This window comes from Myotis myotis, unplaced genomic scaffold (assembly GCF_014108235.1).
Source record: "Myotis myotis isolate mMyoMyo1 unplaced genomic scaffold, mMyoMyo1.p scaffold_m19_p_1, whole genome shotgun sequence".
NCBI lineage: Eukaryota > Metazoa > Chordata > Mammalia > Chiroptera > Vespertilionidae > Myotis > Myotis myotis.
In genome coordinates, this window is record NW_023416313.1 from 196,115,498 (window position 1) to 196,323,484 (window position 207,987).

At 46.0% G+C, this 207,987-nt stretch overlaps 5 protein-coding genes across 19 annotated transcripts; 2 read left to right on the forward strand and 3 right to left on the reverse strand.

The window, feature by feature from the left end:
• The first annotated feature begins 24,856 nt into the window (after positions 1-24,856).
• CHURC1 (churchill domain containing 1) lies at positions 24,857-51,479 on the forward strand. Of its 3 annotated transcripts, none has more exons than XM_036310013.1 (4): positions 24,857-24,982; positions 31,322-31,457; positions 33,726-33,796; positions 39,059-39,589. In XM_036310013.1, exons 1-4 carry the CDS (start codon positions 24,944-24,946, stop codon positions 39,149-39,151), a joined length of 339 nt encoding a protein of 112 aa, XP_036165906.1. In that variant the 5' UTR covers positions 24,857-24,943; the 3' UTR covers positions 39,152-39,589. The 3 variants fall into 3 exon arrangements, with proteins under 3 accessions (XP_036165906.1, XP_036165910.1, XP_036165902.1); XM_036310009.1 differs by lacking the exon at positions 39,059-39,589 and adding an exon at positions 51,364-51,479 and having other exon boundaries at positions 24,902-24,982; XM_036310017.1 differs by lacking the exon at positions 33,726-33,796.
• On the reverse strand, positions 45,320-49,105 carry GPX2 (glutathione peroxidase 2). Its single transcript, XM_036309979.1, has 2 exons — positions 48,790-49,105; positions 45,320-46,003 (listed from the first exon to the last, which is right to left on the reverse strand). Exons 1-2 carry the CDS (start codon positions 49,009-49,011, stop codon positions 45,653-45,655), a joined length of 573 nt encoding a protein of 190 aa, XP_036165872.1. The 5' UTR covers positions 49,012-49,105; the 3' UTR covers positions 45,320-45,652.
• A 1,024-nt stretch (positions 51,480-52,503) lies between the features above and the next one.
• RAB15 (RAB15, member RAS oncogene family) lies at positions 52,504-74,463 on the reverse strand. 6 transcript variants are annotated; one of them, XM_036309933.1, is made up of 7 exons: positions 74,208-74,463; positions 58,643-58,703; positions 57,795-57,855; positions 57,245-57,322; positions 56,478-56,567; positions 55,163-55,228; positions 52,504-54,987 (listed from the first exon to the last, which is right to left on the reverse strand). In XM_036309933.1, exons 1-7 carry the CDS (start codon positions 74,329-74,331, stop codon positions 54,829-54,831), a joined length of 639 nt encoding a protein of 212 aa, XP_036165826.1. In that variant the 5' UTR covers positions 74,332-74,463; the 3' UTR covers positions 52,504-54,828. The 6 variants fall into 6 exon arrangements, with proteins under 6 accessions (XP_036165826.1, XP_036165846.1, XP_036165815.1 ...); XM_036309953.1 differs by having other exon boundaries at positions 57,795-57,940; positions 74,208-74,344; XM_036309922.1 differs by lacking the exon at positions 74,208-74,463 and adding an exon at positions 60,187-61,499 and having other exon boundaries at positions 57,795-57,962.
• A 15,916-nt stretch (positions 74,464-90,379) lies between these two features.
• On the forward strand, positions 90,380-149,723 carry FNTB (farnesyltransferase, CAAX box, beta). The gene is made up of 12 exons (XM_036309908.1): positions 90,380-90,627; positions 107,997-108,061; positions 112,570-112,642; positions 114,816-114,907; positions 122,261-122,407; positions 122,503-122,586; positions 126,612-126,698; positions 130,345-130,474; positions 133,454-133,586; positions 140,860-140,971; positions 141,867-141,981; positions 148,318-149,723. Exons 1-12 carry the CDS (start codon positions 90,484-90,486, stop codon positions 148,447-148,449), a joined length of 1,314 nt encoding a protein of 437 aa, XP_036165801.1. The 5' UTR covers positions 90,380-90,483; the 3' UTR covers positions 148,450-149,723.
• Positions 149,724-161,549: 11,826 nt separating this feature from the next.
• MAX (MYC associated factor X) lies at positions 161,550-185,454 on the reverse strand. 8 transcript variants are annotated; one of them, XM_036309995.1, is made up of 5 exons: positions 185,160-185,454; positions 184,406-184,432; positions 176,956-177,063; positions 163,679-163,763; positions 161,550-163,009 (listed from the first exon to the last, which is right to left on the reverse strand). In XM_036309995.1, exons 1-5 carry the CDS (start codon positions 185,193-185,195, stop codon positions 162,822-162,824), a joined length of 444 nt encoding a protein of 147 aa, XP_036165888.1. In that variant the 5' UTR covers positions 185,196-185,454; the 3' UTR covers positions 161,550-162,821. The 8 variants fall into 8 exon arrangements, with proteins under 8 accessions (XP_036165888.1, XP_036165875.1, XP_036165878.1 ...); XM_036309982.1 differs by lacking the exon at positions 163,679-163,763 and adding an exon at positions 164,223-164,352 and having other exon boundaries at positions 185,160-185,447; XM_036309985.1 differs by lacking the exon at positions 163,679-163,763 and adding an exon at positions 164,223-164,346 and having other exon boundaries at positions 185,160-185,444.
• Positions 185,455-207,987: the final 22,533 nt, after the last annotated feature.

Sequence of the window (207,987 nt, forward strand, 5' to 3'; positions counted from 1 at the left end):
TATGGACCATAGAGTTGACTTGGAAAACATTGAAAAAAAGCGATTAGAGACAGGAGTACCAGAGAGAAGTGTTGAAAACTAACTATTGAGGACTTGGAATGCCATTCCAGAAAATTTTTTCTGTTTAAAAAACTTTGCAACAGCATTACTCTCCATGTTTTCATTCACATATGCTTGTGAATCTTTGTTCTCAATGATGACTTTTGTTAAGTCTCGTAATAGGAGTAGCCCAACGGATGAAAGTAGTAGCTCGTGCATATCTCTGAAGGTCACGGAATATAAACCTGATGTAAAATCTCTGTCATCAGTGATGCAGCAGCAAAAGTCCCACTGATAATATCAAACGGAGTCATAAAGTTTTCTGTCGGACTATCAGTGTACATGTATACATTAAAAAATAAATGTATTTTTCATCATCATATGCTGTGTTTTTGTCGCTTGAATGAATTTTATTATTCAAGGTTCTTCACATACGTACACCTTAAGAGATATCACGTAGGCGTAACATGTTCTCAAAAAATTAGGGTTGGCGCGCAGAAGAATTTTGAGTCAGAGATTTTGCTGGTTTTGGCACGCACTCACAAAAAGGTTGCCCACCCCTGGCCTAGAGCTTAAAACACATTAGTTCCCTCTTTTTACCCTTTCAAGCATCAAGAGATGCTTTTCATGAAACTAAGCTGAAATTTCCATTCCCTTTCTGGAAATATTTAAGGAACCATGCTCTCCATATGAAGACAAAGAAGCAGCAGGACCAGTCAGAGAAAGACAAGTATCACATGATCTCACTCATATGTGGAACCTAATGAACAAAATAAACTGATGAACAAAAATAGATGCAGAGACATAGAAGCATGGAACCTCAGAGGGAAGGCAGGGGAGGGTGGGTGGGTGGGAAGAGATTAACCAATGAAGTTGTACGCATATATGCATAACCCATGGATACAGACAATAGGGTGGTGAAGGCCTGGGGTGTGGGGAGGGGGCAGGCTAGAAGAGGTCAGTGGGGGAAAAAGAGGGACGTATGTAATACTTTCAACAGTAAAAATGAAGGAGGAGAAGGAGAAGGAGGAGGAAGATGAGGTAGAAGAGGAGTAGAAGGACAAGGACAAGGAGAAGAAGAACCACCACCAATCAGAATAGCCCACCATTTACAATATAGAGGAGCCAAGGATGAAGGACCAAACCTCCCCTTCAGATGCCTCAAACAGAATGGTCACTGGAATGAACTGAAAGCCTGCACAAGTGTGCAAGTACCAAACTGACACCCTCTGAAGGAGCAGGTGACACCAATTTCAAACTTCCCTCCATCAGTAATGGAAAGAGGCGGAACGAGGCTTACACCTGCCATCCACCACTCCAGGGAGCACTGGCCAGGTTTTGGAATGGATGAGCATCTTTCCTTAGATAGCTCTTCCTCCCTTTGCAGGCCTAGATTTTCTGTTACCTGAGGGATGCGAGCTTGTATAGGTGTAGTAGCAGGCTGGTGGGTGTGCTGATGAGCTGTGCCTGAAGGTGCTGATCTCCTGCAGTTGCCTTGTTCAGGCTGTTTTAATTCATGAGGGCCATGATGACAAATACCACAGACTGGGTGGCTTAAACAATGGCAGGATTGTTGCTTCTGAGGCCTCTCTCCTTGATTTGTAGATGGCTGTCTTCTCCCTGTGTGTCTTTCCTCTGTGTATCTGTGTCCTAATTTCCTCTCTTCTTGTAAAGACACTAGTCCTAGTGGATTAGGCCCATCCACATGACCTCATTTTACTTTAATTACCTCTATAAAGGCCCTATATATTGTCACTTTCTGAAGTAGGGGTGGGTGGTTAGGATTTCAACATATGAATTTGTTTGGGGGGTGTACAATTCAGCCCATACCTAGGCCTCATCTTTTCTCACGTGCATTGCTTCTGTGAGCCTCCTGACTGCTCTCCTATCCTCCAGTTGCACTCTCCTTCCATTCCTTTTCCACATAGTAGCCAAAGTACAGTTAATTAAAAGGAAATTTGATCATGGCACTCTCTGTCTTAAGTCAGCCAGTGGCTTCCCATTGCTTTCACGATATAGATTTAAGTTTCCCAGCACTTAGCACAGTCCTAACACAGAAGATGTGCTTTAATAAAGGCAGAAAGGCCTGCTAAGTGAATGAGTGAATAAATGAATTAATGAACAAACAAATAATGGAAGCTAAAAGAGGGTTGCAATCTTGGAGATCAACAAAGAAGGTCGGCCGATGTGGCTCAATTGATTGAGTATCATCCCATGAACAAGGAGGTCACAGTTCAATTCCCAGTCAGGGAACATGCCCAGGGTTGTGGGCTAGGTCCCCAATAGGAAGCGTGCAGAAGGCAGCTGATGGATGTTTCTCTCTCATCATTGTTCCATCTCTCTCTGCCTCTCCCTTCCTCTCTCTGAAATCAATAAAAACATATCTAAAACAACAATAACAAAGAAGTAAGTAATCCAAAGTCATTCCTATTAGCTTAAATATATATATTTGTGATTTTTTTCACGAAACTCACTTTCCTATTTTTGTTTGAGTAAAGTTATTTAAATGAATTCACATTCTCTGAGACATAATTGACATTCACATTCCCTCAGACATATTTGTGCCTGAATTTCACCAACTCCTTAGCCACCATGGCACATTCATACCTAACTTACTGTCTGTGGGTGAGAAATGGAGTAATTAAATGTTATATTCACACCTACCACCAAGTTCACCTATGGGAGCTGGAGCCTAGTGCCTTCCAGTGTCTCATTTATAATGCGGTGTAGCAAATACAATAGTGATGGCTCAGCTATGTGCACGTTTGTCTGTCTGCTTCACCCTCTCAGTGCCATTTCAGACCTCGTCCTCGGGCAGTGACCCTGCTGCAATCCCCATACTCCAATGTGCCAAAGTCTTGACGCACAGGATTAAGAACATAGAAAGTGAATAAAAAAGCATTATAAGCAGCAAGTTGATGCGGTTTGACATTACACTCTATCTTGAGTATTCCACAAAGTGGAGAATCTGTATGTGAATAATCGAGAGTACCTAAACCTGAAGACTTCGGTCTCTTGCTTTTTGAGTACTTATCAAACCAGCAAGTCAAATTAAGAGGAGAAAATATAGTTTCAGAATCAAGTTTGTTAATAAGGAATGACAGCTAGAGTTCTAACAATTCAACCAATTAAACAATTTTGTTTTTTAGAATGATCATTATTGCCAGCATAAATAGTCTTGTTGCCTTTATTTGTTCATAAGCAGTTTCCAAATTCACTAATATTTTGTTGTTGTTGTCAGTCCTGTTGTTGTTGTCAAGGATATTTATCCATTGATTTTTAGAGAGAGTGGAAAGGGAGGGGGAGAGACAGAGAGAGAAAAAGTGATGTGATAGAGACACATCAATTGGTTACCTCCTTCACATTCCCGAAACAGGGCCAGGGATTGAGCCTGCAACTGAGTTACGTGCCCTTGACTGGAATTGAACCCAGAACCCTTCAATCTGTGGGCTAATGCTCTTTCCACTGAGCCAAACCAGCTAGGACCACAAATTTTAAAAAATATATATCTTTATTGATTTCAGAGAGGAAGGGAGAGGGAGAAAGAGATAGAAACATCAATGATGAGACAGAATTATGTGATTGGCTAGCTCCTACATGGCCCCCACTGGGGATGGAGCCTGCAATCCAGGGCTTGTACCCTGATCAGGAATTGAACTGTGACCTCCTGGTTCATAGGTCGATGCTCAACCACTGAGCCATGCTGTCTGGCACAATTTTTAAAAAAAATAATATCAACCAAGCTCTTTGTGTAAATTTCAATAAAGTTTGGAAAAATACTGCAATAAAAAATTCCACTACCTCCATAAATTCATCTCATTTTCTAGTCTACAGGATATTTCTGCAGCTGCTCAACTTCTGTTTGAATATCTCTTCAGTGCTTTGAAGTCCACAAGAAACTATGGTTCAACTCGAACGTGATTTATTTTGTAGAATAACCAGTACTTATAAAACACATAACTTTTTCTTGGTTTTCTTTGTGTACGGCTAATTCTATTTTTAAAAGATTATTTACCCATTTCTTTTTGCCAAATGCAATATAATTATTTCTATTCAATTTCATGAAGTAAATTGCTATCATTATCCTTATTGCTAGATAAAGAAACCAAGAAACTCAGAATTTAAGTAATTTTCCAAAAATCACATAAAATTCCAAATCCTTTGCTTATTAAAGAGTTCTTTATCTAGGAAGCAGAGTCCCATGGTGTTTAAATTAACTAAAAGATTCACATGATATTTAATGTAGATAATTTGTAGTATAGCCTAATATTTTAAGTCAGATGTGGGGAATGTCCGGCCTGCAGACTGTGCTAGTATAAGGCCCGAAAAATCATTTGATCTGGCCAGTATGTCAATGCATTAGGGGTGAGTTAATTAAATGTTTGATCAAATATAGCAGGCTACTTTTTAATTTGATAATTTTGTATGGCCCCTGATGATGTTATAAATATGCAAATGGCCCTTGGCAGAAAAAAAGTTTCCCCACCCCTGTTTTAAGTCAATAATTAAGAATTTAGCCCCAAATTATACTGAGCATGGAGAAGTAACAACTCTATGCTAATTGTTCTATTACCTATCATCTTAAACTTCAAAATACACTTAATTAAGCATCCACCTCTGGACCTGCCATAGTAGAAACTGAAAGAAGTGAGAGCATTAAAATCCAAATGACCCTGGGAAGAGTTAGCTGTAAAATTTTTTTAAATTTATTTATTGATTTTTAGAGAGAGAGAAATCATGATTTGTTTTTCCACTTACTTATGTATTCACTGGTTGATTCTTGTATTTGCCCTGACCAGGGACCAAACCCACAACTTTGGGGTCTCGGGACAACGCTCTAACCAACTGTGCTACCTGGGCATGGCCTAAGAGCTCTTAAGGTAAGGCCTTTAACTATTAGAGTTAACAAAAAGCCAGTGCCACTTAGTGTCATTTTAATAATCAAGCAATTTTTTAAAAAGAGGGTAGCAGGGTGGATTGGAAAGATCAGTCAACATACAGTCAAAATAACTGCATCCTAACCCCCCTTAAACCTTTCTGTGCCTCAATTTTCCTCCTGCAAAATGATGGCATTAAACTAGCTAGTCTCTAAGGACTCTTTTAGCTCTACCTATCTATATCTTACATTTATAGTAAGGAACATACTAGATATCTATCTATCTATATAAAAGCCTAAGTGACTGGCAGACTGGCCAATAGCTATGACATGCAATGACCACCAGGGGCAGACACTCTGATGAGGAGCTATGATGCACACTGGCCACCAGGAGGCAGATGCTCAACACAAGAGCTGCTGAGCTGCGGTGACTTGGCAGCTGCGGTTCTCTGGTGATGCACCTGGAACCAGAGAGGAGGGAGCCCAATTCTAAGGTGTGTCAGCCGAGAACTGCCCTTTCTCAATCCGGGATCCCTCAGGGGATGTCGGAGAGATGGTTCTGGCCCTATCCCCGCAGGCCAGGCCAAGGGACTCCACCAGTGCATGAACCTGTGCACTGGGCCTCGAGTACATTATAATGTTCATTAAAATGGAAATTGTAGCTAGTTAAGTGATAATGGGGTTTTATATTTATTGCTGGAGAAAGATGTCATGACATACTGTGGGATTTTTTAAAGTAGGCTTCAAATAATTTCTATTTGCCAAAGAAATAAAGTATTTTATATCAGAAAATATTCTCCTAAAAATCTTGTTATTTCTAGATGATAGGATTAAAAGTATTACTTCTTGTCTGTTTTTCTACAATGTTTGGGTATTTTATAGGCATAGTATATTTTTATAATAAACAAGAAAGTTATTTTTAATTTGGGGAAAATATAGTAAAATGTACATAACAAATATTAGATCCTTTCCTATGAGCCAGTTTGGATAGAGAAGAAGGCCAGGGCAAGAACAAAACAGCAGTGAACTAAAGGAAAACAATGTCTGAATATTTTCATTAATAACGCAGATAATGAAGTAAATGTGTACCAAGAAGGTAAAGAACTGTCTTGTTACACAAACTGGGCAGAGCTGATCTGTTTTCCTCAGCCATTTATCATCACCAGTGATGGGAGATGGACCGGCCTGACCGGTGCTCACTGTCTCACCAGTCCATCCCCTGCACCATGGGAATATCTGTCACGCCGTCAGACTGGCCATTGGATCCAATCCAAGGCTAACCATCTTATGACAGGATTAATCCCATCACACTGTTTCTTTTATTACTATGCTTTAATTATTTTAGAGTTTCCTAAAGTTGCCTAGTCAATCTTGATAATTATACTTATCACTCAAAACAAATTTGAAAGAAAAAAAAGCCACCAGAACTAATTACTAGAAGATCCATTAGATCAAATAGAGAGAGATTCATGCATGATAAGTTAGCAAAGGAGGAAGAGTAAGCTTCCTAAATACAAAATGGTGAATGATAGTTTTGACTCAAGTTGAAAATTGATAGGAAAACAAAATCTTGTGGAAGATCATACATTAAATACAGTTCAATACTACAGTTATCATTCAAATAGTGTGGGGCGTGGCTACAACCCCCAGCAGGTTTTCCACCGTGGAGGGGCTTGCCACTCCGAACCCTTGCTTTGTTCAAGGGCAATTGCTTGTCACCCATTACATCAGGCCTTTGATGCTAAAATTAAATTCCTTGCATTAAGTCGGGGGTCAATGGCTAGTATATAGGTTGACAGTCCAGGAGCTAGAGAGGGCCACTGCGAGAGGAGCTATGCCCACAACGAAGAGAATTTCTGTTTCAGACCTGGAGCAGCGCAGGGAGTCAACTGATCTTTGGTTGCTGGAAGTGCTGGCAGTTGAAAGGACCATGGTGGAATCACTTTAAGTCAAGGGCAGCCTGCATATAATGAAGGTAATATTATTTTATGTATGTACTTATTACTTATTTGATCATATTCTGCTTCCTGAAAGGATTTTAAAAAAAATATTTTATTGATTGATTTTTAGAGACACAGAGAGAAACATCAATTTGTCGTCCCACTTATTTACACATGCACTGGTTGCTTCTTGTATGTGTCCTGACTGGTGATCGAACCTGCAACCTTGGCGTATCAGGATGATGCTCTAACTGTCTGAGCTACCTGACCAGAGCAGTTTCATGTATTAGCCTTCTATTCCCAACTAGGTTGTATATAATGCCCAATACTTAAAAGCACGTCTTTAGTTTTTCTTCTGTTATCCAATAATGCTGAACAGTGATAGGTGGGCTTACATAAAAATATACTGAAGACTTTAGTAATCAGCATATGTACATAGTAGCCACTGGTTGCTTTAATTAGCAAAGCCATGTTACAGAGCCTGGCTCTCCTCCTGGACCCCACAGAAGACATGGTGACCACAGGGTGACCTTATGTCCCAGTTTACTTTAGACAATCCCCTGGTATACACCTTTCATCCTGGCAGAATCATTGATAGTGTTCCCTCGTGCTCTCAAAAGTGTACAAATTATGAAATGACCCTATTGGCCAGGCATCACTAAGGGGCTTCCCAGTAAATTCCAATATACACAAAGTAAATGAAAATTCTGTGGCAAAAGACGACCACAAAGTACAACGTTAAGATTACATTAACTACTTGCTATTTCCTAAGACAGTTATCTCTATATAAATTTAAGTCAACTCTGCCCTCTACTGTCTTATGACAGTATTATGACATCATGAAGATCGCCCTGTTTGGCTGCATTGAAGCAGGTTGCATTAGTCCTGTTGATTACTTTAAGAGGGCTGGTCCTCAATCCTTGCCTACTGCTCTCCTAGCTTTTAAAAACTCCCACTACCTGTGCCACACCCCCAACCAATTAAATCAGAGTCTCTGGGAATGAGACCCAAGTGTCAATTTTTGTTAAAGCTCCCCAGTTGCTACCAATGTACAGTAAAGGCTGAGAACCACTGCTTAGAGCAGGGGTGGGGAACCTTTTTTTCCTGCCAAAAGCCATTTGGATATTTATAACATCATTCGCGGGTCATACAAAATTATCAAGTTAAAAAATTAGTCTGCTATATTTGGTCAAACACTTAATTAACTCGCCCCTAAGGCCTTGGCAGGGCCAGATGTTCCCCCACCCCTGGCTTAGAGTGTCCGATCCAATAATCTGTTGTGGTTCATGTAGTTTTTGATTCATAGCCCAGACTATACATCCATACTCCTAATAATATCTGGAGAAGCCTTAGAGATTGGAAGAAAAAAATGAATGCATCAGGACAAATCTACATCACTACCAGGGGTGGAGGGCGGATGGCATTTAAAAACATTCTAAGGAATAGTATCTTCCTTGGGTATATATATATTTTTTAATTCATAGTGATGATATAGATAGTACCTACTTGGAAGTGAATATGTTGTTGAACCATCAGCTTTGATGCCACAATCAGCCTTAATTCTATGTTGATGGAATTATCTGCTGAAGAAGTTCCAGGAGAGCCAGGAAAGTTGGACCAGAAGACAGGGTCAAATGAGGTAGAGCCCATTGCATTAGAGACTGCTTCCTTCCCCTTGGATGTTCAGAGACTTGTTAATGGGGTTCATCATAAGGGAAAGCACTGATGTGAAAGCCCAGGAAATCTGCCGGAGTAGAAGTTGCACTAATGAGAGCATTACCTAAATTAAGTCTCTGGGGGGAAGGGAATCCCAAGGGAAATAAGAGAAGAAAGAGAAAGATACAGAAAAATCATCAATGATCAGCAAGAGGGAGACAGCTTTTGCAAAAAATTAACCAATACGTAGGTTTTTAATGATAAGCCCCAAATTTATTTCCCACTCCCTTTTTCTAAAGTTCACGAGAAAAAGCTAATGGATCTAGTGTCTGAGACTGACCCTGATAGAAGAGATTTTTTTTTCTCTCTTAAAAGAAACTCTTAACCAAAAAAGTTAAGACTCAGACAGAGTGTAGGCATAAGACAGAAGGGGTCAGTTGGGAATTTCGACAGTGAGCATCAGGGTAAAAATCCCCTATGAAACAGCAGGGACCTCCTAATACTAAAAGGATGGGCCTTGGCTGAGTAGTTCAGTTGGTTAGAGCATTGTCCCAATATGCCAAGGGTTTGGGTTCGATCCCTGGTCAAGGCACATACGAGAAGCAACCAATGAATGCATGAATGCATAAATAAGTGGAACAACAAATCAATGTTTCTCATTCTCTCTCTCCCCTCCCCCTCCTCCCTTCCTCTTTCTCTAAAATCAATTAAAAAAATAAAAATAAAAGGATGGCAGAGGAAGATGTACATGACAGATGGTGAGGTTCTTCCACAATGTGCATGAGATTGCATTATTCAGTTCTTCCATCCTGCCGAAGGCAAGAGTTAGCGTTAGTGGGGACAGAGTAGAGGTCTGAAAGCGGCATCAGGAATTATTCTAAATGATTCTCACTGTGCTGGTTCTATGTCTATGGAATAACTACTTTTTAAAGGATAATTTTTAAAATTCCTTTGCAAGAAGTGGAGACAAAGTAAAAATGTTTCCACAGATGTATTGATTCGTAAGAATAGTTCTTACCCTTTTCCGAGTCACAGAGCCCTCTGAGTATCTGATTAAAGCCATGGACCTTCTCTACTGAGAAAATTTGACATTTTTCATATATAATTCTACATATAGGTTCATCTTACTTTAAGAATTCTTTTTTTTTTTTTAAATATATTTTATTGATTTTTTACAGAGAGAAAGGGAGAGAGATAGAGAGTTAGAAACATCGATGAGAGAGAAACATCGATCAGCTGCCTCCTGCACATCTCCCACTGGGGATATGCCCGCAACCCAGGTACATGCCCTTGACCAGAATCGAACCTGGGACCCTTCAGTCCGCAGGCCGACGCTCTATCCACTGAGCCAAACCGGTTTCGGCAAGAATTCTTGATTTGTAAAATAACTTTCTGCAAATGGATTTATTAAAATTATTATAGCCCTGGCCAGTGTAGCTCAGTTAGTTGGGCATTGGTCATCCTGTGCACAAAAGAGTTGCTGGTTCAATTCCCGGTCAGGGTACATGCCCGGGTTGTGGGCTTGGTCCCAATAGGGGACGTGCAAGAAGCAGCCAATGGATGTCTTGCTCTCATATTGACGTTTCTCCCTCTCTCTCTCTAAAAAAATTATTATAATAAAATATTAAGAGCTTATGCACAAATCTTTAAATTGAGCATTCCATACATGCTAGGTTACACCATAAAAAGTCCTTGTCCTCTATCTACTTATAATCCAACATATAACGCCGTAAAGCCACATAGAGGACATGCAGTTGCTACACTGAAAAAGAAAAACATTTGCATCTTCATAAGAAGCGGAAGTGACATGTTGAGAGGTGATGGGCAACAGCAGAGTTATCTAAGGGCCCATAACTTCTTCTTAATATAATCAGGTAATTTAAAAAAAAAAAAAAAAAAAGGATTGAATGCCCCCAGTGCAAGGTATAAGGCTAGACCATGGAGGGGATCAAAGATGAGGATCCTATGGTCTTGTCTTCAAGTTGCATTTACTCTACAAGGCAGAGACAGGAAAAGCACACACAGTACTCTGATAGAAGGTAGAATTTACTAAATGCCATGTAAAATTTATAAGCAAAATATCTTGGGGGAGGGTTCAGACAGCAAGATCACATTTTACAGGACGTGAAAAATGACCTCCACACCATCTTCTACTTTCTTTCTGGGTGAATCCCTTGTTGTTTTCACGGGGGAATTTCACACTGACCACTTGAGAGAGAAAGCCCAAGTGACCCATTCTTTTTCATGCCTATAGATCAGTGTGACTATAGGAGAGAAAAGGTAAACCAAAGCCGTATTATGACTGGCTTTAAAAGCTGGGGTGAGGCGCCTGACCCTAAATCAGGTGACAATGGGAATTTGTTGAAGGCTTTTAAGCAAGGCACAGATAGGATCAGAACTGTGCTTTAGGAAAATTACCCCGGCAGCTGTGTGTAGGAGAGCTGGAGTGGGGAGAGACAGAAGACAGGCTATTACAGTAGGCAAGGTGAGGAGTAACAGGGGGCCTGAACTAGGATGGGGGCTGAGGAACTAAAAAGCAGGATGGATGCCAGGCTGGGAAATGTGTGAGCCACTGAGGGTTTTTTAAACTGGGCGGTTGATTGAGGGATTTAGAGAACCCTTCAAAAAATTCCTTAGCATTTTAGAGATGTCCTCTCCTAACCTAAATGTCTGCTCCTGCTATAGACACACACAGTTTCTGTCTGAATAGAAAGGGGCCCAGCTACATGGAGAAGATTAGGTCCACTTTAATCACCTGTGGATGACTAACTGTTGAATCCTTTATCAGTTCTTTTCCTATCTGTATTTTCTGCCTCCCTTGCTCTATAAGCTTCTTGCTTCAAATTCAGAGGAAGAAAGGCATTGTGAGCAATTTCAAAATTCAGAATTCATTCTAAGCAAATAAAATGCCATCTATAGCCCTGACCGGTTTGGCTCAGCGGATGGAGAGTTGGCCTGCGGACTGAAGGGTCCCAGGTTCGATTCCGGTCAAGGGCATGTACCTGGGTTGCGGGCACATCCCCAGTGGGAGATGTGTAGGAGGCAGCTGATCGATGTTTCTCTCTCATCGATGTTTCTAACTCTCTATTCCTCTCCCTTCCTCTCTGTAAAAAATCAATAAAATATATATATATATATTTTTTTTTTCAGATCTTTTTTTTTTTTTTTTTTTTTTACAGAGAGGAAGGGAGAGAGATAGAGAGTTAGAAACATCGATGAGAGAGAAACATCGATCAGCTGCCTCCTGCACATCTCCTACTGGGGATGTGCCTGCAACCCAGGTACATGCCCTTGACCGGAATCGAACCTGGGACCTTTCAGTCCGCAGGCCAACGCTCTATCCACTGAGCCAAACCGGTTTCGGCAATAAAATATATTTTTTAAAAAATGCTATCTATAATCCAACACAGAATATAAATTCCTTATCATGTCACTTTAAAAGCCCTTCCTTAATCCTGGCTATTTCTTGAACTTTCACTATATTTTTTTTCTCCCTTTACTACCAAATTTATCACAAGTTCAGCCTTCCTTCACATATTTCTTGAATCACCATCATTCTTCCTTTAACCCATAAAACAATGGGACCCACCTCTACAACTACAGTAAGATAGCACCCCCTCCAAAGACCCATGGCATCCTCACCACCAAACGCTATGAATGTTCTCATAGTCCTCCTTGCCTCTTTCCAACATTTGGCTCTGCAGATCCTCTCAAGCTTGAAACTTTCTTTTCCTTTGGGCCTCTGGACGACACACCATCCTGTTTCCTTCCACCTCTGGGATCTCTCTCCTGCTTTCTCTGCACACTGCATTCCTTCCTACTCTACAAAATATAATTGCAACCCAAGGGGTAATCTTGGACCATCTACTATTTATGATCTTGAAGGGGAAAACTTTTAAATTCAATTTCAACACTCTACAGCAGGGGTCGTCAAACTACGGCCCACGGGCCACATGCAAATACAAATATTGTATTTGTTCCCGTTTTGTTTTTTAACCTCAAAATAAGATATGTGCAGTGTGCATAGGAATTTGTTTGCTGGGGTCCAACCCCAGCGGGTCCAGGGGTTCCCAGAGGCGTAGACGGAGTCGGCGAAGAAGGAAGGACACGGAGACAGTGTTCAGTTGATCAGCAGCCTAGCCAGGATCTCCAGCCAAGTTCTGGTCTGGATCTCCAGCGAAGTTCTGGTTCGGATCTCCAGCCAGGTTCTGTGTCCATGTTCTCTTGCTAGGTTCTCCAGCCAGGTTCTGTAGCCATGTTCCCTCGCTAGGTTCTCCAGCCAGGTTCTGTCCAGGTTCTCCAGCCAGGTTCAGTCACCAGGTTCTAGTCAGGTTCTCTTGCCAATTTCTGTAGTCAGGTTCAGTCCAGGATCTTTTGCCATGTTCTTTCCAGTGAAGTTCTTCTGTCTCTAGAGAACGTTCTGTGTAGGTTCTGTGCCTAGGTTCTGTCTCTCTTGGTTCCGTATTCTAAGTTCTGTGTTCTAAGTTCTGTGTGTTGCTGTCTTGTTACATCTGTATTTATACCAGTTGATTCAATCCTATCAATCTCTATTTCAAAGGTTAGAGCGTTTCTTATCTCCATTCCAGGGAGTAAAGATTATGTAGCTTAAGCATGATTGTTCGTAGTTAAAGTGATTAATTACCCGCCTGGCACTTAGTTAAGAGGTTTTATTCCCTCCCTAATTTCAGGGGGAAATCCCTACCTGGGGAAACAACCTTTCTCAGAGACCTTGGTTAAAACACATAGTGCCAAGAAGGTGAGCAAACATATTAAGAACAGTATGCCATATATGCCAGGTCCCTTGAAACAGCAAGCATGGACCGGCTCCCGGCATTTGTTCATAGTTTTTTTTTTTTTAACTATAGTCCGGCCCTCCAACGGTCTGAGGGACAGTGAACTGGCCCCCTGTTTAAAAAGTTTGAGGACCCCTGCTCTACAGAATCTCTAAATCTACACCTCGAGCCATCACCACCTGTTTCAGCTCCAGGCTACTATTTCCTCAGCTCCAGGTGGACATTTCCCCATGGATGTCTCACACTCATCATGTCTGAAGGGGAGCTCATTGATTCCCCCCAAAAAAACTAACTTCTTTTTTTTTTCAATTTATAAGTTGTCCTTTTATTATTTTTTTAATTTTTTTTATTGTTTTATTGCTTAAAGTATTACAAAGGGTATTACATATGTCTCCTTTTTTTCCCCTGCCCTTGACAATACCCTGGCCTCTCCTACCGCCCCCCCCCCCCCGTGTCTTATGTCCATTGGTTATGCTTATATGCATGCATACAAGTCCTTCGGTTGATCTTTTACCCCCCACCCCTCCCCAGCCTTCCCGCTGTAGTTGAACAGTTTGTTCGAGGCAGCTCTGACTCTGTATCTATTTTTGTTCATAAGTTTATAATGGTCTTTATTATCCATAAATGAGTGAGATCATGTGGTATTTTTCCTTCATTGACTGGCTTATTTCACTTAGCATAATGCTCTCCAGAGCCATCCATGCTGTTGCAAATGGTAAGAGTTCCTTCTTTTTTACAGCAGCATGGTATTCCATCGTGTAGATGTACCACAGTTTTCTAATCCATTCATCTACTGATGGGCACTTAGGCTGTTTCCAGATCTTAGCTATGGTGAATTGTGCTGCTATGAACATAGGGGTGCATATATCCTTTCTGATTGGTGTTTCTGGTTTCTTGGGATATATTCCTAGAAGTGGGATCACAGGGTCAAATGGGAGTTCCATTTTCAGTTTTTTGAGGAAACTCCATACTGTCTTCCATAGTGGCTGCACCAGTCTGCATTCCCACCAGCAGTGCATGAGTGTTCTTTTTTCTCCACATCCTCTCCAGCACTTGTCGTTTGTTGATTTGTTGATGATAGCCATTCTGACAGGTGTGAGATGGTACCTCATTGTTGTTTTGATTTGCATCTCTCAGATGATTAGTGACTTTGAGCATGTTTTCATATGTCTCTTGGCTTTCTGAATGTCCTCTTTTGAAAGGTGTCTATTTAGGTCCTTTGCCCATTTTTTGATTGGATTTTTTATCTTCCTTTTTTTAAAAAATATATTTTATTGATTTTTTTGTTACAGAGAGGAAGGGAGAGAGATATAGAGAGATAGAAACATCGATGAGAGAGAAACATCGATCAGCTGCCTCCTGCACACCTCCTACTGGGGATGTGCCCACAACCAAGGTACATGACCTTGACCAGAATCGAACCTGGGACCCTTCAGTCCCTAGGCTGACGCTCTATCCACTGAGCCAAACTGGCTAGGGCTGTTTATCTTCCTTTTGTTAAGTTGTATGAGTTCCCTATAAATGTTGGAGATTAAACCCTTATAGGTGATAACATTGGCAAATATGTTCTCCCATGCAGTGGGCTTTCTTGTTGTTTTGTTGATGGTTTCTTTTGCTGTGCAGAAGCTTTTTATTTTGATGTAGTCCCATTTGTTTATTTTCTCTTTAGTTTACAATGCCTTAGGAGCTGGATCAGTGAAAAACTAACTTCTCTTAACTCCCCCACATTTACCAACGATACCATCATTTTCTCAACACTCGGGTTCTAAATCTTGAGTCATTCTTGATTGTTCCCTCTCCTTACATAGATAACCAGTTACTCTACTCCATCAATCCTGCTTTGAAAACTCTCTCGAGTCTATCTCCTCCTATCCCTTTCTCCTGCCCTTTCCATTGCTCTGTCATGATGCCTCACAGAGGAAAGCTGACAGCCCCAACCAGAGACTTACGTAACACATCAGAATAAAACTGCATCTAAGAAAACGCTGCTGTGGCTGACTGACCTGAAACCAAATATTTGGAAGTTTTGATCTGCTTGACTTATTTTGCTTAATTAACATCTGGCCCCAGTTCAGCATTATCTCTGCTAACCTACCAGTATGCAAAGGACGAGAAGGAAGCAGACCTAACAACTGAAAAAGACAGCATGCACTCATGGCAGCTCAGGCTCCAAAAGTAAACCCGAACAGGAACTGAAAAATGAAAGACACGTGGGAAAGAGAGAATTAGGACAGAATCATCTCCGAGTAAATACCGAACAGAGAGCAATGTTACCAAAGAGCATCAAGTCAAAATCCAATGGGGTGTGAGTGGAAGTGGGAAAGCTCCTGAGAGGCAGACCATTTTGTTCACACTCTGATGGTTGAGACCTTACGAACAACCCCTCCTGCCAAGCAGGCGACTTGCAGTAGGCAGCACTCATCTATTTTTCACACGGAATCGTATCAGGAAGTTTGCCTTTGATTACTCCTAAAAGTGGGTTCTCACAGAGATTTCACCTTAAAGCTTTGGCCTCTACCAAGCAGCAATCTCTGAGCCCCTCCAGAGATTCTCATATTCTCCAGAATTTGATGAAGAGCTCCCAAACATTCCCAGAGATGTCCTTCTTCCTTCTACTCAGGATTTTTTAAAAATATAATTTTTTATTGATTTTAGAGAGGAAGAGAGAGGGAGAGGAGATGGAAATATCAATGATGAGAGAGAATCATTATCAGCTGCCTCCTGCACACCCCCTACTGGGGATTGAGCCCACAACCCTGGGCATGTGCCCTTGACCGGAATCGAACCTGGGACCCTTTAGTCCGCAGGCCAATGCTCTATCCACTGAGCCAAACCAGCTAGGGCAGGATTTTTTTAAATCTTCACTGAGGATATTCTTTCCACTGACATATTTTAGAAAGAATGAAAGGGAGGGAGGAGGAAAGAGGGAGAGAGAGAGAGAAACATGGATGTGAGAGAGACACATCAATTAGTTGCCTTCTGCCCTCACCCCAACCTGGGCCAGGGATCAAACCTGAAACTGAGGTTTGTGCCCTTGACCGGGAATCAAACCCTCGATCCTTTGGTCTACGGGCCAACGCTCTAACCACTGAGAAAACTGGCCAGGGCTATGTAGGATTTTTTATACCTAGACCTCTCTGGAAATATTGAATATATGACCTCTTGGAGTTCCCAAACCTTTCATTTGGTTCTTTATCTCAAATAAGGTCATAGTCTGCTTTGGAAGTTTTAAGCCCAGAATAAACAATTAATAATAGCAAATGTGCTGCTATAGTATATTTCCTTTTTGTAAAATCCTCACCCAAGGATATTTCTCCATTGATCTTTTAGGTAGAGTGGAAGAGAGAGGGAAAGACAGTGAGAAACATCGATGTGAGAGAAACCCATCGATTGGTTGCCTCCAGCATGCACCTGACCAGGGTCCGGGCCTGGGAGAAGCCTGCAAAAAAGGTACATGCCCCCAACTGGAATCGAACCCGGGACCCTTTGGTCCACAGGCCAATGCTCTATCCACTGAGCAAAACCAGTTAGAGCTGTAATGTATTTCCTATCCCCTTTGATCATTCTGTTGCCTTTTCTTCTTATTTTTCATTCCTTTCCTTCTGCTTTATTTTATTTCATTCTCTCCCTCACCCCATCTTTCCTCAGATACATTTAGGGCCCTTGGTTGCAGGCAGGGCCAATACTATAGATTTTTTAAATATATTGTTTTTGATAGTATTACAGATATCTCCCATTCCTCGCCATCAGCACCCCTCCTCCCAGCCTCTATCCTACCCCCCAGGTCTTCACTGCCCTATTGCCCATGTCCATGGGCTATGCATATAAGTATATAAGTTATTTAGTTTATCTCTTCTCATCCCCCAACCCCACATTGAGGTATGTCAGTCTGTTAATACTGTAGATTTAAGCACTGATCTTCTTAGATGCAGAGGAGTATATTAGAAAACTTCTTGAGAGTTCTCCCACCTCTGGGATTCTCTGGGGCTACAGTTAATAACCATCCCTTGATTATCAACCACTCTTTATATCTTTATTAGATTCTCTGGACTCCTGTTCATCAACACAGCTAACATTTATGAAATACTTAATACATATATCAGACCCTGTGTAATTCTCACAGCAACTTGATGAGGTAGGTGTACTCCCATTTTGCAAATGAGGAAGAAGGCACAGAGGAGTACCTTGCCCAATATGTCACAGCTAAGTGATGGAGCTGGGATGTGAACGCACATCAGTATGTCTCCACAAAACCACTTGGCAGAAAATGTGATGCTGATATATATTAGGAAGAAGCCTGAGCAATGTTAAAATTCATTACATGGTAACACCCATCAGGGCTGTGTTAGGCATCATTATGAAGTCACTCCTGACTTAGGGTCGAAACATTATCCTTCACATGAAAAGATTGAACGCTACTTAGATCTAAGCCACCTACTCTAGGCTCCAGCCTTCCAAACTTGCTGCTTTCCCATGCCTCTGTACTTTTGCACATGTTGTTCCCCCTGTCTAGGGAATACCCTGTCCAACATCCTCTAATGTCCCAAAGTCTGCTGAAATATCAACTCTTTTTTTAAAAATTATATTTTTATTGATTTCAGAGAGGAAGGGAGAGGAAGAGAGAGATAGAAACATCAATGATGAGAGGGAATCATTGATTGGCTGCCTTCTGCACGCCCCCTACTGGGGATCAAGCCCGCAACCTGGGCATATGCCCTTGACTGGAATCAAACCTGGGACCCTTGAGTCTGCAGACCGACGCTCTATCCACTGAGCCAAACCACCTAGGGCTGAAATATCGACTCTTTTGAAAAATCTTTACTGACACCGCGTGCCTCCTCTGCCCAACCTCTCCCAGGCTGAGATGCCTGCCCTTTCTCTGGGCCCTGCTAGCATCCCTAAGAGCAGTTATTACACTATATTGTGATCACTGGTTTGTTTTTTTCTCCCTCCCCTCCTCCATAAGCTACTTGAAGGCAGGCATAAAGTAGGTATTCCAAACATAGCATGAATTGAATCAAGTTGAATTCCTGAGCTTTAACATTATCATATTACTTCTTCCAGGAATATTAACACTCTGAGCACTATTTTAAATTTTGTAATGAAAGGCTCTCTGATGTAGGCATCTCAAGTATTAACTGAATTGGTGAGAGAAGACCAAGAAACCACACTGGTAGAAGAGTGGCATACCCTCCTTCAACTGAAAGCAATAAACCATTATGAATCCAATCCTATATAATAAAGAGGGAATATGCAAATTGACCATCACACCCTCACTCAAGATGGCCACCCCCATGTGGTCAAAGATGGCCACCACAAGATGGCCAGCAGGGGAGGGCAGTTGGGGGGACTAAGCCTGCAGGGGAGGGCAGTTGAGGGGGGCCAGGCCTACAGGGGAGGGCAATAGGGGGGGGCCAGGCCTGCAGGGGAGGGCAGTTGGGGGCAGCCAAGCTGGCAGGGCAGGGCAATTGGGGGTGACCGGGCCATCAGGGGAGCAGTTAGACATTGATCAGGCTGGCAGGGGAGTGGTTAGGGGGTGATCAGGCTGGCAGGCAGAAGCAGTTAGGGGCAATCAGGCAGGCAGGCAGGCGAGCGGTTGGGAGCCAGCAGTCCCAGATTGGAGAGGCTGCAGGCTGGGCTGAGGGACAACCTCCCCCCCCCCCACCAGTGCACAAATTTCATGCACCAGGCCTCTAGTTATCTATAAAAGAAAAAGACAAAATTGTGTATAGAGCCAATTAAAATTAGGAAGATGTTGCTAAACTTCCAGGAATGAGGTGACAAACTGAACTCTAAGTTTACAGATCATTTCCTAGAGAGCAATGAGGTGTTAAATGGAATAATATTAGGGTACAGTGTTCTCCTGTTGAGTCATCCAGGCCCTCGGCAGAATCATGCTGGTGGGCACAGCATGAAGACATGACTTAGCAATATATTCTTGCTGAGTAGTTGGTGAGTATTGGGCTTAAAACAATTTTTAAACCCAAACTCCTTCTCCTAAAAAAATGTTTGTTTCCTTTTTCAAATGTTAAAAGCTTTGAAAGCAATGACCTGGAGTTAATAGAATGAAGTCTAAATGAGATGGGCAGAATGATGGCTGCTTTCGGCCATGGAATTTGGGGTAAGGTGGTGGCCTGGGTGAAACTGTGTGTTCAGTTTTTTAAATCAATCAGTAAACATTACTGAGAGCCCATTATGTGTCAGGCATAAAATGCTAAAAGCTGGGAAACATGCATCATTCCCAAGGAGTCCCAGTCAAGTGGTGCATTCCATAATAGGGGAGTGAATAAAGTGTGGTTATAGGAGTTTAGAATAGGAAACTAATATCTGGTCTTCATGGAAGAGGTGAAGGTTGAATTATGTCTGGGAGACTAAATAGGACTTCAACAGGGAGCGAAAGGGCCATTCTGGGCAGAGGGAAAGCACACAAGAAGCTAGAAAGAAATACTTGAAAGACGTTGTTGTGCTTAAGGCCATGAGAAGTTTGGTGAGACTACAAATAGGTGATGTGTGAGGACAAGGATAGGAGAGCAGGAGAGGTGGGGAGCAGCAGGACGTGAGGAGAGAGAAGTCGACTGGGGCCAAATTTTACAAAGTTTTGAATGCAGTGGGGGAATCAAGGGGCTTTTAAAGCAGTGGCATAATAAGATTCAGTATAACTTGCATTCCGGGCACTGTCTTCTGTAGATGCTTAATAACATGGCTCCGCTCTCTCAAACCTTGGTATGTACTTTCACAGTAGCTCCCAAAGAAGATTTTGTGAAGAGCAAGAAGTACAAGGAACCAGAAGTGGGGTTGGAAATCTGTGATTAGGGCTCCCTGCCTCTTTGGATCTTCGGGTAACTTTCCAAGTCTGCTTCCCGGAGGAGCCTGGCTTGTCGCTTTCTCTCGATCATCTGTGGTTTCCCTCCCTAACACCACTCTTTCCCAGTGTCCTCTCCAACACAACATGCACACTCAGTCTTTTCAAGTGCACACAAACTGCCTTGTACACATTAAAGTACACAGTCTCATATTACCCAATGCAGCTACGCATTGAGCAGGCTGTTAGTCATTCATGACCATCCCCCCTTTCCTCATTCATGATCCTCCCTTATACTTCAGATCTCACGCTTATGGTGGAAGTTATTTTTCTTAACACGCTTGAATCTTGTGTATCATTTTATAAAACAACCATGGGAAGTGGATATATTAATTACTGTCACTATTTTACAGATGAGAAAATTGAAGTCCAGCCAATAAGCAACTTGCTTAAGGTCCTACTATTATTAAGATAAAACTTAAGACCAGAATCTAAAATCTTAGCTTTAAATTACCAGGCTATTCCCCAAATATTCCTTGCGGGGCCCTTCAGTCCGCAGGCAGATGCTCTATCCACTGAGCCAAACCGTCGAGGGCTCCCTTGCTTTTAAATGCCATGTGCTTGAAAGCTGGAGCTTATACTCTGAATAGCTATGAGAACCACAAAAGGAAGAAAAAAAGTCCAACTTGGCCACTAAACTAAAAAGAAAAAAGGCTGGTCTTGATCCTTTCGGCCAGGCTCACCTGTGTTCACAGTGTTGGCCTGGAATTGCTGCTAATTCATTCATGCCAGGCAGATGATACTGGATAAAGACAACTGCTCCTATTTCACACTTCCCTTGAGACAATGGAAAGAATGACACATACCTTCACCAGTTGAACTCCTGCTTGGGGATGAGCTTCCTTCCACCTCTGAAACTGGTCTGACAGTGGTACCATAAAAGCTGTGGGGCGCTTCCTCACCCCTTTAAATGGAAGGTGAAGAGGATAGGTATACTCAGCACCAGCATCCTTCCAGCCTCTTGGCTTCAGGTGTCATAAAAGGCTAAAGAAAAGAAGTGCTAGAAAGAGGATGTTGGGAGATTCAAACTGAACTCTTATGGGAAAATTTTAATCTTGTCCCGGGGGAAAGTTTAGCATATGCAATTGAATAATTTTAACATTCAGAGCTACCTAAATGGATTCATTTACCAAGAGGTAATTTCATGCATTAACTGCAATCCATGAGTATATTTGATGTATGTTATTGACATCGCAATATTAAAGAGAACATTCTATTAGAAGGTAATCCTTAAATATTTCCTATAAATTTTGCTTTAACATAATTACCTAGAAGAGAAAATAGATTTTTGGGGTAAACTTTTTCAAACTTATTTTACACCACTACTTGATCATTCCTTTCTAGTGCTAATTTCCTTCTGCTTTGTAGTCTGTTTTCCTGTCTTCCACCTGTCAACCTCACAGACTTTCATATGCCTATTGCCATAATCACACTTTAATTTCTGGTCCTGTCCACCTTCTCTTGCCAGGCTCATTTGCTGACTCTCTTCCCTGAGCATGGTTATATTTGAATAGGGAACTTCATTGGGTGGATAGCCATTAGCTCTTGACATTTTGTGCCTCTGAATAAGATGACCTTTTTATTCACTTGCGCATTTTAATAACAAGGTACCATATCACTCTGAAAGGTAAACACGTTAGTAAATCTGTAGACTGATTTTCATGCCTCAGAACCTCAAATCAGTTCACACCAAAGAACTTAATCACTGCGATCTTGGCAGGGTGATTTTTAATTTTTTAAAAAAATCATGAACATTCTCTATTAGGGATGAGGCAGGAAGCTATACATCTCCCCCTTGTGGTTCATGAGTGTGTTTGCCTTTTGCATATCCAATTACTTCCAGTTTCCATCAGTCCCAATAAAATGCTGCTAAGATAATCTCCCTAACCCACAACTCTGCTATCTCTCTCCTGCTCAAACTTCCAGCGGCTCCCTATCACCTACATGATAAAATCCAAACTCTTTGGTATGGTCCACCTGAAATTCCTATAGGAAACTCTCTGCTTTTTGAAACCCTCTACATTCTTCAAGACCCAAATCCCTCTTTTGCAATCCCCCATCTGCCAGAAGTCTCTCCATTTGGTGGTCTAAAACCACAAGCTTCCAGTAATTATAGGCATTTGTGCTCATTTCATCTCTCAGATTCTATTGTGAATCTCTGGAGACTAGGACAATGTCTTTTTCATCTTCCCGTTGTCCGCACGGTTCCTTGCACAGAGATGGCACTCAACAAATGTCTATAGAATTGAATAAAAGAGATACAGTGGTTAGTAATGTTAAATGTCACCATTAAGCTTTAAAAATAGAGGATGCATTTAAAAATCAATCAAGAAAGAGAATTGTTTAGACCAGCCTTGTGTAGTACAAATATAATTTAAGCTACATTTGTAATTTTAAATTTTCTGGTAGCCAGATTAAAAAAAGAAACAGGTGAAATTGATTTTAATAATTAGCCCAATTATTTCAATATCAATATAAAAATTACTAATGAAATATTTTACTTTTTTTCATACTAAGTTTTCTAAATCTAGAGTCGAAGATGTACTTACAAGTCATTTCAGTTCATATTTGTCACATTAAAAGTCCTTTATAGCCACATGTGGCAATGAGCCACTGTATTAAAAAGAAGTTGAGCCCAGCCCTGGCTAGTGTGGCTCAGTTGGTTGGAGTGTGGACCCACATACTGAAAGGTTTTGGATTCAATTCCTGGTCTGGGTACATACCTAGGTTGCAGGTTCAGTCCCTAGTTGGGTTAAGTACGGAAGGCAACCACTCAATGTTCTGATGCTTCTCTCTTTCATCTTTCCCTCTCTCTAAAGTCAATAAACATATCCTCGGTTGAGCCCAGGGTCAGGACTGTGTCCTAATCCTGGCAGATTACTGACTAGTTTTGTTACCATAGACAAGACCCTTAACCACTTACTTTCTTGGTTTCCTTATCTGAAAAGGGAAGATGACTTTTCTCACTGTCAACAACAGTTCTCAGTTTGAGTGTGGAGGAGAGGCTTTATTCCTGTGCACAATTTGCAACCAGGAAAACACAGTCTCTGATGAAAAACAAAAGTGTGCTCCACTGAGGCTAAGGGGAGGCCACCTTTTATAGAGAAACTCCCTGCCCTGTTTCCTGATTGGTCCATTTTTATGCAAGCGAGAAATCCAGAAGCACGGTTCTGAATGGTCCAAATGCACTATTCTGATTGGTTGGAACTCTGCATTCTGATTGGTCTCGTTAGAGAACAGCTCTGATTGGCCAACATAGATGCAAATGAGTATATAGCTCTAAAGTTCCCATTGGTGCGGGCAGGTCTCGCTGCATGGTTGGAACTCCCTCATAGGAGTTGACTCAGGTGGCTGGAGCACACAGTGCAGGAAGCTGACAGCTCAGTTCCCTGACTTTTCCCTGAACGGCAGTGTGTGTGAGAGGCCTGTCAGCAATGGCTGCGAGACTCTAAGTATGAATTTGGGCCCAGTTAACCATGCGGAGTCCTTCTTGGCAGATGTATTTCTTCTGGGGGTTCACATTACTAATCTTACAGGGTCTAAAAGCATAAAATTAGAAAGTGAAATGTTGAAAATGTACACAAATGGAAGAAGGCATAATTATTCCAAGAATAGAGTGAACTCGGATGCACTAGTTCCTGCAGTACTTCTTAGCACACCTGCGACTTTTAGTAACTGTTGCAGATCCCTAAATACCAAAGGTTACTATTTCAACACTCCATTGGATATCCAGTTCCCATATTAGCAAGCCCCGTTAAACTGCTTGCTTTAAAAAGGTTATTAAAAAAGAACCAGGGCAGCAATCACAAGCATTTTGAGCTGCACAGAATTGGGAAATGAGGCAGAGATCACTGACCTGGCCATTTTCTATTTATATAGTGTTTGCCTGCCACTGAGGTGCTTCTGTGACACACAGAGGACTCCAGGAATGTCATTTACTATTAACATTTTACATGTTCTTTTTAGGAGAGTCTCTGCAAAGCTTTATTTATTTTTAAATTCTTTATTGATTAAGTTATTACATATGTGTCCTTATCCCCACATTCACCTCCTTATCCCCCCCCCCCACTCATGCCCTCCTCCCACCCCACCTCCTTGTCTGTGTCTATTGGTTAGACTTATATGCATGCATATAAGTCCTTTGGTTGATCTCTCCCCCTTACCCCACCCTCCCCTACCTTCCCTTTGAGGTTTGACGGTCTGATCGTTGTTTTTCTGTCTCTGGATCTGTTTTTGTTCATCAGATTATGTTGTTCATTTCTGCAAAGCTTTGAGTGCCTCTTCCCAAACACTTCAGTTATTGCTTGTTCATCTGCCGAGATCTGATCTATCATTCTCACTGCCCTAAGAAATGGTTAAGGAAAAATACTTAAATTATAATTTCAGCTTTATATATGGAGTAAACCAAGGCAGCTGAAAGGTTGAAAGTAAGCAGAACGTGAGAAACAATTACTTTTTTTGTGTGTTGTTAACTGGCAGCCTAGACTCAGGAAGGCGCCTATTGGAACTTGGGTCGGCCCAAGATCCCTTTCCCCTTCCCGCCACTTGGCGCTCGTTCTCGCGCCGCTTCAGAAGGCCGAGCGGTTGCTCTCGGTTGTTGCGTAAGAGACCCCGCCGTGCCCTGACAACAGTTGCTAAGGGGCGGGGACTTCGACTCCGTTCCCTGACTAAATCCTCCAGGGGCGAGGACTTAGGGCGCATGCGGCAATCTCTCAGCTCTCGCGAGGTTTAGCCTTCCCGGAAGTACTGGAGCACCTTCCCTGTTAGCGGCGTCGCTATGTGCGGGGACTGTGTGGAGAAGGAATATCCCAATCGGGTGAGCGAGTGAGCGCCGAGAGCTTCCCGCTCCTTCGGCCCGAGCCCGGCCCCTGGGGCTTCTCATGCCGGCGGCTGGCCGTCCCCGTGAGGCCGGGCGCGGGGCGGGCTCGGCGGCTCTGCTGTTCCCGTGCCGGGCACTTGACGGCTGTGGCGGCCCTTCCCTCCGTCCCCGCCCTGTGGGTGACATCAGCCGTCACCCCGCTTCTCTTTAGCTGCAGGGGACAGCAAAGGACACCCCACCGCCCTCAACCCAGTCGGCAGCAGACACCCCGTCCCTCCCCTGGTCTCGCCCGCAGGCTTCATGGGATGAAGTTCCATTCTTACAGAATTCTAGTTCTGGAAGGGGCCTCTGAGGTCATCTCTTCCCACCCCACTTTGTAGATGAGAAAACACATGCCCCGGAAAGGGGAAGCCACTTGCCCAGGTTCATGTTGTAGTGAGTATGAGAGCCAAGACTAGAATTTAGGTTTCACGGCTGTTAACCTTGTAAATCTCTGTTCCTCTCACGCTCAGGGGCGTGCAGACTCGTTTACTCTCATTCCACATTCATGGTGTACGTACTGAACTTCTGTGTGTGCGTGGCCAGATTACAGGCGGGTAGCGGAGAAGGAATAAGAGGCAGCCTCATTGCAGCCTATGTGATTAACAAGAATTGAGTAGTCCCGTCCATAAATGCTGTTCAAGTTTAGAGAAAGGAGAGAGCAATAGGGGATTACATTGCTATCCTCCCCCCTCCCCCCAAAGGACTTAAGTTGGGACTTGAAAGTTCGTTGTGACTAGGGTAGAAAAGAAGGAAGGGGGAAATAGCAAAACAAGGATTCTTGTATTGGGTGAGAGGTAGGAAATCTCTATAGTTTCTTCAGTCTCTTAATATTTTGAGTAATATTAATTCTTTTTATATAACAACATGGAAACTCATATGGGACAACCCCTTTGAACAGAGGTTTAGCGTTGTCAAGTAAAGCTAAAGATGTGCCTACTGAATGACCCAGCAGTTGCCATCCTACAGAAACAAAGGCATGTGCGCATGGTCCTGGACTTGTATAAGATGTGGGTAACAGCATTGTTTGTAGGAGTAGCCGGGCAAAGGGCGGTGGAGTCATAGGATGGAACACGGTGAGTGAGCAGTGAAAGTGAACCAATTAGAGCAGTGGTTCTCAATGAGGAGTAATTTTCCCTCCCAACTGACATTTGGCAATATCTGGAGACATTTTTGGTTGTCACATCTGGGAGTACTACTGACACCTAATAGGTAGAGGCATTATGGTGTACATTTACGTTTCACATACTTTTCTGTACCGTATTCTATTTCATATATACTTCTAAAGTTTAAAAAGAGACTTTTATGAATCCAATAATGAACACTGCACGTTACAGAGACCATGAGGGAGATACATTAAAGAGATTAGGTTGGATTCTTAAGAGTTGAGCTGAAGACTTAAAAATTATATTGAGACTTCAAAGACTTAAAAATTATTTTGAGAAGTTTAGATTTTATACTTTAGGCATTGGACAACCATCAGACAAAATTGAACAGGGACATTCTTCTGAAATCTGTTGCTTAGGAAAAGGAATCTTATAGCTGTATATTGAAATAATGGGATGGGGAAAATGTAAAAGGAGAGTCCCATAAAACATTTGGGGAGCCATGACAACAGTAGTGTAGGCATGAAATAATGAAGACCGCATTTCAAAGAAAGCATTAACAGGACTCAACCAATTTAATGTAGGAGGGGAGAAGGAAAGAGCTATAGATGATCTCAGGGTTTTCAATCTAGGCAACCGGGAAAATTGGAATTATGATTATCAAAATTGAGGAGCAAATGGTCAGATTATTTTAATCATGTCTTATTCAAGGTTGAGAATGTAAAATCCAAGCAATCAAGTGAAAATATAAAGATTGCAGTTTGGGTGCAAGATTCAAACAGATGAGTCAGCCAAATTTGTCAAATGGAAAAGATTTGTTCTCTTAAAGAAAGACTGTATAGAATCAAAGATTGAGCTTCAAGGAATAAATTAACTTAGAGAGTGAAAATAGAATACAGTAGAGGAAGAAGAGCGGAAAAAGAATTGAGGTAATTGGAAAACTTAGGAAAGTGCCTTTCATAAGCACTTTTCTCCAATTTTATTGTGCTCCAAAATAATTAAAGGGTTGTCATGAGGAAGAATTAAACTTTTCTTTGGAATTTCAGAAGGCAGAATTAGAAATAATTAGTGGGTGGGTGTTAAGGGATCGTAGGCTTTGAATCAGAATAAAGAACTTGAACAGATTTTTAAAATGGAATAGGTAACCTTTAGAACAGGGGTTCTCAACCTGTGGGTCGCGACCACTTTGGCAGTCGAATGACCCTTTCACAGGGGTTGCCTAAGACCATCCTGCATATCAGATATTTACATTACGATTCATAACAGTAGCAACATTACAGTTAGGAAGTAGCAACGAAAATAATTTTATGGTTGGGTCACAACATGAACTGTATTTAAAGGGCAGAAGGTTGAGAACCACTGCCTTAGAAGAATTGAACTCTCTTCCTCATGTTCAGTAAGTCTAATTGACCATTGGAAATCTCAAGCATCTTTCCTTGAGATTTTATTGAGTCATAGATATTTTTAAGGGCAGTAAGAGCAGAGCCACTTTGCTTGAGCTTAGCAAGGGAAAGAATAATAAGATGGTGGTAATATGTATAGTCAAAAAATTTGGCAGAAAAAAATAATGGATTAGCATATTGGAAGTTCTAAGTGTAGAATGAGTAGATAATAAATATCTAATTATTTATCTTTGTTTTCATAAAATTTTCTGGAGTTTTGTGATAGGTGTTTTTCGTAGACTAGAGATACATGGTAATGAATTTTTAACAGCTCTGGCCTACTTGCTTGTGATGTTACACTGAGAACTTGAACTTTCCGATTTGATTTATACTGTCAGTGTTTAGAGTTTACATTCTGCATACTTACAAGGTCAGATTACATGGTTTAGCCACTTTGTATACAAGGTGCCCGTATTTATGGGTGCAGTCCTGTTCAGAGTCCTATTTACTTGAAATTGGTATTTAGAGCTTTATTCTCTTAAGACTGTTTCTAATTCCTTAATTTCTTGGAGTCCTTAACAGTCAGATTTTATAGATTCAAGGCAGTCCTGATTTAAATCCAATCAGGACTACCTGATTTTAAAGACTACACTAATCAAAAGAGTGTGATAGTAGTGCATAGATAGACATATAAATCAAGGGAACAGAATAGTCAAAAGTAGACCCGCATATGTGTAGTCATTTGAGTTTTCCGACAAGGTGCCAATGTTACTCAATGTGGAAAGGATAGTCTTTTTAATAAATGTTGCTGGAACAACTGAATATTCATAAGGAAATAAATGAAACTTGATTATTCATATCATATATAAAAATTATTTCAATAGGATTGTAAACCTAAACCAGCAAGCTAAAACTATAGCATTTCTAGAAGAAAACATAGGAGAAAATCTTTGCAATCTTGGGTAAACAAATATGTCTTAGAAGACAAGCACAAAAATAAGGGAAGAAACAGTTTGATAAATTGGACTTCAAAAAATCAAAACTGCTCTTCAAAAGACACCATAAAAATGGCAAGCCAATGACAGGGAGAAAATATTTGTAATATGTGTCTGAGAAAGGATTTGTATCTAAGAGATATAAAGAAATCTTATAGCTCAATAGCTTATAACTCAATAAGATAAACAACCTAACTTTAAAAAAATGGGCCTGCCCTGACCTGTTGACTGAAGGGTTCCAGGTTCGATTCCAGTTAAGGGCATGTACCTTGGTTGTGGGCACATCCCCAGTAGGGGGTGTTCAGGAGGCAGCTGATCGATGTTTCTCTCTCATTGATGTTTCTAACTCTCTATCCCTCTCCTTCTCCCTTTCTGTAAAAAAATCAATAAAAAAAATATATATTTTTATGAATAGACACCATGAAAAGATTCTCATCTTCATTATTCACTAGAGGCCTGGTGCATGAAATTCTTGCACAGGTAGGGTCCCTAGGTCTGGCCAGCGATCAGGGCTGATCTGTGGGGCAACCGGCGGGGCCATTCCCCCCCACTCCCCCTACTGGCACCCGCCTTGGCTGACCTAGGACCTGTGGGCTGGGGACAGCTCCTGCATTGAGCGTCTTCCCCTTGGTGGTCAGTGCACATCATAGCAACCAGTTGTTTTGCTGTTCGGTTGATAGGCATATTAGGCTTTTATTATATAGGATAAGAGAAATGCTAATTAAAGCTACAATGAGATAACACTTTACATCATTAGAATGGCTAAAATTAAATATAAAAATTTTACAATACCTAGTGTTGGTGAGAAGGTGGAGCAACTGGAACTCACACATTGCTGGTGGAAATAGAAAATGGAAAACCTGGAAACCATGTGGCAGTTTATTATAATGTTTATATATATATTATATTCTTACTGTATGATTTGATTCAGCAATTCCACTTCTAGTGACTTACCCAAGAGAAAGGTGTATGTCCACACAAGACATATATGAATCTTCATTGCTGCTCTATTCATAATAGCCAAAACCTAAAAAGAGCCCAAATGTCTGTCAACAGATAAATCCATGCAATGGTATACTACTTGGCAATAAAAAGCAGCAAACTACCAATCCATATAACAACAGAGGTGATTAACATGGATATTATGCTGAGCACAAGAATCTGAATGCCAATGAGTATACTACATGATTTTGTTTATATAAAATTTCAGGAGAGGCATAATAATCTCTAGAGATAGAAATCAGATCAGTGGGTGCCTGAGATGAGAGAGGTTAGAGATAAACTGCAAAGCATAAAGGAACTTCCTGGGAAGGCAGACATTTTTATATCTTGATTGGTGTAGTGTTTGCATTGGCATGCATGTTTATTAAAAGTTATTTACCAATACTGTTACAATATGCAGATTTTATTGTATGTAAGTTAGAGTTGTGTGTTTTTAAAAAAATATTTTTATTGATTTCAGAGAGGAAGAGAAAGATAGAAACAGCAATGATGAGAGAGAATCATTGATTGGCTGCCTCCTGCATGCCCCTACTGGGGATCCAGCCCGCAACCCGTAACAGGTCATGTGCCCTGACCATGCCCTGAGCCGTAATTGAACCATGACCCTCTGGTTCATAGGTCTATACTCAACCACTGAGTCATGCCGGCTTGTTTTTTTAATCAAAGCAAAACACTTGTTCTTAATAGCTGGAAATTTATACTTTAATCTCAAGGCTTTTCCCTTCTTTAGTAGGTGAGTCCATGTGCCTATGATTTAATGTCTTCAAACTACATAGTTAGCTTGATTTCCCCCCATCAGGGTTAATCTCTTCCTTAATGCATAGCACCGAGGAGCCACTCATAAAGAAGAGGTTAATTGTCCAGGGAATCCAGGATAGCTTCGCTGTGACATCACTTCACTGGGCCTTAATTCCCTGATCCTTCATACGCTCTTTGAGAGAAGAAACACGTGACTCATCCTTAACTTCTCCACTATGGTATGCACAGTATCAGGCATGCAGCTACATTGGAGAAATGTTTATTTGAATGTTTTTTAGTCACATTAACTATTAAAAATACTCTTAAGTTTGCTGGTCAGAAATGAGATTGAAGTAGGTTATTTATGAAATGACTCTTAGTTGTGAACAATTATTAGTAAGCCTTGAACAGAGACTTCCCCTGAGCCAGGAGCATAAATTGTTAGTTTCTTGGTGATGAAGCAGACCTCTTTCTCTTTGAATTGCCATGGTGTTAGTCTGATGAATTGCAGAGTGTATCTCCTCTGCCTAAATCACATATATTCTTTAGGACTGACCTCTATAGAGCTAAGAGTCTATTTTGTTTGTTTATGTTACGGTATTTTTAAGGCTTCAGAAAATGGTGTTTCAACAATCAACTGAGCATTGCAGTGTATAAGATCATTTTTCTTATTGGCTCAGTGTTTCCATTTTGATTGAATTTTAATTCTAGTTTTATGATAAGATACCTCATTTAATATTGTTTGCTATTATGTTTCTTTACTTTTTTCTTTTCATATTTTATATTATTAAAGCTTCATTAATTGTTTCTGAATATCCATTTGCATTTATTTCTCTTAAACATAGTTGCATATTTCAGAGACTTACAGCTCTAACACCATTTCAGTTTTATTTACCATGAATAGCACATCTAGAGGAAAAAATAATAATTTCAAAAATTAATTGGTTTTGCCTTCAAGCAAGTAAATCTTGGTGCTTTTTTTTTTTTTGCCTTTAGAGATTTTAAATCTATTAATCATTTTCACCAAGGATTTTGAAATATAAGAAAATTAAATTGCTATTTTTATTATTTTAGGGTAACATTTGCCTGGAGAATGGATCTTTCTTGCTGAACTTTACTGGCTGTGCAGTGTGTGGTAAGCGGGATTTTATGCTGATCACAAACAAATCCTTGAAAGAGGAAGATGGAGAAGAAATAGTTACCTATGATCGTAAGTAGACCTTTTTTTTGTTTGTTTTGTTAATCCTCATCTGAGGATATTTTTCCATCGATTTTCTATTGGTTGCCTCCTGTACCTGCCCCCACTGTGGCCGGGGATTGAACCTACAACCCGGGTACATGCCCTTGACTGGGAATAGAACCCGTGACCCTTTGGTGCAAAGGCCGGCGCTCTAACCACTTAGCAACACAGGCCAGGGCAGTGGCCCTTTCTTTTCACGCAAGTCTGTTAGCAGGTATTGGCTTTTGGAAGTTGGTATGTTGTGTGAAGTATGATGAGGCATATTTTAATATATTACAACAAATAATTACTAGTTAGTTAGGTTTTTAAGAGAAAATTATAAGTAGCACCTCATTTATCTAGCATCAGATATTCTACTTAAATGACTTTTGGAGATTATTGAAGCTTATGATTCAGGCACCATTTTTGTTTGTTTATTTTTAAAGCCTTTATGCCTTCTGAAACAAGGGTCATAACCTTAGGGTCATCCATGTGTTCATTTTCCACTATATGTAGTATAATACAGTGATGTCCTCCTATAGCTATTAAAGTGTTTAGGGTTGCTTGCTTCTGTTTTACACTTTATCTTAGCCAAAAGGCCGAGAAGCCATGTTTGCCCCTATTTTAAATGTCTCTGAGTTCTATGGTCCTGTTTCTCCTTTTAAAGAAAGCTTTTTTTGGTCTCCTATCTCACTATCAGTCTTCTATGTCTTTTTTTTTTTTTTAAACTTAGGAGCCACGCTTTTTTAAAAAAAACATGTTTTTATTAATTGTAGAGAGAGAGAGGAAAGGGGACTGGGAGAGAGAGAGAAACATTGATTTGAGAGAAACATCTATCTGTTGCCTCCCACCAGGGGTCAAACCCACAACCTGGGCATGTGTCCTTACCAAAATTGAACCAGTGATCTTTTGGTGCATGGGACGAATCTCAGACAACTGAGCCACACAGGCCAGGGCCAGTCTGTTGTTTCTTTTGCTGCTGTAAATATGCTCCCTGTATATGCTGCTCCTCATCCTCAATAATGGGAAACCAAACAAACAAACTATGGATAATAAAAATAAATCAATTCTGAGATTGGCTCTACAAAGTTCTGTGAATAAATTAAGTATATGTACACTTTAGTGCCCAGATATGTTAGCAAGTAGTTACATTGTTCAGATCTCCTTTTGGCTTGTGTCCTAGTTCTTTGATATGTTCTGAATATATAAGGAATAAATGTACAACTAATGATATTTTGCAAGAGGGGTATAAAAACAGTAAGCCTTTAGAATAGAGTCAGACTATCAAAAAAATTTTTCTAAATTAGAAGAATCTTTTTCTTTCTTATAGATATAATGTTTTAAACTCAATTTCCTTTCAGGTAGTAAGTCATAGTGGTTAAGAGCAAGGGTTCTGGAGCCAGAATGCTTGGTGTTGAGTTCTGTTTCCAATACTTGCTAACTCAGTAGTCTTCCTAGTTATATAACTACAGTATGCGTTTGTTTCCTTATCCCTAAAAATTGTATCTACCTCTTTGAGTTTTTGAGAAGATTAAATGGATAAACGGATACAACATATTTAAAACATCTGGCACACTGTAAACACTCAATAAATCATAGTTATTATTATCATATTGTTTTGTTCTGTTAATCCTCAGCTGAGGATATTTTTTCCATTGATTTTTTTAGAGAGAGTGGGAAGGAGGAGAGAGAGAGAAACATTTACGTAAGAGAGACACATTGATTGGTTACCCCCCGCTTGAGCCCTGGCCAGGACCAGGGATCAAGTCTGCAACCGAGGTACATGCCCTTGACCAGAATCAAAACCAGGACCCTTCAGTCCATGGGCCCATGCTCTATCTACCGAGCCAAACTGGCTAGGGCTATCATATTGTTTTCACTAGAGTATTTTTTTTATCGCTAGATTTATTTTAATGTCTAGCATTAGTTGTTTATTTATGATTGGTTGTCATAGCACAATTTCTATCATTCCAGAGAATAAAAGCTTTTATATAGTTAGATAGGTCTAAATGGTTTAAAAAGCAGCCTTACATATCTGTTTACTGATTACCTTAGAGAGCATTCAATGGGAATTAATATGTGCACATTGAGTGTCTGAACTTAGGCTCTTAATTATGTAGTGTTGCTATGTCTCGAATTCTGGATTTCTTTTCAAGGTAGATGTTTTAAAGCAATACCATTGCTGAGAATAGAAATTCTACTGCCTTAAGACACCTTCCAGGACTTATTTAATATTTAAGTCTCTCTCTGTTTTGGCAGATCTATGTCAGAATTGTCATCACGTAGTAGCCAGACATGAATATACATTCAGTATCATGGATGAATTTCAGGTAAATGTATAACTATGGGTATGTTATTGGTGGGGGAAGATAAAAGAATCTTGAAAATCTGGATATAGTTTTCATAAATGAAGTACTAGCGAATATTAGAAGAGACCATCCCTCTCTTGTACCTGTGTAGCTTGAGAGAGAAACTTTAGATGTGGGTGGATCTGCTCAAACCTGTCTTCACAAGAATCAGAAATCAGAGTGTGTATTTTACAGATGATTTCTCAGTCCTGTCATTTTATGAAGAACATTCCTATGAGGTTACTATTGTGTATCTTTTTTCTATGTAGTTATATGATTGCACAGTTTTTGGCTTTGAGTGTTGGCCCACCCACTGCCATCATACTTGCTGGGCATGGAAATTGATAAGGAGGTTTTCCCTAATAGGCATGTAGAGTTGAGCAATTCTGTAGTCTCCATTGCAGTAAGACATTTTAATATTATTTGGTAGGTAAAATAACAAAATGGACGTACCAAGGTTGGAGGAGAGACGTTGAACCACTCTTAGGACAGAGAATAGGGATTTACAGAGAATAAGGCTTAGTCCTTAGACAATTGTCAGAGCATGCGAAGAATGCAACAGAATTCTACGGGTTCGTGTAGGCCTGAAGTAGGTCTAAAGGTCAGGAAGGAAAGCTGGACCGTGCAGGAGAGCCAAGGGCACACTTTAACCGTGAGGACACGCTGCAGCCTGCGTCTGTCCCTCACTGTCTCCATTTTCAAGCCTTCAATTTGAGTTACTTATTTAGTGTGAACTAAATGTTCATCCACAGGATATAAGTATTAGGTTAGCGCTTTTAACAGGCCAAGGAATTTTTTTAAATCCTCCAGATTTGGGTAATAGTATAATTAGGAAAAAAATAAAAAATCTTTAATAATAGAATATTATAGAATAGTATAACCACTCGCATTCTTATTTTAGTGTGCAAGAAAACACTTAGTCACCTGTCATAATATGGTCTAATATATTATGCTTATAAATAAATAGCATCTTGACTGCATCTCCTCAATATCCAAAAATTATACCTCAAAAAGTATTTATAGCCCTAGCTGGTTTGGCTCAATGGATAGAGCGGCGGCCTGCAGACTGAGGGGTCCTGAGGGATTCCAGCCAAGGGCACATGCCTGGGTTGCGGGCTCGATCCCCAGTGGGGGGGCGTGCAGGAGGCAGCCAATCAATGATTCTCTCTCATCATTGATGTTTCTCTCTCCCCCGCTCCTTTCCTCTCTAAAATCAATAAAATATATTTAAAAAAATATTTATATGATATATGTAACCGAGGCCGAAATCAAGATTTCAGTGAATGAGCAGTGGCCAGATAGGGGAACAAGCATGCCATGAGCTTAAAGGAGCAGCTCCATCCTTTCATGGGAGGAAAGGAATGCTTGTAGCTATTTTCCAGAAGCTTCTGAAGGACCTGAGAGCTTTTTAGAGTTCCTAAATGGATATTGAGATTGCTTGTTCATGCCCTAATTGAGCCATTGTATATTGCTGCCACGAGACCAAACTCAGGCTGATTTTCCTTTATGACTAAATGCAGCCATGTTCAAAGCTGCCCTAGAAATTACTCTGTGAAAGAAGGATGGTTTACTGTCACAATGCCCAGATAGTGTGAAGTTCTCTTGGAAAAAAATCTCTTAGACTGGACTCTTGATCTCCAGTGTTCTCTCTCCCAGCATCCACCTTCTCCCTCTCATATGTGAAATTCTGCCATCAGACTACCTCGATGGCCCTTCGTAGCTCACCTTTAGCTACAGTAAATGTCCAGACTCCTCTTTCCAGCGTTCTTGCTGGGCGGTGGCTTCACTTTCCCTAGTTTCCCACTGCTCTCCTCATGTGCACCCCACATAGCACCGACCTTAGACTTCTTCCTGCCCTCCTGTGACAGCGGAGAGCTTCATTTCCTCTGACGCTTACCCCTGCCATTTCTTCAGGAGTCTCCTGTTACCTTCTCTCTTTAGCAAACTCTTTTTTTCCATGGGACTTAACATTGTCTACATTCAATATACTCTGTCCTTTATTTGTTAAAAATAAACTAAACTTTTTATTTTACTTAGCCCCTCTTTGATGCATCCTCTCATCATCTGCCTTCCTTTTGCTTTATTACTTGAATAGGTTTATATCCTGCTTCCCTTATTTCTCTATGTTCCTCTTAACCACTACAAACTGGTTTTCATTTTCACTTTTCTAAAACTCTTCTCTCATAGGTTTCCCAGAATAGTTCTTACCTCTTTTAGTATCTCTTCTGATTCTGGTTTTGTTAACCATTGTTGTCTTTTTAAAGCATTGCTTCACTTAGGTCCATAGTGCTAGACTATTTTATATTTCTTTTAAATCATTTAGCTGCTCATTTGCTTTTTCTCTGGTTTCCTTTCCTGTTTTCCCTCCTTTCCCCCTAAGCTTTGGTATCTGGCTAGGACCTTCTCTATACTCCATCAAATAGTGAGCACACTCCGTCTCATTTAAAACCTATCAGATATCTTCCAAATCTCCTTCTCTAAGCCTAATATCTTAACCTGCCCTCTTTTTTCCTCTATTTCTCTTATTTTTGCTCCATTGCCAAACCTTGTGTCAAGGACAATAGCCACTCAAACCAAATTACTGCAGCAGCCCCCAAACTGTAGTTCTGCACTCTGCCCTCAGTTAATCTTCCTTAAGCATATCACCCTGTCACTCCTCTGCTACTTCATAGGATATGCTGCCCTTTTTCATATCACTGTCCTTATTCGGACTTTTTCCTTGACTGGTCCCTTTCTCTATCTTCAAGCCAACTAAATCTTACCTCTTTAAACTGAGTTTAAATTTTATCCCCTTGCTCTTGACAGTTCAGCCCATACTTCTTTCTCCTTTTCTGAGCACTTCTTGTACCTATAGCAGGCCCTGTAGGTCTTCATTCTCAGCTGCTGTGACTCAGTTTTCTCTTCCCCACCTTATTCAGCCTCATCTTATTCCGGCAGTGGTTCAGGTTTAAAGTGCAATTCCCACCATTGATAATGTATTGTTTTGTTTTAAATGTCTTATAGGAATTTTAAACATAATAAAAAATAGGCAGAATAGAGTATTAACCTCCATTACCCAGCTTTAATTGTACCTCACCATTCCCTTGTCTCCTCACAGGATAATTTTGAAACAAATGCCAAATGTATCACTACTTCTACAAATATGTCAGTATGTATCCCTGTTTATAAAGCAACCACAATGCCATTGTTAAACAAAGAAGATTTTCTGATGGCAAGAATAGAGGGGAAAGTAGAGATAGAAGTACAGAGTTGGTGGAAAATACATTATGAATGATTACAGATATTCTTTATTCTTTATATCACCCTAAACGCCATTAAAATGACTATGTGTTTGCCCCAGGAAACAAGAGGGGACTGTGAGATTGCTTTCTGTTCCTCTTTGGACCAGGGAGGAAGAGGCCTTAGAGCCAGAATTAATATATAGTGATAGAGAAAAGGACTTCTGTGATCTAGCCATGGGACCTCAGAATAAGCCAGAGGATCTGGTCTCACCCAAAGGTGATTCCACCCACTCCACCCTTCCTTCCAAATCTGTGCCCTTTGGCTTTGCCCAGGTGGAGCCTTTGAGGGTCTCCATGAATAACTGGGAGGAATTCTTATTCTCCCAAGTTGGCTAGTTTTGGTAAAAGGTTTCCCAATCCCACCACATTCCTGGCAGCACATGGAGATATGTTTCTGGCACTCCAAGGTAGAATTCTAGACATATTTTCCCACAGAAGTGCTGCTATATATGGTTAGAATCTATAGTGCTTGTACAATATAAATTTAAAAGACTCCCTGGAGTTCCTGGGAATCTGTCGGGTACAACTACTTCTGTGGGAAACTGCTTTTGAATTCCTAACAGTTGACCTACAATGAAATTTGGAATACAGACTGCCTCTAATCAATCTTTACAAATTATACCATATGTTAGGTGTGTGTTTGTTTTTTCTCCCAAATTAGGTTGTAAGTTTTGTACGGTCAGTTTTGTCCTTGCCTTCTTTCATGTCTACCAGTGTTTCTTGCACTAAATAAAAACTTGACAATGGATAGATTGGTTGAAAACTCAGACATTTATCTAGCTTCACAAATAGTCCCATTTGACTTTATTACCTTTTTCGTCTTCATTTCAGTGGGAGGCTGACATCCTACTGGTAATGTCCAATGGGTGAAAGCAGAAGTATTTGAAGGCAGTAAAAGACCTTGGAGAGACTGGATTTTTATTTTATTTTTAATTCATAGGACTTTCATTTGTTTGCTGAGGTCTAGCCTCTATTTATTTCTACAGTGTGTGTGGAGTAGACTTTAAAATTACGTGTAGTCTTTAAGAAACAGTCCACTGCACAGTTAAGCTCCCTGCCGAACTCACTCGAAGGAAATGGAAAGGCAGTTGCCTGATTCTGAGTCTTCGTGCTGTAGCCGTTGTTTATCTCTGTGGCCCTCTCTCTAGTGACTCTCCACTAACTGCCTTGACTGATCAGTTGCCAGACAGCTAGCATCTCAGTGTCAGGTGCAGAAATACGTATCGATTTGACATAGATTTTGTTTTCCTAAAGAAGATAAAGGTTTTTAAGCAAAAGGTTTAAAAGAAATGTTTCTATAGTTTATGCACATATTAAATATTCTAGAAAGGGACCTCTATTAGAACAGGACTTTGCCCTGAGGATTTTTGCTTGAAACAGAATCCCTTCTGTCACTAGTCTGAACATTGGTTAAACCCAAGAAACATAAAACTCTAAATAGATCAAATTCCAGATAACTGACTATCTAAATATGAGTCATGCTTGACGGACTCGTGGATTTAATATAATTTTTTATTTTCTTGGGGTAGGTTAAGTAGCTTTTTGGGCTTAGGAATTTTCTCCCTTGTTTATTCTTTTAAAAATCATTTCTATTGCACATCAGTGCTAAATCTCCTAGAAAGGAACAGCTCTATGACCAGGAATTTGTCCTTAGGGCCCACACTCAAATAGCAGCCCTAACCAAGCCCAATATGTGTGTTTTTTAAGTCCAAGAAATGGCCATGCATTTCCAAGATGGCATTCTTGTATTCATAGTAAATAGAGCATCAGCGTGTATTCAGTTTATATAAACAAAAGGCTATGGGATACACAGAATAAACCTAAGACATTGTTTATAGGTGTTGAAATTGACTTAACTTACAGGAAGAATATCCACGGCGATGTAGAGAACAGCACCTGAGTAAGTCAGGAAGCATCTTCCTCCCTGTCCCTCACAGTAATGATGCACTTTATCTTGTTCTAGGAGTACACCATGCTGTGTTTGTTATGTGGCAAAGCTGAAGATACTATCAGCATTCTCCCTGATGACCCCCGACAAATGACTCTGTTATTCTAAGGACCCTTCTGCAGTGCTGTAGAACTAGGTTGTGTTGGTTACAATACTGCAAACCTGATGGTTTGTCTTAGTTTATAATGGAAATTATTTGCTTATTTGTTTCTGCTTAGACTTACCTATTCTTTGAAAGAAAAGAAGTAATTTGGGGGATTACTGTTCTCTAGAGCTGAGGCTCTTCTGCCAAAGTTCCCAATTCACATTGGTGCAGCCAGAATGAAGCATCTTTGTTAGTGCTATGTGGCTAAAAATAATTAGAATGGGAGAACCTAGTGCCCAGATCTTGGTTCCAGTAAAAGGAAGCAGGGCTCCTTGGAGAAATGACTTACTCTAGGATTAGGGCTATAAATACTCAAGATGAGCCTGGAGCATCTTGTGCCACAAAAAAAAAAAAAAAGAAAGTGCTCAGAAAAAAATCACAATGGTGGGGGATGTCCGAAGGACAGAAGAGCCAAGTGAAGGAGCTCCCAGTAACCAAAGCTGGAACAATTGGAGTAAAAAGTTAAGTAGCATTGGATTATAACCCAAACTATAAAATAAATATTCATGAATCCATACTGACATAAATAAATGATTGAATAAGTAAATATATACATTACAATAGCAAATCTCCCATGCAAAAGATTTTCAAATAATGTATGTAGATATTCCCCACTCCTTAAGTGTGAGTGTGTGTGTTGACTTCCCTCCAGAGGATAGTATTGAAAGGGGACAAACACTAGCCCGGATCAAGGTTAACATCATTGATGAAAGGCCATGTGATAGCATGATGTGATGAGAATGTCACTCTACCTTTGTAGTATCCTCCCCAAAAACCGTAACTCCAGTCTCATCATTAGAAAAACATCAAACAAATCCCAGTTCAGGGACATTCTACAAAATACCTGACCAGTGCTCCTCACAACTGTCAGGTCATCAAAGATAAGGACATCTGAGAAACTGATTTACTCAAAGTAAGTAAGTAAACAACTACTGAATGCAATGTCATATCCTGAATGGGCTCTTACACCAGAAAAAGGACATTTGGGGAAATCTGAATAAAGTGTGGACTTTTGTTAATATAAATAGAATGGTTTCTTTTGCTCCAAAGGAATCTAGACTATCTTAACTTCCATAGTTGAATGAATACTGGGTGTTCTAAACTCTGGCATTTAGGCCCCTTGCCATTTGGTAGCAGCACAACCATTAAGCAAAGCATTACTCTATTTTTTTGTCCCCCTTTTAAAAAATTGGTCTAATAAGAATTGATATTATATATCCTGCACAGTATTATTGAGAGATCCAAATAAATAATGAATGTAAAATGCTCTGGAAAGCATAGAAAGAACTAGATACAAATGAGATGGCTTCAGTTAGTTCTCATTGTGAGACCAAACTTAAAAGGGTTAGGCATTAGAAACGAAGTTGTTTCCTCTTCAGATCTAAGAGACTTAGGCATTCTGGACTAAGGCTTTGCTTATAAGGAAAAAAAGTGAGCAAAGTGATCATTATTGATACCAGGGAAAAGCTTTGTTATATAACGGGGATAATAAAGGCTGAGGTTTCTTGAGTCCTTACTTTGTGGCAAGGCCTTTTTAAAAAGCACTGATTTAATGCTCGTTCACAGCTCCATGAGGTATGTACTATTATTAATCCGGTTTTAGAGCCAAAGAAACTAAGCACCAGAAGTTGAGTAGCTCACTCAGGGCCACACAGCCAGTGGTCACTCCCTCTCAGGAGCGTTCAGTGCACATGCAGTAGAGGGCCTGGCAAGGTCAGGGAGAGTCTGAGAATATCGGTGACCGCCCTCTGAGAAACTAAGGCGTGTCAGACCAAAATTTATGATTTGGAAAAGCTCAGTTAGCTGCTCCTTAGGAATCAGTTGTTTTATTCCTGGAAAATATTTTCCACTTACTGCAAATCTATATCTGACCTGCTGAGGAAATCATTTGGTGAAATGAATCCAGAAAGTAGAGAAAGTGCTTCATTACTTTAAATAGCACTAAGCCCGTTACAGCCTCTGAATCGTCCCTTTTTGGGGTTTGAATGCTTCCAATTTAGTCATTTGGAGCTCAAGAGGACAATTTCACATGCCTCCACTGATATCTTCATCTATTGCAAGATGTCCAATTATTATCTATTTTGAGCTAAATATACTACAAAAATTTAAAACATAAAATCCTATCCATATATTTTATTATTTTACCAACATCATGCTATGTTTTGTGATACTTTCTTTTTCATCTTCTAAAATTTTTCTCTGGATCTAAAAGAATAAAGACCTTTTGAACCCAATTCTACTGAGTCTATTTTTCTGTTTAAATAAAGAGGAACCAGGCAAAAAGCATCAGTCTTTTTTTACCTTCCTATCCTGAGATACAAGAAGGACAAGGCTTCACCTATAGGTGTAATTGGGGGTGTGGGCATGTCCTGACACCTCATTCTTTCTCTGTTTGCCCCATGAGGTACTGATCTGGGTCTGCCAAGTTCAGATCTTGGAGTTCAAAGCTCAGTATGTTTATTGTGTTGATTTAGCTAGCTCTGTCTTTCTCAAGTTGTTCTGGGTTCTCCCAATACTAATTAATGGATACATTATATAGTCTGGGCACAACCAGATATGGTTTGTTACTTGTAAGTTATCACTAAAAATATATATGTTCACTGTTCTTTATTTCAGTGTATCAGCAATCCTTTCCGTCTTATTCTTTTGTGAGCAAGGTTAAGTTATTGACTTAATTTGAGGCTCTCAGCTTTAACATGTGTATTTCTTGGCTGTAAAACAAGTCTCTATTGTGAGACACACTATGGATGGGGAGAAAGGAAATCAAGTACCTGGGTCTAGAATTAGCTTTGCCACATGCTCATGGTGGGAGGTTAGACAAGTCTTATATTCTATCTGTACCTTGGTTTCTTTAATGAAAGAATAGAAATAATCATGCTTCCTTTGTGAAGTTTTTAAATCAAATGATATAAGTGAAAGGTTTTTAGGTTGTACAGTGTGGGGTGGATAGGCAGCTGTCAGTGGTCTTTATGAAGAAACTGAGATAGAAGGAAGCAGTGGTGTCGTGGTTAAGAGTAGGGGCTTTGGAGTCAGGCTGACCTGGGTTTAACTTTCAATTCTGCTACTCTATAGTCCTTTGTCCTTGGCAGGTGTCTTACTCAATTACCATTTATTTATATTGTTGACACTATTACTTTCCTTCTCTTTAAATAGAGATAAAAATTCCTTGCAGGGTCAATATGAGGATTAATTAGCCTAACCCCGTGGTCAGCAAACTGCGGCTCTTTGGCCCCTTTAGTGTGGCTCTTCCACAAAATACCATGTGCGGGGGCGCTCGTACAGTGCGATTCAAACTTCGTGGCCCATGCGCAGAAGTCGGTATTTTGTGGAAGAGCCACACTCAAGGGGCCAAAGAACTGCATGTGGCTCATGAGCCGCGGTTTGCCGAGCCGCAGTTTGCCGACCACTGGCCTAACCTATTTAAAGTACTTAGTGTAGCCCTAGCCAGTGTGGCTCAGTTGAGCATTGTCCTGTGCACCAGGAGGATGTGGGTTCAGCCCTGACCAGTTTGGAGCAGTGGTTAGAGTGTCAACCCTCGGACCAAAGGTTGTGAGTTTGATTCCCTGTCAAGGGCACGTACCTTGGTTGCAGGTTCCCTAGCCCAGTAGGGGCATGTGCAGGAGGCAGCCAGTCGTGTCTTGTTCATGTCAGTGTTTCTCTCTCTCTCTCTGTCTCTCTCTCCCCCTCCTCCCTCCCTTGCATCTCTCTCTAGAAATCAATGGAGAAAATATCCTTGGGTGAGGATAAAAAGAAAAGAAGGTTGTGGGTTCGATTCCTGGTCAGGGTACATACCTAGGTTGCAGGTTCGATCCCCAATTGGTGCACATACAGGTGGCAACAGATCAATGTATCTCTCTCACATCGATGTTTCTCTTCCTCCCTTCCTCCCTCTCTTTAAAAAAAATAAATAAATAAAGTACTCAGTGCAGTATATGAGTATACTAAATGGTAGTTTGGATGATGATTGTGATAGTGATTATAAGAAATCACCAATTAGAGGTTGGCTAGCTTTCTTAAACTAAGGACAAATAGCTATGGGAACATGGTTATGGAAATAATCATCAGTTTCATTTCGTACCTTGATCCTCTGAAATCAGTTATTTGAAGCCAGTGGCTGTATTTTTGGAAGAGCCCTCAGAGAAACGATGATCTCTGTCCCTCTAAATGGAGCAGCATTACCTCAGCACTTGTGGGGAAGCTTGTTGATGAGCCTTCTCCCTGCTTCCTGAGTGCCCCTCTGGAAATTTGATTAAAAGATTTTGTTGATCTAGGAAAATGGGTGATTATATAAAGCTTTGCTTTGTCATTAAGTTTATGACCATAAGTGGATACTATTGAGGATGTACAAGGGCGACGAACAAGATGAGGACTTAAGGAAACAGTTTCTTATTTGATTTTAACAACAGCACAAGTAATGATATAGTAAAACAAAGCACCCTTGTAAAAAACGTTCCTCCAGCCCTGCCGCCCTGTTCCTTCCTGAGCCAAACTGGTCAGGTCCCTTCTGAAGCAAATAGCATTTCCCCTGCACAAAGGAGGGGCCCTCTTCCTAGCATTAGGGTCCTTTCTGACTCTCCCTGCAAAACCACTTATAATTCCCATTCCTTTGGGATCTCTAAATAATTCAACTCGAGCCTCATGGGAAAGACCCAACACATTGTACTGGCATGTCAGGCCCTAAATTGCCTGTAGCATAATGCCGACATCCAGGATAGCTGCCTCTGTTACTAGACCTAACACAGGCTATAACACTATCAAGATGATGAACAAGTCATTCTAGCATCCAACATGAATTCTGTATTTCATTTCAGGGAAGCAATTTGTCTCTGCAGTTATTGCTCTAAAATCAGTGGTTGGTCCTACTCCCTCCCCCCCCCCCCCAACTCCATACCCCAATGTTTGCTTTAAGAGCAGGAATCTTAAAAGGTTTGAGTTTGCAAGTCAAGGGCAACCTTAATTTAGCAGAAGGCCCGGCAGAAGGGTGCCAGGGGATTCCCACTATAAGGCTCAGATTACCCTTTCGAAAGAAAGCACAGTCGATGACATAGTTTTAGTTGAAGCTCAGACCATGGGATCCTTAACCTCTGTTCCACATTTGCTTCTCAGAAGATGCAAGTGCTTAGAAAATAGTCTGGGGAGCCTTGCAGGAAAAGCCTTTCCCCTCAGCACTGGCGTTCTCAAGCAGTGTGTTCAGTCTGGAGAACTGTCCCTTCAGAGCTTCACTAAAGAGAAGTGAAATATCCCATCTAGTGGTCAGAGAAGGAAAGGTGCAATGAGAAGTTTCTAGGAGAGGTTTGTGGGGCGGAGTGACAGGGCAGGGGCCTTTCAGCAGGTCCTTTCCAGAGCATGATCAGGGCTGGCCTTGGCGGTGGCGTGTTTTGGGAGTGTGCCTGGACGAGATGAGGACCCTGGACACCGTCCTCACAATGCCATTGGGCAGAACTCTGCTGTCACAGAGAACAGCTGTCATGTTGGCAGTCTGGGAAGGGAGGCCCTGGCCCATCCCCACCCTTGTGGGAGAAACGAAGCCGATTGTTCACGCCTAAACTTGTTTGTCTTGTGCCTGAACTTGTGAATCTGCGAGGCTGAGAAAGACAAGGGTGCAATGTGAACGTTATAAAGGAGGGAGAGTCAGTCTAGCACAAGATCAGAAACAAGTGCGCTCAGCAAGGTTTCCAGGAAACCGATGAAGTGCCCTTTTGTACCAGTAACTGCACCCTCCCCACCCTGCTGCTAGTGAAAGTCCACCGAATTGACTTCCCAGGAAACCCTCAAGGGGCAGGTAATATTTAATTGGCCCAGTACCCATCGCGATAGCCTCGATAACCTCGACTTCTGGGAATCCTCTAACCCCCTAGTACCCCAACCAAAGGGCCCATTGTCTTGCCCTCCTCTTTCCCCCCTCTTTCCCACAGTTCTGGAGAAGAGCCATAAAATAATAAAACAATTTACTTTCCTGCCACTCCACCTGCCTCGAAGAACTTGACCAGGGCCTGCTTTCCAGGCAGCAGTTAGGGGGTCCCCTTGATCAGAGCCTCCCTCTCCCAAGCCTTGGTGTGCTGCCAGCTCCTCTGGCCCCCTGCAGTTTGCACCATCCCTCCACCCTGTCAAGGAAGAAGACACAGAGCGTCTGGCCATTTCCACACCTGCCATTTATTGGACTCGGCTAGCAGGCTGGCACGGGCTCTTCACATGTCTCAGACCCCGCCCATACAGGTTGAGGACGGTGCCATCATTCTGTGAAGGCCCAGAGCTCGCCTACGTCTTGGAGGCCAAGTTGAATCACCAACCAGAAGGTTGGGAGAGAAACAGGCTGATAGGAAAGGCAAGGCTCTTTGAGGAAGGAGAACGATCTCAGGGGGCAGCTCAGGTCCAGCAGTGTCTCCCGAGGACACTCTGAATCCTAAGGAGAGATACTCAGGGGCTGGATGGAGTAGGAGATCTGTGTGCTGAGCAGCCCGCGTCTATATGGCAACTTTGAGGAGACGCTTGATGTCCGGCTCGATGTTGACGGTTTGGAAGGTGCGGCTGTAGCGCCGGAAAGGCTCCCCCTCCGGCCCGATAAGGAACTTCTCAAAGTTCCAGGACACATCTGAGCGGCGCACTGGGCTCCAAATGATGTACTTGGGATCGGTCATGAGAGAAAATGGGTCATCATAGGGGTAGGGGAGCTTGTCCTTCAGGTAGGCGAAGACAGGATGCTCATTCTGACCATTCACATCACACTTCTGGGCAAGGGTGAAGGTGGGCTGGAATCCACCCCCAGGGCGGACGTACTTGAGACTGTTCAGGATCTCCTCATTCTGACAGTTCTCCTGGGGGAGGAAAAAGACCAAGAGCGTGGAAAAAGGCAGGGGGAATGAAGGGTCCACAAAGCAAACCTTTCACCTTCTAGACTCCTCCCCAGGATCATTCTTTTCTGTGTTACTTTTTTCTTCCCTTCTTCTTTTGCTCTGCCCTACCCTTGACTTGGTGTTTTCCCTCTCACAGCTAGTATGTCTTGCTAGGCCATTTCTGAAAGTTTTTGCAGTTCCCATCTTGGCTGTTCTTCTACTGAGAGACTTAGCATTTTTGAACTATTGTTTCTCTCTCCAATCTACCCTGAGCAGTTCTTAGTGTATCTGTCTGAATCTCAAGGAACCTTAAGTTCAGGGCAATAGAAAGGGAAAGGAGGCTCAGGCCGTACTGCCAAGAACTCTCCTACTTACCTGCCCACACATGCCGACACACGCATCCTGCGACCACCTTGCCCTGCCTGTGCCCTGGCTTTGCCTCTGTTGCTTCTGATTACATGTGAATGTTGAGGCCTTTGCCTTTGCCCTACTCAGCTCCTCAAGCCAAGGGTGAAATTGAGGCCGAGGGGAATGGGTTTGCGCTTCTTGCTTTCATCTGCTTTGTCCTACATCTGAAGTGCAAGTAGGAGGGAGCTTTGCTGAAGGAAGAGTCCCATCCAAGGAAGTCTCGTTTTCAGGTGCCACAAGGCAAAGTGCCTTAGAGACATCAGTGAATGTATTCTAAATGTAACTACTTAGTGACTAACAGGGATGAATTAATAGGATGGAGGGGTTTGTGGGTTAGAGGGTTTAGGGTTCTGGAATAGGCCAGGGGAAGAGGGAGTTAAGGAAATTAAGTGCTTGAGGGCTAAAGGTTGTGAATATGTAACTATCATTCCTTTCATTTCTGGACTGCTATCCCAAGACTCCTGCCCCTCACACTCAGTCTGCTCAGCTGTGAATGCTTTAGCCTGAACCTGTTACTTGTCTTTCCCTCCTGCTGCCATCACCGATCTGTCCCCACTCAGCATTCCCCACCCATGATGTGCCCAAACGACCTAAGGAAACCCTTATTTTCCTCCCCCCTCCAAGTCTAGTAAGAGTCGGGTATCTCCCTCTGGGAGAAAGTCCCTGCTTCTGACCCACTAGGACCAATTAGTACAGTCAGTTCTAGGCCTTCATGACATCTTGAGCCTAGAATCCATCTCTATTAGGCTTCTCCTCTCTAATGCAAATGGCTGTCTGGCTACTGGTAGGTTGTGGACTCCCTCCAGCAACTAGCTAGCTGGGAGTGATGGTGTGAGTCTGGAAGCACCTCCAGGCCAGAGAGACACCTCTGAAGAAATTTGCTTTAGTCCAGCTGGCATGGCTCAGTGGTTGAGCATTGACCTATGAAGCAGGAGGTCACGGGTTTTGTTTGTTTGTTTTTAATATATTTTTATTGATTTCAGAGATGAAGCGAGAGGGAGAGAGAGATAGAAACATCAATGATGAGAGAGAATCATTGATCGGCTGCCTCCTGCATGCCCCCCACTGGGGATCAAGTCGGAAACCTAGGCATGTGCCCTTGACCAGAATCGAACCTGGGATCCTTCAGTCCACAGGCTGACACTCTATCCACTGAGCCAAACCAGCTAGGGTGTGGTCACAGTTTGATTCCTGGTCAGGGCACGTGCCCTAGTTGAGGGCTAGTTCCCCATTGTGAGGCATGCAGGAGGCAGCCAATCAATGACTCTCTCTCATCATAGATGTTTCCATCTCTTTCTCCCTCTCCCTTCCTCTCTGAAATCAATAAAAATATTTTAAAAATAAATAAAATAAAATGAAGAGGTTTTGCCCTTTCTATCTCTCCTGCTTTGGCCAAGCCTAGAAACAGACCGAGACATTTAAGGAACAGTCAGAGCAGTAATGGTGTGGGCTCAGGTTTGTCACAGCCAATGACATTTGTCTTCCTGCATATATCTCTGCTAATCTCTTCCTTCTCTTCATGCCACTATGAATTGAGCTAAGGGGATTATAATGAGAGGGTTCAGTTGAGGACATTCTGCCTGCTTGTGCAGTTAAAACAATACGTGAAAATAGAAGAACCCCTAAAAGATAACTTGAGGTGTGTGGGCTGAAGCTCTGTAACAACTTGACCCATTAATCAGAGACAAAGAGGTGCCTGTGATGCCCGGAGGAGACATAACACCCTTAGCTTTCCCTCAAATTCACTCTCTACTTGGCTGATTTCAAACAAGCAAATAAAAGTCTTCAATCTAAACAGTTAAGTTGCTTGCATTTGCATATTACTTTTGTATACCTTATCCTCGAAGCCTCTCAATAATCCTATGAGATACGTGGTATTTTCCCCAGTTTAGAGATGAGGAAACTAAAACAGAAAGAGTGACTCTTCCTAGGGCACAGAGCCATTAAGTAGCAGAACCAACGCCAGCTAGAACGAAGGTCTCCTGAGTCAGTTCAGTCCTCCTGTGATTTTGATCTTTTTATTTCTCCATTCATTCACTTAGCAAATATTTAATGAGTATCTTCTATATCTGAGGCACTGATAATTCAATAGAGAGAGAAACAGACCTGGTACCAGCCCTCACTGAGCATAGTGGGAAGACAATAAGCAATAAAAAAAATAAAAAAAAATCCACACCCTCGGTCTTTAATCACAGACAGAATCATATGTAAACTTCCCCTTGGTAGTCACATGTACTAAAGACCTACATTGACAAAACATGCTCCCGATTCCAGACACTCCAACACACACAGTCTTTCTCCCCTCCCCTTAGCCTACTAGACAACCCAACCCCTTGTGTGTAATACAAGGGACCCCTCACCTGATGTCCAAATTGATTGCAAGGGAAGCCAAGAACCACCAGGCGCCTGGGAAAGCGGCATTGCAGCTCGTTGAGCTGGGTGTAGTCCCGAGTGGTTGTGCCTCAGAGCGATGCTACGTTCTCAATCAGCACTGCCCTGCCTCGGAATGTATTGAAATCTATCTTCTCCCCATCCAGGCTGATAGCACTGAGGTCGTAGAACGACTTGGCAATGAACGCCATGGTGAAGGTGCAGGGTGAGCCTGGCAGGTGGCGGGAGCCCACTTAAGGATCTATTAAAGGGGTGGGGAGGAGGAGGAGCCTGGAAGGGCAGGAAGGCTCTCACAATGGGGCTTTGAGCATCCTCAGGATGACTTAGCAAAAACCGTCACCCACCTGCAAGGGCTGTTTGAACAAGGAGGTTGCGCCTCCTATTTACAGACTAAACAAAGCCACCTCCCTGCCCTACCCTGCTGGCAACCTGGGAGGGCCAACTTGATATCTATGAACAGACATGAATAATTCACTACTTGCAGGAAACCAGAGCCCCAAAGGTCGCCTTGGAGGAAAAAAGGGAGGGAGGGACCCAGGATTGACTCCTACTTGCCCCAGCAAGTTGTTTCACTGGCGCATACATTTATTGAGGGCCTGCTGAGGGCCAAGTTCTGAACCCTGCAATGGAGAAGTCAGGGTCTGCTGAGATCTGAAATGGGAGGGAGAGAATCGGGGTGCATGTCCCCTTGACTCAGACTAAAGCTGAAATATACATATTACTGTTCAGTTTTCTCTTTGGCTGTTGCTTTCCACTATATCAAAGGAGACCTTGGGGCACAGTGTATGATTTTTATGAAATAACTAGAGACCCTGTGCACTGGTGGGGGGTCCTTTCAGCCCCGCCTGTGCTCCCGCCACTGCTGCTGCACTCGCCAGCCATCAGCTGGCTTGTGGCTGAGCAGCACTCCCCCTGTGGGAGCATCTGCCCCTTGGTGGTGAATGTGTGTCATAGCGACTGGTCATTTCACCATTCAGTCGATTTGCATATTATGCTTTTATTATATAGGATGGCTTTCGGTGCCTCGGCTTGTACCAGGCTGAAGAGATGAAGTTGTGTTTGTCTTGTACAGTCTTCCCGTGAGTGAGGTCACCTGCTCTCAAGAACGTCTGCCCCTGCACTGTGCCATCTCCTACCCTGACTCAGAAAGTCTGGAGGCCTTGCTAGAAATAACTCAGAGATTTATTCCAGGATCTTGGAGTTTGCAAACTGGGAACAGAGCTGGACAAAACCCCAGAAGTGTTCCGAAGAAGAAAGAAAACTTAAACATTCTTATAGTAAAAAGTACATTCTTGAGAAATATCAGTCCTGCTTGCTTAGCCCTAGGATTGGCCCAGAATGTTGTCAGTCAGATGCCAGGCAGTCAGGATGAAGGCTGCCAGGCTGTCAGAAAGATGGGACCAGGAGGTCAGGTCAAGTCCTGGTGGTCTGGATAATGAATGTCAGGTGGATGTATAGGTGGGTCTTTCAGGGGATAATTAGAGGGTCATCTGGAGGCCCAGATGTATATCGAGGCATTGATGCAGGACTAAATAGTTCAAAAAGTGTAAGTTAATGATGCCAGGCTCATTAGAATAAGAATGGAGTATTTCCTCATGCCTCAATTTCCTTAACTTAATAATTTTAGCAGCTTGGTTAAAATGACTTCATTTTATACATTCCCTATCTTTTCTCTTTCTTCACCCCACATCCTGCCCCCATGGGGTTGTGAGGATGCAATCAGCTGTGGCCAGGTAAGGGTGACAGGAGTTGCATAGCAGGTGGGGAAACTCAGAAGGGATGAGCTACACTTACCTCTTCTCAGACCAAGGCTCTGTCCCAAAGACTTTCCCAAGGGCTGTGCTGGTCCCACCCCACCAGAAGGGGAGTCAGGCTGCTGCGGTTCTAGACCCAGCAAGGCCTCCCATGACATTTGCAGCACCAGCCATGTCGGGTATTGCAGGCCACCTGGGGACCTGCTAAGGCTTGTCATGGTGTAAGCACACCCCTGGGAGCCCACAGGAATTAGAAACACCTAACGCTCCACTTCATTCCCCCAAGCACCCACCAACTCAACAAATCACCTGCTTTTTTGATGCCTGGATTTCTCCAGCGGTAAAACTGGCAATTAGGCTTTACCTGGCTTGGGGAGTTTAGAGAGAGATTTCAATAACAATGCAAATGTTTACTAGAGACAGTTTTCTCAGGGACAGGTCCACTGGGAACTGTCTCCTAAGACAAATAAGCGAGGCTGGCAGCAGCCAGGCTTGAGAATCTGATCTGTGAAGATGGAGAATTACTCCGCAGAGGGTGCCCGACTGGTCTGTCTTTTGTAGCCTGTCCCATGGCTGCCGATAGCACGTGGAAACCCACACATCTCAACGGGCTGCTCCCTAGGAACAAGCCTCCATTACCTAAGTGGGCATGGAATCTGGCCAGCAGAAGAGGTAGCAGGAGAGGCTGGGTGGAGTTCCCAGAAGCAGCCCATAAATGTCTCTAGCAAGCCACTGAGTCAGAAGGACTTGGCCTTGACCGTGGGCTAAACTTTAACGTGAACTTGGCAGATTTACGTGCATGCCGAGAGTTCTCCAGTACTCGGGGCTTCCCGACACCTCCTGTGGGCTGCCCTCCTGTGACCTCTCCAGGAAGGCCCGGAAGTTCCTGAGCTGAGGAGTGGTGGCTCCCTCTCCCTCAGGTACAAGCCATTTTTCTCTCTAGGTACAGCTGTTGTGTCACCCAGGTTCTGACCGTTGACAACTGGATTATATTGATAAGGCTCTCCTAAAATTCCTCTTTGTCCAACTTTACCTCAAACCAGCCCGCTTCCCAGAAGCTGGTATCTTTGTGACATACTGAGTGTGCGATTCTCACAGCTTTCCACAGGGACAGCAGTGGTTCTGGTAACTGCGCTGGCGTAGCAGGCAGAAAGCTTAGGCCAGTGGTTCTCAACTCTGGCTGCAAATGAGAATTGCTTATGAAGATTTTTCTAAATAGAGAGGACAAAGCTTTCCCTTCCCGAGATTTCAATTCCATTGTCCCTAGCCACGACTCTGCCACTGTTACTTGGGGCCCCTAGACATCTGTTTCCTTATCTGTTGAACCAGGAAAATCACCCAACTTATCTCACCAGATACGATCAAGTATTACAAGCGCTCTCTCAACTGGAAAGTGCAGGGTAAGATCTTAGACTCTTGCCCTGCCTTGTTTTACTCCTTCCTTCTTCAATTGATCCTCACCCCCATTCTCTGCTTCTTCCATCAACTCTGTACCCCAAAGTATAGGATTCAACAGCCACCACCTCCCAGACCTTCAGGATTCCAGTCTGCCTTGCTCTCCGGGAGTACTCAGTCACAGGGCTAGGATGAACATCTGAAAGATGACTTCGCCCCTCCTCATGCCTTCAGGAAAGCCTGTTCTCATCTGACAGCTGAGAACCTTCTTGGCTTTAAAGACTCCCTCAATGATTCTGCGCAGTCTTACTTCTGCAGTAGAAGCCCATCGCCTGGCAATGGGGACTTTGCTCGGGGCTCCCCTGCAGGTGGCATCAGGAAAGGGGGAGCATGGAAGATGCTGGCCACTCCCATGGTCCTCCTACTGCCATTGTTCTAGGGTTCTGGAGCTTCTCCCACCAGCCCTGCCTCTCCCCTTCACTGCTGGGGGCTGAGCGAGACCTATTCCCAGAAACGCATACAGGCATCCACACCTGTGGTTTGAAATAGTCTTTATTTTGTAAACATCTGTGTTTAAAATAGATGAACCCTGCTCACAATTCATATACTGGACCCGAGACACAGCACACAGAGTTCACCCGTCACAGGGAGATGGGGGTTTAGGAGCAGGTGGAGGGCCAGGGCCGGGGCTGGGCTGAGCCTCAGGACAGCAGGTGCAGAGGTGGGAGGTGTAAGCAGGCAGGAGTGCCTGCCTGTTCAACAGTCTGGGCCTAATGCCAGACCCCAGGCCACCTCCTGGGTTGGAGTAGTGTAGGGGTGGGAGGCCACCTCTGGAACCTGATGAATGTAATGCACCCTAACATCCCAACCGTCCCCCAGCTGTGGCCCTAGAATGGGGCTAATCAGTCCTAGAATCTTGCCTCCTGCTTCCCCTCCCAGAACCCCTGGGGCACAGTTAAAACAACAGTTCCCGTGTCCCAAGGTGCTCAGCCTGTCCCCAGGGAGACCTGCAATACTGGCCCCGGGTTGGAGCCAAGGCGAGTATGACCTCCCCTCTCTGAAGTCTGGGCTGAGGGCACTCTGAGAGCGGACTCTCAGGGCTGAGGTGACCGCCCTCCCACCCCCAGGCGATGCTGCTGGTGTCCTGACACCCGAGGAGCCAGTCTCAGGAAGCATCCCCAGCCAGCTCTCTATTCATTCACTTGCCAACCACTGGCTGCTCCTGCCCTCCTTTCCTTCCACTCTGCTAACCCGTCCCCCTCCCTGCGTCCTGAGTCACCCTGACCTGATACGCCTGGAAGCAAGGGCTAGTGATTTCATGCCCACACCCCATTTTTGGAGTAAGGAAGCGGGGCTCTTAATCCTTCCCGTGGGTGTGCCCTGGATTTTGGGCTTAGTTGGTGAATGCTCAATGCCCAGTTGTTCCTTTTAGCTCCAGGCCCAGCCATGCAATGCAGCTAATGAGTACCTTAGGGATGACTGTGGAAGGGGGGCAGGAGCCCTGGTGCGGCTGGTCACTGACTTGTCCCTTCCTCCAAGGGCCTTCTTCGGGACACTCCTGGGCCATATGGGGTTAAACACCTTCTTCCTGAACTAAGAGCCCTGCAGGAGTCCTGTTCCCGCCACCTGCAGCCACAGTGAGGCTGGCAAACCGCAAGCCTTGCCCTCGGGAGCCAGGGGGGCAAAATGAGCACTTTGTCTGGAAGAAGGAAGAGAACAGCACCGAGCACTTCCTCAGGGCCTGCCTCCCTTCTTCCCATGAAGTCCCCGCTCCTCTCCCACAAACTCTGGGTCTCGTGAAAACCTTGAGCTGAAGGCTGGGGTCAGTGAAGGCCCGCCTCTCACCTGCCAGGGGGTTGTGGGAAATGCTTTCCTCCCACAAGAACTGAAGGGCCCAGGGAGTCCATATTCCCCCCTGGCCTGCTCTCCCTTGCTTGTAACCTGATATATAGGAACTAGCCCTTCAGTTCCCAACGCTCCTCTTTCTGGCTTGTCAATCACTGCCCCGGCTCTCCTCGCCCCTGCAGTGCCCTCAGGCTTTGGTTCAGGTCTTTATCCAGGAGCCCAGGTGGGAGGAATTGTGTACGTGCAGCACGGGAGGTAGAGAACGGAGGTGACGTTTTCTCCCTGCCACTCCTCGTCATTTATTTTCTCCTCTGAAGCACCTGCCTCTGAGCCCAGTTCCCCAAGAGGCAGGCGGGCAGGCAGCCAAGCAAGGCCCAAGCTGGGAGAGGTAGGGCAGCCCCAGGCTGAGGACCAGGTTCCTCCCCACCCGATGTTTCATGTTCCCAGGTCAGTGGTGAGGAGGGCCCGTGGCCCAGGGAGGATGTGGGGAGGGGAGGCGGGAAAGAAGCTCCCCACCTTTGACCCACCCACAGAGCAGGGTGGGGGTTCTCCCAGGAGCTGGAGTCCATCCCCCTGGACAGGGTTAGGAAGAAAGGAAAGAAAGGAGCTGCACCAGCAGCCACAAAGCAGGACGCACAGGGCTCAGGGCGTGGGGGGACAGAGAGAGAAGTGGGAAGAAGAGAGAAAAGCGGACAGGAGACAAGACGCACTGAGAAGGAGCCTCAAAGTGGCCTCAGCCCCAGACGCCGCTGTCTGGGGAGCTGGGGAGCTCGGCGGTGAGCGTGCTCCAGCACATCGGGGCTCATAGCAGGCTGCGGCGGGAACCGGGGGAGAGGCTGGGGCCGCTCAGAGGTGACAGCGGAGCCACCCTCAAGGCCAGGCTGGGGGAGTAGCAGCTACTGATGTTCCACGGGGTCACCCCGATGAGAGGAGAAGCAGGGCAAAGCCCGGGCTCCCTGTCTGCGCAGGCCTCCTGAGGGGAGGGGGGACTTGTGGGTGCTCCATGCAGGGCCCTCAGCACCAGCAGGTTTTTGAAGAGTTCACTGGGCCCTCAGGTCTGCTCTCATCCTCCTCGAGCTCTGCCAATGCCAACTCTTTGCTGGCACGCGTCCGGACACCGTCCAGCTCCTTCCTGTGGGCCTGCAGCACCAGCTCCGTCAGACGTGTGAAAGACTGGGGAAAACCAAGGGGCGCGGGTTAGTCCAATGTTCCGTCCCCTTCTTCCTGCAGCCCTGTAACTGCCTAAGGGGTGAGGCCTCATCTGGTGGCTTCTGTCTGCCACCTTCTCCTCTGGCTTCCCCACTGCAGACTCAGCCAGGGACCGGCAGCTGGGCCTGGGAGTCCTCACCTCTTTAATGTTGAGGTTGGTGCAGGCACTTGTTTCGTAGAAGTCCATGCCGTACTCCTTGGCCAGCTGCAAGAGAGGACATTCCTGAGAGGGAGTCAGGGAGGGAAGAAAGGCGCCCACAGCACCTGCAGGTACTTCTGCCATTGCCCTCACAACCCATCCTGAGTTGTGACAATTTCTCAGAGGAGGGGACTTCTCAGATGAGGCTAAGAGCTCCTTCTAAGACCCAGGCTAGCACCGACACAGATGCACCCAACAGATGCCAAAATGTTGTGGCAGTACAGCACATAATGAACAACATGGGCTTTGGAGGCAAAGGGACCTAAACTTGAATATCAGTGCTGCCACTTAACAGCTGTATGCCCTTATTCAGCTGTATGACAAGATACTTATTCTCTCTCAGCCCCAGCTCTGCCATCTGTTAAAGGGCGATGGATGACAGTGTCTGTTAACCAAGGTTGTGGAATGATTAAATGAGGTCATGCATCTCCAAGCACTTGCTTAGCATATGCAGGGCTCAATAAATACTATTATTCCAGCAGGGTCTGCTTCTACTTTCAGATTCTTCAATAACTAGGCATTATTATTATTTTTTAAATATATTTTTATCAATTTTAGAGAGGAGGGAGAGAGAGAAACATCAGTGATGAGAGAATCGTTAATCGACTGCCTCCTGCACGCCCCACACTGGGGATTGAGCCCGCAACCCAGGCATGTGTCCTTGACCGGAATCAAACCTGGGACCCTTCAGTCCACAGACTGACGCTCAGTGGATGGGTGACTTGTCTCAGTGGCATCTGTCTGTCTTTCTGTCCTCTGTGTGCTTGGGCATCCCCTCAGCACCATCCTCCTACCCTCCTTGCCCCCAGGGCCTCTCTGACTATGGGCCCTTCATTCCACATGTCCCTTCCTACCTCCTTCCAGTGTAAGGGTAGGGAGGGGGTGAGGAGGGGTGGAGGACTGAAGACGGCAGCTATGCCTGGTGCTGTTAGAGAACAAGCCATCACCTTGAGGTCCTTCCTCACCACTAGCACTGGAATGAGGTCTTCAGCAGAGGTCATCTTACTCTGGGGGACTTGGAGTTGGGAGAGTTGCTTCCCAATAGGTCTTTGCATCAGGGTGGACCCCAAATCACTGTCCCGAAGGGCAGAAAGCCAGCTCTCAAGGATGGCCGCTCACCCAGAGCCTTGGCCTATCGTGGGAGGTATGAGGTGCCTGATGGGGGTGACAGAATCCTGGGTCACAGCTCTCAGGACTGGCCTGGAAGGTAGCAGAGAACCCCAGGGATGGATGCAGCCAGCTCACTGCCACATACCTGCTGCCCTTGCTCTCTTCCCACCTGCCGCTTCTGCTCTTCATCGGCCTTATTCCCTATAAGGATCTTCTGGACACCTTCGGGCGCGTACTAGGGACAGAGGACAGGCAGGGCCTCCAGTGAGTGTGCCTCCCTCCCACCTCCCCACACACGTCTACACCGGCCTCCACAGCAGCACCAAACTTCAGAGCCCTGGGACAGAGTGGCCGACTGGGTGCAGCTGCCGGGCTCCCCCAAGAACCATGGGTGACCACGGTGTCCTGGGGACAGTCTGAATAGGAAACATGGGCTGATTCTGAGGGGCTCTCACCCCCGCCCCAGCCTAAATGAGGGAGTGCTTCCTTAGACTGCACAACTGGTACCTAAGTTGGAAAGGACACTGGACGTAAGCCCAACCCCTCCTTCTACAGATAAGGAACTGTGGACGCAAGAAAGTTCAAATGGCTTGCCCAAGGCCCCACAGCTACCATGGCAGAGCCAGGACTAGAATCCGCCCTGGCCCTGAGATTCCAGGGAAGAAGCTGTTCACAGGGTAACTCACTTCTGGGCAGCCTGGCAGGGTACAGAGCACGGAGGGCATGGCAGCTTGGGCTTCTCCCTATAGAGGACTTACCCAGAGGTCTTCATCCCGGGCTGTGGAGGGCAAGCTTTCCTGGCAGCGTTTGCTCGCCAACCCCGAGAGCTTCGGCCTTTCCCATCTGGCCCTCCCTTCGCCTTCCCCTCTGAGGTGCCCTCCCCTACTCCAGTGGTGAGGTGGCATCTCCTACCTCATCCACATCACTGACCCACTTCATGATGTGCTGGTAAGAGCGCTCGCTGCTAATGTCGTAGACTAAAAATATTCCCTGGGGGAGAGAGCAACAGAGAGGGGGGGAGGGGGGTGTGCACAGGCATGGGGCCAGAAGCCGTGTGGTGCCTTAAATGCTGGGTCCCACTCTCCCTGCTCTCTGCTTAGCATAATAAGGACCCCTTAGCACCCAGATATATCTTCTTCTGTCTCAGACCCCCAAAGCTATTGCTTCCTAGGCCCACCACAAAACTCTCTGAGGTAGAAAGCCACCAAACACTTGGACCTGGGTCTTTAGCCCAGGATGGATGGAGGGTGAGTGTGGGGGACCTGCCTATAGTGAGTGCTCAGAGAATCACTGATGAATGAACGGTCCATGAACAATTCAAAGACCACCTAGGGGCTCCCCTCCCCAGCAGGCAATCCAAGGGCCCTATTTTGGGGGCGAGTGGCACAGATATCTCAAGTACCCAGAGCCGGGAGTGTGGGTGGCAGCATCCCACCTCTGAACCCTAAAAATGGTGGCTCACCTGGGCCCGTCGATAGTACTGCTTTGTGATGGTCTGATATCTCTCCTGCCCCGCTGTGTCCCTGCAGTAGAAAGCCAGTCCCTCAGAAGAGCGGGGACCGTAGAAGCAGGAGAGAAGGGAGGAGCAGGAGCTGAGAGACCCTGTGCCTATGAAGGAAAGACTGGGGAGCTGTAGGGTGAAAATTAATGGGGCTCTGGTCCCTCAGGGGATCTGAGCATACCTGAGTCTGCAGGAGAGGTGCCTGGCCATCTGGTGCTGACAGGGGTAGTGGGCCTTGTTCACTACATCTGCACCAGAAGCCACAACAATTCTCTCTAGAACTTGGTCACTGTGGCCGGACTGGATGGACTGCTCCACCTCCAGATCCTCTGAAGGCAATGCCCAAACCACTCCGAGTTGGGAGGCAGCTGGCAAAGGCAGTGAGTGTGGCCAGGAGTGGAGGCCAGAGCCACAGCGGCCCCCTGTGGCTACTTGTGGGAACTGCACCACGCTGCACTGAGGCCCTCTCACCAGCATCCCACCCTACTAGGCGGGGTATAGCCCTTCCTCCTACCAATTCTACCATGAGGTGGCACAGCCCAAGGACAAAGCCTTATTCTCAGGCAAACCCACAGTGGTTAACTTGTCAATTACTCTAATTTCTGCCTTTTGGTGACTTGTGGTCAATCCCATAGTTTCTTCAGGATGAGATCAAAGATTAAGGCTCCTGGGAGCAGGAGATGGGCTTTGAGACTTCCGTTTCTCTCCAGGGAACAGTGGCCAGTTGACCCAGATGAAGCCTCAGGATTTTGTGTGTGGCAGTGGCAGCTCAGGAGCAGCCCGAGGTCCTCTCCTCCCACCCAACTCACCAAATCTGTATGCGCACTTTGATGCCATCCACCTCTATGGTCTTCATCTTGAAGTCGACACCTGGGGAGAGGAAGAGAGCGAGAGGTAGGAAATGAGAGCCCACCTCGACCTGAACGGGAAGGCCGGGTGCTCGCACTTGAAGGGAGCTCCTTTGGTTTAACTTGGCAGAAAGATGGCATGATGTGAGGGCCTTCTATAGATATAACTGATTTCAGAGACAGAATCATTGATAGGCTGCCTCCTGCACACCCCCTACTGGGGACTGAGCCCACAACCTGAGCATGTGCCCTGACTGGGAATCAAACCATAACTTCCTGGTTCATAGGTCGATGCTCAACCACTGAGCCACACCGGCCCAGGCAGTAAGGGCCTTCTTGAACCAAAAACTGACCCCAAGGAAGTTTCCTGTGCTCTGAATGGTGCTCTCCTTCCTCCTTGAGCTGAAAGTTGTCAGCAGTAAAGAGCCTGAGGTACAGGAAGTGAATGAAGGATCAGAGGGGGATCCACTCCATCGCTGCCTCGGCCCCAAACGTGTCTCACTCACTCATGTGTGACGTCTGGGAAGGCTACTTCCTACAAACAGCGATCCACCTCATGGGCCTGGGTTTTTCTCTCTCTGCCTTATTAACAATCGGGAGGGGCTATGGTGCCGTCCTGAACGTGGGGAAGGTGCATGGAGCCCGGAGAGAGGACTGCTTCCCACCACGGTGTGTATGAAGCCCTTGGCACCCAGCAAAGGGCCACCAAGGAGAAGGCCTGGGGAACCTGCTGTTGACTAACTGGCTTGCTGTGGGAGGTGCTGTGGTTTGCTGGGAGCCTGGGCGTTGACGTCTGGCCTGAGCTTGAATTCTGACTCTGGCCACTAAATTCATAGCCAGGACTCTGGGCACCTTGCTTCTCTGAGCCTCCATTTCCTCATCTGTAAAATGGGGCTATTACCAGTCATTCCAGTGGGTCCCTGAAGAGAACAAGTGACACAGAGTCCCAGGCACCTGGTGGCTAGTCAGCCGCCTGCAGCGATCACCATGCCCTAGTACGGTCCTGGTCACAGTGGGGGCCCGGGAGTGGCTGCCAAGGACCGGATGAAGAGGCAGTGGCACAGCGTCTCGTTGGGGCGGGAGAGGAAGACAAACGGGTCTCGGGCTGGAGGGGCTAAGCTGCCACAGGACACGGGACACGCAGTGATCTGGCGAACCAGCCCAGGGCAGAAACGTATTTCAGGGAATTTGCAGCAAGAGAAGTCAGCACCACCAGCAGCACAGGGGCTTGAATCTGAGTGATGACAGGGAGATGAGCCGATAGGTTTTTATCACGGCGCCTCTCCCAGCTCTGACTGTGCCCAGTGAGTCAAAACTGTGTCTAGTAGGTTAATTAAGCTTAAGTCTCCATGTACTCCCTGGAGACAAGTCAGGAATGGGCATCGTTAACGAGTTTGCAGGTGGAGAGCATGGGAAAGGCAGAGTTCTGGACCGTAGTCCCCAGGCTGCACAGCACAGCACAGCACAGCCCCGAGCTAGAACTCCCCACATGGCTGCCAACCCACCTGGGCATCAGTTCCTTGCCAACCGGAATACTTCTGCCCTTAGCCATCCTGTCCCCAGCTTTCCACAAATTCAGACAGATGAAGTTCAGGCTCTTCCCTCTCACCACCGAGACGAGTAATCATTTAATGAGAGGGAGAAAGGGTTCAGAACGAACAACCTGAACTGAATAGAATTGGTCAGACGTGAATCATTTTGCCTGCCCACGCCGATGCCTATCTATGGAGCTGTACTTTTCCAATGGACAGTGCCTGCAGCCATTCTTCCGGGTGTGCGGAGAGGTGAAGAGAGGAGGGCGAAATGGGGAGGGGGCACCTGGCCTTGGTGGGGGCAGGAGTATGCTCACGCCCTCCCTAGACAAACAGCTGTCAAGAATTTGCCTCTCCCCAGTACCTGGCATAGCAGGGAATAAAGAAGTTCTTGTTTTTCTTCATGCTACAGTGCCTTCTTCCCGGGGGAGGAGGGGACCAGCAATTTTGTTCACATTATAGTAAACCCAGCTCATCCTCATACTGGCCGAGCAAGTCTAGTGCAGCGTCTCGTGCAAAGTGGTCACAAGGGGGCTGCAAAGCGCAGCTCCAAAGACCCCGAAGGTGCGGGCCGGGGTAGAAGGTTCTACATCCTTTATTCCACAAACTCTATGGGAACTGACTGTGTACCCTGCATGGTGTTCAGTGCAGAGTGGCAAAAACGACACATGCTCCCTGCCCTCTCAGAGCTTAGTGGGAAGGAAGCAAAGGCCCCGGGGGTGAGCTAACAGCCCAAGGACAGCACAGCCAGGGCAGAGCCTGCCGAGGCCCACAGCCCATGCACCACGTGCCTTGAAGGAATGATGGAGAGTTGTATGCTAAGTAGGCATAGAGGCCTTCGCCACACTTGGTGTCCCTGTTTCTCGGAAGGTCCTTGAGAAGGGCTGAGCTGGGCGAGGAGATCCCAGCACCAGGGGACCCCCCTGAGGACAAGCGCAGGCTGTTGGAAGAGGCAGGGAGGACGAGAAAGTGCCCGGCTACCCTGGGAGTGAGCGCTGGGCTTGGACTCCCTGGCCCCTCTTCCCTCCCTTCTTAGCTGTGTGGCCAGGAACTCTAGGGCTCATAGCACCCCACCACTTGTGACCTTGGCCCTCCTGACCACCCAATAAACTTTGTTTTAACGTCTCAGAGAAGCCAAATGCTTCCGTTCTGTCTCTTCATAAGCACTAAGGGAGAAACACAGAAAGCCTATGCCTTCGGTGGGGGGGATTTTCCTCTCCCCACCCACGCCTCTCTTTTCATAAATTTAAAGATGAACAGCCCACGATCCTCAGGGGAATCTGTTCCTTCTACTCTACTCCCCCACACCCCGCACCTTCCGCTGGGTCCACCTGCCAGCCAACCCCTGGCCCTCCACGACCTGTGCCCAGCCATGGCCCCTGCCGTCTCCTTGAGTGGCTGCTGGCTTTTTCCATTGCTGAGCACGGCGGGCAGTCAAAACACTGGCCTTGTTTAGTCGCCTGCAGACTCATGCTTTGTCACCTCAGCTGGGCCCTCGCGGCTGCTCAGCAAACTGTTTAATCGATGTGTGTTCACCGCTCACATTCCTCACAGCCACTGTCCTCCCCGATGAAGGCTTCCGTCCCGTGCGTCCCCTCCCCTCCGCTGAAGGCCTTCCAGAGAATACCGGGGCCTGTCCGAGGGCAAAGCGACGCTGCCTGAGGGCGCCTTGGCTCTGAGGCCCACCTCCCTCCGAATTTCCTCTTTTCTCCACCCTCCCTGGGGGAGCCCTCTCTCCTTCCCACGTTTCCCCCGCAGCTGTCCGCGCCAGCCCCCTCTGGGTCATACCCTAACAGGTTCGCCCCTCTCAGCTGCATCCTCAGAATCTACACCCACCCACCCCCATGGGTTCTCATCCTGGCTCCCCGAGGCAGCACTTCTCAGACTTCCAGGGGCACGCAGGCCCGGGGGAGACGCAGACTCGGATCCGGTAGGTGGTAGATGAGGCCCGAGATGCTGCATCGAGGCTCCAGGGGAGGGTGACGCTGCTGGTCCATGGATCACACGTCTGACAGCAGCTTTGGGGACAGCGGTTCTGCAAACGTGGACCCCGGACCTGCAGCCTCAGCATCAGGCAGCACACGAAGTTTGAGAAGCACCGTCTCGCCCATCTCTAGGCAGAAGCACAGCCCAGGCTCGTTACCCGTACTTACAACGACAGCACACCCCCTGGCGAGGGGATCCAGAACCCTCAGTTCTTCCGCCAGCCCCAGGAGGCAGGTGGGGGTGGAGATAATCATCGTGAGACACGGAGAGGCCGAGTAACTGACTCACTCATGTTCCCACATCATATGGCTGAGCCAGAACTGGACGCCTGTCTCTCTAAAACCTACCCGGGGTACTCCTCACCCGACCAGTGGCTTCCCGACTCGACTCTCCGAGGCTGTGGAGCCTTTGCTGCCACGCCCCAGGGCCCCGCACCTGCTCTGGTGTTACGAGGCGTCTGGAAGTGAAGCAGTGGGCGCACAGGGGCAAGCCCGCCACAGCCTGCTTTCAGGGAACCCTTGCTCCTTGAGAGTGCATGACCCCACCACGCCAGGAGCATCACCTGGACAGGGCCACCTCGGTGCCCCTACAGAGCGCCTGTTTCCTGCCCAGGGACGGGGACGGGACGGCTCAGGTGCGAAGAAACTAGCAAACCACCCGGCACAGCTCCCGCAGAGGTTCCTAGAAACCCTGGAGCTCGGGGAGGAGAGTCAGGAAGATGGAGCCCCTCCCAGCCACATGCCGAGGGCATGGCGAGCAGCTCACCGTTCTGCCCGCACTCAGATATGTTAACTGTGGTGTCTGCCCCACCCAGTGCCCTTTTCTGGCTGGAACTGCCCAGCCCACGGCCTCTGCTCAGCGTGTTCTTTGCAGAAAAGCAGCTCCTGACTGGACCAGGGTGGATATCTGACCAAAAGGAGGCCCATCGATGGGCTTGCTGGTGACCTCCGAGGTGACCTGGTGGAGAGGGACCAGGGGAGCTAGCTAAGCCGATCAAACAGCTCCCTCCAGACGGTGCAGAGGGGACTGGCCAGTGGTAACGAGAGGAGCATGGGGCAGACAGATGGGCAGAGAGGCCGATGCCTAAGGCAGGAGTGTGCTGGCCGGAGTGAGGCTCAGGGCGCTATGTCCCACCACAGCCGCCAGGCCACGCCAGACCCCACCTTCCAGCCTCATAACGCACCCCATTTTCTTAGCACCTCAGGATACCTCAAGAGTCACAGCCTGTGACTGTCCGCTGCTACCTAATGGCCCCCCTACCCCCCTTCACCACTCCCCCCCGGCTGGCAGGTAGACATTGCAAGTGAGGGGCTGGGAGAAGACTTCTAAGACGGTGTGACCTGCTCCCTGCTGCCTCCAATGTTTGTGTCTTCTAGCCCCAACTAGCGCCTAAGGGGCAGATAATATACTTTGTATTTGACAGAGGTTTTTGTTTGTTTTTAAAACCTCTGCCCCCATGCAGTGCGGGGCATCGAGTAGTGTAAGGAGGGACGGGTGTCCATGGCTCAAGAGCAGGGGCGTGTGTCCTGCCCTCTGAACGCTTCACAGACACTAGCAAGAAAAACCCAGTTAAGGATAGTGCCAGGCCCTGACGCACCGTCGCCTCCGGCTCTTCCTGCTGTGTCCCTGGCTGCGAGGCCTCTGCCCCTCCAGCAACCCCAGCAGCTGCCAGGCCATAGCCGGAGGCCTGGAGCAGTGAGAGCTACTGTTGGAGAGCTGGGGGGACAGGTGAGGCCCTCCTCAGGCCCAGGGGGCGGGTCAGGTCAGTGGGACAGGGCAGGGGATAGGCACAGCGCTCACTTGGCTCCTAAGATAGAGCAGTAAACCAAGGCTGAGCTTACTGCCTCCCCAGTCCGGCAGAGGAGACTGTGGAGAGAAGGGGACAGGGCACCCCCAGGGGGAAGGACACGCCCCACCATCACTGTCTCTCTCCACGGACAGCCCTGAAGCATGGAGGCAGTCTGGCTGGAAAACCGCACGGTGTGGGCACTCAGAACCCAGGTGTGAGGCCAGAGTTTGCTTCCAAACCTGCCCTTACCTGTGTGGTGTTGGGAAAGCTACAGAACCTCTTTGGTTCCGTTTCCTCACCTACAACATGGGGTGACAACCCCTGATGTGGGAGTTTTTGTGAGGATTAGGAGATAAGGAGTAGCACCCGTCACGTGGGGTGAGCACACGGAGCTTTGTTAAATGTTAGCTGAAGAAGCTACCAGCTCCCTCGGGGGATGAGACTTGGGAGCCCAGGGGACTGGGAAGAGCTCTGGGAAGCAGGAGGGCTCACGCTGGGCAGCAGAGGCAGAGAGGCGAGGGGAAGAGCCAGCACTGAGCTGGAGCGGTTTCACAAAAAGAAAATGCCACTCACCGTGGAGCCCGAGGGCCCCCAGAACCCGGCTGCGACCTGACATCTGGAAAAGCGGGGGGTGCCTGTTGGTGGGCCAGCACCTCACGGGTTAATGTCAGGTGCCAGCCTGCCTGCTGCCAAGTGCCACATGCTTCAAGTGGAAACGGGGCTCTTCGGGGTGCCAAATGTTATCACCGTGATCAACCGCAGCCCAAAGGACCAGCAGCGTGACCTGAGCCTTTTCAGGAGCAATGAGACGCCACAGCAGGAACAACTTAATACCCCTGAAACCCAAGGCCGACACCCAATCCCTGGAGCCGTGTTGGCTCCAGTTACCAAGCCCAGGTCCCAGGAAGGCCCCCAAACCAGCATGCGCTGGACAAGAGGGGTTCACGTGGGTGTGACAGGAGGTCTCCGAAGAGCAACCCCAAGACAAATGTAGGGATGGGCAGACGCTGACTTTGCCACCCCAGACAAAGCATCGGAGTAATCCCCACTTCAGAACCCCCTTCTCTCAGCCAGAGAGACCAATGGCACTCGGAGACCCATGTCGCCATTTCCCCCAAGGAGGTAAAGAGCGGGAGAGCTAAGAGCTAAGACTCAAGAGAAGATTTAAGACAAAGGCTCCTGGCACACCACCGTCCCTCATACCATTAGGTGGGGGGCTAAGGGAGAGCGTCTTTGCCCCGGACCTGCCACTTGCTGTATCCTCTTCCTTCCTTCTCTCTGGGGACCTTAGCCTCAGTGTCCAGGGACTACATGCCCACTGACCTCCTCCTCTTACCCATTTGCAGACTGACGACCCCTCATGGCGGCCTCCTCCCTGCTCTGAGCACATGCCCAGCCAGCCTTCACCCCATCTTGCTCTGGGAGTGATGGGAAGCAGAAACCAAGAGGCCCTGGTCTTTGGCAGACAGACTCCTGATCTTCTAATGCTAAGGCCATGTTTTAACCTCCAGGGCACTGGGGTCAATGGTCTGATGAGGACGCCCACCCACGAGAAAGACTGGAGATTTCAGAAGAATACTCGTCCTTTTGTCAACATACACCCTCACAACCTCAACAGGGAAGGTGGTTTGGAGTCTAGGACAACTCTAGAGGCTACCACCTTCACATCAATCGTCACAGGCCAGTCTTTAGAATCCCAGGAACCCAGGGTTGTTGTGGGGTTTTTTTGTTTTTGTTTTTTGTTTTTTTTTCATCAGGCAGAAGGGTTTCCCAAACAAGCTCAGACTCCCAAGATGCTGGGAGGAACACATTTCCCCAGAACCTGAGCCCTAGGAGCTCCCTACTCCAGAGCCCCAGCCATGAGGTGGTCCTGAGAGATCACTCCAGCAGCCTGGTGAGTGGATGGGCTTCATCTGACACCAGCAGTGACCCTGAGCGACAGGCAAAACTGACCTTAGTCTAAGATACAACCCCTCCTCTCTTCACACACCTATGAGGACCCCCTCATATAGGGATTGCGGGAGCATGTTCTTGCTCCTTCCTACACCTGAGCTGCTCCTAGGACGTGTATCTGAGCAGAAGAGCTATAAGCTACTGGAAACAGTTCACCCCTACAGTACTCCACCCACCTCCCACACACACCCCCGCTCTCCCCACAGTCTCAAACACGTGTAGCAGAGTGAGTCTCTTAACTGTCTTAAGAGTCCCAATTAACCAATGCTGTTTGAGACTTCCTTCAGGGAAGAGCAAAAGTCCTCTAAGAAAACTCATTTATTTATTCATTCGAACAAACTGCTACTGAGCACCTACGATGTGCCCAAAACTAAGCTCAGAAGACACAACAGTGAATAATACAGGAAGATCCTTGTCCTCAGAGAGCTTCTATTTGTGTGAGGAAGACAGATAATACATAAGTAAACTAACACATCATTTCAGGGAATGGTGTGTTCAGAGGCAAAAGCAGAATCATGGAGTAGACAGTGAAGAGATCTGTGTGCAAGCTGCTTCCGACTAGCTGGTCAGAGAAGACCTTTGAAAGCAGGTGACATTTGAGCTAAGAGCTGAATGGCAGGAAGGTGCCAGCAGGGAGACGATCTAAAGCAACGGTCACCAACCTTTCAGACCTCGTGGACCACCAGTGGTGCGGAGACCACCGGTTGGCGACTGCTGATCTAAAGAATCAGGGTCCCATTCAGGGGAAGCAGCAAATACCCATCAGACAGGCACACATGTCAGTCAAACTTACAGCTCCTCAGGGAGGAAAGGAAGAGGGACCAACATGATTCCCTCCATTGTTATAAAAAGAAAAAGACACGGCAAAGCCTCCCTTCCCTTGGGTCTTGTGGGGACCCACCCTCACATGTGCACACATGTGCACCCCCACACACATGCATGTAAACTTGTGTGCAGGGTCTAACCTGAAAAATATACCAAGAAACTTTTCAAGCACTAACAAGGCCAAGTTGAGGGCTCCGCACCCCCCTTTTACATCTCTACACCGAATGCACATGTGTGCAAAGCACACTATTTCTGTGTGTGTAGCAGGTACACAAAGTGGGTGTTTAGGGAACATGGGTTCCTTTACCCTCGCCCTTTGCACTGCCGTGTGCACAGCCCTCCATGGGGGCTCTGCGACATGTGCCGTGTGCTCCAGCTAACCCTGCCGCACTCCCGTCCGGCAGACCCCTGATCTGGGCCTGGCCTTACAGTGGGCCCTGACCCCTCATTCGTCCACCCTCCTCCTGAGCCTCTTCCCAGGCAGGGCTGCAACTGACAGGCAGCAGAAGGTTCTGGAAGGAAGACACGGGCTGGGAGCCTCAGAAGCAGACACATGGGGTCGGGGAACAGGACCTTCAGATGCATCTACCTTCACACAGAGCCCAGCAAGGATTGAAGTGAACGTATGCTGGTCTGACCAGGACTGGCCACTGCTCACTGGCCCAGCCAGGCCAATACTGCACCTCCTCCCCCACCCCCTGAGCCCCTGGGGAAGCCTTGTTAGCCTTCAAGGCCCCACTCAAATGTCACTTCCTCTGTGATGCTTTCTCCAAGCTCCCCAGGAGGAATTAGTCACTCCTCTGTGACTCCAGAGCGTTTGCATCCTATTCCGGTTGTCTGTTTGGAAGCCTGACTCCCCAACTGCTCTGTAAGCTCCCAGAGGGCAAAACAGCATCCTGTTCATTTCATCTTGTCATCGCCGGTAGAAGGTAGATACTCATGACATATTATTCAACAAATTGAATAAAAGAAAGAAAAACATGAACGAGTGAGCGAGTGAGTACATAAATGGAGTCAGTACGTGCCAGGAGAAAAGGTGCCAAGAGAAACTCGAATCGGGAAGAGCGATCAGGAAGGACCCACATTATGAAGCCAACTGTCCTCTCTGTAGATCCCGGTGCCCTGGTCACAGAGTTCTCAGGAAATAGAGGACCGAAACAGTAACATGAGGGCAACACTCAGATCTCACCCTCAAAGGTCCCAGCCGGACTCCTCAGTCATACCCCGACCTCCCCCCCCATACCCCGCCTGTCCTCCAAGGGACACACCACTGTCCCACGTCCCAGAGCCCTCAGATGGGTGGGGAGCCACATGTCCTCTTCCCTTTGGCTCACAGGACGTTTTGCTTGGCAACCTGTGGAAGGACCTTTCTGGATGAGCAAGGGCATGAACAAAGCCCGACTGGAGAACTGGGGGAGGGGAGAAGGCTCCAGTTTGGGCCACCTGCCTGCAAGATGTGAGTCATCACTTATCTCAGGACCTCACATTTCCCAGTTATAAAACAGGGCTGATGATTAGCCCTGTCCTCGTCAGTGGGCGGAATTAAATGTCTGTGGTCCTTGACAAAGCACGCTGCCCAGGCAGAATAGCCAAGGAGAGGTCAGAGGCCTACGCAGAGAATTGGCAGTTTTGCAGGGAAACAGGCACAAATATTAGATTACAGACGAAGGCACTCTGAGAAGAGCTGGCAATCGGGGTAGAAGGGTAATGCCAAATATCGACTTTCATGTTAGAAAGCTCATCACCATGCTGTCTGTGGAGCAGGAGGCTGGGAGGAGCAGGAAGGAGCAGGAACGAGGGCGCCCAAAGCCGTGGGTGAATCTGCAGAGCTGTGAGGGTGTCACAGGTGCACAGAGCAGCAGAAATGAAATCCTTGGAGGGCTTCCGAGCCATTATCGGGGAACATGACCTTGGGGAAGGGGGTGGGCAGAACGTGGCCTGAGGCAGAGTGGCACCTGATAGAGCCCTGAGGCAACCCCTCTCCCTACTCCTTCACGCCTCCTCACCGACTCTTCCTTCTCAGCCCCGGGCACAGCCAGGGCAAGTGGAAAACTGGCACAGGCTCCGGAATGAGCCTACTCCTGTGCTCCCTGGAGAGTGAGATGATGGGCCCCTGACTCCTGTCTGTGCTGTTCATTGCTCCGTCCCCGGCTCTTCACGCCCACCTGACACAGAGTGGGTGTCCAGTAAGCAGTGCCCACTTGACGACTGTGCCTGGCCTGACATAGTTCATGCCTCTCTACAACTTTCTTATGAGCTAGGAGTAACAATGACGATACAATGACAGCAGCGACCATTTTTGGAGGGTTCTGCAGGTGCCTCCTATTCCTTAGCCTCTCATCGTCACAGTGACCCTCAAGAAAGATTCTGCTATTATCTTCCATTTACAGATGTGAAACCCAAGCAGAGATGTTAAATAAATGTGGGAAGGTCCTGGAGCCAGGGAGGCCATGGGAATTCCACCCAGGTTGTCTGCGCTCTTTTCTTTCTTTCTCTTTTTAACTTGTTTTTTATTGACATAGTTGAACTTTACAAGTGCCATAAAATACTGTGTAAACAGAGTATTCAGACAGAAAAAAAGAGCAAACTTAAATATATTAACCAGATTAAAGCATGCAAAAGACCCAATGATACTTACATTAAAGAATAATATGCTAATGGCATCTAATTTACCCACTTTATATCGTCATAAAAATGTTAGCAAAATTCAACTTGAAATTTGGTGGACTTGATTCTCTATTTATGTATAAGATACGCTACACCCTTTGCATGTATATGGTTAACTTTACTAGTTGTGTTACAGTACATTTAGAGAAGTTTGGTATCGGTATATATTTACTAACCATAGTGCGGTAAATAATGGTTAGAAATGCATTCTCCTAATTTTCTCTATGAATTCAGGGAGCACTAATGAACTAACCACATGAGTCACCAAGTGACCAAAATTCCTTACTATTCACATTCACATCTGTGCTCTTTTCACTCTACTCACAGCATCTCACCTTCCCTGCCTTTCTGGGGGCGCTTTGGGAACAGGGTGGGAAGAGACCTGTCTCAGGCCATCCGAGCGCATGGGCCCAGCCCCAGCCCAGCCCCTCTCACAGTGTCACACGCAGGTGCACAGCGCCTCACGGTCTGGGTCCCACAGACCCAGTGCTCAAGCACCGGCCTGAAGTTTGTTAGAATCAGCTCTCCTCTGGCCCTCCTCCAGCCCTCTCCCTCCCCTTCAGTCACCCACAAGTCCTTGCCCCGGGCCCTCAGTTCAAACAGAACTTCCTGAGAAAGGTGATACTACAGCACAAACCCAGCCTGAGAAAGCAGCCCTGAAGCCACAGTGGTTCAACCAGCCAAACTGGAAAATCACGGCGGCCCGTGGCCTCCTCAGAACCCAGAGGGGTGCAGCGGAGGGAGGGAGGTGGGCTTTAAAACAAAAGGTCTAGAGACCAGGGACAAACCAATGATGAGCAGGAGAAAATCAACTCATGGATGATCCCTTCATCTTGCATTTGTGGCTTATATGTCACCCCTGGCTGCCATGCAGAATGGAAACCAAGTCCCTGCATGCAGCTGTCCACGTAGAATAACACATGGTCTCCTTGCCTGGGCAGACAGCTCAGGTCATATGAGGCCATTTCAGAAGTTGCCAGGTTGATGGGTGGGAACCAAGAACAGGTGATGGTGTGGAGTCTGGTTTTGGTGCCACAGGAGGGGGTAAGAGGGGGGAGAGAATGGGCTGAGAGGTTCCTTTGTGCCCAGACACTACCGTAGCCCTGACTGGTCTACTGCTGCAAGTCTTAACCCCTCTCGCAGCCAACACCCCAAGTGCCATTTCCACCACGTCATTCCCCTGCTCAGAAACTTCCTACACTATTGTGCAGGCTCAAGTTCCACCCCTTCAGCCAGACCCTCAATGCCCTCTGCCCCCATGCATTCAATATTTATTGAGATTGTGGCTGGCCCTGTACTAGGACGATGAAAACAACGAGGAATAACATTTGGACTCTCCTTGAAGACACTTAAAAGTACAGTTTGGGAGACAAGGAGGTAAAACAGAGGAATGTTTTCACTCTTCCCCTAAGAACCCCCTTCTCTTCCAGCCAGACTGCCCAGAGTCCCATGAACACCTACTCAATTCCCACCTCTGTTGTCTGTGCTCCCATTTCACCATCTGCTCCTTCCCCTACAGGAACTGAAAAGCAGCCCCCATTGCGAGGCCTGGCTTCGGCGTCCCCTCCTCCTTGAGCCTTCCCTGTGGTTTCTGGTCCACCGGGCGGGCCCCTCTCCTTCTCCGACGTCCTCTAGCACTAGGTTGTAGCAATGGCACTCACGGTCCCCTCACCATCCCCTGGCTGCCTCGTGCACAATCTTACATCATGGTTCAGCTGCTGATAATGTCTGTAAGACCTTTATTAACAGTGATGATCACGACCATCATGGATCTCTACAGTTGAAGAACGCTTCACCAAGTGCTCACAGATACATTACCTTGTGGTGGCCAAGGCTCTTTTGGCCTGTCTCGCTTGCCAACTAAATTACAGGCTTCTGGAAAGGTGGGCAGGAAAAGGTGGACTGCAGCACATCTCTTAATGCCTGTCACAGTGTTTTGTAGTGAATGCTCAATTAATTTAACAGATAGGACAGTCTTGTCAGGAAAGAGCAGAGAACCTTAAGGCAGCAGCTGCCCACCTTTGCACGGCATCCGGGTCAGCACGGCTGCATAGGAAAGGCATGTCAGTGGCACAGGACCCAGCGGCAGGGCCAGTGCCCACTGGCTGACTAGTAAGCAGAGGGTGGTCAGTGCCTACATGGGAGGTCTCCTCACTGCTCCCCGGCAGGCTGGTCTCTGAATGCCACAGGCTCTTACAGGATCTGGCATAAACAGTAAATCACAAAAGTGCCAGCCTAGGTGATATCAACATGGTCCGAGCTCTGTGGTGAGTTGCCTCATTTTCCCCATTCACAAAAGGCGCCTCGATCAGTGCCCAGCGAGGGAAAAGAATGTGCCTTAGCCCTAGCCAGTGCGGCTCAGTGGATAGAGCGTCGGCCTGCGGACTAAAGGGTCCCAGGTTCGATTCTGGCCAAGGGCACATGCCCAGTTTGTGCGCTCAATCCCCAGTAGGGGGCGTGCAGAAGGCAGCCAATCAATGATTCTCTCTCATCACTGATGTTTCTATCTCTCTCCCTTCCTCTCTGAAATCAATAAAAATATATTTTAAAAGAAGAAGAAGCAGAGAAAAAAAGGAGGAGAACTGCCTTCAGGTTTTAGGTGAATATACCAAGAGCCTGTGGGGACAGGAGGGCTAGGGTGCTGTGGAGACACCTCTGCCCAGCTCACTGACTCACCTCTGCCCACACAGTGGTGGCCCCGGAGGGATTCTGAGCAGTCCCCGCCACTCGGGAGGGAAAACTGCCCACTCACCTGTCTGGCTGGAAGAAATGTCTAAGATGGGAGAAGACCAGGCAGAAGAGACATTAAGGAGAAGGGCTGGTGATTAGCGATGTGGGGGACAGGGACTTAAGGAAAGCTTTTCACAAGCTTCAGAAGGATCGAGTTGGTATTTCAGATACAACAGTCCTTCATTGGTCTGTGGGGCAGGGGGACGTGTCTCCTAGGGGGCCCCACAACACAGAGCAGGAGCCCGAGAGCTCCTGAAGTGAGGTGGGTGAGTAACGCTCTCCAAGGAGAAGCTCTGGTCACCCCCAGGACGTGAAATGTGGTCAGGATGCCAGAGTGCAGACTACTGCTCTTCACGCAAGAGCCAGGGTCCCCAGGCAGCCCACCGCCCTCTGCGATCGCTCAGCAGCTCCTGGCGCCAGGCCCATCCCCAACATAACCACCGCCAGTTTCTTTAAGTCCCAAGCTGCTGCCCTCTGTCCCCACACCCGCACTGCCCGCATGTCCCACCTGGCTCCTCCCAGGCCTTCCTCTCACGCCTCCTCTTTCCTCTGAGCCTTCCCCAGAGGCAGGCGGGCTCCTGGCCTCTGCGCCTTCCCTTCCCTCCGAGATGTCTCTCCTCCAAGCGCCTGGACCTCCTAGGAGCCTGCCTTAGAGCTTCTCTGGGAAAAACGAAAGCATCTGTTCCCTGACCTTACTAAGCCCCTTGAAGATAATGAAGCAAAGAGAGACTGAGCCCCTAGGGCAGTGGTTCTCAACCTTGGCTGCACATGAGAATCACCTGGGAGTCTTTTTAAAATCCTGATTTCTGGGCCTCATCCCGGAATTCCCAGGTGATTCTCATGTGCAGCCAAGGTTGAGAACCACTGCCCTAGGAGGTCAATGATGATCACAGTAACCACACCAGCATCACTCAGTTTCCCACGTGTGTGCACTTGTGCTAAGTGCTTTTACTAGCATTATCTCATTTATGCCTCACAACACCGTGGTGGGCAGGTACTGTTTGTTATTATTCCCATTCTACAGAGGGGAAACTAAAGGTCAGAAGCTTACGTGATATGCAAGGTCATGTGGCCCCAAAGTGAAGTCTCCAGGTCTGTCTGGCAACAAAGACCGTGTCTTAACCACAGGCCCTGTTCCTCGGGGCTCCCTCTCCTCTCATGGCAAGAAGTGTGTGTTGGGAGGGAGGGCGGAAGCTTCAAGTGCCAGGGCCCTGTCTGACCGGGAGGGGCGCCTGGGCAGTGCTGAGGCTGCTCCAGGCACCAGCCAGGGGACCTGTTAGATGTGGGTGTAAGTCCCTCAACTCACACCATGAGGCCACCATGCCCTGCCAGGCAGGTGATCTCATCCCTGTCCTGTCTGGGATGCCACCAGCCTGTCCCTCTAAGCCCAGGCCCCAGCATTGCCAGATCAGGGATGTATTCCAAGGCGGTCCTGCCTGCCTCTGCCCCCCTGTCTGGACAGGTAGTGCTGCTGTTCCTCAGCCTCCTTCCATGCAGCCACTGCTCTCCCAGAACTGGCTCTAAGGGCCCCTTTCACACCTTACCTGAGCCCTCCTCTGTGCCCCACCTGGTGGCTTACCTCCACAGCGGTGCCCTGGAAGCCCAGTCCCGTTGGCCCCTCCCTCCCTCCTTTCTTCCCCTCCAGGCTCCACAGTGGGTCGCCCCTGAACTTAGTGACTTGGCTCCCGACCCTGAACCCCTCTTCTGAGCAAAGGCTTTAATCCTCCCCCTCCACCGGGGGTGTTGGGGCGTCCTTTCAGTGACTAAGATCCCGGCCGCCCCAGCTCAGGGCACCCAGGCCTACACCCGCCGGGTTCTCTCGGCCCGCAGAACCCATCTCCAGTCACGGGCAGCAGCAGGGACCCCTGGCCTCCAGAAGCCGAGGCTCGCGACCCCCGCCGGTGGCCCCGCACCCCGGGATGTCTGCCCTCGCCTAGCCGCTCAGATCCCCGCCTTCAGTCCCTCCCGGGCAGGGCTGGAAGGGGCAGGGGCGCCGGGCAGGTGGCGGCGGGGAGGGTGGGGCGCCCCGGCCACCGCCCCTTACCGATGGTGGAGATGTGCGAGGAATGGAACTCGTTGTCTGTGAAGCGGCACAGCAGGCAGGTCTTGCCCACCCCGGAGTCCCCGATCAGCAGCAGCCGGAACAGCACGTCGTACTGCTTCGCCATGGCGGGGGCGAGGAGCCGGGGCTGCGGCGCGCGGCGGGCTCAGCCCCGCTCGGCCGCTGCCATCGCGGCGCGCGCCTGCCGGGGACGCCGCGGGCGAGGAGGAAGGCGGGCCGGCCCCGCGCCAGCCCCGCTCGCCGGGTGCCGGGAAGCGCCGTGCGGCGGGAGCGCGGTGGGAGGAGAGAGCCGAGGCCCCCGCCCGCCCCTGCCCCTGCGCCGCCGCGGGGAGACGGGGCGGGGAGCGCGCGGAGAGCGGCGACCCCGCGGCGGGGGCGAGGCCGGTGCGCGCTCCCCTCCCGCGGGGTGCGGGGTGCGCGGCCCGGATGGGGCCCCACTCCCTCACCCCCTCCCACCCCCTTTGTGCCGGGAGCTAGACCCCCGGGGAAACATTTTTGTGTTCTGCGGACATTCTGCAGGCGTGCGTTGGAGGGAGCGCCCATCCAGCCCGCCTCTACCAAACTCGGCTTTTGGGTCTCCTCTTGTTTCCCCAAATCACACCCCGAACCTGGCCCTGCCAACCTGCCAACTCCGCCTTCCGCCCAGCCCCGCTTCCCGCCCCTGCAGAAGCCTGGTGATGGTGGTGTGTGTGTGGTGGTGGTGGTGGTGGGGGGGGGGGGCGTAGGGAGAGCCCAGCCAGTGGTTGGTCCTCACCTGGGTTCATCTCGGTCGGAAGGCCCAGGGTCTGGATTCAAACACTTGAAGCTGGGATCTCAGAACACTGGACAGTGCTGCTGGAATCCTCCCTGGCGGCCATGCGGCTTGCCCATAACCCTGTGTGATCGTGTCTGCCCTCCGTTGTACCCCCCCACCCCCACCCCCATCCCAGTTTTCCTGTAAACAGGGAACATTGCTGACCTCCTGCACCAGGCCGAAAAGACAGATGATCATAAAAACGTTCCCAAAAGCAAAATCCTTTGGAAGCGCTGTGCAGGCAAAAGTCTCTGTTTTGGGTCTAAGCTGCTCAGGGTAGGGGCTCAGAATGCCAATACATTATTTCAAACCACTAAGTATTTCGGCTAGCGTACATAATGGCACCAAGGAATGAATGGGCCTCTTTCAAGATCTAATTTACTGCCGCTGAATGTGTTAGCACTGGAGGGACGCAAATAAATGTTCTCTGGAGTCTAGAAAATTGCCTATTCCTGAGAATGAGTGTTAGGGGAGTCTGGCCCATTCGATCTTGAAAAAGTGATGAAAAAGTGTGTGTGAGTGTGTGTGTGACTTTTCAGGCCGAGTATTGGACGGAGAATGTGTTTTTCAGGAGTAGGTCATGGAAAGCAGTAAGTCCATTTACTTGAAGAGTTCTATTTCAGGCAAAGTGTCAAAATTTATAATAAAAAGGGGGAAAAAATCCTGAATTTGAAAGCTGTTTTAATTACATTAAAACCTAAGGAAACGGATTCTGTGGATTCCATTAAGATTCCCAGTGTGTTCTCTTCTCTGGACGTACACGGGGTTTTCCGTGCATGCGGAGGGCTCTGCTGCTGGGCATCCTTGGCTTTTGCCCAAGCTCCTCCATTCACCAGTTATGCAACCTTGAGCATGTTACTGAACCCCTGTGCCTCAGTTTCCCCATCTGTAAAATAGGACATCCTCACAGGATTTTTGGAAAGATAAAATAATTTGTGGAAGGAACTTAGCATAGTATTTGACAAGAAATGCCAAGAGGAAAACACATCCTGTAATGTTTTCCCTGTGCATGTGCGGGTGGTAAATATGTCCCCCAGCTGGCCAGGGATGTTTCCCAGACTCAGGCCTGTCCTGCTGTGATTTTTCTCACAGGCCCATACACAGCACTGAGTGCAGGTTCAACTCAGCCTGACCCCGCCTGGGCCTGCAGAGGCCTTCCCATTGATCGGCCCTGTAACGGTCAATGCTCTCCACAGGATGCATACTGGGACCATTAGTGACTCTCTGCTTGCCTCTGTCTGGGGAAACAGGAAAGAAGTTGCCAACGGAGGTGAGTTCTTAGTCCAAGAAAGAAACTTTACTTTGAAGGAAATGGCTTTCCCTAGGCAAGACAGGAAAGGAAGTGAAATTTCCTGATAAATCCAGGGAAACCAATGCCCAGACTCATAAAAAAAAAAAAAAAGGATTTTTCATAATGCTCGGCTCACCTCAAATTCAGTAGCTTACATTGCTTAAGAAGGGGACGGGGGGTGGGGGGGGCCCTAGGAGAGAGCATGGCGGCTCCACACCCTTTCCCCACACCTTGCCCCAGTGCATGTCTGTCCGGCTGTTCCTGAGTTGTATCCTTTTATAATAAACCGGTGATCTAGAACATATGTAAAGGAACAGTCTAGAAGTCCAAGCCTCTAGATTTTCCATTTTCATCCTGGCTCAGCTACCTGAAAGATGGTTCTGAAGAGCCATCATACAGAGATTTCTCTCTCTTTCTCTTTCTCGTGTGTGTGCATGTGTGCACATATGTACACACGCTGTGAGATGTTGGAACTGAGATCGTAGGATACTGTTAACAAAAGAACCACGCACACTTACTGGAGACAACAAAGCTTGTTTTAACCAGGGTGTTTGCAAGTGAAATACCCAATTGCATCATCCCCTTACCTCAGTCACTCAGTGGGACATTTTGGCGTCCTCCCCAGTTGAGGTCAACTTGGACTGGGGCAGATGTTAGTAGAACGGGGAGACATGTAAGGAATGGTTGCTGGATGTCTCTCCCACAAGAAGCCTCCAAGAATCAGCCTCCCAGTTACCTTATTCTGATTATTTCACCAGGGAGAGAAGTGCCTGCCCCTGCTCCCTGCCACCGCCAGCCCAGCCACACTGAGCATGCTCCCAGCAAGAGCACCACTGTGGGATCTACCATAGCAACAGCTGAATAACTGGAGAGATGAACCGGTAGGCAGCTCACTGCCGAGACTGAGCATAGTCAGACCCTGGGGCTCCTCATTAGCAAAACCCTGTGCCTCTTCTAGACTCATTCCCGTGCTTCCTCCTCCGAGGGGCTGTAAGCGATGTCCTCACCCGGCAGAAGGGTTTCCACCTTATCTTGGGATTGGGAGAAACAGGCAGACCCCCTGCACCATCTTCTCAGTACCGTCCTCCATTCACACCCTTTTTCTTTTCTATCTCTGGTATATAGAGAAAGGGGGGAAGAGACTCTGAAATGACAAGGAAAGAGGGCAGAGGGCAAGTTGTCAGAGACCTGTGTAAATTGGGATTGGGGACCCAAGGAGATGATAGTTCGAGTTAACCCAAAACGGTACCATTTCAGGTTGTCCTTGGTGTCCCGGACCCCACCGTCATGCCTGTATTAGTTTGCTCTGGCTGCCATAACAAAGTACCATAGACTGGGTGGCTTAAACAGTAGAGATTTATTTGCTCACAATTCTGGAGGCTGAACGTCCACAATCAAGGTGTTGGCAGGGCTGGCTTTTTCTGAGTTCTCTTGCCTGGTACCTGGCCATCTTCATGTTCGCATTTTCTTCACATTCCAATGTTACGTGCCTGTCTGTGTCCTTATCTCCTCTTCTGAGAAGGACACCAGGCACATTGGATTCGGGCCCACCCATATGATCTCACTTCACCTCCATTACCTCTTTCAAGGCCCTAACTCCAAAAATACATTCAGTCACATTCTGAGGGATGAGGGGTTAGGACTTCAGTATATGAATTTGGGGTGGGGGACACAATTCAGCCTGTGATAAGGAACAGATCCAAGAGCCTCATCAGATTATTTCCTGTGCACAGATAGTTTTTAAGAATGATTTCATTCTCTCAGAACAGGAAATGAAAGTAGTGTCTTTCTTGTGGCTTCCTCATAGGTGGTCTAGACCAGTGGTTGGCAAACCACGGCTCACGAGCTACACGCGGCTCTTTGGCCCCTTGAGTGTGGCTCTTCCTAAGCCTTAGGAGTACCCTAATTAAGTTAATAACAATGTACCTACCTATATAGTTTAAGTTTAAAAAATTTGGCTCTCAAAAGAAATTTCAATCGTTGTACCATTGATATTTGGCTCTGTTGACTAATGAGTTTGCTGACCACTGTAGACTCCGACTATCGATGTGGCAGACTTTGTGATGGAAAAGCCTCAGAAGAGAAGTACTCCTCTTTATGAGATGAGAGCTGAGAAACATGACTGGCAACCTCCGGCCAAGCAATATATGTTGTATTAAACTTTTATCGTCAAAGTGATGTTTGGGGGGCCCTAGCGGGTTTTGCTCAGTGCGTAGAGTCGGCCTGCAGACTAAAGGGTCCTGGGTTTGATTCTGGTCAAGGGTACGTACATAGGTTGCAGGCTCGATCCCTAGCCCTGGTCAGGGTATGTGTGGGAGGCAACCAATCGATATGTCTCTTTTACAACCGAAGTTTTTCTCTGTGTGTCTCTCCCCATCCCTTCCACTCTCTCTAAAAATCAATATGTACAAATATCCTCGGGTGAGGATTAACAAACCAACAAACAAAAAGTTATGTTTTAGGCGACAAAACACAGCCTGCAGTTAGGAATCTTTGCACAATGAGTCATTGCATTATTAGTTAAGGTATTAGTTAAGGTAATGCTAGTTACAGTAACAGATAGACCCCTAAATCTCAGGAATTCACACTGTATTTCCTTCTCATGTAAAGTCGAATGGGCAGCAAGGAGGTGGGAGTAGGCATGGCTTCGTTCCACAGAACCATTTAGGCACCCGGGATGGCAGAGATTCTTCACCAAGATCCACATGGTAGGACTCAACTGAAAAGCAAGACATTGCTCTTCCTAAGATCTGACATGCAAGAATGCCCACCAACCAACAATGGGAAGCACCACACCCCAGGTCCCTCACATAGCAAGATTATAGGCTTTCTCTTTTACCTACGTGTATCCCCAAGACTTCCTCTAAGATTGGCTGGTAAACATCAGGGAGGAGGGGCTCTGTATGGAATTTGGAACTTTGGGACACATGACAAGTGGAGGGGAGAGTTGACCCTGTAGTCACAGGTTAGCAAACTTTAAGAAGGTGTGGCAATAATATACGTTTGAAAGAAGTCACAATATTTGTCCAGAAAGTCATTTGTATCTATAAAGGGATGAAACCATATGTCCAGTGAATAAAAGCCTACAGATGCCTTTGTTAATTGAGATTTTTAACTTGTTAATATGAAGGGCTGCCCTAGGCCTTGACCTTTTGCTGGCAGAGAGGGGAAGAGAGGAGCCACGCCTGGATGTACAGTACATCCCTTTTGCCCATGTCCCATTGGCCAGAACTCAGTCACATGGCCCTGCCCAAATGCAAAGGAGACTGCTGGGCCACCAGCATTTTTTGTCACATAAATAGGTGTGTTCACACAGATTTCTCAGTGTGAACAATGCTCTTTAATTGGTTTCAACATTGTACCTGCTGGTAAAATAGTTTTCACCATGATGAACCTCAAACAGGACTAAGAGTCAATACTTTTGTACAGGTTTTCAGTAATATCACATATGTAATGATTAATAAAACCAATGTGATTAATTTTATATCAATATATGACAGTAAAACAATGCATTATATGTAATTGATAGTTTTATGACACAGTTGTTCTTTGTACCATAAAATCATTGCATTTAGAAAACCAATTTTTTTAGTAAAATTTTTATAAGTTTATTTGAGCCAATACTGATGACATATGCCAGGGAGCAGGACCTCAAATGCTCCCCAGAAAGCAATTCTTTTTTGAGTGATTTGAAACCTTTTGTGTTTCTCTTTATGTGCTATAGGAAATAAGAATGAAAAAAAAAAAGAATTTCATGATTTCCAAATTTAATTTGATCATTTACAAATTATTACCAGAGAAAATTCATCCTATTGAATGTATTATTAAAGACTAGAGGCCCGGTGCACAAAAATTTGTGCACTCAGGGTGGGGGGCATCCCTCAGCCTGGCCTGTGCCCTCTCGCAGTCTGGGACCCCTTGGGGGATGATCACCTGCTGGCTTAGGCCCGCTCCCTGGGGGATTGGGCCTAAGCTGGCAGTGAGACATCCCTCTGGCAGCCTGGCAGCCCTTGGGGAATGTCTACTTGCCAGCGGGGAGCAGGCCTAAGCTGCAGTCAGACATCCTTAGTGCTGCTGAGGAGGTGGGAGAGGCTCCCACCACCACCACTGTACTGGCAGCTGGCAGCCTGGCTTATGGCTGAGCAGAGCTCCCACTGCATTGAGTGTCTGCCCCCTGGTGGTCAGTGTGTGTCATAGTGACCAGTCATTCCTAGTCGTTCTGCTGTTAGGGTCAGTTTGCATATTACCCTTTTATTATATAGGATAGAGGCCTGGTGCATGGGTGGGGGCCAGCTGGTTTGCCCTGAAGGGTGTCCCGGATCAGGGTGGGAGCCCCGCTGGGGTGCCTGGCCAGCCTGGGTGAGGGGCTGATGGCTGTTTGCAGGCTGGTCAAGCCCCCCCAGTGGGGACCCTCACCCCATGTTGGTTTGGCCAGCCTGGGTGAGGGGCTGATGGCTGTTTTCAGGCTGGCCACACCCCCTTTAGAGTGGGGGGTCCCCACTGGGGTGCCTGGCAAGTCTGGGTGAGGGGCTGAGGGCTGTTTTCAGGCTGGCCAAGCCCCCTAGCGAAGGAAGCTTCCAGCCTCTCCATTTTTTCTTTTTTTTTTTATTCTGGGATTTATTTACCTTCTATAATTGAAACTTTGTAGCCTTGAGAGGAGCTCAGAGCTGGCCAGGGCGGGCGGGAGGGAAGCTTGGCTTCCTCCATCGCCAGGGCAACCAAGCCTCCTGCTCGCTCCAGCTCCGTGGCCACGGCCGGCTGAAAGCAGGTATCTGGGGTTTATTTACCTTCTATAATTGAAACTTTGTTGCTTTGAGTGGAGCTCAGAGCTGGCCATGGCAGGCAGGAAGCTTGGCTTCCTCCATCATTGGGGCTGCTGGCCGCCATCTTGTTTGGGTTAATTTGCATATAGTCGCTCTGATCGGCTGGTGGGCGTGGCTTAAGGCATAGCGAAGTTATGGTCAATTTGCATGTTTGTGTTTTATTAGTGTAGATAAATCCTACATATTAAAAGTCCATCTTCATTAAATAGATTAAAATTAATCCTGCCCTATTCTCCCACTGCATCTGTGTATGTATTGTATTATTTTATTTTGTTAATATTTATATATGTATATTATTTTATATTTATTTAAAACTAGGGGCCCAGTGCACAAATTCGTGTACCTTGAAAGAAACTGTGGGCCGCAAGGCTGCAGAGGGCATAGGGGCAGGTCTCAGCCCATCCTCCGTGTCCCCGCCCAGCCCCTCCCGCCTCGGCCCCTGGTTCCCTGTCTGCCAGCAGCCCCGCTCCTGACACCACCTAAACCTCCCATGTGCTGATGTTGCTGGCCCTGCTCTTGAGCAATTGGGGCCAGCGTCAGCAGTGAGTGCAAGTGGTGTCTGCCAGCCCTGATTGCCCCTCAGGAGCAAGGTGAGGTGGAGAAGCCCTTAGAGGCGATTGGTGCTGGCAGCCGACGCTTGCATCCGCTGCCGGCGCTGAGCCATTGGGACTGGTGCTGGCAGCAGGTGTGAGTGCCAGGTGGGATCGTGACATGCAGGAGCAAAGAATTTTCAGTAACCATCAGAGGCTCGCCCCGATGACAGCGACTGGCACCCCACCTTGGTCTGTTGCCCTCGCTCACATGCTCCACCAACCTGCTACAGACAATGCCTGCCATATTCCACACTCTGCCACCTGCCATGTTCCGTGCGAGCCCCCTGGTGGTCAGCGCACGTCATAGCAATTGGTTGTTCAGTTGTTCCACTGTTCAGTCTATTTGCATATTAGGGTTTTATATAGAGAGATTATTTATTTATTTTATATATTTATTTTATATTTACATTGTTTCTGTTTTAGTTAGTGAGCTCCTGAAGAGTAAGGCTAATACAGTATCATGTTCATTGTCATTATTTTCTACAGTATGTTACACCAACCAACACTCAAATATTTATTAAAATGATTGGAAATCATTTAACTTACTCAGTGCCTATTATGTATGTACCAGAGAATGAGCAATGAACAATATAAAAACCCCTGCCCTGAGAGCTTTCACTCTAGTCGGGGGAAGACAGGTGACAACATAAATACCTAAAATTTCAAGTCTGTCAGCTGGTAATAAGTGCTATGGAGAAAAATGAAGCAGGACAGTGGAATAGACAGAGTATTATTGCAGATGAGAGTGTTTCAGTTTTATATGGGGAGGTCAGGAAAGGCTCAAGGCAAAAGGATTAGAGTTAGACTAAAGAATTTGGGTAAAGCCCTGACCGGGTAGCTCAGTGGGTTAGCGCATCATCCAGATATGCCAAGGTTTCAGGTTCCATCCCCAGTCAGGGCACATACAAGAAAGCAACCAATGAATGCATACATAAGTGGGACAACAAATCAATGGTTCTCTCTCTCTCTCTCAAATCAATAAAAATAAAATTTAAAAGAAAAGAATTTGAGTAAAGACTATTAGAAGTGAGAAGGTGCCTTAGCCTGTTTGGCTCAGTGGGTAGAGTGTCGACCTGAGGACCAAAGGGTCCCAGGTTTGATTCCAGTCAAGGGCACATGCCCAGGTTGTGGGCTCAATCCCCAGTGGGGAGCATGCAGGAGGCAGCCAATCAATGATTCTCTCTCATCATTGATGTTTCTATCTCTCTTCCTTCCTCTCTGAAATTAATAAAAATATATTTTTTAAAAAGTGAGAAGGCAAGCCCTGCGTGTATGTAGAAGAAGGATTAATAAGCATAAATGCTCTGAGGCTGGTGGGCGCCTGGAGTGTACACGGAACAGCAAGGAGGCCAGTGTGGGTGGACAGAGTGAGCATCAGGAGAGTGATGGCGAACCTATGACACGCGTGTCAGAGGTGACACGCGAACCTATTTTTTTGGTTGATTTTTCTTTGTTAAATGGCATTTAAATATATAAAATAAATATCAAAAATATACATCTTTGTTTTACTATGGTTGCAAATATCAAAAAATTTCTATATGTGACACGGCACCAGAGTTAAGTTAGGGTTTTTCAGAATGCTGACACGCCAAGCTCAAAAGGTTCGCCATCACTGGTCTAGGCCTTGGTAAGAACCTTGATTTTGACTCTGACTCAGATAATGGCTTTGAGTGAAGGTGTGACTCTGCTTACACTGAGAAGGGTTCAGCTGGGTTTTGAGTTTGTGTTAGGATAATTGGGAACAAGAGTGGAGACAGGGAGAACAGCTGAGAGATGAATGTAAGAATCTAAGTAACAGGTGATGGTGACCTGGGCCAGGACACTAGCAGTGGGATCGGTAAGCAGTGGTCAGATTCTCCATATATTTTCAACAAGATGTATGGGGAGTGAGAGAAAGAGAGGCATCAAAGATGGCTCCAAGGTATTTGGAGTAAGTGGAAGGATGAAGTTACTCTTCCTGAGACTGGGAGCCAGCAGCTCTGCTGTGGTCATACTAAGTTTGAGATGCCTATTAGATATCCAAGTGGAAATGCGAGTCGGCTATTAGATATGAACTCTGGAGTTTAGGAGAAAGATCCAGGTTGGAGAAATAAGTGAGGGAGTTTTCAACCTACTGGTGTGCCGGGAGCCGGTCCATGCTTGCTGTTTCAAGGGACCTGGCATATATGGCATACTGTTCTTAATATGTTTGCTCACCTTCTTGGCACTATGTGTTTTAACCAAGGTCTCTGAGAAAGGTTGTTTCCCCAGGTAGGGATTTTCCCCTGAAGTTAGGGAGGGAATAAAACCTCTTAACTAGTGCCAGGTGGGTAATTAATCACTTTAACTATGAACAATCATGCTTAAGCTACATAATCTTTACTCCCTGGAATGGAGATAAAAAAAGCCCTAACCTTTGAAATAGAGATTGATAGGATTGAATCAACTGGTATAAATACAGATGTAATAAGACAGTAAGACACAGAACTTAGAATACGGAACCAAGAGAGACGGAACCTAGGCACAGAACCTACACAGAACGTTCTCTGGAGACAGAAGAACTTCGCTGGAGAGAACATGGCAAAAGATACCGGACAGAAACTGGCCTTAGAACCTAGAGACAGAACCTAGCGAGAGAACATGGCAAAAGATACTGGACAGAAACTGGCCTCAGAACCTAGAGACAGAACCTAGCGAGAGAACATGGCAAAAGATCCTGGACTGAACCTGACTACAGAAATTGGCAAGAGAACCTGACTAGAACCTGGTGACTGAACCTGGCTGGAGAACCTGGACAGAACCTGGCTGGAGAACCTAGCGAGGGAACATGGACACAGAACCTGGCTGGAGATCCAAGGCAGAACCTCTCTGGAGATTCAGACCAGAACTTGGCTGGAGATCCTGGCTGGAGATCCTGGCTAGGCTGCTGATCAACTGAACACTGTCTCCGTGTCATTCCTTCTTCGCCGACTCCGTCCACACCTTTGGGGACTCCTGGACCTGCTGGGGTTGGACCCCGGCACTGGTGGCATCTCAAACATTGAGACTGCCTAGGCTCACAGGTGAATGACTGTAGACTGAGAGCCCTGGGCTGCTCCAAAGTTAAGGTGTCGGGGAGATGAAGAAATAGCAAAGGCCAGTGCTAGACACCCCCAAGAAGGTGTTTCAAGGAGAATGGCATGATCTGCCAGGTAAAATGTTGCCAGGAAGTCAAGTAGGAAGATAAGAGGAGGACTAAGAACTGGCCCTTGGATTTCTCAATACAGAGTTCAACAGGGACTTGACAAGAACTTAGAGGGAAGCCAGCTTGGAATGGGTTCAAGAAACAGTTGAGCCCTCGCTGGTTTGGCTCAGTGGATAGAGCGTTGGCCTGAGAACTAAAGGGTCCCGGTTCAATTCTGATCAGGGGCACATGCCCGGGTTGTGGGCTCGATCCCCAGTAGAGGGCGTGCAGGAGGCAGCTGATCAATGATTTTCTCTCATCATTGATGTTTCTCTCTCCCTCTCCCTTCCTCTCTGAAATCAATAAAAATAAAATAAAACACAAAACAGTTGGAGGAAATGAATTGGAGACTCTGGTAGGGAGGAAATGAGATGAGTAATGGGGAGATAGTTGGAGGAGGAGAGGAGTCAAGAATGGAGAAGTAGCCCGTTTGAGGGTGATGGCAGTGATCAAATATAGGGTCAATTTGATGCTTTAGGGAAGGCAAGGGAAAATTGCTGGAATAAAGTATTGTGGTGCGACATGAAGAGAGGAGGAGGGGCTGGCTCTAGGTAAGAGCTGCGAAGTCATTGCATCCAGGGGGACAGGAGAGACCTGGACAGCAGAGTGGGCGGCTGCAGACGCTGGTGGAAGAGGAATTGTGTGGGAGGAAATTAATTATCTAGTGGGAAAAAAGATGATGTGTTTCTATTTTTTTCAAACTTTCTAAGATATGCATTGCATCATTTCAGAAGATATTAAAAGAAACAATTCCTGCTGACATTATGAGCTCCTGTAAGTAAATGGCAGAGCAGTTTTAAAGCCGCCTTTATCGGTTTACTCTAGGGTCAGAAGCGACCTCTAGTGGTTCATTGAGGCCATTAATTTTTTCTTATTTTCTTGCTCTTGATGGAAGTACAAAATAGCACTGTCTGTATAATTTTGTATTATTTTTATTATTATTTTAAATTTTTTTATTGATTTCAGAGAGGAAGGGAGAGGGAGAGAGATAGAAACATCAATGATGAAAGAGACTCATCAATCGGCTGCCTCCTGCACGCCCCACACTGGGCCAAGCCCGCAACCTGGGACCCTTCAGAACAGAGGCCGACGCTCTATCCACTGAGCCAAACTGGCCAGGGCATACTGCCAATATTTATGTTCATTCTGGGTTTTTTTTTTTTTTTAAATCCTCTTTGAGAATATGTTTATTGACTTTAGAGAGAGAGGAAGGGAGAGAGAGAGAGACAGAGAAACATCGATCATTTGCCTCCCCCATTCCCGCCTGACTGACCTGGGATCAAACTCAAAACCTAGGTATGTGCCCTGACTGGGAATGGAACCCACTACCTTTTGGTGTACGGGATGACACTTCAACCAACTAAACCATCCTGTCATTATGCTTCTTTAAAAAACAACAACATATTTCTATTGATTTCAAAGAGGAAGGGAGAGGGAGAGATAGAAACATCAATGATGCGAGATAATCATTGGTCAGCTGCCTCCTGCACGCCGCCTACTGGGGATTGAGTCTGCAACCCAGGCATGTGCCTTGACTGGGGATGGAACTGTGACCTCCTGGTTCATAGGTCTGAGGCTCAACCACTGAGCCACACCAGCGGAACAATTTTTTAAAACAATTTTTTAAATATATATTTTTATTGATTTCAGAGAGGAAGGGAGAGGGAAAGAGAGATAGAAACATCAATGATGAGAGATAACCAGTGATCGGCTGCCTTCTGCACGTTCTCCATTAGGGACTGAGCCCGCAATCCGGGCACGTGCCCTTGACTGGAATTGAATCTGGGACCCTTCAGTCCGAAGGCCAATGCTCTAGCCACTGAGACAAACTGGGTAGGGGAAAAAAATATTTTATTTATTTATTGATCTTTTAGAGCAGTAGTTCTCAACCTGTGGGTTTCGACCCCTTTGGCGGTTGAACGACCCTTTCACAGGGGTCGCCTAAAACCATCCTGCACATCAGATACTTACATTACGATTCATAACAGTAGCAACATTACAGTTATGAAGTAGTAACGAAAATAATTTTATGGTTGAGTCACAACATGAGGAATTGTATTTAAAGGGCCTGAAAGTTGAGAACCACTGTTTTAGAGAGAGCGAGGAAGGTAAAGACAGATGAGAGAGAGAGAGAAACATTTGATTTGTTGCTGCACTTATTTATGCATTCATGGGCTGATTCTTATCTGTCCCCTGACCAGGGATCAAACCTGCAACATCGGAGTATTGGTTGACACATGCCCGATTGTTTTGTTTGATGCTCCAACCAACTGAGCTACCCAGCCAGGGCTCCTTCTGCTTCTTGAACAAATGGTTTTATTAAACCCAGAAGAAGGACAACAGGTGGGCCACTGTTGATCCAACAATCTTCTTGATGCTACGTAGAGTACAAATTCCTCATATTTTTCATTCCTTGTTTCACCTGATTTTTGGTTGTCACTGGGTATCCTATATCGGGATAACCTGTCACCCTGGGTTAGTTAACTGGTTTCCTCATACTGGTCTTTACTGGTCTTCCAGATTGTTTTCACTGCCCTCTGTTATGCAATCTCACAACATCCTGTGCTTCTTTCTCCTTCATGCTATTTTCCTCAATGAAATAGTTCTGTAATGATTGTTTAATGTCTTTTTTTTTCCTGGTAAATTATGAGACTCATAAGAGCTGAGGCTGTGTCTGGCTTGTTCACCACCGACGCCTCAGCACTTAGCTCAGGGCCCAGCACATAATGGGTACTCAATAAATATTTACTGAATGAACAGACATTATACTGCAGGTGACTCTTGCCATGCCCCTATTAATATCTTTCAGACCCCACTGCATTTCATTAATGGCTTTCTATTTCTTGAATACAATTTGCAACTGCTTTAGGCACACCTGTAATAGATGTAACAATGTGTTACAAAACGCTTCCAGCTACTCTTTCAATAGCTCAATTTAAATTTCTAGCCAGCAAAGCAACTCTTTACAAAGAAGGCTGAATCTTTAGATGTGGCCTGGACCTTTATCAGACAGATTTTTCTAAAACAGAACGAAGGGAAAGACAGTAAGTTGCCAATACAGAGGAAAGTACTGTATAGTGCAGGGGTCCTCAAACTACGGCCCGCGGGCCACATGCAAATACAAATATTGTCTTTGTTCCCATTTTGTTTTTTTACTTCAAAATAAGATATGTGCAGTGTGCATAGGAATTTGTTCATAGTTGTTTTTTAAACTATAGTCCGGCCCTCCAACGGTCTGAGGGACAGTTAACTGGCCCCCTGTTTAAAAAGTTTGAGGACCCCTGGTATAGTGTATATTGCTGATCCTAACCCACACAGACTCACTTATTCTCAGATTTAATAACATCCTGCCACCTCCGGGACTTGACTTGGCAACAATACCACTAAAATGGTAGAGGGTTTCAGAAGGCGTCACCCCCAGATATGCCTCTGTTTTAGGAGGGTTACTTTGAGCTAAGCTCAACTGAGACCCTGTGGGCTCAAGAGAAACTTCTGCCCGCCACTCTCTTAACTTCCTAGAAGAATTTGGATTAGGGACCTTGCTCATAATAAGACATTATCAGAGATGACCTTTAAAAAAAACACCACTACCTATATGGCAGGAAAAACAACAAATTACCAAACATCTGCTCTTCTTATTGTACTGCAATGACCCTTTGAAGCCCCAAGGTGCCTTACCTCAAACTTTGTTCAAAATGCCATGCGTGCCCCATTTTAATCGTCTCTGACTCTCTTACATATGTGGGGTTCCCGTGTGTACATATGTAATCAAACTTGGTCATTTTCTCTTGTTAATCTGTCTCAATTTAATTATCAGACCAGCTGAAAAAAACCAGGAGTCTCTTCCTCCACCACAGTAGATATGGTGATAGTGTTTACTTGCCTGAGGCCTTTAGGCCTTCCTGACCTCATCCTTAGAATCTTTCTGTGCTTCTATTTGACACCAGAGACTAAGAAAGAGGGAATGGCTGGTTGTGAAATAGCAAAGCGCCATTCTCTGGGTCCTAGGCATGTGACTTGGAAATAAGTGGGAACAGAGTAAAATGCCCTGAGCCGGAAGTTGAGCTTGTGTCCCTGTCTATGTGGAAAGTGTGCTATCATCTTATCTTCTCCCATACACCCCACTCCCCCCAACAAGCCCTCTGGGCTCTGAATAGTTTAACTTCTTGGTATTATAGTTTTGGTGTAGTCCTTTTATGTGGGCCTGAAAGATTCTCTTCTATTGCTTGTCCAAAACTAGCAGGGGCTTCCTAATATCACAACTTTAAATTATTTAACCCCATTTAGTAAGTTTTTTTTTATTCTGAATACTTTCAGATTAAATATCAGAATTAATATAAACATACATATGTATATCTATGTCATGTTCTCTCAAACTTGCTATTCCTTCCTTTTGCGCTTTTCCCCATATTGTTCACATGGATGGCTTTTTGTCATCCTTCAGGTCTCAGCTTACATGTCACTTACTTGAAGAGACTTGCCCAATCTAATTAGTCACCTCCTACTTTAATTTCTCTCAGAAACCCTGTTTTCCTTAATTCCATGTATCACAAGACTTCATACATTTACTGTGTTCATTCACTTAATTTTGTCTATTCCACTAGACTGTAAGGTTTCCAAGGGCAGGGACCTTGTTTGTTTCACTCACTTTTGTATTGCTACGGCTTAGCACAGTGGCTGACATAGTAGGCGCTTTACAAAAAACTGATCAATAGCCCTGGTCAGGGTTGCTCAGCTGGCTGGGCGTCCTATGCACCAAGAGGTTGACTCAATCACCAGTAGGGGGCGAGCAAGAGGCAGTCACTAGATGTACTCTCAAGTTGATGATTCTCTCCCTCTTCCTTCCTCTCTCTCTCTAGAAATCAATAAATTATTCTTAAAAGCACACACATGATAAATAGATGAACGAATATTGCCTTGGTTGCTTCACTTGTGCCTTCGACTGCATTTTAGTTCTTGCTGCACTGCAACCCGGAAGGGAATAGGAGAAATTTACAACGCCCCTTCCCTTCATCACCGAGCACTGAGGTGGCAGTTCCTTTGTTGAGAAGCTGTTGGCTTCTCCTGGGCGGCTGTCACATACCCAAAGGTGCACAACAAGTCTGTTAGTAATAGTGTGGCTGAGGCACTCAGGAGAGCTGTCAGAAATGCTTTCAAAGTTACAATCACTAGGTTCTTGGGCATTCGAGACTATTAACCACTGCCGTTTACGATTAACAATTAAGTGATGTTGAATGAAGTGTGTGTGTATTTTTTTGCATGACGAACCAAGGCATCTTACACCATTTCTCTGAAGGGAAATTCAGATATTACACAGCCTTCCTTCCTTGAGCTCCAGGAAGCTGAGCCTCTTGCAGCAGCAACTCTGACCAATGGGGGGCGGCAGCATCTCAGTAACTCACTCCGTGAAGACTTGTAGGTAGGAGGAGAAAGACTCGCGGTCAAAACCTTTTTGACTCCATCCGCTTTCCGTAGCGCCTTAACCCGCTCGAGTTTCAATGCGCGCTGTTGTTGGACGAAGCTGAGTCCTATACACCGCCCGCTGCTCTCCTGATCATGGCTTCTCCGAGTTCCTTCACCTACTACAGTCCTCCATCTTCCTCCCCTGTCTGGTCAGAGCCGCTGTACAGTCTGAGGCCCGAGCACGCGAGGGAGCGGTTGCAAGACGACTCGGTGGAAACAGTCACGTCCATAGAACAGGTGAGATGACAGGACTAGGCGAGGCGCCCGCGCGGGGGCTTCTGGGAGTGGGAGTCCCATCCGCTGGGCCGCCCGTGTGCGGAACTTATCGCGGAACTACAGTTCCCAGAGTGCAGCGCGGAGCCTCCCTTCTGGGGAGCTCCGGGCGCCAGGGCTTGGTCTGGGGAGTGGAGCGTTTGTGGGTTGGGGTCGTTGTCAGGATTGGGCTTGGAGGAAAGCACAGTCCCTGGGTACCCTCTGCCTTAGGAAGCGCAGAGAATCATGTTCTGTGCTTGGAGGTCAGAAGCAGCCCGGGCGGGTCAGACAGCCCACTCCATTCCGCCGGGACTTCTGGAGGTTCTGGGATGGATAGTGCAGTCTCCCCACCCTACTTGTACTTTGGGGACAAAGTGAGAGAGAAACCGCCAGGCGGAGGTCATGTCATGTCACGATCTGTTTATTTCTGCCTCCAGTGCCAGGCTTGGGGCCTGCCTCGCGGGTGGGCACTGTAGTCATTCAATTATTTGAGCACCAGCAGTGTGTTGGACACAATGTTAAACGCTGGAAATACAAAGAAATGAAACAGCGCCCGACCATGAGCATGTCACAGCCTGCTTGGGGAAGACAGACAGGAAAACAATATAGTTTGGAAAGTGTTTACAATAAAAGTATACATTTTAACTACTTGCCATCCATTCACTGAGTCCTGGAAGTAGGATGGGACCTATCGCTTTGAAAAGTGTTTTAGGAATGAGTAGTGAGCGGTAGTTTTGTTTTTTTCTTTCCCCAACTGTTCCCAAGTAGTTGTGAAAATGTTTACCCATCTGTCACTAGGAGAAGTGGTCAGGATGATTCTTTGCAGCACTTACAAATAAGCGTCAGGCTGCTTACTAAATAAAATAGGTCTCGTGGAAATCGCAGTCTCCAGGCTTAACCTTGGAGGGACCTGCTTTGACTTTCATATTTGAAGTTGGAAGCCCCCATGAAGGCAAGATTAGTAGTGATAGTTATCATATTATGTATTGTGGCTATAAATACAATTACAAGTTAATAAGAAAAACAAAGGCTTGACTACCCAATTATACACATAGTAGCAGAGAGAATATTATAACTGGAGATTTATGCTTCATGGATTTTAGGGTAGAAAAGGAAACCCTTATCTTTTGACTCTAGGTCCACCAGTGTGTCCTTTTCAGAGCTCTTTTGCAAAAGATGGCAAAGAACTCTCCCATTAATGAAAAACCTATAGCGTCTTTGCAGTTTTCATAAGTGATGAATTTTTGAGTTGAGATCAAGCCTTTTTCTTTGTATCTGACCTAAGACTTTTGGGTTACCTTTTATGTAGTTAACTGAATTGACCCAGCACACAAGGCTATGGGTAGAATGCTAATAGAGAAAAGGGAATAGAAATTGGTCTGTATATTTAGAGGTCAGAACAGAGACTTCCATGGTTAGAGAGGTAAGTCAAAAAAGGAACATTTATCAGGAGCCTTACTGATCTGCTCTTTTTCTTTTTCTATACTTTTTCTTCTTCTTCTTCAGTAGAGTGCCCCTGCTTAGTCCCTAAGGAAAGCACCAGTGCCTATATTCTAACTACCTATGCATAAATGAGTGATGCAAAAATAGATGCAATAAGGTTCTGGTCTGCAGAAGGGCAGGCCAAGGCCTGGGCCAGGAGTGGAAACTGAGTTCTGATACGCAACATAGGTTTTACAGGGTGTCTTTCAAATGTAGGCCCAACTGTGAGGTAGATGGAGAAGAAATATTTTGTTTCCTTTCTATGTCATGTTCCAGCTCACATTTTAAAAGTCTAAGATAAAGAGTTCTAGATAGTAGGGAGATAATACAGTATCTCATTTTCATGGCTGCCTCAGTGTTTTCATAATCATCATAATGTCCATTCATTGCATCCCAGCACTGTGCTTAAGGCTCTCCACACATTGTATCATTCAATCCTTACACATTTTACAGATGAGAAAACTGAGGCTTAGAGGAATACTAGGTTGGTAGATTACTAATGATATATTAATAAATACCAACCTTGCTAGGAGGAGTTGTTTACAGAATATACTACTTCTATTCTTTTGGTTCTGACTGAACCATTTATTCATAGGGATTTACTCAATTTTGCGCCATTGCCAATGAAAACAAATGCTTAAGAAAACAAACAAACAAAAACCAAATGCTTGTCACTTGCTTTCTATCTGATTATCAGGAGACTTTATTTATTAAACAGCAATTTGATAATAGGAGTTAAACCTGTAAATCGTGGAAAGAGCCCTTAGTTATGATTCCTCCTGTTTTATTTATTCATTTTAATTTAGTCAACAAATACTTGAGTGCCTTCTATGTGTCAGGCACTGTTCTAGGCACTGGACATAAGGCAGTGAACAAAAAGGGCCAAGTTGATGGCGTTATGAAACTTTTATTCTAGGCCAGGAGGCAATCAATTAAAAAGGGGGAAACTGTTTACCTACCTACTTACCTACCTACCTACCTACCTATCATCTATCATTTATTAGGTATGTTAGAGAGGAAAATAAAGCAGGATAAGGGAAACAGAGTATGCCAGGATGGATAGGGTGGAAGCAGGGATGGTTTTTATATAAGATGACAAGAGAAAGCCTCTGATACGACATTTTGGCTGAAACCTGAAGTAAGTGAGGGCACAAGCTACGGGGGTATCTGGGTATTAGCTTCTGTTTACTTCCCCAGATTCACTCTACCCTTCCCCCCACCCCCTCCCTCTGCTCTGTAGATGTGCCCAGGAGGTGGGCCTGCATTGGCAGGCTCTCTTGCCTTATGGCTTCTGGTTGTATTGGGCCACGGGGAGCATGGGTAGGGGATGACAGAGAGGGAGAAGAATGAGATCAGCATATTTATTCCCTTCCTACAGGACGGCACGAGCTGTATCTCTAGACTTAAGGTCACATCTCCTATCAGGTGCCTTCTCCACGCAGCTCTCTGTGTCCATCTCCTTCTCTTCACACCTGGCCTAGGAGGGGATCAAGCACCCCGTGTCGCCAGCCCCCAGGCACTGCACTCTCCTCTGTGGTTTCCCTATACCTGCCCGTGCCTTTGTAACTCCTTCCTTTGTAAACTCTCCTCAAAGCACCCACTTTGAATGTGCCATCTGTTCCTACCAGACTGATCTGTGACGGGAGGGTTTTGACACACTCTGACTAGCATTTCATCAGGCTCGTGCAGGCCACTGTTGAGAAATAGATTGTGAGGCGGAGAGGGTGCTGGGAAACTAGTTAGGAGGCTGTTGCAATACTGCAGGTGATGGATGATGGCTGCTTAACTCGGGGCTGTGGTAGTGGAGCAGTGGTAGTAGAGTGTCTTAGGTCAGTCAGGTCCTGGGTATTTTTTGAAGGTGTCCACCTTGACGGGTGTTTTACTGATGGATTTGATGCTTGGAGCACCTTTTATAACTCCAGCAAGCAAGGCAGGGTTGTGTTGTTGGTGGTTGCCTTCCTGTTTGTGCACCTGCAGTCACCCCATTGCAAACACTCTGCGGTTCAGGTCAGTAGGTTAAACTGGTACAGTCTCTGCGGTAGCAGGCTTGCCAGAAGCAGCTGTGTGCTGAAGGTACTACTCCTGTTTTTTTTCTCTCTCATAGTTTGCCTTTGAACAGAGGCAAAGGCATCCTCCACCTGAAATGGCATGATGCCATTAGACAACCTTCAGTGACATGACCATGAACTCTGAGGCAACTCTAGAAGAATTCTTAGTTTTAGTCCCTGCCCTCAGAATTCTTTTCTCTGAGGAGGGGGGAAAATATGCCTGAAGCAATCACAGAATAGCTTATAAACTACATTGCATGAGGATTTTCGGGGGTGGAAGCTAATCTGTTGTGGGCTGAGACCATCAGGACAACTTCCTTTCCTGGGACTGGGCTGGGTTGTAAAGGATGGGGTTGGGGGTGGGAGAGCACTTCCAGTGGAAGGAGCCCGTGTGAAGGAAGACTCGCCAGGAATGAATGGAGGGTGCAGTGGGTTGTGGGAGGAAATAGGTCAGGCTGGGTGGGGCTGATGGGGGTGGGGCCGGATGGAGGGCCAGGCTGAAGAGCTGGCTTGAAGTGAGGGGCATTGCACCACTGCAGTTCCTGAAGTAAGAGCACGGGGATCCAGGAATGAATCCTGAACTCTTGCTGTTGCCTTGTTTCAATTTAGAGCCTCCAAAAGATTATTGAATGGGGGTGGGACAAACCGCTAAATATGATCAAACTGACCAGTTTTTGTGTGTATCTAATAGAAGAGAAGAGAGCTCTTCTTGGTTAAGTAGCCAGTAGGCTAGCTCTGTGAGTCAATTTTATTAAATTCAGCATATACCATATTGCCCACAGTAAGGCAATTTCAAACATCAAAATTTCCCCCATTTTCCCTATTAAAAAGTCCCCCAAAGTGTTTTTTTGGTCAAGTTGAAAAAACATGTACTTTTAGGTATGTAGACAAACAAATCAAATGCCTACTTAAAGTAAAATTTCCTTTTTTTTGTCAGGGGAGTGAGGGAGCAAAATTTACATTTTAAAGTTAGGTACATATACCTATAATCACATATAATCTATAAAATCACACTAATTTAGAGATATGTTTTGTCCTCCTCCTCTTATTCATAAGATATTTTTCTTCAAACTCCTCACATCCATATTTGACCTTAGTATTTTTATCATTACTGGAGCCACATTTTGGATTAGCTAATATGTTTGTCCAGACCACACTTTCAATTTTTTTTGAGATTCGCCCCTTGTGAGTATGGGTAAGATAATGTCATTGACTATTTTATTACAAGTTAAAATTGGAATTTTCTTACACTGTGTCCAGTCTGTGCATACCTGTGGTCGCCACAACTTAACCATGCTATTACTTTTTAAAGTAATGAAAATCTTGAAAATCTTACAATGGCAACTTGCATGTGGAAGTGTGAGTTCATAGCCCAGGAATAACTACTAAATCTGTGTTTAATTTGTCTTCTTTTGCTAATATCATCAGTTTAGCTCTATAAGTAGTCAAAACCAGACCTTATTTTAGGCTGATGTGTCAACCCCAATGGAACTTTGTATTTAAGATAAAGAATTGAAAGAACTCACTATAGCAAGAGTTACTTTGTAAAGATTGCTTATAAAGTGACTTGTTTTTTCTGATAGGTATTTTTTTTTCTTTTTAAAAAATTTATTGTTTACATTTTTACAGATGTCTCCCATACCTCCCCCCGCTTTACCCACCTCCAGTCAACCCCTCCCCAGGCCTCCCCCCCCCCCCCACGTCCTCCACCCCCTGCCTCTGGTGAGATAATTTTTTTTTTAAGGAAGAATCCTTGCCTTATATTCCACCTATTAATGGTTCTTTTACTGAATCTTCAGAATTAGCATGAGTTTCAGGCAGTAAATCTGCTTTCTGGAAGGATCCTCCTCTGGGAGAGAGGGGGGTGATGTAGGGAAGTGATGTTCCATGATGTGAAATTGGTGCATCATGAGATTGCTTTAGGTAGAATCTGTGAAAGAGAAAGGCACCAAATGCATTAGTTGGTTTTTACGACTCACCTATGAATGAAAATTATTCTGTGGTTCTATTGATTAGATTTCTAGAAAGTTCCATGAGGTATCCTTTAAAACAGGGCTATCCATCATTGAAAAACACAAACTAATAAACATTAGTTTCTATCATGTGTATAGATGATATGTACACATACTGATATGTAATGTATACATATCAGAGGCCTGCGCCCTCTCGAAGTCTGGGAGCCCTTGGGGGATGTCCGACTGCCGGTGGGGAGTGGGCCTAAGCCGGCAGTTGGACATCCTTAGTGCTGCTGCGGAGGTGGGAGAGGCTCCTGCCACTGCCGCTGCACTCGCCGGCCATGAGCCTGGGTTCTGGTTGAGCGGCGCTCCCCCTGTGGGAGTGCATTGACCACCAGGGAGCAGCTCCTGCATTGAGCATCTGCCCCCTAGTGGTCAGTGTGCGTCACAGCAACCGGTCATTCTGCCATTTGGTCGATTTGCATATTAGCCTTTTATTGTATAGGATAGTAGACCAGGAAAAAATCTTTTCTTCTACCAATTTCAGGTTCTCCAGCTGGGGCCCTGTAAATTAGACTAGCCAAAGAAGGTTAACCAGAAATTTAACATATACATTACCTAAGAACACATGTCGGCACCCATCCATGAGCAACCCAAAGGCATGGTTAGAACTTGGGATTTTATACTATTTTAGGGTAAAACAAAGGAAAAGGGCTTGGGACGTCTAGGTAGGGGTGATAAGTTATGAGAAGGGAACAGGGAAAGTCTGGTGAACAAGAGTTTAGCGAGGTTTGCCGAAACCGGTTTGGCTCAGTGGATAGAGCGTCGGCCTGCGGACTGAAGGGTCCCGGGTTCGATTCCGGTCAGGGGCATGTGCCTGGGTTGCGGGCACATCCCCAGTAGGAGATGTGCAGGAGGCGGCTGATCGATGTTTCTCTCCCATTGATGTTTCTAACTCTCTCTCTCCCTTCCTCTCTGTAAAAAATCAATTATATATATATATATAAAAGATCTTTAAAAAAAAAAAAAGAGTTTAGCGAGGTTTATTATGCAGATTTAAATCGAGTCTTCTCCATTGATTTGTTCTCTACTTCCTGGTATGAAGAGGGAGCTGTTACAATATTTCCTTTACAAAAGGAAAATGCATGTCCTGTTTTTAGAGCTTTCTTGCATCTCTTGGTTATCAGTGGCCATCTAGAATAATAAAAGGGTAATATGCTAATTAGACCGGATGTCTTCCGGATGTCATTCTGGATGTTTTTCCTGACGAAGCCAGGGCTGGAGGGAAGCCAGCTGGGTCCCGGGTGCCAGAGGGAAGCCGGTGCCAGCAGCGGGGGTGGGGGGGTTGGGGGGGTGTGGAGGAAGACCTACTCTTGCACGAATTTTCATGCATTGGGCCTCTAGTTACGTCATAATAGTCCATATGCCAAAGAGGTCTGTTTTGGAAAGGCATATTCTAGTAGCCCTCCAAATGTAGAATCTGACATTAGCAAACTTAAAATCATTCTGTTCACCTAGCCTGTGTCCTGTTAAAAGCAGGGGTAAGCTTCCAACAAGCGGCTAGAATGGAACTCTGAACCACTGTGTTCTCTCTTTGCCATGTGCTAAGTGACCTGTTGCCTCGTAACTGGAGAAAATGAGAGCTGTACTATTAGCATTAGCTGTTATGTTATACATTAAATAGGTTTAGGAGGACTGGCCTGGGAACCTGTTAGCTATAACATTGTTTTGATGGGAAAACAAGGTCTAAATAACTGACTTACCAATGAACTTTCAGAACACAGTTTCTTTGTGTGTTGGGGCCTGCCAATCTATGTAGGATGTGGGGAAGATTGGGTGATAAGGCATCACAAAGTAAAGCACTTTCTAATCTTTTTTTTAATGTTTAACTCTTCATTGTTGAAAATATTACATATATCCTCTTTCTTCCCCCATTGATCCTTCTAGCCTGTCCCCACCCCCTGCCCCAGGCCTTCACCATCCTGTTGTCTGTGCCCATGGGTTATACATACATACAGATGTGTGTGTGTGTGTGTGTGTGTGTGTGTGTGTGTATACACGTTTTTTGGTTGATCATTTCCCACCCAGCCACCCTCCTTTGCCTTCCCTGTGAGGTTCCGCAGTCTGTTTAATCTTTTTTTAAAAAAGAAATTTATAGTTAACAAAAAATAGAAATACCTATAACCTAAAATTAGCAGTTGTTAGGGTGTTTTTGGTTGTTTGCTTCTGGTTACTTGTTTGAAGGAAAACAATCATAAGTATAGCTAGTCTCCTCTAACTCCCTCCCAGTTCAGTTTGCCCCTCACCCTCTGTAGAAGCAATATCTATCCTGAGTTAAGTGTATATACTTCTACTTCTTCATTTTAAATCCTTATACGCATCCATAAGCTCTGTATTTATGTGCTGTTTTTAGAAATTTGCTTAAATGGTCACACTGTCATTTTGCCTTTTTCTATTTAATGTTTTTCATCTTTATCCAAATTGATGTTTGTACATCTAGTTCATCCTATTCAGGTACTGGTAAAGATAGCTTTAAGGAAAAGATAAAATCATAACTTCTACAGGTAAAAATGAATGTCTTAAAATTTTTATTTTACTCATATATGAGGGAACCATGCAGAGGTTATGACCAGTTCAAAGAAAAAGTCAAAAGGCAAATTTATGTGGACTAAAGAAACTGACTTGCAAATGGTACAAAACTGTTTTCTCCACGGTGGCTTTTGGGAGAACCTTCGGGTTGCATCTAAGTTTTACAGGTATTTACAGGACTGCAGTGAGCATCTTTACATAGACCGTCTTGTGCACACGTGTGAGTGTTTCTCTATGCATATCTCTACCTGAGAGGTAGAATGGCTGTGTTGCAGGGTCAGTGCCCTCCCAGAGTTATTGCCTGCTACCATATTGCCGTCCAAAGTGGCTTTGGCAATGTTCCAAATATCTTCTCCTGGGCTCTTGTTTGTCTTTAAGCTTGCTTATGTTTATGTTCTTATTTGTCTTTTTTCTTATAGTTTGGGCTTTTTGAAGAAATCTTTTTCTATCTCAAGAATATGAAGATATTCTCATGTTTTCATGTTCAGGTTTAATCATCCTGGAATTTATTTTTTAGGGTATGAAGTAGGAAGGTAATTTTTCTACCAACAACACTTGCTTAATAGTCCATGTTTTTCAGTTTTAGTCATTCTGCCGGTGGGTGTGAAGTGGATGAAAGGGGCCACAGGCTAACCTGACAAGTTCGGGGAAGGCCTGCATGGCAGTCTTACAAACTCTAAGACTTGAAGTAACCACAAGGAGGGTCTGAAATTAAAACTTTAACTAAAAACAGTTATGGTAGGTAGTCAGTCCTAGGCAGGTATCTTCCCTGACAAGGTCAATTTTTACCCTAACTCAGTGGTTGGCAAACCGAGGCTCGCGAGCCACATGCGGCTCTTTGGCCCCTTGAGTGTGGCTCTTCCACAAAATACCACGTATGGGCGCGCATGTACAGTGCGATTGAAGCTTCGTGGCCCATGCGCAGAAGTCAGTTTTCGGCCTGGGCGAGTCTATTTTGAAGAAGTGGCCTTAGAAGAAGTGGGGGGTGTCGGTTGGTCAGACGATGGCAGATGCGGCACAGGCGGGCCACGGGATACGCAGCACGGGGGAGGCGCCAAATATCAACACTGTACCTACCTATATAGTTTAAGTTTAAAACATTTGGCTCTCAAAGAAATTTCAATCGTTGTGCTGTTGATATTTGGCTCTGTTGACTAATGAGTTTGCCGACCACTGCCCTAACTGAACCTATTGTCTTTTTGCATCTAAGATAACATTTCCTTGAAATGTCAGGGTCACTTGTAACTTCCCTTTTTTCCCGGACCCCTCAGGGCACAACCAGATGTCCTAGTGCCAGGACAGAGACCACAAATTCCTTCATTGTTATTGTTATCATGTTAATTGTTGACTGTTAACTATCCTGTCCCACCTTGGTGAAAGAAGTATGAGTCTATCTTTTCACTTTTTATCCAATCCCAGAGGTTCCCCCCACCCACCACTTTGCTTTCTCCCATCTCTCTAATCTTTCACCAATGCATTTCATGTAACTCATCTACGTCTCCTCCTTTGATTGTAATGTATGAAGTAGGTGAAAAACCGACATTCTCTGGAGCATTATCCCAATCCTTTGAGATTCTGCTTCCCAGCAGTTGTCGACAGTTTGGCTCAAATAAACTCACAAAAATTCTTTACAGGTTTGAATGTTTTTATGTTAACACATTCAGAGGCGCCTGACTAATGTTTGGTCAAGGCGAGACTCTGTCAGGGCCTCATTGTAGAATATTTACTTTTTAAATTGCCAGGAACATTCTAACTGGTTTTGTCACCAGACAGAGACCAGGTCTGAGGTGGGTTCTTGACTTCATGCAGGAAAGATTTATGGTATGAGTCCAGGTGATTTTGGGAGTATGTTTATTAAAGCTGGGACAGTGAAACAAAGGAAGGTCTTAAGATAGAAGAGGCAAGATCATAGCAACAGGAGGAGCCTAGGCAAGGCTGCCTTCGCCCTTTAGAAAGAAAGTCTCGGAAGCAGAAGAGGTGAGCCAGCTGGGCTGTGTTCTCAGGAAACAAGATACAGAGGCAAAAGGAGGGCCCTTGGAGACAGGTTCAGGGGGTTAGCTGCCCCTGCCCACTGCTTCCCTGGCTGCAAGTCTCGTTGGTACGCTTAGAGGTTAGGAGAAAGAAAGCAAGGTACACACCTGAGGGAAGAAGGGAGGGCTAGGTTGTGCCTAACGAAGAGTGAGCACTGGATCCTTTGTCTTAAAGGTTTTTATCTGTTTTCTAAAGATGGGAATTTTAGGGGAGGTCTCAATCAGAATATTCATCAGCTTTCCAGGTGTGTCTTTTGATATGCTGATGCATCAAAATGAGGGGTCAGGGTCATTCTCTGGTCAGTTTCACCCTCAAAGAATGTCACAGGAAAGGTGTGCCACGGCAGCACGGCCAAGGGTGAACCTGAGGAGGGGCGGTGAAGGATTGAAGACAGTCAAGAGAATATAGCTGGGGCTCGGTGGATTTCCCATGCCTGGATGAAGACACAAAAGACCCAGCCTGCAAGCCGATGCTTGATTTTATAGTCTGATTAAAACAAGGGTAGGTTAATCTGTATATAAATGATCTTGTTTTGGCAACACTTGCTGCACCTCCCACAGCCCATTAGCTACTTAGGAAGGAATTAGGGAGGGCTACAAGGTCAGGCTTAACTATGCTAGGAGAGCTCTGCCCTCCGGGCTGGGACTTGTGTGTGGCCCTGCCACAGGTCAGCCGAGGCTTGACCCCAGAGCCGCTCCCTATAGCAAGGGACCAAGGGAGGTCCGCCCCTGCAATGTCTGGAAAGTGTAAGCCATTTGCTCCCAAGTGTCCTTTGTTAGGGATGATAAGATCTTTCAGTTTGTTAGCTGCCTACTAATCACTCAGCCTTATTTAGCTATCTGTCTCAGTTTCCACTTGTCAAAGAATTCTCCTAGCATCTTACTAACCTGCTACAGTTTAAGCATTTACTTGTCTGCAATATATATAAAAATGCATCGAATATGTGTATGCAAATGTATTTGACTTTTCAAAAATCATTCTTATACCTGGATAAAGTAGTCATGGTGGCATCTGGGTATTGAGTGTTTTGTTTTGATTCTTAATAATTTCCTCCAACTTTTTACTATTAAAGTTTTTCAAATATACAGAAAAATTGGCAGCATCTGTTGACTCTTCACTAACCTCCCTCCATATAAAATGTCAAAAAACAAATTTTAAAAGAAGATAAAATCATGATTCATATAAAATGGACACATGTCAAAGATTTTATTTAACGCATGGAATTAGTAAGATATTGCAACTAGTTTAGAAGAGAACTCCAAGTACCACACATGTACAGTCAGATAAGGAATGCTGAAATGAATTTACAGATGGATGCAAAGCTGCTTAATAGCTGTAGGGTGATAATTAATTACATTTTACCAGATACAATTTGCATTTCTACAAGTCCTACCTCTATAGAGTTGTGAAGTAGCCTAGTCAAGGACAAAGGTAGTGATAATGCAATGGATCATCTAGCCAGGACACAATTTTTCAGTGTGTGTGTGTGTGTGTGTGTGTGTGTACACGTGTGTGTATATGTAGATGACTAATGTTTTTCTGAATCTTTAAAAGTAAAATGAAGACATTATGACATTTCACCCCTAACTAATAAAGCCTGCGTCTCCTAAGAATGGCATTCTTCTGCATAAGGACAATAACATCATACCTAAGAAAATAAAAAATAATTCTATATCATCTAATATTCAGTTTGTTGTAACATTTCCCCAATTGTCCCAGGACACTTTTTATCTGTGTGTGTGTGTGTGTGTGTGTGTGTGTGTACACGTGTGTGTATATGTAGATGACTAATGTTTTTCTGAATCTTTAAAAGTAAAATGAAGACATTATGACATTTCACCCCTAACTAATAAAGCCTGCGTCTCCTAAGAATGGCATTCTTCTGCATAAGGACAATAACATCATACCTAAGAAAATAAAAAATAATTCTATATCATCTAATATTCAGTTTGTTGTAACATTTCCCCAATTGTCCCAAGACACTTTTTATCTGTGTGTGTGTGTGTGTGTGTGTGTGTGTGTTGAATCAAAGTTTCCTTATTTCAGGCTATTTAAAATTTTTGAAGAGCTAATCCCTTGGGATTAAATCTTCTGGTGGCTATGCTGCGGGCCTTTTTTGTAACATTGCCTGTAACACTGTTTCTGAAACTGATCAGATGCCTTAGGCTGTCCTCCTCCTTCTCCCCAGAGAGCCATATCACGTTCATTAATATGGTCATGAACTGTGCCTTGAGCCCCTGGGAAAGGAGACTATGGGCCCTTTGCTGTTTATGCAGAAGGAAAGTGTCTGTTGTTCGGGGCTGTTAGCCAGCCTTTGGGTGGCACCCAGTTGGTCCCTGCCTTGCCTGTGAGGGCTCCCATGCAGACAGGAGAAATGAGCTGGAATAGAACAGCCCACTCCTCGGGGATGGAATGGAAGCAGGGAAATTTGAGTGCACATGCTTTAGCATCCCTGTATTGAAGCTGCTTTTTGTGTCTTGAGTTTGGATTTGAGAGCTGTACAGTGCTTAGAGTTCTTTACGATTTGGCCTTGGTTTTTGTTGTTGTTGTTTTTTAAATAGTTACCCCTCAGTTCTCCTTAAGTGAGAATTTTGATAAAATTTTAAAAGGGATTTAATTATAGATCTTGCTTATAGATGTTATGCAGTTGTTAGGACTATTTCCTTTAATTCTGTCTCAAAGGCTAAATTTCTAAACTTACTAAAGTGTTGAAAGTCCCCAAAGCCACCCGTAGGTTTGGTGATTCAATATAAAGATTCGGAGAACTCAGCATACAGTCATACTGAAGGTTATGATTTATTACAGCAAAACGCTGCAAAGCAAAATCAGCAGAGGGAAAGCCTCCTGGGGCGAAGCCTGGAAAAAACAAGGCATCAGCTTCCAAAGTCCTCTCCCACTGGAGTCTCGCAGGACGGGCGTAGTCCCTCCAGCATGGAGCTGCGAACTGGAACACGCACCTAAGTTGTCTGCCAGGGAGGCTTGTTAGGGACTCAGTGGTCCCCGTTTCACTGCGGGCTGGTCACTTAGGTGGGCTCTGCCTAGTGCTTCTCAAGAGGAGAGTAGCTGCTCAGCATGCACCACGTCGTCGTTTATGCCGTTTCGGCGCAGGGAGCCACTCCTTTCAGGTTCGGGATGGTGGGAAGCCTCCTGGAATCCCGGTTCCCACACACCAGCCAAGGTCAGCCTCTCAGATAGGCCTTTGGAAGCATCACAGTCTCAGGCCTGTCATGCTAAGTCTTTTATATTCAACTGATCTTTTTCTTTACCTTCTGCGATGCAAAGCAAAACATTTAAAAATGCTCTCATCTTCTCAGTAACAAAGTTATTCAGATTTTATATAACACTGGCCGGCTACACGGGGAGAGGTGTAGACAAAAAAAAAAAAAAAAAAAAGGATGTTGAATGTTTTGGTGATTACTTTGATCCCCCCCCCCATGAGTACTCTTTTTTTTTTTAAGCTTTACCTGAATACATGCCTAGAGAGAGGGAGAGAGAGAGAGAGAGAGAAAGAGAGAGAGAGAGAAACATCGATCAGTTGCCTTCCTTATGCTCCCCGACTGAGGATCAAACCCAAAACTCAGGTATGTGTTCTGATTGGAAATTGAACCATTGAACCAACACTCAACCCACTGAGCCACTCTGGCCAAGCAGTACTTTTTAATTTCTATATTAATCCGGTACTATTTGTCAAAAACAAAACGAAACAATTCAGGCTTATTGCTAAATATTATTTTTAAAGTTATAATCTAAAAACCATACTGTGTGTTCTTAGGTGATCCTTTCTATTAAAAAATATACCAGTTTCTAAAAAAAATACATAGAATGGGAGTAAATTTTTGCAAATCATGTATCCAGTAAGGGATTTGTATTAGAATTTATAAGGTACTATTACAACTCAGTAATAAAAGACAAATATCCCAATTTTAAAGATGAACAAAGTATCTGAATAGACATTTCTCCAAAGAAGATATACATATTCAATATCATTAGCCATCAGGAAAATGTAATCAAACTCTTGTTCAAAGGCAAATCAGTTTACTTTGCTATAACCAGTGTTTCACACCCACTAGGAGGGCTGTAATCAGAGACACAGCCAATAGCAAGTCTTGGTGAGGATGTGCAGAAGTTGGGACCCTCATGCCCTGCTGGTGGGAATATGGCGCGGCTGCTTTGGACAATAGCCTGACAGTTCCTCAAAGAGCTAAATGGAGTTGCCATATGATCTAGCAATCCCACTTCCAGGTATATGCCAAGAGAAATGAAAACATCTGTTCATTGGAAATACTTGTACAAGCATGTTTACAGTGGTATTATTTATCATAGCCCCAAAGTAGAAAGACCCAAATGCCTATCAGCTGATGAATGGATAAACAAAATGTGATAAATTCATATAATGGGATACTACTCAGCAATGAAAAGCATTGAAGGACTGGCACACGCTGCAACATGGATAAAGTTTGAAACCATTATGCTAGAAAGAAGCCAGTCCTAAAGGACCATATATTGTGGGGTTCCATTTAAATGAAATACCCAGTATAGGCAAATCTATAGAGATAGAAAGTGGAATAGTGGTTGACAGGAGCTGGGAGTGACTGCTAAGCGGCGCAGGGACTCTTTTTGGGGTAGTGGAAATGTTCTAAAATTGATTGGGGTGATGTTTGCACCACTCTGAAAATACTAAAAGTGATTGTATGTACAATTTAGATGGGTGAAGTAAATAGTGTGTGGAATATATATATATATATATTAGAGCAATATGCTAATTAACCTGGACACCATAATGGGTCGACCCGACAGGAGGAGGTTGCATGCGTAGCATTGGGGTTGAGGCAGCAGGGGCCTCTGCACACCTGCGCTGGGGGAGGGCCTGATCAGCAGCGGCCTTGGCTCCAAGTGCCGGAGAGGGAGGCAGGGCCGGAGAGGGAGGCAGGGCCGGACTGGTGACTGGAGGGTGGGCGGAATCGCGCGCTGGGCTCCTAGTGTCAAATTAAAGCTATTAGAAAAATATACTGGTGCTTAAGAGAAAAATAATGTGACTTCTTATTGGTCCATTATTATGAAAAGCTGGCCTATAATACTCAGATGTTTATTAGAATTCATAACTTAGATCCTCAGACATGAGTCAGTTGCTAACTGCGTTGGAATAGCACTTGTTCATTCTGAACAATGTGATTAGGAAATGGGATTAAGAATATCCTAAGAGACGTGACACTGGGCTGGGAATATGTCAAGCATTTTCTACTTTGCTGTATGACATACACTGTGTTTCTGTCAGGTATCTTGGTTTAGAAACGAACCTCCATTTTCCTCATCTAGTACGTGGCTGCTGAGTGGGAACTGAAGGTGGGATTTTTCAATAAGGAGTTCTTGGCTGGAAGCTTTCCTCCTAGGGCAGTGATGGCAAACCTATGACATGCGTGTCAGAGGTGACACACGAACTCATTTTTTTGGTTGATTTTTCTTTGTTAAATGGCATTTAAATATATAAAATAAATATCAAAAATATACATCTTTGTTTTACTAGGGTTGCAAATATCAAAAAATTTCTATATGTGACACGGCACCAGAGTTAAGTTAGGGTTTTTCAAAATGCTGACACGCCGAGCTCAAAAGGTTTGCCATCACTGTCCTAGGGGGTCTCAGTGTCAAAATGCTAAGGAGATGGGCTCACCCATTAGCCTTTGACTATTAAGTCATATGGATTTGAGTCGGCTAGTACTTGGATAAAGGAAGTATGTTTTCTTCCCACTTGCTTTTGTTTCATTCGGGGTTCATCAATGCACTTTGCTGTAACCAGGCGAATCTTCATTTAATGATCTCACTGACAGGCGTTCTTGCACTGCATATTTTTTCTATCCATTTCAGCTTACAGGTAAGGAAGGCTCGGCTGAGAAATGCAGTCTGTGTTCCATTTCGGCTGGTGCTTTGTGTTAGTCCCACGTGAGTGTCTGGAGTGGAAAAAGGAGGATGTGGGATCTGGGACAACGCTCTTATTCCTCCCGAGGCAGGTTCTCACAGTGACCTCAGTCTGGTTTGGAAGGATTGCACATTCTTAGCCAGATCATCCCTCAAAGTCTTGTTCAAAGGCAAATACCAAAGCATATCCTAAAACCACATATAAATGAATCTTCGATTGGCTGTCATTTTCGATGGCTCATGTCACGGTTCCCCTTATCATCACCAATCATTCCTGCATACCTGCCAAAGAGACGCGCAGCTCTGGCTCAGTGGGTGTTTCAGAAATAAAGAATACAGTTAGGCAAATTCCCCAGGAAGGACATTATTATGTATCTTGAAATCTCAACGAGGACAGCCTCACCACAAAGAGCAGGGATCCCGATGAAGGTGAAGCCCTGCATCCTGGCAGCCGCCCCTCCCGCATCACTGTGCCGTCACTTACAGAAGCGGCACTGTGTGACCGAACTGTGGTTGGTCCTCAGGGGACCAGGGGATCTGGTTTCTTTTGTGACCTGACTCTCTGAGAGCCTTCGTTTTAGTCCTGCGTGTGACGTAGAATCAACGAGCAGATATGTTATTTCCTTGGTGTTTCTACGATTGATGTTCTTGTAAATCCTTTAGGGCCGCGGTTGGCAAACTGTGGCTCGCGAGCCACATGCGGCTCTTTGGCCCCTTGAGTGTGGCTCTTCCTAAGCTTTAGGAGTACCCTCATTAAGTTAATAACAATGTACCTACCTATATAGTTTAAGTTTAAAAAATTTGGCTCTCAAAAGAAATTTCAGTCGTTGTACTGTTGATATTTGGCTCTGTTGACTAATGAGTTTGCCGACCACTGCTTTAGGGGATTTTAATATTGTTCAGTATGTATTTAAATCTGTATTTAAACAATAAGAAGTTATGACTCTTGGCAGGAATTAATTGTATTTTGGAGAATGACCAGTAAAATGAACACTTCGTAGAGTGGGCGAGAATAAATCCTTCAAGCAAAATGTATCTGTCTTCCTCTGCTCCCTGGGTAACTGCTGCCTGGGAGCCACAATGCCATTCGTTTGGATATTATGGATTAATTTATGGAGAAGCCGATGGTGGCGCCAGCATGGTACAGGGAGGGCATTCGGTTTCTCTCCTGCCATCCTGCAGCGCCCCTGAATGCAGGCTTATAGTACCAGGAAGTACCAGACCACGCCGAGCCCCTCCAGCCAGTGGGCGCGTGTGGCAACAGGAAGAAAAGCTGATGGAGGTCTCATCTGTATTTATTTTCTCTGTCTCCCATCTCCTGCATCCTTCCCAGGCAAAAGTAGAAGAAAAGATCCAAGAGGTCTTCAGTACTTACAAGTTCAACCACCTTGTTCCAAGGTAAGCTGGTCAGGAGATTGAGGGGCTTGGGGAGACACTGCCTCCCGGGGGAGCCTTTCTTTCTTCCTCCTTCAGCTCATCTACCCTCGGGCATGTGTCTGCTGAGACATGTTTCTTGACCTTGCGGCCACGGGCATTTGCTTATCACCCCAACTCCTCAATGGGCTATTGGCTCTTCTCATCCATTGAACCCGTCCTGGCCATACCCAGCCTGCTCAGCCTGGGCCCGCGTGTATCGTGAGCTATTTCGGCAATTCTGGTCTCACTCAGTTCCTTCACACCTCTACTGTGCTTTCCTGCTCTTTCCATCTAACCAGCCCTCACCATAGCATCCCCATCGCTGCTTCTACTAAAGGGTCCCAGCAAGATTTCCAAGAAAACAAAATCATGTGACGGTGCCTCCACTGAGAATTATACTACCTTAGCTTCAGCTGGGCCTTCCTCCTGCTTTCCAATCCTTTCATTCATCCCCTGTAGATTCCCTAACACACTCACCACAGTGGCCAATCCACTCTCCATGGTCTTGTGTCCTAATTCCTGAGGAAACTGAGGCCATCCCCCATGAGTCTCCTCGGGTTCCCTCTCCCCGCTCCAGAGTCCTGTATGGTCTTGGTTCTTTCCCATCATTTCTGTCCCCAAGAATGTAGAATCCTTCCTTACTGCCAAGCTCACCACCTCTCCTGCTGACCTCTCTATCCCAACCTTCCCGCCTCCACTTCGGGGACCTTCCTTGATGGATTTTGTCTGGACTCTGGCATTTTCAGCGTCTCCCTTTGCCCACCTCTTCTCCATGTGAACTGCTTTTCTTCACCCCAGGGCCCCAGCAGGCCACTGCTCTTGTCTTCCTTCCCTCACAGTCACCACAAGCACCTTTAGATTATGGGTTTGGTTTCCTGCCACTAACTTGTAATCACCCAATCCATTCGGCATGCTGAGGCTAGCACGATCTAGACCAGCGGTTGCCCACCGGTGGTCCTTAGACCACTGGTGGTCTGTGAGGTCCGAAAGGTTGGCGACCACTGATCTAGACAGTGCACATCTGACCATTCTTCCCTGTGCCTGAAATACTTCAACGATTCCCTTAAATTTCTTTTTTCTTTTTTTTGGTAATAGTGTTAATGAGATATAATTCATATAGCATACAGTTCTACCCATTTAAAGTGTACATTTCATTCATTTAAAGTGTACAGTTCAGTGGTTTTTTAGTAGATTCACAGTTGTGCAGCCATCACCACAATTAATTTTAGAATATTTTTATCACCCCAGCAAGAAGCCCTCACATTGCTGGCCCGGCATCCAGCGGGGTCCTGAGGACTCACCTGTATGTGCTTTGGTGGCACGTGGAGGCCCAGCTGCCCCAGCGCACACGTGGTGCAGACCCCTCACACAGTATCTTTTGCAGAAAAAAAAGAAAGAAAAAAAGAAGCCCTCAGCCATCACTCTCCATTTCCTCCATTCTCCCCCCCTGCTCCCCCAGCCCCTGGCAACCACTTAATTCACTTTCTGCCTCTATGGATTTGACTGTTCTAGACATTCCATTTAGACAGAATCATACAATCTATGGTCTTCTGCGACAGCTTCTTTCACTTAGCACAGTGTTTTCAAAGGTCATCCATGTTGTAGCACAGTGACTCCTGTGTGCCCTTTGGTTTAAAATCAAGCCCCCAGTGCATTTATAAGTCCTGCATGGTCTGCCACTGCTCCCTACCTTGTGCTTTGGCTCCAGCTAAACTCAACTCACTGGAATGTCCCCGGCGTTCCCTTCCTGAAACACCCTTTTGCCTGGCTGACGCATGCCCTTTGGGACCTAACGCTATGTCCTTAGGGAAGCGTGTTCTGACCCTCGGTGCTGTCCCGCGTGCTGCAGAGCCCACCACCCGTCCTGATCAGAGTGTTGGTTGGACAGGGCTGTAATCACCATGGACTTGTCCATGTTCACCTCCAGACCAGAGCTCGAGGGAGCTAAGTCAGCGTCCTCCCCAGTGCCTCCCTCTCGGCCCCCACAGAGTGGGTGCTGCCTGGGTCCTGACCCCTGCACCTCCTTGAAAGAGAAATCGAGTCTGGCCTTCTTCTCTTCTTTGGGATCTGGAATCTACTCTCACTACCCCCTGAACTTTCTTGAAGGTCACCGGCCACTCTGGGGTTATGCTCTTTTTTCTCAGTCTTGCTGCTGCATTTGCCACTGCTCAGTACCTCCTTGAAATTCCCTCCTTCCGAATCGCCTGTGTCCCGGCATCTCCCCAGCTTACGTAACATTTTATTTTTCTCCTCTGGCTTCTCGTCCTCCAAGGACGTGCCTTCCCCCAGTTCTGCACGGAAACTTTCTCTCTGCTCTGCCCTCCCCTCCTGCAGCTTGACCTGTCTCCTGCGTGCAGATAAATGGTTCCCATTCTGCCACCTGGATCCTCTCTTGAGTGTCACATGTGTTTCCAACTATGTGATTGACATCCTCACCTGCACTTTCAGTGCCTTAAAGCCCACCTGTTCGGAAGCCAGCTTATCCTGGGTCACTGTGCTCGTCCCAGCCCTAAGCACTCTGAGGACTCCTCACCTGGGTGACTCTTAACACTTGTTCAGTAAACAGCGGCTGACCTGAGTACCTGGAAAAGAGAACGGTTCATCTGTTTTCCCACTCATCTAACCCGCCTTCCCACCCATCTCTCTCCACTTAGTGCTTCATTGAGGCCATTTGTAAACACATATTGAATACCCACTGCTGTCAGGCAGTTTTTCTAAAGCACCACTCAGCTCATATTTTCTCTCTCTCCATTCACAACCTGCAGGGCTTCCCTTTGCCTACTAAACTGGGTAGAAATTCCTCAGCTGGATCCCCAGACCCTGGAAACAGGGGTCCGCTGCCTTTCGGCCATTTCTCTTTCATTCCCAATATTCAGGCCAAATCCCCCACTTACTCCTCTTGCACACCATACCTGTGCTGCACAGTGCGCAGCCACTTAAACTTAATTAAAATTAAACACAGTTTACAATTCAGTTGCTCAGTCACGCTAGTATATTTCAAGTGCCCGTTAACCACATGTGGCTGGTGGCTGGTGGTTGCCTCGCAGACAGCACAGATGGCATTCCCGTCATCACTGAACGTTCTTTGGGCAGTCTGTACCTTTTTGTTTCTGTTCTTCTGGCTAAACCATCCTCCCACCACCTCCTCCCCTCTGGCCGGCCGTCTCTACCTGTAAAAATCTCTCCCTCCACCTCAGCTTCCTCCTCCTCCACACAACCTTCCCTGACCATCCCTTTCAGAACAAGCTTCCCTCCCTGTAGATCCTGGGTTGGGTTTGGTCTGTTTCCTTTATGAAACCTACCCATTTTTTCCTCATATTGTAGCCACTCATGTCCTTATTTCATTTCTAGCGCTGAAGGAAGACTTTTTTTAAAAATCCTCACCCGAGGGTATTTTTTCCATTGATTTATTTTTAGAGAGAGGGGAAGGGAGAGTGGGAGAGAGAAAGAGAGACAGACATTGATGTGAGACACATTGACTGGTTGCTTTCCCGCACTTGCCCCACCTGGGGCCGGGGATTGAGTCTGCAACCGACGTACATGCCCTTTGGTCTGTGGGCCGATGCTCTCACCACTGAGCAACCAGCCAGGGCCTGAATGAAGACTTTTTGAGGTAAAGACGATGTTAGTGACCTTATTTAGTGCATAGTGGAGTGGGAGTTCAACAAACAATTGTTGAATTGAATACCTAGAGAAGAGAATGGTTCTTCTTTCACTTCCGAAATCAGCAAGCACAGTGAATGTCTGGCCATGGCAGTTTTTCCCTTTTCTCTGTAGTCACACAGGCCTCCTCTGCGAGACCAGGCACGCAGCGCAGCCCCCGTCCTTTGCCTGCCTGCGCAGGTGGCCATGGGCGGCACATTCCGTCTGAGAGCCAGTACTGCTGACACCAGGGCCGAGGAGAGTGGCTGGCTGCAGAAATGCAAGCGGCCCTCTGGCCGGGGCTGTGGGGCAGCACGTAGGAGGTGGAATTTCGGGCAGGGAATAATAGACAGATAACTGAGGGGCAGGCAGAGGGCAAACTGCAAACCTCAGGGTAGTGACCCCGGAAGAAATGACTGGAATGACGGAGGCTAAGGAGTCAGAGAAGTGGCGAGGCTCAGATTTAAATTGCTTCCAGGACGGGGAGCACAGTTAGACCCTGGAGCAACTTTCTGGGCGGTTTGTCACTGCCTTGCTGTGTGTGCTCATTGCTGCTTTTCACTTAGTTGAAGTCACCTGCCAGGGAGACGCGGATCACACCCAAAGCATTTGTCAGCATGGTTTCAGGCACGTTAGGGACAGCCAGATGCTGGGCTCTTTACTCTGATGTACCTGCCCTCGGAGCTAAAGAAGTTGCTGGTTGTCCATTCATTGGCTGGGGTGGGGATGTCCTGAAGCCGAGAGAGTGTGTGTGTGCACATGTGTGTGCACATGTGTGCATGTGTGTTCTGTAGCGGGGTGGAAGCCTAAGATGCCAGAATAGGTTTACGAGCTCTTTGTCTTTCCAGGCTTGTGCTGCAGAGGGAGAAGCACTTCCATTACCTGAAAAGAGGCCTTCGACAGCTGACAGATGCCTATGAGGTAAATGCATTGATCAGGAGCATTTTCCATCGAATCATCAGCCAGATAGTGCTTCCTTTGTTCTATCTGAACATGAGAGACTTGTGAGCATGACCTGTTGCGGGGTCGCGCGTTGTACACCTGGCTCTGGCGGGAAGCAGGGGCCCAGGAGCCCACGCCCCGCAGAGCTGGGACTCCCACTTCTGAAAAGGCAGAGCTGGCTCTTCCTGGCCCGTCCTCCCTCAGCTCGGGCAGCACCCAGATGGGGCTGCTTTCTTCCTCTGCCATCACGGCGGAAGGGGTCACGTGCTTTCTTGTAGACACCCCTTGACAGCTAGCTAAAAGGCAGTTGTTACCTGTTCATCCCTAACCCTCTGCCCTATAAGCTGATCTAATTCCTAAGCTGGCCAAAGGATCAGTATGTAAATCCAGACAGTGCTACTGCCGTTCAGTGCTGTGAACATGCCGCTGTAAAAGTCATCTCCCTCAGCTCCCGGGGTCCCACGAGGGCCGTGGGGAGGGGCCCTGGCGGTGGAGGAGCGGAAGGGGGTTGGAGTGGCAGGCAGAGGGTGAATGTGAACAGGAGGGCTCCAGGCTTCCCGTCCCATGTTACACAGAGCAGCCCTGCTCTTAATTTGTTTTTTATTTTGGAGTTGTACATTTGATTATTTACTACAGGGATTGACCAACTCAAATGCCCATAGACGCAAGCAGATAGCATGACCAGGAGAAGTGGGCTGGGGAGACTGAAGCAAACCACAAGCCCCACACTCTTACTCTGTTCCTGCCCATCCCTGCAGACCCAGGTTGCCAGAGCTCTCTCTCTCTTTTCCCTCCGAATGAAGCCAGAAATTCAGATTTTTGTGTGAATTTCCAAATGCTTAAATGTTGCAACCGAGTCCAATTAAACAGACAAACAAGCAAACAAACACTACAGGGGGCAAGCAGAACACACGCACAGGCTGGATTTGGCCTTGGGTTCGCATTTTTTAATCCTTGACTCGAATGCTCCATGGTTAGGGTCCAGCCAGCCCTAATGCAGTTCATACCGAATCAGCTAACAGCTCATTGAAAGGGTGCTGAAAGCTTACCACGCATTATCTCACTACTCCTTACAACTACTCCGTGCGGGAGGTGAGTCTTTATTTTTCACAGGTAAGGAATCAGGCATAGCAAGATGAAGTGGTTTATTCAAAGGCCAATCGCTAGTAAGCAGAGGAGCTGGGACTCACACACCCAGGCCGGCCAAATCCATAGCAGTTTCTTCGGGCACCACACCAGGTGGCAAGCTAGTCCTCGCACATTTACGAAGAGGGCAGCCTGGGCACATGGGAGGAGCCCTGGCTTGGGGGTCCAGAAACCTGCTTCTTGTCTCATCTCTGCCATTCACTGTCTTTGTAATCTCGGAAAGGTTTGTCTCTCTGGGCCTCATTGATATACTTTAAATTTGTACCACGGCAGCAGGAATACTACCTGCCTGGCTGGCCTTGGGAGCTCAGTGCATGCTTATAGCTTGAATTAGGGGCAAGTTTTGTTCACTGGCACCTTGGGAAGCCTTGCCCAGCGCCCCCAGGCAGAGTAGAGCCCGTCTCTCCTCCGTGCTCCCTCAGGGCTGTCTCTGCCCTTTCCAGCATCTATCCAGGCACATGTACGCACGGGTGGCTCCACCTCATTCCAGAAAAGCCAGGTCACTTGTTCTTCCGTGTCTAGTGCCCTCTCCCTCTACAGATAACCACACGCATTCTGTATTCCAAGCATCTCAAGAATAGGAGCAGAACTGTATTCAGATTGAGCCCCAGCACCTAATACAGTGCGTGGCACCAAGTAGGTAGTTACTAAATATTGGCTTAATCAGTGAATGAGTTAATCCGGGAAACCCCTCTCTGGGAGTCCGCCTCTCCTCGGGGCCACCCTGAGAACACAGCGGCACTTCCTGGCGCGCCAGAGGTGCTCCGCTCAGCCTTCCTCAGGTCGGGTTAAGGCAAAGTTCTTTGTCCCACTGTCCTTTCTCACACGTGGGTCTCTCAGCTGCTGGCTAAGGCCCCAAGGCAAAGGGTCCTTCATTCACTGATTGTTCGGAGGGGCCCCTCCTGCCCCTGCCAGGCTGCCAGCAGAGAGACAGACATCCCCTTGTCAGCCGTCTCTTGGGACGACTCTGAATAAGGGGTGTGTTTTCTCCCCGTCCCTGTGCCAGTGTCTGGACGCCAGCCGCCCGTGGCTCTGCTACTGGATCCTGCACAGCTTGGAGCTGCTGGACGAACCCATCCCCCAGATGGTGGCGGCAGAGTGAGTCTGGCGGCGGGGACTCGAGGGTGTTCTCTGGAGCTGTGTTGTGAGTTTGGGGTGCTTTCTGTTTTGTGACTGTTTTATTGATGTTACATGAAGAACACAGACCGCTTCCAAGAAGCCCATGCTTTTCTTGACCTCCAGTAACTTCCTGAAACTCCTCCACGTTAGAAGCCTATCATAAGCTCGTGGGTAGAAAAGAGCTTTGAACTCCCAAGAGAAGGATTCTGATTTCTTCTGTGGGTTTTTCCTTTGGCTGTTGTTCTGGTCTTTGAGGAAAGGCTTCATCATCAACTCTGGGAGACACGATTCTGCCAGAAAGTACAGTATGCTTCTGTGTGTGCGTGTGGCTGGGGGGGGGGGGGGGGAGGGCATGTGCCAACCCAAGGAACAGACACGCCCTGCCTTCCATGAACACCTCCATAGAGCACCCCCAGTGCCTGGGGACAGTGTCGCTCTTGATGGGACTGGATGTGTTGCCATCTTGGTGTGCAGATGCCATGACTCACAGTTAAGACGTGAGATCTAAGCAACTAAAATTCTTCCCAAACTGCTGGTGTAGATGGTGTCCTCAGGGTGGTGCCTCATCCTTAGCAGCTCATCACAATTTTAAAGAAGAAGAAACTGATCATCACCCCAGTCTTGGGGATACCTGGGGGAGGGGAGGCAGGCAGCCGGGAATCGGATCTAACGTCCCAGTTCTCACTGAGAGAGAGCATGTCCCCTTGGCAGCTACTTGAGATCCTCCTTGCCCCTTGAGGCTCCTGAGGGAGAGGAATCTGGGAGAGGAGGCCCCCCACAGCACACAGGGGTGTCTGTACCAGGATGGGTGGAGGCTAGCTGTGCCCCTCCCTGGCCGCAGTGCCCTGCATGAGTCACATTGTCAGGTCAGGAGAACAGAACCGCACATTGTCTCATTCATTCCATCTTAACAATAACCTCTCATTCTTGCCTTCCTGGGCAGGGTGTCTTGTGATGAATGTGGATAGGGAAGATAATAAAGAATTAGGCCATTAACCCTTGTGATACATACGATGCTTTCTGAGGGAGAGGAGAAATATGCATTGTCTCCCTCATCACGATGCGGCTACCAGCCTAGCTGTTTTCGAGCTCCAAGTAGGGTTGGATGCAGTTTCCTGCAGAAACAGGGTTTTAATGGTCAAAGTAAAGGCCCGTGTGTTTTGAAATACCAGTTGGGGGTTGTGTCTTGTTTGGGACGTTTCTCCCCCACACGTACACAGTCAGGATTTCGGTAGGGGAATGGAGAAGTCCAGCAGGAGAGAAGGGGAAGGTAAGGGGGCCATTGCTGAGTGAAGTGCAGGTGCCCCCAGCGGAGAACAGGCCCCTCTGAAGTGGAAGGTCATGATAAGGGGTTCTTGGGTCGGCGTCAGTTTTGAGTTTTTGTAGGTTGGTTTAGGTGAGGCTTTCCTGAGGAAGTAAGTGCCAGAACAGCTTTGTGGTGTCTGATAGGAAGAGAGGACCCCTTTAAAGGGCTTTTGACAGTGACCCATTGGAGACAACCGAAATAGTCACAGTAGGGTCATGTAATTAAAACTTAAGAAATTATGGTGCAGTTTATACAATGAAATACTGTACAGCCCTTTAAAAATGAAAAGTTAACAGATGCTAACCAGGTTGATTGTGGTGATCATTTTGCAATGTACACAAATATTAAAGTGTTATGTTGTACATCTGAAACTAACGTTATATGTCAAGTAGACCACAATAAAATTATATATGTGTGTATATTTGTATATAAAAATGTGTATATTTATATAGAGATGTTCGTGATTTAAGTGCAAAGGTAGCTTAAAAGATTTTACTTTTATAGAGTAAAAATATAGATGGATCTATGCATGGGAAAAACAGAAGGATGGATACACATGGTAGTTGTCACTTCTGGATATTGGGGTTAAAGGTGATTTCTTTTTTTCTAAACATATTTTCATTTTCTGAAGTTTCTACATTGAATCTTCATTGTTTTATGATTAATGTTTTAAACCTGAATGCTGATTTCAAGAACAACTTGATATTGAATGGCTGAGAGTTTCTGCTTCATGACTGCCTTAAAAGCGTACCTGTGGTTCTGTGGAGCCCTGACTTAACACACCTTTAAAGATTTACTTAGAGCCTTGGCCAGGTGGCTCTGTGGGTTGGAGCATCGTCTGTTACACCAAAAGGTTGTGGGATCAATTCCCTGTCAAAGCACATACCTAGGTTGCAGGTTCCATGCCAGGTCGGGGGGCATCTGGGCACCAACTGATGTATGTTTCTCTCTCACATCGATGCCTCTCTCTCTCTCTAAAAATCAATAAAAATATATCCTCGGGTGCTGATAATATGAACAGAGCCCCAGTAGCTCTGACCTATAAGGAAAGCAGTTTTTAATAAGATACAGAGAAATCTTAATGACTTCTCTAAAAATACAGGGATTTGGTTTTTTAGACTACCTGATATAGGATATTGCCTTTTTATTTATTTTGCACAGGGAAAAGAAATGCTTTGAAAATGGGGACAGGTTTTTTTTCTTCTTCATACAAATATTAAGGTCACCTAGAGGCTGAGTTTTGCTCTGGAATTTTATTATTTCCTGCCCTCTTTTCTCCCCACTCCCTCATCTAGTCTCTCTCTCTCTCTCTCTCTCTCTCTCTCTCTCTCTCTCTCTCTCTCTCTCTCTCTCTCCTCTCTTTCCTATTTGGTTCACTGTTGTGACTCTGTTTGTTTAGGGAACAAAATGCCATGCTGAGTTCCCTCTAGTGGACAAAATCACTTTTGTCAGCTGCTGTGACTGCTGATCGAAGCCAGCAAGGCCGTTTTTTTGCTGCGGGTGTCAGACCCCGCAGGAGCAATATATTCATAGGTAGGAATTTAGCTTGCCTCTCTTAAGAGATTGTACCCACACATGTAGACGTGTTTACCTAAAGTAAATTAATATTTTGGAACCAGACTAAGGACATTTCCTTTGTTCGTGACTTTAGCACTGAAAGAAACGACCTTTACGGAGAACCCCACACTTTGTTATTGAAAGCCGCGTTCACGGAAGGCACGGACAAAATGAAGACCGCAGGGGACCACTGCACTGTTGAGTTAGGCTTTTAGCTTCTGTAAGATCTAAAAATCGTCTTTAACTTAACAATCGTGTTAGGACTTCTAGCTTATAACATTTTTCCAAAGATTAAATTTACATCTTCACGTGTCAGTAAATAACTCCTTAAATATCTTTTCCTTTTAATTCTTAAGTTTAAATCTGATTTGTTTCTTTACCTTTTCGTAAGGACACCTCATTTGTCTTCTGGGCATTTTGTTTTTGGCCAGCAGCACCAGGCATCTAGTGGGTGGAGGCCAGGGATGCTGCTAACTGTCCTCCCCAGGACAGTCCCCACAACCAGGAATTATCCCGCCCAATATGTCGTCACGCCAAGGTGGGGAAACCCTGCAGTCAAATAACCACCTTCAGACCTGACCACACACCAAACTACAGACCCAGAGGACTGCTGGCTCCCAGTGCGGAGTCAGGGGAGCTGCCCCCCCTCTGCCGGCTCCCCCGGCCTGGCTCCCGGGTCATCTAGGGAGCTGCTGCCCCTCACCTGTTCATTGCTGCCTCTCCCCAGGGCAGGAGTTCTCCTCTCCCTCGCCGCGTGGGGCTGAAGCTGTTTGACAGCTTGACGTTTGAAAGACTTGGCACTAGAAGGAGCTTGGTGTCCACTCCTTCCTCTTGCATTTGCATCTGCTCCTGGGCCGTTCTGCTCAAGGGTGACTGTTCCTATTTCCAAAGCTATAATCTTTGTCACTTATTCTAGGCCTGCCATCCGTCTGTGGTCACTTACTCCGGTGCTGCAGTTTTTCTTACATCGAACCTAACATCTTGCTGCAAATGAGCTTCCATTTTTGTTTATTGACCAAAGTTTGTATAATTACCCTTGATGTTTCTGAGGTATGTGGCGGGGTAGCTTTCTACTGTGGTTGCCTGTAATATTAAGCCTTTTAATCATTTCTATATTTAGCCACTTTTACAACTCTAATCTGAACTCCCTTTGAGTTGGAAAATGGAGGCTTGAGTCAGATACAGTTCTGACCAATAATGCTTTTAACTGGCATTTTTGTTATTGTTCACAACTCATGGACTCTATCATCTGGTCCTTTTTCTGCTATATTCCTAGTCCTTCCCCGTCTTATATTTATACACTTTACTCATCCCCCACTCCTTCCGTCCCCTAAATAGGTATATTACTACTTGCACGTATTTCATTTGTTTTATTCTTATTGGATTCTGATTTTTTTTTGTGTGTGTTTTATTTTTTTGTTAATGCTCACCCAAAGATATTTTTTCCATTGATTTTTAGAGAGAGTGGAAGGGAGGTGTAGCCACAGAAAGAAACATGGATATGAGAGAGACACGTCAATTGGGTGCCTCCCGCACTCAGGGATTGAACCTGGGACCCTTCAGTCCTAGGGCCGACGCTCTAACCACTGAGCAAACAGGCTAGGGCTGTGTATTCTTTACTAGCTCTCCAGTGATTCTGATACACACATTTTGAGTTTGAAAATCCCCGATCTAGAAGATAGTTTCCCACTTTGTTGGTAATTGTCACGGGATCTGGAGTGAAATGCCTTGCTGATTTGAAATCAAATTGATCCACTAGATCTTTTAGTTGTATGACTAAATGAATGATTTGTGAATAATTGTTTTCCACAAAGTGTTAGTTGGTGAATTTCTGGTTCCTAGGATAAGTTTTTCTCCCCCTTTTGATAAAGTATCATTCACATTTTGGTTTTTAGAATTGCTAAGGATTCTGCTGATGACAGCTGGCAGCTTCATGGCCAGGTTGCCAGTTCCTTGAGGGGCAGGCAGGCTTCTGGATCAGAATGTTCTGTAATGCGGAAGTGGCTGAGAGTCAAGCAAAGCCCAACCCCTGTGCCCCAGCACAGCCCCAGGGACAGTCAGACGCAGCCCGTCAGCTGATGGAGGTTGGCGTGGAGGGATGGCTTAGAGGTGTCTGGTACATTCCGATCCTGGCTCATTCCAGACTTCAGGCTGCAGGGTCAGCAGGGTTGCACTGGCATGATTCTCTCTTGGGAGCTGGGGAAGGGAATGGGTAACTAGGTGACTCTTTTTGTCCTCTTTATAGCAACTAAAACCTTTTGTGACATAGAACACTTTTTATATGTGAGTGCAGCCAGCCTTCATTGGGACATGTGTTTATTAGCTATTTGCTCCTGGGAACTGCGGCAGAAATTAAGAATGGTTTGGAAAATATGTTAGGAACAAACTCATTTTCTCTATGAAAAGTAATTGCTATCAACAACAGGCTGCAAAGCTGTCTTCCTTCTCTGATTATCAACTTCAGTTTCGATCCTTTTGTTTCTTACAATAAAATTTTAGGGGCAAATGGAATTTATTGTGTATTGTTTTTGACCTGTGACAATTTTAGGACTCTACTAGCAAGTCAGCCGAATTTTCTATTGCTGTCCCAGCCCAGATAATGGGAGATCTGAAATCAAATATGTTGAGGAAAAGCAACAATAAACTGAGTCTCAGTGGAGAGGAACTGGACTCTATGCGGTCTCTCTGGCAGCCGTAGATAAGAAAGGATGATATGAAAACCCGGAGAAGGCTGCCTGAGCACTGGGAGGACACAGATCTGTAGTTTGTTCCCTTAAACCAGCGGTTCTCAACCTGTGGGTCGTGACCCCTTTGGGGGTCAAACGACCCTTTCACAGGGGTCGCCTAAGACCATCAGAAAACACATATATAATTACATATTGAGTTTTTTTTCATATCTTTATTGATTTCAGAGAGAAAGAGAAAGGGAAAGAGAGATAGAAACATCAGTGATGAGAGAGAATCATTGATTGGCTGCCTCCTGCATGTCCCCTACTGGGGATCAAGCCTGCAACCCAGGCATGTGCCCTTGACTGGAATCGAACCTGGGACCCTTCAGTCCGCAGGCTGACGCTCTATCCACTGAGCCAAACCAGTTAGGGCTACATATTGTTTTTGTGATTAATCACTATGCTTTAATTATGTTCAATTTGTAACAATGAAAATACATCCTGCATATCAGATATTTACATTACGATTCATAACAGTAGCAAAATTACAGCTATGAAGTAGCAATGACAATAATTTTATGGTTGGGGTCACCACAGCATGAGGAACTGTATTTAAGGGTCGCGGCATTAAGAGGTTGAGAACCACTGCCTTAAACAGAGGCCCGTCCTCGGAGGAAGCCTGTGACCCCAGCTGAGTCATGGGGAAAGGACTTGATAACCAGGACTTTCCTGGGGCACCCCCTTCTGGTGAACCTCAGAGGACCTTGGTCAGATAGGGGCTTTCTGGGTTTGACCTGGAACAAGAATGAAACTTCTGGGCAAACCGACGCCGGGTTTGGAGGCAGGAGCTTGACGGCCAGCCCTCACTAGACAGCTTCTCTCGGTGAGGGAACCGGAGCCTGTGGGATTAGTGTGGAAACTCTGCTGAACCCACAGACCGGGGTGCGTTCTGCGGCCCGAGTCAGCGGAACACACAAGTTTCCACCACGGGGGTGCACGGTTCTCCTAAGCACGGTGCGGACTCCACAAAAGCTGGTTCCTTGTCAGTTACAGGAATAACAGTCAGCAGCCCACTGGGGCTTAGGTGGCAGTGGGAATGAGCAGGCATCTCTTTGAATATTCTTGGGGGGCCTCGTGGGGGATCCTGACCTGGGTGCTTAGTGTGGACAGGAGCAGGAGAGCACCAGCATGAAAAGGTGGGAAGGATGTGGTCAGGAAGCGTGGCAGCCCCCCCACTCCGTGAGAGGCTATTCCTTTCTGCCCAGCCTATGTTCTTCCTTCATGAATAGGCCAGTGCTTCAATGTAAAACGCTGATGGGAGGGCACGCAATACTGATGATGGCAGGGTAAGAGTTAGGCCTTTTGTAAGGTTTAACTATGTTTTGTTTTATTTTATCTATTTTATATTTTATCTTATTCTATTCTATTCTATTTTGTAATCCTCACCAGAGGACATGTTTGGGGCGGGGGGTGGGGGGCTGGGGGAGAGGAACATCAATGTGAGAGAGAAACATCAATTGGCTGCCTTCTGTACATGCCCTGACCAGGGACCAAACCTGCAACCCAGGTATGTGCCCTGACTGGGAATTGAACCCATAGCCTTTTGGTGCACAGGATGATGCTCAACCAACTGAGCCACACTGGCTGGAGGGTTTAACTATTTTAAATATAAATTCAATATGTGGGAGGAGAGTTTTTTTATTTATTTTTCCCCTTTTGGAAAGGCATGGATCTGGTAGAATTTGGTGTTTTGAAATGAATGCTGTCTGACTTTGCTTTCCCCTTTGGCTGTGTACCTAGTGTGTGTCACTTCCTGGAACTGTGTCAAAGCCCAGATGGTGGCTTTGGAGGGGGCCCTGGCCAGTACCCACACCTTGCACCCACATATGCAGCAGTCAACGCGCTATGCATCATTGGCACCGAGGAGGCCTATGATGTCATTAACAGGTACAGCCAAAGCCAGCAGTGATGGGAGGGCTCCCTGCGGGTGGACCCTGCACTGACCATTGCCCTCTCCTGCCCCTCTCCCATTCCTTCCTCAGAGAGAAGCTTCTGCAGTACTTGTATTCTCTGAAGCAACCTGACGGCTCTTTTCTCATGCACGTTGGAGGTGAGGTGGATGTGAGGTGAGTGGGGCTTTCTCGGGCTGCTGCATCCGTAGGTTCCACAGCTCACCTGCCACGAGAGATGCCAAACCCAGGGACCAACATAGCGAAGCTGCTGCTTTGTCACAGACTGACACGCAGAATGACGTGCGGGTGACACGGTATCACAATCACAGAAGATACCGTTGTCCTCAGTCAACTTCTTTTATGTAAATATCAAACTAGAAGCAAGACAGAAACAGAATCAACTGCTCTTATTTTAAAAGTTAAAAATACATCGATTTGGTATGACATACCATTATATATAATAACCATATAGTGTCATACAGTCTTTCATCTCTCTGGGATAGAAGGGAGAAAAATGCCCAGAAAGGACTTAGTAAATATTTTTGCATGGATTTGATGAAATCCTGACAATGTTTAGCACCTGAGCGAGAACTGCTCCGGGAGGTGCAGAAACCCTTACGGGCCAGTGGAGTGAAGTGAAATAGACCTGCATTAACTGATTGGAACCAATTGGTGCAAAATGATTATTTAACTCAAGAGTTGTCCGATGTACGTAGCAAGCAGCTTACTCACCTGGCAGGTGATTGCTCATAAGCATATAGAGAATTCAATGAACACATCATTTCTCAGCGGCAGCGGGTCATTGAGATTTTATACCCAAGTCTTAGGACTTAGTCTGAGAAATGCATTTTTATGAGGTTTCTATTCCAAAGCCATCTTATTGCCTATTTGTAAATATGTTTGCTTCTACACGAGTTGATTAATACTCTGGCTTTAACCACGGGCTTGACAGTAGCTGGGAAGGAAACAGCGTGCCAGTGGTGGAGCATAAACTACATTCAGATAAAGCAGGCGGCCGGCTGTGGAGGCCTTTAGTGAAGGGTTTTCTTCTCTCCGTCACCTGTCTGTTCCAACCAAAAGAGCAGCTTATGTACCTCCCTGGAAAGCTGTTTCTACTCATGTCACTTCCGAGCCTGGGTGTGTGTTTTCCCTCATATGAAACAGTCTGACATGGACGACCCAGTTAGTACAGACGCCACAGGTGAAGGGCTCGCCGCACAAGGCTCAGCCGCCACTTCAACCGCTGATCCAAGTATGTTGTCCCCAGGTTACCCATACTCTTGCCCGTCTTGGCTATAAATTGGGGGGGTTTCCATGATGCCCTCCTTAGATTCCATAATTTGCCAGAATAGCTCACAGAACTCAGGGAAACACTTGACTATTGCTGGCTCATTCTAAAGGAAACTGTAAAGGCTACACATGAACAGCCAGATGCAGAGGTATCTAGGGCGATGTCTGGAAGGTTCAGAGCAGGGAGCTTCTGTCCCCATGAAGCTGGGGTGTGCCACCCCCGGCAGGCACAGGATGTGTTTGATCACCCAGAAGCTCCCGAAACCCCTTCACTTAGGGTTTTTATGGGGGTTCCATTAGGTAGTCATGGTTGATGAAATCATTGGCTATTGGTGCTTAATCCAGCCTCCAGCCCCTTTCCTCGGAAAGTTCCAACCTTCTCATCGCCTAGTTCCTTCCTCCAGCAATCAGCCCTTTCCTCCAGGAGTCCCCTCAGGTATGGCTGAATGGGGCTTGTTATAAGTCACAGAAGACTGTCCTATCACACCTGTAACTCAGACTATGCCAAGGGCTGAAGGACCTCTGTGCCAGGAACTGGGGAGAAGACCAAGTAGCTTTCCTATACCACAAGGTGTCAGTATCGTTGTTAAAGAGACACTGAGGCACATTAAACAACTTTAAGAGTTTATTTGAGCAAAAATCTGTTTGAATTAGGCAGCACCCAATCTAGCAAACAGAAAGGCGCTCCAAGGAGCTGCACAAGGTGACAGTTTTTGTAGGCAGACGGGGTCAGGGCCACGGGAGGTCCGCCAGGCAGAAAGCAGGTTGGTTATTGCAAGGTTACTTTCCTTTAGAGCCGGCAGGATTGGATCAGGCAGATGACCTAACTAGTACTGATCAGGCGGCTCCTGATTGATGGTTTAAGATGCCATTTTTGGGAGAGCTGAAACTAAGTATTGGTTTAGCATAAGGGACTCCATCTGGGGCCTCTTACCTTGTTTCTAACACTGTGTAGGCCAACAAAGCCAATATAACTATTGGAGAAAAGCAGTACAGCATTGTGTTGATACTTCTTAAGGAAAGGTTAAAAGATATTTTTTCCCTTCAAAGCTACTTCATTTCATTCCTGTTTTGAAGACATTCCAATCAAATATGCAGTCTTGAAATTTAACTTTCTAGAACTCCCTGTGATTATTAGGCAAAAGCAAACAAACCCTGGCAAGATCGCTTTGGCATTTCATCCCCTACCTAGGAGACAGAGCATCGAGTGTGTTCCAGAAAGACGTTCCGCGTTGCTGAAGCGTAGGGCTCTGTGGGGCAGTGGGAGAATGGGGGCTGGAAGGGCCAGCGGGGACAGGTGAGGGGCCCTGAAGTCTTCCGAAGCTTGGAGTTTATCTTAAGGGGAGTGAGAAGCCACTGACACATTGTAAGTAGGGATTGATGTGATCCGTACGTTATTAGTTCCCCAGGTGTAATGAATAGGTTGCAGTATTTTAGCAAAAAGTCTTCTGGTTTCAGGGCTGGAGGGAGGAAGACCGTCTTGGGTTTGGGTGATAGCGGCGTGGATGGAGAGTAGTGGACACATTTGAGAGATGTGATGGCTGGATGGAGGGAGAGAGGAAGAAACGGCACCAGAAAGATGTATTCTGCTTCCTCCCCATCTCCATGTGAAAGCCAGGACTAGCGAGTGGCTCCTGGCATCCCTTCTCCGTTCTTCTTCCGTTTGGGAGAGGTGGACTGTGATTCTGGCTGCCTCCCTGCCTCCGCAGTTACATTAGGATTCAAGAGCAAATGCTTCGGAACCCCTCTGAGAGGCTCGAGGCCTGAAGAAAATTAGATCAGACCTTCGAAGTTAGCCCTTGGTAGACGATAACGTTTGGCACACAGGACCCAGAAGCTTCTGGTGCCTGCTGGCGTAGCTCAGCCTCTGCGTGCCTTTGGCCGGCGTGAGCGGGCTGATAAAAAAGCTTGCAGGATAATAATGCTTGCAGCTTCTGCAGAGATCTCTTTGCAACACCTCAGTCAGTTTGACTTATTATTGTGAATAATATGGAGACTAGACCTTTCTCATTCTTCCCGTTTATCCTTTCTTAGGAGGCCTTGGGAAAAGGGGTTGTAAGCAGAATTAGAATTTTTGTCTTCAACATAAAATGGAGCGGAGATGCGGGCTATTTGAAAAGACAGGGAAGAACAGACAGTTTGTAGACATGTTCCATAATAGAAGGCGAAACTGGAGTAAATGTGTCCCAAGGAGAATTGGGGCTGGCAGAATTATTATTCAAATAAAGCAGGATAACATCAAAAAAATTAAAAGGCGTGCTCCTTTTTGATTTAGAAGTGTGTGTGCATGTTTGTGTATGTGCTTTTTGGTGCTTGAAATCAAAGGTGTTTAGTTTTTTCTCTCTCTCTGTCTCTCTCTCTCTCTCTCTCTGGAGGCCCAAGGAATGTATCTGAGTGGGCCCATCCATTCCTCTCTAATCTAAGCAGCCACCAAGGTCTGGTGGACTGCACTGCAATGTGTTCATTGCAGGAAAAAAAATACAGTTCAGCTTTAACGTGTCCATGCCACAAACAGACGGAAATCCTGGCTCTAAAACAATACTGACATCTGAATGAGTGAGCGTATCAGGAATGCCTGAATGACACCAGGGAATTTTGGAGCAAAATTCACTTTTGACATGAGTTGAGATGGCTGTTATTTCCTCTGATGTCGAGTTGACCATGTGGAGGTCGGGAGAATAGAATGTCATGTTCTTTCACGGGAGCCATGCTGTGAGCAACTCTATCCAAACAGAATGTCAAACCTCTCAGCTGGAGACCCAGGAGGACTGACCCTGTGCCAAGGGTGAGGACAGGAGGTGATTACAGCTTACCAGGCAAAGAGAACAATCTGCCCAAGAAGTTCAGGGAGCCTTATTTAGGCTCTTCCACAAAGCTTAACGCTTCCCCCTCTGTTTCTATCCTTGCAGAAGTGCGTACTGTGCTGCCTCCGTAGCCTCCCTGACCAACATCATCACTCCAGACCTCTTTGCAGGCACTGCTGAATGGATAGCAAGGTGAGAGAAGCTGGGATTTGTCCTGGCCCGTTAGACAGCAGGTGGTCAAAGGACTTCTGAAAACTAAAGGCAATGAAAAAAGACTGGAAGGAAGAGTAAAATTGCAAGAGATCCATTAGGGTTGTAGCATTGTGTATTTTAAAATTACTTTATAAGTTTTCTTTTCCCCCAGATTTCTTTGATGTTGTATTCCAGTTTAGATTGGCAAAGATCAAAAACTTGGTTAGACAGTAATGGTGGGAGTTCAAATGGGTTTATCCAGTTGGAAAGCAATTTGGTAATATCTCAAAGTAGCCCTTGCTGATGACCTGGTGATCCCACTCCCGCAGGAACTCTCACTCAGATGCATGAAAGAGACAAACATAGGTCTTGTTTATAACAGCAAAAAGCTGGAAACAGGTTAAATGGTCGTAAGTACGAGATGGAGAAGTAATTTTTGTACAGGCACATTGGAATATAATATAGCCGTCAAAATGAATGAACGAGAGCTGCATGTATCAGTGTGGACAAATCTCAAAAACTGTTGAGTAAAAAAGGGGGGGAGGATGTTAAAACATGCCAATCAGGATATTTACTTAAAATTTTAAAATATGCAAAACAATTCTATATTGTTTATGGGGAGAATCACATGCAATAATGTAAAAACATGCATGGGAGCCCTGGCCGGTGTGGTTCAGTTGGTTGGGCATCGTTCCATGCATTGAAAGGTTGCCAGTTTGATACCCGGTCAGGGCACATGCCTGGGTTGAGGGCTTCCGAGTAGGGGGCTTGCAGGAGGCAGCTGATCAAAATTTCGCTCTCACATCGATGTTCCTCTATCCCTCCCCTTTCCTCTCTAAAAAAAAATAAATTTAAACATCTTTTTTAAAAAAAGTTATTTAAAAAAACCCCACATGCATGGGAAAGTTAAACAGCAAATTCAGGATAGTGGTTACATTTGGGGAGAGAGTAAAGGAAATGAGGTCAGGGAGGTCTACACATCTCCACGGAAGACTTCAACTGTATCTAATTGTTTATTTCTTTAAAATATTTTTTTAAAACCCTGAAATGTACATGGGTAAATTAAAGGTAGGTATTAGATACATGTATGTTCCATATATTATTTCCTATACTTCCCTGGATGCTTCAAATATTTCATCATTAAAAAATAGAAAACAAACCCCAGCCAGTTTGGCTCAGTGCCTGTGGACTGAAGGGTCCTGGTTGATTCTGGTCAAGGGCACATGCCTAGGTTGCAAGGGGCGTGCAGGAGGCAACTGATCAGTGATTCTCTCTCATCATTGATGTTTCTATCTCTCCTTCTCCCTTCCTCTCTGAAATCAATAAAAATATATTTTTAAAAAAAGAAAAAAAAAGGTATAGTACATACATATGTATATTATAGAAAGATATCCAAACTGTATGTTTTTTTAATATTTCTATTTTTATCAAAGTAATACTTATTACTATGAAAATATAATTTATAGCTAAATCAGATGATGTACTATGATAGTATTTATTTTTTTTGTAAAACTTTTATTTTCTTAGAATGAATCATTACTTCTTTTTAAAAATGTATGTACCATGAATTCATCCCCCCAAATTACTCTCAATGCGGTCAAGATAATGTATCCATTCCCGTGTGTGTGTGTGTGTGTGTGTGTGTACGTGTGTACGTGTGCGCACGTGTGTGTTTGAGTTATCCCACCTGGAGCCCTCTGCCCCCTGCTTCTGTCTGGACAGATTGCTCTCAGCTTGCACACAGCGGGCATCCACCAGCTTCGTTTCAGCATGAAATGCACTTCACTCCTCCCCTTGTTGAAGCCCTGTCCTCTTTTCCCTTGGTTTACTAACTCATGTTAACGAAGCACAGACTCCAATGAATCTTCCAAAAGAGCAATTGGTGACACATTTTGTAAAAGTTTTAAATTAAATTTATTGGGGTGACATTGGTTATGGTGATACATTTTTTAGAATAAATATTTTTATTGATTTCAGAGTGGAAGGGAGAGGGAGAGATAGAAACATCAATGATGGGAGGGAATCATTGATTGGCTGCCTCCTGCACATCCCTCACTGGGGAATGAGCTCGCAACCCAGGCATGTGCCCTGACTGGGATTCAAACTGTGACTTCCTGATTCATAGGCTGATGCTCAACCACTGAGCCACACCAGCCAGGCGGTGATACATGTTGTAAGATTTTACATATATCTATTCTAGTCTCACATTTGATTAGTAGTTTATTTGGTTAGATATTTCTAAATTGAAAATTATAAATTGTATTCCTTCAGAATTTTTAAGTATTGTTCCATTATCTTCTGGCTCCCAGTGTCATTGTTTAAAAAGTTGATAATAATAATAGCCAACATTTACTGAGGGCTTGGTATGTAATACTCAATAGTGGAGTAGTTTAGGGATTGAGAGTATAGGCTTTTGAGTTAGAGTGCCTGGGTTTGGTTATTTTTATACTTTCTGTTGCTCAGCTGGAATTTTTTATTCATTACAAGTATATTTTTCTTCACTGAAATAAATATATAATTATAATACCTGCTTCAAAATCCTTCTCTGGTAATTTTAATATCAGGGTATCTTTGAGTAAGTATGTCATATTTTCCTGATTCTACATATGTCAAGTACTTCTATAACCTTTGAAATGACTGTGTAGTATTCTGTTGTACAGATGCACCAGGATTTATATAATTAGTCCCTTACTGTTGAGCTCCTGTGCTGACGCTAATATTTTATGGTTATGAATGGGAATATAGTAAACCTTCTTATAATCTGATCTTTGGAAACACTCTTATTTTATAGGATTAATTACTAGAAATGACCCTGTATTTCTGGGCCAAAGATTATGCATGATTTAATGCCTAGAAAATATACTCTTAATATAAAGTCTAACCTCAAATTATAATAATAGTAATAATAATAAATGAGTAATTTGGATACATAAGAAACCATAAATTAAAAAATAAGTTATTGTGGCCCTAACTGGTTTGGCTCAGTGGCTAGAGCATCGGCCTGTGGACCGAAGGGGCTTGGGTTTGATTCTGGTCAAGGACATGTACCTTGGCTGCAAGCTCCTCCCTAGCCCAGGCCCTGGTTCAGGCTCCTGCAGGAGGCAGCCAATCGATGTGTTTCTCTCAGATCAATATTTCTCTCTATCTTTTCCTCTCTCTTCCACTCTCTTTAAAAATCAATGGAAAAATATCCTTGGGTGAGGATTTTTAAAAAATAATAAAAACAATAAAAAGAAAAAAATAAGTTATTTTGGGTAGTTATAAAGGCATACATGTTTACTATAGAAACTCTTGAAAATACAGAAAAATAGGAAAAATATTAGCAATAGAGCTGTACTAAAAGATAACCAGAATTAGCAATTATTTTTCAATGTTATAACTTTTTTCCAAAAAGCAATGCTTTGAGGTGCTGTGTTTGTTACATAAGTAGACTATTTCTGAGTTTCCTTTTTTTGGTGGTGGTAGGGAGAGGCATTTCCAGAAGTTAATTAGGTGACATCTTTCTTTTCATGGTTGTGGTTTATGCCTTAATGTGAGTGAACACATTCTTTGCCTCCCAGGGTCCTACATTTGTGCCCATCCATTCAGCCCGGCCTCTCATTGGTTGACACTGACCCCTTAATCTCCTTTCTCAATCTTCTCCCAGGTGTCAGAATTGGGAAGGTGGCATTGGTGGGGTGCCAGGGATGGAAGCCCATGGAGGCTACACTTTCTGTGGCCTGGCCGCACTGGTCATCCTCAAGAAGGAACGTTCCTTAAACTTGAAGAACTTATTGGTAAGTGTCTATTGATCCATCTTCCTCCCAGGCCCCAGGCCCCAGTGATGTGACCACTCAGACAGGCTTGTGGGAAGGCCTGGCTCTGGGAGGGCGGATAGCTCCGGCCTTGAGCTCGTGAACCAGAAGTGCTGTAAAGCAAGTATGTCAAACTCGCGGCCCAAGGGCCGCATGCCTCATTTCTTTGGCCCTTTGAGTTTGACATGCTTGCTGTAAAGCTTTAGATAGAGTTGCTAGAGCGCTCACGCTGCTCTGAGGAAGTGGAACGAGTGGAGAGCTGCTCTCAGTTTCATCTCCCTTCTGCCTGCCCGCCCGTCTTCCTGCTCTGAACTTTCTACATGGTGCGTTAGGCCAACTCCAGCGTTTTCTTGAGTCTCTCAGACATCTGGGATGAGCCAGAGTATCTTCCCCAGACTTCCAAGAAAAACGTAGCTTCAGTCTCTTAAAATTAGGGGTTATCATGAGTCTTAGAATATCCCACGAGAAGAATTTATGAGAAGCTTTGAGGCATCTCGAAGCCAAGCTTTTATTACCTACCACACTATGTGCACACTCAGTCACCAAATTTAAATTTGCTGGGCAGAGCTGGGTAATGGCATTGAGCAGGCGGCCCACACATTTGTTTCTGGACTCCAAGCTCCTGACCAGTATTCAGAATGAACTCAGAAAACGGTCAGCTTCAAGGAGCCACTAGATTATAGTTAAATTATCATTGGAGACCTTGTGCACAAACACACACACTCACCGCCACCCAGGAGATGTCTTGGGGAAGCGTCTACTCTCTGATCATGACCTTACACAAACCGCTGCGATTGACAGTCATCTTTTCTCCCCAAGTTCGTATGTCAGGCTCCTATCGTGGGAGTTGTCGTGAGACCCATCGAGAGCTTCCTGGAGGCTCTCTGTCATACTCTGTAGGGAGATGACCGGCAGCGTTTTGTCTTCCTCTGTAGGAACCTCCTAAAGCATACTCTTCGAAGGCTGTTAAAGGCTTGAAGGTTCATTCAGGCCAACTTTGTGCACTAGACTCTGAAATCCACTAAAATCTGATGACTAATGGCGCATGAAACATAGACCCTCCATCTCCCAGGCAGAAGTAAAGAATATAATTAGCAAATGCCTCAGTTACAGATATTCTAGATTTGGGCCCTGTCCTCTACCACTTCCTGGCCGTGTGACCTTGGGAAACTTGTCTAATCTGTTTCAGCTTCAGCTCCCCTCCCCCCTCTCTATAAGGGAGAGATAAGAGTTCCTTGAGGGTTAAAGGAGTGAACATATATGAACAGGCTGGCACCTAGTAGGTGCTCAGTAAATGTTAGTGTCCTTCTTATCAAACTACTCCCCCCCCCCCGCCCCGCCCCATTTGCTTTGGGAGAACTAGGCCCTCTATCTGAAGAGTTTTATATAGTTAATAGAATGAACCCATGGCTTGGACACTGGAAAAAATTTTAGTCTGGCTTAAAAACACTTAATCTGTGGGGTAAGTAAGATGAAGACTGGACTTCCCATGAGAGTGCCAGTTATCTCTTTTTTTCATTAAATGGCATCATCCCTAAAGCACTGGTTTATTTAAGACGACCGGGGATATACTAGTGCCTCCATCTGCAGTGTAATTTACTTATTTGTTTTTTTGGTCTTTTTTTTAAGAACTTGGGATTGTGGCTTTCTGAGTGGGTGTTGCCTTAAACAGGGATATCATCTAAACTCTACAACCATTAACATTAACTTAAAGGAGGACTGGAATCCCCTCCCCCCCCTCTGCGCCCCCCCCCCCACACACTTTTTTAAAAAAATATATATTTTTATTGATTTTAGAGAGGAAGGGAGAGGGATAGAAACATCAATGATGAGAGAGAATCATTGATAGGCTGCCTCCTGCATGCCCCCTACTGGGGAGCAAGCCCGCAACCCAGGCATGTGCCCTTGGCCAGAATCGAACCTGGGACCCTTCAGTCTGCAGGCTGATGCTCTATCCAGTGAGCCAAACCAGCTAGGGCCACACACACACTTTCTGCAAGCGTTCTGTGTGGCTACTTTCAGGAACTCAGCCTAGTAGGAATCTAGGTGCAGGGAAATACCCTACTCTGCACCGTTCAGTTACCATGGCAGCTGTGGAAGCCCATGGCTGGTGGCTGCAACCGGCTTGCAGGGCGGGGAGGGAAATGGAAATGCCATTATCTGCTCAGCCAGTTGGTCCTGCTCATTCCTAGGGCCCCAACCTGTGACTATCTTGATCTTAGTAGTAGCGTGTTTAGAAAGCTTGGAGATAAGCGAGGAATGGTAATATCATGTGACCACTGAGTGACATCAAGAGCCATTTTACAGGTCCAAAGTAAAAGATTTTCTTCTGTCAGCCAACCAGATTCCCTGGGGAGAGGCTAGACTGGACACAGCCATCAACAGCCATCAGCCATAATCGGCCGTTGGGACTAATGGCTTCTGCTTCCATTCTTGCGAGGGACTTGCTTAGAGACCTGGGATGAATTTCCTCAGGAGCCAAGTAAAAGTCAGGAACAGTTTGAGATCATCGGATGGGATGTAGCACAAAATTCCATTTATCTGCTTTTAATAAACTTCCCTGAGCAGAGGACGTGATTAGAAATGAGTTCCTGGTGGTCTTGCCTTCAGTGTCCTAGCGAAGCCCCATTTAAGAGACATTTGCAGATCTCCTTTCAAGCCAGCGTGGCCTTTTCATCCCCTCAGCACTGGAACCCATTTGAACCTGGAAAAAGGCGGCTCATTGTGTTAGGCTCGAGCAGAGATCCATGCTGGCTGCCTCGAAAGGGTGGGCTGAAGTGCTCCACTTGAGGTCTGAGGTCTGAGGGGAAAGAGGTAAGAAGCCACAGCACCAGAGCTGTGGGCACCAGGAAGCCAAGAGACGGGCGCCCTCCCTCCCCGATCGGCCTCTGGGGCTGGTCTTGCTGGACTCGGTGTCTCCGTTAGCTGACGGCCGCCTCTCCCTCTCTGTCTCTTTCTCAGCAATGGGTGACGAGCCGGCAGATGCGGTTTGAAGGTGGGTTTCAGGGCCGCTGCAACAAGCTGGTGGACGGCTGCTACTCCTTCTGGCAGGCGGGGCTGCTCCCCCTCCTGCACCGCGCCCTGCACGCCCAAGGTGAGCCAAGCTGCTGGCGAGGGCGAGGTGGTGGCCTGGGCGGCTCACCAAGCCACAGAGCCAGCGTGCATTTCCAAGGGGCTGAAATAGCTCTGTCTCTCCTGGATGTTGAGTTCCCACCCAGTCTGGGACCTCGTCTCAGGCATGCACGTGCAGACTTGGGTAGGAATTGGTTCCAATGGTCAGGGGGTCATGGCTGCTTCACACTGGCTGTGCCTAGAGGAGGTGGGTGCCTGTCCTGGGTTCCAAGGTGACTGCCACCTCAGCTGGGTGTGAAGCCACAGTTTCCAGTGCAGTGCTCTGTACTCGTCACATCAGAACCGAAAACCCATGCTGCGCCCATGGCAACCGCATAAAGGGGCAGAGAGCCAGAACACACAGAGAAAAGACCCGCCGTGTCTGTCTGGCTGCATCCTTGCCACCTCAGAAACGTATTTTAAAATGTTGGAGAGCCCGGCCGGTGTGGCTCAATGGTTGAGCGTTGACCTATGAACCAGGAGATCATGGTTCAATTCCCAGTCAGGGCACATGCCTGGGTTGCGGGCTCAATCCTCAGTGCAGGAGGCAGCCGATCCATGATTCTCTCTCATCATTGATGTTTCTATCTCTCTCTCCCTCTCCTTTCCTCTCTGAAATAAAATAATAATAATGATAATAATAAAAGTAAAAAAATAAAATGTTGAAGAATCTGAAACACAGGTTTGTCCCACCGGCACTGCTGGAGTGGAGGGGCCCGTGTTCTGTGGCGTCTCCACTGGGAGTGCAAAACCAAAGTAGACAGCAAGCAGGCCTCTGGGAGCCTCCCCTGATTACCTCCTGAAATCTCAGCCGCCTGCTGACTCCTGAATTATCTCCCCGACTGTTTTGTGTGAGAACAGGATGTCCCTGAGGAAGCAGTGGGAGAGGGGAGACGTGGCTATCTGCTGGGTGCCGATCTGTTCTTGGAGTGAGGTCCCTTGGCCCAGGGGAAGCTTTTCCTTGGACTTGGTGGCTGGTCAATCAATTGCTCAGCTGGAGAAGATGAGATTCTTTTCTATTACCCACCCCCACCCCTAACGCACACGTACACATGTTTTCTCCTTGTTTGGCTCTTCTTTCGGAGCCCCTTTCTTTAGTTTCTTAATTTCACTTGAGTTGTGGCACTTTTGAGACTGAATTGAAGTAAGCGGGGGCCTCTGTCCTGTCCTCCCATTCGCTCTGTCTCGGTCTGTCCTGAGATGCTTGGCCTGGGGCCCCTGGGCTTCCGGTCTCAGGGCCGTAGACCTACCAATCCCCTGACTCTGGCCTGACTACTACAGTGTGTGTGGGTGGGGGGTGGGGAGGGGTGGGCGGTGGGGGGTCGAGGGGATGGGGGGGTGGGTGCAGGTTGGGAATTCGCCTAGAGTCCAGAAATAACACGGGGTTTTAGTGAACTCTTTATTGGAACTGGTGAGACCGAGCCCCTGCTAAAACCGTCAGCCTTGCACAAACCTGTCCCTGGCAGGGGTGAGACGCAGTCGCCCTGCAGTTGCCAGGAAAATGCGGAGAGAGCTGTAACAGGAGCACCACGTGCCAAAGTCTTCAAGGGGGTCCCCGGCTGACATTTTGTTTACTGTAGCACCAGCTCTGGAGGACTAGTCACATCCAAAGCTTTGCCCGAGGAAAGGTTGCCTGGGAATCTTGGTGCTCCCAGGTTTCTTCATGCCTGGGAGAAGGCCCGTGTAACAGTGGGCTTGGGCCAGGCAGGGTCTGGGAAGAGGGAAGTGTTTTGAACGGTGGGCCAAATGCTGACGTTGGGAGTCAAAAGGAGTTGCAGTGGGGGAACTTATTTAGAATAGACTGTGATCAGAACTAGGCTTAGCGCATTCTGCATGTAACTCCAGTTTCCGTGGAGAGCTGACTGCAGACAATTCATGGGAGGAATCTGGGTTGTGAAATGGCAGGTGATGTTTGTTTTCTTTCTTTCTTTTTTTATTTTTATTTTCCAATTTTTCTACAATGAGTTTGTATTTCTTATATAAAGAAAACCAACAGAAGTTATTTTACAAAAGAAGGGAAATTACATAAAACAAGTAGCAAGGTGGGGAACATATTTGTGACAAACAATGAAGGGCTCATTTCTTTAATTTGAGAAAGTCATCTGAGTCAACAGGGAACAGCGAAACAACCCAGGTGAAAAACAGGCACAGGCTCTGAACAGGCAGGTTCATAACGGACAGAGGACAGAGAAAGAACTCACGGACTCAGGCACCAGTGTGGTGGGAGGGGTGGGTGGAGGCAGGAGGGGGAAAGGGAGGTGGTAAATGGTGATGGAAAAGAAGTTAAAAAAAGAAAAAGAAGAACTGTTATTATTATTACTTCTACAACTGCTGCTGCTGCTGGCAGCTGAGCCTCACCAAGCACTCACCATACGCCAGGGACTGAGCTGAGTCTTTCACCTAGATTTCCTCGTTTGACCCTCAAAACAACCTTTTGCAATAGGTGCTATTGTTATTCCCATTTTACAGATGAGGAAACAATACATCGAGGGTAAGCGACTTGCTTTATAAATCCCACCTACGAAGGTGTCAGAGCTCTGCTAGGTAACCACCACGGATGGCCATCAATCACACGAAAAGGCAAAGGCGATAGAGAACTGCAAACAGAAACAGTGGGACACTATTCGTTTTTGCTATCAGATTGACAGATTAGAAACCTTGATACTCTCTGTAGGGGAAAGTGTGGAAAATGCACGTTTGTACTATTAGTTGGGGTGGAAATATGTGCATCATTTTTTGGAGGGTGGTTTGGAGGCACCTGTTTAAATTATTTGAACCCTGCAAGTGCACTGTCAGGAATTTACCTGCAGTGATATGAGCAAAGGATGTGTACTGAAGTGGAGTTTTAATAGAAAACAACCCACTGCCCAACAAAAGGTCCGCCGTTAAATAAATTATGATCCCTCCATGCAGTGCTGCATACAGTGATGTGGAAAGCTCTCCAGGACACAGCCCAAAGTGCGAAAGGCCAGGCCTGGAGCAGTCTGTGTGCACACAGGCCGGCATCCACACAGCCTTTCCTAGACTCAGGGACAAAGCCCCTTTAACAGTGGGGGCCTCTGGGAGAGGGGAGGAAACGGGGGTGGGTGGGGGGGGGTAGAGTGAGGGAGGGAGGCACTTCCTTCTTAAATTTGCTCTCTGTACTATACTCTGCCCTCCCCCTCCCCCTTCGTTTGTTTTTTGGTTTTTTATTGTGTGCATTGCTACTTTTAGTAGATGAATAAATACACGTTTAAAAGGCGGTGATCCTATTGCTAACTAAAAAGATAAACAGGGATCGACATAGGTCAGCACATGAAGCCAAGCTGGACCCTGACTCTGCGAGTGGCCGTCAGTGGTTCCTGGGGGGTGGATGCCTAATGCGTCTAGAAGACAGTGTTTGAGTAGAAGCATGAGTTATTAGTGTCTTAAAAATATCAGATGCTGACTAAATTAGTGAATTATTTGGAATTGGTGGAGGAATAAGAAAGCAGCAGGCCTGTGAATTTCTGTCCGGATTGGTTCCTCGTTGCTTGTTTGTTCTTGGGGACATGCCCCGGGCCTGTGTTTGGCCACCTGTGAAATTGAGCTGCATGTGGCCGCACCTGTCACTTACTGTTTGGAGGAACTTTTCATTTCTTAGATAAAAGGAACCTTTGGAATGCAAAATGGCATGATAAGGAGGATCTGTAATTTCAGGGAGAGGCATGAAGGATTTAAAAGCTGGCTCCAGTGCACAGTGTCACCCTGTAATCATATCTCCCTTCATCTCACGATGATTCTGTGTGCGGTGTGCAAATTCAAGTTCTCTGGAAGCTGCTTGTCGAGGTTATGAACTTGGAGCTCTCAGACTTCAGTCGTGTGGGAGGTAACCGAAGCACTCTGTAATCTGTCCAACAGTAAACATAGCATTTTCTTTTCAGATTCTAATTTTTGTGATAGGTTACTATTTACCTTATAATAACAGCCTTATATTTCTTATAGGATATGAAATAAAGGTATATTTTATACAGATGCTTAATGCTATTATCCTAAAGTTTAATAAATATGCATTTTAAAATAATAGCTTTCTTGAGACATAATTCACATGCCATACAATTCACCCATTTAAAGCACACAATTTAATGGTTTTTAGTGTATATATAGAGTTGTGCAGCCATCACCATAATCAGTGTTAGAGTTTTTATCACCCCTCCCCCCCAGAATCCCTGTACCCATTAAATATGCTTCTTTAAAGAAGAAATTACAAAGGCAAAATCAACAGTGTGATTACAGCATATGTGTAATATATATATATATATATATATATATATATATATATATATATATTTATTTATTTTCTTTCTTTCTCTCTTTCTTTCTTTCTTTCTTTCAAACCCATGTAACCAAACAAAAGGGGAAATATGTGTAGCATATGATACAGGCAAAGGATAAATATAATGGAAAGCTAGATTGGTAAAATAGATTCTTGGACCTCAGAAGACAAAGGACCAACAGACACTCTCAAAAAGAAATACAACTAGTAAATAAAAGTCATGGGACAATTTCACTCTAATTAGTAATCAAAGGCATGCAAATCAAAACAAATGATCAGGTACTGTTTCTTTTTAACATTTTAAATACTGAGAATGTTTTAAGTAATCAATGCTGGAGGTAGTACAGGAGCATCTTAAATTTTGCTGGTGGCTATATAAGATTTTAAAGCAGTTTATCAGTATCTATTAAAAGCCTTAAAAATGTTATTCCCTTTACCTGAATAATTCCACTCCTGTGAATGTGTTGGAAGAAAGTAATTCTAACACAGAGAAGCCTCACAAAGATGTGTATTGCAGCATTTTTTAGTAATTTTGCAAGGAACTGGAAAACATTGGAAATAAGGAAAAGGAGATAAGGTGAAGTGTCTTCATAGATGTCTGTATCTTCTACAAAGTCAGCTGTGCTCATAGGTGGGGAAAGAAGAAAGAGGGGAGTAATTAAAGTAGTGCGAGGGATTCAGTGAGCATGCGCTATGCTGAGCGAGCCTGAGGGGGGCCTCAGAGCTCTCTCCTGCTGCTGGGCTCAGTTCCTATGTGCCTCTTCAGAGTGAGCATCTCAGGGGCCGAGCATGACTCAGGTGTTGAAGATGGATGGTGTTTGTGCATGACCCTCAAATATCCACTGCACCACATTGAGTGCTCAAACCAGGAAACAGTGATCACTTTCCAGCTGCCCCATCTCTTCCTCGCTCATTTCAGAAATTTGAAAACATGTATATATGTGTGTGTGTGTGTGTGTGTGTGTGTGTGTGTGTGTGTATTATACAGTATACATATATATGTCCCACAATTAAATATTTTGCTTACACACTCTCTCTTATATACTGCATTTACTGTATTGCAGTATATAACATTGACAAATTTTTATCATAGAAGATTCTATGCTCATATATATGAAAGTTTTGGCCCACTGTCTATATTAATACAGTTACCTTGTGCATCCACTTAATGAAACGCTATATAGCTCTTCAGAATGATGGTTATTGAAGGTTATGTAGTAGAACAGGAAAGTTTATATCTATAGTGTTAAATGAAAAACTTAAGATATAATCTATAGATGTAAAAGGCTAATATGCTAAGTGTCCGACCAGTCGTTATGATGCGCACTGATCACCGAGGGGCAGACGCTCAATGCAGGAGCTGCCAAGCTGCACTGACTTGGCAGCAGCGGTTCTCAGGTGACGCACCCCAAAACCTGAGAGGAAGAAGCATGATTCCTCACAGGGTCATGCGATTCCACCTTCGGCCGTGGATTATGTTGTTGGGGCACTGTTGACCCTGAATCTGGTTTACTGCCCACTTGCATTTGTACCATGTATGACAGCAACTTTGCAGAGCGCCCTCTCGCACTCCGGGACCCCTCGGGAGATGTTGGAGAGCCAATTTCAGCCCCGATCCCCGCAGGCCAGGCTGAGGGACCCCACCTGCTGCCGGAGAGACCCCTCTCACTCTGCAGATGCTGGGGAGGGATCGTGGGGGGTTGGCTCCAGGGCGTATCCGGCCGGTCTCACCCAGTCCCGCCCTGCCGGCCACCTTCTAATTAATTTCTTTTCAATGTGCAGGAATCCATGCACCGGGTCACTGGTAGTATAATAACTATATAGAAAACAAAGAAAAAATGGCTTTCAATTGCCATTTACAGATTGTTTGCTATCTTTGAAGCCCAGGTATCAAAGTATAAAATTGACCAAGGACTTAATGAACATCCTTATATGTGTATTTTTTTAAGCTGTTTTTACTTTATATTTTTTATCCTCGCTTGAGGACATTTTTCACTGATTTTAGAGAGAGCGAGAACAATGTGAGAGAGAAACATCGATCGGTTGCCTCCCACATGCACCCCAACCGGACCACAACATGTTGGTGCTCGGGATGGTGCCAACCTACTGAGCCATGCCAGCCAGGGCCTATATGTGTATTTTTAAAAAAATCAACCCCATGGAGATGTTTCCACCCGCATCTATCTCTCGGTGATTTGTCCCTCCTCCCCACCTGATTACCATGTGGCCCACAGAATTCTCTGATCATACTGATAGAACTTCAGAGTGAAGAAGCACAGTGCTTTAGTATTATTACCACAATTGCCCATTTCTCCTCGGGCTACCATGTTACATGATACAGGAGGGCAGTTCCTAGCAACGCTTCTCAGGAACGTTTTTGAGCCAAGAGAAAAGTTGGAGAATTCCCTTTGGAGATAGGTTAAATTCAGGCTTAGAAAAGTAGAACATGCAGACATTATCACTCCTGTTGTGGCCCCACCCCATAACAAAGAAACAGAATTTCCGGAGGATGAGGCCCAGAAATCAGGATTTTAAAAGGATTCCCAGGTGATTGTAATGTGCAGCCAAGGTTGAGAACCGCTGAGCCAGAGGAAGTGCCTTCAAAGCCCAGACTGAGGAGGAGTGGGCAAGTCAGGAGCAGTAACAGGTCAGCCTGGAAAGCCGAGCTCCCAGCTGGGCCATGTCTGCCATGGATGTGGCTGAAGATGGTCGTCCTAGGTAGTGGGTGACTTGCAGCAAAGCAAAAGCCACTCTGTGCTGCTGCTCTGGGACTCGTGTCAAGGTCCAGGGGAAGGAACGTGTTATGGGACTTGGGTGAAGATACCAAGTGTCCCGAGATTGGAATTTCAACAGTAGTCCAAGAAGAATCGAGGGAAACCTTGACTGTTCCCATTGGGTAATAAAATGTGAAGAAGTGATGGGTACTGTGGCCGGGCCACACTGACCCTTTGCCTTCCTGCAGGTGACCCCGCCCTCAGCATGAGCCACTGGATGTTCCATCAGCAGGCGCTGCAGGAGTACATCCTCATGTGCTGCCAGTGCCCCGCGGGGGGCCTTCTGGACAAGCCTGGCAAGTGAGTGCCTGCCCTCCGGGAGGCGGGCTGGGGAGGGGGCAGCGGTGTGGACCTCAGGCCTCCTCAGAGCCAGACGGCAGCAGGTGCCCACCTTCAAAAGCCCGGGTTCCCTTTCCATCCAGCTGCTGGTGTGGCGTGGGGAGAAGCACCCCAGCTCCGGGGCCTCCTTTGAGTGCCGTCAATCCTGGCACCTCCCCTGCCCACCCTCCCCCCCAGTTTACATGCACGTCCCTCTCCAGACGCAGACAAGATTGCTGGGTTGGTAGCTTTTCTTTCTTCTTTTTTTTTTTTCTCTTTTAACCAAACTGATTTAAATAGAATAGGATACAGAATTTTAAAACCCTGGAGTATCGTAAACAGATATAATCACAACTATTACAGAATAGCTTTGGGCGCCAAATAAAAGAAAAAAGAAAATCAAATAAGTTCTGTTCCCTTTGCTTCTCACCTGCCAAATGTGCTCCCTCTCCCCCCCCCCCCCCCCACACACACACCCCTGCTGCTGTCAGCATCCAGGGGAAGGCCCAGCTGAAGGCTGGTCCTCAGCAATTTATTGTGAAAAATTTGGCCTGTTTCTAGACATTTTGGTGTTTTTGTTTGTTTTTTGAGAAATATATTAACTCAGCACCAGCACTGCCCAGAGGACCCCTTTCTGGAAGGCAGCGGGAGCGACTGGCTCTAGGATGACAGCGCCTGTGCCTGGCAGGGCTGAGGATGGGCTTTCAAAGGGCCGCTGGGGAAGCCGGGCTTCCTGGAGCTGCTGAGGAGGGCAGGGCGGGACTGTGAGCACCTGGCCTCTGAGCCTGTGGTCGCTTTGTTGAGGCTGTGCTGGGGGGTGGGGGTGGGGCCGTGGGGAGCGGAGGGGCACCTGCTCAGAGCTGCCCTGTCCTTGCAGGTCACGGGACTTCTACCACACCTGCTACTGCCTGAGCGGCCTGTCCATAGCCCAGCACTTCGGCAGTGGAGCCATGCTGCACGACGTGGTCCTGGGTGTGCCTGAGAATGCTCTGGTAAGGCACCCCTTCCCCACAGGGCCCCCAGGACGGCCACCCAGAGAGCAGCAGCGCTCCTGCTTGCGGAACTGGCTCTGCCTGTCTCCTGTGCGGAGGCCGGTGGGTGGCGGTCACCACCCTCCTGTGCTGACAGCCCATTGAGGAGGACGTGGCTGTGGAGGAAACACACCTGGAGGCAAACTAGAGGTTCTAGGTGGGGGCTCCAATCTGCACCAGTTTTGTGCCTCTATCCCAGAGTCTAGGTGGGACCTGGGCCGTTTATCACTAGTTTCCTCTCCGAGGAGCTTCTCAGAGGCAAGGGGTTCTGCCCCGGCCCTCACTGTGTGCTGGCGGTGTTTCCTGAGCTCTCAGCTGCGTGCCGTGTCTCCCGGGGAAGCCGTCCCGGCCCACCAGCTGGGAATGAGATCGCCCAGAATGCTCTGCCCCGCGCCTTGTTGTGCTCGTCACAGTGTGTTTCATGTGCTTTTGTCTGCTGCCCTCAAACTGTCAGCCGCATGCGGGCAGATGCTCACCACCACAGCCAGCCCTGGAGCAGCCTGGTCGCAGGATTGTCAGATGTTTCCAACAGAAGCAGCACAAATGGCCAGTAGATGGATGAAATCAGAGTGACAGCCGCTAGCTTTTTCAAGTCTTAACATTTTCCCATATTTGCCACCTATGCAACCCTCTTCCATTTTTCTTCCTTCCCCCTTCTCAGCGTAACCCAGTCCTAAATTTGACCTTTATCGTGCCTGCAGGTGTTTTTGTGCTGTTACTTCAAATGTATGATGCCATAAATAATGTAGAGAGAGTTGTCTTGTATGTTTTCAGACTTTTATAACAGTACTAGGGGCCCTGTGCACGAATTCATGCACGGGTGGGGTCCCTTGGCCTGGCCGGCAGTTGGGGCTGATTGGGGCTGTCTCACCCAGTCCCTATTAGGGTGATCAGGGCTGGCCGGCTGGAGTGGGGAGGTTGGCTGGCTGGATTGGGGCCGATCAGTGCTGGCTGGCATTTGGGGGAGGGGCAATCAGGGCTGGCTGCGGGGGGTTGGCCCACCCCAAGAGGTTGGCTGTGGGAGTGCACTGACCACCAGGGGGCAGCTCCTGTGTTGAGTGTCTGCCCCCTGGTGGTCAGTGTGCATCATAGCGACCAGTCGACCCATCGTTTGGTCACTTAGGCTTTTATCTATATAGATCTACTGAGCCACTTCCTCCGCACTGCTTTTCTCACTGACCTTTCGTTATGCTGTTGAGTTTTTGTGTTCATATGTGTTGCGCTAGTTTAATCATTTTAATAACTACACGATCTTCCCCTGTATACATGTATCCCAACGTATTTTCCTAGTCTCCTGTTGGTTGACATCGAGTTGGTTACAGTTTCTGCAGTGACAGTGTTACAGTGGACATTGTGATGTCAGAGTTTTTCTAGGAGAGACTTGCTGGGGTGAAGAAAATCCACACCCCACCTTCACGGAGGGCAGTGGGCCTCCCCACGTGCCTGTTTTACACTCACAGGGCACTGAGCCGCCCCACAGCCAGCTCTTCCTCTCTGCCAGTTTGATAGTTTCGTTTTGCATTTCCTTGGTTACCAGTGAGGTTGAACATCCTTTCAAATGTTATGTCTCTTTTTGTTATGTCTTCTGTGAACTGCCTGCCAGCTCATATCCTTTGCTCATTCTTTCCTTCCTGATTTGTAACTTTAACTGTTTACCCTTTCTTACATATTTGTAGGAGTTCTCTCATGCATGTCAGTATGTTCCTGACACTGATCCTGTGTCAGTGGTGTGTGTGTGGCGAATCTCTTCCAGTTCGTGACTTGCCTGTTCACTTTGTTTTTGGTGTTTTGTGTTGAATAGATGATTTAAATTTTAAAGGGAACAATTTTATTTGCCTTTTTGGTTTTTGAGGTTTCTTTTTTGGGGGGTGGGGGTGGTAGGTGGTTACCTAAGAAATTTTTTCCAATGTTGAGGTCATAAATATATTTCCTTCTAGACAGTTTAAACTTTTGCTTTTCCCATCTAGATTTTTAAATCTCTTGGGATTCATTTCTGTCTGTGGTGAGGGTTGGAGATGTTATCTTTTTTCCATATGGATAACCAATTGACCAGCACCATTTATTGAAGTTCATAACCTTTCCTACTGATGCACATTACGTGTGTCATATGCTCAATTTCTGTATATGAGGTGACTGTTTCCGGACACTGTTTGGTTCCTTTGGTCTGTTTGTCTATCTGCACTGTCTTAAGCAAATCTTAAATGCAGGTAGGCACGTCACATCCACCTTGTTCCTTTTCTTTAAAGTTGTCTTGGCTATTTTTTCATTTTAGCTTCTTCCTGTGAATATAGAATCAGCTTCTCAAATTCCACAAAAAACATCTAATGGAATTTTTATTGGCATTGCACTGAATTTAAGATTAATGGGAGAACATGACGTCTCAATATTAAGGCTTCCTGTTGGTGAACATAACCATATCCTTCAATATCTTTTATTATTTTCTCCATAGAGAACTAGCATATCTTCTGTTAGATATATGTCTAAGAAATTTATAGTTTTTGTATCTATTGTGACCGGAATATTTTTTCCCCATTATATTTTGTAATTGGTTGTTACTAATGTATAGAAATGCTATTGATATTGATATTTTAATTTTGTATCCAGCAACCTTGCTAACCTTTCTTAATAGTTGTAATAGTTTATCTATAGAATCTTTTATATTTCCTATTTAGAGAGTAATGTCATCTTCAAATAGGTTTTGCCTTTTCCTTTCTGATTCTTAAGAATTTTATTTCTTGTTCTTGCCTTCTGGTGTTGGCTACGACCCCTCGAGGGAGTTTACTGGAGGTAGTAATAGAGGCTGTTCCTGTCTCGCTTCTGACTGTGCTGGGACGGTTTCTCTATTTTCACCAGTAAGCGGGATGCTTGCTGTGGGGTTTTGATACTAGTAAATACTTCATATCAGGTTCAGGATGTCCCTCTCTATTCCTGGTTTGCTAGGTTGTTTTGTTCCTTAGGTTACATTTTATTGAGTGCTTTTTCTGCACCTGTTTTTTCTCCTTTAATCTAATATGATATGCTTACTTAATAAATATTCTGATGTTAATCTTACATTCTCAGGTAAGCCCTTCTTAGTCATAGTGGCGTATCAGTGTGTGTGTATGTTTGTTTAATACATACACAGTTTGCTGATGTTTTTTGGCTAGTATTTTTATTTAGGACTTTTTTCATGTATGTTAATAAACTTGATCTTAATTTTTGTTTTGTTGTTGTTTTCCAGTTTGTTTCAGGATAATATTATAGCCTCATAAAATTAGATGGCTATCTCTCCCCAACCCCTTTCTTCAGTCTTTGAAAAAGTTGGTATAGGTTAGAGATTTTCTGTTTCTTCTAGGTTTGATAACACTTGCCTGAGAAACCATCTAGGCCTGTATTTTGGGAGGTGAGGTGAGGTGAGGAATGATGGTAGCAGAATAAGCTTGTTATTATAGATTTATTTTTTATAGGTTTTATTTTTTTTTAAATATATTTTATTGATTTTTTACAGAGAAGGGAGAGGGATAGAGAGTTAGAAACATCGATGAGAGAGAAGCATCGATCAGCTGCCTCCTGCACACCCCCTACTGGGGATGTGCCTGTAACCAAGGTACATGCCCTTGACCGGAATTGAACCTGGGACCCTTCAGTTCCCAGGCCAACACTTTATTCAGTGAACCAAACCGGCTAGGGCTCATATAGGTTTTAAAGAAATTCTTAGGTTGGTTTTGAAAATTTATTTTTTATAAATGTATTCACTTTATCTGAAGTTTTATACATTTGACATGAACTTGCTCATAGTATTCTTAAAAGTTGTAAAATCTCTCCTGCAATTATGACCCCTTCTTCATTCTCTCAGAGTGGAAGAAAGTCCTTAATACTGACCGAGGCTTGTGCCCTGTCACCAGACCTAAAGTTTCTGTGATGTAGTAGAATACAAAAGTATTTAAATACTAGAGGCCCAGTGCACAAAATTCGTGTGGCGGGAGGGGGGGGGAGGGGGGGTCCCTCAGCCCAGCCTGCACCCTCTCCAATTGGGGACCCCCTGTGGGATCGGGCCTAAACTGGCAGTCGGACAATCTCTCTCGCAATCTGGGACTGCTGGCTTCTAACTGCTCACCTGCCTGCCTGCCTGATTGCCCCTAACCAACTCCGCCTACCTGCCTGATCACCCCTAATTGCTCCCCTGCTGGCCTGATTGCCTCCAACTGCTCTCCCCTGCTGGCCTAATCACCCCTAACTGCTCTCCTCTGCCAGCCTGATTGCCCCCAACGGCCCTCCCCTGCCGGCCTGATCTCACCCCCAACTGCCGTCCCCTGCTGGCCTGATCTCATCCCCAACTGCCCTCCCCTGCTGGCCTGATCTCATCCCCAACTGCCCTCCCCTGCTGGCCTGATCTCACCCCCAACTGCCCTCCCCTGCCGGCCTGATCTCACCCCCAACTGCCCTCCCCTGCCGGTCTGATCTCACCCCCAACTGCCCTCCCCTGCTGGCTTGATCTCACCCCCCAACTGCCCTCTCCTGCCTGCCTGATCTTGCCCCCAACTGCCCCCTCCTGCTGGCCTGATCACCCCTAACTGCCTCTGCCTTGGCCCCCACCACCATGGCTTTGTTGGGAAGGAAGTTGGACATCCAGAAGATGTCCAGTTGACCCTGTCTAATTAGCATATTACCCTTTTATTAGTATAGATAGATTATATAGGATAGGATTGCTTAAATTGTGGGGGGAAGCCTTTTTCAGCAGGAGGAGATGCTCTTGGCAGACAAAAATACATAATCCCTATATCTGGACTGATAGCCAGCCATATGCACTATACTGCCAAATCGGTTATTAAAAAATTGAACCGCTGTCTTACACCTTACACCAAACAGCTGTTGCCCTTAAAACCCCTCCTCAGCCCCCACCTTAGGTTCTGCCTTTGCAGTTCATCCAGATTAGGTTCTGATTGGTCGGTTTCTATGCCAGTCAGTGTCAAAAGCTCCGTCTCTGGCAGCCATTGGCTCCTTGCAGTTCACCCAGATTTGGTTCTGATTGGTCAGTTTCTATGCCAGTCAGCATCTCAGGCCCTGCTTCTCTCTCCGGGCCTCTCTCTCTCTCTCCGGGCCTCACCAGCAGCCACCACAGCTGTGGATCAGGCCCTGCCTCTCTCTCTCTGGGCCTCTCTCTGGGCCTGATCTGCAGCTGCTATGGCAGCGGTGAGGTTTGTTAGGCCTCCGGCCCAGCCCCTGGCCAGAGGCTAACGACCTCAACGTGCCTGCCTCACCCTGCCCACCCCCTGCTGCCCCGCCCACCCACTGGCCATCAGCCTTGCGATAAGAGCCTGTGGGCCATGGGGGAGGGACCTAGAGGTGTTCCATGTACTTCCTGGTGATCGGTTGTCCGTCTGGTTGTTTAGGTCATGATGGCCCCTGGCCTTATATAATGTAGATGGCCTGTCACCTTTACTGTGAAATAGGGTTGTGGTTCTTTATTATAAATGTAAATTCATGTTCATTATTTTAATTAGAATATATATAAAAGTTTAAATAAGAAAATTTAAAACCATTATATAACTATATCACTCTTCCTATTTTGGTATATGCCTAATTTTTGCCTGTCTATATATATCACAGCTACAAACACATTTTTATTGTTATATATTTTTATTTTTTAACTGCACCTTTTAAATTACAATATAAACATAAAAGATTTATAAAACATTTTCCAGAAAAAAATGGCATTTTTCTAGGTGGTGTACCTAAAATATCCTTACCTTGAGTTGCACATACTGTAACTCAAAATTACAAACAAATTTTCAAAAAGTAAGTTTGGAGTAATATTGTGTATACTATTTCCCCCACTTAATATGTATAAGCAGTTGCCCATATCATTAAATATTTGAAAGCATGTTTCTTACTGGCTATATAATATTCCTTTGTGTCCCATGTACCATGAAATGTTTTTATCAGTACCCTGTTGTTGAACATTGACTTTGTGTGATAAATCTCTGTGTGTATCTCTGATGATTACTTATGATACATTTAAAAAAAATTTTTTTTATTGATTTAGAGAGAGAGGGGAAGGAAGAGGGAAAGAGAGAAACATGGATGTGAGAGAGAAACATCAATCGGTTGCCTCCCACATGCACCCTGAACAGGGACCAAACACACAACCTGGGCATGTGCCCTTACCGGGAATCAAACTGGCAACCCTTTGGTGCATGGGATGACACTCAGCCAACTGCCACACACGGCCGGCGCCTTATGCTAAATTCTTACAAGTGCATTTAATGGGTCAGATTTTCAAGGACGATTAATTAGCATCCGTTCTTCTCTTTGCAGCAGCCCACTCACCCCGTGTACAACATTGGACCAGACAAGGTGATCCAGGCCACCATGCACTTTCTGCAGAAGCCGGTCCCAGGCTTTGAGGAGCGTGAGGATGAGACCACAGCAGAGCCTTCCACCGACTAGAGGACACAGCATCCCGAGTCTCCGTGTTCACCGCGGTCAGTGCTCACCTGTGCAGACCAAGGTTTATACATCTCGGTAATACTGCGTTCTGTGCTGCACAAGCCTTGGCCACTTTGGAGCTGTGATTGCCCTTCTTTGTCAACCAGAACAAAACCAATGGCTCTGGGTTTGGAGAACACAGTGGCATGATTTAAAAAAAAATTCTTTTCACTCCGGACAAACCAAAAGTCTATCAGCACATGCAGCATATAAACCAATTTGGGCCTAGCTAGGGTTGGTTGGGGAACAGTGCATGCTGGGAAGCAGCCCCTCCCTACCAGCTCTCCAGCCTGGACAGTCCTATTGAAATGAATGACGTCCATGAGTATTACAGCATCGACTGCTGCGATTCCCACTTGCACGCACCATGAAGTCGCCAGAAAGGTGCCCTCCCATGGGTGAATAAATCTGCTCCATGCCAAGGGAGGGGCTTTGGGTCCCACCAAAATGAATTTTCCAGAAAAACAAGCCCAAGGCTCTTTCCTCCCTCCCTGTCATTTGCAATGGAAAACAGTGGGGTCCCTCCTCCACACTGGAGAACTGAGCCACACCTCTCTGGAAGGCTACGCTTGGTGCTTGGTGCTTGGTGCATGGGCAGGATTTGCTTCAGCCCTGGTGTGGGAAACCAATTATGAGTGGAAAATGAACCTCTAATTCAATTCTGTGCCAGAGGAAGCAGCCCCAGGGCCCATGCCCTCACTCCACCCCATCATGTACCACGAAAAACCCTTCTGATGACCTCAAGTCAGCGCCTGCAGTCCATGGCCATTCTGCGTATCTCCATCTCTCTTTCCACCAGAGCCCCAGCCCACTCTCCTCAAAGACAGTGTTGTCTTCTCTCATCCAGAGTATTAACACTACTAAGTCTTTCACCTTAATTTCTGACTCAGGATTTCTCCACATCCTGCCCACTCCAGGCTCAGAGAAATAAAATCAAGTGCTGGACAAGCTGACTGCTGCTGAGGCAGTCGCCGCGTAAACCTGGTGTGTTCAGCCCCTGCTGCTCACACGGAACCCTTTCTTGGTCAGTGGGGTGTCGAGTTGGGTCATCTGTCCAGTGCTGCGGTCACAGCAAGCTCCAGGTCGCTGTGGGCTTTCCTGTAGGCAGCCACGGGCGGTGGGCAGATGAGGCTCTTCTAAAAAAACTCTGACCATTTGCTGCCTCTGATTCCCTATTGCTTTGGCATATTGGACTATGTATTACCTCCTGGAAGTAATAAAAGAATAACATTTTCTCTGCGGTCTCTCATTTGTGACTGGTACCAGGAAAATGCCTTCAGGATGCCGTGTTAGAAGGCTGCTCTCGAGCATGTCTCCCCGTGAGGGAGATTCCACACCATGTGCGTTAGTGATCGCAAACAGGTCCGACGTGGGTCCCGCCCTCGTGTGCCTTCTCCAGTGGAGGACGCAGGGCCTAACCAGGAGTGGGGAACGCTGTTTCCCAGGTTCCCTGGAGCAGTGCGGTTCGCCCAGACTCTGCACACTGCGTTTCATGGTCTGTCTGGGTGTCTGTCTTCTTGACCTGACTCTAAGCAGGGACTGTGCTCCTGAGTCCGAAAGCGGGGAATGACCAGAAGGGGGAGCTCTCAGGCCCTACGTGGAACACAAAGTGCAAGGGGGAAACTAAGAGCCCGTCCCAACTTCCTTCCCCTTCATAAAAGAGCTTTCTCTTTGTGTTAGCCAACTTGACTTGCAGATGGCTCACTGTGGTCGCATGCACAGGATTGCAATTCCTTGCTGTTTCCCAATAAACCCATTTTGCTGAAGAAATATCTGGCTGACTGTTTACAGTCAGAGCCCCAAGGTATTCTGAGATTAATTGCAGTAATAATTGGAGTGGTGAAGACAAAAGGGACTGCTCAGTCTGAGCTGGCTTTACACCAAAGTGCGAGGATTTGAGCTGGATCCCAAGAGGTAGGTAAAGTTTGGCCAAGTACTTCCCCCATCAATAAAGAAATATAAAACCATTACAGATCTCTATATCCTGATGAGCCTCACTTCCCTCTTGGATCCATCTCAGAACCACGTTAAGTGCTGTGTAAGTTGGGAAGCCTGTCAGATCCTACTGGGAGCAGAAGGGGAGCCTCATGGATAAGCCAGTGTAAACTGCCCTGAGATAACAATACAGGACCAGTCAGCAGTATCCCTATACTGCTTTCTCTCTCTCTCTCTCTCTCTCTCTCTCTCTCTCTCTCTCTCTCTCTCTCTCTCTCTCTCAACATGTCTTTATTGATTTTAGAGAGAGAAAAGGAGAGGGGTAGAGAGATAGACACATCCATGAGAGAGAAACTTCGTTCAGCTGCCTCCTCCATGCACTTTACTAGGGATAGAACCTGCAACCCAGGCATGTGCCCTGACTGGGAATAGAACTGGTGACCTCTTGGTTCATAGGTCGATGCTCAACCACTGAGCCACGCCGGCCAGGCTCACCGGTGGCTTTAGTATCCCAACTCAGAGGGAAGGGTAAAGGCCTGGGGTGGGAAAAGGATGTTCTTATGCAATAGGCTTCTGAGGCATTGTGACCAGGACTAGTAAGATCCAGGCATTGCATAAACCAAATCTTAAAGACATAGAACATCTCTCATTCAGTGTCTGGGATAAGTTCGATTCTATGAAAGTTTGCTTTCCTAATGCTGATAATCAAACCTGATGTTAATGGGATACAATGGTCTATGATGGAGGGCCACTCAGTGTTGTTTCCATTTGGGGACACAGGTATTCATTTGGGGAGAAGTAATTTGCTAAGATTTTATTCTCTTGCCATCTACATCAGGGGACAACACACTTCCTCTGTAAAAGGTCAAATACTAAATATTTTAGGCTTTGCAAGCAACTACTAAACTCTGCCATTGTAGTACAAAACAGCCATGAACAAAGTGTGGCTGTTTCCAATAAAACTTTATGAAGACAGGTGGTGGGCAGATTTGGCCCGTGGGCTGCAGTTTGCTACCCCTGATGTAGACTAAATCTCATCCAGTCATTCAGCATTCTTCCACTTCCTTCATGGCTGGGATGCTTTCCATGTAATATTAGTGTCAAATGCCAAACGGTGAAGTTTGGACAAACGTTTTAGCCACCCACACGCGCTGCTCATTGCCTCTGAACAGGAAGGAGAACTATATGATTTAAGACACTGTTGCAAGTTGGAAAACTTGACCCAAACTGGCTTAAAGCAAAGAGGAAATGTGTTGGTCATAAACTGAAATGTCCAGGATCTAGCTTGGCTGTGTGAGTGACTTCCGTAGGCCTCTTCCCCTCTCTCCATCTCTCCACATTAGCTCCAACTTCAGGCTCTTTCCATGTGGTTGTAAAATGGCAAAGGCAATAGCTCCAGTCCTTATCCTCTCAGGGTCAAGTTCAGCAGACAAGAGCAGCAGGCTACAGTCCCAGCCTTCCTTCCCAGTGAGAATCATTGTGTTTCACTGGCTTTGATCAAACCAAGGGCCAGAGAAGCAATCCAGTGCCAGATTACAGGGCACTGATTGGCCTAAGTCCTAATCATGGGCTTCTTCCATGAGTGGGAAATGGAGTTCCAACGGAAGCACATGGACTAAGAATAAGAAAGGAATGAAGCCCAAAACGTAAGTTAGGATTGTAGCCAAAAGGGGGAAACGGATGCTAGGGAGGCTAATTACCATTGTTTACTATGGTGAATTCTTACTGTGATACAAACGTGTAGTGGACACTGTTGGCATCGTTTCCCGTTCCTTCACTGTGGCAGACAAAAAGCTTGCATGGATTTGACCCCCTCCTACCTCCAGGTCCAAGCCCTGACTGGCCTAAGCCAATCATTTTAGTCCGCCTCTCTGCTTCCGTAATTTGTTAAGGTTTGGTAATAACCCAGGTCTAAGCAATCAACAAGGCTTGTCCTAGCTGTGCTGATTGATTCAGAGCCAAGCATGTGGCCTGAAATAGACCAAAGAGAGAAGCCCTAGACATGTTATGATAAAACAAAAAACAAAAACAAAAACCCCAAAACAAACAGCTATCCCTATGAGGGATGGTGGAATGTGTGGCCTGGGACTCCTACAGAACCATTTTCCCACCTACAAGGAAACCAGCCGTAGAAGCTAGTACATAAGATTCCCTGGGAGACTGAGCGGCACGACCAGAACCCTGATCACACTGCTCCTGCGGCCAGCTCTGCCTCCGGATGTCTCAACTATTAGCCAACTGGAGTTGGATTTACTATTACTGTACTTGCCACCAAAACATCCTGTCATACAAAACTCCATCCCAGATTAGCCCCAGGGCCACGCACGTCCTTACGTGGTGACTTAAGAACACTGACCACCCTGGCCACACCCACCCAACAACATCCCTAAGAGAATGCTTCCTGGTCTATTAACTCCACATTTGATCCTTGACTCAACCTCATGAGGTGGGTGAGGCAGGTGTATTATCTGCATTTTACAACTAGAGAAACAGGTCAGAGAGCTAAGTGAATCACCCAAGATTTCCTAGGTATCAAGTGGTGGAGTCTGAACCTGAACCCAGATCTGCTGCCTCCAGGGCCATGCCCTTCCACAACCCCAGGTCTCTGAAGAAGATAGCATGGGTGGTCTCAGAAGGGGGGGGGAGGGTGCTCCAGGGCTGGGTGGCTGAGACCTCGAATGCCTGCCCCATCTTTTACCCAGATGAGGATGGTGACAATAAACAGCAGGGGCAGGCTCACTTCACCCTTCTAACCCCCCTTCCACTCTCTGCCTAAGCCCCTGGCACTAACTGCGTGCCACTGTACTGCAGAGCGTGACCCTGCATGACTCACAGCGAGGCCGTGGTGAATCAGTCTTTCTGGGAGCTGACCGCAGCCCCAGTGGCAGCCAGCCTTCTCCAGCCTGGCCGGCACGCCTGGCCATTTCCTGGACATCCCCTTTCATTTCCCTGCAATAACCACCTCACCGCTGCTTCCCACCAGCTGGTGCTGGAGGCCCAGGGCACGGGGCCTGGCCGCTGATGTTCTGCCCTCCTAGTTCTCAGGCACCTGCAAGAACAAACCAGGCAGGTGGGGACAGAGCGCTCTTCACCAACCCTGAACAAAATTTTCCCTGTCCTCTGCTCCCCCCCGCCCCCCTCCATCCCCTGCGGAAACACAGCTTTTACAGAATAACAAGAACAAGAATGCGTTTTTTAAAAATAAACATTTGTCGATCTATACCCCTTAGCTTGTTTCCCCTATTGTTATCATCTTACTGTATGGTGTATTTCTCACAACTAATGAACCAGTACTGGTACAGTTTTATAAACTGGAGTCCATACTTCATTCAGATTCCTCAGTGTTTACCCAATGCCCTTTCTCTGTCCCGGGATCCCATCCAGGATAGCTCATTACATTTAGACGTCACGTTGCCTTAGGAAGCTTTTGGCTGAGACAATTCCTCAGACTTTTCTTGTTTGGGGTGACCTTGACGGTTTTGAGGAGCACTGGTCAGGTATTTTGTGGAATGTCCCCAAGTGGAATTTGTGTGAAGCTTTTCTCATGATTAGTCTGGGGCTCTGGGTTTTGGGGAGAAGACCTCAGAGGTAAGTGCCCTCTCATCACATCCTATGAAGGGTACATGCTGGTGGGCTTGGCTCCCCACTGATACTGTTAACCTTAACCTCCTGGCTGAGCTGGTGCTTGTCAGGCTCCTCCTCAAGGCTCCTCTTTCTTCCCTTTCCCATATGCATCCTTTAGAAGGAGGCCCTGGTGCACCACCTACACTTCAGGAATGGGGCGTTATGCCCTCCACGTCCTTGACGCTGGAGTACCTAGATAAATTATTTGGAATTCAGTATGGGAGGCTTATCTATTCTCTATTTATTTTTTTCAATCATTTATATTAGTATGGACTCATGAATATTTATTTTATATGTTGGGTTATGTTCCCATACTCTGTTGTTTTTTTGCTGCTCCAATTGTCCTAGCGTTGGCCATTAGGAGCTCTTTTAGTTAGCTTCTGTGTCCCTCTGACATACCCACAGTAAGAAATAATATTATTATTATTTCTTAATAATAATAACAATGCATTTTAAAATCCACTTTTCTTTCAAGAAGTATTGCATGTTGATAGGCATTGACACTGGACATGAGGACATTGGGGTTCAGTACACTAGTCTCTCAACTTTTGGTCATTAAAATTCTTCCATAATAAAAAGTATTGCATGTCGGTTATCTTTGATGAGACTTCATGTTCCATCTGCTGTACCTGAGCCGATGGGCACTGGGGCTTCAGCTACCAGACTCAGAGCAGCTCAGTGTCGCAGCTTTCTCTAGGGGAAGGCTCGGTGGACCCTTGGCCTCGGTGGAGAGGCTCTGTTCCCCAGGTGCGCTGGCCAGTGCCTGCAGGGCGGTGGCGAGTGCCCTGCACGTAGCACCTCTGTGCGGGGGATGATGATGGGGATGATGACATGAGCACCTGGGAGAGCGATGCTGTGCTCCCGAGGAAGGCTGGAGCTTGCTGGCCTCCACCACGCAGGCACCTCCCGCTCTGGGAGCAGTGGCTGCCAGGAGCCTCGGTACCAAGGTGGCCAGTGAATGTTTTGGGATGTGAAGGGTGATTCAGCCCATGCAGAGCAAAGGCTTTGGCCCACCTTCCCTTCAGCAGCCTCTCCCCAGCCTCTCTGCCAGCTGACAGGGAGGAAGGCAGGAGAGCATGATGACCTAGCCCTGCTCCTCGTCCCTCCTGTATGCCAGCCCTCTCTCACCGAGGCCCCCCACCTGTAAACTCCTCGGGCCATCAGAGTCCCGACCTGTACTTCTGTGCCATGTGCAGGAACCAGGTCTCTGCCCACTCTAAGCTTTTTGAAGGCAGGGCCCTGGCTCCATTAGCTGCCCTGTATTAGCTGGGCTAATACGTGCTGCTCCAATACCTGTGGATTGAACTCATGCAGAGGCTGACCTAGAAGTGCAGAGACGAACGTACACTGGGGAGCTAAGTCCACAGGTACATACACCCCCCTGAGTATTTGTGGGCTACCCATGATAGGCCAGGCACTGTGCTAGGGGTGCAGCCACAGGCACGAAGACCAGTCTTGGCCTCATGGGAGCTCCCAGTTGGAATGCCTGACAATGTGTTCAGGGCAGCACTTTGCAGAGGAGGGGCCCTGGGCTCGTTTCCTGGATGGGAAACAGTCAGGTTGTTTGAACCAGAGTTCCCTTACACAGTCTACCGCTGGCCTTGTAGTAGGTACATACTGTGGACGTGACATTCCTTCTCCCAGCTGGCTGGCCTTGCTGTGGCCTTTGGCCCAAAGCCATTGGTGGCTGTTCTTTAGCCCTAGATATACCCAATAGGTAGGAAATAACCAAGCTCTCAAGCAGGCATGTAGGAGCCACACGGACAGCTGGACTTCTCTGTCTGGTGATGAGTGGCCAGGGAGGGGTATGGGTGGCAGCTCTACACACCCATTTGGTTATTATTTTTTAAATCAAAAGTATATTATTTTTTACATTCAATATTATTTTGTATTACTTTCAGGTATACAGCATAATGGTTAGACAATCATACTTTACAGAATGTTCCGCCGATATTTCCAATACCCACCTGGCACCACACATAGTTATTACAATATTACTGACTATATTCTCTATGCTGTACTTCACATCCCCAAGACTGTTTTGTAACTGCCAATCCGTACTTCTCAATCCCTTCACCTTTTCACCCAGTCTCCCATCAGTCAGTTCTCTATATCTGTGAGTCTATTTCTGTTTTGCTTGTTTGTTTATATTGTTCTTTAGATTCTGCATGTAGGTGAAATCACATTGGTTATTTCTTGAACCTGATGTTGCATGGCTCACTGGGCCCTTGCAGGAGCTGGCTTGTGGCATGCGTACCTTTCCCTACAGGCCTGCCATGGGAGCCACCAGGTTTCTGTTTTTCTTGGCAGGAGGCTCAAACCTTCACCATGCTCAGCACTGGAGTGGAAGGTTCTGGCACCAATTTAACAGTGGATCCTTGATTCTTCTGTTGTTTAAAATTAATAGCAGAGACCGTGGCTGGATAATTTTGCCCAGAGAAGGCTGTGGGTGTCCGAGGGCCCCACCCCTGCGATGGACAGCAGAGGAAAACAATCCTAAATGGGGCCTGGCAGTCAGCACAGGCCTGTTGGTGCAGCTGGCACCCAGCACTGGATGCAGGAGGGAACCTGCTTGGCTGGTTGTGAATTGTCCAGGGCCACCTGTTTGGTTCTCTTCTAGACACGCCCATCTTACTGGGTGTCACAGGGCACACACATCAGTCAGGGTGAGCTGGAGTGGACCACTCATCAGATCATACAGAGCCAACAGGGTAGTCTGTCCCCGCCTCACCCCGGAAAGTCTGAGTAACCAGGGTTCAACCCTGTCTTAACCAGGCCCTGGTGGGAACCACTGAACAGGCACAAGATGGGCTTGCAGTGTCTGTGCCTACCACGGTGCAGACCACCAGGTGCTGCAGAACAAGACCTGAAACCAGGAGGAGAGCAGTACAAAGCAATAGTTCTGATCCGGCCAGCAAGGGTAAATTTCATTTCCAAAGTCCGTATTTTTTTCAGATTCAAGGTCTTTCATGAGTTCCTTCAGAAACCAAGCAGAGCCTTTTGGTAACCAGCCTTTGGTATTCAACATGCATTTACTTCCCCTTTAAGGACTCTAATGCACTGAAGGATGGGATTTATTCACTCCATATTTCAACATAATTCAAACAGAAAGAGCTCACTGCCTGGGACCTATGACGGCACACAGACCTAAGAATTGTTAATATTTGAGTACTTACTAAGGGCCAGGCATAGGTCAAGGGCTTTCACACGCCTTATGCCTTTGTGCTGCTATTGTCTCATGTTGTGCTTCAGGAAACCAGGGCAGTGCCACTTAGAGCCGATTCAGACAGGTGGGCTCAGAGGCTGTGACCTAACCACCTGGCACTGGTTCTGAAGCTCCTGGCCCCACCCTGACCCTGAGAAGCAATGACACTGACACAGTGGGTGATGGCGGCTTGCTGGGAGAGCTTCCAAAACACGTGGGGCCTAACTGATGTCGTCACTCAGCCCTGCACTCAGGCAAGCCTGCTTCTTCACACTGGTCCAGGGATGGGGTATTTGGCCAATTTGATTTTCTACCTGAGGAATTAACTAGAAACTATGCATTTTTAAAAATATATATTTTATTGATTTTTTACAGAGAAGAAGGGAGAGGGATAGTTAGAAACATCGATGAGAGAGAAACATCGATCAGCTGCCTCCTGCACACCCCCTACTGGGGATGTGCCCACAACCAAGGTACATGCCCTTGACCGGAATTGACCCTGGGACCCTTCAGTCCACAGGCCGATGCTCTATCCACTGAGCCAAACCAGTTAGGGCGAAACTATGCATTGTTGTCTATAGTCTGGGAAAGTCTGGGGCTTAGTAGACCCCAGACTCTAAAGGACATCTGCCTTTGCCCAGGGATGACCTAGCGGTGCCTCAGAAGGGTCCTGTTCTTCCCTAGTGTCCCACGGCACCTCCAGAGTGGAGGCTGGGAAACGATTCCCTACCTGGGTTTCCTCCACAGGCCAGAGAAACAGATTTGAACAAAAAAAAGGCGCTGGTTTCAAATTCTCAGAGACTGTCCAGGATGGAGCCTGGGAAGGAGCTTGAGAGAAAGCCTCGCTCTGGCTGGCTTATAAACCTGCCTGGTGACTGGAGAACAGCCAGTGCATGGCATAAAAACGGGTGTTGCCCCATGATGTCACCTTCTCCTGGGAGCAGTGGGCTTCAAAAGCAGGCTGGGCGGCTGTTGGCCAGTTGAGTGTTCGAGCCCCCCTGGGGGAAGGAAACACTGTCAAACACCATCAAATGGACTATTTTCCCAAGCCCCCTCCCATCCCTCACCTTTGTCCAAGTGCAGCCTTAGAGAGCCTGGCCTCAGCCACACTTTGCTAATTCAATCTTCCATACCTCACTTTCCCCAACAGCTTCCTTTTGTTCCCTGGGCTATTTTACTGTTGGGAGTCACAGCTTCTTCAACTCAGCCTGGGTGGTGGGCCACAGTATGCTTTAGGTCAGGGGAGCGGGGGCCCAGGACTCCTTTCAACAAGCACCCCTGGGCATGGCCCAGGGCCCCACTTGAGTATCAACACCATGGGGCTTCTGAGTGATTCTTCCTGGGCAGACTGTCCAATAGCACAAGTTCAGAGACACCACTGAATGGCGGCAGGAGGGGATGGCACAACCTTGCTTGGGCTGACACCAGATCTGACCCAGGCAGCCATGGGGCCTCTTCGGTTTTGAAGAGTGCATCAGTCCAGGCTTGGGGTTCCCTTGCTGTCTCTCTATTCTCTCTGCCTTGTAAGAACAGGGCATGTCTGAGGGTCGGGAAGCATTTGCGAGACACCAGGAAGCCCACCCTCCCACTCTGCAGAGAGGGCTGCGGGAGCTGGATTTTTCCATCCTGCAGATTCAGCCCTGGTCACACGCTGTGTGTCGGTAACGACAGCTGGCGCCTACCTGAGTGCTCACTTGGTCCCAAGGTCAAGCACATGATAAGCATATTTCACAACCACTTTACGAGGTTAGTACTATTGTTATCCTCATTTTACTGACGAGGACACCGAGGCCGAGAGAAGTGATTTGCCTGAGATTCCCCCACCATGGACAGAGCTGGGATTTTGAACTCAGGCAGTCTGACTTCAGGCCATCACCAAACACTACTCTATTCTAGCATCTATTCAGTGTTGTGCTTTAAACCTTTCCAGCCAGGACAGCTCTGTGAGCTGAGGGAATTCTTTGCAGCAGTTGTAGCTCCTCTACATATGGGATAAGCATGTCAAGAATTTAAAAAGCTAGGCCATTTATTTTATTTTTTCCACCACCATTTATCCCCTCTATGTCCTCTTACTCCACCACCCTCCCCTCCCCCACTCACTAACACAGTGATGGCGAACCTTTTGAGCTCGGCATGTCAGCATTTTGAAAAACCCTAACTTAACTCTGGTGCCATGTCACATACAGAAATTTTTTGATATTTGCAACCATAGTAAAACAAAGATTTATATTTTTGATATTTATTTTATATATTTAAATGCCATTTAACAAAGAAAAATCAACCAAAAAAATGAGTTCACGTGTCACCTGACACACGTGTCATAGGTTCGCCATCACTGCACTAACATGACACTGTTGTCCATGTCCATGAGTTCTTTTGCTTTTTTTTTTCTTTTCTTTTTAAAAGCTGAGCCATTTAAAATACCCTTTTACTTGGGGCAATTAATTGTAAAAAAAGGAAAACATTAAGTTCACCCTAAGAAAAAGACAAGGCTTTTAACAGGACCCTCAGTGACGCCACCTTCTGCAGTTACCCAGGGAATCACCAGGTTCTCTGGCATTGCAGGGGACTGTCCAGAGCGCAAGAGCGAGAACAAACCAGAGAATAGCACTGCGGTCAGAGAGTAAACCACGATCAGACGTCGCTGTCCTGGTGGGTAGACACTGGTTCCCTGGACACACACACCAGGAGCACGGCTGTGACTGTCACTAGGCCCCTTTAGAAAGCACAATCTCTAGCTCGGGTTTCTTACCTTGTTTCTTTCCAGGCAGCTGCTCCCAGGGGCACCACTTTTCCCCACCACTTGCCAGTCTGCTCAGCAAGTTAGTCAAGGGCTTCCGATTTCCCAGGTGAGTCAGCTACCCGTTGTGGCTCTTCTTCCAACAGGTTTTTTGAAATTTTGAGAAGCTGAAAATGTAACTCCTTGTCCAGCCAATATGCTGGAGCCAGGAGCTTGCTCTCAGGGACATTGCCTATCCCTGTGCTGGCTCCCTGACTACCGGGCGCCCAGCTTCACACTCCTTGCATCTCATCCCCGGCTTAGAACCTGCAGTCGGTTCTAATGCCTACACTGACCAAGCCAGCTGTGTGAGATGTGGAGTTTATAATTACGGCCAGACATGCAAAGAGATATAGTAAAAAGCAATGAAAAAGAGGCGGAAAGCATGCTAACTTGGAGGGATTAAGAAATCATCTGACTTCTCATTCCAATTTGTCTTATTCCTGTTTCATTTGTCTTGAAATGGAGTGCCTTTAATAAATGGGATTGTGCTCCCAACATCCTTGCTTCCCCTATTTGCAATCATGGTTGGGGGGAGGGAGTTTGATCATGTTACGATCTGCCTCTTGTAGAATCATAACCCACCTGTAACTCCCATTAACCAAAAAGAGATACTGTGGATCTGAAATCCCACTGACAGGGGTCCAGCACTACCATTCTGAAAAGTGACAAAGCAAAGAACTGACTTGACTTCACTCTCCTGGTCTAGGTACAGCAATATTTCCTGCCAGCTAGACAGGAAAACCGAAGCTGAGCTGTGTCCTGGCCAGAAACCCTCTTCCTTTCAAGGTCACACAAGTTTGGGCTGGTGTTGTGGTCCCTCACTTGATGCTGTTGAAGCCTCCTTTACTTCCAGCCCTTGCCAGCTCTGCTGCTTCCTCTATGTTGGAACCGCTAGAAACTGACAGATCCTAGAGTACATGGGTCACCTTTGAAGTGGGCATTCATTACCAGGAGAAACCCAAACCCACAGCTCGGCTACCAACTCCCTAAGGGTCATTTATTTAGCAGGAACTGGGTCTAGAAATGCTGCCCTGAATAACCCCATCCCTGTTGGAACTTTAAAAGCTTCTATCTGCTCAGCAGGGTGTGGCTCAGTGGCTGAGCGTCGACCTATGAACCAGGAAGTCACTGTTGGATTCCTGGTCAGGGCAGATGCCCAGATTGTGGGTTCGGTCCCCAATGGGGGGCATGCAGGAGGCAGCCGATCCATGATTCTCTCTCATCATTGATGTTTCTATCTCTCTCCCTCTGAAATCAATAAAAATATTTAAAAAATAATAATAAAAGCTTCTATCCAATGAGCAAAGTCACCACCACCAGTTTATCCACCCCTGCCCTGCCTGGGCTAAGCTGAGCCTTTAGAATGAAAAGGGAACTGCTCTGGCGTATGGTTGCTCTCAGTTTTGCAAGGCCACGTAAGTGACCGCTGCTCCTCTCTCATGCCTAGTGGCCTCCACAGGGCTCTTCTCTTAAGCATCTTGGCCTTTGCAAGGGCAAGAAGACACCACCACCAAGAAGGATAAAATAAGTTTTTATTTATAGTCTTATAGTAAAGGGGGAAGCCTTAACTTGCAAGACAATTCTTCGGCAGTATGTACAACATACTTTTTATTTCCATGGAATGGAATCAAACACGGACTGAGACTACAGAGTATACACTAGAAATCAGCAAATGCCAGGAACGGAGTAGGAAAAAGACAAAGAAATGAGGCCTAAACACACAAAACCCTTCACTGGGAGCTGCTGATCGCAGCCAGAACCAGGGCTGGGTCACCGTGGGGACAGGTTCCAGAACAGTCGGGAAGGACGTGGGGCAAGGGTGGGAAGGGGCCGCACTGGGGTGCGGGTTTAGTACCAGGTAAATTGCTCTTGGTATTTACATAAAAAATCAGTTGGCTCTATTTCTTAGAAATACACACGGAAAGAAAGGAAGATTTGATCATTACTTTATGAATCTGTCGCTTTGCAATACCGACATCATCAGGAATAGGGACAATTCACTCAGATTCAAATTTCAGTAGCAGGAAATAAATATCAAAACATCATCACTGGCCCTCAATACAAAACCTCTACCCCACCCGCTCTTCCCTCCTTGCCCTCCCACCCCCAGCACCCTCTGGCGGCCACTTCACTGCTGACGCCCCCCATACCACACGAGTGTCCCGAGGCCCTCCCGAAGGCTGGCTGAAAGAAGCAGGAGTGAAACAGGCCCAAGACTGTGCTGCAACTCTGTCCCCACTTCCTTTCACACCACAAACTTCTTCAAGGATCTGGTCTTTCAACAGGAGCGATAAATAGCTTTTTAATTCTCATCACTTCTTAAACCAGTCATCTTCTTAAAGTAGAGCAGTCCACAGATTCACAAAGTCTATCAAACAGAGGCAAGGGTGGCCTGGGGAGGCCTGGGAGGGGTAGGAGTCCTCCGGGCCTGTGCCCGGCAGGGCTGGAGGAGCTGGTGGGTGGTCAGGACACCATGTGCTCAGAGGTCCGGCCGGCCGTCTGTCCTCCACAGAAAAAGCTGCCAAGTTGGGGTGTTTTGGTTTAAAAATTCCTGGTGGGGACAGGGAATCCCTGAAGGGAAACATTAAAAAAAAATAGTGGAAGTGGGGAAGGAGAACGAGAGCTGTTGTCCAAGAGCTTCTACGTAAAAATAAAATTTAAAAAAAAAGAGAAAGGAAAAAAAATAGAGTCTCTTAAATGGTTCTGAGGGTTCTAAGGATGAACTGAAAGGAGGATGAGACGACGGAGGAGACAGACAGTTTTTATTGCTGGCCTGCCCGGCAGAGCTTAGCTGGCCTCCATCCGGAGTTTCTTCCTGCTTTGGGGCTCTTCAGGCTCCGACTCTGAGCTGGAGTCCGAGCCCCCATCGAAGGCAGAGATGGCGCTGCCCTTGGCGTTGGTGTAGAGGCTGTTTTCTGAGGAAGGGTAGTTGGTCTGCAGTTGGGCACTCGACCTCGCTTTCTCCAGTGCACGGACTGAAAAGCAACCAAGCGAGTGGGTTACAGCCTCTGAGACAGAGGAGAAGCTAGAATAACTGAGTCTCAGGTCAGGGTCCAGCCTGTTCTTCCGAAGGGCTTGCTGGGCCCTGAGGCTCAGAAATAACTCTTCTGGTGGCTGTTCCACCAGCACACTTCATCTCCCTCCTTTCCCAGCCAGACCTGGAGCCCAGTGGACATGGCCAGCTCCTCTGCAATGCCACTCAACCCTAAAGAGAAGGCTTGTGATGTCACCGTCCTGCCTTAGAAGCCCAGTGTTGAGACAGGAGCTCCCTGTGGGACCTAACAGTGCAGTGACAATGGAGAAGCTGGCCTGGCAATGCTAGGATCCATAAAGGTGTGAAGGCCACACAACAACAGGGAAGGATGACATAAGATGTATCAGCCAAAGAAAAGTTTTGGCTTAGCTCTCTTGTACAAGATCCACTTGGAAAGACAAGCTGGACACTTGGAAGCAAGTCACCAATACACAGAATACCTGGGTCTCCTGACACATAGCCCCTACATGCAGGCTGCTCAGCCCGGGAACCAACCCGCTGCTGCCTCCCTCTGCCCATCCCTCAGTTCAGCTCATCTTGAGCCTGCAAGGTCAACCCATTCATATTATTTTATTTTATTTGAGGTGTTCTAACCCAAGTGGTTACTTGCATTTCTTTTTACTTGCATCTTCCATGAGGGAGGAAGAGAAGTGAATTCCCCAGGAACAAAGAACTTGATCAGCTCTCGCTTTCCCCTGTGGTTGTAGGAAAAGGCGGATGTGAGCATTGGAGAACAGCATGGGCCTGGCCCATAGGCTGCCCTGATTGGACTACCATTGGCAATGGGAGAGCTCACTGACCCTGAATACCTGGATTTCTGGTACTTACGCAGCACACTCCAATCCAAGGACCTGAGCTCTTTTCAGACACCTGATGCCAGGTGTGCCTCCTATTACAGGCAGAGCACCTAAGCCCCAAGAAGGGGAGAGATCAGCTCAGAGAAGTCTCCAGATGTCAAACCCTAGACTCCACTACTCCCTCACTGGCGGCTCAGGCACTTCCTCAGGATGGCGCTAACACTCAGCGACTCAGAAGCAGGGCCACGGCTGCTTATGAGCACACCCTCCTGGTCTTGGTTCTGCAGGCCCAGGTGCAAAGCCCTGACCTGGCCAGAGCGCAGCAGGGCCAGCTGCCCCACAGGCTCAGGTGCTCACCTTGCTGCTCCAGAAGGGCATTCTGCCGCTTGAGGTCATCAATATCTTGCTGGTGTGTGTGGTTTTTCCTTCGCATATACTGGATATACTCTGTGGCTTTGTCTAGGATTTGGGCCCGGGATGCCTGTTGCAATACGAGAAAAAGCAAAGGGAGCAAAATAAAGACCTAGTCCAAGCAGTGAGGAAACTACGTGTTTCTGCAACAGCGGCATGGGGGCAGGGAAGCAGGAGGGTGAGGTGGGACAAGGCTGAGGAAACAAAGTAATTGCTACTGAGAGTCTTCTTTGTGCCAGTCAAGGTGCCAAGTGCTTCAAATGGCTTACCTCACCAGCACTCAGAAGTAGCTCCACAGGAACCCGAGGCTCAGAGGTTACTGGCTTATTCAAAATCACCAGCTAGAGCCTGGATTTAAACTCAGGTCCGTCAACTGCTGAACTTGTACTCACTCCTCCCATCCCCTTTGGCTCTTTATGTTGCTTTCAAGTCTGCAGCCTGGCTATGTCTGAAAACATGAAAATACTACTTAACTGAGAGCTTATGCCACTCATTCTCTGCCAGGGCCTGACCACAGGTGGCCGTGCCAGGAAGATAAGAGCAAGATTGCGGCTGGAGCTGGCTCAGGATGGGAGTGGGTGCGAAGTTTTTCATCAAGGCCCTAGATTTCAGCCAAATCCTCAGACTGTTAACTATTTCCAATTAAGCCACGCTGCTGTGTCACTACTTCAACCTTCGGGCTAAAAAGACTGTCGTGAAGGTTGTCAGAGCTTGATGTCAACACAGGAAGGGCATGAGATTGGGCCATTTCAGGAAGCAGCCACACCTATACCACGGCCATGGCAGCCTAGGTACTGTCAGAGGAGTAAGTTAATGAACCAGTAAAATGGATGTCAGGTTACTCTGTCCCTGGAGGTCACCCTTGCCTGAAAGATCCCCTTCAGCCAACCAGCTGAACTGGAAGGATGGTACAAAGCCAAGGGAAATGAAGCCAAGGGCAGGGCTGTCCAGTAGTTGAAGTGTGGCCTTCATGCCACCAGGGTGCTGAGAAGTAGCAAAGCTACTCAGGGTAGGGCAGAACTTGGCCAATTCTATATTACAACCCCACTGGGTCCTAAGTAACCAGAACACAGCAGGGGTAAAGGGGCAAAGAAAACATTCGCACTCAGCTAGCAAAACTAAATCCACTTGTAAGTAAATCCTGACAATCTCAATTTATAGACCTCAGGCTGGGCTGGGTATCAGAGAAGTTTGTGAGGCCTGGGCAGTCCTCACAAGTACTAGAACTTCCAGGCTTGCTTTCCTCCTATAGCACCCTTAAGGCAACTTCCTCAAAAGGAAACTGTTCGTATTTGACCATCTTTATCTGATGTGAATTATGTGCAAGGTACTGTGGGGAAACCAAATGTATTAGTCATGGTTTCTTCTGCCCTGATGCTTACTTACTGTCTAGTTGAGATAAATGTATCTGTACACAGAAAAATCACAGGGCAGTACCAATAACTGTAACCTGTGTAGTACAGATTAGGAATTAAGCAGATTAGGAAGGCCACAGGAAAGATAGCTCCTGATTAGGGCTTTAGCTCTGAGTGTGCACGCACGCACGTGTATGTACATGTATGTACACACACACACACACACACACCTGAAATAGTGAACCCTGGGTTAGACTGAGGTGGAATTTGTAGAAAAGCGTCCCTCTGGGCCAGGAGAAGAGCACAGGCAAAGGCATTAGGATGGAGACGAAGCCAGTTGTATTTCTCTAGTTAAGTAAGTCAGCTGATGTAGGAAGAATGAGTCCCTAGCAAGTAGGTACCTCTGACATACCTACTTCAGAGGCTGTTTCCCATTTCTGCCAAAGGGGACTTCTTATTAGGGCTAATTATTAGGTGATTAAATGAGGGGAAAAAAGGACACATAATTAGAAGGGACTAATTACCCTGCCTCCCTGGATGCTGGATATGGGATTAAAAGTAGTACTGTTGGATAGGTGGCAGAGCGGCAAGGAAGAGCTTAGGAATCCAGGAGACAGTGCACTCCAGCCTCTGTCATTAATGGGCTCTGTGATGGCAAACGAAGTATTTCTCTCCGTGGCAATTCCTTATCTGACTAGAATTTCTCTCAGACCCCACCTAGCCCTCCAAATTCAATGTACTCCATCACTGATCCATCTAATTGCTATGCATATTTACATTGCAGGCTCTCTTCACATTTGCCTAATTTTTTCAATTAACAGTTCCCAGAAAGCGACATTAGCTCTTATTTAACTACTCATTTGAATCTGGGAAAAGGGGGAAAAAAGCAAAATCTATGAATGATGGAACACTTGCAAATGTTCAGGGTGATAACTTTTAATGAACGACACAGAATGTCTTAAGAACAAGAGGTCCCCAAAGAAGGCTGGATTGGTATAAACTCAGCACAAGGCCTTCAGAACACTAAGCATAGCACATCTCCCCTTCCCTCCAAAAGAACCCTAGGCCACTCAGGGTACCCCTGACTCCTCAGCAAGTCTGAAAGAATGGTTCAATTAACTTAATTTCGCTCTCCCCAGAGTATTCAACAAGAAGTAAAATCCAACAAAAAACAAAACAAAACAAAAAAAACCTTAAAAGCACAAAATATAGAATTCCTGAAAATTTACATGTACATATCAAGACCAGGGAAGAAGTAAAAGGTTGGAGCCAGAAAATGCTAGACTCATCCAAAATTCCCTCCTCCCAGCATCCTAAACCATGTAAGATCATGTGACCAGCCACAGGATTGAGCTGTGGGCAGGCCCTTCCTTGCTTTTATGGCTTTATACTATGTGAACAGTGTACTATGAGCCAGCAAGAGCCCTGGCTTTATGGCATGGACTATGGAATGGCCCTGGGCTTTCAGTTTCTGTAACAGGATCAATTAACTGAGTCAGCAATCTCCATGTGAGTGTGACTGAGCAGATAGAACAAGGTATGCTAACATGTCCAAAGATCGACTCTTGTCTTTGGATAACCAGTAAGGATCTGAGTAATTTTTTTCCTGCTAGTTTTTAAAATAATAAGACACTAATTCTTATTCTGCCTTTCTGAGCAGAAACAGATCTCTTCAGTGGTTTGGATCCAACTCTGGGCCAGGAAGAACTGCAGCTGAGAGGACTCAAGAGGTCCTGGGCCTGCTACATAACAGTGAGAGTTAATGCAAAGTGCTCCTCAGGCCTTTCACCACGGGAGCATGCACAAGGACACTGGACAGCCTTGCCAGATACTGTTCCAAAGCCATGGTTGTACACGTGATACAAATGATGATGATGATAATGACAATGGCTGATACTTATTGAGTACTTACTAAGTGCCAGGCATCCTCACAACCTGCTGATGTATTATTTCCTCTCTTTTATAAATGAGGAAACTTACACAAGAGCTGCAACTTACTTAATGTTACATAACTACTAAACAGTAGAGTCAGAATTTGACCCAGGCCTCCAACATCCATATTTTGGGAACACTAATAAAAACTAATAAAAAACATCCATCGTTTTAGATAACACTGTCAGCTTGATCCCCAGTGGGGGGTGTGCTGGAAAAAACATCCATAGTTTTAGAGAGGCAGTAGTGTTACGAAGAGGAGTTTGAGCAGGAGGAAAAGGACTATAAAAGAATCACCTAATTTATCCACAACGATGTCAATGAAGACCCTAGTGAGAATGGTTTTCTTGGAAGAGTGAGAGTTTAGGTAAATCGTCTCTGCACAGATATGGGTGCAAAAGTGAGTTGAAGGTGAAGCAAATATAAAGACTAGTTTTTAGAATTAGGTTGAAAACGAAATGGGGGGAAAAAAGTAGCTTGGAGTAATAGCTGCATTGAAGGACGGCTGTTTCTCTTTTTCTTTTGAAGACATGTGAAACCCAAACAGGCTTCTAGCAGAGATGTAGCAATGAAGAAGAAGAGCCTGAAGATGCAAGAATGTTTGAGAGAACTGCCTGAACCTGGCTCTGGGGAGGGGAAATGACAATTCCCATAGAGCTGTGGTTTCCTTTACCCAGAAGAGTAAAACTGAATGGACAATGACGAAGACCCCGTCTGTCCAAGAGGCCCAAAACATGCTTGCCCCTTCTGCATGTGCTGCAGCTGTTTGTAACATCTGTCTCCCTGCCCAAGCAACAAAGAGACAAGGGGTCAATCCAGCCTCCAGAGTGCCCGCTTTGACAGACCGCTGCCTGAGAACAGCGTGAGCCCACTTCATGTATTGTAGCAAGAACTGACTACATAGTTAACCAAAGGCCTCAAGTCCAAGAGTCTCTTTCTACTTAGTACCTTTTTATGGTCCCAAATGATTCTTAAAGCAGTTAACACTGAAGCTTAGGATGACATCCAAGGTTACTAAGTCCCGTTTAAGGCAATGGTTCTCAAAACTTTTCATATGAGAGAGGAGTTCCACACATTTTTAAAGTTGTAAATTTTATTACAGTAACCTGGATTTGTGTAGAACTCCAAGGTGTTTCGAAATCAGATTGGGAGAGGCAAGGAAAAGAGTGGTACTAGACTGTTAACGTTAGAAACACCATTGCCATTCCCGCAGCCCTACTGCTGACTTGAGAAACAATGATCTTAGCTGTATTGATCACTTTTTCCTCTTCACTGTCAAAATCAGGTCCTACCGGGTTGATGTTAATTGCCTTGTTGCCCCAAGACCCAAAATGCCATATCCTGGAAAATGAAAAAGAAGTACTGCTGACTCACCAACGGACACCTGTTTTATTTTGCACTAGTTATTTTAAAGAAAATAAAATCATTATTTTCCGTAACCTGCACAAGCTTTTACACATATTAAGATAAAGGGAGGACTATGTAAAAGCCAGTGTACCTTTCTATTTGAATAAGTTATCTTCTGAAAACAAAAATTAAGGAATCTGTACAATAAATTTGGGTCTGCATTAAATTCATTCCCATATGCAAGCCCCATCAATGCAACAAGACAGGCTGTGGGGTCAGAGCCATCACAGTCAAGTGACCCCTCCAAGGCTTCCTGCTGCCAAACTGAAGGACCACTCTGTTGATGACCAGAGGGAGGCAGAGCTATCCTGATCTTTAAGGGGCTAGTTAAAGCCAAGCGTCAGGCATCTGTTTAGGAGTCAACACAAACCATGTTTCAAAACTTGTATTCTTTTTTCTTATGCCCTTGGCTGTTTGAAACAAAGGTGTGACTCTTTGCCATCAAACTTTTTTTTTTTCCCCTTCTGTGTTCCCATCAAACTTTAATGATGAAGGACAGGAGCACAGTTACCCAAAGAAGCAAAACTACTAATAAATAAACATGTGGAAATGAATTTAATTTCACAGGTAATAACAAAATACAAAATTACTACCTTTGCCTACAATTAGTCACCCCTTCAAAAAAATTTCCAGTATTGGTAAAATTGGTACTTTCAAAAGATACTTCCCAAAAGACTAATTTGCTTGAAAAAAATAAATAAATTTTATTAATTTAATACATTATTAAAATGAATGTCACTTGCTATTTTACTTTTACTGTGCCAGCAATTATAATTGTATTTATATTAAATTTAAAATGTATTTGTGGCTGGAAGTTTTTGCAATTTTGTTAGAAGGACAAAAACAATCTTCCTGAAAAGCATTTTGGAAACACACAGCAAGAAACCAGATGCTCTTACCCCTAGTCCCAGCAATCCAACTTCTGGAAATCTATTCTATGTAAACAGCCCCACACACCAACATGGTCATCACTAAATCATGTCCTTGCTTCTCAGACTCCATTAACAAATCCATGGATTTAATAATAGCAGCTTTTGAGGGGAGAGAAAAGAGGCAAGTTTCTTGACATCCACTTTAAGATGGCACCCAATTTCAGTCATATTAAAATGGAAGTGTGGGATGGAGAGAATGTATCTGTTATACAATGCCCTACTCAGTGATGGCAAACCTATGACACGCGTGTCAGAGGTGACACGTGAACTCATTTTTTTTGGTTGATTTTTCTTTGTTAAATGGCATTTAAATATATAAAATAAATATCAAAAATATAAGTCTTTTGTTTTACTATGGTTGCAAATCTAAAAATTTTTTTAGATGTGACATGGCACCAGAGTTAAGTTAGGGTTTTTCAAAATGCTGACAAGCCGAGCTCAAAAGGTTCGCCATCACTGCCCTACATGATAGCCACTAGCCACAGGTGGCTAACAAGCACTTGAAATAATAATGCACAGTATCTCATCAGTAATTTTTTGTTGTTACTGTTAATCCTCACCTTAGGATATTTTTTCCATTGATTTTTTTTTTTAAGAGAAAGTAAAAGGGAGGGAGGGGAAGAGAGAGAAACATTGATGTGAGAGATACACACTGATTGGTTGCCCCTGCACACGCCTGGCCATGGCCCATGGACAAACCTGCAACCCAGGTGCATGCCCTTCACCAGAAATCAAACCCAGTGCCCTAACCACTGAGCAACTGGCCAAGGCCATTGGTAATTTTTAATATATTAATTATATACTACGGTCATACTTATTTTTGCATAATTCCATTAAATAAAATATAGTATTAAAATGAATGTCACTTGCTATTTTACTTTTACTGTACCAGCAATTATAATTGTATTTATATTAAATTTAAAATTATTTGTGGCTGGAAGTTTTTGCAATTTTGTTAGAAGAAAAAAAGAAAAATGCTTAAGGGAAGGCCTAATAACCAATTCCTATCCTTCCAAATCTCAAGATGGAAAAGGCATTAGCGAGTTTGCTTGCTCTTTAGTCCTCTCCATGGAGTGAGCCCTTCCCCACTGCAGAGACTACCAGGAGGATGGACAGGCTTCTGTCCTCAGGGAGTGCATCCTTTAGTTAGGTGTACCATCAGCCAGAAGGAAGCAAAACACAGGAGAGGCTCTAGAAAGGGCCACTGGGATTCAAGGGAGAATGAACCCATGGGGCTCTCAGGATGCAGAAGTTTTTGAGATGGGTCCTGAAGGTGGGCAGAGGGAGACTGACTGGCAGGGAGAAACACATGAAGGCACATGAGTGGGGAAGAGTGCACAGGCTAGGGAGCCCGTGTGAGTGGGTCTCCTCACCATAAAACCTGACATCAGCTGGGCGGGAAGGCTAGGGTTAGACACTGAGGAAAGGGAAGAATGCAGATAAACTGAGAATGAGATTCCGTGTACACCCGCCACAATGAGGGAAGGAGGAGAAAAAGCAGGAGGCAAGTTGGGTACCTTACTTAGAGAACATGGAATGCCAGTCCTTATCTTGATGGGCACTGAAAAGCCCTTGGAAGTTTCCAGCAGCACATAAACACAGTTTACATATAATTCAATAAAGCAGGACATTTACAGTTGCTGAGCCCAGAGCTTAAGGAAGACGTGGGCAACTATGGACAATGATTTAAGATATAGAAAACTTAAGAAGAAAATAATTGCCCAACTTGCAGTCCGGCCAGGTAATAACCTTAGTGAGTTATGAGGTGAAATGGCTAGGACTGTGGCTTACATTTCATTTAGGAGACAATCGCTCCGGCAGCCCAAATGATATAGAAACAGTGCTGCTGAATAAACTGCCTGCCTTAACAGGTGTCCACCAGAATGAGTCCCTCCCAGTTCAATGTGGCCACGGTGGACGGGGACTTCCTTCCTTCAGTTAATAAACACCCACTCTGCACTCTATTGTCTGCCAGGCCAGGAGGGAAGAAATATGACCAACATCTACCTGTTAAGAAGACCAGGCTTTAATGAAGATGAAACAGATTAGAGCTCAGTGTTTTAACCTCTTATTTGATGCTCAGAATGTTACCTTATTATTTGTTAATTGTTAGGAATAATTGTCTCTCCCAACAAGAGAGCAAGACCCTCAAGAGTAGATACTATCTATTATACCTTTTAAACCTCTATAGCACTCACAGGGCTCTTAATTAAGCAGGTGAGCACAACCGTGTTGGCTGTTGCTGTTTTTGTTAAAGGGATAAGCAAGGCCACTGTTTCTTCTGGCGCTCATTCCACAGTTACCTACTGGGAACTACCAGGTGCCAGGGTCTGTGATAGGAGAACCCTCAGATTCTCACCCAAAATGAAGAAATTCTCAACTTAATGTTTGCTCCTTGTTTTTCTTTATTTTCATTTCAGGTCATATTCCCTCTTTTTTAAAGTAATTTTTTAGAAATATGTTTTTAAATTGATTTTAGAGAAAAACATCGACCAGTTGCCTCCTGTGTCCGGGGCCTGAACCCACAACCTGGGCATGTGCCCCGACCAGGAATCGAACCACAACCGTTCAGTGCACAGGATGATGCTCAGTCAACTGAGCCACACCGGCCAGGGCTCCCTCTTTTAATACAGCTCTGTCTAGAAAGGAGAAATCCAGAGCACAACTGCCTGGCAGAGCAATTAAGTATGATAAACAGGCAGTTGACAAGAGATTTACAGATGAGAAATTTCTATAAACCGCTGTACAGCTACTAACAACAATGTTGACACAGAACCTTCTCTTACTAAGGTCAACCATGCTAAGGAGACATTATAATTGGTTGTAACTCTGGTTCGGGTGATGGGGCTAATTAATGGGAGTGGCAAGCAGAATTATATCCCTAAGTAAAGGCAAACTCCTGGGCTGCCCACCAGATCTGGCCCCACACAAACAGGGTGAGCTCAGTGCCAGCAACCTTTGGGCAACACTCCTTAGTACCCAACCTAGGACTCTAAAAACAAAGAATAATTCTATTCAAGAACAGTAATGTCTTCCTATAAGAAATGGATCCACAATTGTTCTTGCTCTTATTCCCCTTACTCTGGTTGACTGGCTGATGGTTCTTATATCATCCCTTCCATCCCAGAGGGATGCCCAGCTGAAAAACTACACAGGAAGTAAAACCAAGACAACAGAGTTCAAGAGTCCATTTGCTAACACTATGGGAAAGTCCAAATGGGCTGCCAACTATAATGGTCTATTTCTCAGAGAAGCTATATGGACACAGAAAAATTTATGAACTTTAAATGATCTCCAACTCTCTATGCTTCAGTGTTACTGACATATGCCAATTCAGAGGGGAGTACTTCAGCAGCAGGCTTGGTATGACATACTGCCAAAATTATTGCCTTGATCCAGGGGAAGCTCCCAATATAAAAACAAGATATAAGTACTTAAGCAAAATATCTTTAAAATACAGACAGTCCCTGATTTATGATGGTTTGACTTTCGATATTTCAACTTTGTGATGGTGTGAAAATGATACACGTTGATCTTTTCCTGGGGTAGCGATATGCAGTACTGATACCCTCTCGTGATGCTGCTGGGCAGTGGCAGCAAGTCACAGCGCCCAGTCAGGCACACGATCACGAGGTAAATAATGGATAGTCTATAGTGCACTGCGTTGCCAGAATTTTGGGGATATTGTGTTCATATTTAAGGTAGGTGACGTTAACATATGATGTTTGGTAGATTAGGCGTATTAAATAGATTTTTGACATGAAAAATTATCAAGACAAAACCCTATCATAAGCTGAGAAGCAGCTATATCCTTAAATTGGGCCTATGGGATGGTAGAAAAATAAAACTTGGCAATTGGCAGTCCTGAGTTCTAGTCCCTGTTCATGATCTAGTTCTAGTCCCCTAATCACGGAATTATGATTTTGAGCCACTTTCCTTACCTCTGATATAATGGCAGAAGCAAACAACAGTACTAATTGTACAGTTACAATAGCAGTATAATACTCACCATAGAACTGCTGTACTGATTTAACTTTACACTGCAATACACATGTTAGTTATCAGATATTTTTTACTTAAGCAAAAGGTGATCATTCTTTATGTTTATGTTATAGTAGAAATACAGGGTACAGAGGATAATGGAGTCTGGGTCTCAAACATAAAACTTTTTTAATACAAGTACCACCCATTCTTGGTTAGGATAAAACTCAGTAAGTATTGGTTTCTCTTTTTTAAAAAAAAAAGCTAGGACACATAACAGATAATCCAAATACTAAATGAGAAGTCATAAGGAGACTAGAAGTTTTTCCTTCAAGAATCTAAGATCCCTGCCCTGGCCAGTGGTTAGAGTATTGACCTGCTCACCAAAGGGTCACAGGTTTGATCCCTGGCCCGGGTCATTGGGAATGCGGGAGGCAACCAATAGATGTGTCTCTCTCATATCGATGTTTTCCTCTCCCCTCCACCTCTAAAAAAAAAAAAATCAATGGAAAAAATATCCTCAGGTAGGATTAACAACAACAAAAAAGAACCTAAGATCCCTAAAACGGGGTAAAATAATCATTTCATGATTATTCACATAATGTCATAACCTTAATTACTGCAATCCAAATCAAGAATTAGCCAATTTCCTTTGGGTCAAATACCACATTTAAAAAAAAAATTGCAACATTTAGTGAGAACTCGGAAGTCGAGAGACCAAAGTATTCTGTAAGACTCCCTGTAGATCTGTGAAACAGTGTTGGCAGACAAGGAGATTAATGAAGATTGTGGAATTTAGCTAACAACCAGTTCCTTTATTCACACTCAGTGTGATATATATGGATTGAAACACAAGGCAGGATTCTGAAATTGGAAAGGCACGTGTAAATTTCATTGCTTAGATGATTGGGTCTACGCAACCTGGCCCCTCGACCATCCCCTCCACTAGTCTTCTACTTCTGACCTCATCTCCTGCCACCGTATCTTTATTCATTCCAGTCTAGCCCCCTTCTCCCTGCTGGCCCAGGAATGCTCCTAGGTTCTTGCCTTTGGGCTATTACTCACCTTCCCTCTGCCTGTGATGCTCATCACCAGGTAGATGCATGGTTCTCTTTCCTTTACTTTCTTCAAATCTTCGCTCAAATGTTGTCTTGACAGTGAGTTTTCTTGTCTGCCCTAATGAAGACTGCAACCATTCCTTCCCTGTTCAACTTTCTCCTAGCACTTATCTGATATACTATATATATTTTCAATTATTAGTTCATTTTCCATCTTTTCCTCACCAGGTTAAGAGCTTCTATTTTTGCCTGTATGTTCACCGCTGTATTCTAGAACAGTGCTTGGCATGTAGAAGACCCTTAATATTTGCTGAATGGAGTGAATAAATAAATAAACGAATAGGCCACAGTGAATGACAAACTATTCAGTGTGTAAGGCTACCAAATTCAAACCGTCAACTTCCTTGAAGAAAGGAGACAACAGGATTTAGGATAATGTGGTTTTAAGGACTTCCGGAAGAATGTTACAGCGATGTAAAACAGGCTGGGTAAAGAAAAAAGGCATAGCTGAGCTCTTGTGACCTGCTTCCCCCAAAGTGTTCTCTAACTTAAGAATGCCTAAAAATCAGCTGACTGATTGTTACAGAGATCCCAGGTCTGCCTCCAGAGAGGCAGATTTAGTAGTGATTCTGATGTGGGTGGTCCACAGGACATCTTGGGAAACACTGCCTTGGCACTACTCCTGGTTAGATGTGAGACTTAAAGGAGAAGGCAGTTCTGTCCATTCAGTTCACCAACACCATTTTAAGTGATACCATGGCATATGAATAAGCACTAACTGTCAACAATGCAGACACGCATGGAAGATAATCCTTTGCACGTGTGTACTTTGACTAAAAGGGTTAGTCTCTGTCCCCATCATAAAGATCTCCTGTGGTGCTTTAGACAGTGTTGCGCCCAGGAATGTTGTTATTCCAGGTAAGAACCTTGGTCCAAGGCCATTAAACCATGTCTATACTAAGTAGGTCTAACCCACAGCAAATTCTGGTTTTGCAATACTAGGTATTCACATGGCCTGTTTTATTGTTTTCATAAAGGTCAGACCTACCCCATGCTTCAGCCACATAGAAAGCCACACCTCAGATAGGGAATAAAGTATCTGACTTAGCAGAGTGGCAGTATATACAAAATGAAACCATAATGGTTCCAGATTTGACTGGATAACCAAAGAAACCCAGGACTCCCACCCACAGAGCTACATGAGGAGACCCATTCAAAGCAGACATCTTTTCTAACACCGTTTCCTTAAACACACACACACACAAAAACCAACACAGGTCTTCTTCCGAGTTTGCCACTTACCTACCACTGAATTGCTGCAGAAGCGGCCAGCTACATTCTGTGTCAAGGGTGGAACTAACTGTGGAAACAGATGTTTCTTCCAAATCCCAAGGAGTGACCCTAACCCATAGGCTTTTTACTCAAAGCTTCCAATGTTTTCAAATGTAAGCTGGTGCCTCCCTTTCCAGGGAAAACGTTAATTTCTGGAATGCCACCAATGGGGGGGGTGGGGGGGTGGGGAGGGGTGGAACAGGGGACGGGGGAGGAAAATCAATAATTTTTTTCTTCCATTTCATATGAATATAGCTCTTTACCTAAGTTTTTGGTCCCACAGCTTAAAATGCTCTTTACCAGTCTTTGAAATAACAGCTGTAGGAATGGGGAAATCACTGGTGTCCAAGCTGATTCACCTACATTCTTGGGAGGTTTCATTTAAGTATTAACTTTGAGCCATGCGAAAGAAATTTTCATGGCGGTCTGGGGAATCATTGACCTCAGGAACCCTTAGTGTTATCCCAAACTACTACGGGCTCCTCTTTATATGACAGTGTATTGTTATAATAATTCTTGAATGAGTAACTTATTACAAACAATACTAAGTTAAAAGACAATTACTACTGGTGTCTTAAACCTGACTCCATTTCTTTCCAGATAGGTGAGTGTGCTGCTACTACTAAGCTCCACTCCAAGTACCAACCTAGCGATGGCCACCCAGCTTTCTCAATAAACTCACCTTCTCTCCTTGGAGTGATGGGACCGAGTCCCGCAAACTGTGAAAGCTGTCTTTGATGTGGTCCCTACGCTTTCGTTCCAGTGCATTATGATGAGCCCGTTTGTCAGCCTAGAAGAAAGAGCATATTAGCAACGTCATTCCTTTTGCTTGGTACAGGTGAGTGGGTTACAGCCAGGAAGAATATGCTGTCAGCGCAGTCCCTGGTGAATGGACTGGGAAGGATTTGTTGAGGTGGGCAGTTAGGAATCTCCAGAATTAGGCTCTGCTAAAGGGGGAAAAAGGGTGAGCAAGCCTTGTGACAGGAACATCCAAAGTAGCTCGATGCATCCAGCTCATGCATAAGTAAAGTAAAAGTTATTCAAGGGGACAAAGTATGACTCTCCTACATCAGTCTTCCCCCATAACTTACTTATGTGACAGAAAAGCCGCCAGTCCATGGTGGGAAGGTTGACCCAGCAAAAGCTCCAGTGGGCCCTTTCATAAGGTGTGATCACCCCCACTGTAAGTCAGCGATTCCCCATGGTGGGTGCCCAGGATGGGAGTTAGGGCATTGGTGCCATGCTTCTTTCCATGTGAAACCCATCAGCACGAGTCTGTTGTGGTCTCCCGCTCGCTAAAGTTAAAACCTCTGGAAAAACCCGAAAACATGACTCTGAGATCATTCTGACAAAGCTGATCTAGACCCCAACTGCATTCTGAGACCCTATCTTTTTAAAGTGGATCCAGGGTGCCATCCTGCCAAAGGCTTCCCCTCACACAGGCTGTGACGGAAAGGTAAGGGCTCTGAATAAATATCCTTGGGCACCTGTGGCAGGTCATGCTTATTTGGCAGCACCTAAATACCCACAAGCCAAAGTCTTTATCCTGCCTTGCTTAGACTCACAAAAGAACAAGAACAATCAGCTGGAGAGGGGTGAAGACTGCCAACCAATCAGGAATGGCTGGAGAGCAGTGCTAGAGCTCCGCAGGTCCCCATTAAAGGTGCATTCCCTCCAAATGGAACACAAATGCTCACTCCAGCTAAGCAAGAACTTTCTACACCTTGGGAGTTATGGAAAATAATACACTTAGAATTTTACCTTAATACGCAAGGGTGCACTGAGCTAACCTAAGGAGCAAGTCTGTATAAGGGAAGTTCAGGTAGCTTTAATCAACCCAGACAGAACACCAGGAATTTTAAAAATGGAGCAACAAGAGTAGATAATCAGCACAAGAAAGCCTCAAATGAATCCTTGTATTAGACAAGATGTGGGAATGAAAGAACCTGAAATTCTATTATCTAATCCTAAAAGTCTGAGTCATTACAGAGGAAGAGGAGGCTGGGAGCAGCTGTGGTAATTTTAGTTACTTCCTGGTCTCTCAAGCACAACACCTCACCTATAGCTCTGCTGAATCAGACACATGGTTCCCATCACAGCCTTGGTTCTCCAGAACACAGCACTCACTTTTAGGGCAGAGGCATGGAGCACTACTAAGGCCCCCCTAATTTTTTAAAGTCTAAATTCACTGTAAAGTGAGTGTTTGCTGAACTTCGGTGCTATAAGGAATTTATGGGGAATCTGAGGGAAGATCAAGCTTAGAAAGATCCCCTGAGGCTAGAAGCAGTGTACTGCATCATACAACATTAGGGCAGAAAACTGAAGATGCCTCGAACAGCAGTATGAAATAGCTCGAAGGAATTAAACATATTTAAGTGCCTTGTCCTTTTCTAACCTACTGTTCTCTCTAGTCACCTATAGAGGTAAGTAAGTTCTAACCTGGACTATATCTACAGAGTTTAGAAGGCTGAGAGATGGCATTTGGCTTCTATCTGCCTCTCCTGTGTTTGCTACATACTCCCTAAGCTGGCTTATTTACATGCAAATTAATCGCCCAGCTTTGGTCTCCAGCAGCAGCCCAAGATACTCTGGTCTCTTAAATCACCCTGATTCCTGGCCCTCCTCCCGGCTTAAGAGCTGTGAACAGAAACAGTGACACCAGAGTTACCCATAATCCCTCTTGTTGATACAAATAAAATTCTAATTGTCTGTTTTCTTTCTGGGAGAGCCCTGCAAATCTCAAAAGGCTAAAATCAAGTAAACTTGGTTTGCTCAGGCCTACACTAGAGGGATGGAGTTGAGTATAATCTAACACCAAATTCATGTCCACAATACACTACACCCCTCTCCCATTCACTGAGCCCTGAAAGGACTCAAATGGACAAGTCTTTCGGTTAGAGGATTGTAAGTGAACTTGGCTGAAGACCATCAGCAGAAATCTTGGCTTCTCATCTGGGGAGCCAGCCAAGTTTGAGAAGTTGGCTCAACAAGGAAAGGCAGCAGTCTACTGCCTGGTAGAAAGCCTGGGCTGGGGACTGTTGTTCTCAAAGTAGTGGATGGAATTTCTGTGGTGGTTCCAGGTCCAATTTAACTAGCAGAAGAGTGGAATCTTAGCCCAATCCCTGTTGCCATATCCATCCCCAAGCAGCTACACTTAACCAAAGTCAACTTTAAAGCTCTCAGAGACAACGGCAATGATGTATTTTTCTCCTCTCCAAGCCTCATTTGAAAGAGCAAGTTAAAAATACGCAGAATGGGCCCTGGCCAGGTAGGTCAGTTGGTTAGTGTCGTCCTGATACACCAAGGTTGTGGGTTTGATCCCTGGTCAGGGCACATGCAAGAATCAGCCAATGAATGCCTAAGTAAGTGGAACTACAACCATGTCAGTCACTCTCTCTTAAATCCATCAATGATTTTTATTTTTATCTTTTAATGAAGAACATGCCCAATTCCAGGCAACTCTGAACTAATGGCTTAAAAGCACATATGAAAAACCTTTACACAAAGCAGAGAATTCTGTTTTGGAAACATTTCCAAGCCACAGATCCATCCAGCCAGATAACACTGCAACCCCTCACCCCCCAAACAATTCATCCAAATGGAAGGCCTGTTACCAGGCTTATCACTGCTTTGTTAACTATCTTCACTTGCTGGCAACCTTTTCTGAAAGGGCCAAGGTTTCAGAGTTGAGAATCAAAAACTGGGTGAAATATCCCAGAATAAGGCATCTGAGATCCTCCTACAAACTTCAAACTAGTTTTGTTTTTAATTTAAAAAAGGGCCAAACAATTGTGTCTTGAACAAATAAAGCTCAACTTTGATGAGCCAGCTTTCTCTCACCTGTACTGAGAAAGATATTTGATTATGAAAATGGGTCGTACCAAACAAATTCTAGGAGACAACTGAGGTATTCTTGGGCAGTACAGCAGGCCCCCAAACACCTCTCTTCTATATCCTACAGGAGCAATGGCTGCTGCTTTTCAAGTACTCGGGATTTGTGGTTTCTGCCAGAAAGCTCTTCCTTCAGAGCGTCCCAAGCTAACAGGAATACTAAAAGGCTGCACGGTACTGAAGAGTGGCCCACAGATGCTCAACAGGAACTCCAGCACCAAATCGCTTCCAGCTTTGACATCTCTGCCAAGGTTTTTATTCCGCCTCTCAGTTTTATTTCCACCAAACTTTCCATACTGGCAGCCAGAATAAAAATCTTCACCTACAATTTGTCCATCTCTGACACTAACAAGCACACGTATCTTAAGTATTGTTAAATGTTGAAAGCAAGCATTATTTTGTTAGCCAAGAAGTTGCTAAACTGGCGGAAGGTCAGTCATTCAAGCTAAGGAGGTCTATTCAAAATTGAGGGGAATCTCTTTAAGTTATTTCCTTCCAATTTATTGCATAGAGAATGCATATTCATAAAGGCATTACATCAGTCAGCAGCCTTATTTTCTGCGAGTTCTAGGTAGGCAAATAGCATGGGGAAATAAATACTCCGTTATTGAAGAATGCACAGGTTCTCCAGAATAATGCCATTTCTTGCAGGCTACCTCATACCTAATCCCCTCTGTAAGGGGAGTCTTTTCAATTCCAATATAGAAAATTCTCAGCAAATAGGGAATTAGAGTTGCCCACTAAACATTTACTAACTTTAAGAAATTTAAAGGTTGCTTTTAGAGGGAAGATAGTGTTGCCTTCGATTATTAATTCTTATTACACAGTAACACTGATAATACACAGACTCAAAATTCTCATCAGAAAAGATCTATTACTTCTGATAGATGGGCAGAATAAATAAAATAATTTCTAAGCAACTCATTGTAATCAACATGAAAAATGCAACATGAAGTAATGGGTAGCTAGAATGAGAAACTCACTAAGGCCCTTAATAAGAAACTATAGATTTCAACTTCCCAACATCTCTCCTACTTGAAGCCTGTTATACATTGCTAACATCTAATAGATACATGTGTTTTTAAAACTTTTTTAAAACAACCATTTGGTGCCTAAAAGAACTTGGAAACACTATTCCCCAAATATGGCATCGTACTGTAGCCATTTAAGAGAGTTAAGAATGCCTTCATCAGGAAATTTTAATTGAAAATCAACCTGATCAACTAATTCACCATTACTGGCATCTTGGAAATAGAAAAATGTAAGAACACCCTTTATTCTAATGAACAGGCATATTTATGAAACAAACCTGGCATTTCTGTATCACTGTTAACACTCTAAGCAGACACAGAGTACTTGCATCATACAGCACTTTACCAAGCAACTAATTCCTGGTAAAACGGACAGTAATTTCCTGAGTCAATTCCGATCTCAGAGGCAACCAAGCTCATTCCCTACCAAATACACTGCAATTCCGAAAGAAGCAAAGAGCTCTGAGAAATTAAAAATATTTCATACCAGAAAGGTCCAGAAGTGAAATAGCACAAATCTTTCTTAAATTCCCTGACAGTATACTGTAACTGCAACACGTTCAGCTGGAGGGTAAGTTGAAAAATGCCTTGAGTTTTCTGACCAACAACTAACCCTACATTTTTAGTATACCTTTGTTCTTTCCAAAAGAAATTTCTCAAACAGAAGTAAAATTTGCATGAAATATATCTGTCCCAGAAAATTATCTTTAAAATGCAAAATAATAATAAAAATAACATCAGTGGGATTCTGATATATATTAAATTTAGTAATAAAAATATTGTTGGGGTTACTTCCTTTAACACAGATTGGTCACTGGAGAAGCTGTGTTCCGTCTGCACTGAGGCAACAGAAAAAAAAAATTCGTCAAATCAGTTTCACTTTCTGTTACAATTAGCTTCACTTCCTAACTTTTCTTGTGAAGTACCCTACATTTCTCATTTAGTAAGGTCATAGCTATTGTAGTTGACATAAAAATGATGTTTCTTTTCATATGAGAACCCAGCAGAATCTTTCCTAAATAACTTTTTAAAAGTTCTTCAGTAGTCCTAAATATGTGGTTATTCATAGTTCGCATCCTTTTCTGAATGAGGCAAAGCTTAAGAATAGTTTCCCCCTAATTTAAAAAATATATATATATTTGTGATCTATACTAAATGTCAAGACCTAAACAGATGTTTTCAGAGAAAAATAATGAAATCCTTTTTACCCTCCACGTTTATGATAATTGTTTGATATTTGCCTATTGTTTCTTCTCTCCACACTCTTTGTGATACTCCTGTGACAGATAATATTTAAGTCTCAGCAAGCAGATGTGTCAGATTAAAAACAAAAGGTCAAACCCACTCCCTTTGCCCACTTCCCAAAATCAAAGGGAAAAACCCTAGGCACCTTAACATCAAACTAAAAATATCTAGACAAAACAATGAGATTAGCATTCTAGGAGAATGGAAACATTTTAATAATTTAACAAAGCAATTTACATCAACACCCATGTGGATGAATATTTTGAAAAGCGGGAAGCTTTTCAAAATTCAAGCCAAAATTTCACAAAGAAAACTTTTCTCTCACTGGAAAGCCAATGTAGTTCCAATTCAAGTAATGATTCTGCAAAGGATGCCTAACCAATCCCTATTCTCCAACCATGATCAAGCTCTGGGGCAGACTTCAGAACTGGAGACTTGGAGAAAGAAATGTTTTAAATAGACTGCGTTCCAAACATGAAACTCCACATTCACATTATTAAGGTTAATAGTAACTGGAAAAAAAAAGGAACTGAATTTTCAAATATATGTATAAACATGAAGTATCTGACAATATAAGGAGAAATAAAATGAATTCTTTCATAGTGACTATTAGCTAGGGACAATTTTTAAGAACCCTGGAACAACTGCATCCTTGCATTTTACGGAAATATTAGCTCTCCATAAATAAAATTTGTCCTAATGCCTATCTGCTCGGACAAATGGCAGAATCCTTGCTTGCTCTAATGAAGGTACAAGCAAGAAGGCTTGCTTTTACCCTGTGGTAATTAAATTCTTTGACCAGAGGTATCAAAGTGACATTCTACAAATTCTAGCAAGCCCTCCAAACAAAGGGACTGCCCCACCCATCATTTTGAAAATCAGAAAAATAACATACAAAAGGATTTCTAATCTTTCTTTAAAAATAGGAAGATCTGGCAGCCATGAGCCCTCCTTCCTACATAACCACCCACTGGAGTTTAGTGGCTGCCTTTTTAGAAGAGGCATGTGTTCTCGAGTACCGTAGTCTTTGCCTCTATTCTCCACTTTATTCTTGACTATTTTATTGCCTGGGTCTCCCAGAGGCATCTGCATTTTCGACGCCCATTCCATATACTTCTTACTGTTCCCAGCTGTCAAATATTAGACAGTGATACACTCATTTCTCTTCCCTTCTCTGATTATGATTTGTCTACTTATCCTACTATGTTCATGGAATAACCACAGCTCTGTCTCCAAAGACGTAAGATCAGGGTATACCGCTAGCTATACTCATAGATATATCCCCAAAACCACCTTCTGAGAACATCCCTGAGAGATTACTGATAACACTGCCAGGTCGCAACCATCAGCCTTTAGCAAAACTACCTCTGCGACGCCACTTTTCTTCAACAAATTTTCTGTTTCCTTTATACACTCCTTCAACTCAAATATACTCAGACCACAATAGGCGGTCTGCGACACTTTCATATTCCACCCCTGGCTCCTCCACATTGCCCATTTCTGCATTAGAATCATACCACCTTCTACTAGATCCTACAGGTCCACAGCAGTCACATGACCTTCGGTGACTGTCATGTGGCTTCAGTTTTACACAACTATGTCAATCTCCCGACCACTCTGCCCTGAAATACCACACCAATGGACTTCAGGATGATGCACTTCTCATTTCCAACACACAGAGTGGCAGCTAGATTCCCCCACCTGCAGACCACGGAAGGATTCATTTCCTGGCACACAGCTCCTCGCACCCAGTCACAGGAACTTACCCCCCGAGAATCTAGAATTATGCGATTTGTCACCCCTCCCCAACCTAGAACCCCAGAACAAGGCTCCACCTCACCTTAGCGGTTCACAGGAAAGTTTACTACAATGTTAAAAGTAATAGAATGATCTTTTTTCTCTCTGACCCCAAAAAGGACTAGAACTGAACGGAAATGAAAATGAAATGGAGAGTAGGAGACGTACCGCAGATTGAAACCTCGGTTGCTCTTCCTGGAATAAGAGAGAAAAAAAAAATAGAAAATATAGAAGTTATTTTTACACTTCGCATTCAATAATAAGAAAGAAAATGCCGGCGGCGGAGGAAGCGACGGGTGGGGGGAGTCAGCCCGAACCCCCCCGCCCTTCTTTCCCCCCACGCTCCCATATTCCCAGCGGGATCCGGTGGCGGGACAGGGGGGTCCCGAGCGCCGCCCCTCCTTCCGGGGTCCGACCCAGGCCGGAGGGGGTCAGAGCACTGTCTCCTGCCCTCGGACCCCACGGGGGCATCAGGGCGCTCCCAAGCCCTCCGCGTCCACCCTCACGCCCCAGGACGCGCGGGTCAAGGGAGGAGGGGATCGCAGAATGATGGGGCAGGTCCTGAGCGCGTCCCCTTCCCCAGACTCTGGACAATGGGATCCTGGGCGCACCCCGTCCCTGTCCCCGTCTCCGGAGCGCGATCAGGTGGGAGCGGGAGGCCGCAGCACCCTCCGCCACGGGAGAGGTGGGGATCCCAGAGGCCGCACGTCTCCTCCCCACCTCCACTCTCGGAAGGCCGCTCGGCTGGGAGCCCGCAGGGGAGCGAGCCAGGAGGGCGACGGAGGCGGTCCCAGCCCGAGGGTGGGAGGCAGGCGGCGGCTGCCCGCCCCCCCGCCGCGGTGGCCCCGCTGAGAGCCGGGCCGCTGTCCCTGCTGTCCCCGCCTGACAACCCCCAAGGGAAGGAAGAAACCCAGGGACTCACGTCGCTCTCCACCTCGATGTCATCGTTATCGCTCATTTCCTACGGCCCAGGGAGCGGCCACTGCAGCAGCGCCAGGGAAGGGGTAAGGGTGGAGGGGAGGGGGAAGTCACCGACAACAAGCAAGTCCCCCCACACACTCACTCACTCACTCACTCACTCGCTCTCTCACTCACTCACACACTCACACACTCACACACAACACGGGCGAGAACCACCTCCTCACTGCAGCACCGGATCAACGGCGGCACGCACGCCCGGTCGGCCCTCCGACACGTGACCGGGCTCGTCACGCTGGGGCCACCGAGACTTGTAGTTCCTGTTCCTCTCACTGACGGCCCAGCTAGCGCCAGAAAAACTACGAATCCCATAAGGAACTGCATCTAGTTGTCGCTAGCCCGGCTTGCGAAGGGAACCCAGAGCGCCTGCGTATCCTGTGGAGGGGGGCGGAGAGAGAAGCGCCGCAGTGCCTGCTGGGAGTCGTAGTCCGTAGACCGCGAGTTGTCAGGAGGTTTCCTCCCTAGGCAGCTGCGGAGGCTGCTGGGAAGACAGGACACGTGGAGGGAGCTGGGGCTCCTGAAGCCGGGCACCGTATGAGTGCTGGGCGCTGGGCCCAGGGGACAGGGTGGAGACTTTAGGGGAGTAGCCGGCTGCCTAAATAACGCTGCCTCTCCTTAGTACGAGTGGTTTTACTTTTTTTTTTTAGTGCTCTGAGTGGCTTTGCATTGCGTCCTGGGGCGTAACCGCCAGCTTGAGTGGGGGGGGTTGTGGGGGGTGGGGGGTGGGGGTGGGCGGTGATCCTGAGGCGGCGGAGGACTTGGGGGCGCGGCTTCGGGTGCACACACGAGGACCCTTGGGATCTGGCTGTGGGGAGGTGTCAATGGCAGGTGTTAGGTAGTGTTACAAGATAGGCAGGGTGACCCGCCTCGCTGAAGGACAGCTCCCAGACGTGATAATCTCGTAATTTATTAATTGGGACTGACCATCTTGCTACTCTTGTACACACACAGACATCCTTTTCCTCCACCCCGCCCCAACAACTGTTTATGTGGAAGTAAAAGCCTCTCCGGAGTTTGTTGTAGTCGAGGCAGTTTAAGGAGTGGCCCCGCAGTTTGCAGCACCATAATTAAGAACTGCAGAAAGTATCAAAAACAGTGTCCGGGTAAGAAACGTCCCAACCTGCAGAGAATTTTTCTAAGAGTTTATTTGAGCCAAACTGACAACACATGCCAGGGAGCAAGATCCCCAAAGCTTCAGAGAATACGTTTTTCAGTTTCTTTTATGCATTTGAGATGAAGGCGATAACGCAAAGATTACATGAAAATAGGAGAAAGTGAGTTGGGGATTGGATTGAAGGATAAACTCACACTTTAAAAGGAGGGATCTGAAAGGGGGCTTTTCAAAGGTATGTTAACCTAGACGCAAGCAACAATGGACAGGGCTTACTTAAGGGAAAGCTAAGCCTTTTACTAAAGAAGTTATATGCCGGGGCATGACCTGCCCAGTTAGGAATTTTTGATCAGATCACCCTGTGAGGTTACTTTCCATAGAAGCCCTTCTTCCATCCACAACGGGAAACCTGTGCAGTTTAAATGCATATTTAAATACTGTGGCATGAGGTGTGATCATATCCATTCCACCAATATTTATTGAACACCTAACATGTGCCAGCACTGGGATGCCATTCTGTATAAAACTGGAACAGTCCCAGCCTTCATGCTGCTCACAGCTGTGGAAACAAAAATTAGACTGCCCTGCCACCATTTTAACAGTGGACATCAAGTCCCACAGGAAGAAAAAACAATGACAAGACGCTTTCAGCCCTGACATAAACAAAGCAGCAGAACTACTTTTACATCTGGTCTCCAAAATGAGTGAAAGCTTGAACTTTTCCCATAAATTACTGAATTTCTAACGAACACCATTTTATCTCTGACTTCTGAATACAGAAATTTGGACTATGTTACATTTATATTTCTTTTGTATTGTTCTATTTCTTTTGTATTCTGTTGTGTTTCGTATTCAGTGATCCAATCCTACTGAAGTTTGCAGGTCTTTACAAGTAATCAGTCATCTTCCCTAAATGCTTTTGTCTCTTAGTCATCTTTCACACGAAGTGGGAGAGGTAGACATAAGTAGGATATTACATTATAAGAGCTGATGGGCTATAAGGGAAACAGGGAAGGTAGCTCTTGGGTGAGTTAATTTAGCTGGATATTAGAAGTTAGGGCTTATTCATGATTACAACCAACAATTATTGGGTGCCAGTTATGTGCCAAGCACACCAGAGCAATCCTGGCTACAAGTTAAAATCACTCCAGGGCTATTAAAAATTTCAATACCCTGGCTGTGCCCCAAACCAATTAAGTCACAACCTCTGGGGATGAGGACCAGGCAGCAGTATTTTTTTTTTAAAGCTCTGCAGGTGACTCTAATGTGCAACCAAGATGGAGAAGCACTGCTACAAAGGATCCAAGGTAAATAAAATAATCTTCCACTGAATGGTATACTTTACAAGAGTGAATTTTATGGCTTGCCAATAATTATATGTCAATAAAGAAGTTATATAAAAATAGGGTAATCTTTGCCCACCCAAAATCTAAAACCTGATCGGGTAGTAAATTATGAATACAAATAACTGCAATGAGGATAGGCTAAGTGCTAACTTAGCTGCACAGCCAGTGAATGCTGTAAGACAGGGGTCCTCAAAATTTTTAAACAGGGGGCCAGTTCACTGTCCCTCAGACCGTTGGAGGGCCGGACTATAGTTTTAAAAAAAACTATGAACAAATTCCTATGCACACAGTGGCGGCAAAAACACCCGGTGGGCCGGATAAATGTTTTCAGCGGGCCGCATGTGGCCCGCAGGCCGTAGTTTGAGGACCCCTGCTGTAAGAGCTCAGAGGAGGGAGACATGCTTCCAGGCCTGAGGTGGGGTGGGGAGAGGTTGGTGATCAGGTAAGTCTTCTTAGGCTGTCAGGTCCATCAGGGCAAGGATGGGGTCTGCAGAGACCAGGTCCAAATTTGGTGAACACGAATCCCCAGTTGTTGGATGTTCCATGCTTTCCCCGTGCCACTTATGCTTCCTTTTTTCTTTTCTTTTTAAAATTATTTTTATTTAAAAAATTCTTTATTGTTGAAAGTATTACATATGTCCCCCTTTCCCCCCACTGACCTCTTCTAGCCCTCCCCTTCCCCCAGGCCTTCACCACCTTATTGTCTGTGTCCATGGGTTATGCATATTCGCATACAAGTTCTTTGGTTGATGTCTCCTCTGCCCACCCTCCACCCCCCTTCCCTCTCAGCCTTCCCTCGGAGACTCTGAAGTCTGTTCCATGCTTCTGCTTCTATGTCCCTGGATCTATTTTGTTCGTCAGTTTATTTTGTTCAATAGATTCCACATATGAGTGAGATCATGTGATACTTGTCTTTCTCTGACTGGCTTATTCTGCTTAGCATAATACTCTCGAGGTGCCTCCATGCTGTTTCAAAGGGTTTTTTACTGCTGCATAGTCTTTTTTCTTTTTTGGGGAAGAGGGTATAACCTCAAGGGTCCCAGAAGGAGCCAGCTAGCACACTCAAATTAGGATCATTCAAGGAGATTTTAATAATGAGGTTGTTTACAAATATGTGAGCAGGGTGTAAAGAAACTATGAGGGATTGTGCAGTACCACTGGGACTCTGCGCCCATCTGTAGGCGTGTAGGGGAGAGGGAATGAATGGTTATGGAGCTGGGTCTAGGGCAGTGGTTCTCAACTTTCTGGCCCTTTAAATACAGTTCCTTATGTTGTGACCCAACCATAACATTATTTTCGTTGCTACTTCATAACTGTAATGTTGCTACTGTTATGAATCGTCATGTAAATATCTGATATGCAGGATGGTCTTAGGCGACCCCTGTGAAAGGGTCGTTCGACCGCCAAAGGGGTCGCGACCCACAGGTTGAGAACCGCTGGTCTAGGGTCTATGAAAGGGCCCCCTGACAGGTGCTCAGACCTGGAGCCCAGGGCAATTGGATCGGGAGGGCCAAAAGGAAGATCTCTAAGCCATGACAAAGGACCCTTTCCTCCTCTCCTCACATTTTCAGAGGGGGCTGGGAACTGCCAACCTCCTGCTTGTTCGCCATCCTGCAGCCAGAATGACCTATATCAGGAATGAAATACCTTCGCTTTCTTGATTAAACCTTTCCATCCATCTCCACGTTCTGGGGATAAAGCCCAGACTCCAGAGTCTGGCACATTAAGACCCTCCAGGATCTGGCTCCTTGGCCAGTCTCATCTTTCAGCTTCTGCTCTCCCACCCTCGACACGCTCACCATGCAGAATTTCTTTCCTTTTGCCTAAACGACCATGTTTCCTTTAGCCTCCAGGGATTTTCATATGCTAGTCCCTCTGCCCTAGGTGGTATCTCCCACGTACCTCCCTTCTCATCTTTTTTGACATAGCCATCATAGCCTCCTCCAAGAAGTCCTCCTGGATTCTTCAAGGCTGGGTTCGGGAGAATGCACTGAGCCACAGGCAACCAGTTTCTCCTCTCAGATTTGCCAAGCTGATGAGTCACTCTTCCTCAAAGGGGATAGAGAACATGTCAAAGTAACCCTCCCATATTTTTCCCTCCCTGAAGAGTGGACTGACCAGTGCCTTGAAGTTCCAGCCTCCAAAACTGAACAATAGATTTATGTTGCTATCAGTGAGCCAATCTGTGGCATTTTGTTATAGCAGCGTAAATGGGCTAAGCCAATCAGCACCTGTTTTTATTTGGTATCTGTTTACTTATGTATGGACAGCCGCCCCACTCGAATAGAAGTCCTGTGAGGTCGGGGACTGTGCCCATTTTGCTCCTAGTCATATCCCTGGCACTCAGCCTGATAGCTGGTCTGTGGTTGGTACATAATAAACACTGCAATACGGAACCTCGCAATTGTTTATCTCAATCTCACCATACTTTGGTCTGCATTGGTACAGGTTAAGTCACTCCTAGAAATATCAGGGGCGAAAATCATAAAGATGGTTTTACCTTTGCCAGGGGGCTGAGGAGAGCTTCCCTGTCTGGCATGCACATCCCAGGGTGATGGAAAACAGAGAATGCCCAGCTCTGCATTCTCAAAATGTGTTTCAACAATTCTGAGGTCGTAGGGGTCAGGGTGGAGAGGAGGGGATTATGTCAAGGGCCAGTCTGTGTTTAGCCTACACCTTACTTGTAGTCCTTGAACTAATTTTCTCCTTTGTCAGAAAACCAAAGGCATTGGTTCATAGCTTTTGTAAGAGAGAGCAGCAGAGGATGTTTTGTTCCTTAGCGCCGGGGTTAGTTCCTTAGAGACATTGGGAGTTTGTTGATGGAAGTTGTTTCATTGACCACTTCGACTACTGTTGTGATATACGTAGGAGGAATTTCATATAAAGGAATAAGACTGCACATATTATATGTTCCCTCACAGAGTCAAAGCCCAATTTACAAAGAGCAAGCAAACAGGCCTCATTTAATGGAGATGTTTGAGGTTGGATGAGACAATGACTTTTATTTAAAGCAATAATAATCCAATCAGTTTTCATTGTGACCCTCTTCAACGGGCAAAACACACTCCAAGGGCAGTTTTGAAGTCACTGCTGGGAAGCATGTCAGATTGGCTCTTTTGATCTGGCTTCTTGCTGACCATAGCAAGAATATTTTGCCTACAAACCCCAAGTTCCTTTTATATTAGAGGAACATGTGCCAGGGCATGTGGTTCCCCCAAGGAGGTCTCCTTTGTCTCCTCCGAATGACAAAACTAGGGACCTTGGAAAGAATATGGCTCTTTGAAGCCTGTGGAATTCAGAATACCCGTCACTAGACTTTTAATCCACAAATTAACTGATTAACTATTGGTGTTATTTAAACTGATGGCTTCAAACATTAGGCATTCCTGGGAAAGGGAAGATGGGAGAGAGAACTGAGTGAAGTGTCTGCAGTCAGTGAGGGGTAGCTCCAGAGTGGAAATAGCTCCAAGTTAGGGATGGAGGTGGCGGGGATGGTTCTGATTCCTCTGGAGTGCCACTTCCTCTAAACTTCTCATAGCAAAAATGAGAGAATTTGCCCCAGGTGATGGAGATATGGGGATATAATGAGATTATGTATGTGTCAATATTTTGTTTTGGTTTTCTTTTAATTGAGGTTTAATTTACATAAAGTAAAATTCACCTTTCTATTAAGCCCCTCCCACCATTCTCAGCTCCTGAAAATGACCCCTGACCTACTTTCTTTCTTTAATCCTCACATGAGGATATGTTTGTTTGTTTGTTTTTAGTTGATATTTAGAGAGGAAGAGAGAGAGAGAGAAATATCAATGTGAGAGAGCAACATCAATTGGTTACCTCTCGTCCACTCCCAGACTGGGAATCAAACCCACAGCCTAGGTATGTGCCCTGACCAGGGATTGAATTTGAAGCCTTTTGGTGTATGGGACGATGCTTCTACCAACTAAACCACCCGACCAGGGCCTAACCTATCCTATCTAATAAAAGAGAAACATGGTAATTGGCGTACAACCGCTACCCTTCCCATTGGCTAATCAGGGCGATATGCAAATTAACTGCCAGCCAAGATGGCGGTGGCAGCCAGGCAGCTTGAAACTAACATGAGGCTGGCTTGCTTCAGTGACGGAGGACTCCCACGTTCCCCGCCTGCCGCTGCAGGCCTCTGAGCTTCGAGTTTGAAACATAGTTACAAAAATAGAAGCTAAACAAAACCCCAGAAACCAGCTTTCAGCTAGCCGGGATCTCAGACCTGGAGTTGATACAGAGTTTTGATTGTAGAACCTAAACAAACCAGATACCTGCTTTCAGGAGCGGAGGCCTAAGAGCTGGAGCCTCAGAGCTAAAGCTGGCCCAGAATAAAAGAAAAAAAAAGAAAAAAAGGAGCAGTTGGGAGCTTCAGTCACCCGCCAGCCTGAAAACAGCCCTCAGCCCCTCACCCAGACTGGCCAGGCACCCCAGTGGGGACCCCCACCCTGAAGGGTGTGTGACCAGCTGCAAACAGCCATCATCCCCTTACCCAGGCTGGCCAGGCACCCCAGTGGGGACCCCCACCCTGATCCAGGACACCCTTCAGGGCAAACCAGCCAACCCCCACCCGTGCAGCAGGGCTCTGTCCTATATAGTAAAGGGGTAATATGCCTCCCAGCACTGGGATCAGTGGAGCCACGAGATCTCCCGGCACCGGGATCAGCATGACAGGGGGCAGCGCCCAAACCCCCTGATCGCCCTGTGGCTCTGTGTATGACAGGGGTCGGGGCCACAACCTCCCTATTGGCCCTGCTCTGTTCCTGACAGGGGAAGGCGCCCCAACCCCCTGATCGGCCCTGCTCTGTGCCTGATAGGAGGGAGCTCCCCAACCTCCTGATCACCCTGCGGCTCTGTGTGTGACAGGGTGCGGCGCCCCACCCCCACCCCCCCAAGGGCCCTGCTCTGTGTGTGACAGGGTAGAGCCATAACCTCCCCATCGGCCCTGCCCTGAGTGTGACAATGGCGGCGCCCCAACCCCCTGATCGTCCCTGCTCTGTGGGTGATAGAGGGCAGCGCCCCCACCCCCCCACCCCACGGGCCCTGCTCTGTGTGTGATGGGTTAGAGCCATAACCTCCCCATCGGCCCTGCCCTGAGTGTGACAGTGGCGGCGCCCCAACCCCCTGATTGGCCCTGCTCTGTGGGTGATAGAGGGCGGCGCCCCAACCCCCTGATCCACCCTGCTCTGTGCGTGACAGGGGGGAGCTCCCCAACCCCCTGATGGGCCCTGCTCTGTGCATGACAGGGGGGAGCTCCCCAAACTCCTGATGGGCCCTGCTCTGTGCATGACGGGAGGAGCTCCCCAACCCCCTGATCGGCCCTGCTCTGTGCGTGACAGGGGGTGGCGCCGCAACCTCCCCATCGACCCTGCCTTGAGTGTGACAGGGGGCGGTGCCCCAACCCCCCAATCGGCCCTACCCTGAGCGTGACTGAGGGTGGCATCGCAACCTCCGGATCTGCCCTGCTCTGTGCGTGACAGGGGGCGGCGCCCCAATTCCCCAATCGGCCCTGCTCTGAGCCTGACCAGGGGCTGCACCTAGGAATTGGGCCTGCCCTCTGCCACCCGGGAGCAGGCCTAAGCCAGCAGGTCGTTATCTCCCGAGGGGTCCCAGACTGCGAGAGGGCACAGGCCGGGCTGAGGGACCCCCTCTTTCCCCCCGAGTGCACAAATTTTTGTGCACCGGGCCTCTAGTCATATATAATAAAAGGCTAATATGCAAATCGACCGAACGGCAGAAAGATTGGTAGCTATGACATGCACTGACCACCAGGGTCAGATGCTCAACGCAGGAGCTGCCCCCTGGTGGTCAGTGTGCTCCCACAGGGAGAGTGCTGCTCAGCCAGAAGCCAGGCGCATGGCTGGCAGGTGCAGTGGTGGTGGCAGGAACCTCTCCGGCCTCCGTGGCGCTAAGGGCGTCGGACTGACGAACATCCTCTGAGGGCTCCTGGACTGCAAGAGGGTGCAGGCCAGGCTGAGGGGACACCCCCGCCCCCCTGAGTGCACAAATTTCATGCACCGGGCCTCTAGTTTTCTATATTTGTAATTATACCTGTTTCAGAATGTCATAGAAGTGGCAGCATGCAGGCTTCTTTTTCTTTGCATTTGGGATTTGTTCAAGTTTTGCACATGCACATCATCAGTCCATTTTTTTTATTGCTAGGTAGTATTCCATTGATAGATTTATTAGTTGTTTATCCATTCATTTTCTGAAGGACTTATGGGTTGTTTTCAGTTTTTGACAATTATGAATAGAGCTGTGTATAGGTTTTTGTGTGAATGTAAGTTTTCATTTCTCATGAAATAAGTACCTCAGAGTGGGATTGCTGGGTCATATGGTAGGTGTGTGTTTAACTTTATTAGAAACTGTTGAACTGTTTTTCAAAATGGCTGTGCCATTTTTGTATCTCCGCCAGCAATGTATGAGTGATGTGACAATATTTTGGGGGGAAAAATGTCTACACATCCCTTATACAGGTAGGTAGAAAGCAGTTTCCCTGGGATTGGGAAGGGCAACTTAGAGACAGTTTAGTTTGCCCAACTAGCTAACAGAGGCCACAGCAATCAGCCAAGAATGTTTCCTAAATCTTGGGAGCAATACTAGAAAAAAAATATTGTTTATTTAGAATCACAGTTAATACTGGCAGACATTTATTGAACACTTACCATGCCCTAGGCACTGGGCTTCATGCTTTACGTGGATCTTCACAATGAACCTTCTTATTACCCCACCTTACAGGTGAGGACAGGGAGCCCAGAGGGGGTAAATCACATGCCAAAGGCAACCCAGCTCATAAGAGACCCGTAGGGGAATAAAATCCAGGTGTGTTAGATTCCAGACACTGTGGTCTCATAACTGCTCTCCTATGCTGACCTTGTAGCTACAAATATGACTAGTTATTAGCACTCTTCAGATTGCACTTTCTGCTTTTCCTTGCACACAATAACCGGGCCAAGAACATTGGGTGGAAATCAAGCTTCCTGCCAGGTAGCCCTGAGCCTTCTGCTGCTGTTCTTTCAGTCCAAACCCATAGGGCTCAGCGCTGGACTCAGCCTTACTGGCTTCCTCTGAATTATGCTGTAAGTCACACATTGTGTCTTTGGAGAATTTTCTAGGAAGGTCTCTTGCTGATCTAACTGAATGTGGGAAAGTCTGATGGAATGACCACTGTCTTCCAGTTTGGGAAGGTCAGGCTGAGAGTCTGCTGCCAAGAGATGGGTCCGGTTCTCCCTCTCCAGTTCTTGCTTTGATGTGAGTCCATTCCCACCACCACATGGAAGCACAAATGGGCAGAGTTTTAGGTGGATTGTCTTGTGTTTCAAATGTTGGGTTCCTCTGAAACGGCCCTGGTGAGGTTGAAACGGCCCCAGTGAGGTTGAAATGGCCCATGTGAGGTTGAGACGGCCCCAGTGAGGCTGAGACAGCCCTGGTGAGGTTGAATCAGCCCCGGTGAGATTGAGACAGCACCAGTGAGGTCGAGATGGCCCCGGTGAGGTCGAGATGGCCCTGGTGAGGTCGAAACGGCCCCAGTGTGGTTGAAACGGCCCCAGTGAGGTTGAATCGGCCCCGGTGAGGTCGAAACAGCCCCAGTGTGGTTGAAACGGCCCCAGTGAGGTTGAATCGGGGTTGCAACGGCCCAAGTGGGGTTGAGATGGCCCCGGTGAGGTTGAAACAGCCCCTGAGAGGTTGAGACAGCCCCTGTGAGGCTGAGACAGCCCCGGTGAGGCTGGGACGGCCATGGTGAGGCTGAGACGGCCCCAGTGAGGTTGAATCGGCCCCGGTGAGGTCGAGATGGCACCGGTGAGTTCGAGATGGCACCAGTGAGGTTGAGACGGCCCCAGTGAGGTTGAGGCGGCCCCTGTGAGACTGATACGGCCCCTGTGAGGCTGAGACGGCCCCTGTGAAGCTGGGACGGCCCCTGTGAGGCTGAGATGGTCCCTGTGAGACTGAGACGGCCCCTGGGAAGCTGAGAAAAATACCACATGAACTCACTCATTTATAGATAATAAGGACCATTATAAGGACCAGAGCACTGATGAACAAAAATGGATTCAGAGGCAGAGCAGCATTGAGCAGAATGTCAAACTACAGTGGGAATCCTGGGGAGGGTAACGGGGGGTGGGGGGTGGAGTAGGAGATCAACTGAAGGACTTATATGCATGCATATGAGAATAACTAATGGACACAAGACACTGGGGGGTGGGGGAAGCCGGGGGAATGTCAAGGGGGGAAAAAAGGAACCATGTGTAATACTCTTTGTAATACTTTAAGAAATAAAAAAAAAATGTTGGGTTCTTCAGAGTGCCTTGGAATCCTAAGATCCATAGAGCAGTGATTTAGAGCTTATAGTAACCCTGGAGCCCACACATTCTGACCTCTAGGGTCCACTGAATTAAATGGCTGCTGCAAATCTGACTCTGCTACTTCCTGGCTGTGTAACCTTGGGCAAGGTGGTTAACTTCTCTGAATAAGTTTCTCTGCCACCAAAATAGGGACATGAAACTTAACACACAGGGTGTTTTAAAGTCTGAATGAACAAGGTTAGAACACAGTGCCAGGCAAATCTTAAGTGCTCAATAAATGATAGCTTAACGTTAATATAACCCAGAGTCGTTAAGGGACACTTCCAACACCAACATTTTTGAGAGCAGAGTTAAGAGTTAGGCAGTGTTCATTCAGGGATAATAAAGACAATTATAAACTTATGAACAATAATAGATACAGAGGCAGAGCTGCCTCAAACTGATTGTCAAACTGCAGCAGGAAGGCCGGGGAGGGTTGGGGGGCAGGAGGGAGGGGGGTAAGAGATCAACCGAAGGACTTGTATGCATGCATATAAGCATAACCAATGGACATAAGACACTGGGGGGTAGGGAAGGCCAGGGGATTGTCAAGGGCGGGGGGAAAAAAAGGAAACATATGTAATACCCTTTGTAATACTTTAAGCAATAAAACAATAATAATAAAAAAAAGAGTTAGGCAGTGTTGTGCTTGACTGGGTCACAGCAGAAATTTGAGGTTAAGGACAGATTGACAAATGAATTAGCTTCGTGATCTTGAGCAATCAATTAACCTCCCTTTTCACTTTTCTTCATTAATTACCTCCGAGAACTGTTTCTTATGGTTATCACTCTGATCTTTTAAAGTGAACAAATGAAAAGAACTGTCCTCCCCCTCCGAGTGTCTCATCGTCTCTATTCTATTCAGTGACAGTTTTAGAAGGAAGAATCCTTGTCTGCAGAAAAACTTTCCGTCTGTTTTCCCAGAAATGTACGTTTCTGATTAGCAGTAATGACGATAGCCACGGTACTGAGCATTTTTGCTGTGCCAGGTGCTGTGTTAAGCCCTGCATCATGTTACAGAAACCTCCCAATAGCCCAACGAAGATGGAGAAACAGAAGTAGAGCAAGGTCAAGTAACTTGCCCAACACCACGTAGCTGGTAGGTGGCAGAACCAGAACCCGAGCCCAAGCCTCTCTGATGCCGAAATGTGTGCTTTCGCCATGGCACGGCTGCCTCGATTAGGAACAGAATAGAGAACTTTAGAATGGAAAGGAACCTTGGAAATGGCCTAGTCACATGACACCAAGCTACTCCTTTTCATCAACCTCGGCGTAGTTGCTGCTTTCTCTATCGAATTACATACGCTCCCTGCCCACTCCAGTTGGCAGAAGAGCGAGTTGGGGAACCCTGGCTTGTGGATTCCTTATGTGAACTGAGACCCTTATGTAGTCAGCACGGTCTGAAGTTTCTGTGCACTTGACCGAGAGGGGAATTCAAGGGGCATCAGGATAACGAAGGGCAGCAGTCCCAGAGGCTGGTTGCTGACAGGTGTCTAGACCACTCAGAGGCTCTTTCGAAGGGCAAGTGTGGAAACACTGCCGAAGCTGTCAGACAACTTTCCCAAATCCAGCTGTCTCTTCAGTTGCCAATGCTGAGCCCCGAGCTTCTGGCAACCCCTCTGGGTGTGGCAGGGATGGCAGTGCCTGGCACAGCCTGTCTGCTGGCTAAAGACAACCCAGCCATCTCGCCCTCTTTCTTCCTGTCACTGCCAGGGGCTTGCGCGACCTTGACCACATCTCTCAAGAATCAGTTGAACTGTTTAAGCTCTAAGCCTATTGATTAAAATAAATATGGAGGAGTGATAACGTATGAACAATTGTTCTGTGTTGATAGGAAGAGTTTCTTCTAAGTGGCACTCCTCTCTGCCCCCACCCCTGTAGTACAGTTACAGGCCAAATGCTGTGGCAATTCAAGGAGAATGAGAGGAAATTTGCTTTGAAATAGGAGGCGAAACTGACCTGGCTGGTTTGGTAACAGGTCCAAAGAACACAGTGTCCTCTGGACGCTGACAGCTGCTGGAAGAAGTCTGGTCTTCTTGTCGGTCAGGCCGACCCTCTCTAGCCAATTGACTCATGACAAGTGCAGAAGGTCAGCGGCATTTATGGAAAGCCCATTCTATCCTTTACAGCAAGATGCGCTGACATGGGCGATGAGGGAGACTATGTACTGATAAACAGTGGGAACCTGTCCATACTGAAAAGTGACACAGTGAAGCAGGTTATAAAACGGTACATACCAGAGTATTGTAAGGTAACAGTAGCTCCCATACGCCTTTCACCTAGATTTTCCTAATGTTAACATTTTACATAATCACAATACAGTTATAAAAACCAGGACATTAGTATTGATATGATGTTATTCATTCATTCATAGCTTTGACTCAAATGACACTTTCCCAATAATGGCCTTTTTCTGGTCCAGGACCCCACACTGCATTTAGCTGTCATGTCTCCTTTATTCTAGAAACATGTTCCTCAGTCTTCCTTCGTCTTTAATGATATTTACATTTATTATTATTATTTTTTTATTGTCTAAAGTTTTGCATATGTCTCCTTTTTCCCCAATTGACCCTACCCTCCCCCCAGCCATTGCCACCCCGGGGAAGCCCCCACCGCCCCAGTGTCTGTGTCCATTGGTTATGCTAATATGCATGCATACAAGTTCTTTGGTTGCTCTCTCACCTGTGGACATGCTTAGAGAGAAGAAGAGGCAAAGAGAGAAACAGATGTGAGAGAGAAACATTGATCGGCTGCCTCCATATGGGCTCCAACAGGCCCCGACCAGGGATCGAACCTGAAATCTAGGCATTCATCCTGACTGGGAATTGAACCCTCAACCCTTTAGTTGATGATGCTCAACCAACTGAGCCACCCTGACCAGGCTACATTAATTTTTTTAAATTAAAAATTAATCAGGGAACATTTTCCTCTCTCACTTCTTCCCTTCCTTCTGAAAAAGTTAGTGTAAAACCATTAGCATGAAGAAAACAAAACACATTAGCATGGGCCAAGCAAAGTAGGCATCAGTGGGGATTGGGGAGTGGGAGTTTCAGTTACATATCACAGACATAGGAACCCAAATCGGGTGAGGCAGCACCTATGAGTTGGGGGTGGTGATGGCCCAACTGGGTTGTCAGGGTCTAAGTTGAGTGAGGGGGCCTCTATGACAGTGTAGGGGGTGATGGGGTGCCTAGAGGAGGTGAGATGATAAGGGCATCTGTGCAGGGGTGTGATGGCAGCGAGAGAAGATTTGTTACACACAGGGCCCTTGATCAAATTAATATATTGAGAATAATAAAAGACAGATGTCTCATCAGAGAGAGAAGTATGATATGGAGAGGAAGATTACTAGAATTAATGAATCCCACGGTGTTGGGTTAAAATGGAAGGTAATTATGTAAATGTATGGATTTCACATATATACATAGATATAGAAATAGAGTTCTTCCTAGCTCTATCCTCTGAGGGGCTCTGGGAGGAGCAGCACCCCAATAGCAATAAGCACACTCAGTACCCAGGTCTTGGCTTTTTAAAAAATCCTCACCCAAGGATATGTTTTTTTGTTTTGGTTTGGTTTTTGATTTTGAGAGAGAGAGGAATGAAGACAGAGAGAGAAACATTGATATGAGAAACATTGATCGATCGTCCTACACACACACACACACACACACACACACACACACACACACACTGGCGTTTGGCCTAGACTGTGGATCGAACCTAGGTATGTGTCCTGACCAGAAACCAAACCCGCAACCTTTCTGGTGTACAGGATGGCACTCCTACCAACTGAGCCACCCAGCCAGGGCCAGGGCTTGACTTCTATATGCTATTCTCCAATAAAGGAAAACTAGCCTCTTTAGAGAAATGCCTGATTTCAAGGCCAGGGTAGGGAAAATACAAGATGAGCCGAGACTATCTTTTTGTGTCAGAAATTAAGGAAGTGCTAAAGAATAATGGAGACATGTCCAAAGACTATAGAAACCAGTTTGAAGGGGCTCCCACTTGCCAAATCTGGGACAATTTGAGCATCAAGATAAATAAGAATAGTTATAGATTATTGTGGGGAACTGATATAGGGTTAAACCTCGGACTGACCTGTTGGCAAAGTCACAAACAAGTCCCAGCTTAGAGGGCTCAGTCCTCTTAGCATAATTAGGCTTGACCTTATAACACTCCCTAGATCGTATCTGGGAATCTAATGGGCTGAGGGAAGTGCAGGAAGTGTAACTATGGTCAAAACAAGTGAAACTCATAAGAACTGTGTAACTATGGTAACCACTACCTTGTTTACCTCTGACTATAAAAGGTTGGTGGGGCCTGAGCACTGGTGGAAGTCCTTCCGCTTGAGTTGGACTTACCCGCCTGGCCCCCCAATATCCCCAAATTATCTTGTCTTTTTCTCTTTCATTTGTGTGCGGCTCCACTTCCAGATCCTGAACCCTGAACCACGCGGGACGTGGAGGAAACATTTACAACAGATTATAATGTGATGGGATGGGAATCAATGAATCTATGCTGAAATAAATAAATGAATAAATGGGGAGAGGAGAAAACTTTTCCTTACTATGGAATGTCAACTAATGAATATAAAATAATGATGAAATTACAGAATCACTATGGCAACCAAAATAACAATAATAATAATTCAGCCAATAACCATCAAGGGATACTAAACATAGTGGGTGAAGGTTGAATGAGGAATGAATATTTGCATAGCTTCAAAGTATCTTCCAACAAATACCTGGTGATTGCAAAGGGAGAAAGGTGCCTTTACAGTGCAGAAGCCCGGTGGACACCACCAAATCAAGTGATCAAGGTTAACATCTCAAATAATGGGACATGGACATCGAGAACCTCTTGGTAGAATGCAGTGAGAAGCACACAGATCTCTTCCGTGATAATTCTGACAAAAAATGCATTACCTAAAGTTAATCATGAGAAAACCCCAGACAAACCCCAAATAAGTAACTTTCTGAAAGCAACTGAACTAGAATATTCAAAAGTTTCAAGGTCATTAAAGATCAGGAGTGACTGGGGGATTATTTCAGATTGAAGCTAGTTGAAGAGACATGACAACTAAATGCTCTGCATGATCCTGGATTGAATCCTTTTGCTATAAAGAACGACAGTGGGACAATTAGTGTAAGTGGAATGGAGTGTGATGATTAGACAGCAATAATATATCAATCTTGGCTCTTGATTTTAATGGTTATCTTATTGCAAAGAGAAAATAACCAGGGACAAGAAATAAGTTATCCACCCAAGACCTGCTGCTTCTGTGGTATTCTCTATCTTAATTGGCATTATCACCATCTACCCAGAAACACAGCTTTTTTTCACAACCTAAAAGTCCATTTGGAACAACCTAAATATCTACTAATAAGCCAACAATTTTATGAAATATCTGTGCCTTGGAATATTATATTGCTATTTGGAGAAATAAAGTAGGCCTGCGTAGCAACATGAAAATAAAAGAAGAAAGTTGTGAAATGTAATATGAAGTGAGATACCTTTCTTGTTCATTTTTGTACATGCGTAGAACAAGGTATGGTGAAGAATGTATTCCAAACTCTTAATGGATGTTATCTCTTTGGAATAGAATTATGAATTTTCTTCTTTTCTGTACTGTTTGAACTTTTAAAAAATGAACTCTTGAAAAAACATAATAAAGATATTTTACTTTTGATAAACCTTTTTAATATAAATGATGTGGCAGAGACTTACAAAGGCGATAGAAGCTATTCACTTTCAAAGAACATCCAATCTAATAGGACAATGTAAGCATTATTTGTATGTTACAGATTATTTATAAAACAACACGGAGGAAACACAGATTTACGAGTAAATTACAACTATAAAAAAGGACAGCATTTAAGGACATGAGAAGGAAGAAAGACTGATACTGGATGAGTTGGAGAGACTGAACAAATGGGGCAAAACTGGCAATGTCCTGGCTAAGAGATCGATTTGGAAGAAGGGAGAGTCATAGGAAGCTGAGAGAAGGCTATTTCCTGAGTGTTGAGCCAGGTTGAACCCCTGGTTCAGGTTGATGCTTAGCTGGCAGAATAGGTAGTTTTCCTCCTGAGCTTTTGTCATTCCTTACACCTCTTTCTTTTTCTTTTTAAAAATATATTTTTATTGATTTCAAAGAGGAAGGGAAAGGAAGAGAGAGCTAGAAACATCAATGATGAGAGAAAATCATTGATCAGTTGCCTCCTGCATGCACCCGACTGGGGATCGAACCCACAACCTGGGCATGTGCCCTGACTGGGAATTGATCTGCGACCTCCTGGTTCATAGGTTGATGCTCAACTACTGAGCCACCGCGGCCAGCCCTTACACCTCTTTCAATTTTGATTTCTCCTTTCCCACTGTCCAGGAACTTAGGGGTAAAATGCACCCCTATTCACTCCAGGGAAAGCATGGGTAAAACTCCTTTAATAGAGCTGAAAGAGTTAACATAAACAAAAATTATTTTATGAAAAACCAAGAGGGGGAAAAAGAAAAAAAATGTATAAAGAGAATAATACCAGATAATTAACATAAAAAATTAAGCCACCCAAGTCTAGCTTTCTTATTTTTAAAAATTCTGTGAAAATATCTAAGATCTGTACATAGCCCAAAGTTTCTCTACTCTTTTCAAAGACCAAGCATAACTTTGCAGGAATCAGATGTGGCTTCCTACCCTCCCAGTTCCTCTGGCTGCCTCCATGTAAGGACAAACTCCAGCTCCATTAAAACTCAACCTTCTGGAACCACTAGAAGCCTCTCATTTTCTTCTAGTCCAAGTTCGTATAAGGGCACACCTATTTCACAGCAGAGCTGCCAGGTAACAGGGATGGACATCTTTAAGCCCCTCCTACTTAGGTATTTGGCTCTGTCCACTTTAGAAGCATTCTGTGATGACTCACTCAAATGAGTCCCTACAGACAAGAAAGGGCCTTGTAAAAATTTGTCTGTTATAGTCTCACCACATGATAATAACCACATAGTAAGCATTCCATGTATGTAGGTGAATTAGTACATTTATAGTATTGAGGAAGGCCATCCTCATTGACTTAAGTGAGGTGATAAAATCTTGCCTGCAGGGTACATGGTGAGTAGGCTTGGGAGTAGTTTTGACTGTAAGCATGTGAAAGCTTGAGATACCCTTTCAAGTTTTTCTCTCAACTAGGTGATTTAAAGATTTAAAAAAAACCAGCCCAGCCTGCGTGACTCAGTGCTTGAATGTCGACCCATGAACCAAGAGGTCACTTACCATTTGTCAGTCAGGGCACATGCCTGGGTTGTGGGCTCGATCCCTAGTAGGGGACGTGTAGGAGGCAGCTGATCAATATTTCTCTCTCATCGATATTTCCATCTATCTATCCTTCTCCATTCCTCTCTCTCTAAAGTCAATAAAAACATATTTTAAAAAGAAGATAAAAAAACCCCCCACAATTATATGGCTATCATTTAACAAAATATTTAAAAACACACACACAATTATGCCTGTGTCCAATTCAACATGGGAATATCTGTAAAATCCAATTCAAAGTGTAAGTAATTTAAACTCCTCTGGTTAAAATAATTACTATTTATAATAGTTTCTAGGGGAAATTCAATTTGTGCTGGGCTTGAGGGTTATTTTTGTGTAGATTTCTCTAAGATAAGGGTCTACATCCGTTGTAATCTCAGCTCTGTGACTTGTTTAGCTCTGTGATTCTGACATTATAAGTCTTTGAGCTACTGCTATGAGAGACCCTTAGGGAATCCCCTATGAGGCCTGAGATACCCTAACACCACCAAGAAATTATTTTTATCTTCTTGAGGGAGGCATATAAGATGAATAAATTCATATTATATATTTACTAGAGGCCCGGTGCATGAAATCTGTGCACCGGGCGGGGGGAGGGGGGGGTGTCCCTCAGCACAGCCTGCGCCCTCTTGCAATCCAGCAGTCGGATATCCTTAGCCCTGCCATGGATGCGGGAGAGGCTCCTGCCACTGCTGCTGCACTCACCAGGCATGAGCCTGGCTTCTGGCTGAGCAGCACTCCCCCTGTGGGAGCGCATTGACAGGGGGCAGTTCCTGTGTTGAGCGTCTGCTCCCTGGTGGTCAGTGTGTATCATAGCAACCAGTCCTTCCACTGTTCAGTCAATTTGCATATTAGCCTTTTATTATGTGGGATTTAAAAAACTGTTGCATAGTGCTGACTATGTGTTTGGTATTGCATGAGTAGTCACTCATGTAGGCTTTCTCACAGCCTTCTGAGGTGGTACAATTATTAGCCCATTTATAGCTGAGGCACAGAGAGGTTAAGGGATGTAGGTTGCAGGCTCGATCCCCAGTGTGGGGCATGCAGGAGGGAGCCGGTCAATGATTCTCTCTCATAATTGATGTTTCTACCTCTCTCTCCCTTTCCCTTCCTCTCTGAAATAAATAAAAATATATTTTAAAAAATTCATCGCTCAGTCTTTGTCTTAAGGCTCTATAATGTCTATCTCATTGCTATAAATGGGAATGGAAGTGCCTTTGAGGCCAGAGAGGAGAGTACCCCTCACTTTGCCAGTCCTTGCAAAAGTCTCCCTCAGTTTTACATACATGTTTTGAAACTTATAAAAAAATCTTGATAATGTGGTGGTATGCTCATGTCGCAGGGTCTGTCAGGAATATATTTCAGGCACTGTTTTGGACGTAGAGAGTCATAGTTTTTGCCCTCCCATCACATCTTGCAGTAGCAATAACATGTATATATTACATATGGTTATTGATAATGGCTTTGTTAAAAGGCTTTTCTGTGGATACACAATTATCTTTGCCTGTTGTCCTTGCCACGGTTTGGAGGACAGTTTTTAGAGCAAGAGAATTCGGTTTTATTTGAGAGACTGAATTAGAGCTTGAATGGCACTTGATGAAAATGAAAGTAGAAGAAAAGACGGAGGTCCGAAAGGTTTTGCTTGACGACTGTTAGGACCAGGTGCACGCTTAGGGGTATCTGTTCATTTTATTTCCACTGTGCAGTCAGCCGCACCGATCATCCCGTAACAACGGAAGCCCAGTGTTCTCTGGGCATCAGCAAAGATGGCTGAAGACACAGCTCCTGGAGGTTTGGGAGCCACACCCTGAGCTTCTTAGGAAGAGATGTACTCAGAGGGTCTTTTTATTAGGGGCAGGGGGTTTGGGGGGCCCGTTTTGAGGACAACCAGAAAAAAAAAGGGAAAGATTTTTCTCAGTAACTGTGGCTGAAAAGGTGAAGATGCGGGTCAAATTCTCTGTGTTGTAGAATGACACTTGGCCGCCTTTGTAGTTAAGACATTCAAACCTGCCTGCGTCTGTCTTGTAAGATGTCAGTGCAGAGGTGGGTGAGCCCTGTAGCCCAGATGTTTTTCAGTTTAAACCACTCTTTCCTATGCACAGACTCTCTGACCATGCCCAGCCCCCAGCAGCTTCCTCATCATCCCAGTAGCATCTGCCTGACGAGGCCCCCGGGCCCAGCACGGGAGGGGAGGAGCGCCTCTTTGGGTTGGGCGGCACTGACAGTTGTCCCCTGTGTTGATTCTGCTCAGGTTTCCTACTACTTGGAGGTAAGCTCTGGCAGTTTCTGGGCCAGAATCTCATTGTTGAGCAGAGAAGAAGGAGAAGTGTTGGGAGGGCAGCTGAGGGCAGGTAGGAGGTCAGTTTGGGAATGTGGCCTTGAGTCCGGCAAGGCTGTGGCTGGCTGGGTAGCCCTCCCCAACGCTCCCAGAGAAAGGGGGTCCGGGCTCAGGCGAACCATTGGCTTGGCTGTTAGAGAAACAGTTCGAATTGGCCTTACTTTTCTTAAGACAGGCCAGTGAGGGTGTAGTCAGCATAGGACCCTCACAACTATCTGCTGGACCAGGAGGGCCAGGGTGAGGGCCGGCTAGCGAGGTGGCTCAGACATTGAGTTTAAGGAGGTGCTCCCTCCTATGGGCAGGCAAGCGCCCCATCCCTGGAGTTCTGGCCCCTCTCCCCAACACTGGGCTGAGCAGTCAGGGGAAACTTTCTCAGGCTTAAGCTTTACTGCCATCCTGAGGCCGCTGGCCAAGCTCAGCCTGGCAGCTCATCCAGACCCACTGTCGCCTCGTCCCTCCTCCCTAGCTAGATTCCCTTCCATCCTCTCTCTCCACCATGAACGTCAACAACCTCAGCTAGGAGTTTTCCTTAGAGTTTTGAGACACGTTAGGATGACAAGGACTGTGAGAGGGGACCCTGGCATCCTTTCTGCACACCCATGGCAGCAGATGGCTGTCAAACCTGTCTCCACTTCTCCCGGGCTCTGTCCCCTCTCCCTTCCAGACATAACACGGCTGGTGCCCATTTACGTTGCCTCCCTGGGCTTGTTCTTCTGAGCGATTTACCTCCCATTTCCTCCAGGGCGGTCAGCAGGTTCTCCAGGGACAGAAAAAGGAAAATGCTTTGAGCTCCCAGCCGACAGGTGCTTTCCACATGTATCTTCCCTTCCAGCAAAGAGGAAACAAGAAGAAGTCAGGGCTGCTTCCCAGCTGCAGGGAGAAGCCTGGCCTCACACCTCTGTTTCTAGATTGACAGAGACCTCCCCAAGAGCTGGCAGGACTTTTCCTTACCTTTGAACTCACACAGGATCTGGTTGAGTCGTTTACTCCTCCTGGAGAAAACGTGTGTTCTCTTGACTAGTTCAGTTGGGGACTAAGGGTTTAGCTTTAATGCTGTCACATAGGAATAGACACAGGTTTTTGCAAATCAATGATGAGTTGATTTACCTCTTAGGTACAAGAGAGAGAAGAGCAAACTGAACACTCTGCTCTCCACAAGTGGCCCGTGGAGGAGAGGGATGCAACCTGGTAACTAGCCCCGCCCTCTCACCTGCAGGGCCCGGGACAGGAGAACAAATGGAGGCCTGCATACCATGTGCCTACATCTTTAAAAGTTACACAAAGTTAAGCCAGCAAACTGCTTAACAAAATAAGTTGTAACCTCCTGCCTTGACACGTGTACTTTCATAACAAATTAGAAGGTCAGGTTCAGATGGAGAGTTCTTGGACTTCTCAGGGTTCTGAGAAGGCACATAGCAAAGGCACACAGCAGCCCAGGGAGTGCCTGCCCAGCCCCGCTCTCCCCCTTCTCTTTCTGCGCTGGCTCTACTCTGCATCGTGAGGGGCCTGTGCACATGACACCACAGCCCACATGTCCAAGCCCCATCCGTATATTTCCCCTTGGCCACACCTTGGGTTTTGGGAACATCTGCTTATGTGGATGTCTGTGCTTAGGAGGACAGATCCAGCAAAGTGGACAAGGCAGGCCCTGGAAGTGGGCTCAGGGCTGTATGGCAGTTTCTGGGTCCAGAATCTCATTGTTGAGCAGAGAAGAAGGAGGAATGTTGGGAGGGCAGCTGAGGGCAGGTAGGAGGTCAGTTTGGGAATGTGGCCTTGAGTCCGGCAAGGCTGTGGCTGGCTGGGTAGCCCTCCCCAACGCTCCCAGAGAAAGGGAGTCCGGGCTCAGGCGAACCATTGGCTTGGCTGTTAGAGATTCTGGGAGTGTTGTCTGGAAGAGGGGGCTGGGACTTGGGCATGCAGTGAACATATTGCTTTGGCCCTGAGGGAGGGCAGCGGGCAGTGGAAGGCCAGGGAAGGGACTTTTAGTGCATAGAGCCTAGGGCAGGAGTGCCTCTTGCCCAGGTGTAAGGTCAGAACTGCTAGGAGTAAACAGCTCCCCTTCCAGAACCTTCCTCTATGAAGACACAATCTTCTCAAAGTCCTTGTCCTCACCTGGGCTCCGTCACCAGGGCAGGGAAGAGGCCACTGGGAGGCACTGGGCAAAGCTCAATGCCACATGGACACAAGTCTACAAGGAATTCAGTGACCCAACTTCATATCAGCTTCCAGGCCTCCAGTAATTGCTAATGACCAATGCATTGGATTGGAGCCTCTACCCCAATGGAAACATGGCCATTCCCTGCTTCTATGGGAC

What these genes read in the sequence shown, in the direction of transcription:
- CHURC1 (XM_036310013.1), top strand. Translation starts at nt 24,944, where the DNA reads ATGTGCGGGGACTGTGTGGAGAAGGAATATCCCAATCGG. An exon ending in AGAAGGAATATCCCAATCGG is followed by an intron (nt 24,983 to 31,321) that starts GTGAGCGAGTGA and finishes TTATTATTTTAG; the next exon opens with GGTAACATTTGCCTGGAGAA. An exon ending in GTATCATGGATGAATTTCAG is followed by an intron (nt 33,797 to 39,058) that starts GTAAATGTATAA and finishes ATCTTGTTCTAG; the next exon opens with GAGTACACCATGCTGTGTTT.
- MAX (XM_036309982.1), bottom strand. Translation starts at nt 185,195, where the DNA reads ATGAGCGATAACGATGACATCGAGGTGGAGAGCGAC. An exon ending in ACATCGAGGTGGAGAGCGAC is followed by an intron (nt 184,433 to 185,159) that starts GTGAGTCCCTGG and finishes CTCTTATTCCAG; the next exon opens with GAAGAGCAACCGAGGTTTCA. An exon ending in TGCCCTTCTGGAGCAGCAAG is followed by an intron (nt 163,010 to 164,222) that starts GTGAGCACCTGA and finishes GTTGCTTTTCAG; the next exon opens with TCCGTGCACTGGAGAAAGCG.
- FNTB (XM_036309908.1), top strand. Translation starts at nt 90,484, where the DNA reads ATGGCTTCTCCGAGTTCCTTCACCTACTACAGTCCTCCATCTTCCTCC. An exon ending in CCCCAGATGGTGGCGGCAGA is followed by an intron (nt 114,908 to 122,260) that starts GTGAGTCTGGCG and finishes CTGTGTACCTAG; the next exon opens with TGTGTGTCACTTCCTGGAAC. An exon ending in TAAACTTGAAGAACTTATTG is followed by an intron (nt 130,475 to 133,453) that starts GTAAGTGTCTAT and finishes TCTCTTTCTCAG; the next exon opens with CAATGGGTGACGAGCCGGCA.
- RAB15 (XM_036309922.1), bottom strand. Translation starts at nt 60,233, where the DNA reads ATGGCTAAGGGCAGAAGTATTCCGGTTGGCAAGGAACTGATGCCCAG. An exon ending in GGCAAGGAACTGATGCCCAG is followed by an intron (nt 58,704 to 60,186) that starts GTGGGTTGGCAG and finishes TCCTCTCCCCAG; the next exon opens with GTGTCGACTTCAAGATGAAG. An exon ending in GAAGAGAGCAAGGGCAGCAG is followed by an intron (nt 55,229 to 56,477) that starts GTATGTGGCAGT and finishes CCTCTCTTGCAG; the next exon opens with CTGGCCAAGGAGTACGGCAT.